Raw genomic sequence first — 288,358 nt, forward strand, 5'->3', positions numbered from 1 at the left:
CCAACTCAAACTGAGGGTGGTGTAAAAAATACCTGACCAATGTTCTCAAACTTTTCAGGTCACCAAAAATAAGGAAATTCTGAGAAAATGTCATGGCCTAGAGGAGCCTGAGGAAACATGAGAATGAAATGTAATGCGATGTCCTTGGGGGGATTCTGGAACAGAAAAGGGACATTGGGTAGAAACTAAGGAAATGTGAATAAAGTATGGGCTTTAGTCAACAACTGTATATCAATATTGTTTCATCAATTTTGATGAATGTGCCTTGTCAACATATGGTGCCAGCAAAAGGGGAACTAGTGTGGTGAAATTAAGAACCCTCTGGACCATCTTCACATGCATTTTTTTTTCTGTGACTCTAAAATTTTTCTAAAATTAAAAGTTCATTTGAAAAAAGTTATTGAATAGTCATTCTGTGTTGAAGCACTGAAATGGACACAGTAGAAAAATATGAAAATAGAGGAATATTTGAGATTCTTTTGCTTACCTAGTTCCTTTTTAATTAAAAAGTAACTGGAAAGCAATTTTTGTAATGAAACTTCATACCTTCATTTTTTTTTTACTTCAGTAAATACCATTTTTAATATAGTTTAGATAAAGGGCAATAAATATACCTTGAACTTGGTGATTTCTCATTAGCCTACTATTTAAGTTTTAGGAATTCCTAAGAAGATACAGAAGACATAAATTTACCTCAAAATAAAATAATATACAAACCTGGGAACAAATGATGTATTTGAATTTGCCTTTAATATTTATTCAATAAAGATGAATACTAGGATTTATTACAGGTAAATTTTATAACTTCTCCAGCAGAATTTTTGATGTCAGGTTTTGAGGATAGCGTAGTCTCTGGAGTTGACTTTTCCTGATGAGAAGCTGTCTCTGACAGAAGGTAGGAGCTCCAGTCCAATTAGCAATGTTTTGAGTTTACAGTGTAGTGATAGGTCGAGAAAATACAATTTGAAAGCAGGTTGTAGTTTTTCTCCAGAAATGTCATCTGTATGTATTCTTTTGAATAAACAAAATTCGTCTTATACAAGCTATCCCACCTTGTCTATGAAACGTAATTAAAATCTATAATTGCTTTAGTATAAACTGTTCCTTTCCAAATTGATACTATTTAAATGGGGCTATGTTTTGTGTCATTCCCATTACAGTGAAAAACATATTTCAGATAAGTTACTGCTAATAAGAAGGCAGTTGGACATAATAGAGACCACTTCCATTTTACGTTTTTAAAAAAAGGCAAATGGACAGTTTCACAGAAGGAATCAAAGGCTTTCTAATTCATCATATTGAACCTTCACATCTCACTCTTCTACAGAATGGAAATGGTGCACTTGAGCTCCTGAGTTAATTGGGTTTCCAGTCACTCAATGACTGCTCCAGAAGGCCTGCCAGATACGAAATTACCAGGAGCAGACAGCTGAGAAACCAAACAGGTAGGGGATACAGGTAAGCTCCCATTCACTCTGACACCACAGATTTCGCTTCCTGTGACTTCCATCTTAAAACACCAGAAGGACACTGGGAGAAATTCTCTGCTTACTCCTGCCAGATGCTTTTTAGTTTACGTCTGTGATGATTTCAAAAGGGTGTATCCTCACATCACTGAACAGGAGCTTCGCAGCCTCTCAGAGAGCCGGAACTAAACATCCCTTTGCTTCAAGGAGAGAATGGCACCAATTCAAATGGCTTTGCATGTTTTCACTGCTAACTTGCTTCATGACACCCATAGATGAGAATTTGGCAGGATCATCCTCGGCAGAGCTACATCACCACCTTCAGTACGGTTAGCACTTCATCCAGTAAAAGGGAACTCGGTCTCTAAGCCTAAAGTCCAAATTCATGACACAGAGGAACCCAGAAATGCACCAGCTAATGGGCTGATTATACTTCTTTCTCCTCCCTTCTTATTTGCTTTTTTTCTTTTCTCCTTTCATGGATTACCGTAGGGTGGAACCCTAGACTGGAACAGATCAGAATGGCTTCACAGAAGTTGGGAGGCTTTGGGTGGGGCTGTACAAGATCAGCTTGTCCCTTGAGCAACAGCATGGGCACCTGGCCGATAGTCGAGCCTTACGTGGGTTCAGGCAGCTGCTCTGTGGTTGGCCCCAAGTCCAGCTGGATGAGAGCCTGCCCCACAGACAGCAGTGCCATTATCCAAACAGCCGCAGTGGGTCGCGATGTCTACCACGAGCACACACCGATATCCAAAACGCATTTCCTCCTTCCTTCTGGGGAATGCAGCACCCTGCTCCAGCTGATGGAGGAGATGACTAACTGGTGCCATAAGTGGCCAAGGGAAAGGGTTCTTACCCACTGGCTGGGCATCGCCAGTCAGGGAGGACATGTTGAGTAAAACCGTATCTTTGATCAGAGTAAAGGTCAAGTACAGAGGACACAAGATCCGCACAAATGTCTTGATCTTTCCCCTGCTCTATTTCCTTCTGTTTTTCAGACTGTTGGATCTTCCTTGTTGCTTATGCGCCCTGGCATTTGTTGCCAACAGTCCTGGAAAAGAAGGACCTATCTCCCAATGACTCACCATTGCTTGTGGCAAATTTAGGTTGGCTTCCCCATGTCACTGCTGGTGCCTGTGTGAAAATGGAGAGGTCAGCAACACATGCTGTGTAGAGAATGTTTGTATCAGCCCGGGCTCTCCAGAGAAACAGAACCAGGATGGAAAAGTAGGTAGGTACATAGATAGACAGATGATGATAGATAGATAGATAGATAGATAGATAGATAATCGATAAATCAATAGAAATATAGAGATAAATATAAAGAGATCTATTTTAAGGAACTGGCTCACATGGCTGTGGGGGCTGCCAACAGACTGGAAACTAGAGCTGGACTCGATGGTGTCATCTTGAGACAGAATTTCTTCTCTAGGAAACCCATCTTTGCTCCAAGGCCGTCAGCTGATAGGATGAAACCTGTCCACATTGTCAAGGTTGATTGATCTCCTTTGCTCAGAGTCAGCCCACGATAGGTGTTAACCACATTATAGGCATTAACCACATCAACAACCAGGTGCTGCCTTTTAAGCAACACCCAGATCAGCATTTGAGTAACTGGGCGTAGCAGCCTGGCCGAGTGGACACATAGAGTCCAACACCACAGTGTCACAGAGAGAAGGTGCCAGGTGTTCCGAGGGAGGAGGACAGGTCGCATGGAGGTATGGAGCTGGGGGGCTTTTCCCTCACTGAGGCCCATGTTGGAAAGGCAGCTTGTTCTCCTTTTTTTTTATATATACAAATTTATTTTTTATTGGTGTTCAATTTGCCAACATATAGAATAACACCCAGTGCTCATCCCATCAAGTGCCCCCCTCAGTGCCCGTCACCCAGTCACCCCCACCCCCTGCCCAACTCCCCTTCCAACACCCTAGTTTGCTTCCCAGAGTTAGGAGTTTCTCATGTTCTGTCTCCCTTTCTGATATTTCCCACTCATTTTTTCTCCTTTCCCTTTTATTCCCTTTCACTTTTTTTTATATTCCCCAAATGAATGAGACCATATAATGTTTGTCCTTCTCCGATTGACTTATTTCACTCAGCATAATACCCTCCAGTTCCATCCCTTCACATATAACTGGCACATGGGGTGAGGAGTGGAGCCCAGCTTCCGGGCCCCACTGGACATCAGCAGCCAGGTCAATCGGCCGCAGAACGCCATGATCCTGGTGAATGAAGGCACAGATGCCACCACGTAAAGGGAGTCGTGGGACTCTGGCCGCGCTCTGTACGGAGAGGACGCTACTCCATGGTGTTTCCAGTCCCATCTGTGAAGAGACAGGTGTTGCCTTGGAAGAAGTCCAGAGAAAAGTAGTCATTTCACTAGGGAAAAATAAATGTTGAGCATCAGCTCCCATGAGAATGTGTGTCAGAGACTTTAACCCAACGTGGCTGGTGTGGCCCGTGCAAACCGACGGCCGGTAGATAAGCCACTCCCTCTTGCTGCTGTACACGAATGGCCCAGGCACCAGCACTGATAACAGAATTGCTGACATGGGAGGGCTGGCCTCGTCATGGGTCAGCACGGGAGCCACACAGGCACTCGAGGCACCCATCATCTAGAGAGGCTCCTTCTCTACAGTCCTGGGCCTGGAGAAGAGGAAACAAGGGACCTGAGAGAGAGGACACACCAGAGTTTCTGCACCAGCTTACGCGAGAGCCATCTGCCCCTGGAAACATCCCTTGAGGCATGCTTTCCTCCACGATGGGGGACAACCGGGCTTCCCCATCGCTCCCTACTGGGACCACACAGAGTCACAGCCAGTGGCATGTCTGAATGCAAATTTCAACCAGGTCATGGAGATCCCTGAATCCAGTTAGGAACAACACCATGGAGTCCCCTGTGCCAACAGGCCCCTTGGCCTGCTTCTCTGTGTGGTTTAGGGGCACATTTTCTCCTGTGTGTTACTCTTGCTAACTGAACGCTAACTTGACAGCCGCCTAAATTCAATCTTTGTTTTAACGCAGGCATAAAGGAATCGGTACTCAGAGGTAAACCTTGGGTCCTGGGTGGGGGGCTCCCTGAGCAGCGTCCAGCAACAGGACCTGGGCCTGTGGAGGGTGGGCCAGCTTCAGGTACCACACGACTCACAATGGCATCTGTAAGGTGAGAAAGCACAAAGCTTGTGATCTGGGACGGAGTAAGAAGTGTGTATCTTTGGTCTTGTCCGCGGCCCCCGGCACAAGTGCGGTGTGTGTGTGTGTGTGTGTGCGTATAGCACTGTGCATAAGAGAAAACTATTATTATTATATACTCATGATCTTTGAATCGGCATGTCCCTGCGCTTCCTCGGCCACACCATTCACCAGGCAGGAAAATCGCCATTTCAGTGACTAACCCTTTCTCAGACGACCCTGTTTTTTTTTTGTTTTTTTTTTTTTTTTTATCACCGCCTCCCCTGCAAGGGCATCCCCAAGGAACTCAGGGACAAGTTCTCTTGGTTACCAAAGGATCATCCGTCTCTCCCCTCTGCGCGCTCCCTGCTCCCCTTCCCCTGCATGCTAGTCCTGGCATTTGAGGACCACACAATGGCTCTCCTGTCTGCTCTCACCTCCCTCCAGGACTCTGCCCTCCTGGGACCTGGGTCCCGCCTCCCCAGCGGTGCCCCGGCCTGTGTCCCCTGTGCCTGCATGCAGACTCCCCTGAATGGAGGTGAGCATGGGTGACCCGGGGCCCCATCCTATGGTTGGAACCACAGGACCCAAGGATCATCCATGTCAGTGACTTGCAAACATTATACCAGCACCAGTGGAAGCTTTAAATATAAAATCACTCAGAGCAGCACCAGAAAAAGTAATAACAATTTTTAAAAAGCAGAGATGGTCCAGTTTGGGTGAGGGGCTCTGGGCCTCTGTGCCCTGGACGTGGCGTCCTGGCTCTGCTGGGGCACTCCCCACACTTTTGAGTGGCCAGTCCCCACTTGCATGTCAGAAGGCACTGGAAGTTTGCCCGTTCTGTGAACCCCACCAGCCTCTTTTCCTGACATATTCTTTACACAGGCGGCAGTTAATTAGACACGCACTTGGGCTGGTCTTTTACATAGTCAGAGCTCTGTGAGATCAGACACGTCTCAGGGCTCCCCATCGCTGCTGCCTAGCACACAGCTCAGGAAAGTAGAAGTCAGTGCCTGTCCTCACCAAGGATGGATCTCAAGGGACTACCGTCTACACTAGACACTGCAAGATTTACCACTTCATCGTGCCATTTAGTAATCCAGACTGTAGGTGTTTTCTTTCCTTTTTTAAAAGATTTTATTTATTCTTTGTAGAGACAGAGAGAGTGTGAGCTGGAGAGAATCCCAAGCAGACTCCCTTCTGAGTGTGGAACACTACTCCAGGCTCCATCCCATGACCAAAGCCAAAACCAAGAGTCACTCAACCCACAGGGCCACCCAGCACCCCGGTAGGCTTTTACTAATAGGAAAATCATCTGACTTTCTTTTTTTTCCTTTTTTTTCCCTTTTTAAGATTTTATATATTCATGAGAGACACACGGAGAAAAGCAGAGACACAGGCAGAGGGAGAAGCTGAACAGGGAGCCCGATACAGGACTCCATCCCAGGACCCCGGGATCACGTCCCGAGCTGAAAGAAGATGCTTAACCACTGAGCCCCTAGACACCCCCTCATTTGACTTTCTAAGTCATATTCAGTAACTGCAGAGAAGCAGTTGTTAGTAATATATTCTCTCAAAGTCAATGTTGTGGCCCCAGGAAACACTAATGCACATATTGCTGTGAAGCTCCTGAGTGTGGGGAGTGAGCACACATGGTCCCGGCTCCCAGCAGTTTGGAGCTGGCCCATCGAGGTCCCCCCTTGGTCACGAGCAAGGAGCTTTCCCCTCCTGACATCACTGGGTGACCATATAACCCATTCCTCCAATCATGGCATCTTTTAGGCTCAATGGGACTTTATTCATAATTTCCCCAGAGGAGCAGGAATAAAGTGGGATTGCTCGGGCAAGTAGAACAGGAGGTCACCCTACGGCCATTCTCCCAACCCTGGGGGGCTCACTTGGGCCTAGGCTCCTGAACCAGGGTGTCCCATGCAGGGTTGACTGGCCTCCCCCAGCAGCATACCGGACTGTCCACTGGCATGTAACTGGTGCTCTTGGGTCCCTAGAAACTGAGGGTGCTTGGTCTAAACCTGTTGGGGGTGTGCATCTGATCCCCTCATTAAAGCGCAGCATCATTTATCTGGTCTGGTGTGTAGGAGGGAAAAGACCCTGACACCGTCCACACGTGTTCATGTCACACTGTGACCATGGCTGCCACCCTGAGGAGCCCAGGGGCCAGGCCCCTTCCCCAGCTCTGCAGCTAGGACCCATGTCTCATGTCCAGGTGGCACCGTACAGACGCTCAGGGGGAGTGAAAAAGCTCACAAGCCTGCTGTTTAATACTTTAATACATCACTCTTCGGTGTAGCTACAGGTACACGTTTACACAATCATGTAATAATGACAAATTTCATATATTTGAATGATTCTGTTTAGAATTGGGCAAACACTATCCTAAGGTTGAAAGTCAATGTGCAAATCACATAAGCCACAAAATGAGTGACACATGAGAACTGCCTGGTGTTAGGAGTGATTTCCGGCAAGGAGGAGCATACGAGTCACCAACACACTGTGGTCCTCAACATTGTGGGAACGTCCAAGCATGAATGTCTGGTGCCCTGTGTGACCTGCCGCAGGAGGCCTGCGTGTGGTGCTTCCCACCCCTGGGCGGCTCAGCCACAGACCAGGAGCCCATGTCCCCGCAGCCCCCAACTCACGTGCATCCCTACTGTGGCTGGCCCCTTGTGTCCACACCTCTGCCCCCATCTCCCTCTGACTGTGCTCCCAAACCCACTGTAACCGTTCCTTCCATGTACATCTGCACACGTCACTCCACAGCTTCGGGCCATGCCGGGGTTTCCCCTTCCCGTGAGCAGCCTGCGCCCCGAAAACTGTGGGCCACCCGGCCCTCCTCACCCAAGCCTTCCCACCCGAGGCCCCGTGGCCCCGCGCACCTGTTCCCCAAGCCAGACCACCACCCCTGCGCACCCGTCTAGCTCACGTCTGTGAGGACCCTCATCTGAAGGTGATGGAGTCGCGGCCTTCCCTGTAAGATCTCCTTTCTGCAGCTCGTGTCGCCCGGGTCACACGGTTTGTGACAGCCGCCTGCCCCATGCTCCTGCGGGCTGGGGTGTGTGCGTCCTGCCTTCCCAGCGGAGCCAAGGTCCTGCATGGCACCCGGAGCTCCTCGGGGAGGCCGTCATGTGTTCACAGGCGGTGGTAAGGAACCGCACAGAGAGGGGCTGGGCACCTTTGCCCAGCGTCCCCCTGTAACCCCACCCGACTCCGTGCACGGCGTCACAGCCAGGAGCCTGGCACAGCCAGACGCAGGGCGGCCGCCCCCAGCAGGGGCCTCCGGAGCCGCCTCCGCCTCCCAGCCCCGCCGCACCGACACCGACCGGGCAGCCGGGCCCCTGCTCTGTGGCCCTGTTTCTGCAGGCTCCGAATGGCACGTCAGACGGCTCCCCCTCCGGGCAGCACAGGCCCCGAGAGACCCACCAGGCCGCCGCACCTCGGAGCCAGCTTCTTTCTTGCCGAGTGAGTAGGGCTCCAAGGCGTGGACGCACTGCGCTTGTTCAAGGGCCGGCTGCCGTCCAGTACCACCGCCTCCAGGGCTGTCCGTGCGGCCTGACAGCTTCTAGGCCTGGCCTCGCGGACCCACTTCCTCTGAACCTAGACAGACCAGCAGCGACGCGAGCCCGGGCCTCCCAGCTGCGGCTCCTGCCAGCTTCCCCCCACCCCCACCCGCACCCATGGTTGGGGGGCGGCCTCACCACCCGCAGAGGGGTCTTCGTGGCTGCTGGCGGAGCTGACCTGCCCCTGCCCGCCTGCCTACCGCAGACACCATGGGGAGACGCCACCCCAGAACCACGGTGGGGGGAGCCTGGCCCCACTGGGCTTCAGGGCGGGGCCTCCTCCCTGCTCCGGCCCGGCCCCCACTGTCCTGGGGGCTGAGGAGCTCTGCCGGAGCTGGTGCGGCTGGGAGGCCTTGCTAAACCTTCCAGGTGAACCCCAGGGTCCCCTCCTGCGGCGGGGGGCAGGGCAAGTGTTCTCAGTGGTTTGGCTGGAGCAGAGCCGCTGCTATTCAGGTTTTCGGTCCTGCCAGGCTGCCCACTCCGGCTCCGTGCCCAGATGGCAGCTAATGCCCGCTTGTGGGACTTGGTCTGTACCCACTGGTGTGTCTGGGTAGCCGGCTCCTCATCTCCGAATCTGGGTGCAGGAAGGAAAAGGACAACCCACCATGCTGTCCCTCTGGTCTCCGGGGCCCCATACAGCCAGCCTCTGTTGCTCTGCTTCCAGAGCTTTCTCAGAGCCACCTGATGGCTAATGTCTGGGTGTCCCATGCTACTTAAGCAAACAGAAAGGTGCTCTGCTCTGTCCTCAGGAGCACCAGGCTCTGAGACTTCCAAGGACGATGGAATTGCAGGGAGGCAGGAGTTCCCACTCGAGCCGTTTACAGCTGCAGCGGGGTTCCCAGAGCTGCGCAGGTGCTGGACACACAGTTATCTCAGGAACAGACAATGCACTTCCTGCTCAGTCTTTTCCCTTTTCTATTGCTTGTCCATTATTAAAATAAGAACATTAAAATTTGACATTAAATATGATATCCTTCACAAAACGGAGGGCGATTCTTGTCTACTAATCAGGAAATTCAGAAACTAACTCTTATGAGCTAAACATTAATTTCTTTACCTCATCCTCTCATCTCTGGAGGTAAATATATTCATACAAATTAATCAAAGTGTCCTTGTTATATGCCTCTCTGCACAGGGCTCCCTCCCTATGATAGTAATCAAGGCGGGAGATGCATCCTGGCCCAGGGTGACACAGCCCGCTGTCGCTTCTCAGACAAACCTGACTTAGCTTCTCCTCTCAGATCCCAGGCTCGTCTCTCAAGTCAGGAGGTGCGTCAGCGGCCTCACCCCATGTTTGTGTTTACCCAGCTCCCAACGTGCTGCAGCAGGTTAGTGCCCCACAGAAGTGAGCCACCTTCCCCCACGGAGCGCGGCGCTGGGGCCACCCGGGCATCCTGCATGGACAGCAAGGAGGAGCCCTCGAGGGTCATCACAGGAAGGAATTTCAGAGCTGGAGGGAACCACAGGGTCTCCTCAAACACCTGGTCTCAGAGAAGTGAGAATGGAGGTGAGAGATGTTGGTTTGATGGCCAGAGACCCGGGGTGCATCCCACGCCAACAAGGCAAGCCGTGGCCCTCAGGGCCATTCCATCCATAAGAGTGGCCCTTATTTCCAGTGGAATTACTTTGAGCCGTTTGCTGATATGTGCAGTTGCCTGTGTCTGTGGGAGAGATGGAGCAGGCTCAGCGGGAGTCAGCTCTCCCATAAATATGCTTCCGTAACAAAACAGCACATACAAGGGTAATCTGTGTCATTATAACATGTGAATCATTAGGTCCTGCTCAAATCCATTATGGGATAGATCACATCAGCTTCAGATTTTAGGATGTTATTATCACTGTTGTGAAAATTCAAACCATATGGAGCAAAACACTTCTGCCTGTTTTCAAACTGGCTCAGACGCTCAAAATGGCTTTTCCTGTCAAACCCCAACTCCAACAGGATGTGAATCTTCTCTGCTGTGACTCTTCACAGAAGCCACTGCCCAAGACGATGCTTCCACTGTTTTCCTTCCCTGATGGAACAGTCCCTCTGGGGCGGGAGTCCCACCAGGTGGACTTGGTCTCCATCTTTGAAGACCCACTGAGTCCCCATTGTCCACTTGTTCCCTTCTTTGTTGTGCTGAGAGGCAGAGGAAGGGGAAATAAGAGAAGTAGAGACCAGAGACCTCTAAGGGGTGTCCTAAGAACCGTCCTCGTTAGTGTCAGTGATCTGTACATAGTTGGAGACAGAGAGACAGAGACATAGAGAGAGACACAGAGAGAGACACAGAGAGAGAGAGAGACTCAGAGACTCAAAGACTCAGAGAGACAGACACAGAGCCAAACTCTAAGACCCCCTCCCCCCACCGGGCACCCTGGCCTCCCCGCCTCCCTGCCTCCCCGCCTCCACACAAGCACAGAACTAGGGGCTTGGGCCCTGTGCCTGCACGCATGCGTGACAGGGCTGTCAAGTTTTGGCTGCCCTTCCGCAGCCTCTGTTGTTTTCTCGGGGGCTCAGTGGGGTGGACAGTCTGTGCCGGGGCAGGACATGCCAACAAATTGCATCACTTCTGCCTGGGTGACCGAGGACAATGACATGCCATATGCCAGCGGCAGGAAATGAATGGGGCTCATTACGCCAACACCGAGCCCTGCAGTGTCGGTCCTTGGAGGCTGCAGGTGGAGGGCAGCCCCCAGGATCCAGATGTGGGGTGCGGCAGGGCTGCGGGAGGAGGGCTGTGGTCAGGGGAGGGGCACTGGTCAGGGCTGCAGGAGGAGGACTGAGGATAGGGCTGAGGGAGGAGGGCTGTGAGCAGGGCTGCAGGAGGAGGGCTATGAGCAGGGCTGTGGGAGGAGGGCTGTGGGAGGGAAGGGGCTCTGGGCAGGGCTGCAGGTGAGGACTGAGGATAAGGCTGCAGGAGGAGGGCTGTTGGTGGGGCTGTGGGTAGAGGGTTGAGGAAGAGGGTGCTGAGGAAGGAGGGCTGCAGGCAGGGTGCCCCTCCAGTCCAGGAACATCAGCCCTGCAGCTCCAGGAAAGCCGTGGGGTGTCCCCACCCCCACCCCCCCACACCAATGGAAGCAGAGAACAGAAACACTGCAGGGGTGGTGCTCTCACACTCTCAGCACCACCCCGGGCCTGCCGAGAGCTACCCCATTGCCACAGCCTGGCCACCACACGGCTGGATTTGGCCCCACCTCTTCACCAGCGTAGGGTGGGTGTCCACATGTAGAAGCCTGGCCAGTGGTCATGGGGGAAGAGCCCCAACCTGCCTGCTGGAAGGCCTGCCCCTCCCCCCTCCATACCCACGTATGTCCTCAGGCCAGCTTGGGGATGGAGAGATGGCAATCACAATTCATTATAATCCTTGTAAGTAGTGTCACAGTTGGAGCTGGGTGAGCATGGGGCACCTCCCTGGCGGAGAAACCCCGTTTTTAAATAATGTTAATAATAATGGTTGGCTCATGTTGGACCCTCTCATCAGATATGTTAGGGAGATCCACAGGGTCAGCGTTGCCACAGCTTGGGAGGGGCACCCTGAGAAGCTTCCTGCCCCAAGGCCACCCAGAGTCCAGCACAGGTGCTCCCAGGTACCGGGTACATGCAGCACAGACACCCCATGGGTTGGACTCAAGTGTATCAACTGTGCATCATCAACTAAGACCCAAAATAGGGTACAAATGGTTTTGAAGAGGATCCCTGGGTGGCTGGAGCAATGCTAGAGTCCCGGGATCGAGTCCCACCTCAGGCTCCCTGCTTCTCCCTCTGCCTGTGTCTCTGCCTCTCTCTCTCTCTCTCTCTCTATGTCTATCATGAATAAATAAATAAAACCTTTTAAAAAATGGTTTTGAAAAACTAAGCAAGGACCCGAGATGTGTTTCTCACTCACCAGCGTTTTGACAGTTGGTTGGTGACATTGCCAACTCACCTCCTCTTGGTCCCAACATACATTCAATCAACACACCTTCTAATTCCTGGTCAAGGTCTCCCATTGGGAAAGAAATAGGAGCTCAAAGAAATTGCATCCACTGCCCTGGACCCTAGCACCACCTTCTCATTTCTAGTTGGTTTTGTAATAATGATAAATATGGATTTTCCTGGCAACAAATGCATTTTAAATAAAATCACATCATCTTCATTTCTTTTCATTGTAAGCTAGCATCTACACTTGTTGGGAGGTGGGAGGAACCCCAAGGAAGATAATACCCTTACCTCTCGCAACTGGATTGAACAAAATGAGTCGTGTCCTTTGCTTCTCAGGCTCCTGGGGGATTTTTCTCTCAGTCTCTGGCTGGCCAAGAAGCCAGCTTCCTGCTCTGGTTCCTCCTTTGTTGGCACCACCAGGAGCTGTGAGCAGTTGTGTGTGCTGTTCCCACACTGTGGGGTTTGCCCTTTGTCACAGAGTCTTTGTCCTTGTCCAAATCTCACAAGAAGTGTGTTGCCCAGGGCAGCAGAGGCCAGGTGGGGGTGGTGGCTCACAGCAGAGTGCCCCATGGCTGTGACCACCCAGAGGCCCAGGCATGTGCACATGCTGTGTGGATGATCCTCCGAGCCCATCATTAAGCACTTCAGCACAGATGACACTCGCTCACTCGTGGTCACAGAGCAGTCCCGACAGGTGGACCCGCATGTGTACACAGGACACAGGTGAGCCCACACAAGTGCATTCACAGCTCTCAGATTTGTAGCAGGACGAGTTTGAGGATATAAACTCTGGATAACTTGAACCTCTTCCTTTATGGGTTTTCCTCCCAAAGGTGCTTTGTGGAAATATTTCTAAAATGAGGTAAATGCTTCCTTGCCTTCTGAAAAAGGATGCTCCCAACCGTAATTTCATTGTGCCGTTATCAATTGATGATATCAGTGAGTCTAGACTTTACAGTTTAGAATTTTGTCTGCCAGCTTTAATTTTTCTTTCTTTTTTTGTGGGGCATGCAGAGTGGGGTTAGGGAGGCTATGAGTATTCTCTGCATGTGGTCCAGGTGCTGACACTGTCCTGGCTACATTGGTTCCCTCCTTCTTAGGCTCCTCCAGACAAGTAAACTTGGTGGCAAAGCCTGTTAGAAATAAATGCAGGAAGAGTAAATGGGCCCTGAGACACCCAGTTGGCTCAGTTGCGAGAGCATGAGGCTCTTGATCTTGGGGTTGTGAGTTCAGGCCACATATTAGGCGTAGGGATTACTTGAAAAGATTAAGTCTTTAAAAAATAATAACAATAAATAAACAGGCCCCAAGTGACAAGTGCAGAGCTCCCCGCAAGGTTAGTCGTGGGCTTTATCACCAGATCTTTCTGCTGCCAGAGTGCTTTGTTTTTAATTTCTTTCTTATTTTCCTCAACATGGAAGTTTGCAAACGGAGGCAGTGCACCAGTGTAACCTCCTCTTCCCTCACCATCGTCTCCTCATCCCACCCTTTGTAACTCCCTGGTCCTCTCCCAAATGGCCACTGCCAGCGCATACCCAAGGTCCCCTCCACTGGTCTTGGGACACCCCATGATGGTATTAAGCAGCTCCCTGAGTCACGGCTTAGCCCCGTCTCCCATGATCCGCTGACCACATGTTAGTTTATATAGCTAACTAAACATACTAGTTTAGTGTGTTTATTTATAATTTAACCAGGAAAAATAGTTGCATCTCCTTGTTACAAATCTGCTATGTGGAAAAATAAAAAGTAACTTTCATTATTTTCTCTATGATCTATCACATCTTGACTTTGAGTCCCTATTCTCAATGAAAGTGGAGAGCTCTTGACCTTGGCCACAGAAGGAGTGTCTTCCTATAGCAGCCTCCCGGAGTCCGTCTCCCTTTTGAGGACTCTCCTTTCTTCCCTCCCCCTTTCCCAGACACCTTCTCATCCTACTGCCTCCGGGCCTGGTGCCTCATCCCCAGCACTAGAGACCCTGGCCAGCTGGCAATGCATCCCCTCCAGTGTAGCTTATCCCTCCAGGTTCCTGCCTGGATGCCCTGCCTGGGCTCTCTACTAGGTAAGCTGGTCCCACCTGTTCTTTTGCTGACACTGGTTGCTGATGACCATGGACCTTGCATTGCCTCCACAGTGAGTCGTGTGGCCTCCTTAAGTCAACCACAAGTCATTTGACCCCACAGCCTTGTTAATATTTCCACCATATCATTAGAGGTGGAAACCCTGAGATATTTATTCAACATCATTCTGGAATGTGCAGGACTTGTGAGCCCACCATTGGGCACCACCAGCTGGAATGAGATCCTTCCCTTGGTGGCTCAGTCTCCCAGGATATGCCCTGGTAAGCAAAGCACTGGCCCTGGTATTCTGAAGTTTCTGCAAACCCATCTGCTCACCTTGGAATGTGCCAAGTTGAAGCACAACACGAGGACAGCCAGCACATTTTCCTCTCACCTCTCATTCAGCTTTTATATACCATCCTTAATTCTTCCTGCCTACTCCTAAGTGTGCCCTCAAGGCTTACAAACATTCTGAGAGTCTTGTTAAACTCATTTTTACCTCTTAAAAGCCCTACTTCCAACCTTTGACTTTGCAATGGAATTTCAAAGTCTACTTTGAAATCCAAAGCTAAGCTGTGATCTTGTGGCCTACACCATCTTTCCCCCAGAATAACAAATGTTCACATTTATGCTCAGTCTCAGTGCTGTGGAGCCACATGGAAGGAAGAAAAGGCATTTCTCCAAAAGATGCATGGCTTAATTCTTCAAAGGATCATGCTAGTAACATGAAAAAAATTCACTTATAGAATCAGACTGACATGGATTGGAATCCAGTTGTGTAACTTACAAACTTACTTCACCATTAGCAAGATATCTTAGTTTTCCAAGCCTCAATTTATGCAGCTGGACATAATGATAATGCCCACCCATTGGGACTTGGGACTGTTGTATGGACTTGGTAAGATGATGCACACAAACATGCTCCTGGTGTTACTGTCATTGCAGTGAGCACCGCTGTCAGTCTGAGGACTGGGGTTGTGTCTGAGCTTCCTGGGGTACACATTCTTACTTCAGGATTCCAGAGTCAGGTGCCTTCTAGGCTGCCCTGAGGCATGCAATTGACCCATTTTAGATATTTTACAAATGAGATAAATGTGTGTCCCCATTATAAATACAAACATTTGTGGAATAAATTGCATGCTGTCATTTAGGTTTTATAATCTAATTTTTTAAGAACTTGGCTTCACAGTTGTTCAAGTCCAATCCTTTTGGACTTTTCCTTTTGATATTATCATCTTTTTCCTTCCAGCCATTCATAAGCTGAACACATTTATTGAGAAATAATTTAGTTCTTCAATAGTGAAACCACGCTCTTCTCACTGTGGAGGAGCTAACAGCTTTGCAGTGGAGACAATAATATAAGTCAATGAATTATGTCATGTGATAGATCCCTAATGGAATGGAGTGACATCATGCAGGCTAAAAGGAAGGGGTGGTTGATTCAACTTGAGACATTGAAGTTTGGGTGACATGACAGCCATTCATGGAAGTAAGAACATGTTAAAAACAAGGACAAAAGAATGAAGGCATAAGAAAAGGGTAGTTTGGAGAATTTTCAAAAGTTCTATGGAATAAAATATCCTATAAAGATGAAATTGGTGAAATAACTAGAATTGAAATGTAGAAAATCTGTGGTACAACATATGTATAATTATCAGTACTATAGTTGATTTTAAGGTATGGAGAAAAAAATTGTAAGATTAGCTTTTTCAAAAGATGAGCCTGATAGCCATACATAAGAGAATTAAAGCCAAAAAAACTAGTTGTAAATAATCTTATGGCTTAGTAACTAAGTAAAAAATAACAGTGCTGAGGAAAAGGAAATGAGGCAGAAAGGACAAGACTGGAAGAGATTTAGTAGTGGAATGTACACATCAGTTCCAAGTGGGGAGTAACAGATGGAGGTGACCCAAGGACCATGGGCTTCTGGCTTTGACCCCACAGTGAATGGAGGGGCCATTCATCCCTATAGAAAAACCAGAGGAGAAGCAGATTTGGTAAGTATGTCCATGTATGTCTGTGCATGTGCACATATGTGTATGTGTATGCAGTAAATATGACTGTGTGCACGTGTGTGCATGTGTGAGTGCATGGCTGTTTGAGAAGCAGAGGATAAGCTCAATTTAAAGATGTCCAGTTAAGCAGTTTTTTTAAAGTTCAGCATTTGAGAATAAAGATGTAAATTTGATTAAAACTCCAGAGCTGGATAAGATTACTGCCTAAAGTAAGAAGAGAGGCTGGGAAAACATTTTAGAGTGTCCTGAAAAGAAGTTCAATGTTCCAAGACCCTAGCTGGAAAATTTCACAGAAACACCAGGATATGAGAGATACGAGACCACTAGACAGAAATTTTCAAAGGAAACTTCTGAGACTTGGTTATATGGCTCATGTGTCTCTTACCCAAGTGGAGGTTATAAAAGGATCTGGCAACTGACTGTTTGGAAAGGATTTTGTTAGAACTTTCTAACAACCATACTTCCAGGTAAAGGGAGTGGGGACTACTTGTTCCTTCATCTCAGAGTCGATGGGGAGGGTCTTTATCAAGACCACTAAAAAAAATACTGTTTCATTTTATCTTTTAAGAAGAAATTGGTCTAAGGAATGGATGGTGAGGTTTTTCTATGGCTGAGAATCTACAAAAAACACAGGGAAACTAAGTTCATAAAAGAAACTCGGTCTTCCCTGAAGAAATCTAGCTTCCACTTTCCTTTTAAGAGCTGAGAATGTTAGTTACAAAAGAAAGCATATGGGGAGGTAGGCCCTAGAACATACAATGTCAAAATATGACTTGTAGTCATTAAAGACAAATTAAAAGTTAGCCACATACAAGATAAGGAGCTATTGTCCCTGAAGTAATTATACACAACAGCAAAAAATCTTAATTTGAGAAGAAATATCCATATCAATATTTACTATAATGCTAATGGTCTAGATATACCAATTAAAAGACAAGGATTAACAGAACAGATTAAAAGAAAAAAACATAGTCCAACCATAGTCTGTTTAAAAGAAACTCATTTCAAATACTGCATAGGTAATTTTAAAGTAAAATAATGAAAAAAAGATATGCCATGCAAATATCATTTTTTAAAAATAGGACTGGCTATATTAATATTATATACAGTAGACTTCTGAGCAAATAATTTGCTAGTAACAAAGTGGGATATTACATTGTGATATAAGGATGAATCCACTGTGAAGAAACAACTTCCTAAACATGGACTTTCCAAACAACCAAATGAAAATAAGAGCATATGTCAAAATATGTAGTTTGCAGCCAAAGTGGTGCTGAGAGGTAAATTTATGGCACCAAAATCTCATATCAGAAAAAAGGAGAGATCTCAAATCAATAATCTGAGCTCCAAACTCAAGAACTAGAAAGAGAAAAGCAAAATAAAACAAGAAGAAAGCAAAGAATAAATAAAAGTGCAGAAATAAACAAAATTGAAAATAAGAAAGCCATACAGGAAATCAATGAAATAAAAGAACTCATTCTTCAAATAAATAAAAAATGAATGTCCTCTTTAAAAATTAGCAATGTTAGAAAGGGAGGGGACAAATCACCAAAGTCCAGAGTTAAACAATGATATCACTACAAGTCCCACAACCAATAAAATGATAAGAAAATATTATCAGCAAATTTATGTTAAAAAATTCAACAACTTAGAATAAATGGACTAATTTCTTAAAGCCCAAAATGCACCAAAAAGCAACCAAGATGGAAGATATAATCTGAAAAGTTTTATAATCATGACAGATATTGAATTTGTAATTTAAATTTTTTTATTTATTTATGATAGTCACAGAGAGAGAGAGAGAGGCAGAGACACAGGCAGAGGGAGAAGCAGGCTCCATGCACCGGGAGCCTGATGTGGGATTCGATCCCGGGTCTCCAGGATCGCGCCCTGGGCCAAAGGCAGGCGCCAAACCGCTGCGCCACCCAGGGATCCCTTGAATTTGTAATTTAAAAGCTCTCCTGAAAATTTCAAAACTCAGATAATTTCACTGGAGAATTCTACCAAATGTTTTAAAAAGTATTAACACTGATTGTAACCACCTCTTGAGGAAAATAGGAGGGAATATTTCCAAACACATTTTATGAGCCAAAGTTCATCAGACAAAATTATACTAAAAAGGAACAATATAGGCTAATATACCTCATGAAGTTAGACTTAAAATCCTCTTCATAATATTAACAAATGGATTCCAAAATTAAAATAACCAGACACCATGATCAAGTGGAATTTATTCCAGATATTCTAGGCTTGTTTGGTATTTGAAAATTCACCAAAGGAATTTACCATATCAACATCTAAAGAAAAAAAAAGGATATCTCACATCATTTGACAAAGAATTTCACAAAACTTAACATGCATTTATGTTAAAAATATTCATCATGGGGAATAGAGGGTACTTTCTCAAGTTGATAAAGAGCATCTAGAAAAATACCTGCAGCTCACATCATACCTAACAGTGAAAGACTGAATGCTTTCCCTCACAGACTGAGAACAAGGCAAGCATGTCAGCTGCTGCGCCTCCTTACCCAACATTACATTGGAAGTCCTTGCTATTGCAATAAGGCAAGAAAAAAGAACAAAGACATACAAATGGGGGAAAAAATAATTAAACCTGTCTTTATTTGTGAGACACGATTGGTTACATAAGAAAATTTCAGACTCTGTGAGAAAATTCCAACAAATAACAAGTGAGTTCAGCAAGCTCACAAGGTACAGAAACAAGATGAGCACTCAAAATCAACTGTATCTCAGTATACAAGAAATTAACACATGGACACTGAAATTAAAAATATAATCCCATTGCTCTAAAGGAAATAAAATTCATGGTCTTAAATCTAACAAAATATGCAAAGTATCTGCATCCTAATATACATAGCATGTTGATATATAAATAGACCTAATAAATAGACTGATGCATGGGTTGAAAAAGCCAACATAGTAAAGATGTCAATTGCCCTGATATTGATCTTAGATTTAAGGTAATTCTTTTTTTTTTAATTTAAGGTAATTCATATTAAAATCCCTGCAAGGTCTTCTTAGATGCAGATAAGACCTATGTCTTAAGTATATTCTAAAATGCATACGGAGGGCAGCCCGGGTGGCTCAGTAGTTTAGTGCTGCCCAGGTTGTGATCCTGAAGACCCAGGATCAAGTCCCACATTAGGCTCCCGGCATGGAGCCTGCTTCTGCCTCTGCTTCTGTCTCTGCCTCTCTCTCTTTCGCTCTGTATCTCTCATGAATAAATAAATAAAATATTTTTAAAATAAAATAAAATGCATATGGAAAGGGATAGAACTTAGAATAGATAAAACAATTTTGAGAAAGAAGAGGAAGAAGAGAGCAGTAGAGACACTCTCCCCAAGGTCGACCTCACCCTGCACTGTGGCAGAAGAACATAGATTCCTGGAAGGGAACACAGAACCCAGGTGAGCTTCTATACAAACATATCAAATGATTGTTCACAGAGGCACAAACTAGGTGAAAACAATTGAACACCATGAACAAAAGCAAGTGACCCTCAATCTATACCTCACACTTTATGCAAAAATTAACTCAAAACTGATGACAGACATATATAAGATGTAAAATTATAAGACACTTTTAAAAATGGGAGAAAATCTTCTGGATCTCTGGCTAGGCAAAGGGTCCTTTGACCTAACATCAAAACCCTTTCCAGCAAAGGAGAAATTGATAACCTGTGCATTATCAACTTTAAACTCTTGCTTGTGAAAGACTTGATGAAGAGGGCGACCAGACAAGCCATAGACCCAGAGGAAAGATTTGCAGACCATGTATCTGATAAATGTCAGTGCTCAGAATATTTAAAGAACTCTCAAAACATAATAGTGAAGAAACCAATGACCAATTAGAAAATGAGCAAAACACAGAAGAAGGCATTTCGCTGAAGAGGACATACAGGTAGCAAACAAGTGCATGAGAAGATGCTCAGCATTGCCAGCCAGCAAGGAGACCTCACTGAGGACCCGGTAGGGAGGCTAACACAAATAACAAAACCAGTGACAACGTCAATACTGGTGAGGATACAAAGAAATTGGATCACTCAAATATTGCTAGTGGGAATGTGATTCTGGCAATTTCTCAAAACTCTAAAACTGGACTTCCCCTGTGACTCTGCAGTGGCCCTTCTGGGCATTTACCCCCAGAGAAATGATCAACTTCCATGCACACAAAGATCTGTACACAAGTGAGTGTTCAGGGATCCCTGGGTGGCGCAGTGGTTTAGCGCCTGCCTTTGCCCCAGGGCATGATCCTGGAGACCCAGGATCGAATCCCACATCGGGCTCCCTGCATGGGGCCTGCTTCTCTCTCTGCCTATGTCTCTGCCTCTCTCTCTCTCTCTCTCTCTCTCTCTCTCTCTCTGTGACTATCATAAATAAATAAAAAATTACAAACAAAAAACAAAAAAAAACAAGTGAGTGTTCATAGCAGCTTCATTTCTAAGCCAAAAACTGGAAGTAACTCAAATGACCCTCAAAAGATCGACGGTTAAATTGATGGTGGCCCATCCAGACCATGGAATCCTGCCTCACAGAAACCAGAACTGCTCTGGATGCACACATTATAGGTGGTTCTTAAGGGAATCATCCTGCAAGGAAGAAGCTGATCTCAAAGCAGTCATACGGTATGATTCCCCATATCTACCATTTTGAAATGAAAAGATTGTAAAGATGCAGAAAAGATTAGAGGCAGGTATTGTGCAAGGAGCCCTGGTGGGGGGGGCTCACCTTCAGTGGAAAGGGTCCTCTGGATGGGAACATCCTGCTCTCGATCGTGGTGCTGGCGACTCACACCTGGTAAAATTACATGGGACTGAACACACATGCACACACACAAGTGCAGAACGGGTGGGAGCTGGCTAGAACCAGTGGATTGCATCAGTGACCATTCCAGGTTGTGATGCTGCTCTGAAATTGCACGAGATGCTTCCTTGGGGGTAACTGAGTGCAGGGCACATGGAATTTCTCTGTAGTATTTTTTACAACTGCACAATTATCTTAAAATTAAAAGTTTGCAAAATAGAGCAATTTTTTTTTGTAGTTTGCAAATTAAAACCGTGATCATTAAGCTATAATTGATTAAATAACTGTGTTATAGACTTTTATTATAAAATTCCATTTGGTGGATGAGTCGTAAAGATTTTAACATAATGAAACCTAACAACTGTGTACTTCTATAAAACACAAAGCAGAGTTTTGACTAGGTTTAAAATTTGCAGTGAGTTAAAGAAAGAAATGTCAAATTAAAGTTGATAAAGGTTGAAATACATGATTAAGTCTTTTTTGTAAGATAGAACTAAATTTAACATAGATACTTACTTTTTAATATTTGACTATTAAGAATTGTCTACCTTCTGCTTAATGTTTGATACAGTTTTGGTTTGCATACAGTTTTTTTTTTATTGAAAATAAAAGCTAGATAAGTTCATACTTTTACCAGCTCCAAGTGCAGCAGTGCCTAGCTCAAAGACAATGCCCCTTGGCCTCTGGAGTCAACGCCCTAATGCAGGGAAGCACTAGAGTCTGAAGGAAAGCAAGTAATTCTAAAAAATTCAAAGATAAGAGATTAAGTTCTGAAATACAATTATAAAGTGATTATAAAGAGCATAAATTATAATAAAATGATTTAAAAAACACTATTCTAAAGTGATTTCAGATTCCAAAAGTAGTATTTTGCTGTAGTCTGAGTATTATTTCATGTTGGAAAAATCAAGAACTAGAACATAACCAGAAACACTCCGCCAAACATCACTGGCATTTGTCATTCACCTCCTGGGTCGTTGTGGTGAATCAAGTGCACCAACAGGAGCATGTCCTCTGAGGTCACAAGTTACAGGGCTCACCGTGAAGTATTTGTGCCAACGTGGCCTGCTTTCATCATGTGGCACAATTTCAAAGTCTCCAGTAGCTTCAGTTTCTTGAAGAGCTTCAGCTCTGAGCATCACTAGTGTTTACTCCAGACCAGAAATACTCCAGGAACTCAGTGAAAGCTTGGTGTTTGGTAAAGCTTGGGTTTTCCCAACCACATCTGCTGGAATGGGTAGGACTTTTGAAAAACAGCAACGTAGCCCCACGGCCTGGAGGATCGGACGCCACCAGTGTGGTGATAATTGGGAAGACACAACAGGTAAAAGGAGTCACTGCAGGATGGCCCTATCCTACACGATGGTTTTTGGGAACTCTGGGCTTCCCAACTTTGGTGAAGCATCTGGAGGGCAGCAGTCTGATGAAGCTGCAGTAAGTCACCCACTAAAGAAATGACAGGTGGACAATAGGCTCTCCCAAAACAGGGTTTTGCTCCATTTTGCTTTGCATCCCTCATGGTCACAGGAGCTGTGCTTTCATTAACAACCATGTGTATGCCTCATGCAAATCCTTTAGGGATCGCTTTTCTCCATGTAGGGCTTCTCATGGTGGTAACGGTCCCTTGCCACCCCCACTGCTGAGCCCAGGACCTCTGTGCTGATGTCTCCTGCCCATCTACCTCGCCCTTAGACGTGCGTGCACCAGCTTCTCCTACCATCACACCGAGCGTGCTGGTGTCGAGCATGCGTGCCTCTGCACATTGTGGATGGCTGTTAACAGGCAGGGAGTATGCTGCAAGTCTAAAGACACCTGTTACGTGCAGCGCGGCACAGAAAAAAATTATAGCCTCACTAGAATTAGCAGGAGTGGCTAAGAAGGCTCAGAAGTGGCTCAGAAGGAAGAATGAGAAGCAATTAATTGTCTTCTTCTTTGTGCCATGAATCAACCCAATCCTCAAAAACCATGCTCTGCAAACTGTTTCATGCACACCTTCCCATCTGATGAGCAGCAAGGCCAGTAGTTGTGAAAGGCCGACAACCACATGCAAGGTTAAAGAGAGCTTGTATTTTGTTCAACTCAAAACAAGAACCCATAGTGCTGAGAACAAACAGATCTCCCTGAAATGCTCCTGCCCCTAAGTAGGGACTTTTTCCCAATAAAAGACTAGTTTGAGTACAAAGTCAGCTTCTGTGTTCCAGGGGCATGATGACGGGGATAGAGCTTACCATGGGCCAGGTGGCCTTCTATGCCCTGTGACGTTGTCTTGACCAGGGGCCAGTGTGCTGGCCCAGCATGAAGTCACTGGCCTGTCTCACTCATGGGTGTCTCACAGAACAGAGCTTGTGGTGGATATTTTATGCAAAACAAATTCAACAAATCAATAGTTTTTGTAATTCACTCAAATTGTGCATTTGGAGTTAATGCTTCCACTCTTTTTTTCTCTAGTCTGCACATGGAAAATCAAGACTGATGACTCATTATATGCTTAAAAAAAAAAAAAACTGTGACATCATTATAAACTATTACTAGTAGATCTATTTACTTTCGGAAAGACCAATATTAACTTAGAAGGTTATTTTTGCTTCAAAATGGCTGTGCATTTGGTGGAAGAGTAATAGATGTCCACGACAATAACTTGGGAGTATAAATATATCTAACCAAATTCCAGTTATTTGGAGCCACACATATGATGCATTAACCACCTAACCCCTCACCTCTCTTTGTCCACCTTCACTCCTACCATCCTCCTACCATCCTCATTCTGCAGCCCACTTGGACCGTGATTGTCAGCAGTGTTCTGCATGAAGGACGGACAGAGGCACAGAATGGAGAAACCGTCACCTTGCTAGCCATGCCCAGGAAGACTGTGTGAAAGAAAATATTTTAGTTGTTGCAGGAAGGGCATTTGGGGGACTCATGAGATTTTCATTTTCATGGTTCCAAAGCTGTGGGTAGTCTAGGTTATCAACCATCACTGTTTTCATGAGGTATCCTTACAAAAGGAGTGGCTACTGGAAATATTTTTTTTAGGACAAATGATGTTTGCTCATGTTGGGAAGAGATTGTGTACATGTTCCTGGCAATCCTCCCAGCGAAGGTTAGCACCTATTCAGGGGGTAAGCAAAACCCCTCAACAAGGGAACAGCAGAGGCGTCATCGATGGCGTCAGAGCCTGGCTCTGGGGCCATCGATTCTGCTCTGTCACCAATGAGTGTGAGCAAGTCACTCACCCCCTTTAGCCAGTTTTCTCATCTGCAAAGAGGGTCTGATGCCTTTGCTTGTATATGTGCAGGAGGCGATGAATGAGCTCTTCTCTTGCCTGTGGAGGCCCAAGCAAGCCCCTGGAATTCAGAAGTGTCAGCCAGTATCCTCCTTCACTTAAAATAGTTTACTAGAGTTTAAAACTCAGCTTCCAGGACATTGGAAAGGACTGCTCAGTGAGGGCTGAATGGTGGGCACATTCCCTTCAACACAACATGAAGCAGCAGCCAGCTGGGAAAGCAGAGGAGCACCGGTGCCTCTGGGAGGTCACCACAGGCACACTACCCTCACACTCATCCTGGGCACCAGCTTTAACCCTGCTCAAGTGCAAGTCTTCCTAAATGACTACTGTGCAGACCACAGGTTTTGGCATCAGAAGCAACTCTAGTAGAACCAGATCCTTACCACCGCCAGTTAGGGGAACTCAAACTCCTCAATCTCAGGGACCCCATTGTTACTGTAGTAAAATTTATAATATGTCCCTGTGGAGTGTGACTTTCATTTTAAAAATGTGTGTAAGGTGTCAAGATTTTAACGGCAATTTGGTGATGTACCATTGCTCCATTCCTCCACCCCTGCCAGCCACGCCCTGAGGGGCAGCCAGGGAAGAGTGAGCTCTGTCTGGCACAACACAAAAAGCCTGACTGTTCTGAGCAAACGTGCAGAACGTTGGTCCCCAGTGATGCTCACACCATCATCCCTGAACCTGCGAGTAGCCAGGAGACTGGGGCTGTGGACAGAATTAAGCATGTCCACCAGAAGACCTGGTACTGAGGGGGTTCTCCTGGATTCCAGGGTGGGTGGGGGCCTACCCGGCAGTGAGGGTCCTTCAGACTGAAGAAGAAGGAAGGAGGGACTGTCAGAGATGCCGTATGTGAAGCAACCCGCCATTGCCGGCTGTGAGGATGGAGGAGATGCGAGGTGAGCACGGGAGGTGCCCACAGGAGCCAGGAGCAGCCCTGCCCTGTAGCAGCCAGGAGGTACCAGCCCAGCGGACACCCTCCCTGGGGCCTGGGCTTCCCACATCAAACACGTCAGCTACAGATGTGAAGCAGCACATTGGTACTAATGCGGTGGAAGCTGCTACAGGAGACACGGGAGTCACACGGCAAAAGGGCAACATGTAGATGGACTTGGCAGGAGGCACATAGTTGCTTTGGGTAAAGCTCGGGCCCTCCCTTCATGCAGTTTCAGAGACACCCCAAGGCACCTGCAGAGTCCCTGGGCTTCTACGAGGATGCTCAGGAAGTGGCTTGGCTTCCAGAGGAGACAAGAGGACTCAAGGGCCCAGAGGGATGATAGAGAGCAGTGCTGGGAGCAGAATGAAGAGCTGGGAAGAGAGGCCAGTGACTTGGCAGCCACCCTCGGTGCACCCTGCGGCAGGAGGCCAGAGCCCGGGAACCAGTGACAGGCCTGCTCTGGTCGCCTTCACAGAGCAGCTGGGATGGCCTGTTGGTCTGACCCAGGCGAGACCCCTGCCCTGAGCCCTGGAGCTCCTCCCGGCCACGCTGCGGACAGTCCTTGCTGAGCAAGAGGCTTCACGGGCCCACCCTCCACCAGTGCACCAGTGGGCCATGCAACCATGTGCCATGATGGACACACGCATGTGGCCCCACTAGGAAGTGGCAGGATGATTGAGGCCCGTGGTGTGGGCGCCTGGGATACGGCTGCAGTAGCTGCGTGGGATCATGATCACCTGGTGGTTCAGAGTCTAACCTGGAGCCTGCTGCTTCCCCATCAGTAACAGGGTGATTAGTAGGAGACACAGCCCGGTGAGGCTGCTCCCCAGCTTCCCCTCGTGGCCCCAGCAGCCGGGGGACACCAGGTGGCAGGCGTTGGAGGCCAGGAGCAGGCGGGACGGGACATGGACCCGGAGGAGGGGCGGGGCCGAGGACAGAAGAGAAGGCCGCAGGGACACCCAGAGGGATCAAGACAAGGCAGGGAGGGGGCCTGGGGAGGAGGGGGACCGTGAAACTTGTCAGCTGCCACAGAAGTCTCTATTTGCATAATATCTTAGACAGAAATTACATGTTTCAAAGCACAAAATTGTATGAAATTCTACCATATTTGTGGAAAATTGAAGAGTAGAAACGCAGAGACGCCCACGCTTTCCCTTCCCACTTTTCGCCTGACGAGCCGCTTGTCTCTGCTCAGCCCCGACGTGGGCCTGCTCACCGCTGTGGCCACGGCCCTTGTGCAAACTCTCCTCTTTCCTGCCTCAGGTCGCTCGCTGACAGTGGAGTGGCTGGAGAGGACGGAGGCTGTGAGCGCAGGAGGAGGCCTGAGTCCACGATGCCGAGGGGACAGCAGGCTCCAGGGCTGGTGGTGGGCACCAGGCAGGCCGCACAGGCTGTGTGTCCGGGGCTCCGAGCCGGCGGCCAGGCCTCAGGGCTTTGCGACCTGACATGTGGCTCACCTCACAGCTGGGCACCTGAGGGAAAGAGCCTGGTCGGCACCGACGCAGCGCCCACCGCCTGAGACAGCTCGGGGGACCTAAACCAGTGTTCCAGCCCCACACAAACGACACCGGCGAGACTCTGGGGGATAGTGGGTTCTTCTGGCAATGACATAGGTACCTCCGCGCGAGAGGTCGATTCACTGGAACAACCAGTTGTTTCCCTGCCACGGCCTGAGCCCAGAAGGGTGCGCGCAGAGCCGCAAGCTGCACACTCCAAGGGAAAGAAGGAGGGAAGGCCACGCAGCCATCATGTCCCCCACCCATGAAGAGAAAGTGGGAGGCAGGGTTTGCTGCTGTCTGCTTCCTGGATAATTACTGTGTCTGTTGGATGGTGTCAGAGGTGTCGGCTCCACCACCAAAGTGTAAAAGAGCTCAGCACAAACACAGATGTGTGTCTGACCGTCCAAAGTAGCCTGTCACCCATGAACACAGCAAGTGGCTGGTTCGTGGCATCCCCAAGGATGGGGGGTCAAGGGATAGGCAGCAGCAGGCCCACCCCTTTGGGAGGGCAGGTGCATCCAAGCTGCAGCTTCCCCGATGCCCAGAGTTTCTGCACCTCGCGCTGAAGGGCCAGCTGGGGAACAGCGGCCTCTGTTGCTGAAAGGTTCTCTAGCTGCAGGGCCGGCTGGTGAGCCAAGTGATGCTGAGGTCCCAAGCGTCAGCAGCAGCATGGCCTTGTCAGCGCCACCCCAGCCGGTGGCCCCAGGACTCAGCACCACTCCCCAGGTCAGCCCCGCAGGTGACACTTGGGGGCCCCGGGGCCTGCGTGGGGGGGCGCGCCTCCACAATGACAGGATACAGACCCCCGGGACACACCGTTAACGATTGGAACAATGTACCAAGGTTATTTTAGAGCCTTCAGAATCGGTTCCTACCAGTCGCAGGTAAGGTCAGAGGGAAGGCCCGTGAATAGGGTCAAGTCGGGCTTCCAGACAGGTTGGGTTTGATGGGTCTGCAGTAAAGTTTTCCCCAAGGGCGGTGAGCATTTACTGAACTTTCTCGTCCTTTCCAGGAGCTCACGGCCAAGGGCGTGCTCCCTGTGTCCCTGCCTCACTGGCTGCCTGGCTGCCTGTGGGCTTACAAAACCCTCATGAATGTCCCACATAGGAAAAAGCCACAGCGCGCATTTTCTGCTTATCTGTCAAGCTCTGGAGAGAATGCATGGCTGCTGGCACTCGGAACCCAAAGAACTGAGCTCGCTCTCGTATCAAGTTGTCTTTGGGACAAGGATTCAGCACAAAGGCCGTGTGCGTTCTCCCAGTGGAGCTTGTGTGGCGAGGCTGACAGCCCTGGAGAGCCCACTCCATGGGTGCCTTTCACCGTTGGCAAGGTCTAGCAATCCCTTCCAAGGCCAAAGTTCACGTTCCCTACATTGAAACTGTAGTTTCCCACCCAACACAGAGTCTGGCCCAAGTAATATTCACTAACAGTACAGCACCAGGCATGCAGCTGGTGCCTAATCTGGGTTAAATAAACACGTGCCCTCTGCGCCTTTGTCAAACCAGACTTTCACTTAGTTTGCTTGCTGGGATATTCCCCAAAGTCAGGAGTATTGTCTCTCTACATGCGTCTGCCAGATTTCTAGTGACCATTTGCTGTAAGAAGAGCTCTGTTTTGGCATTTAGTGTATTGACTGAGATTCAAAATTAGTATTGATTGGTTCTGTAATACCAATAATAATGAAAAAATTATAAAGCCTATTACCTTCAACCTGAGGGGTAGACACAGGTGTGCAGTGCACTCCCAGCTCATTCCACAATATACCCCATGTCCACGTAACACTTTCAGGAGTCGACTGTCCATGAGACACAGGCTTGCCCTGCTTGGTGTGTAGGCACCTGCCCTCAGCCTCGCTCAGCCAAGAGAAGCAGCCTCAGGACAGGGACCTGCTCCAGCCATTGGACATGATGAATTTCAAGTAACGGAAGAACATCCAAACAAGAGGGCTTTGTGAGACTTTTTCTTCCTGTACAAACATGGATAATCATCCCCAAACTGGGATGCCTGAGTGGCTCAGTGGTTGAGTGTCTGTCTTCGGCTCTGGGCGTGATCCTGGGGTCCTGGGATCGAGTCCCACATCGAGCTCCCCGCAGGGAACCTGCATCTCCCTCTGCCTGTGTCTCTGCCTCTCTGTGTATCTCTCATAAATAAATAAATAAAATCTTTAAAAAACATCCCCAAACTGAAGGACTCCATGAAAACATGCCTTATCCATCTAAGGAACACCCTCAGAAGCCAATGTGCCCTGCAGGTGTTTGATGTCCTATAAACATATTGGAATTGCTACTCCGGACCCAGGCTTTATTTCGCTTCAATATGTAACTCTTACTTTATACCTACTTGGGATTTTTTCTGTTTGTCATTCCAGTCTGGACATGTAAGTCAGAGAGGGCCTGAGGAGGAGATGCTCATCATCTGACATCAGTCGCTGTTTCTTTTCATCTGAAAGGGCCCTTTGTTGCCTGGGGATTGCCCAATAACTGGAAGGCATAACGAGAGATGAGCGTCAATACTTCCAGTGTGAAGCTTTGGCTCGGTTTTCATGATCATGAAAGAAGCCCACCACATCCAGGAAGAACTGACTCCATGCAGGAAGCTTCCTTATTTGTCGACCAAGTGCATTTCCATGTCTGTTCATATTCAAACCACTCTTCAGAGTGTCCTCCACCTCCTCCCTCTTCTGCTCAGCTCTGCAACTGTGTCTCTGCACAGGTTAGTCATCTATCTTTCCTCTCCATTTGCCAAGGTTATCGCTTTCTTTAAGACCCAGTTCCTATCTCACTCACCCTTCCCACTGGGACCCCCGTCTGGTGAGCAGGCCCTGAGCCTCCATGGCTCCATGGGCCCCAAGGCATCAGGTGGGGCTGGGGCTCACTCCACAGACTTTCGTGAACTTCCCTGGTGCAGGCTGACCCCAGTGCACCCAGCAGTGCCAGGAGCTTTGTGCCATGTCTGTTTTAAGGCCAGCCACAGCCAGAGGAGGCCAGAGCTGGCTCGAAGGAAGGCATCGTTACTTCTACTTGATGGAAGCAGGAGCATTTCGGTGGAAGTAGGAGGATGACTCCCTGCTATCCACCACAGATGAAAATCCAGACTTAAGTTCCATTACTGAGTGCCAAGGGGAAGAGCCACTGAAACGGGACCCAGACCCCACAAGAGAATGGAGCCAAATGTGAAGCCAGAACAAAATGGGGAGTTCAGGCCATTTTAGTAATAGATGACATGTCCTAGGTGGTCGATCAGATGGATGAGTCATCTGATAAAGTCCCATAATGACAATGGGGAAGCTGCAAGGTGCATGGAGAGACAGCTATAGAGCACAAGCACACTTGGCAGGAGCCATCACCCTGGGGTCGCCCCACGGGCAGTGTGGCTCAGAGGTGCCAAGGACCCCCAGGCGGCGAGTATGCTGTGAAGGGAGACAGAACGCCTGTCCACAGCAGCGCCACTACTTCCTTCCTCATTTTCTAAGCTGACCAACCCCCCTTAAATAGACAGTCTTTCCTAAACGAAGCGAATGCCTTCAATCTGCTTACAGCTCAGTTTTGTCACTTGGGAGCCATCCTGTTTCTTTAAGCTGTCTTTATAAATCTTAGATCTGATGATCAATTATGAATCAATGTACACATTTAAATTCAAAAGCCAATGTTGTTCTCTTGATTTTCAAGATCTTAAGAGATGCCTCATTGTCACGACAGGGGTCTGAGAATAAAACACAAACACTAAAGCTGAGGCGGGCTGTGGGGAACCTTGTCACCAGCTCGGAAGCCAAGGAAGACGGTGCACAGAGGTAGGTCCAGGGTGTCGGGCCGCCCAGGGCAGGTGGTGCCTCTACCGAGTTCTGAAAGTCAAATCCATATTCTCTGAAAGAGAGACATTCTATTCAAGGTGCGCAGCACAAAGATGAAGAGTGGACCCAGCTCACAGAAGCAGGTGAGTCATGGGGAAGGTTTCTGGGGGCTCCTGCTTCAGTCTCCAGGCCCCTGATGGGTGTGGGAGGTTTCCAAACTGAGGAGATGCATGGCCAAGAGGACAAGAGAAGCCCAGGGAGAAGGCAGCCAGGAGCCCCTCAGGGGTCACACAGGGCTGCCAGGACCACACATGACAGGCTGGAGTGGGGAGTTCTTATAAAACAGCAGAACTCCCGGTACTCGGGTACTGAGGGTGAAGACACAAGAAGGGTTGAAATAACCTCTTAATGGCCCCATTCCTTCTGAGGCAGTCACTCAGCCACTCAACGATGTCTAAGGACCCAGCCCTAGCTTGGCAGGTAGTGCACCAAAGGATGCAGGCATGGGAACAAATCCTACAGCAAAACGTGCAAACTCAGCCGATGACCTGAGCGAGAAGCAGCTGGAGAGAGCCTTGCCAGCATCTCTGTGTGCACACCAGCCACAGGGACCAGAGGACCTCCTGGCATTGTCAGGCCAGCCCCAGCCGGAAGAGCCATGTTACCTGGGTTATTTTATCAAGGTGTGTGCCTGGGCCTTGTCTAGACTTGCGGGTTCAGAGACCCTGGAAGCTGCACTTTGATGTTTAACAAGCACTTCAGGAGACTTTAATTGTCAGGGGCTGGGAGGAAACACTGGTGGCTCCTGCTAGTCTGGGGAAGGGGGAAGGTGAATGTAGTGTGGGTGTGTCAGTGTGTGAGAGTTGTCAGTGTGTGACTGTATGAGTCCACATGTGTCTACCAAACTCCATCAAACCCCACTAAACCTCACCAAACCCCACCAAACTCCAAGCCCTGCTGAACCTCACTAAACCCACCAAACCCCATCAAGTCCCACCAAACCTCACCAAATCCCACCTGATCCCCATCAAGCCCACCAAATTCCACTGAACACTCCCAAATCTCACTAAACCTCACTAAGCCCCACCAAATGCCACCAAATTCCACCAAACCCCATCAAACCCCCCAAATTCCACCAGACCTCACCAAATTCTACCAGAACCCAACAAAAGCCTACCAAACCCTATCAAACTCCACCAGACCCCGCCAAACCCCATCAAACCCGCCAAATTACACCAAACCCCACCAAGCCTCACCACACATCACCAAATCCCAGCAGCAAGACCAAGAGTTCCTTTCTCAGCTTTTCTTTTAGAAATAAAATCCCTTTCAAATATATGAATTAAAAGATATTTGTGTTAGTCCAGTGCACTAAAGGCCTTTCCGTCTTGACAAGGTGTAGGGTTCCAGATTGTCTGTGACACGGTAGCTCTATTGAGACAGCAGGAGCAAGAGGAAGAAGGTGGAGATGAACCCTGGCCAGGGACCCGCTGCGGCCACCGCTCAGGCAAACGCTCTAACGCTGACATACACTTAGGTCTCCTGAAATAAAACCATGACACTGAAATGCATGTGGGAAAACACGTGTGCAAATGAGGATAAAAAAGTAATTTCAAACATTAAGATTTCCTAAAAGTGAGTGGATTTTAAAAATACATCAAAATGAAACCAGATTATTTGCAACGGAGCGCATGTGTGGCTGTTTGTCTCCAGGAAATACCTGCAGGGGGAAGGCGGGGAGCACGCAGCACCTGCCGCTTAGCGGCTCTGTGCGCCAATCTACCCCCGCCGGCCCTGGCCACTCACACTGAGGGAAATTTCATGTTACAAAGACTGATGGAAATGAAGAGCTGGGTAATTATTAGCTTTGTTACGAGCAGATCAATCATGTGCGAGCGAGGTTCCCCCGTCAGGTGTCGCCTTCCCTGCTCCGGGTGGGTGGGCCGCCGCTCGCTTGGGCGCCAGGCCCCAGTGGGGCTGTTGGCAGTGTTCAGAGGCCGGCCCTCCCATGTCATCAGGATGTGTATCATCGTGACAAATGACTAAATGCCGTATCTTACCCAAAGCAACGGCTGTCTGGTGGCGGGAGGCCATGCCTGACCCCCAGGCACCCAAGGCCTCATGTGGGGAGCGCCTTCTGCCCCCAAGGTCAGGGTGGTAGTGGGGCTGTGCTGGGCAGCTGCGGAACAGGTCTTCCTTCCTGGGGTAGGAGTCCAGACTCCATCCCCACTCACAGCTTTGGGGCAGGGGGCCCCTTCCCAGGTCTACACTCTCTGCAGCCAAACTCTGCTCTGAGACACAGCACAGTTTGGGCCCGGGACTCTGGGTCCTGCCTGCTGACCCCAAGGGACAGTGTGGGCTTTCAGAGGCGATTGCATGACCACGGAATGCCCCGCTGTCTCCAGGGACTTCAGGGAACTGGAAGCCCCGTCCCCCTAGCACCGAGGAGATCTCACACCCACCTTCACTCCCCAGGCCTTCCTCACACCCAGTGACCAGCCAGGGGGACCCAGGCCTCCACATGAGGCCACGTGAGGCCAGCATCCTCCAGCAGCGTCCCCGGCATTAGGCCAGTGTCGCAAGTTCCCTCCCAACACAGCCCCTCCTGCCAGCCCAGGGCTCCCACAGCCCAGAACCTGGGAGCAGCTCCCTAGGACGGAGAAGGTGGTCTGCAAGATGAGCCGTAGCCACAGGGCCGGCCTCCGGGAGGTCTGTCCTTGAGTCATTCGCCCTCATCTGACCTGCCGCAGTCAGCCGTTAGTTTCTTGGGGGCAGGAATCATCTCCATTCAGGCGCGTTCTAGGGAGAGCAGGGCCCCTGGACGTCGTGCCCCTGGACCGTCATGCCCCTGATCCAGGCCTGACCCACAATGGGGCTGCAGAGGAGGGTCATGGCCATGGGCCCCCAGTGCACTCGGCTCTTGGAAAGCATCACACCACCTGCAGGCACGCCTCCTACTTTGTGACAGGCACCCAAGTGATAACCCCTCAGAGAAAATAACCTGGAGCTTCCTCAGGGGGAAACCCCCAAGTTTGCACTGGCCCAGCAATGACAGAGGCTGGTCATAGGGACCCAGCAGCAGGGAGGTTCTTTCATGCCCAGCGGAGCCCTCTCATGACCCATGTGGTCAAGGCAAAGTGCACCCGAGTGTGACCTTGAAGGCTGGTGCCAACCGTGAACACGTGCCTCTCATTGCCTCCCTAAAGCTGCTTCTAAACACGAGCCAGTGAGTGACGTTTAGCGTTCCTCACAATTGTCTAAATCAGTACCCAAAAGGCTATTTTGACTGAATGCAGAGAGTTTTCAAATAACTGCTTAAAATGTATCATGTTGTATAAAGCCCCGCATCTAATCACATAATTCCTAGTGAAAAATAATGTAAAATTTTTGCTAAACCTATAATTTAAAAACTCACAATGAACTAAACTTCCACCCAAATGCCATGTATCAGACAACAAAAGCTTATGGAAACATCCGAATATTCATGATCCAAATATTCATGCAAGCCTCAGAATTGTTTTGACAAATTGCATACACAGTCAGAATGTTTTTGGCAATAGTGCCAACCAGCCACATACGTGTATTTATGTGAGCAGACCCAGTTTGCTGTGGTTACACGCTCGGATACAGCACACGTGATTACCAACATCAAACTCTCACCTGTGCCCTTTATGCCCATCATGATAATTTTATTTAAAAAAAAAATTTGGCTTTGAGGATAAAAAAAAAAAAACCAAGTATGTCTAAACCCAAAAATGGAAAGATTCCAACAAGTTGAGATTAATATTTTTCCCCGTTAAAAAGAGGGCAATTTTTAAATACTTCAAGAACTATCTAAAAATCCACAAATTCTGTTCATGTTTCTCTGACAGGAGACAAAAGTAAGCCGAGACCATTTTAAAAAAAATATGGTGAATTCAGTCACTGACAGAGTTTTGAGGTGTTTGTCACTTCTTCTGCCAGAGTTTACAGCTGTAGCGAACAGTCTGATGCAGCTCTAATTTCTAATTATGACCTAGCAGGAATGGAGGAGGTTGTCAATTTTACTCATCCCGCGGTGAGAAACAAAACGATTCTACTTTCTGCTGCCAACCAAATCATCCTATTCTTCAGCAAGACTAAGAATAATCATCTAAATAACAAAAAATCAACAGGAGTGATGTACATGTGAGGAATGGCGACAGTCTTCTCTAGAAGACGCATTCATGGAACCAGAAGGAAGCACCGAGGTTTTCCAGAAAAGGATTCTGAACTTCTCATGGCACGGCTCTTCCTCCCTACTCGGAAGCATGTGGGGCCCGGAGATGAAGCGTGCCACCCTACAGTACACGTCCAACCCGATGGCATGCACGTGCTCAAAGGCTTCTCGTTCCCTCTCACAGTGCACATCTGTGCCAGTGGACACACTGGGCCCTCCCTCAGTTTCCAGTACGGCAGGCCAAGGAGTCCATGGGGGCTGTGGGGGCTTTGGGGGCCATGGGGACCGTGGTGGGGCAGGGGCGATGTGCCCCAGCTGGTTTGTAAAGAGCAGAACCAGGACAGGCTGCTAGGGCTGGCGATGGACTCACATTTCCTTTAAAACAGAAGAAAACGGGCGTCTGGGGGGCTGTCGGTGGAGCATCCACCTTCAGCTCAGGTCGTAATCCTGGGGTCCTGGAATCAAGTCTTCCGCTGGGCTCCCTGCTCAGCAGGGAGTCTGCTTCTCCCTCTGCCCCTTGCCCTGCCCTTGCTCACTCTCTCTCTCTCTCTTTCTCTCTCTTACTCAGATAAATAAAATCTTAACAGAAGAAAACCAGCCAGTGACTTAGAAAGGCAGCTCCTGAAGTGGACTGGCCGTCCACCCAGAGCTGTCCACTGTGGCTTCCACCCTCATTTGTCCCATGCCCAGTGCTTGACAGATGAGCTGGGTGCCCAGAGACCACCCATGATGCCTCAGCCTCTGACGGGCCAGGCAGTGAGCATCAGCCCCTGAGGCCAGGGATCAAGTGTCAGAGAGACATTCCAATAACTCAGTGTTGCTCCCTGAATGGAAATGAATATTCATGGCAGGGTGGATGAAGCAGATTAAATATTTATGCTGAGAACATCTCAGAGGGGCTCTCAGTTGTGGAAACACCCGACTTGCAGTGCCTCTTCTTACCCTAAACCCCTTACCTTCTTGCCTTAGCAGGAGCAGGTGCATGTATGCTCCCTGGGAAGAAGACAGCGGGCAGGGTAGCAGCCGTGGAGGGACTTCCACTGAGAGGTCTCTCAAGGGAGCACACAGTTCTTCCAAGAATGGGCTTTGCTTGTGGGAACCTGGCCTCACTGCCCCCAGGACACCCACTCCCCAGACCCAGGACACAGAGGTGCCCCAGGGAGCAATCCATGAAATTCTTTTGCTCTAATCAGACTCACAGGCCAGCACCCTCATTTTACTTTAAAATAAAAAAACGAAAAAATCCAACTGTCCTGAATTTTCTCAAATTAACAATTTATATATGAAAGATTTGAAAGGAATCTATGAGAATGTCATGAGAGTCACCCAGAGAGTTATTCTGGCATATGTAGCCTCGATTTTCCAAGTGAAGACGGCATCTGGCAGTCTCTCATAGCATCCACTGAATATGAATTGCAGACTCACTGTACCTGTAAAACACCAGGAATGTACCTTGTTTGCACAGTCAGAAGCCTCCATGAAGATGGTGGTAAATTTGCAGTGAGGCCTAAAACACACACTTCCTACTCACGAGTGATTTGTGTGCACCCTCTTCATGCCCAACAAGCCATCTGAAAATTGTTCCTGGTGTAGCTTTCAGGAATTGGTTAATTTGGGCACTTTAACACAAGGGTATCCGGTTACACTAAAGCATGACCTTACTCCGCATGAGGTATCATAAATGTTACACAAAAGAGCTCCATTCACAAGGATGGTGGTGGTGTAGTCAGTCCGGATAATCAGAGTTTACTTAAAAGTAAGTGAACACAGAATCCATTCTCTTAGCCATTTATTCTAAAATTAGAGTCTTTCAGCTGCTTTATACGAGAGGCCACACAGCATGGTTACGTTGTAAAGGTAACAACCCAACAAGAAGATGTATAAACAAAGGAAGCATTAGGGAGGAAAGATTAATAGGATAATCTAAAGCGATATGTGCTGCACCACATTATGAGGAATTATTTAAGTCATAATTTCCACCCGGGCTACGTCTCGCCACAGTGAAAATTCTCCGTACACTTAAAGCACAAGGCTGCAGGTCTATTATTCTCACTATAAGGTTTACTTAGAACGTGGTTCTGGCATTTGAGCTGGGCCTCATGTGCGTGGACATCTGAAGTTAAGAAAAGCATTTGTCTTTCCGGTAATCGGTGCCCAAAGTCCCAGACCATAGGAAGATTAGTAAATGGAAATGCTAATGTTTTTGTCATTTGCAATGGAAGTGATAAATAACAGTTGCAGACGTTGATACATAATCATTCTCACTGAATCTGCTTTAGCATGAACCTGGGAGCATGGGAGGTTAGCATGAGAAATGCACCCACTCAGGCTGAACTCACCAGATTGAATCTGACCCAGACCAGTTTCAGGGCCTGCAAGATGGCCTGACCATTTCTCTTTGGTGGGCTGAGTCCCAGCAAAGCACACAGCTCAGAAGTTAAGTCACAGACAGGCAGTACTGCACACTGCCACTCACCAAGGAAGGACAAGACCTCCAGGTGACCAGAAACCCAGGCACTGCTAGGTCAAGGGCTCAGGGTCCTCAGGACATGGTCCCTCTGCACGTAGGGTTCTGGCTTCCCCTGTGTGGTCTCCTCCGTGGGCAGTGCCCTCCCATTCCGGGGGGCTCACAATCATCATCTTAGCAACTTAAGGAGAAAGTGTGTCTGTTTCCCAAAAGTTCTGAAGAAGCCGGGGTGGGCTGGCTTTGCCTGGGCCATGCCATGTGGCCTGTGGCCCACCTCTGAACCAACCTCTCAACATCCACAGCCCAGGCTGGGTCCAGTGCTCCCTCCTGGAGCCAGGGCAGTGGGGTCAGCCACCCCAAACCCACATAGACCTCTAACGTCAGTGAAAATGGCAGCATAATCACCTCCAAACTCATTTCATCTGTAAGAGCAATGAGAAAGCTACCAAAAGGTGTCAGAATGTTTTTTGAGAACTGGGAATGAAGCAAAAGTTTGCAGGAACAGGAGGCATGGATTCGGGGAAAACCACTGTAATGGACCCTATCCCCAGCCTCCTGCCAGCTCTACAGCCTGCAGTCGGGGTGGGAAACAGCACAGAGGGGAGCCCTCTTAAAACCTCATTCCCAGAGAACTACTGTTATCTGACCTGTCTGGTCGCTGCCCCACGTGTGAGCCTGGCTGTGTATGACCTGACTTGTCACCCCCAGTGTGTACATCTCCTCCACCGCTGGGGTCTGTGTGGCTTCTCTTGTAGCACTGTTCCTTCCTTATTGGATTTAAAAGACAACTGCATAAAGCAGTAATCAGAACTGTGATGGTGGGCACACTGCATGAAGGCATAATTTGTATGAAAAAGGGAGGGTGAAGGAAAGGGTAAGGCTTTTGTATACAACTGAAACTAAGTCAGTCTTATAAAGGTTTTATTTTTGTTCCTATATTCCTATTTTGCTGGCTTTTGGGGGGGCCAAACAAATATTTTCTTGTGTATCATTTTAATTTCTTTCCATTTAAGAAAAAATTTTAGTCATTTTCTTATTGGCTGCCCTAGGGATTCTAATTTATGTCTTAACTGATAAAAAAAATTAGTTCAAATTAATAACCAACTTAGTTTCAATCACAAATAAATTAAGTTGGTATTAAGGTAGACAAGACACACAGAAAACGACTAGTAAAATGGTATGCATAAATCCAACCTTATCAGTAACTGAATTAAATGTCAATGGATAAAGCAGTCCAATTAGGAGACAGAGATTGGCAGGAAGGACTGAAAAAGAAAAAAAAAAAAAAAACAAGATCCAGCTGTATACTGTCTACAAGAGACGCACTTTAGATCAAAGATACAAATAAATTGAAAGTAAACAGGATGGGAAGAAAGATATACCATGCAGATGTTAAACAAAAATGAAAGCTAGAGTAATTCTACAAACATCAGACAAAATAGACTCCAGGACAATTATTGTTACTAAAGACAAAGAAAGATATCCTACAATGATAAAAATGTCAATCCATAAAGAAGACATAAATATTATAAACATACATGCACCTAACAACAGAACCCCCAAATATGTGAAGCAGAGACTGACAGAATTGAACGGAGAAATAAACAATTAAACCCCCATAGTTGGAGGTTTCAATCCCCAGCCTTCAGTGGTGTGTGTGAAAACCAAGAAATGGGAGGAAATGACAAGGAAATGGGAGACCTGAACAACACCGAGAACTGACTGGACCCCACACATGCACAGAACACACCACCCAAAAGCAGCAGAGTGTACATCCTCCCACCTGCACTTGGAACGTCTTCCCAGACAGACCAAATGTCAGGCCATGGAACAGGTCTCAATTCATCTAAAAGTATTGAAACCATACAAAGCATGTTCCCTGAGCACCGTGGAATAAAGTTAAAAATCAAAAACAGGAGATTGGGGAAATTTCCAATACAAGGAAGTGAAACAACACATTCCTAAACAACCAATGAATCAAAGAAGAATTCACAATAGAAACCAGAAAACACTTTAAGAAGAATGAAAATGAAAACCACAACTGACAGAATTTACATGATGCCATAAAAGCTGTGGCCAGAAATGCACAGCTGCGAATGCAACGTAAAACATCTCAAATCAACAACTTAGTCTCAATTTAGTTGGGAAACTATAAAAAGAAGAATAAAGGGGATCCCTGGGTGTCTCAGCAGTTTAGCGCCTGCCTTTGGCCCAGGGCATGATCCTAGAGTCCTGGGATTGAGTCCCACATCAGGCTCCCTGTATGGAGCCTGCTTCTCCCTCTGCCTCTCTCTCTCTCTCTCTCTCTCTCTCTCTCTCTGTGTGTGTGTGTGTGTGTGTGTCTCATGAATAATTAATAAAATCTTAAAAGAAAAAGAAGAGGAAGAAAGTAAACCCAAAGAAATGGAGAGAAGAAAGTAATAGAGATAAGAAGGGAAATAAGAAAATACAGACTAGAATGACAATAAAAAGAAAAAACTAAAGCTTATTTTTTTAAAAGCTAATTCTTTGAAAAGGTCAATAAAATTGACAAATCTTTAGAGGGGCTGAAAAAAATAGAGAAGATTTAAATTACTAAAATCAGGAATGAAAGAGGAAACAGCACTGCCTGCCTTATAGAAACACACAGGATTCAAGGAATCCTATGAACAACTGTATGCCAAAAACTTAGATTACCTACATGAAATGGATCAATTCCTGGAGAGACACAAATGATGCCAGGAGTTGAAAATCTCAACAGAGCTCTCTACTAAATATAGAGATTGAACTAATAATAATAAACTCTCCACAGAGAAAAACCCTGACTCAGATGGCTACATTGATGGTGTCTACTGAACATCTAAAGAACTAACACCAGTCATTTAGAAACAATACAGAAGAGGAGGTAATGCTCAATTCACTCTAGAAGGCCAGCATTACCCTGGTCCCAGAACCAGACAAAGACATCAAAGAAAGAAAACCACAGACCAGTCAACACTCGTTATGAATACAGTTGGAACACCCAAAGAGTATTACTGCCAAACCAAATCCTGCAATATGGAAACAGCATCAAACCACAAAGAGGATTTATCCCAGGAATTCAAGGTTGGTTCACATATGAAAACCAATCAATGTAATACCCCCTATTATACACTAAAGGACAAAACCACATGATCCTCTTAATAGATGCAAAAATAGTGTTTGACAAATTCAAGACATTTTTATGATAAAAACATTGAAAAACTAGGAATAAAAGGTATCCTCCTCAACTTGATAAAGGTCACCTATGAAAAACTTGCAGCTGACATCCTATTTGATGGTTAAAAACTGAAGCTTTCGCCCTATGATCAGAAACAAGGCAAGGACAGGCACCCATATCACTTACATTTGACACTGTACTAGGGGTTCTAACCAGAGAAATGAGGCAGGAGAAAGAAATAAAAGGCATTCAGATTAGAAAAAAAGGAGTCAACCGATCTCTATTTGCAGATAATCTGATATTGTGTATTGAGAACCCTAGGGAGTACACCTTCCAACACACACGCATGTGCTCTTAGAGCTAAGGAGCAGCTTCGGTGAGGTCGCAGGAAGGGGAAAGGACATGTAAAGGAACAGAGGTGCTTCAGCATAAATACACAAAGCTTCGTGGAGGACAGGACTCAAAAAGCAAAGAACTGAAGTGGAGATGTGAGCTCCACCAGGTGCTCATGCCCCTCGACCATGGTTCGTGGAGGACAGGACTCAAAAAGCAAAGAACTGAAGTGGAGATGTGAGCTCCACCAGGTGCTCATGCCCCTAGACCATGGTTCATCATCTTCTCACCCATAGAAGAGAACTCACATTGCATAATGTGATTAAATCCAATGACACATGGCATCAGGCTTCTGGTAAATTCTCAGTCAGTGTTAGTTCTGCCATAACTTCTTAAATAGAATAAAAACATACTCAATCATGAAGTTCAGCTAAATGGCAGATGTGTGGCTGCTCACAGGGTGGCCCTTCTTAAGTACCATGCACATTCTTGCATCAGATGGAAGCCTGTAGGTGGATGTGATGGCAGAACCGTTACTGAAAACCCTTGCAAACACTGCGTGTCTGTCATGTACGGTCCTGTGTGGGCTCTGTACCTTGATCTTTTTTTGTTCACAACAACCCCAGAGAGTAGATTCTATTAATATTTTCAATTTGCACATGAGCAAAGGAATGCTCCAAAAAGTGAGCTTCATTCATTAGGTGCAAACCCAGTCTTTGTAATCAGGGGACTGTCAACCCACGTGTTAATGGGCTCCAACTGATCCCAGAGCAAGCAAGGTGCCCTGCTCAGGCTCTGTCAGCAGAGGCAGTGGGGCTGTCTGAACAACGTATATACATACTGCATCCTTGAGAATCTGGCAGGACATACGCTGACATTCCTGCCCTCAATCTGGAAGGGCTTTGGAAAACATCTGCTGAGCCCTGCTCTCTAATAAACACTCACTTGTAAACTGTTGTCTGTGCCAAGGCACGATTTGCCAAGGTATGATTTTCTTCTATTAATCTACACCTCATGGGCTTCCTTTCCTAATTGATTTCTAAGTGTGACTACACAGGTCCCTTCGGGTACCTGGAAGCTCCACCACCTATGTGGCATGAGAATTTAAAACATGACCTCTACTGGAATCCCCATAATGCTCTTCAAAACGCTTGCTGACCTAGGGTGGAGCCTAGAACAGCGTGGGTGTCCAGTGCTTACCACCATGGCCACAGCCTGGAGGGGTCCTACAGGTCATCTCCATTGGAAACACACTATCATGGGACTGGGGCAACAGATGGCAAAGCTGCAGAGCTGAGCTGGATGGGCCATTGCTACACACCAGTGGTGTGAGCATGGCTCTGTCTGCTTTTCCAAGATTTCTGACCGGAGAGGGTTGTCCCTGATTTCACCACAACAACAGCTGGTTTCCACCAGAGCTGATGAGAAGAAGAGAAGAAGAGCAGCGCAGAGTACCACTGCAGATGCTCACTGCCATGCTTTCTTCAGACAAGGACAGAAGGTCTTTGCATCCTTTGCAATGCAGGCAACATCCTCTCCCATCAGGCAGTCTGGAAGTCAGAGCAGTAAGCGGGGAGGAGCACAAGCTTCTCATTTGTACTAGATGCCAGCTGTCAGTTAAGTGACTTAACTGCTGAGAACCTACTTCCTCATCTGCAAAATGGGCTTTGAATGCCTAGCACTCATCATGGTCATGGAAGCTAAACCTCTGGGATAAATATATATGTTATATTTTATATTTTTATATATATTATATTTACATATATTTATTTATATAAATGTATATATATATATATATATATATATATATATCTTTAACAGAAGCTCACTCCATGATAATATATGGCATAATTAAATCACTTGGTCTTAGTTTCCCAATTTAGAAAAATGGAGATAAAGTCTTCTATGTTGGTTGCATTGCAGAAGTTGAGACTTTGCACAGGGGTGCTTCAAATAGAAGCACCATAAAAATGCACGGGGTAACATTAATTCATCATTGTAGTACTATATATTTTCCCATAAAAATGTTTTAACTTTTTTATATTTATTCTTAGCCTTTATCAAGTATAAATATGAGGAATCATGCCAAAACCCATGTGTAAGGAACTGCCATAAAACAAAATTAGTAGGTGTGACACAAAAGGAGAGAAAGAGAGAAGGAGAAGGAGGAATAGAACTTTCATGTGTGCATTGTGAGAGAAGCTTCAAACTTTGACAAAGCCACTAAGGAGAAGTGCATCCTGGTATTTCTGCAAGATGCTTTTGTGAACAAGAGCTTTCAAATAATTTATAAGGTAAGCCCAGCAACTAGAGAGAATCTTCTGTTCTAGAAAGAGAAAGGAAATAAACATACAAATACTTTGAAAGGGTTCCATGTACTCTGAAGTGATGGCAACGCAAATGATCTAGTGATATTCTTTTTACATCAAATGAGCCAGAAGATCACAGACTAAGACACACTTAAACATGATTTTTGATTATAATATAATTATAATTTTAAATTTAATTTTAATATGATAATTAATTGTACTTTGCCTTTAATGGCACTTAAACTGCACTTAAATTGCTTACTTAAGCATCGGACTAGTCAGATAGAAAACATACTCTGGCCCTCGCCCCTGGCTGCAGAATTGCAGACATGCAGTTCAATGCCCACCGGCAGAGTTCTGTGGTTGGTTTAGATTTTCTGAATAATCATGCTAAAAGTAATTTCATCATTTTCATATCACATTTGCACCTTGCTGAATAAAAACAAAGAAACAAAGAAAAATATTGTAAACTTTAAGATGTCAAGAAATGTGATAAAGTGACTTCAAACGGAATCAGAAAATAGATCTCAATCCTTAACTTCACAATGACTAGTCAATATGTGGAAAAAAACCTCTCACGGCTTATTTAAGTTCAGACCTGAGAATTTTTTCTGTATATGATAAAAAAAAAATTTAAGAAAAAACACCGAAAAGGAAATCAAGTATTAGGTTCAGAGGCAAACGTCAGGTTAACCAACAACAGTCCATACATACAGACCCTTATGAGCGGTTTATGAGTCAAGATGGAGAAAACCTTTCTGTGTGCCACTAACCCCCCCCCCCCAGGAGGACCCACAGACACAGGCAAACTTGCTTGGAGAGAGGGGTTCTCACACCAAGGACACAGGTGATGGCTCACAACCTCTCCCACACTGTCCGGGTGGAAGTGCAGTAGCTGGTGTTGATGTCAACGTTGTGTCCCGAAGGACCCCCAGTCTGAAGCAATCGTGTAATGGGCTTCTCTCCAGTGTAACTGCTGAGAGGTCAGGAGAGGCATCGTTAAGCGGATGATATCAGTAAGCCCACCCCTCTGCTGAGCGGTCAGTCCACCGTGGCACAGATGCTCCTGCTGAAGCAAAATTCTACTTTGGATTTTCGAGCCACCCTGTGGGTCGTCAGAAAAGTCTCTACATTCCATGCAGGTGAAGGTCCCCAAATCCCCACTGGTGCAGATATGTGTTTCCAAAAGCTATCTTCCTATCTGCACCAGAAATAGCCCCTGTTGTTAATGCACTTCACAACACATATGCCACTGTGTATATTTTTCCTGAAGATGGAGAACTCTTTGAGGATAAGGGCCATATTTTTCTTTATTTGAGTTCACAAAACCTAGAACACAGCCTTATCAGCAGCGGTGCGATTCAAATACTGGCTAGACAAACAAATGCACATTACTCAGCCATATCCATAGCCCATACTCACCAGAGCAGCGTACAAAACAAAAGCAACGATTTCTGTCGCCAGGGCTGCCAACTGCAGATTTAGGGTGAGGAGCAGTGATCTCTCTGCTCTATCACCAGCTGGTGACAGAGAAGGACGCACGGCTGTGATGCCAGGATGGGCACACCCCTGAAAGATGCTGCCTCTGTCATGTGTGCACCCTCGGGACTGAGAGGATGTTTCCCACTGTCAAACCTATGAAGAAGGGAAAAGGTAGGTGAGTTGGAGGGAGTCTTCTCAAAATGTGGCAGGGCCACGTCTTCACAGAAACATTGCAAAGGAGGCTCCATTGAAGGAAGAGGCAGATCAGGGCTCATTTCCTGGCCCAGAAGAGGTGATGCTCTGTCCTCCTCATTTCCCTGGGCCTGTCCTCAGCCCACTCCTCGACCAAGGCTGATACTTAAACTCCTCACAGGGAAGACAGGCCCTTTCATGTAGCCTGACTTGCTTGCTGCAGGGGCTTTGTGAGGGTTTTGGTCACAACGGTCAGTGCAAAATAGCCACGTCCACAATGGGAATGAGACCCAGAAGCCACTAGGCTTACATGCATTTTTAAAGGTCAAAATCACTTTTTTTTTCTTGGCCTTTTTTTCCTCAACAACGTATTGGGCTTTGCTGCCTCAGGCTACAATCTGGAATATTACAGAGAAGAAACTGATAAAACAAAGAAATCTATTCTTTCAAAGCTTTTGACTGGATAGACCTACACATGGGTCAACAGGAGGCAAGAGGAGAATGGAGAATGCCAAGAGAGTGGAAATATTAGGAGAAAAACTGTGTTGTATATTTTTCCAGGTATTGTGATGCTGGAGTACTAGAGTGATGACCCTAATAGGATCTTGGACTCTACCTTCCTCAGAATCCCAACCTTACAACGACTGTGGGTTAATTTGCTTTTGCTACTAAGTCAGGTGTTAACAGGCTCACATACTCCCACCATGTACACTCTTGTCTCCAAACCATCATGGAGATCCATGGAAACGTTGCCTGAACACCGTCCCATGTGAGGCACATGGAGACAGCCCTCTCTCCTCATTTCTCTGGGGCTTCCCTAGCAAAAGGTGGCGTGGTCATTCCCCAACCCACAGCCCTCTTACAAAGACTGAGCAAGCCGCATCTCCATGGTGCAATCCCCAAATCCCAAATGGGCACCCCCTCAACTCCATGCTAAACAGGAATATACATTTTTACTCTGCTAAGTAAGAGCTTAAACTATCATTTTATACACAGGCAATCAAAGTTGGCTTCAGTGGATTATCTAAGTTTTACAATTTTGCCAAAACAGGAAAAAGTCAGATTTTTTTTCTTTAGCTATGATTATAAAATACTCTTCTTGGTTTATTTTTTTTTTATTCATTCATGTTTATCAGTGGTAGGAAATTGAGTAGGGGGTGAGGGACATTCCTATTTCTACCTTGACCAAAAAACTGCTTGACCTCCTGCAGCTTTTCCTCACTTCTCAGTGGCCTCTCCTGCGGTGGGAAGAAGCATGTAGGAGAGTGTGAATGGCTCAGGCAGCCAATCCCGATGGTCGGTCCTGGTGGCAGCCTCACTGCAACATGCTCTCTGGGAAGTGGGCCTCTGGGACCTGATAGAAATCACCCAGAATGACCCAACGGCATTTATGGACATATTTCATACATGAATTCTTAGGCCTATAGAGGCTCAAAGCAATTTCATTACATGGAAATCAGTCTACATGTGATTGTCACCAGGATGGTCACCAACTGTGGGTCACAGTATGACGATCTCCTGGAAAACCACACTCCACCAGCCTACTTAACCTTTCAGTATCCTTCACACAACCATGGCACACTTTACGGGTCTACAGTGAAGACATGGAGATGTCTTTACCAACTACTTAGGCCCAGACGTGGGAGTTATGTAACTGGGACATATTCATGCATTCGTCTCACACACACACATACACACACACACACACACACACACACACACACGGAGGTGTCCCCAGATCAACCCAGGATAGTGATCGTATGTGCACGTACATTTACCCAGATCCTGGCTCCCGCTGCAAACCATTCTGCACCCAGGCCGTACATGGCCTCAGTGAGAATCATTAAATGTCACGCGGAACCCAATGGTATCGCCATGTGCACATCAGGAGACTCCACGGAGAAAGGCAGAGAGATAAGAAGTGGGAATTCATCCTATACCAGCAACGGCAGATGTGAAGGCAAAGCTTTCAGTGCCTGCCCCGTGTCTTTTCAGTGCCTGCCCCATGTCTTTTCCACTATCATCCTCCATGGAAGCATAACAGAGCATGTTGGCAGCACTTTGCAAAATGTGCAAGTTTTGATTCACGTGAGTTTCACTGAATAACTCAGCAGTCTAGGCTCATGCGGCCCCACAACTATTGGCTTTCTTTGTGCATTCTGGTTTGTCCTACATCGGTGGCCAAACTGACGTTCGGAATTCACTTGGGAAGCTTTGCTCAGCCATACTGAGTTGGCCTTGGATTCAGGAGGTTTTCCTGAGCTCAAATAAACTGAAGCAGAAACCAATGGGAGCTCCTGAATTGTTCTTTTGTAACTTACAGAGTGGAAACATAAAAAGAGATTTTGAGGCAAATTCTCCTCTAAATCTCCAGGAAACGTCTCATCTAACACATTATTCTGTGCTCAGGATGCTAACCAGGCAAAGGCTCAGCTGCAGCACTAGAGGACTTCACTGGGCTTGTTCTAGCACGCTCATGCACAAGCCTGGGTAAAAGCAGAGTCACAGGCCCAGGTGGGCCTACTTTCAGATGCTGTGGCACCTCCCAGATCCATGGGACCTTGCCAACTTGGTTTTCCCAGAGAACATGTCCTGATGGTGGGTTCGCCCCATGGAATCAGCCAACATATGGAGTGGGGCTCAGTGCCCCCAGCCACAGTCCACCATTATTGAGCCCAAGGCAGTGTGGTGAGACTCATTGTTATTTAGGATGCTAGGAATAGCAGAGAAAATCCAGGTGATCAGAGTGCATTAAAATGACGGTTGAGTCCTTTTAGAAGATCGCACTAGGTGGTCATCTCCTGGTCCATGATCTGTTTCCAAAGGAATGTGAGGCAGTAATATTGCTCATGATGATGATGATGAAGATGATGATGATCCCAAGGATAAAGAAGGTGCTCCACATGTCTCCTCCAACAGAGAGACCAGTTTGGGTGTAAGAGACACAGAGAGAGGGGTAACCCTGCCTTCAGCCATGAGTTCTAGGGGGTACTGGTTTCAAATACTGACCCACCACTCATGAATGCCAGGGCTGGAGGTCAGAGGGGCTCATTCGCTGCCACCCTGATTCACTCAGTGTTTGCTCAGAACACCCTAGTGCCTGATGTGCTAGGAAGAGCTGTGGTGGGTGCTAGCAGCTCCACTCCCCCACACGCCCAGACATGAGTTCTCCAGCCTCCCCAGGGGTTGTCACCTGGACCGCCAGGCCCCAAGGCCCCAGTAAATATCACAACACCCACAAACTCAAGCCACAGACCAGTCTCTACTCCCTGATTTTCCCTGCTGGGTGCAGGGGGGAAGCTTCTGAGAGCTGCCAGGGCCCCTCCTGTACATGTCTGTTGACAAAGACCAACAGGGGCACACTGACCTGCAGGGCTGCAGGAAGTTCCTGGCTGTCCCTTCCCTCAGTGCCAGTGCCTGGACGCTGCACAGCCCTGCTGGGTCCGCTGCTTCCTGTGGCCTCTTCCCACTCCCTGAACATGTGAAGCCTCCCCTTCTGGGTGGACAGAGGAAAACCCACTGCGAATCTTCATTAAGGTGAATTCTCCCCAGGATGCTCTAGCTAAGACTCACGTGTGCCCAGCTGATGAGCCTCCAAACCAGAGTCCTGCCTCACCGGACATTGAAGAGTGGCCAAGCCAGTGACCAAGGCCTCAGGCGAGGACAACAGGGATGCATACAGTCATGCTCACACATACACAGGCATGCACGTGGACTGCCATGCATGCACCTACATGTGCATGAGCATGCGTGTGTACATACACACACAGCCACGCATACACACAGGCAGGGAGTGCACCCTCATACCACCACCCATTCACTGTCCCTCTTAAGGAGTCATCATAAGTAGTATGTTTCCACTTGGCCAGTGGGCTGGACTGGAGGACAGAGAAGCAGCAAACATGACCATCACCTTGCCACAGGGCTTCTTTTTTCTGCTTGACATATTCTCCTGACACCTGCAAACTCCTCTTGTCTTGCACAACCCAACACCTGAGATGAAGTTTTAGGGCACAAGCCTAGCATGTCAAGGAATAGTTGGCCCATGGAACTGGCAGTGTCTGTCCTTTGTCTATGTGGGATTAGGGACATTTCCCATGACAGCCAGGATTTTTCCAATGGAGACAAATGGTCACTGGGGACCCTGCTCTGTCCCTCTGACTCTTGTTAATACATTTCTTAATGGAAATGAAGCCTATTTGCTTCCTAATGGAAAAAGAGGGAAGGAGAGACAACACAAGAAAGTTGAGGTCAAGAGTCGGTTATAATTTCCTCTTTTCAAGCTTCCTGTGTTCACCAAGCTGCCCCCTCCCATCCATGGCATTCTCTGGGGCAGCCATGCCCACTCACCAATGATGTTCTTTACTGCCTCCACTACTCTGAGAACCTCTGAAAAGTCAATTCTTTTTTTTAAATATTTAATTTATTTGAAAGCAGGAGTACACGTGAGCACATGCGCACGAGAGAGAGAGACAGAGACAGAGACAGAAAGAGAGAGAGCACAAGCAGGAGGAGGGGCAGAGGGAGAAGGAGAAACAGGCTCCCCGCTGAGCAGAGAGCCCCACAGGGGGCTCCATCCTAGGACCCTGGGGTTATGACCTGAGTCAAAGGCAAACACTTCACAGACTGAGCCATGCAGGCTCCCCTAAAAAGCCAATGATTAAACTTGCTTTTCCCCTTATTGCAGATTGCACACAGCTACATACATGAAAATGAACATACTGCCTCACCCGTTCAATGTCAGCTCTGAATGCTTCATCTGTCCCTAGACCCAGAGTGCTCTGGCACACACAAGAGGCAAGGTTTACACACGCACACAGAGAGACACAACAGCGCCAGCTTCTCGGCATGGTTGTGTCCCGCCTTCATGAAGTTTTTACATCAATATTGGACTCCTGGAAGCAATCAAGTTACTAGCCAATCAACCAGCCTCTGAATACGGTCACTATGCCCTTGGTGTTCCCCCGAGCATTGGAGAAACACAAAGGGAGTGTATTCAGTGTTCTCTGGGCTCCAGAATGATGGGTCTGGTGGAGAACACCAACCTAACAGCTGCAAACACATAAATGGCAGCAAACTGATAGGCTGATAATCTCAACCCTGAAATCCTAGGGAAGGTTGTTCTGAGCCCACCTGTGTGGGAGAGCATGTTCCAGGAGGAGTCAGACCAGGAAGATTGGGCGATTTGGATTCATCTGGAGACAAGGACCAGGCGTCAAGGGTCTAAGGCAGAACAGAGGAAGAACAGAGGAAATGGTGTTAGTTTGTTTGTATCAGAGGAAGAAAAGAAGAAAGGAAAGTAGCTGGAATCTAGTGATGAGGCCATGGTAGCATGTGGACCTGCTGGTGTCAGACTTCATTTTGCCCAGCTGTTTTCTCCGATGATCACGTAAAGCAAGTTTCGGTGCACACAGATCTGGCTGCACCTACAGGATCCCAAAAATACTTCTCTGCAACCATCCTTCTGCCAAAGCCATGCTGGAGCTGGCCTCCCAGAAATGTTAGTGTTGGCTGTAATGAGATCAAAATCTGATTGCCCCACCAAGGGACTGAAGCCACACACTTACTGGCTTCTCTATCCGAGCACTGCCCTGTGGTCCTTCCACTGACCTTTCCCTCCCGCGCCTTTACAGGCAGGAAGCAAGTCCCATGCTAATTGTGATTGATTTACTGGGTTCCTAGATGCCTGTCTCTGTGGCCTCCACACCAGTGAGCTCTGGATGACCTTGCTGAGACCACCACACAGAGGACGACCATCCACACAGCTCCAGAAGGCAGGGCGAGGAAGGAGCAATTCCTAACAGCCATCACAGAAGTGCAAAGATTGCAATGAAACCAATGAGAAGTGTAAAACCAACCCCTAATTAACTCACTTCCTAGAAGACCAGGATTTACTCGCTGCAAACCCTCACTAATGAGAATTTCAGAGCTGAGAGAAACCAGATGTGCACGATTTTCCGGACAGTGGAGGAAATCATGTAGTGTGTTGGGTTTTGTGTATCTTCAACCTATCGATGGCACTGAGAGCACTCAGAGCAATAATCAATAAGTCATATTACCAAAATCCATAGCTTACCATTCTAAAGGAAAATCAATCACTCTGTTATAAGCACACTGGTTGGCAGATTTTATTGAGATTTTTTTGTTCTCTGATGTTAGCATGATGATTCTGTTTGGTGCTCTCTTAATTAAAAACAGACGGGATCTACAGAGAACAGTCAAGCTCTGCTGCACCTGGTCACACAAGAAGATGCACAAATATTTGTGTTTGTTTTAGCATATTGCTAATTTATGTTTTGTGTTGCACTGATTACCTGAATCCTACCCCTTAAACAAAACAGACCATGACATCCTAAAGGATATTAAATTATGAGGTTGGCTACTATCCGTCCATGTCATAACATAGATAAGGGATATAATTCATTACACAATTTTTTATTTATAGCACACAACACGTCATGCTCTATGTTAAGATTCGCACGAAAAGCAAATTAAGAATACATTTTGACCACTATGAATTTATTATAGATATCCTTGATATCCCATAACTCTCTCCCTACAGCCCCTGGGGTAGTCAACGAGATCCTTTGTTTACCGTGTTGCTGATATGAACCGAGCCAGATACCAGTAACAAATACCACAAGTACAGGTAGGTTAATAGCCATCATTTTATATGTATTTCAAAGGAAAGTTCCTTAGATAGGCCTAAATAAAAAATTCAGGACATACTGTTTTTAATGGTTTTTGATTTTAAAAAAATGGCCTCGCGTGCTCCATCCCGTGTCTACCCCACAGAGAAGCTACAAAGTACACCCCATCCTAATTCCTTTGGCGTCAGTAGGGTCCCTTTCCTATGGAGCTTGCCTTATGCCAATTAGCTACTTAATGAGGCTGCTTCTTTGTGGCCCAGCCTGTGCACGGGTCACAAATCAGGTTTGCTCTGAAGCCGCTCCTGGACTATTAGACCTCCAGGGCATTCAGTAGATACCGTAATTTACGGTGGGGTTTCCAAAGGAGCTTCTCTCCCAAATAAGCAATGATTTGGCCTTGAGGGTCTGGTCCCACCACCACAGAAGCTGAACAATCAAAACGCGTTGAGCTCTGACAAGACCACATGACTGCCCCCACTCCCCGTCTGCACCCCCCACACCCCCGTCCCAGGTTTCCGAGAGAGCACATGGAAACGAGGAGCCAGGGAGGGCACCTGGCCCAACCCGAGGAGTGCCCGCGGTGCCCCAGGCCCTGGAGAGCCCCAGAATTTCTTCCCTGCCTGTGCCACCAGGACACCCTCTGGACCCCATCCTCCAGCCAACCTCAACTCAGGACATCATTGCACGTCTCACCTGAATAAAATCAGGAGATGTACCAATTAAAAAAACATTTAATTGTGTAATGAGATTTTCTAAGATAGGCCGAAAGATGAGCAAATGCAAGAACCACCCAGATCAAGTGAATGTGGAGTTTAGACGGGGTTTGCTGCAGATGTTCAGGGGATGGCTCTGCGCAGGAACATCAGATCAGGAGCTAGCAATGTCATTCACATCAGCTAAGTGTGCATTTCCCCCGACGGGCTGAGGGCAGCCTGGCTATTTTTCCTACACCCTTTGTTTGGTCTTCACAGGTAGGCATCTCCCACATTCATAAGGAGATTGGATCCAGTTGGGATCTCAAGGGAGAGCCAGGGTTGTCTTCCCACAACAGTGAGGGTCTCCACCTGCCTCCTGAGCATCCTAACAGCACAGCCCCGCCCCGTCTGCCCCCCTGCACCACGAGGACACATGGACAATCCCACCCGGGCCTGGACACCTGTTGAAAGCCACCTAGAAACGTGACATGGTTACTTAAATGCCTGAGTCTTTTCTCCTTGCGGTTCAAGGGGTCCAACCCCGCCCCCAGGCCCCCGTCAGAATTTTATCTCCAAGTGTCCCCAGGTCACTTGATCCCTGCTTTTCCTACCTACGGCAGAGGGTGCCTCCATCCCCTGAGCTGACGGTGAAGATATATTTGAAGGATGCCCCATTTTCAGATAACCAAGCAGCACCTGGAGACATCAACACACGGGAGTGGCTTTGGAACTCGAGCATCCCCGTGGGAATAAGGCTTATGGTGGAACTGGGTGAAGGTGGGAGGTGCCGTGGGCAGCTCCTGGGACTCAGCGACCCCTCCGAGGACGCACAGCGCTCCCGCCCCCTGGGAAGCCCTGTCCTGGAGGGCCACCCAGGGCCCCATGCACTTGTGCTCGACCCTCACGCTCCACCTTTCCATCCTGGGGGGCTGGAGACTTCAACGTACTGAATTAAGTCCACGTAACAAGAAGATGGAGAATTAAAGTGCCTTTGACAGAACAAGCTTAAAGCATTTTCTACCTTTGTGTCTGTTTATTACATTTTCGATGATTGGAGGCTACAGAGTGATTTTTTTTTCTTTTTAATGAGCTCCATGAGGGCGAGTCAGAGGCTTCCCCTCAGGAAGAAGACCGAGGACAATGCCAGAAAGAGACACATCTCCACAGGTCTTTTTGACTGAACTGCTAGTCTAATTTGGGCTAGAGACCCCCTGTCTGACCCAGGACAATCTCTCACTGCATAACTGAAGATTTGCAGGCCTTCCTCCCAGCTGGCGGCCCGCTCAGGGCTCGACGAGGATGTCCCTGCAAGCGCAGACAGCCCCCAGGGCTAGAGGGCTCCTCCCTGAGACAAAGAAGGGTAAGTGGGATCCCTGGGTGACTCAGTGGTTTAGCGCCTGCCTTTGGCCCAGGGTGTGATCCTGGAGACCCAGGATCGAGTCCCACATCAGGCTCCCTGCATGGAGCCTGCTTCTCCCTCTGTCCGTGTCTCTGCCTCTCTCTCTCTCCCTCTGTGTGTGTGTGTGTGTGTGTGTGTGTGTGTCTCATGAATAAATAAATAAAAATATTTAAAAATCAGAGAAGGGTAAGCTAGCCCCCGCCCCATCTGAATAAAGTTATTAAAGCAGTTCGAACTAATTAGCAGTAGCTGAGCCGCACTGCTGCCTGTGCCCCTCTGAGTGACAGGGCCGGTGTCTGACGGGATGTGTCTCCCTCACTCACTGCGGGTAACATCAAGTGCTCCCGACCCTGGTGACAAACGGGCACCGCAGCAATGCCTCTCTCTCCTATTCTGTCCAGTATTCTGTATTCTTGCTTCGTAATCTAATTGGGAAAACACCAAAACTCAAATCCAGTGGCAAGGACACTGAGCCATTCCCACCCAAATCTCCCCTGGACCTGAAATCATTTGCATTATGTTGTCCCTACACTGGGTTCATCCTCTTATTGGGAGTGATGTCTGCTTAAGTGAGATTGTCCCCCTATACATCTGCAGAGTGAGCTGGTGAGACCAAAGGCCCCATTTGGTGCCGTGACCTTCTGTTTCAGACCCAGTAAAGCAGCATGCATCCCGCCACCTGCAGCCAGCGTCCATCTGGTATCTCAGAAACAACCAGGGTGCGCACAGCAAAGGGATTACTACACACCTTTTCTGTGACGGCAATACTCGCTGCTTCATTCAACCATTGATTTAGGATTAACCTTTAAGAGCCCTATTCAATCCAGTCTCTACTTTTAAGCTGATATTTGAAAAATAGTACCTTCCGTATTTTAGTAAGTTCTCTATACCAGGCATGGGCTGAGCGCTTGACACGGCATTTCCAGTCCTCAGACTAGCCCTCCGTGGTGCGTGGAATGACCCTGCTGTGTGGATGAGGATGTGAGGGCTGCAGGGGGGTGGGCACCCCACAGCCTGGCAGCCAGGGTGGGGAGGGCAGACCCGAACGGGGACTCCGTCGGCTGAGCCATGCTGACCTCACGGGCACGCGTACTGCTAAGCACACACATGTGGCTCCCGTCGTCGAAGTGCAGGTATACGTGTGATGCATGTTTGTGTATGACTCATGGGCATGTATTACATCAAATCACAGCTCATATAAACAGGCAAACAGAGCTTTCGGAAGGAGTTAATTCATGATTTCTTTACATAGATGGTGTCCTCTGAGAAGTTCAGTCAAATATGATGAAGACACAAACTGTCATGACTCTTTCACGGAGGGTGGATCCCATTGGCCAGGGCAGTTTCCTTCCAGTGAAAATCAACACCTTGTAGTGGAAGCGGCCATAGGCCCTGGACCAGACCTTCTGCACAGAGACATTCTCACCTGCTGGTGTGAAGTGTGTAGTGTGAGCGAGACCTGACAATGTTTTCTCGTCGAGTTTCACCTTCTAATGGTCGCCAGCAGGCGTGCCACGGACCTGCCCAAGAGGCTGTAAGAGCAGGCACTCAGGCTCCGCTGTTCCACCCAGGAAGATGGCATCACCTACGCCCCCCTCTGCCCCCGTTCATCCCCCCAGTGTGGCAGATAGCCGCACCACGAGCTTCGTTTTATACACCGTTTGAACAACAAACTGGAAAATCTATCAAGACTACATAGGTGCCATATTAAAATGAGACTTCACAGGCACCTGGTGGCTTCATGGCTGAAGCATGTCTTTGGCTCAGCTTGAGATCTCAGGGTCCTGGGGTTGAACCCCGTGTCGGGCTCTCTGCTCCTTGAGGAGTCTGCTTCTCCCTCTGCCTCTGTTCCTGCCCTGCTCATCCGCTTGTGCTCTCTTTCTCTCTCTCTCTCTCTCTCTCTCTCTCTGTCTCTCTCTCCATCTAATAAATAAAATCTTTTAAAAATATGAGTGTCCCATGAAAACTCGTTTCAGCCACCATCAGGGCCCGTGGCCACGTCACCATCAGTCATGAGGACCCGGCCTGGCTCCCACAACAAGAATGAGCCTGAGGGAGGTTAGGACAGGCTCCTCGGTGACAGAGCGGAGGCCCATCAGTGGCCATGGTTCCATCTGAGAAGCCAGCCAGCCACGTGCACGCAGCCTGTGCCCGGCAGGCTGGCCACGTGGGCCCTCCTACCTCAGTGAGAGCACCTGTGGGGGAGCCCAGCGCCTCCCACACCCCGACTCAGGGAAGGCTGGAGGGGGCAGGCCGGCCATCAGAGAGGAAGTGGCAAGGGCAGGGAGTCTCTGCTCTCACCTCCATCCCCATCGGCAGCTAGTTCTCATTTCCATCCTGGCGTCTCAGCCCAGCCCCCACTAATCCCCACTGGACTCTGCACAACTGACCTTTAGTGCCCAGAGCACCCCCAGGTGAGTCATCATTCTCACTGTACAGATGAGGAAGCCCAGGCCCGGGGTGTTTAGCTAACGAGCCCCAGTTTGCAGCCCAGGAAAACAAGGGCCGGCTCTACAGCCCGACATGCCTGCTCCAGGGCTCCCCACCGCACTCTTACCCACACCTTCTCATGCCCCACCTTTCTGCCCTTGTAGGGACAGGCCATGCAGAAGAAGGGAGGATGGGAACCGGGGGGCCGGGGGCAGCCCTTGCCCAAAGGAGAGCACGCACCATGCTCTGCTGCCCCCTAAGTCCTCAATGGACAAAGGATGAGGAGCCCCAGGAGCCATGGAGATGGGGCCTTCTGGAAGCCATCCCGAGCCTGGGCTGGTCTGCTCCCAGAGTCAAGGCTCGTATCTCCGGCCACCACCTCTCATACCAATGTCTAGACAGGTCAGAAGCATGTAGGTAATGTGTACATTTAGGGGACAGCCTCCTTGAAATCACATCTCCATCACAAATCTCCAGGCTCTGTGAATGTCAAACAGGATCAGCTCCTACCACTCAGGAACACCCACATCACAATATCTCCCACACCCACCTCCCCAGGGGTGACCAGGCCTCCGTACCTCCTGCTCCTGCAGGAAAGCACTGTCCCCCCAGGGCTCAGGGAGGGAGGGAGGGCCAGCCCCTGCACCCACTGTCTGTGGCACACACACACAGTCCAGTGCTACATCCACTTCCTATCCCGGGGCTTTCAGAGCAGTGGCACGGGACCCATGTCTGTAGGCGAAGGCCCTGCAGGAGAGGCTCAAGCATCGAGGGGGCCTCCCTGTGGACACTGGACACAAAGCTCAGGGCAGAGGTGGATGCCAGGATGCCATGTGATGCGGTGCCATTGTTCAGCCCCTCCTACTGTGTGGGCACCAACAAAGGGGATCCCCGGGAGCTCGTCCTGCCCCCATGGAATATTCCAGAACTCAGATGCTGTGGCGCCAACACAGCCTCGCATGCTTCCTGTCGAATATTTTAAGTGGATAAAAAGAGCACAGCAGACACCTTTTTTTGGATTCATAAATAGGCTCCCACCTCATATTACAGGCCTGAATTTAATTTGTTTGATATTTCCAACACTAACGATGCCTATTTAAGACATCCTGTTAAAAGTTTGTAACATTAATTTAATGGAAAAATGCCAATATCACTCTGAGAACTCTATTAGGTTTTCTCCCTGTTAAATTAATGTTACTAACTTTTAATGGATGCTGTAATTAGATGTTATTATTAACGGGAATATTACCCAAATTAAAATCAGACCCAGTGAGAGACACAAGGCACATTTACAAGTGCATAAAGTCTCCATGTCTGGACGTCCCATGCATGCCTGTGGGGCCAGATGCCCAGCCCGCTCCCCTGGGACCTGCCCCAGACCAGGCACCCAGCACTGAGGGCGTGAAGCGGCTGCGAATCCATGCCAGTGGCCGGCCCCCTCTTAAGAGACCAAGCACTGGCCCCCCACACGCTGCAGGGGGCGGGGGTCATCTCCCAATTTCACACTCAATTTAAGGGTCACTCTCCATCCGGCCTGATTGGGTTCGGCAGTTTGAAATTGATTGTTTGGGTTGTAAAGCTTGCCTGCCTTCCAGCCAATTTAAGAAAGAGGCTGCTAAGCCATCAGCTTATTATGAGCTGGGGAGCAGAGACAGAAGGAACATCATGAATTCGGAGCTGTCGGCCTGACCCTGGCCCAAGCTGGGGCCATGGAAAGGCCTATCCCTCGGCTTCTGGGGATGTGCCACCACGTCCTCTGACTCAACACCTCCTGCTGGCAAAGGCCACCACGGCCATAGGAGCGAGGACATGGACGGAGAACCTGCCACCCGCCACCTGCCCCTCACCATCTCTCCTGCTATCTCACCGTGAGGTCTGAGGACCATACTGAGAACCCAACTGTGTCTGACCAAGAACTCTTCCTGTTTGAGAAGAGATTTGTCTCAGAGACAAAGCCAATACAGGGATGGGGACCCTGGCTCTCTGTCAAGATGGAGTATGAGGTCCCAGCGAAGCTGTGTCCATACACGCCTAGGGTCCCTGGGTAGAGGCCACAGACAAAGTCCACTGATGCCCTGCGTGGCTGTGGTCATCACACAGACCTGGCTTCACAACATCCCATCCAAACACCAACCATCCATGCTCCTTGGCCCTGAGCAGGGGAAGCAGGCTGGTCAGAGGATGTCCAAGTCCCCCAAGGAGGTAACACGTGGTTCATCCGAAGGTCTCTCCCTCCACTGGGCCCACCCCTGGGCCCCCCAGAAGCGACGCGTGCACCGCACCATCTGATGCTTGTGTGGCTCCTTCTCAGTCTGCATGTGGTATTGCTGGGGTGCACCTGCCCATCAGCCTGAGAGAGAACTGCCTGTACCTTATGCATCTCCTCCCACTGAGCCACACCCAGGCAGCCAGGAGGCGTGTGGTCATTCTCACCCACAGACAGACAAACATGTGGGGTGTGAAAAAGAGAAGCTTGGACAAAGGAGAGCAGAGAACGCTCCCTGGACTCTGGTCAGTTTGCAGTGTTGTCATGAGAGGCAGTGCTGAATTGTGGTGCCTTAGGAAGAGATGACGAGTCTCCCAACCGGAACTCACCTAACCTCCCAGGAGCCAGAGCTTCCCGGGGTGCTGCTGCCCCTTCCCGTCGGGGTTCTGGCCTGGAGGTTCCTGATGAGGCCATGTGGGCATGCACAGGTGTGACCCAGTCCTGTTCCCTGAGCTCCCCATAGTTGGGTCGTCTGGCCCCTGTGCCTCAGCAGTGGGTCAGGGTGGGCCTGGCTCAGGAGGCCAGCCTGGGGCAGAAGCCAACGCATGGGAAGGCAGAGGATTAGCAAGGCCCCATGGCTGGACAGCTGGACGAGGCATGCCTCTGCCGCCCCAGCCCCAGAGCAGCTCCCTCCATTGTCCCAGCCGGCAGCATGGGCATCTGCAGCCTGCCTTCAGAAACGCTCAAACCAATGCACTCGTGCAAACTGTAGGACGTAAAAGTCATCAATGTCTTTACAACTGCTCTTAGGGAAAAGTCAAATCGATGTTAAAATCATGAACTCAAAAGTGACTTCTTTCCTTAGTGAGTCAAAAAAAAAATTCCATAGATCTTTGAACATCATTTTTAAAAATCACATTTTCCTTCCCCGATTTGGTTTTGTGAAACTAGGGAGAATGTGCTTCTCTAACTCACAGAGAGAACCTCTGGGTGACCTGGTAACTTGAAGTTCCCATGAGTGGGTAAACTTCCTAATAAGCACACAGGGTGGCCCACTGGTGATCTTCCAGTATCTACTGTCCAGTCAGAGCAGATCCACGTGGCAAAGGAGCCTGGGCTTGGGGCCAGTGTTGCATAGTTTTCCATCTTATTCAAGGGTCCTTCCAGACTCAGTCTCCTGGTCGGTGCAATGGGACCGTGAAATAACAACTAACATGCGGGCTGTTCTGAGAACAATGACGCTGACATGACGCTCCACAAATGCTGGCTATGATTCTTGTCATTATTTTTATTAGTGTCTATCAGTTATTTTGTGTGTGTTTATGAGCAGAGTTAGCTACAGACACAAAAACAGAGCCCAAGTGTCAAGGAGAAGCCCAAATACTTCTCAACGACCGATGATAAACTGTTTCCTAAATTAATGTGAATGCATCAATGGGCTGTTTTCTCTGTTCTTTGGACTGCATTTGAACAGTATGTTAATGGAGAGACAGAGGAGGAGGCTATGAGAAAGAAAATGTCATAATCTATTACTGAAAAAGCATCCATCCTGAATAATGCTGATAATGCAAGGACGGTTCAACTTATGGAAGTCAACCAAAGTCGCACAACATAACAGAGAGGAGGTCCAGCAATGCATGAGCATCTCAGACACAAAAGAGCATTTGAAAGAGCCCAACATTTACTCTCATGAATAAATAAAAAACTCAATAAACTAGATGTAGAAGGAAGTTTTCTCACCTAGTAAAGAGCCCACAGAAGACCCACAGCTAAAATCATCCCTGCGGCAAAACATGGGGGCTGAATCAAGGGTGCCCACCCTCAACACCATGTCCCGCATGGCTCTGGGGGTTCCCACAGAGCACTCGGGTGAGAAGAGAAGCAAGAGACATCCCAGGATGGAAAGCAAAATAGCTACTACTGAAGGGTTCTCAGGGAAGGGAAAGGTGAGCTCTAAGGTCTGGAAGCAAGGACGGGTCAGAGCCCCAGGCCTGCTCGGGGTCATGCATGTGGACTGGCTTCCACAGTGGTGCTGGGGCAACTCAGCACATTTGCTCTCACCACCCTCTTCTATTCCTGAAAACTGCACATGTTGTGTGTACGGATATACTTCAATCCACAAAGAAGATGCTGACATTATTCAAAATCTGTTGCAGTTGGTCCATTTCCAGGAGCCAAGCAGCCAGACAGAAAAATAAAATAGAAAAAGGGGAAGACTCACTGGTGTGTGTCCACTCTCAGAAACCAGCATCTCACCGTTGCCCACAAACAAAATCTCCTGCCAGGCTAATACAAAAAAAAAACCTTTTCAATGACGTGTGTTATGCAACTGTTATCAATTATTCCTTCAAACAGTGAACTGAATAAGACAGTGTCCTCTTCTCCACCTTCTGTGACACATGGTTCCATAGAATAATGCTCACATCTTTCACTTCAAACATGCTGGTCAGTCCGTGCAGGGATTTCCACTCGGGAAAAATCCGATTTCATTCTTGACAATCATTTCTGGTTATTGTTTTAAGTGCAGCAGCTACGTCTAGCCCTGGGAAGACACCAGGCAACAGGGCGCTGGCGCCAGCCTCAGGAGGCAGAGGGACCTTGGCATTCCCTCATCCCATCAAGTGCTAGTCTCCCAACGGTGCGACGTGGCTCTATTTATAAGTGCCCAAGTTTGAGACGCCAACCGAGATGCTTGCCACATTTGCTCCCCTTTCCTGTCTGCTGCTGTGGAATTCTATCTCTTTCCCAAAATGAAGCTTTAGTCTTCAAAAAAAAAAAAAGTGATTCAGAAAAAATAGCATACAAGTGGGTGTGGTCTGTGGCTGGCTTCCCTGTCTGAGTTTGTATCACGGTGTCTGATCCTGTAAAATGTGCTGGTTCACTCACACGTTCAACCATACTTGCTGGATGTATATATTGCGTCTGAGGCTGACTAGTCCCCGAGGGCCGGCCATACTGTCCAGTCAGTTGCTTACGCTCCTGTTGGGCAAAGCTTTTGAGTGCACGCTGGCACATGCCGCACTCGTGTGCTATCAGGTGACCCGTCTATGAACCAAGCCATCGTACGCAAGGGTTAAGGGCAGGGGGTGACATTAGGGTGTGGGTCCCTGACCACAGAGCTCACAGAGAACCTCTGATCCTGCTCAGTTCCATCCTCATCTTGCAGTGGCCTGCAGCTGGCCTGTCCAGACTTTCTGCATTCATAGTGGGCAGGGGGCGGGAGGTCACTCGGAGCTTCAGGGCTCACCAACACTCCAGGGTTGATGCTCAGAAAGCAGATAATTGCTACGGGTGGCCTAGCCTTGCTCCAGGACCAAGGACCAGCACGTTCTCACCAGGCTCCAACACCGCAGGGTCTGATCCAAGCAGAAAGGATCCTCCTCACTTCCTTCAGCAGGTTCCGGGATCTGACAACTGGCTCAGTCCTAGGATCTTGGTTTTGTTAGGGGGCCACGCTCAGCCCCTTACCTGCCCTGCTCTCTTTTCATTGTGGATGCTGACAGGACCCTCCAGGATGCCTGTCCCTTTCCTGAAGGGGCATCCTGTCCCACCATTACCTCACTATAGGTCAGGCCCCTTGGCTGCTCTCTGACTTTGCTGAAGGTCATGGAAACCTGGCCCCCTGAGCACCATGGCCCAACCTCTCCCGCTTCCAATGGCCAACACCCCTACAGCTAATAAGCAGCCCATCGCTGGACCGTGAGGACAGCCTCCACCAAACATTTCAGCAATTTAGGTCCGCCTCTCACAGGGTGTTCTTGTGGTGGATGGCTATCTTCCGGGCCTTCCCATAGAACATGCTCCTGGGGGCTCTTCTGGAACCCACACAACCTATGAGTTGGAGCCTGCCTACCTGCCTGAGCATTTACTCCCTTCTTCTACCATCTTTGGCCACGTAGGGCTCTCCATCTTGCTTAGCACAGGGGTTACTTTCTCCAGGCCCTCAGAGTAGGTCTGCTCTGTCCCCAAGACACCTGGGAGTCTGAAGCATGTCCTCAACTACAAATTCTTGCCCACCAGCCTGACACTCTGGCTCCTGAGACTCCCAGTGGCACAGCAAGTTCATTCTTGTGGCTTCCGTAGGGGAGGATGTCTTCCTTCCTTTTCAGGTCAACAGGTCCCTGGATGAGCTATATTGGGACAAACCCTAGCCACTGGCCAGCAGCCAAAGTTAGAGTGGCTCTTGGGGGGCACCCCCTGCCTTGTGGGGGTGACACTGCTGCAGTGTCTTCACTCACAGGAAAGGTCCTACACAGAAGACACTGAAAGCCAGCCCACAGTTTCTGCTAGGAGCAGTGCCTGTCTGTATCCTCCAGGGCTGAGGCCAGCTAGAGATACACTCACTTCATCATTAAACTCAGCACTTAACATGCAGTTTTTCTCCTCCGCACCCTGATGGATACACAGCTCACAGTCTTCTTGAAAAGGGTGCCTCCCCCCCAAAAAAAAGAAAAGAAAAAGTTGCCTCACTTTCCTAAGATGGCCGTAATACGTCCCCACAAGCTGGATGGCTCAAACTGGCAGAAATTGATTGTCTCATGGTCTGAAGGCCAGAGGCTCGACCCAAGGTGTCTACGGGATTTCTTCTGGAGCCCACTGGAGAACACGTTCTCCACCTCTTCCAGCCCCTGGTGGCTCCAACCTCCTGCTTCCATGGTCAGGTGTCCTCCCCTCTTCTGTCTGTGTCATCCCTTCTCTGAGTTTATCTTATAAGGATACATGTGATTGCATTTAGGGCCACCAGATAATCCAGGATAAGCACCTCCTCACAAGAGCCTTAACTTAATCACATCTTTTGCCATATACGGTTTGATTCATAGGCTCTGGGGATTCAGATGCTGATGTATCCTTCTCAGGGGCCACAACACAACCTGTTTGCTCCACATCTGTGTAACAAACAAGCCCACATTGCTGTGACTTTCCTAATAGTCTTCACACCACCAACCAAAGCCTCCATGACACTGACATGATGGTCCCTTTGCAAGAAGACAAAGGGAGCTCTTTCTTCTTCATCAATAAACCCTCCATGCAAAACCACGCCTGTGCAGAAAACACTAGAAATCCAAGGAGAAGAATGGCTACCATCCACCAGGTGGCACAGGGACATATGTACTGGTGACCTTTGGAGCAACCTTGACTTTTCGCATACAGGTTGGTGAGCAGGTGTCTAGGCTGGAATGGACGAGCTTTTCCACTGGCAGAGCTGCCCATGGGGTATTTGTCATCAGTCTCCGGTGCCAACTCACGTCCCAGGGCGCCAGGTCAAGTGAAGCAGAAGGAGGCTATGTGACAGCACATCTTGAACCTCCCAAGCTCTGGCTCCCCATCCAGCTCCAGGCTGCAAAACGAGGGAAGGCTTGGCTGCAGGAGGCTTTTCCCTCCTGAGGACAGTCCTAGTCAGGCTGCCCCACCCTTTCCTGGTCATATGTGCCCCTGCATCCGGCAAGGTTTCAGGTCTCACAACCTTGCTGTCTGCAGTATTTCTAATGCTCCCTTCCTGGGGGTGTGGGCTCAGCCCCGAGCCTCGCTCCTGTGTTCCTCCTGCCTTTCCTGGTAGCTCTGCGGCTCCTAAGGACCAGAATCCTCCTGTTTCTCTCAGCACACACTTCACTGCCCGCCCTGCGGTCTGCCCAGAGCCTGGCCAGTGTTCTCTCCTCCAGCCTTCACAGCTCCTGACCAGCTTTCCCCAAAGGAGCATCCCTGGCACCTGTGGGTGGGAGATAATGCTTTGCTGCTGTAAGAGATGCTCTGTGTGCTCTCAGTCACCTCCTGACCTGTGAATGCTCCCCCTGGGAGCCGCCTGAATGTTCCTGCTTGCTGCTTGGAACAGAATGATAGAACCTAGAACCACAGAATCCAGAGCGGAAATTCTGAACTTCATGGTGCTCCCTCCACTGGCTGGGACCCTGCTCCTTGCCTCCTTCTGGATCCAGGCTGGATCCCTATAGGATCTGGAACAGAAGCCCCAGTCCATATGTTTGAGAATCTGAGTGAAATGGAGCCTGGGTTTCCCTTTCTGCTCAAGTCCCAGGGACTCAGGCAGCCCCGATTTGTCCTGTACCCTAGTTTGTCCTGTACCCCGGTGAAGGGAAATGACCAGGGCAGACTTCCAAGCAGAAGGACCGGAAATGACCCCTTGGAGCTGTGAGCCCTGTTTGGGAAGAGCCACTGCACGATGTCCATGTACTCAAAAATATTGTCAGAGGCCCACTAAGACTCGGCTGGCCCTGGAAAATAGTAAAAGTGAGCTGAGAAAGAACCTGCAGGCCAGAAGAGCCTTGAGGTTGAGTCTATATGGAGGAGAAGTGAATGGACTGAGCTCCAGAGGGGGGAGAGGGACACCCTACTCAGTCCCTGGACACCAGTGTCCACACAGGTGCTGTGGCCCCGGGGGACATAGAAGCCAGTTCTTGATGGGGGTAATGTTTCCTGTTTTCTTAAATCATCCTGGATGTGCCGCCATCTCAGGAGCTAGAGTCTTACCTGGAGTTTGAAATAACCCTGGGTTGTCCCTTTCAGCTGCCAGCCTTTCCGTGGAAGAGTGGGATCCAGCAGGTGGCCAGAGTCACCTGACTGGTCACAGGGCCAGCTGAGATGAGCAGGGGGGTCTCACCATCAGCCCCTGGGAGACATGTAGCAGATAGGGGTGTGGGATGCCCTCCACAGCCGGCCCAGCAGTGCGTGGAGCCGGGAGGCCCTGCAGGTCCCCACAGTCTACTGCTCCCTGGAGAACAGGCTACAGCCCAGTGCTGTATTCCCTACAAACTTCATGATAAACCAAGCTGTGTCCATGCCCCAGACCCCAGGCTGCTCTTCTGCTGACACAGGAGGCCCTGGTTTGCTCACCCAGAAGTGAAAGCTTGAGAGATGCTAGTCTCCTCGGCCTGGACCGTGTCTGAGTGAGCAAACATTTGGGCCTGGGCATAAGCTCAGTGTTTTGGGGCTTCCATCAACCCCATGCTGGTACTGGCAATTTAGTACAGAACCACTGGATGAAAGAGTCAGAAATGAGTGCAGCATGTCCCTATATCCCTCCCCTCATGCCTGAAATGGCAGGACCAGGTGGAGACGCAGGGTGCTTGCCCAGGGACATCCCACTGCCTGCAGCCAGGATGTGCACTCAGGCCACCACCATAGGGCAGGAAAGCAAGGATGTGTCCAGGTGGGGGTGTCCAGGGCCTGGGAGAGGCGGTGCCTTCCAAGGTCGGCTGGGCTCCAAGCCCTGGGCTGCCCACAGGAATCCTCCTGATTCCGGGGGGGAAGAGCCCGATTGGTGTCTAACCACTCACAGGGATGGAGACGATCAGCTAAGAAGACGGACCCTCCCGTGAGGACACCCCCTGGCTGACTCAGGGGTCGGGGGGAGAGGGGAATGAAAACAAAGCCTTTAAACATAACACAGGGAGGCCATTCTCGCAATCAACCCCCAGCCACCCTACCTGGGGTGGCCTCCATGGAAATGAGTCTGAGCATTGGAGGAGTAGATCGGAAAACCAAGTGTTTGACCAAATCGGTGCTTCTGATTATGTAACTGTGCAGGGCCGGCTTCCAGGGGAACATGCCGTGCCGCAGACAGAGGTTTCTACTCCGCCGAAGCATGAATGCAAACCGGCATCTGCAGGAAGAACATTTAAGGGGACCCTGATGGCTTCGTCCATGTGTGTGGAACATATGTTTGGAAGCCTATTAAACAAAAAGCGCAGAGCAGCCTTGTCAGAAAGTTTTAGATCAAGCACTCACTCTTCCTGAATATTTTTTAATTGGTCAATTAGTTCTGTAAGTGTTTGGGGGAAGCATTTCCTCAAAGGAGCAGTGTGTACGGGTCTGTTTGAAATTATCTTAGATTCGGAATGCTTATCCTTCCAGTGGAAGTTTGGGCTGTGTCTATACACGCTACAACTGGCTCAACTGTTTGGACTAATTGGCTGGTCACCCACCAGGTGTTGGACGGGGAATGCCCATTGATTCACAAGAGTGATAAGTGGGGCATCAGCCCTTCACTCAGATGACTACCTAGTGACTGGTTTTCCAGTTGAGGAGTTTAAACCACACTTGCGAAGACTGTGAGCCAAAGTGCAAATGCAGAATAATAGTTTTATTTAAATCTTTCCGCGGACATATTTTAAACCTTTATTTGAAGCTACGATCACACAGAGGCCCGCAGCACAGGTAGGAGTGGCTGTGGGATCCCATTAAGACATTGGTGCTACAGATGCATCTTGAAATCTTTACTGAACATTTATATTCTTTATGCTAATTATTCATGAGCAGATATTCTATCTGAACCATTACAAACTGCTTCCCTTTTCTTTAATTGGATTTTATTAACTTGCATCTATTGTTAAATTGAAACAATGACACAAAAAGTAGAGAAAGAATAGACTGAATGGCAACCCCATTGTGGTGGGTAATTTGAACAGGTGGGCAAATTGAAATATTTAGTGAGTTGCTTTGTTTTCACTTGCATTTAAAAGTTTATAATGATCCAATACTTTTCCAAGTACAGATCCACATATTGAGTTTGAGTTTATCTGCAGATTTTGCACAGTGAAGCCCTGTGCACGTAACTGAACACTTCAGTCAGGAGGAGACACGCAAATGGCAGTAGGTCCAGGAACACGGGTACAGGGGGAGAGACTAAGTGTTGAGAAAACGAGGGTCTATTTTTTTCTGAAATCGGCTAATCTATGACCCAAAAGTGAGGAAGTTTGCTTTGATTACCAGTAGGTTGGTCGAGGTTATTGTGTTGGTGTTTGAGGACACAAGTAAGAATGAAGACGATATGAGCTTGGTCCTATCACAGATTTCACGGCATTACGGGGAAAACGTGTCAACGACCCTCTACCAACCTGCACAGAGTAGCTTCGGTAAAATTATGTGGCGCCACATTCCCGGGACAAGGCTGGGTCACCACTCTGCACAGACCCTGCAGCTGGGAGGCCCAGCGGGAGCTCTGCCAACAGGGCCCGGACACCCGGACATCAGGACTCCCGACACATGGCCAGAGAGGGTCACAGTCGATATGCAGGAAGGTGCAAGGGCTCTCAGAGCACACTGCCCACAGGGGCATCCAGGAAATGGGGTGTTGGGGAGGTCAGCCCCAAGGGAAAACCTTCACCAGGCACAACCGTCCTGTACCTTGGTCTACACGGCACAGGTAGACACAGCAAAGGAACACGGTGCTTGGGTTGCTTCTTTGTTTATAAAGTGAAATTGGGTCCAACTGGTGCCCACTCATCAGCAGAGGTGTCCCAAACCCCAGGCCCCGTTTGGAAACTGTTAGGACCAACCATGTGCTGTAAACACCCAGGGACTCACACGACCACCCACAAATTCTCGATGAAACTGCCACTCACTCAAAGACGTTTCCTCCCTTTCCTGTAACAAACAAACAATAACAAAAATGATGGCTCTGCCTAAAAAACCTACATCTTCTTAGAGAAATGTTTGACACTTTCATGGCTGTTTTCCACACTTGCATTTGATTCCTGGTTTACCCGTCCTTTCTCTGCCGTGAATGATGGGGAACACTGTGCTCACCATCCACCTGACTCCGCTAGCCTGTGCGTGGCTCCCGCCGAGGCCCCGAGAGAGGGCAGGCCTCCAAGATGGTGGTGGCCACACCGCCACAAGTTCTTAAAAGGGATCCATATGTGACATATATATTAGAAAAATATGACAAGTTAGATGATCGAAGATGGTACTGTCCTGAATTTTCCCTGGAACGTGCTCCAAGTGCGCACTTTTAAAAAAATTTCCAAATTTCTTCCTGCATAAACAAATAATATATAATATAATTATAATTATATAATATATAATAAAATAATATATATGTATATACAATATATAAAATAATAAATATATGATACATGCCATATAATTATATAGTTGTATAATTATATACTATATAATAAAATAATGTAAACATCTTCCCAATGATAACAATCATGTTTAATCTTTGAACTTCAATATCAACGATGCTAATTTTTATAATCAATTTTCCCCTCTGAAGATAAATCTATGTAACCACAAGACAAACACTGCATTTTCAAGGAATAGTCTGGAATGGAAGGTTCCCTGGAGCTTCTAGCCAAAGCCTGGCGTCTGGGTACATGACCACACGTAGTAAAGCTTCATTCCCACCACAAATCACTTTAATAGTCTTCAGCGTAAAGGTAATACATGATTTCCCCACTTTTTAATAGGAGCCATTTAAAATGCAATATTTCCCTGTATTCCAAGTAGTTTGAGTGACTTAATTTCAAAGTTATAGAAACTGCTATGTTCTCACTCTGTAATTTAAAAAAAAAATGTTTTTGACAATAAATAGCAGTTGAAACGAGTCAATTTAGCAGTGACAAAGAGTGTTTTCAAATATAAATGCAGTGTTCAAACAGTTATTTTAACAGTAGACTTGTCATGTTGATGTAGCTGGGCATCATAAAAACTGTTTAAAACTGTAAATTTAACTGTTAAAATTAGCAGTTACACTGTTGGCTGCTAAATACCAGTTAAAACAAAGCAATAATGAACCCAAACAACGTCAGAAAGTGTGCATTTCTTTTTCAGACATCACCTTTTTTGTCATTTATGATTGTTTTTCTAAAGCACAATATAGAATAATATTTTGAAAAAAGAAGGGAATATCCTGGGAAGTCTGTTAGCAAACCAAATGTTCAGTGAGCATGGAAATGAGGGACCCAGCCTCGCCAGCCGGGACGCCCACGGAGGGTGTGAGTGAGAGCTGACCGGTCGCTAGGCCTCCCCACACCCAAAGCAGTATCTCCTCTCAGGCATGACCTAACCACATGCAGCGTAAACTCCATGGTTGGAAGAGCGAGATGGCGTAGCCCTCCCAACTCACCCAGCTTTGCAGTTATTTATGGGGGAAACGCCCTTTGTAAGTAATGATATTCCCAGAGAAGGAGCAACCCTCGGCGTTGAGGGTGTGTGGCTCTGGCCACTCGAGGACTCCTCACAAGAAGCTCAGCAGTTGTGATTTCTGACTGATGCCTTGTTAGTGGCTCGGGCATTCCAGGTCAGGATCCTGTGGACCACATCTGTCAAAGAGTCCCAAACCCAAGCATGCTGGCAGGAGGTTAAAACAAGCCTCCCAGGGAAACAGGATGGAGGCCCCTGAAGAAGTTGAAAATAGAGCTAACCTATGACCCAGTAATTGCACTACTGGGTGTTTACCCCAAAGATACAGATGTAGTGATCTGAAGGGGCACCTGCATCCCAGTTCACAGCAGCCATGTCCACAAGAGCCAAAATAAGAGCCCAGATGTCCATCAGCAGATGACTGGATAAAAGAGATGTGGTCTATATATATGATGGAATATGACTCAGCCATCAGAAAGGATGAAATCTTGCCATTTGCAATGATGTGGCTAGAACTGGAGGGTACTATGCTAAGTGAAATAAGTCAGTTAGAGAAAGACAATTAAATGATTTCACTCATATGTATAATTTAAGAAACAAAACAGAGGATCTCAGGGGAAGAAAGGAGAAAATAAAACAAGACAAAATCGGGAAAACAGACCATAAGAGACTCTTAATCACGGGAAACAAACTGAGACTCTTAATCACGGGAAACCCTTGGAGGGGAGGGGGTGGGGGGACAGGGTCACGGGGTGCCAGGCATGAAGGAGGGCATGTGATGTGATGAGCACTGGGTGTGATATAAGACTGAGGAATCACTGATCCCTACCTCTGAGACCAATGATACATTATGTGTGAACTAAATTGAATTTATTTATTTTTTTTACTGACTAAATTGAATTTAAATAAAACATTTGGATAAGGCAAGCCCCCCAGAAACACACACATGCACACCCACTTGTAGTGTTTGCTGTCTATGTGCTATAAACACTCCCAGGGAGGCCAATCTGGGTACGAGCTTGATGGCTGGCAAGCAGGTGCACACAGTTGAATCATGAAAACCTGCTGCCATCGCATCCCACACACTGTGGACAAAGTGATATTACCACTAAAACCACCCAAAGTCCAGGTGTCCCTCAGTCATTGCTCGCTCAGGGGTTGGTGGCCGTCAAGAAACCGGGTTCTGTGTCCTTCCCCTGGCAGTCTCCAACGGCAGGTGCGTCCTCGGGGAGGTACAAGTGTGGACACCAGTCCCACTGTGACCTCTGTGAACCCCTGCGCACTCCCCTAAGCCCCCTGACAAGAGCCTAAGGCTGCCCGTCCCCAGCTGGAAGGGATTGCTAGACTGCACAAAGACATCACTTCCTCCAGGAAGCCCACGCCCGTGTCTCTGACTCCGGGATGCAGTCCCTGTGCTCTCAGTAAGATAGTCTGGGCAGCTTGGGGAACAGGCACACAGCCTCAGCAGTACAACCTGGGAACCTGGACCCACTCCCACTGTCATCATGGGAACGCTGAAGTGTCTCAAGTCAGACTGTGACAATTCAAAGGGCGTTTCGGAAAAGCCAGTGTCACCACAGCCTGGAGTGGAAAATGTTCCGACTTAAAGAAAGAGGCCAAGCCGGGGGTGCAAAGAACGAGGGGGTGTCCGCAGGGACAACAGTAAGGCTCTGGCAAGCCCACCTGGTTCTCAGCCACGCTCAGGGAGGCTCCAGGGCAGAGCGGCCTGTAGGGGGCTGGGTTCCCAATGACACCGCGGTGCCTCCTCCATCGGGTGACACGATCCAGGGTGGGCTGCTGTAGGACCAGCGACATCTGCCAGTCAGAGCTGCTGGGCCCAACAGCAGAGGAGGGAAGGCAGACACGGGACCCTTCACCCAAGGCCTGGGCGGGGGGTGGTGTGCATGGAGCCTCAGGGTGAGGGGGCAAGAAAGGCAGGGCCCTCATGGACAGGACATGGCAGGTGGCCGCTGAGGATGTGAATCCAAATCAGGGACACAGCCAGAAGTGCGCTGGGAAGGCGGCCTGCAGGCAGGAGCTGGTGGGTCAGACGTCCCTGAGTAGGTGAGCGACCCCAGGGCCCAGGGCTGAGGGGTAAGTGCGGGGGACCAGAGGAACACAGCCAGAAACCCGAGGCAGTCTGGGTGCCCCGCCACCACTGGGAGGGCTGCTGCCCACCGGGCCTCAGCTGCCCAGTGGCCTCTGAGGTCCTGGGGGAGCATCTGTCATATCTGTGTCCCCGGCAGTGGGGGCCCAGCCCTCACCCTCGTACTGACCCTAGGGTCCCCTGAAACCATCAAATAAAAACTGAAACTGTACACCCCTGGGCCAGGGAGGAAGACGCTCGAGGACATGAAGACTAACAATGATGCTGTCTCTGCAGTTGAAGTGACATTTCTGCCCATCAGGTGTCTTCAGCACGGGACCTGCCCCATCCGTGTTCACAGGAGAAGGACCTACAATGGCCCCCACATATTACGGGCAGACCCCATGGGGCGGTCAGTCATCCACACTCAACAGAGGGGGCCTCCCTGCTGGACGGGTCAGCACAGAGCCCACCTGAGCCCCTGACAGCTAACCAACCAACACTCAGAATGCTGCCGCCACCCTCTTGCCCAGTAGACACTGCACTGCTTTCCAGGAACGCAGAGCTCAGTGATGGGTGCTGCTCCCAGGAGACCCGGAAGTCTCTGCCAAAGCCTCCGGGAGAGGGCATGGGTGCTCTTCACACCCACGACACCCCGAGTGCCATAACAACCAGCAGGAACATGAAGAAGCGGAGCCCAGGAAACCAAGAGCCCTGGAGAACGCCATGGCATTTGGTGGGACTGGATTCAGTCTGATGACCCCGGCACAGCAATCGCGGGCCCAGAACACACAGGGTTTGCATTTTGCACCTTCTAGTAAATCAGAAACACTTGGAAGTGGGGCCGTTTGCGGCCAGACAGGGAGCTGCCACCACGTGAGGAAGCTGGAGGGCCTGAGTCCCTGGGCTGGGTCTGTCCCCGCAGAGTAAGTGCCCGCCATGAGTTTGTCTCCTTCCTGTGGGACAGATACACCTGGTCCCCCGCTATCCCCAAGGACGGCAAGGGTCAACCCGTGTGATGAATATTAACGGTGCAGAGCCCTCCAAATCAGAGTGCATGTCATTAATCATCATCGTATTGCAAACCGTCGTAAATATGGGGCTGTGCTGAGATCAATGCAGGAGAAATGACCCCGCTCTGAAATGTCACTTGCCCCCTAAATATCAATAGGGCCACACACACAAATGCAGGAGTGAGCTCACTGAGTGTCACTTACCAGTTACTAACTAGTAACTATCTGAACACAGTTCAGTGATTTCTTCTAAGGCTGATGGGAGTTGGATGGGCAGCTGCAAGGGAAGCTTTTCAATAATTTTTGGCATAATACTAAAGCATTAAATCTGTTGTTTTATGTATGCTACGGAAATGTCAGTGAGTCAGCCCTTCACGTGGTAAGAGTAATTCTGTTTAGCACTTGGCCATGAATAGAAGAGAAGAGAACAGGGTCAAACTTACTGGTTTAAAAAAAAACGGACTTTATAGCTCAGGCAACTAAGGTCCCTGGAGCCAAAAAAGATTTTTCACAAATCAGCTCAATATTTTATTCAAATTCACTTGACAAAAAAATTCAGTTGCTCTGTTGACATGAGACAGTCTGTGCAGCGCAAATTTCACATTCTCAACCACAATCAAAGGGAATCACGTCATTCATTTAGTGGCAAGTGTGTGTGAGCATCCAGCCCCTCCCCCGTTCCCCAGAGGGCAGAGGTGACTCCAGGGGCAGTCAGACTGTGACATGGTAGTGAAACGGGAGAAGTCAAGGATTTGCCCGGGACGCTGCAGAAGGTGCTACAGGGTCAGCATCTCAGCTGCTCCTCTGTGGCAAGTTTCTCTGGAAGATGGAAGTCACTCCACCTCCTGGCTGTCTGGGACCCCTCCCCAGAGCCGACCTACCAGCCCGTAATGCCCAGAACAAGTTAAGTGGGCACACCCCTAGGTAAACCTCGTAAATGTGTCATAGTGGCCGACAGGCCTAGGGGGGAGTGTCCCCGAGGCACGACTGGTCATCACAAATGCATCCCAGGATGTTTGCCATGTCCCTTCCGCAGCCCTGAGAGACCCAGATCTTATCAGATTGTGAGACAGAGAACGAGTATTTTGTACTTTTTATTATCATATAAAACAAGCATTAGTCCTTTCACAAAGAGCTGCTACATGTGAGCGCTTGTAAATAAATGTAAGGTAAAAAATATTTTTTGTTAATGTCTCTGCCTCATCAGGCTCTGTGATTCCATCAAAGTCATCCCCTTAAGCATCCCATTAAATGGATGGCGCACACTGCCCATCAGATAGCAAGACAGCCGAGGGGTCCCCAAGAATGATGCGGCATCTCCCTGGACACATGCAGGCAGCTGGTGGCTGTGGATGCCGGTGCACTCACGGGAGGTGGGCAACCGTCATTCCACACCCGCCAGACACCCCCCGGACGCCTGCACACTGACATCCCAGGGCTCCTTCCCAGCAAGAGTGGCGAGATGTCAGCAGGATCATCGGGAGTCTCCATGCAACCTGGCCGAGGCTCAGGCCACCCCGAGTGCGCACCGTGGCCACCTTTGCTGGCCGGCTGGTCATGCTCCAGGGCACAGACAGGCCTTGGGGCCCGAATCCTCACTCGCTTCTTCTTCTCCATGCAGGTCACTTGGTGGCCTATGCCTCGCTTTCCCCTTCTCTTCCCGCGGGTAGTCGGTTGGTGGCGGTCGTGGCTGGTGTTGAGTCCTCCAGGTGACGCCCCCTCCAAGAACGGGGGCAGGCACGGCCAGCACCCTCCAGGTGGCGGTGGGGGACCCAGCACTAGCTCCTCTAGCAGACTAGCGGACACCCCCCATGGGCTCAGCCCACCTACGCCCTATTCTGCTGGCAGAGAGACCCGGTGGTGTCACCAAATGGGAAACGTCTTCTCATTTTTAACAGAACATGAAAGATCCCAAATTTCATAAAATGTCCTGTTTGCACGCGTGAAGCAGTGTAACCCGGTTTGAACTCTATTCCTCCCTCGTCTTCATTCGTGGCTGAGACCTCCGGCCAGCGCTCCCACCGCTCCCGACCGCCACCACGGGGCAGCTCGGCGCTCACTCGGGCCATCCCGCAGAGCCAGAGCCAGGACTCGGGGGCGGGGCAGGGCCCGCGGGGGGGGGGGGGGGGGGTGGCGGGGTAGGGCCGCGGGGAGAACTGAAGGCACAGAAGCCCCGCTCCCCACCCGGCAGAGGCGGAACCAGACACCCAGGAGGGCGTCTGCCCCTCTGCACACCCCTCCACCCCCACCCTGCCCGCAGCCCCCTCGCTCAGCCCACCATCCCCGCACCTGCCCCAGACCGCGTGGCTGCGGCGCTGGCTTCCTCGGGAAGGCCCGGTCCCTCCGGGAGGGCCGCAGGCACCTCCTGGCCTCCCGGGCTGACCGCAGGCTGCCTTCCTCTACCCCGGACGCCCCACTCCTTCCCGGCTCCTCCCCGGAGGCTGGACGCGGGTTGTGTCCGGTCGGCCTCCCCTGTGGCTCGGCCAGGCTCCCTTGGTTCCCTGCCGGGCACGGGGCTGTGTCTACACCACAGCCTTGTGGCAACAGGTCCCAGCCATCCTGCTCGGGACCCTGTGTCCCCCGACAGACGCTCCACGTCCAGCAGCTCCACGTGTAGCCCGGGCCGGAACCTGATGGGACGAAGCAGTGAGCGTCACCTGGTGGTGGGATGCCCTCCCCACAGGCCCCAGGCGCCCCTGACGCCCCCGCTACATCCGGTGGATGTGGTTGGTATATGGTTTCGATCAAGTGGACACACTTCTTCCCTAAACCATCCAAGCTGACACTGGGCAGTGTTGCTCTGGTGGCTCCCACCGCCCTTTCCCCACATCCTGTCACTCAGACTGTTCGACCCGAAACTTCAATTTAACCAAGTCCTGAGATGGCCTTCATTTTAGATAAGGAACCAGTCGGTTACACGGGGTGAGCGGCCCGCGTCCCCCTCCGAGTCTGGGAGGTAGACACCGCTCCCTCCGCCTGCATGGACGTGGCCATGGCTGCCCCAGGGCTCGTGCAACCCTGTCCAGCGCATCCTTGCACGTCATACACACCAGTAAAGGAAGTAGTAACGTTCTCGTCACTTTTGTAAACCCCTTGTGTTCCCGGGGCCTCAGGACCTCACTGCAGAGCCAGGCCATGCCCACTCGGTGGCCCCTCTGCAAAGGCTCATCCTCCATGGGCACCCAGTGCTGCCCGTCACCGCTCTCATCAGAAACTAGCCCGCGAGGGGCACGGATTCAGGTGCCAATGGTTGTGGGAGAATAAAGAAGGTGACACACAGGCTTGTGGGTCCTCGGTCCACAAAGCACAGAGTGACCTCAGCATCCAGGCAGTACCAACACGAGGTTTAAACTGCAGACTCGAGCATGTCACTTCCATGAGGCACCTCTCATGGCTGGGTAAGCAGGTGCGAGCTCAGAGCCGGGGGTCCCCTGAGGGATGGTGGCCCTGACCCACCTGGCCCCCTGCGCTGCCCGCTGCAGTAGCACTGGGCGTTCCTGGCGGCGGTGCCCTCCGGGCGCCGGGGCACCCGCTGCTGGGGACCTGGCGGCCTCCTCTGCAGGCCCAACACGCTGGCTGCCCGGCCAACACGAGGGACCACTGGGAGTACCTGAAGGGCAGGGCGAGCCGGCGAGGGGTAAGATGGGTGGCTCGAATTCCCCACCGATCACGGGGTGGTGCGTGGGCCCAGCAGTGGTTGATGGAGTATTGAAGCCTCCATCTCCCATCTCCCGCCTCCTTACAAATGTCCGCGGAGGGGCCCCACGCGGCACTGCCCAGGAGCCGGGCTGGCCCGAAGCAGAAGTGCGCCTTCTGGCCTGCCCCTTGCTCCCGCAGCAGCGCAGTGACCACAGCCCACGGCCGCTTTCCCCACGAGCGTTTCCCTTCTGCTGTCGGTGTTCCTTCCTCCCCGGCGCTGCCAGGGCTGCACCCGCAGGTCGGTGCCGGGCTCCTTCCCTCCAGGCTCGGCCCCCGCGGCCCTCAGGCAGGCACCCCTGTCTCAGGAGCTCAAACCAGCCACTCCAGGCTCCCTTCACAGAACAGGCTCCCGCGCCCCTGACGTCAGACACTCACCCGAGTTACCCAGCAGACGAGGAGGAGGAGAAGGAGGAGGAGGAGGAGGAGGCCTCCCCGGGCACACGGCGCGGGGCCTGCACCGGGAAGGCCGAAGGACGGCGCCAGGCCTGCACAGGGCGTGCCCCCTGCCAGTGAGCCCTCGCCCCCGAGAGCACCAAGGGACGGTGCAGGGGCTGGGCTCCACGGCCCCACGTGGGGTGCGGGCTGCAGCGCGCCCTCCGGGGCCCCTGCCAGGCCGCGTGACCCCCACCCCCTGCTGTCCTCTCCCGGGGAGCCCGCAGTGACCCCCAGCGGCCCTCCCTGCTGACCCTTGGGCCGCTCGCGGGGCAGGGCCCAAAGCCCCCGCCTCTGCCCTCACGGACACCGGACCCCACAGCCAGCACCGCCCCCGCCCCGCTCGCTGGCTCTTTGATTTCACGTTTCCTTTCTGAATCCATTAATATTTTATGAGACCACACAGAGGGCGCTTGCTTCCCTCCCTCTTTAATCATGTAATGTGCTGTAAAGTATCATCTAGTGGGGGGGGGGGGCGGTAGGAAGAAGGGGGGAAGCCAGGGTCAGGTGAGGGCAGTGGTCTTGGCCACTCTCCCCGGTGCCAGGTGGGCTCGTGGGTCACAACAGCGTCCCCGCAGGACCACAGCTTCCGGCAGTGCCAGGGCTCATGGCCGTACCCCGGGCCTCCCCTCCTGTCAGCTGAAGCCAAGGGACCCAGGCTGCGGCAAGTCACCCCCCACCCCGTGAGCCTTGCTGTACCCTCCCTGCTCGTCTCATACACCCACCCCCACCCCTGCACCCCCATGGGCCTGGCACTTGTCTCTCACATGGCTCCCGTTCCTGCTGTGTGTGCACACTTCCTGCCCCCACGGGCACCCTGGCATTGCTCACCCCTTTGTGCAGGAAATTGGAGGGATTACCCAGATGGCCCAGCAGGAACCCCGGGAGCTAGTGTATAATTGAGTCACTGCCCCAGCACCCCTGTCTGTGTGTCACGGCACCATGGCTGCCGGGCAGAGGACAGCTCTGCAATGTAGACAGCTAAGGTGAGCAGTGAGGACAGCTCTGCAGTATAGACAGCTGAGGTGGGTGATAGGATGTGCTTGCAGACTGTAGACAGATGACAACATTCAGATTCCATTTAAAAGAACAAATCCCAATCATGCATTTTTAGTTTAAAATGAAACATGTGCTAGACTTATGGAATTCATGGACAAAAGCGTATTGTTTCCACTAATCATCCCAGGTTTCTGGGTCATGTAATTGTGGGTCATCCTGCGGATCAGATCCTGGTGAGGAGGACATCACCCACTGGACAGGAGGGCCGGCTGTCCCCCACAACTGGGGCAAGGCTGTCCTTGTGCACTCCACCCACCAGGCACCTCACCAGCAACCTTATGACGAGCAGGGTGGTCACACCAACGGGGGTCTACACCAACAGGGGTCTACACGGACGGGGGTCTACAGCGACAGGGGGTTTCAGGGCGCTGAGAACCCAGAAGCAAGGTCATAGGGAGGCAATGGTGTGACACCAGCCCAGGCTTCACGTGGGACAGAGTAAGTCCAAGCCCCTCTCAGTGTGCAGTGGCCAGTCCTCACCGTGTCGGGTGTGTCCTCAGCTGGGTGTGAGTGTGGTGAGATGCAGGCCCCCCTGGCGACATTTGCACATCCCCAGGGGGAGCAACTCGCTCAGGCAGGAACCTTGGCACTGGTCCACGAGTGTTCGGCTCCATTAGCACTGCTGCATGTCTGCTCCGCGTCTGCTCTCCAGCAGAGGCTCCGTGTCTGCTCTGCATCCACTCCACGTCTGCTCTCCAGCGGAGGCTCTGTGTCCACTCCGTGTCCACTCCACGTCCTCTCCATGTCTGCTCTCCAGCAGAGGCTCCGAGTCCACTCTGCATCTGCTCTGGGTCTGCTCTGGGTCCGCTCCTCGTCTGCTATCCAGCAGAGGCTCCATGTCCACTCTCCAGCGGAGCCTCCCCGGTCAGAGGAAGCGTTTGCAGACGCGTCTGGTAATGTGCACTTGCCTCTTGTGGCAGGAAACATGCATGGCTTGGCCGAAGCCCATTTCCTTTTTTTCCTAACTGTACCTATCAGGGCAGAATGCCCAACAATATTTCATTTCTGGCCTCTCTTGCATGTAGATAGGCATTTCCCATGAGAGGTCATTTTTGTCACTGGTAGAATTTTTGGAAAAGGATTTTACCCAACTGGGGTTCATTCCTCTTTTGCTTTTCACTGGATCTTTCTCTTCTGAACTGGGATGTAAAAGTGATGGCCAGAAATCAGCAGCCATCTTGTGGACAGGAGGCAGCTTTGAAGATGGAACCTGAGCATGCGGTAAGGAGGGCAGAACAGAAAGATAAAAGGAGCCTGTGACACCATGGACCCACGCACCCCACCAGCCTTGAACTGCTCATCCCTGCAAAGGCAAATGCTTAATTTACTTCACCCACGGTGATGTGGGGTCTCTCCTGTTCTACTATGGCCAGTTCCACAGTTTCTAAATGATGGATTGTACTTTTTAATCTCAGGAAGACAATGGACAAGTACCATTATATTCTATCACAGTCATCATGAAGCTGTGGCTAAGCCATCCTGCAACCTCTCATTATTTCAGGGCTGTTTCAAGCCAATAGAATCATAGATCCCCAGAGGGTTAGTGTATCACTCATCAGTAGTTATGTCTTTAAATAGGGTCTTCTGGAGTAAGGAGTTTACCTATAGCAGCGAAATTTGAAAGCTTGGCCAGCTAACAACAGGGGTACTTGTGTTTGAGAGTCATTAAGGGTCTCAGTAAGTCATGGTTGTGGGCACCACCCTCGCTGTCTGGGTGAGTCCAACCACTAGAGGGGCATCGTGTCCCCAAAACAGGGGACCCCAGGGCAACTGGAGACCAACAGGGGCCCTGAGGCAGCAAGGCAGCCACACGACCACCCATCGAGAACAAAAGTGTGGGCGAGGAGGTTACCTATCACTGGAGTCTGAGGAACTATGAAACGTCCTTTATTTCTCAAATTATCACTATTTACCCAAGAGCTTCGACCACAGATTAATAAATTCTAATAGATTGGGTTTTGGTCTTGTTTTTTTTTTTCTTTCAATCATGACTAATAAACATCAGACAGGCTTGAAAATCAGCCGGCCGGTCTATGGACAGCGTGTGCCTGCCACCAGGAAGGTGGTACAGATGTGCAGGGGCCAGGCCATGGCACGTGACTCATTAAGGAAGATCAGCGAGAGAGCAAAAGAGTAATTTTCTGCCATCCATGAGAAATGCGTGCTGGCAGAGGATCACGGGGACATGCCAAGCCCACTTTGGGAGTGTTGTCCAACTGTAATTGTCACACGGATTTGACATTCGCATTAACCGCAGCAAGGGCTCCCCGTCCAGAATCCCCAGGAACCTTTCAAATATCTGGCATCCATGTGTTGAAGAAAACCTTTCCCGTGGCTGCATTTGTTTATAAGTTATGAGTGAGACGCTAACAAAGCTTTCTGTTGACCAGCGCTGTGCTCATTAACTGGCAACCACGGCTGAGAGCGAGGTTCATGATCGCAGGAGCCGTTTCCAAAGGCAGAGGGGAGAATAAAGCACATCCGAACCGTCATTTGTCTTGCTCTCTGCAGAAACAGGTACTGTGTCTGGTCCTAATTTGAGGAGGGGCTAGCTGCCTCACTACAGAAATGCGATACCAGTATAAACAAACGCATGTCACTGTCAACAGAGCGAGGAATGCCCTCTGGGGGGTCATGTCAGAGGGGCCAGGGCTGGCGAATGCAGAACCGCGGAATGTGGACTATGGCAGTGGACAGGGAAGGGCCACCCGCCCGGGCGAAGCAGCCGGTGAGGGTCCTGCGTCAAGGCCCTTTGTGCAAAATGACGCCAAGACCCTTCACACACCTCACTGGCCAAAAGGGAGGCTCCCTCGAAAAAATAAAATAAAAATAAAGTCTCCCTTTCTCTAGGACTCTACTAGACGTTCCAACGAAATTCAGAGAAGCCTGTGAAGCTGCAGAATAAAGGATAGAAATTCTGTTATTAAGTTTCCCTCTGTCTGCACGCAAGGATGGTAACCACGGTGACAAGCGTATCTGACCTCTTAGGGCTGAGAGAAGGAGCAGAACACGGGCCCACAGCGACAGCGGCCACGGAGCTCCTGCCCTCCAGGCTCCCCGAGTCCCACGGAGCGTGGACCTCAGGGACGGGAGGCGGAGAACACAGGTGAGCCTAATTTCTTGCAGCAATCTCCACACAGCTGGGTGTTTCTCGAATATTTTAAAGTGTTTTGATCGTTTAAAAAGATTTAAAGCATTATTTTCCTAGAAATTCTGACAAAATGATCCCACCAAATTAACTAGTTGCTCCAAATTACATATCATGTCATTAATTGCTAATATAGATTATATTTTAATGGCAATCACCTTAACAATCCTTTTATGCAAGAATCTCTTCCGTTTCCAAAATTCCCTGGTAATATATCTTGCTAACAAATCAATGTTATCTCCGTTTCTCAACTTCTGTCTATGGGGATCTTCACCCAAGGAAGTGTGAATTAATTAGAACAATAATTCCACATTAACCTCACAGTTAAAACAAAAATGGCATCACCTTTTGCTGATCCTAATTCACGCCTCACATGTGAAAGTTTATCATTCCCGTAAATGGGGCAGGAAAGCAAGAGCCACGAGCAAGGACCAGGCCATGCAATTTTCATCTTGGATGGGACACGTGCCAGGCACGCAACCCAGTAGGGGACGGTGATGGTTAGGGAAAGGCAAGCAGGGGAGCCGCGTGACCTAAGAAGAAGCAGGCTCTGCGGCGGGGCTGCTGGAGCAGCATCGAGGATTTCACCCAGGTCTCTGAGCAGGTCCTGGGAAGTGGACCCAGGAATAGGAATCAAGATTCTGGGTGTCTGGGTTAGGGAGGCAGGGCTCCGAGCAGTGGAGAGGCAAAGTGAAAGGGGCAGGAAGGTACATTAGTGGTCAGTCTGCCTTCCCACAGGACTGGCCATGGTGCACCTGTTACCTGGGGATCAGGGCGGAGGCCCAGGACAGGACCCTCCATGGCCAGTGGGGGGATTTGAGCATCATCATCAGTGTCCTACACCAAGACCAGAGGGTGACTGCCTCACCATGGGCCCTCAATAAACACCTGCCAAATGGTCTGTGGGGCATCCAAAGAGTACAAAGGGGTCAGAGGAAGAAATGTGACTTGGTGCCTGGGTACTCAGGTCCAGGTCAGGAAACATGCATCCCAGGAGCTGGGTACCCCCACATGTCTCCAGACATTGCTGGCTCAGGTCTGAGCCCCGCTGGAGGGGGGACCCAGGGTCATCACAGGTACGAAGTCTTTCAGTAGATCTGGGGCTGTCAGAGGGGCTCAGGTCTGGGTCCTGCAGGAGGGGGGACCCACGGTCAGCACAGGGACTGAGCCTCTGTAGATCTGGGGCTGTCAGAGGGGCTCTGGGCTGTCACGTGGGGTCAGCTGGCAGAGGTTGGCAATGGAGTCACCGGCAGAGGTCCATCTCGGAGGCTGCACATGAGCTGCAGGTACTTGTGGCCTTGCAGACTCTCTATCCTCTCTGAAACCAGGTCCTTGTCCCAACTGTCTCCAAGGACAGCATCAGGTAAGCAGGAGGTTCTTTCCCATAACAACTAGCCAATTAGACACAAAACCTAGAATAAACACATTTTCTGGCCCAAACCCTGGAATCCTCCTTTCGGTTTAAAAGAACACTTCCACAGTAGCAGGTCTCAGGCTTGGAAGGGTCCAGTGAGGCTGGGTTTCCTCCTCCTCCCATGGAACCAGACCCTAGCCTTGCCTGAGCCCCTGGGCCGCACACACCCGGGTGGCACTGCCCAGCTCCCCGCTGCACCTGCCCTGGGTCATGTGGCCTGGGCCTGCTGGCTGTAGACCACCCTCCTGTCTGCTCAGGGCCCCCCACCCCGGTTCCGCCTGTGCCCCCCTCCCTGTAAAACAGAAACAGAAAGCTTGATCTGCAGGAGGAATACTTTTCAAAGACGTACGTTACATGATCAGGGAAAAGCTCAGTGGAGAAGGAACTATTTAAGTGCCGAAGTTGCATCAACCTGGGCAAAGAGTGTCCAGCTGGGGACCTGGAGGCCATCTGGTCACGGGGCTCCTGCACCCAGGTCACTGAATGTAAAGAGATGAAAGCATTCTGCTCCACAAATTATGTAGGTTTGTGCCTCAGCCTTGAGTCCATCATGTGTACAATAACAGTCACATGTTACATAGAGTCTTAAATATCGTATTTTCAACTGTGGACAATAGAGTTTGCATCCGGTATAACCTGGCCTCCATAAGGGAAGTTCGCTGATTCTTCCGGTTGACCACCCAGCATTTAGGAACACTCAGGATGGGTCGACTTAGGTCTATGCTTAAACTAAAATAGCTAAGCTCACCCACTTTGAGGAACAGTGTCACGGTACAAGCCATGTCCTTCTCCATCACTGGTTTGGGACCAAGACCAGAAAATGGAAAGTACCCAATAAAGGGTACATGCAGCACTTTCGGAGAAAGACGTCCTGAGTCCAGGTTCAGGTCAGCTGTGGAAAGTGACTTAGCTCAGGAAACTTGCTGCACATTTTCAACCCAGCACTGTCCCCACAGCTACCTCAGGGATGGACATGGTGCAAGAAGCCACCTGGCTAAGAAGACGAGGGAAGAAGAAACAGTATGGGTATGGACCACTGTCTGTAGCTCATGAGCGCTGGCCTGACGTGGCCCCCACCCCAACGTGGCCCCCACCCCAACGGCCGTGACCCTGCTGGCCAACACCCGCAGAATACACCTGCATTCCTCTGCCCATGGCCCCCATCACTGGTGCCTCCTGCAAACATCCTCAAGGCTCCTGCCAAGTCCCTGTGTCCACAGTTGGGGACGGCAGTCTGAGCCCCACCTCCAGGGATGGGTGGCAAGACCACGGCCTCCGGCCACACCAGATCCATGGGCCATGCCGCTGCCTTGGCTGCTTCTCCCAAGGGACTGGGATTCTCCCAGTGGGAATGCCCGGGGAACACTGGGAACAAGTGCCTTCATGCTCGCGTCCCAGACTGGCTTCCCTGAGCCTCCACATGGAGCCCGCCCAGAGGCGCCAGGAACTCCAGGGAAGAAGCTTCTGCAGGGGTGAGGAGGGCGGACACTCCTGAAACCCATGGGTGTGGATGGTGGGTCTGCTTACGAGGTCCCCCTGGTGGGCCCATGGGCTCTGGTCAGGCCCCAGGGGCATCTCATGGGAGGACTGGTTATATCGGCTCAAGGGCCAGGGCCCAGGGGCTGCTGAGAGCCCACTCCCTCCACTGCCTGCCACCTATATCCCCAGGCCGTGCTGCGATCGCTGCATCCAGGCCATTGGCTCTCAAAAGGAGCAAAATGAGGGGGGGTCCTCAGAAGCGCCACATGTGTGAGTGTGCAGGTCAGTGAGTGACCACGACTACCGTGATGTGGGAGATGCATAGAGCCAGATGCAACGTGGCCCATCCCCAGCCCCGTCACAGGGCAGACACCCCTGATGTGGCCCCGACTCTGCTACGTCCCGGACCCCCCCCAGGCAGGTGGGCAGGGCACACGAGAGGCCTGGCTCACCACACAGGCATGACCTGGAGATGCTGGTGCCCGGGATGGCTTTGCAGTTCACATTTTTTTATTGCTTGATTGTTTTGTTTGCTTTTTTGCAGTTGTTTCTTTCAAAAACCCTGAAACGAGGAGTGAACTAGATGATGCAGGAGTGGCAAGGCAGCCACTGGCCAGTGTGGACCTGTGTCGGGGGCCCAGGTGCAGGAGGGGCTGCCCCCCGATACACTCTCACCATCCTCCATGGCACCAGTAAGCAATGACAGCTGCCATCCCAGGAGGTGGGTATCCACCTGTGCAGAGCACTTCACAGCACTCCCGCTTCAGCCCCACACCCCAGAGGCTCTGACTGTTTTTAACCCCATTAGAAATAGAAGACAGAATGGGATGGTTGACCTGCAGAGGTCAGACAGCTCAGGTCAGCAGGGCTGTGACATCAGGCCGTCAGCTTCAGATCAGGAGTTGTTAGCCACCACACAGAGCCCGAACTGAGTCTAAGAAGTGTGGATCCTCAGATGTCTGATTCAGGACCAGATTGTCACTGCCACAGGGCTTGGGTGACAGTGCGGCACAGAGATAAAGAGGGGCCACACCTATTGCAGATATACAGCACCCTGTGGACAGGACACTGGGGGTTCCCGAACACAGCACCCCTGGCACAGGCGAGACCACCAGTGGGGGCAGATACAGCAGTGACGACGAGAGAGTGTGGCTTAATGGGACCACAGGCCTGAGACCACAGCCCCGAGACCACATCCTTGAGACCACATCCCTGAGATCACGGCCCCAAGACCACGTTCCCGAGAACATGGCCCTGACACCACGGCCCCAAAGACGTGGCCGTGAAGACTCCTCTGGAAGGACCAGCAGTAACTGGGAGACAAGTCTTGGGAAGGGAGCTGAGGCCCTAGACTCAGCAGAGGCTCTCCACGCTGCCCCACACATTCATGTTTCTGTGACCACATTTGCTGGCAGACAGCAGGAGACACCAATTCATTCTTATTCTCACGTCACCTGGACAGTGAAGAATCTTCCAGAAGTTCTACCTATAGATTAAAACCACATGCTAAGCGGTTCCCTCTTAGGATTAATTTGTTGTGCAGGGTCTATGAGCACAGTCCCCAGGAGCCCAGGTATGAGGCACAGCCTTTGCTGCCTAATGCACCCGTGGAAACAGCGCTGACCTACCAGGGCTCTCACCTTCGGTCCTCTTCCATTCACCCCGTTGTTGGGCCTGAAGTCACAGAAGGAGAGGCTCACCAGAAAAGAGCAAATTGTTGGAAACCTGCAAGAATTTGCTACAGGAAGTCAGTCGGCACAAAAGAATCCCTGAGGCCCTGCTGGCCTTCGAATAAGCATGTAGAGAGACACGTTGGTGGCCACAGAGGTGCAAGGACTCAGATTCCCCTGGAGACTCATGTGAACCTAGACACAGGACAGGGAGGGGGTGGACAGAGTGCAGCGGGAGCCTGGGTCTGTCAGCAGACACCGAGTGTGCGGAGCAAGGGCCACCTCCCACGGGCTCAGTACGAGCATGGGCAACCCCCAGTGCATGGCCTCTGTCCAGTGCACGAGTGGCACTGCCGAGTCAGCTGGGGTACACATACGCACGCACACGCACGCGGGAGGGTGGGGTGGCATCCAAGTATAGGTTGGTTTCCTGTGGGTGCCTTGCAGTCGCTTGCTGGTCTTCACCCTGATGTCTCCTTCGTCAACTCCAGCCACTGCTTGGCTTTGTGGGAGCCGGAGATGTGCCTCGTGGGCACCACACACTTTTGCCAGAGCAGAGACGCCTCCTGGAGGCCTCCAGGGAGACCAATGCCCCCCGACGGAGCAGCACGGGGTCAGCAGGGGTGCCGGCGCCCAACCTGAGGGCTGTGTCACCTGTGCAGACGACGACGAGGCGCCCACACAGCATCCTCCAGCCCGGCTCAGCGCGCCGAGTGCAGCGGCCTGCTTTTCACCACCCTCCCCCCACCCACCTCCCCTTCCACTACCCCTTGTTCGTTTCCCAGAGTTTCATTCTTTGGGCGAATGCCCAAAAGAGGGATGCCGGGTGGCTCAGCAGTTGAGCATCTGCCTTCGGCTCAGGGCATGATCCCGGAGTTCCCATGACGCCAGCGACGCATCTATGCCACCTCCATGCTCCACGGGACCCTCTCCTGACCCCATGCTCTATCGCAGACTGCCTCCACCCGCAGCCTCTCCCTGCGATGCACTCCAGACCCGCAGCTAGTCTGGTGGCCACCCGGGTCCCGAAAGGCACAACGTGTCAGGTACATGCTCATTTATTTTGAGCAGAAACACCTAGACTCCGGGTCCTCTCCAGATCCCAGCATCTAAGTTGCAACTATGGCAAGAAGACCCCAGGGACCCGTCTTCTCACTTCTGGGCAAGGGGGTCCTCCTGGGCACCATCGGAAGCTAAGGGCACATTACCAAGCTCTGCTGAACCCCGTCCAGGGGCCAGGGAGAGTCCCCAGGAAGTCCCTAACCCTCTGCTTCAAAGTCTTCATTCAAAAATGACATCTCTGCTCAGTTAATCCCAGTTTCTTAGAGCAACAGACTTCGAAAGCTGTACCTACTGGGACACCAGTGCCCTAGAGCCTCTGAGGGACGCACCCAGGGCCTACCAGGTGATGCCCTGCTCCTTTGGGTGCTGACCTGAGCACACTGGATATGGTGTTGTACACACTAGATGCCCCTTGTGCACACTGGATACTCCCCTGCACACACAGGATACTCCCCTGCACACAGAATACTCCCCTGCACACACAGGATACTCCCCTGTACACACTGGATTCTTCCTTGTGCACACAGGATACTCTTCTGTACACACAGGATACTCCCCTGCACACACAGGATACTCCCCTGTGCACACTGGATTCTTCCTTGTGCACACAGGATACTCTTCTGTACACGCAGGATACTCCCCTGCACACACAGGATACTCCCCTGTGCACACTGGATTCTTCCTTGTGCACACAGGATACTCTTCTATACACGCAGGATACTCCCCTGCGCACACAGGATACTCCCCTGTGCACACTGGATTCTTCCTTGTGCACACAGGATACTCTTCTGTACACGCAGGATACTCCCCTGCGCACACAGGATACTCCCCTGTGCACACTGGATTCTTCCTTGTGCACACAGGATACTCTTCTGTACACACAGGATACTCCCCTGTGCACACTGGATGCTCCCCTGTGCACACACTGAATCCTCCTCTGTGCTCATAATGGATGCTCCCCTCTGCACACACTGGATGCTACCCTGTGCACACTGGGTCCTTACTGCCTTGCACACACTGAATACATGGTGCACAGTGGATGCTACATGTGCAAAGTGGGTTCTGCATGTGCACACTGGATATTACGTGTGCATGCAGGTTACCACTATGTCCATGTTAGGTACTGTGCAACACCTACTGAATATTCACAAAGATCTAAAACTAAGAACTCTGACTCTATTGTTTTTATAAAAACTGAGAGAAAATATTTGCAAATTATGTATCTGATCCAGAACTTTTATCCTGAATAAATACAGAACTCCCAAAACAACAGTAAGAAAAGAAGCAACCCAATTCTTTCAATGGGCAATATATATCTGCAGGCACTTCACCGACGGTCATCTACAGATCACAAATGCTCAGCATCACTGGTCACCGGGCGGATGCAAGTGGCTGCCACGCAGAGGCACATTGACACAGCTTCAGAGCAGCTAAAATTAAAAGGCAGTCATGCCAAGTGTGGCTGAGGATATGGAGACACTAGAATTCTCCTTCTTCGTTGAGGGGAACGTAAAACGTTCAGCCTTTTTGGAAAGCAATTTGGCGACATCCTAAGAAGGTAAAAGTACAGCTACCCTCTGATGCGGCTTCTCCACTGTTGGTGTTCGCCCGCAAGACGTGAGAGCATCTGTCCATGGCCTGTCCATGCAGTGGATTGTCACGCAGCCCGAGAGTGAGCTGTTGATGCATATGCTGCCACACAGATGAACCACAAGTCATCTTGCTGAATAAAAGAAGACAGGCCAAAAAATAAAAGTGCACACTTTTTTATTCCATTTATATAAAATTAAAGGAAATGATGAAGCTTGCATATACATAGGTCAGCACTGACCTGGGACCCAGAGTCGAAGATGTAAGGGTCGGAGGGAGGAGCTGCAAAGAGTCACAAGGAAACTTGCCGATGAACAGACACGTTCACTATCTGGATTGTGGCAATGGCTTAATAGACATATGCTCATGTCAACATTTGCCAAATTACACATTTTTAATAAATAAATATAAAAATTAAATAAATAAAGCTGTTTTCAAAAGTAGCTTATCTGGGGACACCCGGTTGGCTCAGCAGGTGAATGTCTGCCTTCGGTCCTGGGATCGAATCCTGTGTCGGGCTCCCTGCATGGAGCCTGCTTCTCCCTCTGCCTGTGTCTCTGCCTCTCTCTCTCTGTGTCTCTCATGAATAAATATTTTTTTTAAAGTAGCTTCTCACATACAATGAGAAAATAATTCTGTACTCCACACAAGCTTGCAGAGTCCCGGTGCGTGCACAGCAATGGGGTCTGTGCCCTACGCTCCAGGTGCCGGGTCTCAGTGTGATGCCCAGGGACCATTTCGTCGCCTTACAGAAAACATCCTCATAGACTCTGGCCTCTTATGACCGGTATGTGATTGTCATCCACGCCTCTGTGTGGTCTGCCTCTCCTGCGGTAACAGCACCTCCTGAACCCCCCGATAATTGATAGAGAAGCCATGTTGTTCCCTTCGGTTCCCTTCTGCCTCTAAGAAGAACAAGGTTCAAATGCCCAGAACACAAAAGAATGGTAACAATGGTAATTAACAGTTTATGTTAACAGAACTTGTTGTCTAAGTGGCTGAACACACAGAAGATGTTTGCCGAGAGTGGGGGCGAGGGACAAGGAGAAGCCAGAGAAAGAGAGAAGGACTGTGACCTTCTCCACAGAAGGCGTGGACCCCGCACATACAGGGCTACCAGGGAAGCGCGGCCACGACTCACCGGGGCCACTGTGCTCGGAGCAAACCACCTGTGACATCGCAGGAACAAGGCGACCAGCAGCGGGAAAAGCGCAGTGGCCCCCATGCAGACGTAGCCCAACCCCACAGGGTGGGCCCCAGGGTACGAGTGGCCTCGTTCGGTACCAGGATGGTGGGCCCATGTCCCACGTGGCCCACGGAGCCCGAACCCAGGCACTCGGGCGCAGGTGGCTCTACACAGCCCCTGACAGAATTGCGTCCCCAGCCCGCGCAGGTGAGGACATGGCGGGGCCAGCAGAGCCAAGGCCAGGGCCCCTGCGCCCCGCCGGCTGCTCTGTGGGGGCCTGACACCAGGGGCCGCGGGCAGGAGTCCCTCCTGTGAAACGGCAAGCTGCAAGCCTTCCCAGGGGGACGCGAAGACAAAGGCGCCCCCAGCCGGGGGCCAGGCGGAGGCAGAGCGCACCGTCTCTGTGCACCCGCGGGTCCTCAGCCAGGCTGTGTGCGCCAGCACCTCTGTGAGCCCCGCAGCTAGTGTGGGGGACATCCCGGGACCCCTCATCCCAGCCGCCCGGAGGACGTCCTCCTCCTCCTGCAGCTGACCGCCAGCTGACCGCCCTGGGACGCCCCTCTAGATGCCACCCGCCGGCCATTGCTGACACCATCCCTGTGGCCACTCCCCGCCCTCCGCCATGGCCATGTCCCTGGAGAGAGACCCACGCCGGGTCCCAGACAGTCCCCAGCCTGGGCGGCTCACTGGTCATTGGCTGGCCGTGGACTTGCAGTGGGCACGTGTGCTGGGCTCGCCCTGGGCCAGGTGGTGGCGCTGCTGCCTTTAGGCATCTGTGGCCACCTGCTAGGGGCCTCTGGGGCTCAGCCAGGGAGCTGGCCCTCGGAGCTCACCTGGCCGCAGCTTGCTGCCGCCCGGAGCCCACACGCAGTGTGGACGGAGCACCCGCCAGGGCCGTCCAAGCGTGGAACTCAGGCTCGGGCCCAGGTCCCGGGGACTCCCCGTCTATACGATGGAAGTAGCTCACTGGGGGCCGATCCAGCCGCACTTCCGCCCCGAGCCCCCACTCACCGCAGGAGGGAACCACCCTCCAACCTCAAGCAGGGCATGGGGAAGCTTCGTGGTGATTTAAAACGACGCCTGTGCATTATATTTTTCTGTTTCAGGACAAACGCTTTCAAAAACATAATAATGCCAGAGCTCACCTGAGGTCAACGGAACCTCGGCTGTCCCCATTCTGACGGTCTGTGTCTGTAAGCGTGCACACAACGACAGCCTGCTTCCTTATTTCCCTGTAAACGCCTTCCCACCCAGCTCACAGAAGCGCCTCTTGGCCCCGTCTCTGGTGGACACGTGCCTTCATACTCTCCCAGCTGTCCCCTCCACCCAGGCTGTCCTCAGCGTCCCTCCTTCCACATCCCCTCTACACTCTTCTTGCCACCACGACCAATGAGGCTTCTTCCTTCCCACAGGCCACATCCGCTCCAACCATTCCTTCGACTTCTCTTGGGGTGGCATCCAATATCGAATTCAGTGAGGTCACCTCCATCAGAGAAGACCATAAGGCCGCCGCCCTCTGTACAGAGGCATTAGTACCCTTGAACCGAGGGCACAGACAACCCTCCGGACACTTGATTTTATCTTAGAAGATACGGAGCACCGTGGGGGAAGGTGAGCACGTCGGTAAATGTGCATTGGTCTAACCTGAACGGGGCATTGGCGTGGTCTCTGCAGTGATGATTTGCATTGATTGCACCCAGAAAGCTCGGCCCAGTCACAACTCACTCTGACCTCACCAGCAGGACAGACTCCCCATGCCGGTACAGAAGGTCCTGTCCCAACAAACAGAATCCCCGATACCAAGCCCTTGCACGCACACCAGGAAACTGGAGTCTGCAGACAGTGAGGGACCTGGCCCCACTGCTCTGGTTGTAAGATGAAGGCACGGCCCCACGGCCCCGCTCCAAGCCCTAGCCCGCCCAACGGGGGACCCATGTCCTGACCACAGGGCTCAACCGTGGGCCACTGAGACCCTTTGCGGAACCACCGTGCAGGTGATGAAGGCAGACACAAGACCCAGAGGGAGACAGGCCCTCCCTGCAGACATCTCCACTCTGCCCCCCTCTGTTCCCTGAGGGAGACTGAGGCAGGGGTCCCATCCCTGGGGGCCTACTGTCTGTCCCCCTCCATCTATCTATGATGTGGCCCCGGGGCAGTCAGTCCTTCTGGGCCTTTGTTTCTGCAGATGCACAGGGTTTAACCGGTCGGTTCTCATGTCCGAGGAAGATCACGAGGAAAACACATGACTCACTTTACTGAAACGCGTGTTTTCAAACTTCAGGTGACAGGATTCCCTGACTTATTTTGCTCTCGGCAATTGCTCTCCCTGGGGCCAAGGGCCCAAGGTGTCAACCCCCAAAGTGAAGGGTAGGAAATAGATTTGCCCTGTGCCTTTCAGATCTGAGAGTTTCAAAACCTATTTTTGATAGATTTTCACGTGTGGTCCATGATGTACAATACCCGCATTTGTGCCTTGGAGAGCTACTCTCTATAGCCGCCTTCACTCCTGCTTTCTTGAGTCACACAGAATTGTAGAAACATTTAGAAAAATTTAAACAACTAGGGGCCCCTGGCAAGCTCAGTCGGTGAAGTGTCTGCCTTGGGCTTAGGTCAGGATCCTGGGTCCTGGGATGGAGCCTGCATCAGGCTCCCTGCTCAGTGGAGTCTGCTTCTCCCTCTCCCTCTACCCTCACCCCACCACTCTGCACTCGCTCTCTCTCTCTCTCTCTCTTTCTCAAATAAATAAATAAAAATCTTTAAAAATCATGCCAAGGACTACCATCATAGTGACTCCATCAAGGAAACAGCAGGATGTTGGAGAGCAGGGCTCCCTGTGCTTGGACCAGAGGAGACACCCTGGATGCTGACACCCATGTCCCAAACGGCTGCAGAAACAGATCAGACCACACACACTCCAGGTTCAGGCGACAGGTGGTTCCATGTTGCTGACACGTTTGTTCTTGGAAGTACCCCGTGGACCGTTCCTGGATGGTGCCTGCTGAAGCCTAAGGAAGAGCAGCATCTGAAGATGCCCGACCACAGTTCCCCAGGCCGGGGGATCGAGGAGGTCACCCTGTCTTCCAGGGCTGCAGTGTGGAGCACCTGAGTGGGCCGCATGAGGAGGGCTCTTGGTCAGCAACTTGGGGGCCAGGCATCTACACTGGCACAGCAGATGCTCGGTGGGGCAAGGGGGCAGTGCTGCTGTGTTTCAACAGGAAAGAAGTGCAGGAGCTGGAGACAGAGCCATGTCCATGGTGCAGGCTTCCTTCTGAGGCCACGGGAGCCACAGCGGGTCTCCGAGCCAAGTGTGCTGCAGTCAGAGACGTCCTGAAGGACCATCTGGCCAAAGTGGGGACAGAGTGCAGAGGACAGACAGAGGCATAGGCCAGGGACTGCAGCAGGCAGACAGAAAGAGAGGGGAGGAAGGACTGTGGGCCCATCCCACATGTCCTCCTTCTTTTTTGACTTAAGGTCAGAATCTGCTCTGTGGTGAGACTGGCTTCTCTGCCACGAAACGCTTGCAATCCAGCAGTTGATTCCAGTGGGAAGATGCCCAGAGCTGGCCATCCACTCAGGTGCGTTTGAGCTCACTAGCTATTGAAATAATCTGGGAGAAAAATAACTTTGAAACATATTTGGAAAAAAAAAGAAAGAAAGAAACATATTTTAACTTAAACAACTTTCATTTTTACTATTTATTTTATGTTTTTGGTAAAAACTATATTAAAATTTGATACACTTCACATATTCTAGTCTCCTAAGTCAGGGGTTGTTAAACACCTGGTGTAGAAGGACAAGTGATAAGTAGTTTAGGCTTTGCAGGCCATTGGTCTCTACCACAGCCACTTTTCAGCACTGACATGGCCTAAAAGAAGTCACAGATAAAATGTCATCAAATAGGCAAGGCTGTGTTCCAATAAAACTTTATTTACAAAACAAGTCTTTATTTATAAAACAAGCCCAAGGGGCATTGGCCCCCACTTTAATCATTAGCCAATACAAGAGAAATTAAGTAATGATCATGATTGCAATATGTGGTATTATTAAAATAAAATCCTGAAATATGAATTTTACACATTACACGTGAAATCATTATGGATCACATTGCCTTTGTAGCATTCACCCAAAATTGCTGCCCCTATCATTTCAACTACACTTGATACTGTTTTGTTTGGGGCAAGTATCTCCACATTTGCTTTCCTGTTTTGTCATTTTGAGGGAATGTCGGCCAAGGTAGGAAACGGGAGGAGACACAGTAACACTATTTGAGCTTGGTTCACATAGTATTTAGACACGTCCTCCTGCTCTAAGATCCTGCCCCAGGATTGCAGGGTCGGCCGCACAGAGATGTAGACCAACTCCACGTCCCACAGTCGCAGCGCTGGAGTTACAGGGTGTGCGTGTGTGAAACGTGGCACTACGCCTGTCAGGGCAGCTTCCACAGCTGTGCTCTCGCCCTGAGATTCTCCCCAGACTAGCCCAGAGCAAGGAAGCCCGTTCAGTGGGATCATTTCTGGGTGTGTCCACCTCACGCTGCTCAAACCAGTAAACAGAAACCATCACCAGAGGGGAGAACGGAGAGTGAGAAGTCAAGTATACTTTGCTTTTGAAGAGATTAAGACGAAGTCACAGAATTAATTTTTCAATGTATAGCTCCTCCTTCAGCTAGTCTGTGCAGATGAAATTATAAAACCACCACCAGATTGCTCCGTTAAAAAAAAAAAAAAAAAGTAGTGAGTTGTAGAGCCAACTAACTGGATGCTTGCATTGCATCTGGGCGAATAAAGCAAAAACACGTTTTCATTTGGATAATTCAAATTTAATTCCCCTCTTATCCCCAAATATTTATTCTCAATTTTGTAAGTAAATATAGCATGGCAAGCACACTTTTGAGTAGCATAAAATATTTTTAAAACCCTGAAATGGAGAAGTAGTAAATATTTAAATACTTTATTAATGTAGAAAAATCAGATAAAATAACTCAGATTCCAGAACGTTTCCCCTGAATTGTTTGATCTAATTTTTTTACGGTGAATGGAGGACACTAAATAATTATCATATCTGCCTTTTTGGATGTAGGTCCTGGTGCCACACTTTTCCATAAAACCTAGGTGTGAATTTGTCTATTATTTATCTAAATGCATGTCTGATTTTTTTAAATTACCAAAAAAATTATTCTTACCTCAGTAAAACCTTAAAACTAGTTTCCTAAGAGAATTTTGAGAATAATAATAATAGTAAAGAAATTCCTTATTTTGGGTCATTTCGTATATGCAGGGCATGAGACAAGGATTCGGGGACTGAGGGAAGCGTTTGGAGGCAGGCAGCAGCAGGAGGCCAGCGAGAGCCTGGTCTTGGGACAAGATCATCTCTGCAAAGACCATTTTCCAAACAAGGTCCCAGTGTTGGGATGTGAACATGTCCTGTGGAGTCACCAATGAATCCATCACAGGATCTCAGGGTTCAACACGAGCAGCCGGGGGGCCGGGGTGGGACAGACAGGGGGGATTCGGGCATGAGCAGAGTAGGGTGTGGGGAGAGCAGCGGTGGGAGGGACCGCCATCCTCCCGTGGTGGCTGTGCTAACTGCAAGGTGCTCCAGACAGTTTGCAGGGAGACCTAGAACAGGTAAATGCAATTTTGAGCTCATGACTCAGAATTAAGCGGGAGCCAGAGAAATAGACACGTACACACGTGTGCACACAAACACGTGCGTGCACACGCACACGCAGTATCTTCAGCCAACGGGTCAATGAATGGTAAGCGGGTGGAGACACAGGAGATGACCGTGAACCATCATTTTGAGTCCGTTACCACTGGAGGCGCCAGCCAAGTGCATCCAGGAAGAACAAGAAGATGACCACTCAGGATACCCTCTGTCAACAGAAGCCCAGGAACGACACCGCTCCCGGGAGAAACAATCAGTTCTCTCAAATGGAAAATCAAGCAGCCTGAGGATGGCAAGCTGATGCCTGGCGGGGCGAGAGGAGAACCGCAGACCACGAACAATTAGAACACAAAGAGCACGTACCGCTGCCAGGTGTGGAGAAGGGACCCACGGACGGATGGAGCAGCCAGCTCCCGAGCGGGTCCCCGCGGAGAAGGCCAGGACCCGCCAGCCCTGCCAAGGGCACTGTGCGCTCCCCCATGTGGGCAACTACTCCAGGGCCTTCCAAGCCGGGTTCCCTCTGGCCTCTCGGATCCCAGAGGACACAGGTCAGGAAAAGTGTCTTGTGGACAGTCAAACACACCACAAAGCTCGGAGGACACAATCTGCCCTTCAGACAGCGCCCGACGTCCTTCTGTCACAAAAGCCCCTTCCCCCGACGCTGCCTCCCTGCCTAGCCCAGATTTCTCTGGTCAATCTATTGACCTGTCTGTCCTCATGAATCTCTACTTCTCTGGAATACTCAGATCAGGAGAAAATGCTACCTAAACGTGCTTTTCCCAGGGCATGATCTTCCCTTGGGCATTCACAGAGCGCCATGCAGCAAACCACCGCTGCCACCCCCCAACCCCCATCCCCCACCTGCCTTTAGGAGCCTCGGGATCCAGGGCAATGAAAGCATTTTGTTAGTTTTCAAGGTTCACTCGGCATGTCTTGCCTCTTGTTGATGGAAGCTATATTTCTGGTGTCATTTTAATAGTTTCTGTGTGCATTCTCAATATCTTATTAAACTTGTAGTTTGATTATAGGTGTAACGAATAATTGTTCTGTCATTTACATTCTAAGAGAAGAGCATCCGCGAGCTGGAGCACAACCTGACTTCTCATAAATTTTCTTCTTTCACATTCATTTGGTCAGATTCACAAAAGCTTAATGTCAGATGATTATTTCTGGCATTCACTCATCAGCACCTCCCAAAAATCCACCTTAGGATGTGAATCTCAGACGCCGCAACTGGAAGTAAGTGATCATCTTGACATTTCCTGGCTAATGGAGGTTTTCATTTTGTTCTTTTAGTAACACATTTAGTCAGATATGGGCACGATTGTGCATCACATAAGCCGTGAGTGTTTCCACTGAGCTGGAAGTCTGTTCTCACTCAATGGTGGTAAAGGATTTAGCGGTTCAGGAGATAAAACTCACCTGACTCCTTCAAACCACGAGTCTATGTTCTATGGATGTGTTTCCAGTGTCCCCCAAAATCCCTACTCCTGCTGAAGGCTCCAGGTGGCCTCTGGCCTAGGACGAATCGCATATCACAAACTGTGGCATTGAGCATCTGGTCTCCCTGGGTTGTACCTTGATCTGCAGGTCATGCTCTGCGGAAATGACTCCAAGAACTCACCATCTTCTGATAGTGAGGAACATGGCTTTCTCAGGTTCTGATGTTTCTGCCTCATATTTGAACCTGAGCGTGGTGATCTGTGACCATTTGAATGCAAAGCATGAAGTGCATGTGTTAGAGCAAAGCAGAACCTTCCACTCTACATTCGTTCCCTCTCCTAACCCGGCCTCCGCCCCACGCCACACACCCACCCTTGGTGCAAAACGGCCAGAAAAGAGTCCAGAAAAACATTAACTTTCCTTGCACTTCCCTTTAAAACACAGGTTTTTTTTCATGTGTGTTGAGATGTCCCGTGGAGCCTGAAGCCGAGTGTGAAGGTGAGACTCCTCTTCCCGCAGACCCAGCCCTCCCCGCAGCTCAGAGCAGCGGCGAGCACCAGGCTGGCCGGGAGCCGGGCAGAACTTAGAGGAGCAATCAAAGTGCCATTTCCCAGAGGGATCAAGGGCTCCTGAAAAGGCAGGGAGTTCACAGATCCTCCCTGAAGAGAATGAACCTGGAACATAAACTCTGCAGGTCGTGGTCGGCAACCGCGGCAAGGCCCCATCCTTCAGAAGCCTTTGTGCAAGCAGGAGGGAGCCCCGTCGGGCCGTCAATTCACAAGGTCCCTGCAGCCCCCAGAAAGCTGGGTGGGTTCTGCCGACGACTGTGGTCCATTTCTCCGCGCTGGAATTGGACATTAATTAGTACTTTATTTGCTGTTTTCTCCTTTTTCCACAGATATTTCCTCTGGGGCTGGGACGGCCATTTCCTGTCCTTTCATCTCTCGCCAGTAATTGAACCCCTGGCCTCCCATACCTGAAGGAGCCAACAAGGGCCGGCTCGTGGGGCACCCGGGCTTTCAGTGACGTCGTCATCCCGGTCTCCAAACACGGAGAGAAGAGTTTAAACTGGGCTGACATCTCCGTGAATAAAAGGAAGAAGATTTTGCAAGATATTAAAAAAAATTAATCTTGCACACCTGTATGTTTTTAAGGAAGGGAAGCTTGAGGGTTTTCAGTTTTAAATTTGAAAGAGTCGAATACTTGTAGTTTGAGTAGTAACCGTGAATTAAAACCATAAATAACACTAATTAAGTGTTTACTGTGTACCGGGCACCATTCTCCACTCCCGTGTGATGCTTGCAGAAACCACACACGGGCTGCCTGCTGGAGAGGCAAGCCGAGCATCCTAGCTATGCTACCCACAAAGTGACGGCTCGGCACATAACACATATGTCAAAAAGCCCACAGAACCACTTTAACCGCATAATTGTCACACATGATGAAATGGAACCCAGTCTCTGTGGGCAGCTCCAGGCAGGCGTGTGGGGAGCACAGGCCGGGCAGTGAAGCCCAGCGCTCTCTGTTCACCATGGAAGGCGAGAGTCCCCGCATATACTCTGGAAAAGTAAAGGAGAAAAAGGAAAAAAGTGCTTCTGGCACTTCAGTTTTCCTTTAGTTTACTTCCCCGTTGCTTCTGAGAGCGTTCATGCAGGTGACGCCTGGCCCTGCGCGGGCAGCCCCAACTCGGATGCATAGTTGCAAGGGAATCCCATGCACCTCACCCATCACCCTCGCACCCTTGTTGTTGCCCTGACCCAGAGAGTGCAGGCAGCCACGGGTGCTCACACTGTATGAACGCGGGAAGTTTCAGGGTCTGTCGCCAAAGAAAACATAAACGGTTCTCCTGGCTGATGTTGACCGTCATGGTGTCGACAAGGAAACCCTCAGGATGAGTCACCCACAATGTGCTCCCACTTGAGGAGCGTGTGGTTTCTCGTCTCTGCAGGAGCAACGAAGACGTGAGAGACTCGGTGCACAGTGCTCCTTCTGTCCACCTGTCCTTCCATCCATATCAGGAGGCTCGCCCACGAACATGATTCTGCCTGAGAAGCAAAGCGTGTTTTTATGTCAATGTGAAAGAGGGAGACGCTTTTTTAGTGAAAAAGGATGCAGGAAATGAGCTACTTCTGTTCCTCTACATCCTCTTTGCAGCAGCTGCTTCAGCACAGAACTGACCTGCTGGGTGGTTCTTCACAGTCCAGGAAAGGGGTGGGGAGCTGTAGACACCACGGTCTGGCTGTGGCACCTGGCAGCTGCCCCCGGGCCTGGCACGCTCTGTGAACACTGTGGGAAGAACCCAGGACGCCTGCTCGGTGAGGCCTAGAGGGGGTTCCGCTGAGCCGCGGCCACACACACACCGGCTGGCGGTCCTGGGCTGCGGCCTCCACTGCTCGCCCACCAGCCCTGCCCACGGCCTCTTCATCTGCAGGAGGAGAAAGAAGGAAAAAGTCCATGGAATCAGCCCGGAAATCCAGGTGCGGGCAGAGCCAGCCTCCACCCGGGGCCTCCCAGGAGCACCTCCCTGCCTCTGCCAGGGTGGCCGCTGCCACCTCTCCTTAGGGACCACGAACGATCCTCTTCGTGGGGACGCGGCCATCAGAGCACTCCGAGGGTCTCAAGACCCTTCACTGAATCTGCAAAGACCTTCTTTCCAAACGAGGTCACATTCCGAGTCCCAGATGGATGTGCATCTCAGGGGACGGTGGTTGATGCCCTGCGGGACACAAGGCACAATCTGTTCCTGAAGGAGCCCCCCCAACCCCACCCAGGGTAACACGTTCATTCTCTCCCCACCTCCAGCGCCAGGAATCTGGACAACGGAAGGCCTTCTGCCGTTACTGACTCCCCTCATTTCCGGGAACAAGGCTAAATGCTGTCGATTTTTATTTCATCTAATCCTCATGATAACCCTGAAAGGAGACACAATCACTGTCATTTTGCAGAACCAAAAACTGAGATTTAGAGACACGGAGTCGCCAGGCACTGGGCACCCCTGCTTGCACAGCTGCCTGGAGGAGAGAGGGAGGAAGGTGAGCACCCAGGCCTGGCCCGGCCCCTGCGGATCCACAGTCGGGCGCCGGTGGATGCTGACCAGGGCCTGCGGGGACCCGGCACCCGGTCTGTGAGGCCACCCTCCCAGCAGCGTGTCGGGAGTGATCGCTGCCCGATATGACTAATGAATTTTACAAGCGAGCACTGAAGTCACTTAGCTCGAGCAGATGTTTTTACTCTGGGAACTACCAGACCTTTCTGGCCGTTCACTTACCCTTCAAGGGGATAAAACTCACCCTTCCATTATGTGTTGTCACTGGAGCATTGCACAACTTTATCAAACTTTTTATTCTGGAAACTGAATTAATTTTCTGCAAGGGGGTTTTGTGCGGGTCTTTAATCACATTTACTGGGGAACATGTGTACCGCAGGGCTGGAGAGCCGATTACCGTTTCCAGAAAGGCCACTTTCAAAAGGAGATTGCCCTCTCTCCTGAGGCCTCCATCTGAAGGTCCCTGGGTTTTGTGAAGAGGAAAAAATTAATTACTATTTTAATAACGAAGCCAAGCCTGCTGAAAATCCTCTTAGAGAGTAGCCGGATGACGTAATGGCTCGCAGGGGGGATATTGAAACCGGGCCACACAGCCTGCCCCCACCCTCTATTCATCCTCTGTAAGACGATACTGGCTGCTGGGTCGCACATCAGGGAATTAAAAATATAATAATAACACTGTTTTTTCTTGGGAAGGGGAAAAGTTGTGATCTAGAGCAGCAGGTTGGTGGGAACTCAGGCCTGCCTGGGGCTCGTCTATGCCGTCCACAGGGCTCAGGCTCAGGGCGGGAGCCTTGCCCTCAGGTTCCCACCCGAGTCTCCACTGCTGGGTGCTGGGGTGCAGGGGACCCCGGATCTGCCACAACTGGTGGTGGGTCCGTCTTCTTCCAGAGCCGAGCAGAATACTGGGTTCGTCTGGCCTCCCAGCGCACTTGCTCTGGCTTCTGAAAGAAAGCTTGAGCTTCTTTCTTGTCTCTTTGCACATTTGTCTTGTTTCATTTCTCCTGGAGAGCACAAGCTTTGCTCCAGAAGGCTAATTCGGGGTGTCTATCCGCAGACCCCATGCTCTGGCATCTGCTGCACCGGCAGAGGGACAGGGTGCCTGTCAAGGAGAAGGGGGTCCTCAGACCTACAGGGCTGCCTGTAGGAAACCTGGCCAGGTCGAACATAGCTGTTAGCTCTGCATGCTCCCTGCTCCGAGGCTCCACCATGCTCATGGCGTCTCTGCCTTTTGTCTCTGCATAGACCTTCCCGTCACTCACTGGCCACTCCACTGCTTCCCACAGTGACCACACGCAGCACCACCTGAACCCACGACCAGCCCATGCCAACTTGCAGGGCCAGGCAGGCCACAGGCCCTGAAAAACACACGGCAACTCGTGTGCAGGGCCCATGGAAGGTAGGGTCCAGCCAAGTCCTGTGTTCACTGCAGCTGTTGTGTTTACAAGAGAAATGCTAAAAACGACCAGAAAGAAAGTGACAGTGTGCGTTTGTCTGGGGCGGGGGGAGGGGAGTTGCGTGTGTCTGCCTGTGCACTGTGTTCATGTGCGTCTGTGCGTGTCTATGGGGGTGCGTGTGGTGCCTGCATGTGCATCATGTTCATGTGCATGTGCACGTGTGTGGGGAGTGTGTGTGTGCCTGCGTGTGCATCATGTTCATGTGTGTGTGTACGTGTGCCTGGGGCGGTGAGAGTGCCTGCATGTGCACATGTATCTGGGGGATACGTGTGCCTGCATGTGCATCATGTTCATGTGCATGTGCACGTGTGTGGGGAGTGTGTGTGTGCCTGCGTGTGCATCATGTTCATGTGTGTGTGTACGTGTGCCTGGGGCGGTGAGAGTGCCTGCATGTGCACATGTATCTGGGGGATACGTGTGCCTGCATGTGCATCGTGTTCGTGTGCATGTGCACATGTGGCTGGGGGGGCACCATGTTCATGTGGGTGTGCACGCGTCTGTGTGATTGCATCACATCAACATGCTCTTGAACATAAAGCATCCCCCAGACGAGGCTCCTCGGCAGCAGGCCCTGCACACACAGCAGGCCGGGGGGGCAGCTATGGAAGAGAAGAGAACAGAGCGGTCCCTGCCTGTCTCCTCCACTAGCTTGTCTTGGGCACCTGGAGCCAAGTTATTTAAATCTGGGGAGCTCATGAGCGTCTCAGTTCACGGCAGCATGCGTGGGGAGAGCATGCATTTCACCTGTGGACATTGCTGCTCCACATCTCAGAGTCGCCCGCAGAAGGAGACTGCGGGACACCAGAACCGATATCAAGGGTGCTACATAGGCCAAACAGCACACGGCCCTGCAGCTGGCAAACAGCACAGGCAGACGAGGACCCCACAGGCCGGGTCTGGAGCCCGTGCACTGCTCAGGGTCATCCCTCTGTGGCAGCCGGGTCTGGAGCCCATGCCCTGCTCAGGGCCAGTCCACTGCGGCCCTCACACCAAAGCCTGCCTACCTCCTGCTCTGTGCAGCCTGTGAACTGAGAATGATATGTAAATAGTTGGAAAAGATGCAGAGAATCACACTTAATGACATGTGAAAACATTCCAAAGTTCAAAACTCCTTTCATTCCACAAAACTTTATCAGCCGCGGCCACGGAGCTGAGCGATTGCCATGGGAGCCAGCCAAACCACAAAGTCTAAGCCATGGCCAGCACCATCTGATCTTCCCCAGACCACTACCCTGTGCTACCCAAGTGCATTCACCACCCGAGTCACACTCCCCTGGTGTTCTCTACACGTTGGCCCAAAGCCTCTCATCCTGCAACTGGAGAGCCAAGCCATCAAGCAAAACCCACTGGAAGTCAACAGAGCAGAGGCTGTGCGGGTAGCTCTCTGACAGGCCTGGTGAGCCCTTCCTCTCCTGCAAGGACAAATTTCTCCGGAGCCCACAGGAGCTCTGTGGGTGGATGGAAAGAAAATGTATCAGATGAACAAATGGGGAAGTTTTATTAGCTGTTTATAACCTGTATTTTTTTCTAAATTGCTAGAGTTAGCATAAAAGAGACGTGTCATATTGATGTGAAGTCTCCCAGTTAGGATTATGAATTCTGTGACAGCACAATTGCCTTGATATCAATATGTTTTTTCATGAATTGCAAAGAAAAGCAGGTGTATAAAAATAAAACTCACATAAAATATAAATTATCATCATGCGAGTTAATTCCATACCCTGAGGACACAATAGCTCACGCACTTTATATTTGCAAAAATGTTTGTGAGTTACTTTTTCAGATTTATTTATTTATTTCTATTTATTTAACACTTTTTTCCCCTCGCCGAGAGAACCCTGTGAGATAGACATCTTATTTCCATAACCGTCCCTGGAGAACAACAGTCGTAAAATGCTATCGGTATTAACCTGGATATTCCTGATAATACGATGCAGAGCCTGTTATCCAAGATATAAACGACACCAAAGTCAGGTCTCCCCTTGAAGGGGGCCGTGGAGGGACCCCTAGTCTCTCCCGGTCGGGGTTGGTGTCTTAGCAGGAGCAGTCGGGAGCGGGGCGGCTGCTGGCTCTGGGGACGGGTCCTGGAGGGTGCCCCCCCCCCCGGCGAGGGCACTGTTTGCATGGTCCTTTCTCTGTGGGCGACCATTTCCATGTTGTCTCCACTGAAAAGAGCAGTTTGCAAACCCTTGATGAGCAAATCTCCATCTGTCTCATCCCACAAGGAAGTGAAGGCTCCAGAAACCGGCCCCCAGAATTGCCCAGCCACGGGCCCGGACACTGTCACTTGGGCCAGAGTCCTACCTACTCCCACCCCATCGCCGTCACCGAGGCGCTTGTTGGGGGGCAGCTCTGAGTCACTGGCCAGGAGGTCCAGGGACCACGGTGGGAGCAGCAAGGCCTGGACAGGGGGGCCTCCAACAGACGCCCTCCCCAGGCTAGGCCCCGTGATGCAGGCGGCCTCCAGGTGACGTGTGCTCGCTGCTGCCACCAGCTTCATCTCCCACTGTCCCCACAAGACACAGGAATCCGCTCATGCTCATGAGAATGCCCCCCGTGGGCCATGTCTCACTTGCCAAGATTATGCTCTACGGGGCCCCGTCACCCCGTCATTAGGCCTGCAGGACCCTTGTTATTCTTCTGGATCCAGGGAACTGCTGGATTTGCCTGCGGAGCTGAGGAAACATTCCTGATGGAACAGCCTGTGCTCCCTCTCTCCTTACAGCTGATCCTTAGACTCTTAAATCCGTCTTTTTGAGTCTCCTCACATCAGCAGCAGGTGGCCTCTCTAACTAACACTGTCTTGAAGCCATGCTAACCTCACTGATCCGTTTTCCTCTTCCTGGGACACACACAAGCCACCTCCTCTGCCTCTCGCTGGAACCACGTGTATGGGTTTCTGCTCATGGAGTATGGACGAAAGGTCATGGCCTGTGTGAGCCTCGTGCTCTCAGTTCACCACGTGACTCAAGGGAAGGACGCGGCGGAGCCCTGGTGGCCCTGAGCAGGAGACAGCAGCTCCCAGACAGAAGGAGCCCAGCACCTGCATGTGTGCAGGCCGGACAGGATGGCAAGCATCTGGCCGCTGCGGAGGAAGGCACTGGCCCAATGGCCCAATGGCATCCCTGACACGTGGGAGGGCCCCTCATGGCAGCTGGCATCACCTGTCCTGACTGGCTCAGGACAGACACTGTGCATCACACTTCCTGTCACTAAAACCATTTTGTGTGTCTCCCAAAACTCTGACTGACTTTCTCCCTCCATTTCCATTTTGAGACCAAGGCAGGGATGTGTGCTGCATCGCCCCAGCCAGCTTTGCTCTCCAAGAGCACGGGATCCATAGTTTTGGACAGAGATGCCAGGTTGCAGTACAGTATGACTGATATGTTAATCACATGCACCTGCTCTGACTACTTCAGCCTAGGGACTCAGGGCAGGCATGACAACATGCTGCAGACCCTCAGCTGACCGTCCAGAGCCGGCTCTCCCACCCACTTGGTGACCCTGGCCACATCCTGCCTCTATTATGCATGACCCTGCTGTGCTGGCGCTCCTTGGTAACGGAAATACATCACGTGCACCCCGTAGCATCCAGCACTGCACTCCACTGATGCTCGATAAATATTTAATTAGCCCATACAATATCAATTCTTCCAGAATTCAGCGTCCGTCCATCTTTTTATCAAGAATTCATTTCTTAATTATAATGATCACTCATATCATGTGAACCATAACTGGCTCCTTTTTTCTGACAATATATTTTTAATGAGGTGCTTTTGACCTCTTTGTACCTACAAAGTGCATCTTCTCGAGAGAGTATATCGCTTACTCGGGAATGCTAGCTGCCCTTCTTCACTGTAATATTGTAGAACCAAGTTCAAAGTTGGAGGGACTATGCGGTTGTTTCTGGACCGGGAAACCCGTCCTGACCTCCGTGGGACCCTACTCTCAGCTGGTGGTGGAGTGAATGACAAGGAGACGTCATGGTTTTTAGAGAAGGGAGCTGGACCGCCAGGTGGTGGAGCAGCCCAGGGCCGCTCTGCCCCTACACACACTGCCCAGGTCCCCGCCAGACCCAAGGGTGTGAACTGCAGGTTAAAGCCTCCAATGGTACGATGTTACGACATTCATCTCCCATATCTTCCTGTAACTGTCTTCACAGACATAGGGATGATTTAAATAAATGTTCTTTTGCGATTCCTCTGGGCCTTCTCACTATGGTGCCCTGATCCCCTCGAGACAAGCACAATGACCTCGATTCCCCCCACACCTTGTCCTCAATTCCCCCCACACCTTGTCCTCACCTGCGAGTGAGGCCCGCTTGCTCCGCTGACCACGACTAACCATGAGGCACCCTCTCCACCCTTCCTGTGTTATGGCTGACCATCCCCCAAGGGATGGGACACCATCTCCCAAGGCCAGCCCCTCACCCCCACCTGAGCAGGATCAGCCAATGACTCGCTGCCTTGGTGCAGGGCAGCCCCAGCCTCGGGGTGGGCTGGCCCACAGTATAATGTGTGCCTGGGCTGCCCTCCCCTCTGGAGGAAATGGGTTATTCCCACGCTGGTGCCATCCCTGCTCCTGCCACTCACTCCACGAGCATCCCTCCTTCCCTCCACCTGAGAACACGCCCTCCAGAAGTCACCAAAGTTGGTTATCTCCTTCCAGGAGAGCTGGAAGCAAGCACCAGGATGTGGCCTCAACAACTGGACAGCAATGAGGTCTTCCACTTGTGGGGCTGGGCCTGGGGCTGGGGCTGGGCCTGGGCCTGGGGCTGGGATGGGGCCTGGGGCTGGAGCTGGGGCTGGGACTGGGGCTGAGGCTGGACTTCGGCCTGAGGCTGAGGCTGGGCCTGTAGGTGGGGCTGGGCCTGGGCTGGAGCTGGGACTGGGACTGGGGCTGGGGCTGGAGCTGGGGCTGATTCTGGGGTGGGCCTGGGCCTGAGCTTGGGGCTGGGCCTGGGGCTGGGGCTGGGGCTGGGACTGGGACTGGAGCTGGGACTAGGACTGGGGCTGGGGCTGGGGCTGGGGTTGAGGCTGGGGCTGAGTCTGGGGCTGGGACTGGGGCTGGGCCTGGGGTTGGGGCTGGGCCTGAGGCTGGGACTGAGACTGGGGCTAGGGCTGGGGCTGGGGCTGAGGCTGAGGCTGAGGCTGGGGCTGAGACTGGGACTGGAGCTAGGACTGGAGCTGGATCTGGAGCTGGACCTGGACCTGGGCCTGGGGCTGGGGCTGGGCCTGGGGCTGGACCCAGGCGTCCCCCAGGCGTGGAGGGGACAGCATACAAAAAGCCTGCATCTTCTCAGAAACACAGGCAAGGAAAGAGCATGTGGTCTGCACTCTGCCCTCCCCAAAGCCGCTGGCAGTCCTCAGCAGCAAGCACCCTGGGCGGGGCAAAGTGGGTGCTGTCCACTGGGACACAAGACTACAGACTACACGGGAGTCTGTTGCAGCAAAGTGGTCGTGCAGGGTGATTTTGTGTGCTCTTCAGAAGGGTTATATGATTAGCTATTTCATCTGAAATAGCTCAGATGACAGTGACCTCAGGAGCGTCACCGCCGACCGGCACCATCTTATCACTGAGGAGCACATTTAGGGAGGAAGGTATAAAGCTCGGCTGCAAACAGAGAACCTGCTCCTCAGGTGCAGGCGGGGTAGGGGACGTTCACTGGCACTCTCCACCGTCCAGTTCCCAAGGGCGGCACGCAGTGGGCCCTAGGCAGTGAGTGAGAGGCGTCAGCGCTGTCAGCCAAGGGTACAGTGAATGTCCCTGTCCTGCCTGAGACTTCCTCAGCTGCGGGACGTGGGGGCGAGGACAGCACTTAACTTCTCCAGTAAACATGACCTGTGTGCCTTCTGCAAGGCCTGGGCTCGGCATTCGGGCAGGGTGGACAGAAAATCCAGGCCAGCGCCTCCTCGCTGCATCCGTGCTGTGCCAAGAACCTTGGTAGTGGGCTTTCATTTCTGTCTGGACAAACTATAAAAAATGCTAAATGTGCAGGAAGACCCAAGAAGGATCTTGAGAGAGGCCTTTGTTCACTTTTTATCTAAATTTCAGTTTCCTGAGCAAGTGTTCTTCAAAAAATCTTTACAGCTCCCACATACAAGTGATATTTCAAGGATCTGGACACCTTGCCCAGGGTCTCACATGCCATGAACAGAGAAATAAAACAAAAATATTAACTAGAAGTGCTAGTCAATGTTTCCGTAATGATTTAATGGTAGAGGAAGGAAGGTATGCTTGAATGTAATATTCTCACTAAGGTAAAATGTTCACCACTACAAGTATAATGAACGCTGTGAGAGAAAGAAAAAGGTTAACCATTCAGCCTATTTTTACAAGAAAAGTGGATGATGATGATGGGATTGTGAAAAAGTGTTTGTCTAATGAGCCCAAGCCAATGAAACACCTGGTTGACATTGTTCCTTGGGCGCCTCATACTGTCCAAGCTATGAACACGTCCACCCACAAAGGCTGTAATGGGATTTCCTCGTTTGTATAAGTCGTTCTGGACAATGTCATTTCTTTTCATTTTAACTTATCATTTAGCTTCTTGAATAACAAGTGAGGTCTTTCTCTGCCTCCCCAGGGAAAACCCATGGGGACAGTGTCCTGTGCCCCCTTCCACAGACACCCCAGGGATAGGCCAGGGAATGTGTGTGAGTCCCTGGAGGGTGTCCGTATCCTTGACTCTGACACCAGCTACCCCGGGGCAGGAAGACAGGACTTTCAAAAAGACTTGGCAGGAGTGACATACCCTGCATCTCTGATCCCTGCGACGATTACCGTCTATAAAGTCACAAAACACTGACGGTGCACAACTCACCACTGCTCCTAAACAACACGGGGGTTGGTCCTCAGGTCCCAACATTTTAATCCGTCAGACAATACACAACCTCGCCGTGTGTGCGTTTCATTTTGAAGACACCGCATCTCAAATATCCTGCTGACCCACTCCCTGTAACCCCCACCGGGATGAAGTCCCTCAATACTACGCTTGGCGACCGTCTTAAATGATGCGTTACCAACAAAACCCACAAAAATATGAAAAACATGCACTAAATAGACCCTGCAAAGGGCATGTGTCCGCAGTCAGAGAGCCAAACAAGAAGGCCCAGCATCATCTTGTACCACTTCAGCTGGGAACAAACACATCACACAATCACGTTTGCCACTCTGTTCAGTGTCTGCAAATGACAATAGGCGCCCCGTGAGCATTGACTTGGGTCATAGTACATTTTAGTGAGTAAATGAATTCTCAGAGAATCCACAAACAATGAAGTTGAGGTGTACATATTGTTTGTGTGAATAAAACTATATTTGCATATATGTATAGATACACATAAGAGTGCATGTGCTTGTGTATATAACACATATACATATGAGCAAATGTGTATACGTATATGTGTATAGAGGTGTGTATACATAAGTATATGTGTGTATATGTGTACACATAGGAGCACATGTGCACATAACACACATGAGGATATGTGTATATACACGTATGGGCACATTGTGTACATATATACGTGAGTGTATGTGTGTGTACATGTGAGTGTGTGTTCATATACATGCAAGTGCATGTGTGTACATATACACACAAGTGTGTATGTGTGTACAGGTGAGGGCATGTGTGTATATGTGTGTATACATATGAGCATGAGTGTGTGTATATGTATATGTGTGTATGACATATACATACGAGTACATTGTGTGCATATATACACACAAGTGTGTGTATGTACACATGAGTGTACATGTGTGTACATGGATCTATAACCCATGGCACAGGGTCACTATAGGAGCTAAGCGACACCATCCATCTAAAGCACTTGGCACAACCCTAAAGTGCACAAGCTGGTATATTTTGGACTTATATCATCTCATCAGCATTGTCATCCTCACTATTGTCAGCCTCCTTTAGAGCCACGAGGAGTTAAAAGGTGACTCTGAGAGCAAAGATGTCAGCAATGCGAAGCCCGCAGTGCACTTCCCTACCATCACGAATGGCAGCGTGTGACCCATGGGCTCCATGCCAGGTGCTCTTCACCATTGGCCTTAAGAGGACTGTCTGGCCTCCCTTGTTTGCCCAGGTGATATGCAACCCTGCGTGCTTGGACATGGAAAGGAAGGGAGTCTTAGAAGGAAAATAAGAGCAAATGCTCCGAGAGGGCATGTGGGAATCTAACGTGTCGGCAAAGGGAGTCAGGACATCACCACACTCCCTCAGACCCAGGCCGAGAGCCCACAGCCCCGTGCCACCCTGGCTGACACATCACACTGTCCTCCCCGACACCTGGTCGCGGAGGCCAGCACTGTCTGCACAGGCACGATGAGGACCAGAGCCATCTGGGTCTGTGTTCAGAAGTAAGGTTGCTGAGCCCCACCCAGGGTTTCCTGAGCCCAAATCCCTGCTGGGTGGGAAGGGACTCCTCATGTTTAACATGTTTCTCCTGGGCATCCCCAGTGGCTCAGTGGTTTAGTGCCACCTTCAGCCCAGGGCATGATCCTGGAGACCCAGGATCGAGTCCCACATCAGGCTCCCTGCATGGAGCTTGCTTCTCCCTCTGCCTGTGGCTGTGCCTCTCTCTCTGTCTGTCTCTCTTGAATAAATAAATAAAAATCTTTAAAAAAAATGTTTCTCCCATTATTCTTACGATCCTAAGATGGGAGAACCTCTGACCTAGAGGAGACAAACACGTTTGACCTATCCCCTTAGTACAAGAGCTTTCTGGAGAATGGGAGACTGGTTTTCTTTGAGGGATATCTCACACTTCCTTGGACTAGAAATTTCAAACCTAGTTTCCTCCTCCAGGAAAATAAATGATTATTGAGTAAATTTATCCCCAAAGTCTATCCTACCTCCCACATTATTGAAAACCACTGGGATGAAGCTAGGTTGCAACTTCCATTTGGAGACGTTGACTCAATTACTCTAAAAGTTGGTCAGCCCTGAGTGCCACCCCTCTGGTGGCCACATGCAGAGCTTTTTTCACTGGCAAGTGATTCCAAACCAGAACCTAAAAACGGTAATTACTAGAGCATCCTTTTAGTTAAGCACTGTTACAAATTATCTAAAATTTAACATAGCATCTTTATCCAAGTTTAGAACCTCTGTGTCCAAAATTATACACCGATGAAAAGCACACAGAATAACAGTCACCTCCCCACATTCTCGGGTATTTTCTAGTGTTCAAAGAATTCCATGGATCGTCAGCCACTGGATACGATGAACACCGCAGCTCCGTAACAATATAAGAAAACAGGAAACCGTGCTAACTTAACCTAGCATCTGTTGACAGCAGATCCTTGGTTCCAGGATCTAGGGGCACCATGCGCACCCGTGGAATAGCTTTCTGAGCTGCGACATGTCCTGAGTCACATTCTGCTCAAATTACACATCATGCAGACTCCCCAGAGGAATGTCAGCCCTCTGGGTTCACCCTACAAAAAGCCTAAAGCAGGGCTTTGCACACAGTGGGCATTCAGGACATGTTCCCTGAATTTAAATCACAGGATTCAGGGATGCACAGGTGGCTCAATGGTTGAGCGTCTGCCTTTGGCTCAGAGTGTGACCCCAGGGTCCTGGAATCGAGTCCCGCATCAGGCTCCCTGTAAGGAGCCTGATTCTCCCTCTACCTGTGTCTCTGCCTCTCTCCGTGTCTCTCATGAATAAATAAATAAATAATCTTTTAAAAAAATAAAAAATAAATCGCAGGATTCATATGTTAAATCATTTGATAATTACCTACTGAGGACCTACTATGCACCGGTCTGCTCATCTCTGGGGATCATTATTGAGGAACAGATTTCCTGAAGGCAAATGCAGTCATAAATATGACAAGCAACAGTGCACGAGGACAATCTGGAAGCAGGAACTGGGAAGGGCCAAGCCCAGGCCCAGGTGGGGGAGAGGTGTCAGAGTCACAGTTCTCAAAAGTAAGACCTCATTAAAAATCACAACCATTGTTAACCGTTTGGATGCTGATGGTGAAAAAATTTGAGTAAGACATTTTCAAATATATCTAAATAATTTCCTTATCTCTACACTCACTGAACGATGCAGCCTCTGGATGATTTTCTTCCATGGCTTTGTTCTCATACACATCTGAACAGATTATAGGAAACAACTGAAAAAGATAACCAAAATCTTACCACATCCCATATAATAATAAAATGATGTGAGCAAAGTCAAAACATGGCCAATAAACTACATTAATAAATTATCCTGCATTTTTAGTATTCTGTTATCGTTAAAGAAAACCAGAGTTAAGCATGGGACAAGCCTATAGACTAATTATTTGGGGACTTTCTTGGAAGAACAACCCCTTTAGACACATATTGAACAACCATCGACAAATGATTTGACATAACAAAACTTCAAAATCTAGTGGTCTAAGTTTTAGCTAAATTTGATTTTTTAAAAAAATGGTTATGAGAGGATAAGAAAATGGATAATCATTTGTTTAAATTATAGAGAAAAAAATTTATAAATTAATGTCCTTAAATATCTATCTCTGAAGAAAGCCAGTTCAAAGTACTTAATCAACTGGCAAGTGCGAGCATCATCAATTAACAAATCGATCTAGTCACAGGTGATTTTTTATGTAAATGCCAGCATTTCGGTAGCTGTAATTCTATATTTTATTGGGACACCAAAACCTATTCTTGCAGCACCCATCTCCTGCCATCGTACAGGAAGGTGACCCGGGAGCTGGATGGCGATGGCAGTCACAGCTCTGCAGGCTGCAGCCTGGGCTCCTCTGCACGCCCCCCGCGTCTCCTCTGTGCAAGCTCTTCGTGGCCACCTTCTCCAGCTGCCCTCCGGCTTCCACCTTGGTGAAGAGCACAGGGCTAGGGTCAGGCAAGTGGGGTGAAACCCTGCGAGCTGTGTGAATGGAAGCGAAATGTTTCGTGCCTTCAAGTTTACATTTTCTCCTCTGAAATCTATCCTAACAGCTGTCGATATCGGTTCCCAAGCGGGAGGTGGCAACTCCCGGTACAGAGCGAGCTGTCCACTAAGGATGCTCTCACTGTGCCAGGTGTATGCTCCCCGCAGCGCCCGTAGAACCGGGCCACCACAGGTGAGGTCTGTCTCTCTCTCTGCTTGGATGGACCATCCCTGGGTCTGTCTCAGGTATGCCCTCTGCCTGTCCCCACGCCAGCCCACTGGGCGTTGGTCACCCCTGCTGTTGACAGTCTGATCACTTTCTCCCTCCGTTAAAACATCTGATTCCAACAAACTCAGTTAGTCCTAGATACTTGCTCCTTCAGGAAGCCCCTCCATTCTGCTCCCCAAGATCACTCGGAGCATAAACACCAGCGCAAAACTGATCATGCTCTGTTTATTCACTCCCAGTTTGCCTCACTCACTAGGGCTGTGCGCTCTGGAAGGACGATGGCTCCCGAGATGCATTTGTGAGTGACCAGCACGTCCTGCTGCATCCAGCACATCTGCATACACCACAGCAGCCATTCTCATGGCTGTAAACCTTGCCACCAGGAAATCCTTCAACATACCTCTTCTTACTGAAATCTAAGCAAAATTTCCTGTTCTAATAGAGGGAGATGGCTATAAAACTGTTCTCCATAATTTTTTGAAAGATTTTATTTATTTATTCATGAGAGACACAGAAAGGGAGAGAGAGCAAGGCAGAGACACAGGCAGAGGGAGAAGCAAGAATCCAATGTGGGACTCGATCCCAGATCCCGGGATCATGCCCTGAGCCAAAGGCAGATGCTCAACCGCTGAGCCTCCCAGGCATCCCATGTTCTCCATAATTTATGAATGGTTATCACTGAATCACTATTTAGCTTCCTCTACTCCAGGGTGAACAATCCCAATTACTTATTTCTTTTTTTTAAAATTTTTTTAAAATTTACTTATGATAGTCACACACACACAGAGAGAGAGAGAGAGAGAGAGAGGCAGGACACAGGCAAAGGGAGAAGCAGGCTCCATGCACCAGGAGCCCAACATGGGACTCGATCCCGGGTCTCCAGGATCGCGCCCTGGGCCAAAAGCAGGCGCCAAACCACTGCGCCACCCAGGGATCCCCCAATTACTTATTTCTATTGATCAGACATATGCATGGCTCAGGTCATTACCTTCTAAGTGTTGTCTTCATTCCAACTATCTGATGGGTCACAGAAATAGCCAAAAACCTGGCAACCATTGAGCAGATAAGAACTACCTCAGACTCCAATGCTAGCTGTCCTCAGCTCAGGCTACCTTGGCTTTCTTGGAGGCGTGTCAACGTGAGCTGTGCCAAAATGAGTTTCTCTGGATACTCTGTTAAACTCCGTGTGGAAAGGACCAGTCCTACCTGTACTGGGTCTCCCATGACCACTGGGTATGAGCAGGTGCCCAAGAACAAATGGTGGCACCACACAAAGTCCGCCCCAACTAACATGGCAGTGCTGGTGGGCCCTAGCCTGGAGGCACTCATTGCTCCTTCAGGCACGAAGGTGGGCATGGTCTGATTCACCATAGTCTTGCTACGTGCCCCTATTGCCCTACCAACATCAGCTACATCCATCCAGAGAATAGCAAGTAATGTTTCAGGCTCCAGGTCCCTCGGCTGACCTGCATTTCTGAGGCTCCAGCTTGTGAGGCTGTAACCATAACAGTAAGAAGTCAAAAGGTGGGCCTGAGACACTTCAGAGACATTTGCAATGGGAAGTGGACAAACATTGATCTTCACTTTAATTTGGTCCTGGAAAAAAAAAAAAAAAACTGTGGCTTTAAATTCATGGAGTCTTTCCCTAAAATACTTCTCCAGATGGGTATGTGCTCAGTCACGTTTTTCTGTCTTGACTGTTCCTTGTATCAATGGGAGACCTCTTCCTCTCCTTGGCATTCCCTCCCTACATTTGCATAAAATGTTTCCTTAGTTAAATAAGGCTCTTTGAGCTCAACACCGGCTCATTCCGCCAGCTTCTAGAAGGCGTATTTACGTGCACAGTGGTAACTGGAATGCAGGGTTGGCCAACACCTCATGAGATTTTTGGTTTGACTAAAGTCACATTTTTGTGTTGTTGTTTCTTTTAATTCAGTCACCAGGATGCTGATTCTGATTAAGAAAGTTTCGTTTTCAGGAAACAAGCCTTCCCCACTCTGAGGAGACAGGGGATGGACGAAATTGAGAACTTAAGATGGATGGAAAATGTTAAGTAAGAAAGGAAAAGAAATAGATAACAATTAAAAAGGATACAGTTGTTTGTCTTGTATTTCCAGAGCCAGTGAAATGTGTGTGGAGATGGATCTGAGGAAGCAACACTGGCTACGGAGAGTATTTACTTTGTCCTTAGAACTGGAACAGGAGAATCATGCAGAAGTCACTTGCACATCCCCAGACTTGATTGTCCATTGGGCAAATAGTGCGGACACACCCCCTGTGTTTCCATCCTCGGGCTCCACCCAAAGCCTGTTCTCGTCTCCGTATTCTGGTTTCTCCTCAGCATTCATGAAACTCCTTGAACAGGCCTGGGTGGGTCGTCCTCTTAATCAGAGGTGGGAGCTGGAGTCCCTGGTGCCATCTTGTTCCGAAGGTGCATTTACCCTGTGCACCTGCTCCTGCGCGATGATCCAGGTGTCCATACGTGTTGCCTCCAGCATGAACATTTCAGTTAATGACACAGAAGCAATTTGAACACAGATCGGAGTCTCTGTGGGTGACTGGTGGTGAAGTGGGGTCCCCCTACAGCCCCTCGCACCTTGCAGATCATGCTTCTCAGGCGTTAGTGCACGTGAGAACCACCCGAGCAGTGGGTGAACTCAAGAGTCCTGTGCCCCACTCCAAATATCCCATTCGGTGGGGTTGGTGAAGTGCTCAAGGAACCTCGTATAAACACAAGGTGCTGGAGGCCAGAGAGCCGCCTCCACTCGGAGGAGACGGGGAAACGCTGCTGTCTGAGCACCACAATGCCGCACCCACGCGCCTCATTCTGCCCCGGATCCAGCCTGGCGCCTTTGGTGTGAGAGACCCACCAGGTATGTTTCCAGAGACTGAATGGGGAGAGCACAAGACAGAGACGAGTGGGTAAGTGATCAGGAGGGGAGCTGGGGTTGGACTTTTCAGAAGGGCCCCCGAGGTACCAGGTTTCGAACCAGTCTTCCTCACATCACGGGGAATCAGCTGTTCAAGGGACCTCTGTTTGCGCACGAAGGGGAGAGGCCCAAGGATGTTAAAGCGTGGCCCACAAGCCGGAGCTGGAGGGAAAAGATGGGGACTTGGAGCCACGCTGCACCAGCACCAAGGTGCCCGCTCCCTGCAGACAGAAGGGCCCCAAGCATCAGCGAGCTGCAGGCCAACAGCCATTATCCTGAAGCCCAATATCTGACATATGCCCAGAGTGAGTTTACCAAGGAGCCTAGAATTGGACCATATTTGGGGGAAGGGGGACGCTCTAAGGCTTTCTTTAGATCCCTTTCTTAAGAAGACATTTGATTCGGAAGCAAAACAAGAGATAATCTGTGAATAATGCTCTTGGTGTCGTGGAGACAGAAGGAGTGGTGAAGAAACGAGATTAGGCAGGAAAGCGGCGGCACTCCGCAGCCCCCAGCGTCCGGGGCCACCTCGGCGCTGTGCACTTGAGTCTCTGCACTAAATTGCATCCACTTAGAAGAATAGTGGGAGCCGCGGTGAAGGCCCTGGATTAATGGAGCTTGAACAACTTCAAATACCACTGAACAAGTTCTGACAATATCTTGTAAAGTTTCTCTGCTCAGGCCGGGTAAACAGCACACTGTCTCTTTAACTGATTTTTTTTTTTTTTCCTTTTCTTTTCTTTCTTTCTTTCTTTTTTTTTTTTTTTTTTTTTAGTTTAAAGATTACATTTAATATCTATTTCCCAGCAGTGTACAAACTGACATCATCTACTCATAAAAGCGGAATGCTTTGCTTTTTTAAGCTTCAAGCTGAATAACAAATTGCCACAGATGACAGCGTAAAAGAATAACAGAATGGAATCAAAAGAAAATTCATTGTCAACAGAAACCCCCTGCTGAGGAATTTCAATTTCATATATCTAATTATCCCTGTCAGTTGGAAGAACTGACAAAAAGCATTCTTTGTTCTCTTGTTCTGCCTCCTGCATCTCACTCCCAATTAATTCCGGCATACAAATATGACTAATTGTCTTTGCAGTACTCAAGAGCTCTGTATATAAATGTTCACGAACTGAAAATGATTTGGAGGGTATTCATGCACCGATTTATGATATTCGAGCACAATAGACATGCATAATTCAGGTGACCATGTTAGCGCCCTCACACACCCGCATTACAGAGATGAGGCAAGATTCTCTTTTCACGTCCTTTTTTCATATCTGCTTGGTGACAATAACTCACTTTGCACCTATTAAAAGAGGAAGCATTATATGTCTGCTGTGGCTCATTGAAATTACCATGAACAAGATTATCAGCATTTAAATAGCATATGGGCAGTGAAGTGACTTGGGGGGAGAGGCAGAAAAATATTAGGGACTTCTTAAAAGCACTACAAGATCTCGCTGTGAAGGTTAAAGTCTGGAGTTTTGATTTCAGTTTGTTGGTGGTGCTGTTTGGGAGATTTGATTTGGTTTTTTTCCGTTTCTTTCTTTTCCCTTTTTTTTTTTTTTTTTTTTTTTTTTGCCCCTCGGTCTTGATCAGTGTTGTCAAAATGCTTTTCAATTAATGTAGCTAATGCTCTCATTGTCTTCTTTAGTAAATACAAGTACAGGTTTCCCCGGCTTATTTTAACTTAGCAACTTAGTTTACACTATTTGTGGCAACATCTAAACAGAACACAAATGCGATTCAACGCGTAATAAAGAGGAAATAACATTCAAGAGGAAAAATGCTTTTGTCACTACGAAATGAATGTTTCTAAAAGCTACACTTCTCGGCATTTTAGCAAAATCATTTTTGCAATTATAATTTAAAGTTAACTCTAATTCAGAAAATGAAACTTAGAGTCCCTTCCAAATTATGGCGTCTAAATAGTCTGCTAAAATAAATCCACGATTCTGCAACACTATTTAACTGTTAGCACATATGTTTCATTGAATGCCCCATCTCAACATATATTTTATTATCATCTGCGGGTTTGTTGTTTTTTTTTTTTGCAAAAAAATTAAAAAATGAAAGCCCGTTCTGATGATAGCCGAGCAGGCTCTTTAAAGTTCAGCGAGTGAATGCTATTCACTAACAAGTAGACATTTTTTGGAGTCTAATCATATTGTCAAGGTTACTAATAAAGGACCAATATGACATTCTAAAGGGCTTAGTATAAATTACCAAAAAAAAGTGCTTTTGAGCGGTGAAAGAGATTTTTTTTTTTTTTTTTTTTTTGTAAATTGCTTCTCCTGAATTTTTTTAGTGTGGGAACTTTTAAAAGTGTGCTTCTGGGGTAATTTTTGTTGGGAAAGCAGCAATTCAAGATATATGATCTTTACAAAGACCCATACTGTCAGCCGCTGCTTACCTGGTAGAAACAGCTAAAGGGCCGCTAAGCTGACATGCCCTTCTGTTGTTCAAAAATCCGTTAACTAGAATCCTTCCAAGCTGCAGAAAAGCCCCCCTGGACTGTCCCTCCTCCACATACCCACCCTGTCCACATTCTGGCTCTTAGAGTCTTGCACACATTCTTCCATTTACGCCTATTGCATGATTCACAGAAGAAGAGCTTAGGCACTAACCTTTATATCCAGGGATTGAGGACTAACATGATTTTTCTTTCTTTTTTTTTTTTTTTTTTTTTTTTAAGTATGGGGCATCAGATTCTCAATACAATTTGATTTAGGACATTGAAGTTGTTTGCACTGGCTCAATGCTGACACAGTAGAGGTGAGGCCGGGTCATGCCCATTCAGAATCTCTGTCTCTACATTTCTTTATTTCCATAAGGACATAAATACGGGTCTGTGTGCACGTGTGTGTATGGCTGAGCTACAAAAGATGTTGAGATGAAATGGGCACTACATACTTTAATTCATATCTGCTTGGCTATCAGATTCGAGAAGGCAATCCCCATGAAATAGAAATGATATCATGAATCCAAGTGGATCTTAATTACAGACCAAAGTCTGGGACTCACACTCTCTACAGGTACGAGCAGAAATCCCAGCTGCCTGAAAAAGTCTTCTCAAAATGGACTTTCAGTGAAGATGGGGTGATTCTCTAACCTTCCAAAATAGCAAATACCATCACAAGTGGCTTCGTTGAGCCGTCCATCTCTTTGATACAATGACAAATATTCATGAACTTGGAGGCAACTTTCTGATACCTCAAGTTATAAATTACCAGAACAAAACATTTAAACAATACAGTAAATTAAAGCTCAATCAAGAGAAAATAGGTTTGTTTTGTTCTCAAAAGGTATTTAAAGTTACTAGACTCTGAGTGGTGAGTTTGAGAGAGAAAATAAAAGTCTAACAACAATAACAAAAGCATGAAAAGAAAAAGCACTTTGTGGAAAGAACTGAAGCTCCAAGGAAGAACTCACAGAAGCAGCTGAAGGAGCGCAGCCCTGCAACCGCAGCTCCTGACAGGGGCCCCCTCCGTGTGGCACCACATCCAGCAGCCGCTGCCTGAGCTTGGGGGCGGCACAGCCTTCGCACGTCTTGCCAACCAGCCAGCAGTATAGGCTGCAGCAGGTAGCCTTGGGGGCCACCCCGGGCCTTGGATGTACAGCAGGCCAGGAACCAAAGCTCCCGCAGAGCTAGACTGCAACAGGGGAGCAGCCGTGAGCATGGTGCCTGGTGGAGCGCGGTGGAGGCACGCGGGCAGCAACCACCACCAGGCCCAGGGTGCACAGCCAGGAAAAGGAAGACTTCATAGCCCAAAGATCAAAGGAGGCCGGAAGGGGAGGCAGGGCTGATGGTGGAGACCTTCTGTCATGCCTGCAGGACCTGGCTTGGATCCATCTAGAGCACAATGACTTCCTGGAGAGGCCATCACCAATCTGTTTTACCTGCACTCAGAAGGTGCTAGTGCTGAGGTCAGATCTTGCAGCAATGACTGAACCTGTTCGAGCAATATTACCTGTGCAGAGAGAGGGGTGATTGCACATTCTGTTGTCTCCTTAGGCCAAGGCTACTGCTTTGTGAAGATGCATTCTGAGAGCCATGCTGTGCTGGGGAAACACCTCAAGGATTTGCACAACCATAGACTGTTTTGCTAGAGGGAATGAAAGAGCTAGACTCTGTGTTATAGACGAGGAGACTAAGACCCAGAACAGTGGAGGCTTTGCCCAAGGACACCCAATAAGAGGCCAACAAAATCCAGACCCCAAGCTCTTGCTCTTCAATGCAGTGCACATCCCACCTCGTACTGAACTGATGGAGACTTCAAAGTCAAACTGTTCTCTTTGTGAGGCCAGTGGTGCTCCTCACAGGTTTTGTGTTGCAAAGCTGTTTCATCTCCTCCTCTTGCCAAGACTTTAAAAATTTAAGGTTGCAATAGAACAATTGATTGCTGGCCACTCCAGACCATATTGTATTATGGCTGTGAGCGATCTGAGAGCCGATTGTCCAGACCTCGTGGACACAGACTGAAGCTGCAGTGTTAGCTGCGGCTGGAGCTTTCAGTAAAGTGCCAACAATGTTAATGGGACTGAGGCATTTTGGGGATGCATGTAGAAACCAGATGTGGTCCTCAAACACAGGGATGGCTGAGGATCTCATAAGTCCAGAGACAGAGAGGAGATGCCCTATGTCTATCTCTGTATGAGGTGGCTTATTTAGTGACGGCACTAGCAGCACAGCTCTGGTCAGTGAGGCCGTGGCAGTAGGTAGTGTGAGAGCCCTGGGGTCCTCCTGGAGCCAGCCACCTGCCCTCCTCGGGACACCTGTTAGGTGAAGGGAAGATAGTGATAGTGATGGGGATGGGGATGGCCAAAGCTCAGCTCATTCATTGGAACCTCCCAGATATATTTTTAAAGATTTTATTTATTTATTTTAAAGACAGAGAGAGCACAAGTGGGGAGGGCAAGGCAGAGGGAGAGGGAGACAGAGACTCCCCACTGAGCACAGAGCCCAGCACAGAACCCATTCCAGGGCCCCAAGATCATGACCTGAGCTGAAACCAAGAGAAACCTATTGAGCTACCCAAGTGTCCCAGAAGCTCCCAGATATTTTAACTGTAAAATTAGAAGTTTGCTTTTCTTATAATTTCTTAAGTGTTTACATGAAGATCATTGCCAGTGCCATTCATATGCCACTGTAACAAAATGATAGAGAGATTCTGAATACCCTTGACCCAAGTTTCACCCAACGATGACACTTTGCCAAGCCGTAGAACACTATTACGATGAGGAGATGGACGTTGCTATAATCCATAGATTCCTTAGATTTCACCAGTTTTACGTGACTTACGTGAGCATGCGGTTTTATCCTATGAGCACAGCCCTGCCACAACCAGCGCAGCGGGGACCCAGAACCTCTCCATTGCCAGCATCTTGGGGCTACCAGGTCATCCCACAGCCTCCTCCTTCCCCAACCCCTACCCCCGGCAACAGCAGACCTGGTCTCCATCTCAGTAGATTGGCCATTTCAAAAATGCTATAGGAATGGAATCCTAAAGTTTATAACATTTTGAGACTGACTTTTTCATTCAGGAAAATAACCTTGAGATCCATCCACCTTGTTGCATGGATACATGGGTCCCGGCCCCGTATTGCTGATGCCCATCCCACAATGTGAGCAACCAGTTATGTCCTGGAGCACACCGGGTTGTTTCTAGTCTTCACTGTTAAAGATTAGGCTGCTGTGAACACGCGTGTATGGGTTTTGAAGTGAACGTAGACTTTCTCGAGGACAGGCGCCCAAGAGTGTGACAGCTGGGACACACATAAGCACAATCCACACATTTAGTTTTGCGAGAAATCTCCATCTTTATTCCCACCAACCTACATCCTTGTGTTTGAGGTGAGTTGCTCATAGGCAGACCCTTGTTGGATCATGTTGTTTTGGTTTTTTTAAATCTTTTTTCCCAAGCTCAGACTTTAATTGTTGTATTTAGACCATTTACCCTTAAGACAATTTACCCTTATGACATATTTGGGCTTGGGTCAGGTTGTGTTCTGTGTTTCTCCTACTTCTCATCCAGTCTGTCTCTTGCCCACCTCTGGGTTACTTGAGGGTGTTTTAGGAATTCATCTTGATTTATTGATAGTGTCTTTCAAATAATACTTTTTTAGTTTTTGCTTAGTATGACAGTAAATACATAATTTATCACAGTCTACTAGGGTCAACATTTTACTACTTAGAGTTAAGTATTGAAAACTTAATTCCCCTGAGGTCCCCTTGAGTGACTGTGCCATTTCCTCTGCATGCACCACTTGGTGTTACCGTTGATGCTTTCACAGTCGAGGATGACTTAGGAGACCTGTGGGGTCCTGCACCCCCATTTCTCCTCCCTCTCTGAAGCCCTGTGCCTTCCCATTCCATTTGGAGACCCTCCCTTAGCCATTCTTCCAGGGCGGGTTTCCTAGCAACAAATTCCTTTAGATTTCCTTTATGGGAAAATATCTTGATGTCCCCGTTTTTTTTTATTATTATTTAAATTCAGTTAATATATAGTGTATTACTAGTTTCAGGGTTGAATTTAGTGATTCTTCAGTCTTATATCACACCTAGTGCTCATCACATCACGTTTCCTTCATGCCCATCACCCAATGACCCTGTCCCCTCATCCCCTCACCTCCAGCAACCCTCAGTTTCCTAAAGTTCAGAGTCTCTATGGTTTGTCCCTCTCTCTGATTTTGTCTTATTTTTCCTTCCCTTGTCCATGTTCATCAGTTTTGTTTCTTAAATTCCACATATGAGTGAGATCATATGATAACTGTCTTTCTCTGACTTATTTCACTCAGCATCATACCCTGTAGCTCCATTCACGTCATTGCAAATGGCAAGATATCATCCTTTTGATGCCTGAATAATATTCCATTGTCTATATAGACCACATCTCTTTTATCCACTCATCTGCTGATGAGCATCTGGGCTCTTTCCACAGTGTGGCTCTTATGGACATGGTTGCTGTAAACACTGGAACACAGGTGCCATTTCAAATCCTCTTCAGTGTTGAAGGACATTTTCATGGAACCCAGATTTCTGGGCCAACACCTGTCTTCCCTCAGCTCCTGAGAAGTGCCAAGCCCCTGGACCAGGGAAACCAGCTCCGCTTGGGCTTGTGTGCACCTCAAGAGATGTCGTTCCCCTGGCTGATTTCAACATCTTTCTTTCTCTTTAGTTTCAAGAGATTAATTAAAATGTAGGTGTAGTTTTCTTGAATTTATCTAATCTAGGATTTGTTTAGCTTCTTAGATCTGTATATTTGTCTTTTGCCCAATTTGTGAGGTTTTCAGCAATTATTTCTTTAAATACTTGGTCAGTCCTGTTCCCTCCCTTCTCTCCTTCTGGGAATCAATGGTAAGTTAGCTCTTTTGTTATCGATCCACAGGTGCTTGAAATTTTTAAGTTTTTTCAATTTGGACAAATTCTGTTGATCTATCCTCAGGTCCACTGATTCTGTCATCTCCATCTGCTGAGCCCATCCAGCGAGATTTATTATTATTATTACTATTATTATTATTATTATGTGATTGTATTTTTCAGTTCTATTTTTCCATTCAGTTCTTCTTTATAACTACTACCTCTTTGCTGAGATTTTCTACTTTTTATTTTTATCCAAAAAAATATAATTCTGCTCCCACTGGAGGGTAAGTGATCATCAGCAAGGAGCTCAGCCCACAGACTCCACCATGCAGACTTCATGCAGAGGGTGGGGAGAGGCTTGTGTGGGGGACAAGATCCGTCCCCCATACAAGCCTGTTGAAATCCCAGGAAGGAGCAAAGCCATGCAGTTTTGTTGGTGTTCAGCTGGAGTGAGCTCTTCTGTTGGTGGAGCTTCCTTTTTCTAGTCCTTCTGGCTGAGGGAACCTGGCTTCCCTGGAGATTTATTTTCTGCGCTGTTGGCAGTTCTGGTTTGGGGGCTGCTGCTGTGCCCTCTCCATCCCTGAAGACATCGGGCAGACAATAAGGAAACCCAAGGAACTCACTGTGATGTCACTCATCAAGTGTCAAGGTCCCTGCCTGCCCGCCTTCCTCCTGCAGTCTCCTTATGCGAATGTGCTGTGTCATGGCCGAGACTTCCCACTTGGAAAAATAAGCAGTTGGCAGGGACAGAACTACTCCATCTCTGCCAAAACCAGGACACATCCTTGTAGTTTTTAATCCATTAAAATAAAACAGGAAACAGAGAGATGTTACCAATGAGGAAATTCACTAGAAAGAAGAGTTTCTGAACCTCAGAATGCTAACGTCTGAGGATAAGTTTCCTTCCATGGATGCCATCGTGCATTGCAAGCAAGAAGCAGCAGCCCTGGCCCCCACCCATCCGTTGCCAACAGCATCTCTCTCCAGTCCTGACAGCCAGCCACATCTCCAGGTATCGCCAAGTGTCACCCAGGAGCAAGATCACTTCCTGTTGAGAATCCCAGGTCTTGATCAATTGAAAATGTTTTACATACTTCCAGATTTAAATATATCCAGGACATTTTATTCTTCTGGAAAAAATAATGAATTATGGCAAATTTCTTAATGTTACCAAAAATATGGGGCTCCTCAGTCAGTGAAGCATCTGCCTTTGACTCAGGTCATGATCCCGGGGTCCTGGGATCAAATCCCACATCTATCTCTCTGCTCAGCGGGGTGTCTGCTTCTCCCTATTCTTCTGACCCTCCCCCTGCTCGTGCCTCTCTCTCTCTCTCAAATAATAAATAAAAATTTAAAAAATACTACTAAAAATTTGTGATAAATAGACACCTTGCCAACACATTGCAGGTCAATATTGCATGGCACAGATGTTGTACAACTCAAGCGCTCTCCGCTGGCTGCCTCTATGGTAGTGAATGCCCATCAGGGATCTGAAAACCTATGCAACATTGGGTGATACACTCACCTGAAACGTTATAAGCTTCTTGTTTATTTAAGCAGTGAGATCAGCTCTCCCCTTGGCGTAAACAGCACCCAAAGTTAGAGCTGTCTTACCATTAGTCTCCAACCCCCTGCCCACCTTGTCCTCATCTCCAGTGTCCCCAGGCTCATCCCCACTTGCACCATCTGTGTGAATGGGACCGTCCCTACTAAACAAACGTGAGAGATGCATCTGCCCCCAACCTGCTACCACAGAAGAGATTTCTACACTGTCATTTATTTAAACTAGTGCACTTCCAGAAGAACTCTGGTCCCCATTCACGAGACGTAACATGTCACATTCATGCAGGGAAAATACACTGACACCCCCTCTCAAGTTAGCTATCAGATCCCCTTCTGTCATACTAGGAGCCAGAACCTAAGGAAATGTATCTATGGGCAAGTGGGAGCCATGTTGAGGAGGTAGAGAGAGCCCTACATTTGGGATCAGAAGGCTGAAGCTCACGTCTTTACTCCTAACTCTGTGATATTTTCTTCCATGAGCCCTGTTTTCTCCAGATGCGAGTGAGTATAATAATGTTACTTCCAGGGCTACAGCTATGTTTAAATTAAATAGCATAGGAAAAAACATGTTCTAAACCACACAGAATCATTCAAAGTACATTATCCCTTACCCATCTCAAAATTCCTATACATTTATAGTGGCAGCATATTGAATTATTAAGATGCATTATTATATGTTATTAATCGATGCATACATTAATAAATGAGTTAATAATGTCACCAAAACTACATTTTTTTTCACTTTTTTCAAATGAAAGACTTTGTGTCAAGATAAATGCTACGTTTGGCAATAGAAAGTTAAATAAGTCAGGGTCACTGGTCTCAAAAGCTCATGATCGTTCACTCATTTATTCAAACCGATATTCATTGAGCATTATTGTTGACACCTATTAAGCCATGTCAGGTGCTGGCAAGAGATGTAACAGTGATCAAGACAGCCCTCCCCTCAAAGAGCTTACAGCGGCGCTGCTGAGAAATGCAGCCTGTGAGCATCATGGCACAGGACGGGATGCATGGTAAGAACCGTAGGAGCACCAGGCACAGGGACATACCCCAACCCTGGGCAATTAGGGAGGGCTTCCTGTAAGAAGCAAGACTCCAAATACAAATAGGACCTAAACAGGTGAGTATAGAGGGAAAGGTCATGTGGGTAGATGAGAACCAAATAAAATAAGTAAGCATAGAAGACACTCAATAAACATGTAAGTCTTGGCTAATTTGACTCTGTTGATTGATTGGCTGACTGATAAACAGATAGCCTTTCTTTGCAGGAACCAGAGAAGAGAAGGGAAAAGAGGGGATGAGAATGGGCTGGGATCTCGGCAGCTACAGAAAACAGAAAAGCCCGGATTAAAAACCAGCAGGTATCATGAAGGATCACAGGAAATGAGTACCCAAAAAGAAAAAACAGGACAAACTAGAGTCCTAGCCTCCCCCACCCTCTCTGTCCTAAAAGTACGGGACCAGAACTAGTCTGGAAACTATGCTGTCCAAGTTGTTGGGTGTGAGAGATTCTCACCAGGGAAACACATGGTGGCAAAACTGGAGGCAGCAAAGTCAGCACTCACAGAAGCCTGAAACCAAGGTCCTGGGGAGATCAGATCCAGGGTAAATGCAGGAGTCAGGGCAGGAGACCATGTACAAGAGGCAGGCCTAGGAGTTTGGCACCAGAATCTGAGCAGGTGCAGAATCATCCAGAGGGAGAAAGGGTCAAAGCAATTGCCTGAAACACTATGAAGGGGGCCAGCTGCTTCGATGGGTGGGCAAGCGCATCCCGCTCGTGCTGGCGAATCAAGAGCATTACAACACTGTGCAGGTGACAGGGAGCTGGGGTGATGGGGAGCTACTCAACCCAGAACCCCAAACACTTGAGAGAAGTGTCCACAGCAGCTTACCTTAGTGAGCACTTCCTGTATATCAGGTACATGTCAAGGTGCCTTCGTGAATGACGTCATCAAATGCTCACGACACACCCACAGGATTCTATTATTCTCATTTTACAAACAAGGAAACTAAGAGAATTGCTAAGTAATTTGTCCAAGGTCACACCAAGTCAGTTAGTTGGCACGGCAGGGACTTTTGTCAAAGAGATGGACAGTTCCACCCATATTTGGACACACAGCAATACACGCAAACTAGGCAAATTTTAAAGAAGAGAAAATCAGAAAATCGCAGCCACAGCATCAAGGGTGTGTAGAATTAAAAACAGATACCGTGCTGTTGGTGGAGATGGAACTTGAGGACTGAGCCCCCCAGCCCCTGTTGCTTTGCTGTCCATGGTCCTGGAGAATTATTGTCCAACAGGCAACTCTGTGCCTCCTGGTCCAGGATGACTGGGGTCCTGCCCATCTCCCCCACAGGAATGCAGACCCAGATGGGGAAGAGGAGGAGCCACTGGTGAGGGAAGAGTGGGAGCAGAGGGAACATTCTGGAGTATCATGGCCACTGGCACATAACAAAAGGGAAGGAGAGAGCTTGCTTTCAAATAACCACACACACTATTTGTTTCTGAAAAAAAATGGAAAGAGTGCATCTTTTTCAATTTTACTCTCAAAAAAAGTAATTCACATAGTACTTTGGGAGCTGTATTTGTGCAAGTTTCCTAGGCTTTCACGCAGGGTCAAATATTCTGAGCGCTGTGGTCTCTCGAGCTCATATTGCCTTTGACATGGATTGTCCTAGTAAATAAAAAGCCATAATAACACCGCATCAGATTCATTTAAATGGCTGATTGCAGCTACTTTGCCTGCATTACTGCTTTTCACTCCATCTTCAGTTACTCAAAAGGTAAACTTTCCTTGTCTGTGTCCTTGAAACTTCAGTGCACAGTGTTACCTTCCAGACAGCTCACTGAGCAAACGAGGGAGGTGAGGAAGGCAGAAAAGACAGCAAGAGCCCCCCAGACGCCCGCTGCTGTGCACTGGACATTGGGCAGATGTACGGATAAAACTGTCAGCAGTGAAAACACAAAGAGAAATATTGCTATTTCCTATTATCCACATTCTTCCCATGAGCTGTTTGCCCAGTTGCCATGGCACAGGCAGTGAGATTTCATAACTTTGCTCCTGCCTGCCATGTGCTCATGCAACAATGTGAATTTAATCAGCCCAGACAGTTGGTTGGGTTTTGTCCATGTGAGTGGAATAAAACTTTTCTCACCAGCTAAACCCACAAAGTATCTAAAAGCCATAAATAATCGGGTACTCCTTTAACATGCACCTGCCTGTTTTATTTGATCAGGGCTGTGAGCACCCAGGGAAACTCCACAGTTCCCAAGGGCTAGCTGCTGCTTGTGGTCAGTGGTACCCGAATGTATTTTCAGTGGAAAACATACATTTTGGTTAGAGAGGTATTATTTCGGAGAGGAAGAAATAATTCTACTCCAAGCAATCATTTTAAATGGAAAAGTCCTAAAAATATCACTTCCACAGAGAGCAATCAAAGAACAGGGAAAGGAGGGAAATTCATTGGAAAGATTATCTGCAAAGTTTGAGAAAAGAGTGAAGAGTTGCAGGTCATCAGACCCAGACAGAGAAGGCTGCAGCCCACACCTTCCCCTGGGGGTGATGGAGCAAATGCACGCTAGTCGGGGCTGCTCACCGAAGAGCACTCAGGCTGATTCTAGCTGTCACACTTTGAGAGTTCATTTGAGCTATCTGAAATTATTTGGATCTTTTCAGAAAATAACCTGCTGTATTTAGAAATGTTGTCATCAACGTGATCAAGAGGAACTTGAAACCTGGTGATCTGGTACTTTTACATTTTAAAAGTATGGTATTAGATATAAAGTTACAGTAGTGAATATTTACAATGTGGGGTTGGTTTTTTTGTTGTTTTTTGTTTTTTGTATCTCTATGTTCTGCTGCAAGATTATTAGACTTAAAATACCAGAAAATTTTTCACCGTGATTTTAGAGTATTAAAGAGCATAGGACAATAATAACAACATGCAAAACACTTCCTAGCAGTAGGAGACAGGCTATAATAAATGTATTTGCCGATCCATTTTTCAGATTAATAAATATATTTGCTATTAAGAATTGCCAAAAACTGTATTACTTTTCAGTGAAAGCACAGAAGTTCAGACAATGATTTAAGGCATGTTTCAGTCCAGCTAAAATTAAAGAATAAGAGTGGGCTCCAGAACAAACTGCAGGCCCTCCTGGAACTGACATGACATCATGTGTCAGCTGTACTTCAATTAGAAAAATCATGAAGAAACAAAGATTAAACTATGGGAAATCTGCAAATCTGTCCTATGTTGACGAGAGGGGCGAGCAGAAAATGGGCCCAAACAAGTTCAGATGCCTGAAGGAGGGAGAGAGGGCAGGTGGACACGGGACAAGCCAGCCCTTCCCACTGCCTTGTGTTTAGTGCTCCCCTCCTCCTCTGCGCCAGCTTCTCCTGGCTCTTCCATCACTGCAGGGGACACTAATAAAAAAAAAAAATTCTGGTTTTGAGTTGAGATCCTGCCCCTTGAATGTTGCCTCTCACTTTGAACGGGAGGCAGCCAGGGGCAGCAGGAATGCCTCCTGCCAACCCCCAGGGCTGGGTCTTCAGCATGCACCAATGGGGGCGAGCTTCCTCCCAGATAAAATCAGGCAAGGATAGCCTTCCCATAATGCTGCAGGCATTCAATAAAATTGATCCACTCATTAAAGCGAAGTAAAATCAGAGAAGATATCTTGAGTGCTCCCTTTCTAAAGACCGCCAAAAAATGAGTTACTTTGAATGAACAATGGTCTAAGAGAAAAGAAAATCGAGATTAAATATGTAATATCTGGCACATAGTAGGTGCTATTATTGATTCTGCATTCTTCAGAGTTTACACGGATGGAAAGAAATAGTTTGCCAGTAAACTAGCACTGTTCTTTCATTTTGGTTGTATTTAATAAGAGAGGAGGCTGAGGAATTGCATTGCTGTGCTGTGCTGTGTTGTCATGTGTGGGAGCGACAAATGCATGTGACATTATTTCCATTGAAATGTACTCACTTTAACTTGTGGAATTTTGAGCAGCAAGAATAAAAGAAAAATTGATCTTTTATCTTTTCATTGTCACCTTAGCCAACTTCTCCATTGAGCAAGAAGAAGGGAGGGGCAAGAAAAAATGAGAAGAGAGGCAGACATTCGTGAGGACATGCCTGAGAGCTGGGCCACGCTTCTTGTTAGGTATTTTCATCACTTTTGAGATGTGTTATTATTCCCATCTGCAAATGAAGGAACTGAGTCTCCAAATGGCTAAATGATGCTCTGGGCAACAAGTCAAAATGAAAATGGCTTCAATTCGAATGTGTAAGACCATCTAGCCCTAGTTCTGGCTTGCTCCATCCCCACTCCGCCAGCCTCCCTGCTCACACCCCTCAGCTTCTGTCCCCTGTGGGAGACTCTGCCCTTAGAGTCTGCCCAGATGTGCTTGCTCACAGTTCTTTTATCAGCCTCTTGGAGGTTCACGAAACACTGACACAATCAGGAGTGAAAAGGAGAATCAGCTGCTGCCCAGATTCAGGTGAAAATGTAACCACAGCTTTCCAAAAGCAGCTTCTGTGTCCTCTGCTCTCATCTACTGTGGTGCAGAGTGAAGCTCTGCTAACAAAGCTGTCCAAGGCAAGAACAGCAGGGACCTGGCCAGGGACCTCATGTGGCACTTGTGAATTTGCAGGTCCAGGTGGAAAGTACCCAACAGTGAGCCCTCCAGGCCCACCAGCCAGCCAGCCTTCCCTGTTCATTGTCATGAAGGCCAAGAAAGTGTCACAACACAGCTGTAGTGCTAAGGTTGCTTGTTTCTGGGGAACATGTAAGAGGGAGAAGAGATACGTTATAGATGGGGCTAGTGAATACCAAAGAGAATGCCAGTGAGAGCAAAGGGACCCCTCCAGGCTCCCCTACACTGCATGCGCCTCTGAAATTACTAACAGAGAGACAGACTGAACAGGGGAAGAGGTGGGAAGACAGTGTCAGCTCCCTGAAGGGGCACAGAGTTCTCACGCAGGCACTGCTCCCACAGCCAGCTCGGGCAGGTGAACACTTAGGTGGGTCCTATCTCCTGAAGCTCAGTAGGGCAGCCACACTGCTCACTATTTGAGCACCAGTTCCCACCAGGAACACCTGGGTGGCTTTGTCCCTCCTTTGTGAGGCCCTCTAGTGCCTGGCTTCAGCCCTGCTAGACAACATTCCTCACATGCATCATGCACTGGCCAAGCTAAGTAGCAGGGGCTCTAACTCAAGAGCATTGCTTCTCTTACACACAGCCAGTAACTACACATAAGTGAGAATCCCGGGAGACCACAGGCCCACTGCTCCGGTCTCATCCCATCATGTTCTCGGGCCTGACCATCTCCAGTACTCTCAGTGGTTCTGACGTCAGGCCCTGCATGGTTGTGGTCTCCCTGAAATTTAAATGGTCAAAATAAGAATTTTGGCTAAGCACTGATGGGATCATGATCGGCCTCCATGGGATACTTCCCTGTAATGTAAGGATGCTCCATGTAGAGCAAGAATGTTCCATGTAGAACAAGCATGTTTCATGTAGAACAAGGATGCTTCATGTAGAGCAAGGATTTTCCACAGAGGACAAGGATGCTCCGTGTAGAGCAAGGTTGGTCCATGTAGAACAAGCTTCATATAGTGCAAGGATGTTGTGTGTAGAGCAAGGATGGTCCGTGTAGAGCCAGGATGGTCCATGTAGAGCAAGGATGCTTCATGTAGCTCAAGGATGGTCCATATAGAAACCAGCTTCATGTAGAGCAAGGATGCTCCGTGTAGAGCAAGGATGTTCCCTGTAGAACAAGCAGGCTCCATGTACAGCAAGGACCTTCTGGCTGAAATGAGGATGCTCTGTGTAGGGCAAAGATGCTCCCAAGAGGAGAGCTGTTTTGCCAATGCCTGGATATGAGCTGCCATGGAGTCTTCTGCATAAATTCCTTGGCTGGGACTTCTGACAGTGCATGTCTATGCTGCATTGCTACGGCCACCGGAACAACCACAGGCTGGGGGTTAAGCAAGTGAAGTCTACTTCCCTGTAGCTCCAGAGGCCAGAAGTCTGAGACCAAGGTATCGGCAGTGCTGGCCCTTCTGGGGGCTGAGACTGTGTTCCAGCTCCCTCTTCCCTGGGGGTCCTGCCAATCTTCAACATCACCTGGCAGGTAGATGCACCATCGCCGTCTCTGCCTTCATGGCCACACGGTTTTGCCCCTGTGTGGGTGTCTGACTCTATGTCCAAACTTCTTTGATTTGTAAGGACATAGTCCTGTGGGGTTAGGGCCCACTCTGATAACCTCACCTTAACTTCATCATCTAAATAAGGTCACACTCACAGAGACCGTGAAGCTGGGACTTCCAAAATATGCATTTGAGGGCACTCAATGAAACCGGTAGGGGAAAGAAGGCCAACACACTAGAAGTAAGGGAAGAGCAGAGACGGGGGCAAGGGAATCCCCTTCACAGGTCCCTGGAAGGGTCTGCGCCAAAAGCGTCCTGCAGGATGCTGTGCACCAGCTCATCCCAGCACGGCCAAGCGGCAGGAGCACCTGGCTGGGGCAGGAAACCCACGACAGGCACAGCAAAGCCTAAACCTAGCATCAGATGCTGGCAGCAGGGCGGCCACGTGGTCCTAGACGCGACACTGCTCGCTATTTATTATATTCGGGCATGAAAGTGGAAAGAGCCTGCGGGGAGGGAGGGAACCCCTCCTTGCAAGGCCACACCCTGCTCACTGTGTTTACCCCACCTGCCCCTCTGGCTCTCATGCAGCTCTGTGGGCACTCAGCGGCAACTGGCCAGGCTGGGCCGCGACTTGGCCGGGAGCTGGCTCACTGCAGGTGGCACACTGGGGGGGGGGGGGGCAGGTGCTCCCCAACAATGGCAAAAGCAAACACGAGGGGCAGAGACACACCACTGTCCATACTCGGGATGTGCCATCACCTGGGAAGCGCTGATGATGTTCAGAAATGTCCAGGCAGGACCCCACGCGCCAACGTGGGAGCTCGGTCCAGCCCATGCACACAGCCTCTGGCCCAGCCAGGGGGACTCACCCATCCACAGCCAGGAGACGATTCACGTATTAGCAATTCACTGTCAAACGGTAAAGAGTTTGCCAAAGAATAATAGATGCTTTACATTTTATGCATAACTAGTTCTGAGACCAGGGCTATAAAAGTTTCCTATTAACATGTAAGCACCAAGACAAGTTTTTTTTTCTAAACTTGATAAATATACATAACTCCTTCACAATGGGGCTCTTGTGTTGCTAATGGGGACCCTTAATGGAGAGTTATATTTCCAGGATTATATCTTTATTCAGTTGCAAATGATTTTTGGGGGGAGTTTTAATACTCTGTTCCCGTCTATGAATAATAGTATCATTTGAATGCGGCGGACACCTGGCGCAGCGAGGGACAGTGGGGGCTCTGCGCTGACCTGGCAGCGCTCACTGCCAACTTTGCATTTTCCCAGCGTTTCCTATCCGCCCCATTCAGCATCTAATTTCATTCTCCCTCAGCAAAATGCTAGACACTTGTAACTTTATTCTCCCTCTGCAAAAACTTGCTCTCTTGTAAGGGAAAAATCCTGGAAAAAAAAATTCTCTTATCAATCTCTTCTTATATGGAGTCCAGTAATTTGAAGGCTGGCTAAAGTTTCAGGAAAAACCTTCCAATTAAATACTGTAAAAAGATAAAATAACAGTGGTCTTGCCGCCGCCCACCAGCTTTATTGAAACCCTCTTTTGTTGATTTATTGTACATTAGCCACTGAGCCGTGCAAAGAACATTACGTTTCAGAAAGAGCTATTCGTATGCGGCCTGCATCCACTCCAAAAACAATCAGGCCTGTATTGCGTTTTGCAAATTTATACCAGGATGTTGGTTTAGAGTGTTTCCCTGAAAAGTTTTTCAAGTAAGTGTCTGCTTTCATGGGTAGGAGTGAGGGAAGCACACAAACAAGCCTTTGTTTCAAAACTCACAGATGTGTGGCCGGGGCCGGGCTTTGTTTTCTCTTTAAGAAGTATGCTCAGATTTTTGTTTTGAGCACAACACAGGATTGTACCAAAAAAAAAAAAAGAAAGAAAGAAAGAAAGAAAGAAAGAAAGAAAGAAAGAAAAAAAGAAAAAAATCAGCTTGAGGATGAATGTCTTGTATAATCTTGGGCTTTTCCAGAGTTTCCCAGGGCTAATTTTTCTACTCCAAACTTTGCATGTTGTGTAGATTTTGGGGGTTCTGTTTGTTTGTTTGTTTGTTTGTTTTGTCTCATGTTTTAAGCAGGCACACAACGAAAAGGAGTTGTGGCTACTTCAGCCTCTAATGGCTTCATGGAACTTCATTTCAAAGCTATTTGGGGGATTGCAAGCCCAGTACATGTGCCCCTGTCTGCCTCGTGCTCTGCCTCTCACGTCCCTGTGCATCCGTGCTGGGCTACAACATCCTCGAGCGCCAGGCGTGGTGTCATGAAGCTGAGGGCACAGCCCCGGATGGGACAGGAAGCAAGCTGAGTGACAAAATATTTATACTCAAGCCAAGAAAAACAATTCTTCCTCCCAAAGAGCAGATGAGATGTTTGCACCTTCCACACGGTCCCATGTTCAAATAAAACACACTTGAGTGTGAGTGAGGTCAGGAACGGCAATTGAACAAGACTCATGTGGAAGTAAAGCCGTGAGGTCACACAGGCTGCCTGGCATCCTGGGTTCTCCAAAGACCCCCAAGGTTCCTGCTGCTGGGCTTTCACTGCCCATAGGGCCGGGAGTTAGCGCCAAGGATGGCCACACCAGACATGCATGTCTCGGGCCCTGAGCCCCGTGCACACCCTGGATGCCCCACGAACCAGGTCAGAGCCGCAGCATACCATGCAAGTAGGCATGTATTTGCCGTCAGGTGCACAGGCCCTGAGAGCCAAGACCGGCCTCTTGGCTCCACTTATGGTTGTTTCTTACTTCGAAAATAGTGGCATCCCACAAAACTTGGGCATGACGTCATGTGTCGGCATGTGGTGTTGATGAAGATGAGGGAGTGGTGAGGAAGTGCAAGGCGGGAATGGGCAGGGTGGTGAGCGGTTCAGTTTAGGTATGATTTACAGGGCACCTAGCATGTCGTCCACATGCTGTTTTACTTAATTTCCTGTTTTATTTAGGGTGATGTATACCTCTCACACCAGCCCTGCCAGGCTAACAGGAATCCTGGACACAAATCCCGGGGTCACCAGCTGCACACAGCAGAGCTAAAGTGAGTTCAAACTCAGACCCATCTGAGAGCAAACCCAGTCCACCCACAACCAGGGTCCCCCCGGTCCCCAGAGCCCGAGGTCACTAGGTGTGTTCATCCTCCGGACTAAGTATGTGACAGAGGTAACTGTCACTAATGGATTCTCTTCCTTTTCTCTTTTTTTCTGCCAGAAAATGATTGAATCAGCTTCTAGCTCTCACTGGGACTGGCTAATTTTGGCATCCAGTCAATCTGTGCCTCTGATTTCTTTGTTTAAAGACCATGACTAAGTCGGGCTGTGCCAAATTGTACTATAGTGTGAAAATTTACTGCTGCTTTGTTATTCCAAAACTTCATCTTCATCAACTAACATAAATGTTCCATTCACTTGGGATGTTCAAAGACATTATTAATCGTCTTTGAGATGCTAAGTGGGACGTAACTTTAAATCTAGAAAGCGGGATATGGGGTTAGTCTCTTGGGAGCAGACGCAGAGGCAGGGCAGGACAAGGCAGCCATGGCCCGGCAGGTGGCAGGTGGTGCAGGTAAGTGTATGACACCTCGCGAACGCACGCTGTGCACCTTCCCAGCCCAATGCAGCACGAAGCTCTGGGGTTGATGGAGCCGTCAAACATAGATTATCTCAGAGGAACGTATTTCTGAGTGTCTGAGATGTGGTCCTATTAAGCTTCCACCGGAAACAGTATAGTGGCATCACAACAAAATCCACGAGTCTGGGGAAAATATCTGAAATTATTAACAGAATTTCGGAAGAGTCAGGGGCCTCTCAGAGAGCATTTGCAGAGTTACAGGAAATCCCCCAAAATACAGAGCTTGTTCAGGATCTCTTCTTCTCAAATGCCCTAAGTGGGGTTATATCCTGTGCATCACTACCACTGGGACCTGCATGCCGGTGGGGCAGGCTCTCTCCAGAGGGGACCGGCCCCCCACCAGGGGTCGCCAACCCTTCAAATCCTATTACTTATGTTGGCAACATCTGCCCTCTTCATCTTTAACTTCTGACCATTTGGGACCTGACACACAAAGGACTCATAATCGTCCACAGGACTCAACGCCTCAAATCTGAGACTCCTGACTCACTGTCTCTTAAAACCCTTTGTGTGAGAGGTTTTAAAAAAATAGTTATTTTTGATTCTACTTTCTGTGATACACTACTTACTAAACCCAAAATCTCACATCTCAAAACCCTGACCACATGTCTAACATCCTCTAAGGATCAAAAGAACACAAGTCAACCCAAGATGATGGAAATTTTACAGAACGCAAATCTCACCCTGCCATCCAGTTCATTCACGGAATTCTAGGATTGTACTTGAGAAATGTATATAAGACATCATTTCTGAGTTAATTTATACAATTTCTGACACAAAAGCAAGGGTTTCTTATCACTGAAAGTCAATTTTCCAACCATGAGCCATGTAATGAAAACTTTTTCTGAGTGCGGGGCCAGAATAGGGACCTAAACCTGAACGTGCAGAGATCCATAATTACTTTTTTATTTGTCCTTTTCAAGGAAGAAACCAGGGTCTGCTCTGAAAATCATCACTCATCATCTTCAAGGACAGACTCACTCAAAGTCAAGTGATCACACAGAGCACACTCTGGCCTGAAGGCCCCAGTCGTACTTAGCCCACCGACTGCGCCAGGGCTGAGTAGACAGGACAGTCAGGCTCTTGGCGTTCCTGCATCCACGCCCTGGCCCTTGGCTCTCAGCCTGCAGGGGTCAGACTGGGACTGAGGCCACCGCCAGGCCAGGGACCCCCAGGCGCTCCAGCCTGCTCACCCAGCCACCCAGTGTTTGCTGGACACTCTCAGACCCACCCCCATGGGGCCAGTTCAGTCCCATGTCACATCCCACCACACTGGTCCCAGGTGACAATGAGCCAACCCAGCAAATGCACCCTTGAGACGGAAGAGGCAGAGGAAAGCCACACCGAGCCCCTGGTGCCAGGTGTCAGGCAACACTGTCCCGCAGGCTTGGGTTTTGGCCTCAGGCCATGTAACTGCGTCCCCCCATCACTGCTGGCTCATCACCCTCGTCTTGTGCTCCTCCGACCTGTCATCACATCAGCGAGCAGGTGGAGTGTCAAGCAGGCCCTATCCCCACAGGGCAGCCTGAGAAAGCCTGGGGATGAGGACCAGTCCAGGGGAGACACAGGCCATGTGGCGCCAGGACCTCTGGTGTCCAGTCTGATGGTCCTACCATGAGTCAGAGGCCTGAGGTGACAGGCAGGCAGGAGCCTGTGGGAAGCTGGTCACTTGTCTGGGTCAGATGGCAACACTGGCATCAAGGGCCAGGCCGGGAGCACATATTTACCTGCATTATCCTTACAAAGAAGATCAAAGTGGGTTTCTTGGTGTAGGACTGGACAAACGCCTGTCCCTCACCAGGTTCCAGCACACACTGACGACAGGGAAATGCAAACACGCAAGCTCACACGCAGCAAGAACATCGATGGACCTTACCTAAGCTAATGGGCGGCCTCGCTGCCAAGGGGGCCCCAGGTACGCGCACCAGGGTCTCGTCCATGGCACTGACGCCAACTTCTGGCCTGGTTCAGTGGGGGTTCCTGTGCAGCCAAGGGCAGCCCCTCCGGGAGGCAGCAAGGGGCACGCAGCCATGCAGCCGGGTGCAGAGGCAGCACATCGCAGAATCTGTGGCATTGCAGGGTCCCCTAATGTGCTGGGGTGATAGATGGCCGTCAGGAGACTCACGCAACGATACCACTTCTCAAACGGAAAGCCTCATGTGTGGCTATCAATATCTTACATTGAATGATTGTCCTATGCCCTGACGCCTGTATTTTAGCCAACTGGAGTCCTAGAAAATTATTTTTATTCAGGTGACATCTATGATAAAGAGCCCATCAATAAATATTTTCTGCCTGAGAAATGTGCTCAATCCACTCGATGGAACAAGAAAATCATGCTTTGTGCAGCCTGCCTGGGAGTTTCACCAGAGAGAGAGCAAATCCATCAGTGAGGCCGCCCAGGCCCACGGCCACCAGTGGCACCTCCTCTAGCCTGGCCTCCAGATCCCCACCAAGCTCAGAGATTCAGGTTCAGGAGGGAGATGGGCCATTCTGGTCCACTGTCAGGGAGACCACAGAAAGACCAGTCCACATCCTCAGAGGTGTTAGCCACTGATGCCCATGGAGGGTAACCAAATGGCACAGTCCCAGCACCCATCTCACCAAAATCAAAATAAAATATAACAGAAGCCCCCTAGGGCTTTGTCAGAGGCCTGGAGCTTCAGGTGGGGTAGTGGCCTCCCTGGGCTCATACTTTATAAATCTGTCTATAAGCCCAGTGGCCCTATCTCACCATCCTCCTGTAGTTTCCTGGGTGGGTCTCCCCAACCTCTCTGCAATCTTCACAACACAGGCTTCCCACATGGCCCCTGGAGGGCTGCAGCTTGACCAGTCAGAACCTACACGGGGATGCCTGGTGGGCACTGGGTCCCCCAACCAAGTCTCATTGCTCCTATCTCAGAGACACCATCTCTATAAACAGCAACTCTAACCTCTGGGTTGTTCAGACCCAAATCTCAACCAACCTCTTTCTCTCCCCTGCATATCCCACCCGGCGGCATCTTCTTCAAATGTTTCTATTCGATGACCACCCCTCACCAACCCCTCCAGGACCACCTCGTCGTCACCAACATCCTCTCCCCTGATGCCAACACTGATGAACCTTGCCCCACAGGATGGATGGATGGATGGATGGATGGATGGATGGATGGATGACAAGAAGGGAGGAAGGGAAAGAAGATGAGGGAGGGAGGGAGGGAGGGAGGGAGGAAAGAAGGAGGAAGGAGGGAGAGGAAGAGGAGGGAGGGGAAGATAGTGAATGTTTCCACACTGTCATCTCAGAGCTGACAAGTAGGTGGCACCAGGACAGTGAGCCCACAGAAAGTTCCAGAAGCCTTGTGGCAGATCATCCTGGTAACACCCTATGTGAGGCAAAGTGGAAGCACACACAGAGGTGGAGGTGGGGTGGGCATTGGCACGGTTGGCCACTGGGGAAGAAGTCCAGGGTGGGGCCCCAGTCAGACTCAGAACCCAGGTGACCTCCCTCTCCTCGCTGACCTGTGTGTACCCTGGCTTCAGTGGGATAGCTCAAAGGCTGAGCTTGGGGCACCAGTATCAGGACTCCAGGCCAGAGAAGGTGAGAGAAAGAAGAGCCATGCGCCTCCAGCCGCCAGGTTAAAGGTGCCCTCACTGCTGGCTCTGCCCACCTATACACATACCCTGGTACTTGGGGCAAAGGCTTGCACCCATGTCATATTCATGCTTGGAAAGACGGGAACTGCAGGGCAGCCTTACTGTTCACCTCGGAGCTTCAGTGAGCGATCCAGACCTCTTCCTGATGAGCTCACCATCCAGAAAATCCCACATTAACCAGGGAGCTGGGCAAACCAGAGTCAGCCCAGCTTTGGCTCCAGTAACCTCTCTGGCCCCCAGGGCCCCACAGGCAGATCTGAACAGGAAACAGTGCAACCATTTCTGAAACTGTGTTGGTCTTCTGAACACATATCTTTGTTCCGACAGCCCAACAAATGTCCCGGAGAATGGTTTGGTTTATTTTCTAGGATGATTTCCAGGAAATGCCCGCTCCTGCAGTGCCTATTTTGTTGTTGATTATTTCATAGTGGAGCAGCTGTAGATTTATAGGAATGGACACTATGATTTGCTTATAATTCTTTGGGGTCTGCTTTGGAATACAAAAAGAAGAGGATCCTCACAAGAGGGAGAAAGTTCAGACACCGCCCTGGCACCCCAACCTGTTCTGGGAATGAAGAACCTGCTCACAGACGTTCTCCAAGACACAGTGTTTCCATATTTCTCAAGCCATTTTATGGGAGAAACAGCTAGTTAGGTTAAAGTTGAGTATACATGCTGACCCTGTAGCTCTACTTTCATCACTGACTGTAGAGAAAGCCTTGCATGTGTGTGAGGGAGCCGTGTAAAGGGCGCAGAACCATCACAGAGAAAGAAAAATCAAGAATGACCCAAGTGTCCATTGGTAGAGGAATGGGTCAATGACATGGCTATTTGAAGATGGAATACCTCGCAACCATGAAAATGCATGAAGTGGGGGGAGGGTGGGGTGAGTGTGGGAAGGGCAGCAGAGGGAGTGATGTCCTGGCAGCAACAGCTCCTCTGATCGAGTGCATGAATGAAGCACCCCCCCTCCCGCAGGGCCAGCGCCAGTAGGTGCACTGAGCTCCTAGAGCCGCCATAGCCCGGGGGGCAGTGTGTGGGGCGTTCTCTTCTCAGCCATTTCTCAGGCGTTCCCATCTCTACACTCCCTGTAGTTGTTCACTCAAAGCAACAGGATATGTTGATCTATTTTTAAATGTATCAGAAGTGATTTTTACCATTTTTGACAACCATGGGCTATCTGGCTTGTGCGATTCATGCTGCTAATACGTGAGGTTTGCTCAAGTTTTCCAACAAATGCTACTCTTGTGCTTACCTGGACACCTGAGATGCTGCAGATGACCAACAGGGAAGCATCTCCACCTTCCATGGTTCTACTGGTGATTTTTAATCAGTTTTGCACAACAATAATGCCCCCAAATACCCTGTAAAATGATCCCAACTCTTGAGTATTATTGCATGCCAGTGCGGTCAGGGTGACAGAAAGTCAAGTGCCTTCACTTGCAGGTGAGGCGGTCACTTGGCCAGGAGAGAGGGCGTGCCAGGCCGCGGTCCCACACTGAGACCAGCCGGAGTCTTCCTGGTCCCCATACTTTGAGCTACACTGGCCAACAGAATTCTAGTTTTAACCCAAGGCCAAATTTTCTATGACTCCCAGCCACTTGGTGGGGACAGCTCCCAGGAATCAGGCGCTTTGGGGCGGGGGGAGCTAAGCTCCCTACAGCCTCTCCTGCTGCATCAGCGTGCTTGACCTGTGGTCATCGAGGTTATCAAACCACAGCACAATAAGTCCGCCATGGGAAATGCATCTGCTTTTCATTGATGAGACCTCTGCAAGGGAAGATGGCTACATTAGCATAATGTAACGCAACCCCACAGTCACCCTAAGAATCACCAGAAAAACAAGTTTGTTTGTTTTTGTTTTTACTTAAAATCCCTAAGGTTCCCTAAGGAAAAACACAAAGTACCCACAAGACTCCAGCGGCCACAGGGGCTGGTGTGGCCCGTGTCTGGCCCACTGGCTCCATTTTGCAGCCCCGGGGCTGGAGGGCTGCAGTGGGCACAGCAGATGTGGGCATCGAGGTCCCTCTCCATTGGGCGCTGAAATAGGCCCCATGCGAGGACAAGGTAAACCGTTCACTGACTCCGCTGTCTCCACCAACACCTTCCCCGGTCCCACAAGTCAGGTGGAATACTTGGGCCTCTTTATACATTGTCACCCTGGAGCCTCTTGCCCTTGTGCACCTTTGGCAGACGGACAGAGGTATGAGGCCCAGTGAGTGCCGGGCCTGGAGGCTCTGGTCCCATCAGCTGGCACGTCCCAGCCCCAAACCACAGAAGGTGGTGTGTGCATAGCCGTGTGGACCCTGCCAAGGCACTTCCTCCCACAAGGCCATTAAGTGCTATTTAGGCTCCCACAGTCCCCAGAATGGTAGCCCAGAGCACAGTTTCTGTTTCCTTTTTATAAACCATGGTGAACGTTACACAAGTGGAAGTTCAGTCTTCCCCGGGAGCGTGCAGTTCCGTGGCCACCGTGCACAGTCGCACCGTTGCCTGTTGTCCCCACCGACTGACTCCAGAACTCTCCACCTCCCTCGATGGAGCTCCGTCCCCACTGAACACGGGCCCCTGGAACTGACCACCCACTCTGCGGACATGACACCTGCAGGTCACATCCATGGCATGCTCACCTCCCACGGCTCAGTTTCCTGCAGGCTCGTCTGCAGGGTCACGGCTGCAGCCACTGTCTTCCTCCTCAATGCTGCTGAATCACGCTCTGTGTACAGATGAGCCAAGTTTTGTTTGTCCTTCATCCACAACATGTTCGTGTCTCTACTAAGTAGACATGGACACTTCTTCACAATACTCTCAGTGCAGTTCTGAGATGTCCTGCTCTCCTTTCCCAGGCTCTTGCAACAGGTGCACCGGGACGGGATGGGGCCATGGGGCCGGGCCAAGGCTGAGGAAGAACTGCTCTGACACCATCTCCAAGCAGGGCCCTTGACAGGATTTGTGCAGAGGGGGTCAAATACAACATGGCCTGTGGTGGGAGTCTGCCCAAGCGTACACCCCGGAACACAGACCCTGGACAGCCTGCGTGGTGGTCCATGACATGCACTGCTGTCATCTCACTTCTTCTCATCTTTAAAGTGGGGGGAGCAATTCCTATCTCTCCAGGGCCTTTGTGAACAGTACATAGAGCGAGGGCTCGACATGTGAATTCTCTCTTCATACAGCTCCAGGTGCATGAGGTCAGTCAGCATTCCGCAGATGGCTCACCCACCCACGATGCAGACGTTCCCACTTTGCCTCCACAGTTCACACAGAGACGTGTCCACCCAAATTGGTGCTTTCGTCTGAGACCCACTCAAGGTCACACCAACCTGGATTCCACACCTGACTTCCCAGTGTCCAGTAGTCGTGAGACAGGAGCCCCACGCCCACCCACTGTCTGCATGCACCCACCCTGGCCACGGGCAGGGATGGCACTGGCTGGTCAGCCCCTTCCACAAGGCATTCCTCACACCCTTGTGTATTTACTGCAGACTGATGGGGATTGCCCAGAGTCGCTGCCTCCACTGGGGGTATCACGGCTAGACAGAGAGAAGAGGAGACTGCCCCTCCCTCTGCGGGCTCTGACTGCCCCAAGTACACTACGTCCACCTACTGTCTAAGGGCAGGGTCCCGGTGGGCTCCACGTCGAGGGGTGACAGAAGCTTAGTGCCCCATGATGGTCTCAGAGCACAGGGTCCTGGTGCCCCAGGTGGGTGAGCGAGCAGACACACCTTGGGCTTGCACAGCTCCCTGCAGGCACCGAAGCGCTGTCCCCACGGCCCACAGAGGAGTTCCTGCACGGTGCACACGTGCCGGCAGTCATACACTGCGGAACGTTGTGCAATGTGCATTGTTTGCTATGAGTTTACATAATTTGCCTCGTTTATAAAACAAAGACCTAGACACAACTCTAAGTTTGTAGGACTTGATTTTCAGTGATGGCTCACGAAATGGAAAATTTCACAGCAGGCTCTGAGGCACGGCAGGGAGCCCAGCACTGGGACACGGCCCATCAGAGGTCCGCGAGCGGTGACTGCAGGTGCAGGCTATGGGCTCCAATGCCTGGCTGCTCTCTGTTCCATCTGTGACCCTTACACCCTTCATGACCATGGAAACCACAGAACATGAGATCCGGTAAGAACTCCAAGAGTGGTGGAGGCAGGGCTCATGTCGCAGGAATCCCAGGATTGAGATGACTTCCCTAAGGTCATAGTGTCAGCTCCAAACAGAGCTGGATCAGCTGGACAGGGGCATCCCATCGCCATCTAAGACACCCCTAGAAGCTCTGCTGGAGAAGAAAGACCAGAGGAATGCACTACTGGAGCCTAGGCAAGATCCCAGGTCACAAGGGTCACTATTGCAAGGGACACACACAAAATAATCATGGCGAAATCAACAGTAAGAGGGACACTTGGTGACCCCACAGAGAGCAGTGGAGAGTGGGAGCCCCCTCTCCTTCCCTCCTCCAAACCCTAAAGGTCTGCGACCACAGCTTACACCAGTAGTACCCAAAGTGGTAGGTTCGGGGTTTGACTCAAGGTCTCCAAATTCATCACAGGCACTGGGGGTGGCGGGTCCCCCAAGCAGGAAAGGCACAGGGGCCCCGGGCACCAGAAAAGGCCAATCTCCACACACCCCACCCACTGACCGGCCCACACTGAGGACACGAGCCAATCAGATAAGCAGGAGATGGGCTCTTTCGTGGGCTTGTGTTCAGAGACACTGGAGCCTCCCAGAACCCGACCTGCTCTGGAAGAGGGCGGAATCCTGCCTTGGAAACCGTCCCAATGTCTCCCATTACCAGCACCAGAGAGACAACACAATCCTGTGTGACCCCTAACCTGGTGCAGGTGGATGGCCTGGAAGGCAGCGGCGAGATGCAGAGGTTCCAGCAGACACACAACAGGAGGAAGATGGCCCTCCTGCCAGGGACGGGTGCAAGGATGAGGCATCAGTCGGTCAGCATGGGATCCTCTGCTCTAAAGGAAACAGAGCTGGCCAAGGTCAACATAAGTGACCTGGCGGGGGGGGGTGGCACTTAATGCTCATGGGGAAGACTCACCTCCACAAGCAAAGCCACACTGTCCTCCAAGGGTGTGAGAAGCAAACAGGGTGAAGAAATGGCCTGTATCAGCAACCTCCTCCCAGGGATCAGGTGGGGGGCTGTGGCCTGTGGCACAGGGCTGGGGCAGGGGATCTGTAGGCAAGTCCTCTTCTCGTAGAGAAGTTTGTCTAAGCCTCATCTAGAGAAGTTTCTTTTCAGTTGGACGGAGGAGTGGGTTGGGGGTCTCACAGTCCACGCGCAAGCATCCTGCACCACATGGCCTCCTCGTCAGCAATGTCCTGGAGGGAGGGTAGGTGATGCAGACATAGCCAGCGGCAGAACGTGGGCGGGGCGGGTGGGGTGCAGCCCAGGCCAGTGCCCCCATGCTGGAGCCACTCTGACACAGACTGTGCCGGGGCAAGGCCCCACTCTGACGGTTCCAGAAGTCTGACTGTGAGCAGGTCACTCCTCATGTCCTCTGTAACCCTGCCCAACCAGGTTGTCACAAGAATAAAATGAATTATCTCGTCTTCCCCACAAGCTGATGGGGATAGGGAAAAGCTACGCCTTTGGGACAGGTCACAAGGGGAGGCGCACTCCGGGCAACCGCTGAATGGGCACAGTTGTCAAGGACTCGGGGAAACAGGACAGCGGGCATCACACACGTGAGAAACACATGACAATCCGGTCATCGACAGGCATTGACACTCGTGATTCCAGATGAAATTCAGATCTTAAGAAAGAGAAATGAGCAGACTGTCCCCTCTGTGAGACAAAACAAGGGGAGCAGAGGTCCTGCAAATGGTGTCCAGGTGCCAAGTGCACGTGGGGGCTCCCTGGGCGCCCGCCTAAGTCTGTACCTCAGGGGCAACTGCTGACCCAAGACCAAAGCACAGAGACGGCCCATGACACCGCATGTTCCTGATGGCCTCTGTGCTATGAGGCCCCCATAGGCCCTGTATCCAGCATCCAAAGTACAAAACCCAGTGGCTCCCGTGGGCCCTTCCAGAAGTTGCCCCAGGGCATCTGCAAGCAGCATGGAGAGAAGGGTCAGGAGGGCCTGAATGACAGTTGGACAGCAGCTTCCCTGCCACCAGGCCTCCACTGCGGCCTTCAGCACCTGTTGGTCCCATCGGGTCCAGAAATCCTGCATGAGAACCTGGGGTGCCTGTGCTCTGCCCATTGGGGCCACACTCGGGTGGGTCAGTGCCTGCAGGCCCTTTGGGTGTTGGCTGGAGGCCAGGGCGGCAGCCATGAGGCCACATGACAAAACTTGGACAAAACTTGAGGAAGGTGTCTCCTGTCCTGGTTCCCGAATCTCTCAGGGAAGCCGACACCCAGCAGCACCTGGACTGCACCCAGCCTGATCTCCATCCAAATCCTCAGACCAGCCCCTCTGAGGTCCACACGGCTTCCAGCCAACCTTGGGTACACTCACAGGAGGCGAGGGGGGGGAGGGGGGGGCATGGTGGGGCCAAAAGGCCAGAAAGGAAAGGGAGCGTCAGCGTCAGCATTGTGCTTCTACCTGTGTCCTCATGATCCCTGACATAGGTGTTACAACAACTGGAGACAGTGAGCATCCAAAGTGGTGTCGCCAATGCCAGGGAGGTGGAGGATGTCAGTAATGGCATGAATGAGGTCCACCGGGTGGAGGCCATGGAGTGCTTAGCCTCTGCGGAGTTTGGATCCACCCTCCCAGCCACCTGCCCTCCTCCCAGGGTCTGGTGACACCCTGTGCCCAGAGCTGCCTCTGCTCGCTCCAGAGACCTTGGAGGCCCCTGCACTGCCGGCATGTCCACCCCTCTCCCGAGAGCCAGACGCCCCCCATGGCCCCGGCGCTGCATTCATGCTTCCCCTCGGGCCCCAGGTCCTCCGGGCAGTGCACGTGCTCATGTGTCTGCTCCTGTAGACGCGGGGCCAGACCCGTGCAGAAGCCCCCGACGTCCCGGTCAAAGTCCCCCCTCTGCAAGCCACACAGCCCGGAACTGCAGGTCCTCCGGGCACAGTCGGCGCCCCCCGCCCCCCGGGCCGCCGGGAAGCCCACCCGCCCCTCGCCCCTCGGCTCAGCAAAGGGCAGCGAAATCCAAGGACCGGATCATGTTCCCAGGACTCAGCCCGATGGCTCCGGACGCAGCCGCCTTCTGTCGAGTTGGCGCGAGCGCTCCCGGGGCGGTGCTGCGGCCGTGGCCGCACGTCAATAATCCGCAGACGCAACGTTTCCAGCTCTTTCTGCCGGAGTTGCTGAGGCCGCACGCGCGGCGGGACCGGTGGGCCTGCAGCCCGGCCCGGCCCCGGCCCCGGCCCCGGCCCCACCCTGCGGGCAGCCCCTCGTTGCAGCGGGGAGCCCGGGGAGCCCGGGGAGCTCGGGGAGCTCGGGGAGCCCGGGGAGCTCGGGGAGCTCGGGGAGCCCGGGGAGCCCGGGTTGCTCGGGGAGCTCGGGGAGCCCCGCACTGCAGCAGGGAGCCCGGGAGCCCGGGTTGCTCGGGGAGCTCGGGGAGCTCGGGGAGCCCGGGGAGCCCGGGGAGCTCGGGGAGCTCGGGGAGCCCGGGGAGCCCGGGGAGCTCGGGGAGCCCGGGTTGCTCGGGGAGCTCGGGGAGCCCGGGGAGCCCGGGTTGCTCGGGGAGCTCGGGGAGCCCCGCGCTGCAGCGGGGAGCCCGGGAGCCCGGGTTGCTCGGGGAGCTCGGGGAGCTCGGGGAGCCCGGGAGCCCGGGAGCCCGGGTGGCTCGGGGAGCTCGGGCGCGGGCTGCAGGCGCGGCTCAGGCCCTGCGGTGCAGCGCTCCGCCCCCGCGCTGCCCCTTGTTCTAGAAACCGCCCCGGAGCCCGGGTCCGCGCCCCGCCCGCCCTCCGCGCCCGCGTCCCTCCGTGTACCCGGGAGCCCGCGGGCAGCTAGGGGAGGCCCCGCGCGTCGGCCCGGAGGGAGGGCGCGGGGCTGGCAGGCGTCAGCAACTGTCGCTGCGTTTGCTCCCGTTTCTGCTCAGCGAGGACGCGACATCGGCGACGTGCAGCGCCCGGGGCTGGGACGGCCGCGGGTGTGGGGACATGGGGCACCTTCCGAGGCAGACCGCGTGGATGGTCAGTCTCGGGACCCTCAGACCAAGTGTGGGTCAAGCAAGCGGCTGGCAAGCCTCCAGCGCGCTGCGTCTTGGAGATGCCCCCGCGGGGCCTCCCTCCACCGCAGGAAAGGCCCCGACCATTAACCAGGGACAGGGCCTCTACCGCGGGAGGCGGGTGCTGCGGTCGCCGGAGCGCGGGCCGGGAGTGCTCCCAGGGACAGGCAGCCCTGCAAAGCTAACCAAACTTGCCACCTTATTTTTAAAAAAAGATTTTACGTATTTATCCATGAGAGACCCAGAGGAAGAGGCAGAGACACAGGCAGAGGGAGAAGCAGGGAGCCTGATGTGGTGCTCCATCCCAGGACCCCAGGATCCCACCCTGAGCCCAAGGCAGACGCAGAGTTCCCCAGGCGTCCCCAATTACAACATTTTTTTAAGGAAAGGAAGTAACTAAAGCAGCACTAAAAGTCCTCCGTTTACAAGACGACTGCAGGAAATTGTCTGTTGGTGGTGTTGGGTCCTCAAGGGGCTACCGCGGGGACTCAAACCCTGCAGAAGTGCAGAAGTGCAGAAGTGGTGAGGGTGGCGGGCCACTGACAGTGTGGAGGGGCAGCAGCTACACGCCTGACAGTCCCCAGCCCCATTCTTCTCAGCCAGGCTCAGGATCCTGCAAGGACGACTCTTGTTTGAGCTGAGGACACCAACCCCATCACTGCAGAGTGCCCCCGCCCAAGCCGGAAACCTGCCAGAGCTCACCGGCTCCGCCACCATCATAGATGCCGCAGGAGGCAGGGCAACTTTTGTCCCTGGCTTCCTCTCCGCAGCAACCGGATGTCATCTGATCTTATTGACTAGGTTGCAGCGCCCCTACCAACCGGCACCTCCAGGTCTGGGCAAAGACCTGGCAGGCTCCCACCCCCCAGCCCTGCCTGAGGGTAACAGCCCAGGGGCTGATGGGGAACATGTCCAACAATAGGCCTTAGAGGGTCTTACTACCAGAATCCTCAGCCTGCCTGCCATGTGTCTGGGGGTGTTTTGTTTGTTTTCTTGGAGATCTTCCCATAGGAATGTATGGAGAACCACCTCGTATTTTTTTTAAAAGATTCTATTTGTTTATTCATTAGAGAATCAGAGAGAGGCAGAGACACAGGCAGAGGGAGAAGCAGGCTCCCTGCAGGGAGCCCAATGTGGGACTGATCCCAGGACCACCCCCTGCCCCGTGTCATGCCACAGGCTGATGCTCCACTGCTGAACCACCCAGGCGCCCCATTGCTTGGTATTTTTAACATCTAGTCTTCCAAAAAATAAATGAACCATGAATTACTTACCTAATCCCCTCTTTGTGGGTATTTTAGATGGTTTGAATCTTGACTCTTGCTATTAAAAACAAGGCAACGAATATCCAAGTACACTCTTCCACACACTTAAATGTGCGTGTGTGATAAATCCCCCCATGCTGACTGGCTGGGTCAAAGGATATGCAGCTTTGTGTTTTTCTTAGACATTATCAAATTGCCACCTGTGGACACTCGGCCTGTTTATACGGTAACTAGCAACTAGCAATAAATGAGGCCTCCTGTCTGCCTATTGTCTCATCAAAACTTTGTATTACCAAAGTTTTGGTCTTTGCATAGGTGACAGGTGAAAAAAATCTCAGTATGATTTTAATGCATTTCTCTAGTTATGACTGAGGTGGAACATCTTTTAAAATGTCTGAGATCCATTTGTGTTTTCTTCTCTATAAACTGTTTGTATACATTTTTCTTTGGGGTTACTGGTATCTTTTAACTGATTTGTAGGTGACCTTCACATATTAAGAAAATTATAATGCCTTGTGTCTGTGAGATAAATTATATATATTTCCCCCAAATTTGTCATTTGTCTTTCAGCTTCATCGTGTTAAAAGTTGTTCGATTTTGATGTTGTTGAGTTACTTAATCTACTCTTTATACGTTGTGGGTTTGGTTTTATAGTTCGAAAGACCTTCCCCATCCCAAGATTCAGGGGGTAAAACACTAATTTTGTGTTGGACACTATCTTAGTGTTAATCTTTGGTCCAGTTGATACTTGTCTTGAATGAAGGTATGAGGTAGGGGTATCTATTTTATTAGTTTATTTTTAGGAGAGTGTTACCCAGTGTCCCAATGGCATGTATTGGGCAATTGAACTTTATCGTGTAATATCGTGTAATAAGCTGCAGTGTAGACTGAGACCACTTCTGGACTCTGTCTTCATGCCCTAACATCTCTTACCATCCCTCAACCCAATATCACACAACCATTACACAACATTAGAATCTAAAGTCTAGCGGTGCTAAATTGCTCTGATTTTTCCTAGCTATTCTTGCTAATTTTTCAATATAACCTTGGAATCCCCTAATACATTCTGTTGGGATTGCTACTAAATTTATAGATTAGTTTAGGGAAAAGTGATTCCTTATGATGAGTCTTCCCAAGCGGGTAGGCTTTTCTATAGTTGTTTTCCTTCTGGATCCCACTCTACGTTTTAAATTTCCAGATAGATAGGATTTGAGCATTTTTCATGACGTGCATCTCTTGGTATTTTTTTTTGACTGTTGCAATTGCAAATTTCTCCAGTGATTCTAACTGAATATTTTTGGTACATGTGAGTGGGATTAATCTGTATATACTTCATGCCCCGCCACCTCACAAAATTCTTTTATTTGTCACAGCTCTTCAATTTACTCCCTTGTATTTATTAAGTAAATAATTGTATTTCTGTATATAATGATGATTTTAACTCTTTCTAATTTTTAGGACACGTGAGATGCTCTCATCCGACTATATGACTCAGCACATCCAGCAGCATACCAGACAACAGTGATGTCGATGGTTATCCCCGGTGGGTTTTTTTTTTTTTCCTGCCTCAAAGGCAGTGCTCCCATGTTTTCCCATCACACACAATGCCATGTAGTTGAACGTATAGGTTCCAGCCCCATGGAAATTTGTATCTGATCTTGTAACAAAAAAGAAGCAGAATCATAAAGGTGTCTCTTAATCACACAGAGGTGCTGAATGCTATCAAGTGCTTTTCACATCTATTTTAAATTTTTATCAATATACTGAACACTGTTAACAATATATTAATACTGAATTTTGGCTTCCTGAAACAAACCCCACTGCATAAGTTAACATGATTCTTTCTCTACATCATCAGATTGTGTTCTCCAGGGTTCTGCTCAGAAAAGGTGCTGCTCTTTTACACGAGCTCATGGCTGAAGCTCTCTTTTCTCCTGCTCTTTTCTGTCTGATTTTGCTATCAGGCTTTACTCCACCAAGAGAATTTGGAAGTCTATTTCCACATGGACGTAGCTTCAATGTCCTTGCCAACAGCTATTTCTTAAAGGTTCTCTGGTTTCCTGTGAGATCAGGCCTGGCATACTTGCCCTATTTCTGTATGTTTCCTCTGTTGCTTGGCCCAGTTATATTCTCTCTATCTTCTGGACTCAGTGTTGGTAAGTCACAGTCCCAGAAAACTCAGCCATTTTCCACAGGCCATCAGACACATCTGCATGGAGCTCCAGAGGCAGAGTGTTTTCTCAGAGACTTTAAGTCTGCCCAACATCTGTGTCAAGCAGGAGCTGGCAAGGATGGGGGGAAGAGATTTTAATAGGTCGTGTTTCCTCTTCTTTATTTTTCCTCCAAAAGAACTACCTTCCACTGTATTTATTTGTCTACTTTCTGTTTTAAAATTCACCAATTTCCTCTATTGTCTTAATTCCTTCATTTTGCTTCCCTAAGACTCATTCAATTAATAAGTCTCTAACTTGTCCTGTTGGGTACTTAATTTATTTTATTCTTTCTCATTTATGAGGACAATATAATTATTTAATGTTGTGAATTTTCCTCTGAACCCTACTGTGACCCACCGCTTCCAACATCTAATTTTTTATAGTCATTATTTCTGAGAGATTCTGAGATTTCAGTTTTCACTCCCTTTTTTACCCTCATTTTATTTTTAATCTTCCATGTAGCGAGACTTTTCTTTGGTCTTGCGATTTTTGTGGTTAATTTTTAGCTTTAATGCATTGTGACCAGAGAACATAATCTGAACTATTTCTTTTGTTTTCACAAGATTTTTTCTCCCCCTGTGGTCAATTGTTATGTATGACAATTTAGTCCTTACCTACATGAAGAAGTTGTAAGATGAAATCGGAGAGGGAAACAAACCATAGAGATGCTGAACTCTAGCAAACAAACTGAGGGTCCCAGAGGGGAGGAGGTGGGGGCGGGGTCATGGGGTGACGGGCATGAAGGAGACACATGATGTGATGAGCCCTGGGTGTTATATGCAACTGATGAATCACTGATCCCTGCCTCTGAGACTAATGATACACTATATGTTAACTAACATGAATTTTTTTTTAATTTAAAAACAAAAGAAGTTGTAAGCCTTGTTTGCAGATCACAATGTCAGGTGAATATCACTCACTCTATGCCATGTGTTTGCATATGTCCCTATGTCCTCAGGATCAGCTCTTGGTTGGGCCAGGGCTGAGAGCCTGGAGATTACATCTACTACCAGTGAGTTTCTGCAAATTCCTCCTTGGGTTTCTTCCATTCCTGTTTACTAAGTGTTGGTGAACGTATAAAATACCTAGATACTCATAAATTATGAGATCTTTTGATTATAATTCCTATTATTATAACGTGTCTTTGTCCCCTTTAACCCTCTCTGCCTGAAGTTCACTCGTTGAATGCTAAGATATTCTCCTTGTGTTTTCTCTTTGTATATACTTGCCTGGCGGCCCTTTACCTGTCTTCTTAATTTCATCTTTTCTGACTTACTTTGTTTCAGCATATGCATCATATAACTGGGTTTTGTTCTGTGATGGTTAAAAAAATCCTTTTTCTTTTAATATTTTCATTTAGTCCATTTAGAAATATAGATACAGGATATGTGCATAGTCTTGGCTGTATTATCACATTTCATGGTATGCTTTATGATCTCGTTGCCTTTTCCTCTTACCGTATATCCTGTATTTGCTTTGTTTTCTGTGTGTTTCCATAGGCAGAAAGATTTGCACTTTTAGCTACTACATTTTAACAAAATGTACTTATTGCTTTTAGGTAGTTTTTATTGGCCCTTACCATGAGCAAGAATGAAACTAAGGCATTTCTATTCTCCATGCCTTCCCAGCACATCACCACCCACTTATAGCCGATTGTATCTTTTTTTATTTTTCATTTTTTTTAGTATTTAGCCCATTGTCTTGAAATAGAATCTACATGTATGTGCATTCATGTTGGATACTGCTCCACTTCAGGGAATGTCAATCCTTGACTACAATAGTTTAAATATCCCTCTGCTTCAATTACTTCTATATTTTTATACTCCAAGTTATCAAAGACCATGGAACCAAAGCTCTGATACTACTTCTCATCTTCCCTTCCTCCTTCTACTCCTGAATTTTCCTATATGATGTCCACATTTTTAGGTTTTGAAACATTTATCTTCTGTCCCAATAGTGCCCAGTGCCATATCTCTTTTAATCTTCCAGTCAAATGAATTCTGTGCCCAATGTCTGTCTTTTGCAATAGTTTCATTTGTCTCTCTATTGGCTAGAATTCATCACAACTAACTTTAAAATGGATCATGAAAATGTATTAATTTAGTTATTGCAAATTCAAATATTTGACTCTTCTCATTTGAATAATATTTTGCCTGGGTAAAAATTATTCATTCACATTTTTCCTCTTCTGAGAGAATTGTAGTCATTGCCCAGCTATGCTCTAGTGTAGACTTTCACCTCAGAGTTGTCTGAAACTAGTCAGAGGATTTTTCCTGGTAGGTGTTTTGTGGGTGTTTTTGACCTGGGGGCCCAGACATTATTTCTTTGTCTCCAAAGTCCAATAACATTATTGAAATAGGTTCCTATCTTGATTGTTCTATGTTGTTTTATCCTGGAAACATCCAAAACTTTGAGGTTTCATTTTATTCTTGGGGGGAAAAATAATTCTGCTTTATAATATGATTTATTATATTATCTTTTCATTGAAAGTCATTTATGCATATTTTATACCTTATTTCCCATCTGCCATAGCGGTAATTTCTGTCTATTCCTTAAACATTATCTTCATTTCCATTTCATCTTGCTTACTTCCTGCTCCTGCTCTGGGCATCCTTTCTAGGACAGGGCAGTGTCCAGTCTAATTTATGCTCCTTCCAATGTGTCCTTTGTTTCTGTGATTTTTTTTAAGATTTTATTTATTTATTCATGAGAGACACAGAGAGAGTGAGAGGCAGAGACACAGGCAGAGGGAGAAGCAGGCTCCATGTAGGGAGCCCAACATGGGACTTGATCCCAAGTCTCCAGGATCAGGCCCTGGGCCGAAGGCAATGCTAAATCACTGAGCCACCCGGGCTGCCCTGTTTCTGTGATGTTTTTATTTTCCCACTTTTTTCCTGAGCTCCATCAGTTTTTGCTTTATCTCTTTCTTTACCTTATTGTAATTGCTCCTAGATCCACTATCTCTTCTTTGACCTCTTGTTTTGAGGAAGTGATTGCTTCAGGAAATATGTATCTGTTTTTTTAAGCCATAAAGATATTTTTGTCACAATTTCCATCTGCTCTATGACATCATTTTCATTACTTTATTGGGGTATGTTCAGCATGTAAAAATCTGTAAGTATTTAATGTGTCAAACCAAATGAGTTTAAGAATAAGTGTCCAGTCATGAAACCATCACCACTATCAAGGCCATAGACCTATCCATCAACTCCTCAAGTTTCTTCTCACTGCTTCTTTACTATTTATGTGTGTGGTAAGAACATTTTACATAAGATTGATCCTTTTAGCAAATGTTGTCTATCATACAATATTATTAGCTACCAGCCCTATGCACAATCTCTAGAACATATTCATCTTTCATAACTGGAACTTTGTATTCTTTGGCCACTACCTTCCCATATCCTCTCCCTCTAGCCCCTGGCAAACACAGTTCCACTCTCTGCTCTTATGAATCTGACTATTTTAGATTTCCCATATAAGTATGATCATACAGTATTTGTCTTTCTGTGTCTGACTTATTTCACTTAGCACAGTGTCTTCCAGGTGCATCCATTCATCCATGTTGCAGAAAATGGAAGGATGTCCTTTTTTAAGAGTGAAAAATATTCATATATATATGTATATATATGTGTGTATATATATATGTGTGTGTGTATATATATATATATATATATATATATATATATATATATGATATTTTCTTCCCATTCATCAATGGACATAGTTCCATGTTTTGGCTAGTGTGAATCATGTTGCAATGAAAATAGGAGTACAAGTATCTCCTCAAAATCTTTATTTCAATTGCTTTGGATAAATTCCCAAAAGTGAAATTTCTGGAATGTAGGATAGTTTTACTTTGAATTTTTTGAGGAAACTCCACACTGTTTTCCACATTGGCTGTACCACTTTACATTTCCACCAACAGTGCACAAGGGTTCCCCTTTCTCCACGTCTTTGCCAACACCCATTATCTCTAGTCTGTTTTATACCAGCCATTCTGACAGGTGCGAGGTGGTATCCCATTGTAGTTTTGATTTGCATTTCCTTGATGATGAGTGTTGTTGAGCATCTTTTCATGTGCCTGCTGGCCATTTGATGCCTTTTTTGGAAAAAATCTATTCAAGTCCTTTGTCTATTTTTTAATCAGGTTATTTGGTTTTGTTTTCAGTTGTGTTTTCTGGGTTTTGTTTCTGTTTATTGAGCTATAGGAGTTCCTTATATATTATATATTTCCTTATCAGAAACATGGTTTGCAAATATTTTCTATTCTGTGGGTTATCTTTTATTTTGTTTAGTATTTATTTTGCTATGCAGAGCTTTTTAGTTTAATCTAATTCCACTTATTTATTTTTGCTTTCATTGCCTGTGCTTTTGGTGCCCTACCCCAAAAAAATCATTGCCAAGACCAATTATGACAGCATTTTCTGGTAAATATTCTTTATTTGCTGTGTTTTCCTATCATTTTTTCTTTCTTCTTATCGTCTTTTTTTTTTATATATAGAACTATTGCTACCTCCTTGTTTCTAAACCAAATATTTGCAGAAATTATATGTGGATGAATGACTGGGGTTGTGTTCTTGTGGCACAGGGCTGTGTGTGGATGTGTGTCATTTTAACTCTTGCTCCTCAAATATCAACATCTAATGGCCTGCTCAGGATTTAAGGCCTCTCCTACCCTGACTTACCAATATACTGCCTACTGCCAGTGGGGTCTGTCTGGATAAGGAACCCACCTTCTGTGCCTCTTCAAACCCATCTTAATCAAGACCGGCTCCAGCCCTCCACTCATTTCTGATTTTTCCAAACTCATTGCCTTGCAGTGTGAACCAAGCTCTGCAGGCTGTGGGGGACCTGCTGTACAAGTCTCCTCAGGGCAGCTTGCACCATTCCAAGTTTATCCTCCTAGCGTTTGGCAGCCCTTACTGCTCGGGATTACAGATGTCTCCTGACCTCATGGAAGATGACATTTGTATTTCTGTTTCTCAATATCTTGGTTGTTTTGTGTATTTGCTCAGAGGAAAGAAACATGCTACCCTCATGCCATCTTGCAAGATCCTGGAGTCTTCCACATGTCTCTGTATGTTCGGTTGTTGTGGGCAACCCTTGTGCATCACTCATGGGGGCCAGCTAATCCCCATACAGATTAGCCAGAGCTCTTCCAGATTCTATTGTGCCTATTTCCAATCTTCACTCATTTTCCTATCAAGGATAATAAAGAGGAGGGAAAAAAGAGAAAACTAAGAGATATAGAGGTAAGGAGAAGCTTTAGCAAAACACCTTAGAACAGATAAAGATAGCATATCTTTGTTTGTAAAGGAGGAGATGATGGAAACTTGGGCGAGGGTCAGACCCAGCCCTTGGCAAAACTAAGGCTGAATAACCTTGCTATGGGTTCCACGGAAAGAGTTCAAGGACAGTCCAGGGCACATGAGACTTGTTCATTATCTACACTGGCCTAAGACATGAATAAAATTTACCCAGTATTTTTCCTATTAAATACCTGAAGTCACACTCTATAAGACCGTGGAAATGAGCCTTGGAAGTCCCTTTCATGAACATGGCACTGAAGGTGAAGAAGGAAGCCCCTGCCCCTCCCAAAGCCGAAGCCAAAGCAAAGGCTTTGAAAGCTAAGAAAGAAAGCAGTGCTGAAAGGTGTGCGCAGTCACAAAAAAAAGATCTGCACATCAACTACATTCCTACATTCCGACAACCCAAGACCCTGCGTCTCTAAAGTAAAGACAGTCCAAATATCCTCGAAAGAGCACCCCCAGGAGAAACAAGCTTGATCACTATGCCATCATCAAGTTCCCCCTGACTACTGAGTCAGCCATGAAGAAAACGGAAGACAACAACACACTTGTGTTCACTGTGGATGTCAAGGCCAATAAGCACCAGATCAAACAGGCTGCGAAGAAGCTCTATGACATTGATGTGGCCAAGGTCAACACCTTGATCAGGCCTGATGGAGAGAAGAAAGCGTACGTTCGACTGGATCCTGACTATGATGCTTTGGATGTTGCCAACAAAACTGGGATCATCTAAACCGAGTCCAGCCGGCTATAAATCTAAATATAAATTTTTTCACCATAAAAATAAATAAATAAATAAATAAATAAATAAATAAATACTTGAAGTCCTGCGCATTTCCAACCACAGGGGTATCAAGGGGAGACAACATTTACCATACAAATTAACCTTTAAACTACTGAACTCAAAAGGATAGAATTCCCTGGTGACCGTCGAAGCTCCAGCCCCTGGCCCATTTACACCCAGAGGTAAGTGCACAGAGCACGGATCCAGAGGGACCACCTGGTGCCCCAGGCTCTCCATGGGTAGGAGCCAGGCTGCGGGCTAAGGCAGGAGATCCTGCCCCGGTGAGGTCCTGCCTACTGCATGGGGTACTGAGAGGGACGTGGCTGTTGCTTTCACTGCTCCTTGACACCATAGTTCACAAGCAGAGGACACCTAATTGGTTTGTTTAAAGCCATGGTCAGAGGAGTCCGCTAGTCCATTCGGTTTCCATGCGGGAGATGCCAACTATGCTAACTATTTCAGACAAGAGATTAAGATCTGGGCTCGGGAGGGCTGAGACTTCATCAGGTCACATATAGTCTGGCTTGAGATCAAATTGAAAAATCAATTTAAACTGAACAGAAAAGCATGTCCATAATGCTGGAAAAAAACAGAAACAAATTACAATTTCTCTTTGGAAGCTATCTCTGCCTGGCGGGGCCTCCTCTCGCAGAGCTCTCCCACCATCTTGGCAACTGGGCTGGGAAGTTTGGCAGTCACAGATTCGCCTTTCTTTTTTGCTATTATTAATCTTTCATTGTGTAGCATTAGTGCACAATATGACTGACACCCTAACTGTGTTCTACAATTAGTTTCCGAGTGACCATGTTAATAACACTGACATTAGCCATGTTCGTCTGAGTATTATGCTCCAGTAACTGCCTGACTCGATATAGTGTTTATAATTAAAGGGTCTGGATCTCAATAATGCAGGAACATGGTACCCTAAGGTAAGAATGCAAAGAAGTATTTCTTATCCCCAATGCCCGCTCTGCCTTTGAAACTCAGTTAAACAATATTTTACTATTTTGAATAAAATATTATATTTTTCCCCTCTGCACAAAGTTTACAAAGCCCAGTTGAGTGGTTGATATACAGGCTATGAACCTTATAAATATTACCTGAAATTGATTATACTGAGTCCCTTGGGAGGAATAAGAGAATAATTGTTAATGCTTTATTAGCTACTGGCAAAATACTATATTTTACATTTTACTGCACAGATTCTATATCCTAGTTCACATGGTTATATTGCATTGTTTTTCTGCCAGCTTCATAGTTATTGTCAAGGGCTTTCCATTGGCATTACCCTGAATCACAAAGCAAAATTCATAATTTTTTACAGGGAAGATTTTGTAAGACGTTCTCTAATTGGGAAAGATAGTCACTGTGTGATAGATCTCCACCAAGTGTCCACTGATTCCTGCTTCAAAGTATATTTTGTCTTTAAATAATTCTCTTCTAAGGAAATGGTAGTTTTAAATACGATTTCTGACATTTGCTAATCTTTCACAAGTATTTATGTGCAGGGAATTAGATTTTCTAAATACAACTCACAAAGAATAGGAGGTAAGAGCACAACTGAAGACTTTCCCTAATAAATGGGGGCACAACACAGCCTCTACTCAGGTTTATGGACAAGAACACATGCTGATTAAAGGGAATGCAGTTTATCACACGTGGTGTCAGGGCCGGCCTGGGTTCCCAGCCCCTGCCCAGCCCGTCGGCCCCCGACTGAGGCCCCTCACCTCCCAGGTGATGACTAGCCTGCTGCCCACAGGCAGGAGGGTCTAAGCAGCTGTCCACATGCTGGCCTAGGGAGGGCGGTGGGGGCAGAGCCTGGGTTCCTGGATGTGCGTGTGCTCTGCCTCCTTGGCTCTGATCATGTTTCATTCTGCTCCATGTTAAGTTGCCTCCTGCACCCTCACTGAGCCTTACTCTTTTTAGATCATTACTCAGGAACTGAAGCCGTAGTATGAAAAACATACTAGGGGATGCCTCCCCCACCACCACCAGCAGCAACAGCAGCAGCCACTTCCCTGCAGGTACCTGGAAGCTTCTGTGGTATTTGCCTCCCACTGAGCTGGGCTGTTTTACAGTTTCTGTTCAGAAACCAAGCTGGTCTGACAGTTGCTCTGTGCCATCTCCTTCTCAGGGCCATGGAAATGCATGCTCTCAGGCCCCTCCCCAGCTCTAGCTCTGAATCCACAACTAGACTCATCATGGGCAGCCTAGCTCTGGAGACAGCTCTGGACCACACTGAGAAGGGCTCCTGACACTCACAGAGATGTCTGTGCATAGCACTGTGCCAACCACTGCCCACCATCCAGTTCATAAAACAGTCATCACCACGGCACTGACTAGGCGTCTAGATGCTTTGCGGCCATTTTCCTGACTCCCTACAAACCTCAGGAGGTAACTGCACTATCAAGACTTGGTTTCCAGACATAAAACTGGGCCTTGACCAGCCAGGACCACCATGGCTGAGTGACAGAGCCAGTGGTAGACACTTGGTGAGCCTAACACCAAAGCCCAGCTGGGACCACAAGCAAGAGGTGCTATGGCTGCCATGGCCTCTTTTTCAGGACCATCATCACCTGGTACCAGCCAGCAGTCATCATCTGGTATCTCTCGGTCACTATTCGGTACCCACCATCATCACCTGGTACCTGCAATCATCAGCTGGTATCCATGGTAACCACCTAGTACCTATCAGTCACAATCTGGTGCCCATGGTCATCACTTGGTGCCCACGGCCATCACCTAGTGCCTAGTGGTCATCACCTGGGGTCCACGGTCATCACCTGGTGCCCACGGTCATAACCTGGTACCTAATGGTCATCACCTAGGGCCCACAGTCACCGGTCCTCCGGGAACTGAAGGCTCCCAGCCTTGGAAGATTTCCCCCAGGAGTATTTTTCAGGATGGAGTTTTGTTAGCATATACTGAAATTTTTAAAACAAAAAGCTCAGCTTGCTGTGAACACCTTTTGTGAACATTGTTTGAGCAGAGTCCAAATATGTTTTATTTAAAACCCCAAATTCCATGCATTTTACAAATTACTTTTTGTTGTTGTTGATGTGTGTGCTTTTTTTTTTATTTTGGTAATTCTTAAGCATGTGGTTCCCTCTATAGGGTTTTTCTAAATTTTGGTCCCTTCAGCTGCCAGAAATTAAAACAAAAAGACTGTATGACTCTCTTGTTCTGACTCCTGAGGTTTCAAAAAGGCAACTATTGTTAACTGCAAATTACATTGAATCACTCACTTGGTGTGGGTTTTTCACTCAATTCTAATTATTAATAATTACCCTAAAGTTTTGGAGCTGGGTGTAGAAAGAAATTTTCTTGTTCTGCACACCAAAAGGCCATGCCCCCTTCCTTCTTACCCCCAGCAAACCTTTCTGAGGGAGAGGAAAGGGAGGGAACAGCTATATCCCTTGTTTTATGAAATAAATATGTTCATGCACTAATGTGCCAACTATATCTTGTTTTTAATGAACCAGAAGAATTAACAGGACCCCAGCAGCAAACCCTTTGATACAGCAAGCACCCTTTATAAGTCATCATCCTTTCATTTCTCCAGAGATTTTCAATCATATTTTTGTGTTCTGGGTTTTAGTAAAGTAGGACGACTCCATAATTAAACAAGAATATAATTCATCAGGTGTACAGTTCTATTTTGAAAACACAGGCCTGCTGCAGAGATTGGAGATATCGACCAATGCGCCCACAGACTCCCCAGGTGGGCAACTCCAGGAGCGCGGCAGCAGGAGCAGCATCTGTATTTAGGAGGAGGGTCCAAGAAACCACCCTCCTGAGGCTGGGGACCCCCCATGCCCCGCCTGCACCACCACCCCCACCCCTACCCCGCCCAGGATGTGCAGACCCGCACTCTCCAGTGCCTTGCACCAGTGCCACACCTGTCCCAGCAGCCTGATTGCTACAAGGTGGACTCCTCTAGTGTCAGAGCTTGCGTCTAGAGAAACATAAACAAGACAGAAATAAAGCTAGATGCAGAATATTCGGTTTTCAAAATTGCTTTTCCAAGAGAAAAAAAACAGGTTTGTATTGATCGAATATTGACGAAGTTTACAGGTTTTGGTTTTTTGCTTCACTACGGTTTCTTTCTCCTCCTCCTCCTCCTCCTGTTCTTGCTCCTCCACTTCTTCTTGTTTAGTTGATTGATCTGAAACAGATAATTAGGACGGGAGACCCATGTCGCCCCTCCCGGCTCCCCCAGCCACAGCACCTGGGAAGGGACCCCGAGAGTGGCCACTGTGTTGCCATGACAATGACAATAACATCCACGAGCATCCTGTTCTGAGACCCTGGTGGGGACACCTGGGAGGGGAGTCACCTCCAAAGGCTGGGGCCTTGGGAGGGGAGCTATAACCGGGCCCTGCTGCCTCCTGGAAGCTACTGCAGGGACACGCGGTAAAAATTGATCCCCTCCTGTGACCAGTAGAATCCGAGTGTATGAACTGGGTGGCTGGCGGCGGTGGCACGATCGCACGGGGCCCGGCTCAGGGAGGGCCGTGGCTTGCTCTTCCCCCCCCCACCAGCCCGCACTGTATGTAATTGACTTACAATTTTTCCCTAATATAATTCTTTATGAAACCTGCCTTGAGCGATGGATCCGTGATTGTTCACCGAGGGTTGTGCCTCATTTGTTCTCGTAGATTGTGCCTAATTAACGTTAACTTGTCTGTACATAAAAAGTACAATAGGCTGTCCTTTCCAATTTAATTCCGACAGTTTAATCGAATCTGTATTCTTTCAAAAATAATTAGATCATTTACACTTCATTAACATGTAATGTAATGTTGAGACATTCATCATAATGATTTCTTATTTTTCTTGTGCAATATTATCTCCTCTAATGAAACTGTTAACACCATGCATGCCTTAATTAGCTGTATCATATCACTGACAATTTCTGAATAAAGCCACATTTTTACAGATGAAATTGAATCATCTCAGTAGATATATTTTTCTGCAGAATCTGTTCTTTGCTTCTTAAAAAACACCTTCCCACCACCCGCCCTCTCTGAGCGCTGTGGGTATTGGCACAGCATCTCCATCATGTGGGCCTGGTTCCAAGGAGGAGCCGTGTCTCCCACTGCCACTGCGCAGCTCGACATGTGACCTCAGAGCACAACGTGTGACCTCGCAGGGCTCCACGTACACAGGGACCAGAAGGACGTATTCGTGGGGCAGCAGGCCTGACTCTCTTGCTTAGAGAGAGCCGAGAAGTAAGCCCACTAAACAGAGATGTGTGTCATCCAAACAAACAGGTGCAGCTGCGGCCCCACTCACCTCAGGTGGGCAGGAATGTGGGCGCCTGTCCCTCACTGTGGATAGCAGCATCTTCACCACCCCACCCAGGAACAAGCCTTCGAGGGAAGAGTCCCCCCAGCCTCATGGAGCTCTCACCTGAGGCTCGTCCAACAGGACAGGTGAGGGGCTGGGAGGGGCCCCCAGGTGTCCCAGTAGGCATGATCTGCCAGAGAGGAAGCAGCCAGCTCAGAAATGGAGGAAGGGGAGGAGTGAGAGAGTCTCTGTCCTAGAAGAAGTCGCTGTGGTAAAATGGGTTGGCTGTCCTTCTCAAATCCCCAAGAGTATCCAGAGCCCCAGGCTTCCCTTGTCTCGAGCAGCTCTACAGGAAGACAGCCCTCCAGACACCTGCTCTGCGTCCTGCCTCATGCCCTTTCCCGTGAGGCCTCGTCCAAATCCAGGGCTTCCACCACTTCCATGCCACTGACCCCTGCAGACCTGTAAGCACCTACCTGTTGGATTTCCCGGTGCCCATCCCACAGTGCGTCCTCCCGGTGCACAGCAAGGCCATCCCAGGGTCCAGCCAGGAGCCCAGCACCCCTGGCGACTTCCCTGCTGCCCATGTGCTCCCCTGGGAGGCCTGGTCTCATCATGACCCCATCCCTCTCGTGCCTCCAACTTCTGTACCGCACTCCTCGCCTGGCCCTGCTTCAATCAGCATTCATCCAAAATGCAAGTCACTTAAATTCTTCCACATTCCCACGCCCTTCAGGAAAAAGTTTAATCCCTGATGTTACCTCAGAAAGCCCCCTGATGTTAGCTCAGAAAGCCACCTGCCCACCTCTAGCTCATCCACATGTAGACACTTTACTTTGCTCTCGCCTCCATGCCTTCCCAATGCTGTTCCCTCTACCTGAAGGGCTTGTCCCCAACGTATACAACCACCTGATACTCGTCCCTCAAAACATAGCTGAAATTGTGCCTCCTCCAGAGAGCTTTTCCCAGCTTCAAGTCTAATTCAGACAGTGCCCTATTTCTCCAAAATAAGGAATCAGTACACTCTCAACATGAAATGCACCGTCTGAACTCATAGGGTTTTTTCTCATGAATTGGTAAGGAGGTGGCACAAGTCCCCAGAGGACAGGATATAAGTCCTACCACCTTCATGGGGCCTCGTTTAGCCTGGCTGTTGGGGTTCTCCCACGTGAATGTGTCACAGGGCCTGCCCCCGGGCTCGGGAGGCTCAGATGGGAGCTCCTCCAAGGGCACTTTGCATACTGCACCAACGCTCCTTGCAAGTGACAGTGGATATGTCAGCAGCATCAGCATTGTCATCTTCCAACAGCAGCGGGCCTGGGAGGCACTCGAGGGCTGTCACCACCAACTAACTCCTCCATGCAGGAGTAGGAAGGACTTAGGAAGACTTACACACCCGCCCATCTCACTTACAGGGTGTCCAATCTTCCCCACATCATTGTAAAATCCCCAGAAATACAGGCTCCTCCGCACATGCATTTCTTCTGGCTCATTCTTCTAGCTGCACAAGGCTACTCAGGCCAGGGGAGAGACGCACTCTCTCTGAATGTGTGCTGGAGCTGCAGTGTGGTCCCATGACCCGAGTGCAGGGGCAGAGCCACAGGACCTGGTGATGCTCCCTTTGCAGCTGCCGGCGCAGCTCACCTGGAGCCCAGAGAAGGGGCCAGTGGGAACCGCTAAGTATCAGCCAGGACAGACCATCTGCGGACTCACCGCCTTCACTGTGCTAGAAGCCTCCCGAAAGGGGAAACAGGAACGCGTCCTGGCAAACCTTGGGTCTGCGGGCGGCAGCGGGCTGCTCAAGGCGCTGCCCTTGTCCCGAGACAAAAACTCTGTGGGCCTCAAGCAGATGATCGAGAAGCACAAGAATCAGGACACCCCGCGAGACAAGGTGGTCATTGTGAACACATCTCCGGGGTCCCTGGAGGGTGGGTGCACAAATGCACCATTACCCCGCCGGCCATTCATGTGCAAGGAGCTCTCGTTGGCCGGGCTGCTGGCCCAGAAGCTTGCAGGTGGGGCCGGCCCAGGGCACCACCATTCTGAGGGGGCGGCTCCAGCTGCGCCTCTGAGTCCAAGCGCCTCCTGACCCTGACGGGCTCTACCCCCTGCCCGCCTCGCAACACACAAAGGCCATCAGTACACCTCGATTTGGGCAGAGGAAGCAGGGCGGTGTGCAGCGGGATGCCTCCCGAGCGGTGCCCAAGTATGCGAGGAGGGAGCTCGGGACAGGAAGCAGAGGTAGGCAAATACCACCCTCAAACGCGGAGCCTTTTGGAAGCAGTGCAGAATAATTGTCCTGCAAAACATTTGGAGGAGCCAGGCTACTAATTAGCCGCTAGTGCATCAATTAGTTATAATAGCTGTAATAATACACAAACAATGGTGTGAAGTTATGTGCCGCTTGCTGCGCCTCTCTTTCCATTCGGTGAGCTTTCCCTTCTTTGAGCTTTTGCTTTGAAGATTTAAGTTAATAATTTATCCCTAATGAATTTGCTCTTTCTGTTTCTCCAGTATGTAGGGCATTTGAATGGCTGGGAGAAACAATTGCTATTAGCACAATCTTGCTTTGAAGCAAACTTTCAACATTAAGAACAATATTTTCAGATGAATATCTCTGCTCTCAATTTCCATAGACGTCTTGATAAATTTAGCCAGTTTGGCAAAGACTTTGGTAAAAGGCCGGGGTGGGCCCAAATCACACAATTTTTTTGTTTCGAGCTGGCTATTTGACATTTCGTGAAGATTTTATTCCTCTTCTGCAAGATATATAAGCATATGCAACACATTCACAAGCTATGAATAAAAGCACAATAAAGGAAAGGTATTTATAAGCCTAACTTCTTCCTCCTTTTTTTTTTTTTTTTTTTTTTTGGTAGGAGAAAATGATACAGAGAAGTAAATCTATTTGCTGAAACAAATTCCAAGTAGTAAAAACCCTTCCAAGACGCATCTCCAGCTGTCCCGCCCCAGACAGATGTTCTCATAAACAAAGAGCTGTGAACCACCCGCGCTGCCTCCCTCCTCGCCTGGCTGGATCCCACACGCTCCTCCTGGCTCCGGCCCGGCCCGCTCCCCTCAGCATCTGCAGACCGTCCGGGCTGCACCTTCTGTCTTCATGAGATCCCACGCCCCCTCCGCACCCTCCGCAAGCAGACCCCAGATCCACTCTCATGGCCCATGCGGAGGCAGGCTAGCCGCCAGGAGCCAGCCTGGCTGCCCTATAGGCAGACGGGGTGCCCACATTCAGGAACAATTTACTTGGCGGTTTACAAATACTTATATCACCTAATTATTTCATTTCCAAAGCAGTCCCTAAAACAAGGAAGTGTGCCAACGAAGTGCTCACTGGGTGCAAGCACTGCAGTATATCTGAGGCTTGGTGGAAGCAAACCCCGCATGACCTCCATCTGATCAAGGCTCCCCAGACTTGGACTTCATGGGCCAATCCAGCTCCTGGCTCTAACTCCACACGTGCACCTATGTACAGAATAAATGCATCCCAGGTATCAAGTGGGGTTTTTTGATTTGAAAATAACTACAGCTCCACAGGAAGTGGTGGTGAACATAGAGAGCCCATGCTCTTCAGCCAGCTCCCCCAGTAGCAGCATCACTGTCCCTAGCTTTGTCGAACAAATAATGACATTTGGCTGGCGTAAAATATTAACAGTATTCACAAATCTCCTAGTTTCCTTTTTTTTTTTTTTAACTTATTCCTTTTACTGATGACTCGTCAGATGGTTTCTTGAGTACCCTCCTTGGTCAATTCTCAGCTTTAAGCATTGGCTTCTGAGAAGCAAGTACAGTGATGGATAAGACCCGGTCCCGCCATTGGGTGGCTGGGAATCCCGGGGACACAGCCGTCTGAGGGTCACTCGGATACCAGGCAGGGCCGCCGTAGGGGGCACAGAGCTGTGCCAGATGAGACGCCAGGGATGGTGATGCTGGCAGTTTCCTGAGGGAAACTCCTGTGAACAGAACGGGTGCTTAGAATCAATGATCATGGGAAGGATGTTTAGGATGTAACTGGACATCTGAGGCACAGATGTACAAGAAAGAAAAAGGAGCACGTTTAGGAAATCATGCTTACATGACCGCACAGGGCACAGGGCACACGCTGGGGACAGCAGGAAAGAATATGCCAGACCAGGCCTGCCTCACGCTCCAGGCCCTGGAAAGGGGGGCTCTTCACCAACAGTCCGGGCTGGTCAGGGAGCACCGAACATTCTGACCTGGAGCCACTGCAGTGAAGGGTCCACGGGGAAGCAGAGCGCAGGGAGACATCCACGGGGCAGGTGTCGGGGCAGTGAGGACCCTGACTCCAGATGGCCCTGGTGACCCAGCACGCAGGTTCTCAGGGCGGAGCCCCCAGCACGGGCAACCCAACAGGCTGATGGCCCTCCCACCAGCATGGTGTCCTCTTGGTCACATGTTCCTGCATGTTCTAAATGTCTGGGCAATGTGGGCCTTTAACAGCCAAGTGCTTAGCTGCAGATGGGCTTTTTTCAGGTGTGAATCTCCACATATGTCATCCTCTTCCTGCTGGAGGGAGCAGCTGCTGGGGGTGCAACCAAGGCACGCAGGGTCCTGGGCTCACATGGAACGTGCCTGACTTCTCATGCTAGGGAAGTGATGTGACCTCCGTGAAGGGAGGGAGAGTCCACCTGAATCAAAACCCAAGGAAACCCCATTAGCATTTGTTTACTGGGGTCCCACAGGTTTGAGAACGGCTGTCCTTGCCTGGTCTTCAGGACACAGGCTCTTCTCAGAGGTGTGTGCAGGCAGGTACCGGTGGGATGGGGCTCAGGCCTCAAGGACAGGTGCGTGGGGGGTGGGTGACCCTCACAGCTAAGGCAGCAGTTCCGGGACTCTGAAGTAGGCACCCGGCTGCACCTCCCCACCACTGACCCCCTCCAGCAGCAAGTGCAGAGAGAGTGCAGGCTGCCATGTCACGAAAGAGGGATGAAGCTGGCATCTGAGGCCATGGGGCCCCCATGTGGAGGCTGGTTAGCCAGTGGAGGCAGCTGGGCAGCCAGCGCTGCCAGCGGATGGACTGCCCCCTGCCCATTCACCGGGACTTTCCAAGAAGTATCCCTCAGGGGCCCAAAGACTCGGGGAGTAGAGAAGATTATAGGAGAATCACAGGGGCGCCCGGGGGACTGTCAGTTGAGCCATCTGCCTTCGAGTCAGGTTGTGATCCTGGGGTCCTGGGATCGGGTCCCACATCGGGCTCCCTGCTCAGTGGGGAGCTTGCTTCTTCCTCTCCCTCTGCCTTGCTCTCTCTCTCTGTCTCTCAAATAAATAAAATATTTCAAAAGAGAGAGAAAAACAAGTTTTTCAAGTTGTACCATTTAAACCTGATGATAAAGAAATATCTCGGAATGTGATGGGCTTTATGAAATAAAACACCTGTGACCTCTGAACCTAGGATCCAGTGACCTGTGTCCTGGGGACCTGTGACCTGTGACCCTGGCTGCCTGCACACGGGTTTGCAGGTGACCCTAGTGCATCCAGCCTGGCCTTTCTGTGACAGGAGCCTTCCTGGCAGCAGGCTGGCTCAGTGTGGCGCTCAGTGTGGCGCAGGCAGTGCTGGCGGCTCACAGGACCCAGGATGGGGCTCCCCCCATAGAGCGTGCCCCCTGTGCCCTCTGCCTGCATACCTGGGTGATGGTCCCGCCTCCCTGCCAGGTCATGCTGGCCAGCTCGTGCACTGGTGTGCAGGTGTGCCCTGCCTCATCTGCATCAGGAGATGTGCCCAGGGGGGCACAGGGCACCGTCTCCTCCCCTGAGCCCTCAGGGCCCACCTGAACCTGGGACCCAGGTGCCACCAGGTGCAGGTGCACGGCCTCCTGCTCTCTCCCTGGGCCCCTCCCCTGAGTCCTGCAGTACCCCTCCGGTGACCCGAGGTCATCCAAACACTTAGTCCAGTCATCCCTCTCCCATCCAGGGGGTCACGGGGTGTGAATGTTGGATAAAACAGTTTTGGTTTGTCCAAAATGGGGAGAGATCAAAGCTGGGTGCCGCTGAGCTGGGTGTGGGGAACCCAGGCCTGCCCTCAGCCCTGAGCGCCCAGAAGATCCTGCCCACGCACATCCAGGTCTGAGCAGGGCCCAGGCCCGCTGAGCTGGCCACCCGAGGACATGGCTGCACAGCCGCTTCCACACTTTGTTGAGTATGGAGCATGTTTGATGTGAAAAGAAATTAAAGCTCTGGTCTCATTAGATAAAGCAGTTATGGTGAAAGATCACAGGAAGACGCTCACCCCTTTTGTGTGACACTGAATGACTGCAGCAGGCAGCTCTTTGCACACAATTGATTTCAAGCAGAGTTTTGTCTGAAAGATGCTTCTCGATTATGGCCAGAGAGCATTCTGTAATCCTGGCCAATGTCGCTGTGTTTAACAGACACACGCCCCTTTATCGCTGATTGATTATGCTGGGCTCCAAGTGGACTCCAGCCCCAGGTCCGGCGGGCGCGCCTCTGTGAGCTACCGTGCTCTGCTGCCAGCCCGGCAGGCACCGTGGTGACAGGGACATGGGGACACGGGGATGTAGAGATGCAGGGACACTGGCCGTAACCAGAGCTATGGACTTGCTTTCTTCGCAGCCAGGCTTTGCTGCTGATCGTGTGATTAAATCCATAATAATTTCTGCTCGGATCCTGCTCCTCCCGACATCTCTGGCCCACGGTGTGGAGCAGGGTGGCACCAGAAGCCTGACATGCTCTGTGGCAGAGACAGTGCCGACGGTGTGGCAGGTGGCTTCCAAGCATCTTTAGAAGCAAAAGACAACAGCTCTCCAGGTAAACAGGCAAGCAGGCCTGTGCCGTGAGAGCGGAAGGCGGCAGGCGGGGGCCAGGGGCTCCGGTTACTCCGCGAGGCTCTACCTGAGGCCTACAGGCCCTCGCTCGGTGCCCAGATTTGCATCAAACAGGTGTGCAGCACACCTGAGCCTCCAATGGGCGCGCCTGCCGGGCGTTACAGCACCCGGTGGGGGTGCGTCCTGAGCGGCCGGGGCGGGGGCACGCCGGCTCCTTCCCGAGCCCTCCCGGCTCCAGACTCCTCAGCTGCGTTCTTCCGTTTTGCCGCAAATGGCTTCAGAAACGCTGTGTGTGGTTCCACGGGTCGGTCTGCAGCCCGTTGGCAGACGCTGGGCCCCAGGGCGGCCGGGGAGGGGGGACGCGCTATCCCAACCCCCTCCCCAGAACCCCAAGCGCCGTGGTGGCTGGAGGAGCTTCCCTTTGCTGCAAACCCTGAGCTGCTCTGGCTCCCAGCAGGAAAGTCTGGGACAAGTCAACCTCCCAGTGGAAACCGCAAGGACAGTGACGGATCTTTTAAAACTCAGATCATCCGGTCGGTCACCTTCTCCATACAGGTAAACGGAGCTCTGTTACTAATGCCACATTAGCGACCAGCGGAGGCAGGGTGGGCCTCACAGTCACAGCGGCAGTGCGACCCGGACCTTGACCCCAGGAGAGGCGCGTGCACGGCCACACCTGCGCTCAAACCAACGGTTAAATATTATTTTTTTAAAAACGGAAGACAGCCCCAGGGATGTGTTCATCAGTTTGTTTGTAAAAGGCAAGTTTCCTGAGGTTCCTGCATTGAGAGCCAATTCAGTATTCCTTACGCGTATGCAGTTGTAATTGTAATTACTATTTATCTATTGGGAATTGGACTTTAAAAAGTATTATTTTGTTGAAAGAGGGGGTCAGAGGAGGGAGAGGGCGCTCAGAGCTGAACCTCTGCAGGGTGACCCCAAGTGGCTCCTGGGCCACGGTGGGGCCTTGCTGGACGGAGCTACCTGCTGGCGGTGGTCTGACAGCTGGGTTCCCACCCTCCCCTCGGGGCAACTTTGCAGTCCCTGGGCCAGGTCCTGGGCAGTGACTCCTGGACACATCCCCTCAGGGCCCCAAGACCTCCCTTGCACGAGGGGCAGAGAGCAGAGGAGAGCCGCTCTGAAACATCAAACAGAGGATGTCCGCTGCAGACGGAACCAAAACCCAAAATGCCAAGTACCCCCAGGCCATCCTACCTCCTCCTGCACTCCCTGGGTCCCTGCCCACGGCGCCCCCAGCCCTGCACAGCCTCAGCCAGCTCCCCAAGCACACCGGCTGCTTCCCCCGTCTGTAAGATTCACATGGAGACACACCTCCTCGCCCTGGGGTTGTGGGCAGTACCAGCCTCAACGCACAGCACAGCAAACAGCCAAACAACACAAAGCTCCAGGCACCCCCACCCAGGCACTAGCCGGGAGTGAAAGAGCCCAGGTTCCCCTGGGGCTTTAGGGCGAATGTAGGGAACCCAGGGTGAGCCCCCGCCCCCAGCCATCCCCTTACCTCCTAGTGTGGACCCCCACACACACCCTGCCCCCTGCAGCCTTCCCCCTGCCCCATGCACACACCCCATGCACACCCCCCCATGCACACACCCCATGCTCCCCCTGCACACCCCCCATGCACACCTCCCATGCACATGCCCCAAGCACACCCCCCATGTACATACCTCCCTCCCTGCATATCCCTCACCCTGTTCATGCCCCTCCCCCTGCACGACCGCCCACCCCATGCACATAACCCTGGCGCCGGCCCCCCCTGCACACACACATACTGCCAGGCACCCACCCTCACGTCGCCCACCGCGCACACACATCCCCAGCACAGGGCACCTCCCACTCTGGGTGACATCATCACAGAGGAAGCCCGCCACCCAACCAGGCCTCCCCTTGCACACCAGGCCGCAAGGTGCCACCCATGTCCTTGGGACGCGTGGGTGCTGGGAAGTCGCAGCCCATTACCTTTACAAACATGACTGGTTTGTGTCCTTTATTTTTAAGTCTCACCCATCCTCAGGGCACAGCAGGGCAGCCAGTGGGAGGCCTTGGCTTTTTCCTATGTACAGTGTCCACCCTCCCTGTGTTTCCCAACGGGGCCGGTAGTGATCTGGGGAAATGGACCTCCTTTGTGTGGGCAAATGGGGGCTGTCCCTGCAACACCGGGCACGTTGGGCACCCCCAGAGCACATTTCGGTCAGAGCTCAGCTCTGTTGCTTCAGGCACTCTGCTTTCCTACTTTAAAATGCACTCACGTTGGACTTGGGACCCTTGACCACCTTCGGGTTTGAATCCTCCTAGCTGGGAACGCTTTCCCCGAGATGGTAGCAGGTCCATGGCCAGAAGGGAAGGTGGCTCACAGTGTTAGGGGCAAGTCCTATGGTGACACTTGGCTCCCCTGGGACCCACTGCCAAGCCCTGCCACTGATGTGCCGTGGCCCACCTGCCAGGACCCATGCCCCTCAGCCAGGAAGGGAACCATGGGCCAGCCTCCTGCAGCTCTGGAGAATGTTACCTGGGGGAATGGGAACACAGTGAGGGGGTAAGGGGGCGAGGGGGTCAGGAGGTCAGGGGAGAGGGGGCCAGGGAGCAAGGGGGCTAGGGGACTAGGGGGCCAGGGGGAGAGGGGGCCAAGGGGTGAGGGGATGAGGGGGCCAGGGGGCCAGGGGGCCAGGGGTGAGGGGGCGGGCTCAGTTTGTTAGGTCACCACCCACCTAAAACCCTGCGTTATCGGAACGAGCTCCAATATAAAAACTTCAATCTGAATCTTAAAACATCTTCAAAGGTGTTTGTCATTGTTAATTATTAGGAAGACAAAGCATCCGGCTGGAATCAGCACATAGCACATGCATATAGAGCGCTTCATTCTCTCTCTAGTCCGCCCATAATTTTGTCCAGATTTTTTATTGTTAAGCAAACACTTGTGCTTCAACAGCACACTGATAAATTCCTAATCCTCAATGACTTGACATGGATTCTGAACTAAAATCCAGTGGACTAAGAGTTTTTTCATTCTCGCACACATCAGATCTTTAAAAAAAATGATTTCAACCTTGTGGCCCAACACACCCCAGAATCCTGAGTCCTCCACAGAGCCCCTGTGAAAGCCTCGCCCCAGCACACGCCACCCACCGCGATGAAGGTGGAGAACTCTCCCGTGACGCTGGGTGTTCAGACACAGCCTGCTTCTCTGGAGAGGCCCAGGCGTGGGGACCGTGCTCCCACACCCCAGCCCCCAGGGCAAGTCCCCGGAGACTCCAGGGAAGCGTGAGGACCTGCGCCCTGGACAGCCTTCCCCAGGCGGGCGCAATGGCTCCCCTCTGGCCGTAGGCCCCCTCTCTGCTCCCCGCACCCCTGGTGCAACCTGAGGCCACATACTACTTCAAGGTCCCATGACACACCAGACACCTGAGCAATTAAGGAAACAGCCTTTTTTTTTTTTTTTTTTTTTTTTTTTAATAAAATCAGCTGGATTCATCCCAGGTGACCAAGGCTGCAACCAATGCCCAGGCTGCATTTGTCATGTCAACGAGGGGAGAACATCTGCTTCTACAGGAGGAATCTCTTCAGAGACATGAGTGTCACCTTCCAGAATGTTCACAGTGACTGGAGATCTTTCCAGATGCTGCACAGCATTTGCAAACTTCCAGCATCCCGGTGAAAATTAAGGCCCAGGGCTTATGAACAAAACCTTGCAGGTGCAGGCACCGTGCACTCGGGCACCAGAGCCACCTGCTCCTTGTGCGTATAGGACCTAAGCCCGACAGGGCCAGGCATGTTGAACTACTGCCATGGTGGTCTTACAGAAGCCAGGCCACACCACGGTGTCCTACATCCTGTCGGGAGAGCAGAAAAAAGATAAGGCAGAAACGCGCCCATCCAGAGGGCCCCTCCCAGCCTGGAAGCCGCCCTGATTCGTGCCCAGGCAGTGTTCATAGCAAGATGGCAAAAAAACTCTCCATGGGAACGTTGATGTCCACCGAGTCTCACAGTGGTTATCCTCCCGCCCCCAGCGGTGACCTGTCTAACTGAGTCACTCCCCTGGGCCGTGCTGGGGAAGCCGCCCCACCACCGACCCCTGTGTTTCACAACCCCCATCTCCCCAGGCTGCCGTCCCCCCAGAGCACCTATAAAGTGAATTTGGGCCACAGGTTCCTTCAGCCACAGCCATGCGCTTGTGCGTGGACTCCTGGGTCTTATGCCCAGACCTTCCTGCAAGATGCAGTGCCTCGGCTCCCTCAGCCATGGGCGGCCTGATAGCCTGGGGGCAGAGAAGTCTGGCTCAAAAAGAGTGAGTGTCCCACGGGAGCTGCGGGACACGGGGAAGTTCCTCATGCACAGTGCACCTGTGTCACCCTGTGCCCCAATGGGGGGCCCTAAGGTTAGGTGAGCAGTGAGACGGGGCTTGCTCTCTTATCTCTGTAGGATCCCGGGACTAGGGGCTAGAAGCCCCTCTGAGCTGCTCATGGTAGCCCCACCTGCACCTCCCACCCCATGGGGACCCCCAGGCTCTGGTCGGCATGGACCAGCGTCCGACATCAGGCCTCATGTCCTATGTCGCCGGTGCCACCTCGTGTGACAGTTGCTAGACAGAGGGTGCTAGACTGTCCAGGGGCAGTGCTGCCCAGGCAGCCTCACCCCCAGTCCCCCATCCACCCTGGAGACCAGGCAGGGGCACACCGACTGCGGGGAAGGTCAGAAGACAAGAGCCCTTCAGGCCCAAGTGTGAACCGCAGGGTCGGGGTGGCCAGTCTCTGCAAAGGGGACAGATGGACAGCGCAGCTGGAGGACCTGTGGTGGCCACCAGCCCGAAGCCTGGAGCCAGGTGAGCTCATGAACAGTCTGCCTGCCCCCTGGGGGGACCTGGATTCCCAGCCAGGCCTTAGGTGCCGCCACAGGGTGCCCTAGGGACCTGCCACCCTACAGGCAGGGACACCGGGAACCCAATGCCCACCCGCCCCCGAGACAGCAGCTGCTAGAGGACGGGCAGGCCAGGCGCTGGCCTTCCCTGAGGAGGGGGAGTCCCCGGGGGGAACATTCTGGAGAGAAGGGGGAGGGCCCTGTCCTGGCTGCTGTCCCGGTGGGCCTGGGCTCCCGCAGTCACGAAGGTTGCCCACTCCATCTTCAGGGCCCCATCTCCAGGGCCCTCTCAGGGCTTCTGGCCAGAATCCCTGGGCCACTGTCCTGTGGATGGAGACCCACGCACTGTGTGCAGTGGCTTCACGCCCCCAGAGGCCGGGCCTCATCTCCCCACCATCACCTCATAGCACTGTGCAGGCATCAGCGAGGGATGCGGGCAACAGGAAATGACAATACAGGAGGGGAAATCTTCCCTATCCCAGCCCGGAACTACCCTGTCCCCACCTTCCTGTGGGCACACGCCCATCCACCTGCCCAGGCAGGCCCTGCACCTCTGCTGCCAGACTCCCCTCAGCTCTGGGCAGTGCTCATCCCTACCCTGGGACGGCCCTCCCGCCCTCTGCGCTCCACCCCTTCCCTGGTCCTCCTGCCCCTTTTCCTCCACCCCTGCTCCTGCCCTCCATCTCTGCCCTCTGCACTCCAACCCTGCCCCCATCCTCCACCCCTGCCCCTATCGTCCCACTGGCTGTGCTCCCTGCAAAAGAGTAAACTTACTCTCAATGTGTCAATGTGATCATTCACCATATCTCTGTAAGGAGCATCAGGAGCAAAAATGAGAATAGTCTCTAGATAGTGAGTATCTGCATCCAGCAACAATTATCTAAAAATTACCTAAAAGAAAAAAGAATTCTCTCGTGAAAAATTCAGCTGATAATTTGGAACTTTTTTTACCATAGAGGTAACGTCAGTCCAGAGCATGTTGCAGGTGGGCCGGGGCGCTGCTGAGGTGGGGCATGGAGGCGCCCAGCACAGCCTGCCGCCTGCCTGAGCGGCCCATGCTCACCTCAGGACGGCCAGGCGAGAAGGATTACTGGGCACTGCCTGTGTGTGCAGCAAGCCAGGCATGAGAGGTTCAGATTAAATAAATAACACAAACCAAACAAGCGCTTCACACCCTCAGAGCATGGTTTGGGCTGTGTCACAACATCACGGTGTCACCTTCTCCCTGGCACAGAGGTTCTGCTGTGGTTTATTTCTAAAGCCAAAAAGTACATCGTTTGGCAATTTGTCACTCCAGGTACAATAACAGCAAGAAAAAATTCCATTATTGCATGCCCTTTGGTTAAGTCTCCATCAAAGTCCCCAAATTCAAAGCAGCCAGCTCCCCAATCAGTAACTACAGCCGAGAATTAGTGATCACATTTTTTTTTCTCAGAGTTAATTGAAACTGATGTGTTTTGAAATCATAGTGGGGGTTTCTCAAGAAAAGTGCTATGTGTTATTCAACCGGCAGGCGTGAAACAGGCCGAAGTCAGCAAGACTCACGCCCCAGGATCCCTCCTCATCGGCACCGGCGGGCACAGGCTCCACAGCCTCTCCCAGCGGATAAATATTTAAATTATATGTATGTCAATGTTCAGAGCAACCTGAAAGAAACCTGTTCTTTTTCCTTCTGTCATCCGGCTGTGAATTTTGAATAACACCGTAGGTCAGTGCAGACGCCCTTTCGTAAATCACAGAGCTAACTGACCTGTTAGGTTATAGCTTCCCTTCTTCTGCTCCCTAAGACTAATTTTTCCAGGCATAGTAGGGGTATTTCCAATTAACAGCAATGTAGTCTTGGATCACAGCTTTGCAAAGGTTCAATGCTAAGAAGTAAATATTGGAATACGCAGCGGCAATAATTCATAAGCCGCAGGAAGGAAAGTGCATGCCTGTCTTGTTGGGCTGATTGGAGCCAGTTACATTTTTATAGAATTACACACCAGCTACACTCTATCAATCCCTTACAATTATCATAAAATTCCTTTTTATGATATTCTTGTGACCCCACCCCTTTCGCTGCTCCCAGAGTTTATCTGTGACATGTGAGGCGTATCTGCACTGCGGGCTCTGCACAGATGGGCCTCCAGACCCTCCAGGGCCCTGTGATTGGACCAAAACCGCCCTCCAGCCTGCTAATGTGAGGATCTCCCTGGAGCCTGTTCCTCAGGAGTGTGGCCAGGTCATGGAGCCAGCCCCGCACAGGTAGATGGTTACCTGGGGAACTGCTGCCGTCAAGGGAGGAGCTAGCCGAGTACCGTGGCAGATTTATGTGTTTCCGGGGCAACCAAACATGCCCAGAGAGCGGGGCAGGGTGATATATTTGGGGCACCTCCAGAGAGGTGCACTTGGCCCCATGAACAGACCCAAGTACCCCGAGGACAAGGACCTACGGTTGGAACCAGCAGCAGCTGGGATGTGGCCGGCCATGACTTGCTGCATGCTCACGGGATGCTTCCGGGGCCTGGTGAGATTCAGACTAAATCGGACCCAGGACCCACAAACTAAATTGAATTATTAAAGCCCTGTCTCCAGCTTTTAAAAATTCTTCAGCTTTTTGGGTTGCCGGGGGGCACAGCCAGTTGATTTCGGCTCAGGTCATGATCCCGGGGTTGTGAGATCGAGCCCCACATCGAGATCCCTGCTTGCTGGTGAGTCTGCCTCTCCCTCTCCCCCTACACCCCACCCCCCGCTCGTTCTCTCTCTCTCTCAAATAAGTAAGTAAAATCTTAAAAAACTATTCTTCAGTCTTTCTATACAGTGGCTTGTCTCCCTCACTTCACATGTGAGGCTGAGGTCAGAGAGCGTAACCAGGCCAGTTGGCGGCAGCCAGGGCGGAGCGGGGAGGCCCCCTGTCCACACGTGCACTGCTCAGACGAGACACTCACCAGGTCCTCTCCGTTCTCATCCTCGGGCCCCACACTCCGTACAGGTGCCAAGAGGAAAGCACAGCTTGCCTTGCTTTGCAAAAGGACCAGAGCTCGTTGGGCCGTTTATAAAGCAGAAGAGTGGGAAGCTGCGGTAGGTCTGTCCCCACTGCCTGGCCTCCCCGCACACATGCCAAGGCCAGGGGCCCTCGAACTCTGCCTTGTGGGGTGGCTCGCTGGTGGCAGTGACCTTTGCCGCTACAACGCTGGCCACTGAGCTCAACTCCGAATGGACCCTTTCTCGCACAGTGTATCTCTGGGCAAAGCTATACAACCGGATGTATTTTTTTAAATAAATAAACTTTATACTGAATTTTTAAATGTAACCATCGATCCTTACTTTACAACCCAATGTCAACTAAAAGTTTAACAAGAAGACAAGAAGAGAAGGTGCCTCTGTCTCTGCTACCACATATGTGTTTAATACGGAGGCCGTCCTGGGACACCCCCCCCACCCCCCCACCCAACTCAGAACACCGTTCTCCCCAACAGCTGAGCTGGCTGAGAGACCCACAAAACCCAACTGCTCCATGGGAGAGACCACACTTCCAGAAAATTCCAGACAATCATGTCCCTGTGGAAATGCCTCTGTGGTAGAGATGCTGACACGCACGCCCCACCAGGACTGTATGCGGGAACCAGCCAGGTGGAAACTGAGGTGCAGGGACATCTGAAGAGGCGAGCGGTCTGAAGCCCACCTCTGCTTCTGCCCAGGGACACCCGCCGGCTCCCCTTGCTCCTGCCCCGGGGCTTCCAGAAAGTTCTGAGAGAAGAAAGGAGCCTAGTTACAGGAAGGGGCCAGATGTGCCCGTGTCTGTGCTGCCGACAGAGAGAGCAGCCCTGGCCCCACATCAGGTGCTTCCATGCAAGCGAGCAGTATGGGCCGTAAAAGGAAAGTCTCTAATTTTTTAAAATCATTATTTGCCCAATGATCTGAAATAGGTAAATAACATTTGTCTTATAAAGCCCATAATTACAGCGTGTGCTTGTGCACCGAGCCATAGCAGAGACTCCAGTGTCTCGATGGCAAAGCCGCGTCCCTGCAGACAACGAATTCACAAAACAACCGTACATGCGAGAGTGTTTTCTAGGGGGCTGGGCACTGCACGTACTTGTGTTCAGCAATTGGAATGTCCTAACGAGTTCCAAAGACAGACCAGCACCCACTTCAGGAAGATTCAGGTAAGAGCTTCTAGGCATTTATGTTGATGACAAAGCTGTTGCACGGAATACCTACCCTGGTTGAAGTCCAAGCGTTTTTTTCATTTTTTCTCCATATAAATGATTAGCACATTAGGGACATACTTTGTGGTTCACATAAACTTTCCACAAATTATTCACACGGTATCTCAGCCCCTGAGTTAACGTTTGGTTTGCTTTGGGTTTGGATTTTTAATGATCACACTGCACCAGCTTGTGTGGAAGAACCTGACCCACCTCACTGTTTGGATAAGACTGATGCTGACGGGAACATACGTTATTGAACCTGTTCCTATTTTTGCTGTCTCCAAATTGACCAGAGCCCCTCCCTGAGCATTTCAAGAGTCAAACATCTTCACCAAACTTCTGGAAGTTCCACGACCCACAGTAAATCCTTCCAGAGAAGTCATGCACACGCCCTAGGCTGTGCAGAAGCTTCTAGAAGGCACTCCCCCCACCCCCGACCAAAGGCTTCACCCTCATAAAGTGCACAGACTTGCGCCTTTTGTTTTTGGAAGTCACCCATTTTGAAACCAGAAGGGAAGTGCCAACCCCATAGAGACCGCAGTGAGGGTGAAGCCAGCCCCGCAGGCACTGCAGCTTCCAAGCTGTCCACCCAAGGTACCCGCCTCTCAGCCAGGCTTCTCTCCGGTGTTTCTCCCACAGATGGACAAGGACATACTCACCACCTTCCCTAGGACATGCCACATCTCTCCCATGTGCCCAAGCCAAGCCCAATCCACAAGACAGCTGATGGCACAGTGGGCAGCTGGTAGTGAGCAATGGTCCTAGCATGGGGAGAGCCAGCCAGGCCGAAGAACACGCACGTGCTCATCACAGGGAGGAGCCGCCGCAGGGCCTGGGCAGCTCAGACGCTACATGGGGTGCGCCGGCCGGGCCGGGCTCTACAACGTTCCACCCTCGGAGCAGAAGATCCCAGACCTGGTCTGCTCACCACCCCTCATGGCAGCCCCAGGCCAGACAAATACCAACCCGTCCAGGTACAGAGACACGGATCCAGACAAGGTGACCAGTGTCCAGGTCCCGGCAACTGGGAGCCACTGGGGAAAGCCATCTTCATCATTATAGAGAAAAACAACCATTCTTCCCTTCTTAACCACATCACCTCTGTGGACGTGTGCGTGTGGGGCACCTAGCGGCCTCTTGGATCTCGGGGATCCCGGGCTCCCCCTCACCCCAGGGCTGCAGCAGCCCTAGAGACCCACCTGCAGGACGTGGCGTCCTGCGATCTGCACGTGGACCATGTCCGTGGCACCCTGCGAACACATGAGGGTTCAGGGCCAGGACCCCAGAGAAGGAGGCACACTCAGGTCCTCGTTCTGTGGTCTCCCCCAAAAGTCGCCATGAAGGGGTGTGTCTATATGACACCACACACAGTGCTCCTTGCCCCTGAGATAACCAGGACCCTGCACGCATGTCACAGCCGTGACACAGGCCTGGTGAGGACCCAGGGTCCTGGGGAAGCGCGGGCTGGCTGGCCACAGACCTCGCAGCCCACAGACTTCAGCACGTGTCTCGGCTCCAGTGTAGTCACAGCACAGAAAGCCCGTGAGCAGGGGTCAGCCCCCCTCTCATAAGCCGTAACCCCATGAACTTTGTAAAGGGTCGTCAAGTGGTTTCTTGCACATTTTCTTTCTGAATCCCTTGGGCACAGGCTGTGAAGAACTCACAGAAGAAGAAATACACATGGCCAGTGTACATTTTTTTTAAGTTCACCTTTGCTAATAGCTTAAAAACAGAAACACGGATCAAAACAACAATGAAACGTCATTTTGTCCTCCCGAATTAGCAAAGATTGGTTTAAAATGGTGGTAATTGATGCAAACTCCGACTTGGCAATCAGATGCTCTTACTCCGCCCCTGGGATACAGACACGTCCCCCTTTCTGGGAAGCCGTGTGAAAATGCGTATCAAGGCCCCTCACAAGTCTCTTACCCTCTGGACCTAGGATTGCACACGCAGTGTTCTCTCTCAAGAAAACAACCAGAAGGGATCCCTGGGTGGCTCAGTGGTTTAGCGCCTGCCTTCAGCCCAGGTTGTGATCCTGGAGTCCCGGGATCGAGTCCCACATCAGGCTCCCTGCAGGTAGCCTGCTTCTCCCTCTGCCTGTGTCTCTGCTCTTTCTCTGTCTCTCATGAATAAATAAATAAAATCTTTAAAAGAAAACAACCAGAAACATAGACAACGATGTTTGTACGAGACCTTCACGGCTTAACAATAGCAACTTGTTGGAAATATCCTATGTTTAGGAAGAGCAGAACCTTAGTCAATCCTGCTGCACACGCATGATGGAATCAGGGGTGTGGCACAGGCTGATCCACCGTCCCTCCAGAGGAAAAAGAGAAGTGCCCATGTGTAGTGACTGACATTTCTGTGGCACAAACTCTCCCACTGCACCCAGTATCTGGCTCCAGACAAGGCATCAAGTCAGCCATGGTGGAGGGGACACACATGCACGCATGCTCTTTCTCATGCCGCCACAGGCCAGCAACCCACGCTTCCAGGGGATACCACGTACCCCAGAAGACTTACTCATGAAGAACGTTCAGCCACACACAAAAATGCTCACGATGGGGGTTGGGGTGTAGAGACATGCATGGAGGTTCAGATACAGTCGCCCGTGGGCAGAGCACACAACACGGTAGCCTAGTTGTCTCAGGATTGTTTAATAATGGGAGATTCCTGATCTTCTTTAGATGTGTCCCCAGTTTCCAACTTATCTAAAAATGTGCTTGCAATTTTTAAGTAAGAAAACAAAATGACATTCTTGTTAAATGATTGAGGTGCTAGATATTTCATCAATGTTCCCAGAAGCTCCTCAGGTAAAGTTCAAAGAGTGGTAAGACCCTGTCCATCCTGATTTTACCCTTGACAGCTCAGTCCCTTTCAAGGTGCGCGTCTTGCATCAAACATGTGTTTTCCCCTAAATGCTCCGACAACGGCAGCTTCCAGTGAAATCGCTGATGTCACAAAAGACAATTCCCGATTCAGGAAGAGAGAAGAAGTGAAGGATTCAGGAAGAGGGGAGTTGCCCTCTGTGTGACTTGGGGAGCCCCTCCCTGCCCACCGCCCCTGTCCAGCACCAAGAGTGCACGGAATTCCGGGTGTGGGGTAGGTGCGTCTCATCTTCTGTGTTTGGTTTCCACTGTATTTTTTCAAAAAGCTGTCATGAGAAATATTTTTCATCTCTGCTAGAGCAGCTAAAAATGAACCAGAAAAACCATAGGCTTGCATTTTTTCAAGACAGTTCCAATTAGAAAATATTCTTTCCCATGGACACACAGACTATGAGGCCATGTGTGATTTTTTTTAAATGTTCGCACCACTGTGCATGAGGCCCACATTTTGTTCAAGGACAAATATGTGTATTTTATCATTAAAGAAAAAACTTCCAAAGAAGACATTGTTCCAAAGAGCAGCATTGTTTAGGAAATTCAGAAGCCAGTGACACTGTTGCCTTCAGGTTGGAAACAGGGGTTTGAGCCTTGCTGTGGGGTGGCTCCCGCCCTGACTGGTATTTAATGTTATTTGACCACCAACAGATAAACTTGTTTAACTGCTACTTCCTGGCTCCTTGAGTCCATTAAATATTTATTACTTCCTACACCTGTGTAACTAAAAGATGAAAACAGCCCAGGATTTTATTAACAAAAGAACTCCAAGTCATAATTCCTGTTCATGTCATCCTTTGGTTCCTTCCTTCACCTCATGGACACTCACACTAAGCCCTCAGACCTAAGCTCAGCCTGGGCTCTGTGCTTGTGTGTGTGTGTGTGAATCATACATGTGTGAGTATAGGTGCACATAGGTGTAGGTGTGTACATGTGTGTATAGAGAGAAGTGCATGTATGTGTACAGGTGTGTGTGCATTGCGTGTGTATGGATATAAGTACGTATTCATAGAGATACGTGTGTGCATGTGTAACTATGTGTGCAGATATGGGTATATGTGTATTGTGCACATGTGTACATGTGTGTATACTTGTATGTGCATGTGTATCAAGATATATGTTTATGTGTACATGTATATGCAAGTGCATGTATGTGTGTATATGTGTGCAGATACAGATATGTATATGTGCACATGCGCCATGTGTGTATACACATGCAGGTATAGGCATGTGTGTGGGTGGGGAGAGACAAAGACAGCGGAAGAGTGCAGGGAAGAGCGACCACAGTCACTGTCCAAGTCTTTCATCCTGGGTCCATCCAGGGCCCTTCAACTCCTCGTCCTGGATGTCCCTTCATCCAGCATCAGTCTGCCATCTCCCCAGTGCCCCCACCTCAGGAATGGGACCACCACCATCAAACAGAGCTCACTGCTGCCCCGACCACCCCCACATCCATGCTAGGCCCCACTAAGCCCCCATGTCCACACCCAGGCTTGTGCCCCCAGGTGCCTGCACCCCAACAGCCCCTAACTGGCCTCCTGGAGCCCACTCTGGCCTCCTGCACACATGACTGCCACGATCTTTTCAAACCACAGACCCCATTATGCCACCTTTGCCATGACCTTGCAGTGGCTTCTAAGTGCCCTCCCAGGAACACTCCCAGTCCTGCGGTGAGATGAGGTCTGCACGGCCCAGCCTGTTCCTCATTCCTGAGCCTCTCCTGCTCATCAACCCCACCTTCCCATCATGTAAGCCCTTTGGGGCTTGAGGTACACATACCCCAATTGACACCAATGTGGGCTGGGCCTTCATCATGCCCAGACACCCTTCCGACCACCTCTTTGGCTAAGCCCTCTGTTCCACCTGTCCGTGCTCCCAGGGTGCACTGGGCCTCCAGCATATGGGAGAGGCAGCTGTGAGAGGAGCAGCTGTGGGTGAGCACAGGGAGCCCCGTGGCCGTCCACTCACCCCAGCACCAGGCATCTGGCTCTCCATCCCAACAGCCGGCTTCACAAAACATCCACAGAAAAGCACAGGCAGGCAGAGCATGAAGTGGGAAAGATGGAGAAGATGGGGTCACCAGGAGGGTGTGAGGTCTTCGTCATCCAGAGCATAACCTGCGAACGCACGTAGGTCTCCATCGTGTTTCCGTTGGTGGGCTCTTCTGCACTGCAGGTGGCATCTGGCCTAGGTGGCTTCTAGGGAGACAGAAACAGAAGATACTGCAAACAGAGATCCTCACCTGATGAGGATGTGGAGACCGTCCGCGCAGCCCACCCTAAACTGCACATCCCAGTCCTCCAGATGGTTTCCCACTCTTTGCTTTTAAAAATAACTGGTCATGTGTTATTTTGTAAAAGAAAAGAGCTGAAAGTTAGTCTACTTATCGTCCCCTGGTGCACTTCCCTTTGAAAAATGAGAAACAGCAATGGAAAATAAATCTGACTTTTTTGGGTTTTTAATGAGAGAAATAGAGGCTATATGAGAAGGAGTGTAGGTCATGCAACAGGGGCTGCATGGGAACCATTTTCCAACAAAGACAATATTTAATTTGGAATTTGGTGATAAAATGCTAATTATAATGTGCAATGAATGTCGAGAATGGATTCGTAACATCATTTAGTTTGCCCAAAGTAAAATTAATAGCAAAATGAAATACATAAGGTCTTTAGAAAGAAGCCATCCTGAAAAATGCGTTTTGTTTCTGATGTTCTATTTCCCTCTTAGGAAATCAAATAGTTCATAAAAACTCTCTCCACGAGAGAGGAAACTTTTCTGGTCTCCAGAAGACACTCTAGGTGTCTTCTTCTCTAATGCAATATATTGACATAGAATAATTTGCCAGCGACGCCTGCAGAGTTCACCCCACTGTTCACGGTTCACGGCACCACGACACCATCTGTCTCCACACCACGTGCTCTCAGGCAGCGGGAGTTGGGGCCATCTCAACCATGACGTGTGGACTCATAACCCCCATGGGTTTATCACAACCTGATGCTTCCTTTTGTTCTTCAAAAGTGTTTGTGATACATTGAAAGTAAGCGAGAAGACCGAGAACTCTGGTACACTAGATCCATACTGAGCATCGGTCATTGATGCCTCGGTAAAAGACGTCGACGTGTCACACCACCTGCACACGCAGCTCCTCCCATCACCACACTCACTGTAAAACAGCTGTGTTCACAGAAGCTTCTCATGAAAACAACATTTTAAAAGATTTTAAATGATTCAGAGGTTTATGGCACAGTCCATATTTAATGTACTCCTTAATACTTCTTCATTTATTTTTCTGGTAAGATACAAGGAGGTCATTTTCGTCACCAAACCGAGCTTCACCACTGCTGGTGCTTGAAATCAATGCTGAGGGGGTCCAGCCGGGGACATATGCGGACATGGAGGGGCCATCAGGCTGTCCCAGGGCACCGGGGAGCTGGGAGTGCCGTGAGGGGCGTGCGGGCTGGATGTGCAGATGTGGGGTCACCCACGGGGGTAGGCCAGGCTTACACATAAGTGACATAAGTGACAAAGTGCAGAGAGGAATGCCGAGAGCCAGGCAGGGAGCCTTGCAAAACTGTGCATATTCAAGCAGAGGAAAGAGAAGACGATCTCCCCAGAGCATAGGAAGTCACTGGGATGCAGGAGAGCCAAGATACTCGATGAGGCAACAAAGTGGGGGGTGTCGAAAGACAAGCAGGGGCGGCCGACCCAGCGCCATAGGAGGCTGGCAGCCCATCGAGCGATGCCTTCCGCCCCTCGCACAGCTCCTCTGAGCCGTCAGGGCTCACTGCTCAGCTGAGGTCCTGTGTGGCCTCTCCTGGTCACCAGGCCCCTTCTGCCCTCCACTTGTTCATTCGGGGTGCAAGCTCTCACCATCTGGGGGCGCATACCCCCAGGACCGCGGACTCCACTCAGCCAACAAATGAGAAAGATGGTGAAGGTCCCTGTGCGGTTCCTGCCTCAGCCAGAGCCATGGGCTCCCTGATACTCACATGTGCTCCGTGGCGGCTGGAGGCAGGAGCACGTGTGGGTGGGCGCAGGAGAACAGCTCCGGCTGCAGCCACTTTCCAGGGCCGCGCGGCCACGTGGAGAGAGGACAGCCCGGAGGACTCGGCGACGACTGCAACTGCCCTGGCTCCCACTGTCTGCAGGTGGGTAGCTTTGTTTGCCTCACCCCGAATCCCACCAACATCAACTTCAGCCCAAACTGGTGCCACAGGCCTACCACGGCCCAGGGGAGCCATGAGATGTGCCCCCGTGTAGACAATCTGCCCAACAATGGCTCTGCACTATGGCTAGAAAAACCCAACCTGCAAACCTATCCCTTTCAAGATCCTCTCATTCTCATCAAAAGAAGTATAAGAAAATTCAGTGGGGCTGCTGCCTTTTGTACCCATGTCTTGTGCATAAGACTTAACACCAGAAGCAAAATTAAAATGCAGACTTCTGGGACCTGGGGCTAGAGGTGTGGGTTCAGCAAGTCTGGGAATGGGGCCTCCCAGAGGATGCTGCTGAGGGTAGCTTGAAAATAGCAATAGGGAGTCTAGAGCGATTAATAAAAGCATTTATAAACAACATTGATTGGTAAAGAGGAGGATGAGCTTCGGCTTGGAGTGCATTTGTGTCCAGTGGGTGAAGCACAATGTCAGGTCTCCACCATTCTGCACTGTGTGACCTTGGGAGAGAAAGTCACCCACAGCCGCAGAGCTGGCAAGCCTGGAGCATCACATACTCGCTGGTGAGATCACAATGGTGCACATGATACACTGAGTGATCAGATATCCTGCTCACACATTGCTCAATGTTTTTCTAAGGGATAAATACATCTTCACAAAAACCGCTCCCGCTCAGGAACCCTAGAACATTTGCCTACACATTCCAAAGTGCAGCCCATCCTCCTAACAGACAAAAACCTAACAAATGTACAGCCTTGTGCTGAGCATGGGTCTGGAAAGGGGAAGACCAAAGCCACCAGCCATGACAGCATGCAGAGAAATGGCAAGTGCCACAAGGAAGTGTGGATAAGGGTTAGGGGTGAGACTGACAGGGGAGCATTTGGAAGGCGTCCCAGGTGCTCATCCAGAGTCACCGTACACATGCAAAGGAGTACAGTCTGCGCTTAGGAGTGAATGTAGGCCTCAGCCCACAGGAACTGAACCCTGTAGAGTCACCTCGTAACTAGAACTGGCCTTTGAGAGAAATGGAGACTTATTCAGTCATTATGTCTATACCGCGGGGTAGAACCATGGCACCTGAAACTAAACAGGGGTTGGTGCCAGTGCTCTGCCTGCAGCTTGCCGTATCTGGATGAGTTAAGACTCTGGACGGTTTGCGGCGTGTACAGGTGCCTCTGTGGGCTCCCCTGTGAGTCCCAGATGCCCTGTGAGTCCCAGATGCCCACTTCCCCTAGTGAGGACGGTGCAGCGGGCACTGTGGTGGCTCCAGGTAAAGCTTGACTCACAGACTCTTCCCCTCCATTCCCCTCCCCAGCTTCCTCCCTCTTCCAAGCCTCCAAACCCAGGTTTCCAGGCGTTCTCTGGGTGCAGCCTCCAAAGTACCGACTTAACATTTCAGCTAAACTTTTCTTTGTGTAAAATTCCCTGTCCCCCCACTACAGGAGCGCTGAGGCATCAGAAGGGACTTCCAGGACGGTGGCATCACGGTGGAGACAACAGGTGTGTGCCCGAAGGACTAGTCCTCCAGAGAATTTATTTGCTATCCATCATCCAAGTGGCAGAAAAGTAGAATAGGAGGTTTTCAATCTAGACAGCTGGGTTTTCAAAGGCATGGAGACATTTGAGGCTGTCTGACGAGAGCATCAGGTGAGCTGAAGCCACCAGGAGAACAGGTGTGTGCGCACAAGGCAGGATATTCTCACCTTTTAAAAAGATGGACCTTGATTTTCTTTTTGTCCCCCTCATGGTTTCAGGTAAAACACATCATTTCCACCTGTTTACAATATACTCAGAATATAAGGGAGCAGAGACTGGGTTCTTTATAAGGCATTTTGGGGATATTAAAAAAATTGAGTGCTTCCTCCACCTGTCATCAGCCAGGCTCCCCAGGAAGCAGACCGAGGTGTGAGGAGGCTGATCAGGTGCCTGCTCCCGGGAACTTCCCCTGGGAACATAGGGAAGCAGGGCCAGCGGGATGCACCTGCAGCACGGGCCCCAGAGGGACAGGACGGGCTCCAGCGGGACCTGCCTCGGGCTTGAAGGCGGCTCTTGAAGATGGTCAAGGCCAGCGAGCCAGGCACTGGCAGCCTGTCTGAGCCAACCTCACAATCTAGCCCGGTACCTCCAGCCCCTGGCAGCCGCCATCCTGGCTGCAGGGTCAGGGGACATGTGGCCTGTCCAGGACAACCTCTAACCTCTGACGAAGCCACGCTGGCTACACCCCTTCTGCCACCAGCTGTGTTCTCATGGTCAACATGACCTTCCCACTGCAGCCTCTGAGCCCCCACAGTGGTTCTGGGGTCAGGTCACCGAGGCCTCCCTCGCTGCCTCCCATTTCTGGGTTTCACATCCCACAGGCTTCACAACGGAGGGCTCTGATTGGTTAGATTTCTTTGCGATTGTTTTCAGTCAAATTAATGGAGAATGAAAGTACAAAATTTTATCTTCTTCTTTTAATGTGATATTTTATGTACAGAATTATGTTATAATAAAAATTCTCTGTGCTCTATAAAACAACTGATTTAAAGCTTAGGAAGAACTATCTTGGTTTCTTGGCTAACACAGCTGCTACGGGGCAGTAAAACATTTATATGCATAAGAACACACACCCGAATTACTTGCTCTTGCAAAAATATTCTTTAATATCCATGTGTCATTTCTTTAGGAAGAGTGGGGACATGTCGTGCCTGTAAAGATGGTTTTTACCAAAAGTTCTTGTTTGTCTCTGCCGGTTCTCAATTAGCCGCTCCCGCTCATCATTTCGGCTCTGTCGGCCTTATTTTCCACCATCTGACTTAAATCCATGAACTCAGAGTGACACTTCCTGTGATTATTTCAGAGAATGTAGGCGGATGCCTGGTTCCAAATCACAAGATATGCTGTGAGTGGACAACAGTCTTAAGTCCACTTAAATGGACGCTAGCTTGTCCTCTGCATTATTGAGTGGGAAGGGTACAAAGTAGTGCATGAGAAAAATGCCATGAACTCAAAAGAACGTAAAATGACAAAATAACACCAGATACATGAATATTTGCTGGATAAATCCTGGTTAAAAAAAAAAAAAAAGATTACTTTTAGTAGACATTTCCAGCCGTCAAAGCATGTCGATCCATGTGGGGCCGCCTGCAGGTTCTCTGCCCCCATGGTGGGATTGTGTGTGCAACATAAAGGGAGATGAGGGGAAGGCAGGTGGCACAGGGACCCTGCCATCCTGATGCTCCACCAGGCTGGTGCAGATGAGATGCCGAAGGTGACGCATGCAGGTTTGAGGAGGAAATGGACATTGGTAGTTTCAGGTACCACTCCGTCCCCATGGCATTTATGAATCAAAAAGGAAAATGCCCTCACCAGTCACCCCCCCTCACCAAGTGATGTCGTTTGCAGGACTGGCTGACACTATATCCCTTTGGATAGGATGCCCTGGAAACAACGATAGCACCGCACTCATCTGGTACTCCGGCCAGAAACACGTGACTTCCATTGAGCCGGGAGGAAACGTCACACAGACTCAGACCGAAGCACAAAATCCGACAAAGTAAGCAGCCAGTCAGTCCTCTTCAGACCTGTCAAGGCCATGAAAGCCACAGGCCAAGGGAGCTCACAGGCCACAGACTGGCCCGGATCCTGTTGCAGACAGAGGACGTCCTGGGAATGCAGGTAGGGTCTTGGCGCAGCCTGCAGGTGGACGGCCGTGCCTGGCCACGCACAGTGTGAGCACCAGGAGGAGCCAGGAGGGCACATGGAGACTCTGCAGTCTTTGCAACTTTTCTGTGAGTCTAAAAGTATTCCAGAATTTTTTTTAAAGCAGCTGAAAGCTTCATGCCGCTGCAGGATGACCTGCTAAGAGTCTCTTCAGGGCGACTGCAGGAAAGCCTGCCACGGGCTTCATCCCAGAGGAAATGTGGGGTAACACAGAGCTGAAGGGAAGGAGCCTGCCAAGAAGAGCCCCGAGCCTCCGCCTCCTCAAGTGGTGACGAGATTGTCCCTGCAGCAGACTCTCTCTGGTGCCGCCACCAAACACCGCAGGCCGTCCCGCCTCAGGATGGCAGTCAGACACACCTGAGTCTCCACGAATGCGTCCCAGCTCGGGTCCCTCCACGCGGGAGGCCAGGGCTCCATACGATGGTGGCAGCAAAGGTGAAACCAGAAGCCCCAATGCCCAGGGGGAGGTTACCTGCAGCCACAGAAGCCCATCCTTCCACCGTGAAGAAGGTCGGAGCTATGCCCCTCAAGCTGCAGGAGGGGAGAGTCTGGAGCTGACGATGTGAGGGACCCCGATGCAACAAGGGCTGGGGTAGGAGGCGGCTGAGAAACATGTCACCTCCCAGGACTTTCACTAGCATGTTTCAAACAGGCCCTTAGCACCTGAGGCTCCCAGACTCTGGCCATGAGAGGCGGCAATGTCCAGGGCTCCTGGGGCCTCCCCACTGGGCACTTGCAGGCATCTGGTCCAGGCGCCTCCTACCGCTGGAGCCCATGGGCCTTGCTTCTTGGGCGGTGCTGCCAGGTCCGCTCCACAGCCACCCCGCAGCAATCGTGTTCCCAACACTAGGCAGATGACCCCCAGGTCGACACTCAGAAGAGCCTCCGTCTACACAGAAGGTGGGTGCCAGCACTCACCCCCCCAGCAAAGCTGCTGCCCGCAGGCCCGCTGAGGACCACGGGCCCCCATCACAACGTCCAAGGTGCGTCTGTCGGGCACAGAGGAAGGAGACCAAAGCCTCCGCATGGATTAAAACAAGGGGAAATGGTATTTCCAAATGTCTCAGTGTCCATGAGCTGAAAGGAAAGCCAAGGCCACAGGCCTCTTCCGCACAGTTTATTGACAATTTTAAACAGACTCTGTTACTCCTCATGCAGCTGACATCACATTCTGGCAAAAGGGAGAATCCTGAAATATTTATATGAGTATAATTGATGGTGGCGGTCCACTCACAACGCATTTTCATGTTGCTGTTAAACGGAAAGCCTCTCTCACTATTTTACAGGCAATAATTCCCATCCAGGCACGTGAGTCCCTGGCTTCTTCTGTGAATTCTGCTGGCCAGTTAGTACGTGATGCACGTTCCACTGGAAACTATATGAAGACATTAAAAAAAAATTTTATGTTTTACACTGAGATTTTCTCTGCAGTGCATTAGTTATGTGAAGATAATACTAGATTTGTTGCTTAAATTCAAAAAAATATTTTTCTTCCTCCCAAAAGATTTCCATAATCATGAATTAGCAAAGCATGGATATCACAGCTCCTCTGTGATATCCAATTCCATCGTGAGTCCTTATGGATCATTTTTGCCGTGATCTTTGATTTGGTCTTGATGCCCAGAAGCTCCTTCAGCCCCTTTCAAACCCAGAGCTGGCACCTCCTTACGGGAGGCAGAGCCTGCTGACCCCCCCGCTGGGAGGTTGGTCTTCATGACATGGAGAGATGCACAGGGATATCCTGCTTCTGACGCCTGCACGCGGTCCCTAATTAGCGTTAATGAGAGTTACACATGCGTATCCAAAAACAGGCCCCGTAATGTTTAAGTTAATGTGGGGTAAATTATAGTACAGGAAATATCAATGCTTCTTAAAATGAGCTAAACTGGCTGTGAGATTCTGTTAGCTACAGAAGCATCACAAAGGCACAGACGCTCGCAGGCCTTTGGAGACCCAACCAAACCCTTCTGGCCGCAGCAAGGTGAATTTATTGAACATCTACTGTGTCCAGCTGAGGGCAGGAGGGGTCCACACTGGCGTCACTGCCCCCTGCCGGCAGAGGGAGAAGTGAGCTCACAGGATCCCACGGGGGCCCCATTCCTGGCCCCTCACCCTGCAGAGCCCCCTGGGAGCCTGACCCCCCTCCACACCAGGGATCGGTCAGGAGCCTGGATGTCAGGGTCGCTGCTAATGGTTAGAAATGCATCCCGCCTCAGCATGAAGGATCAAGAAGCTGCACCGCAGCCAACTCCAGCAAACCCAGTGCTCCACCAAGCCAGGATGCACCCCAAGCCCTGGACCCTCTTTCTCGGCCCCCGGCCCCATGCACAGCCCTCCACTCGCTGCTCTGGACTCGTATATTCTCACTTCTAGTTGAGCCCACACCCTCCACCACTGCTCGCCCCTCACTCTGGCTGCCACCCGCAGACTCAGCAGGGCCACCTCTGGAACCGCCTCCTTCACCCACCCAACCCCTCCATCCAGGCCTCAGCCTCTAGGACCTGCAGAGTCATCACGATGGACCTTACACCTCCCACACACTCACTCTCCTTCTGCAGAGCCACGCCCTGTCTCCCACATGTGCTGCGTCCTCGGGGCCTGGGGCAGCCCGGTCAGTGGCTCAGCCCCCCAAGGACAGGGAAGAGGAGAGGAGAGTACAGCTTGGCGCTACGGGTTTGCGTGTTTCTACAGCGTGACCTCGCCTGTCCCCACTGCACAAGGCCCTGGTCTCCATTGAGACTCAGGACCAGGCCCAGGTCTCCGTGCCGCGGTGATGACTCTTCCCCGAGGGAGCTTCCTGAGTGCCCAGCCCTATGCCACGTCCTCAGCCGGCGGCTGCATCTTATCTACTGCAGACTCAAGCCCCCACCTGCTCGGTGATGCTCTCATGTCTCACCTCGGCTCAGGGTCTATATGTTGCACTTGCCTGGGAATATATTTATTGTGTTTCCAATCGGTGCCAAATACCAGTATTCTTGCCAAATAAACTGTTCAGGGGATCAACAGCCAAATCTCTGAGGTGGTCCCCGAAATGCCTCGTGGGGACATCAGTACATGAACACAAGGCATCATCTTCTCATCATGATGACTTTTTGATTTGTTTTCTTTTTGGGGGGGTCAATCTCTCTAAAGCAGTTTGAGTTATAAAATCCAAGCTGAACAATGTACACTGAATGTGAAGTTATTTTCTCAGTACCACTTCTACAGGGTATCATCAGGAAGTGGCATAAACACTAGTAATGAAATCTCATGGCCTCCTGCTGGCATGTGACCACCCCCCGTCACAGCACAGGCCTTACAGGTTGTCCTTCTGAACGTGGCTCGAGCACCGGGCTGGTGGGCTCCCGCATCAAATGCAGTCCATGGTTCCCATTGGGGGACATCAGACGGGGACGCTGGTGGCCACGGAGAGCAAGTCCAAGTGTGGAGTCCCACCCCCTTTAGGATCACAGGTGAGGGCAGCCCCACCGGCCCCCACACTGCTGAGGGGCCAGCACCTTCCCCTTCACCCAGGAGCCATGCCACCCTGACAACATGTCCCTGCTCAGGCCCTCATCTCCCACATCACAGCTGTGATGCTGGACAGCCCAGGGGATGCACTGCTGTCCCTGCGAGGTGCAGCCTGTGGACACCTGGCCCGTGGACGGAGGAGGCAAGACACTCAGGGGCCTCCTCCTGCCGTGACTGCCATGGACTCTAGCTCCTGCGCTGAGTCCTGGTGCCTCTCACCCAGGACCTGTCCCCACCCTGCCCGTCACCTGGAAGGGAGCAAGGCAGGGCCCCAGGCTGCTTACACACCTCCTCGCTGTGCAAGCCAGAAGCCACCCCTAGCCACCTTGCCCTTTCCGGTGAGCATGAGTCCAGTGATGCCACCACCCGGGGTGCCTCGAGAACCAAAGATGACAACCCGCTTATACTGGCCAGTGTCCCAAGGACAGTTCACCGCCCCACCATCAGAATCCGTCAGCCAAGTGTTGCTGGCCAGCAGGGTTTGAAGTGTTACTCCTAGGGCTGAGGGTCACCCCGCGAGGTCCAGACACCATAGCCGGTCCATCTCCTCCAGTGGTGGAGTTGTGCATGGGTGCTCCCCCTGCAACCACAGCGACATCTGCAAACCCCAGATTCCAGCTCCTGTTAAAACACAAGAGGCTTGAGAGAGAATGACCCACCCCACCTACTCCCAAGACCAGGTAGGGTGGAAATTGCCTTCAGGTGAGGCCCAGGATGCCTACCCTGAGATCCAGACCTCAGACTCCAGAGCCACACACACCAGCTGACAAGAGCCATCTACATCTCTCAGCTCCCTGAGGGAAACTGAGGCAGGACACAGACACTCACCCTGACCTCAAACCAGAGCCCGAGGAGGAGTCAAACTTCTGGTTTGTGAGGTAATCCTCACCTGTATCACAACCGGCTCTCACACACACATGCACACTCACATGTGCATACCCATATGTACACGCTTTCACAAGGCTTGCACCCCATACACCCACTTTCATGTGTGTGCATGCTTGTGTGCACACATGAACACATACACACATGAACACACATGCGTTCATGTGCACACACATTCATCCGTGCCCTGCTTGTATGCATACACATAAATGCATGTGCAGACACTTTCATCTATGCTCTGCTTGTATGAACACATGTGCATGCATGTGCACACACTTTCATCTGTGCCCTGCTTGTGTGTACACATGAACACTCACATGCATGCATGTGCACACACATCCACAGGCAGCCCACAGTAATCAAGTTCCCTTTCCACAGAACCTCCGTCCGAGCAGTGCAACTGCATTTCTGCAGGCTCGGGGGCGAGCCCTCAGGACACCCCTGCAGGGTCAAGTCAGGACCAGGCAGAGGGGGGTTGAAGGCACGTTGGAGGCTCACCCTTCAGCATTTTCCCTGAACAAGGTTGGGGGGAGGGGGGCCCCTCCATCAGCGGCTCCTGCGGTCTAGCCCACTGTCTGCGGTCACTGGAGGTGCCACCCCAGGGAGACACTGTGACCTTTGGGGTGATTCCTGGGGGTGTGTCTGGGATGCATCTAACATCCCCATGCTGGGGAAGGTGTGCTTTGTCCTGGGGTCGGGGACCCCACAGGAACCAGTGTGCCCAGCTTCATCTGTGTTCACAAATTCCCCTTTTTAATTTGGCTGAGAGTGAGCATTGCCTTTTACAAGGGGTTGTGTGCAGACGGGCCATGCGGGAGGCCCACGGGGGGACAGTCAATGGGGGTGACCCGATCTGGGTGATGCAGAAAGCTGGTCACAGCAGGAATCTATCCACTCGCCATGGGGACACGGACAAAGGGCCAGCTAGTCACCGGATCCTCATGGACTCTATCAGACAAGAGTGACCTGAGTTGAAACAACCTGCAAATTTAAGTCAGAGTGGCTCTCAAGGATAAAATGGGAATCTGCGTCTCCGTGGAACGTAGGCGAGGACCAATCAAGGCAAAACGTGAAATACGTGGATTGGTCAAGGTGGGCGCTGCTGTGCGGTGGGAGCAAACCTACTCCAATCTCAGCGGGTCTCCCCGGGAGCTCAGGAAGCTTCTCCAACTGCTGCTCCTCCTTCAGGGAACCTGGTGCCCCAGTGTGTCACCTGCTGACCCCAGAGGGACCCTGACAGCCGCTCATCGTCTGTGGGCCAGAGGCAATCATGAGGTTCCAGCTTTACCTCATGGGATGACCAGAGCTGAGAGGCAAGGGATGAAGGGGCCCCATCCCTGAAGCAGGTCCTGGCCACCGGGCCTCTCTGGCACTGCCAGGATGGCATAGGAAATGGATGGCCTAACCGCCCAGCTCTGACCTTGCTCACACGCTCCAGGTGCAGACTTCGTGTGTTGGAATAACCTCATGCACACCCAGACGTGGCTGCCCTCGGGTCCCTCTGACTGTGCCCTGGATGCCAAAGCGGGAGTAGTGTCTGTGTCAAGCACCTGCTCTGTTTGTGGCGTCTCAGAAAGCCCAGGTGCCCTCAGGTTAACCCAGGGCAGCAGGGGTCCTTCTTCCATGAGAAGGACCAACATGGCAGTGCCCTTCACTGCGTGCAGCTCCGGGACATGAAGGAAAGAGTGAGGAGGAGGGAAGTGCCCTCAGTCACAGAGCATAAGCAACATGCCAAGAGACATTGTCTCTTTGATGCAGGAAACTCATGTTTTCTTCCGCTGACTTAGGGACCATGCCACCGAGGAGCGGCCAAAGGTACAGATAAACCCCCTTCCACACTGTGCCAAGAAACCTAAAATCCTTGTCAAATGGTCAGTAGCCAGAAGACATGTGTGATGGCCTCATGGTTCAGCATGAAGCCGCCATCCATGCCTGCACCAGGACACCCGGGCGAGCCCCATCCAAGGCGGAGCAGACGGCTGGGTGTCTGTCAGGGCTCCGCAGAAAAACAGAGCTGAACTGGGAGGCCGAGGTGGAGACACGCGGACAGCTGCTGGGGGGACTGTGATTGCGGAGGCCGAGAAGTCCCAGGATTGGTGCCTCGCGCCAGGACCCAGGACAGCTGCAGGTGACATTCCAGCCTGGGAACCAGGAGCTCCGGTGTCCGAGGACAGGAGACGGACATCCCGACCAAATGTGAGAGGGCAGATTCTCCCTTCCTGCGGGTTTTGATCCATCCGGGCCCTAACGGTTTGGATGAGCCCCTTGCCGCCACTCCCCGCACCTCCCGCACACACGCGCATACACACACGCACACACACACACACACACACACACGGGAACGTGACCCCTTATGCCAGTCTGTCCCCAAGTGCCCAGGCAATGGCCGGGGGTCACACTGGGGAGCCAGTTCGCTGAGACGGAGACCCTGCAGGACCACTCAGGGGCCCACATGCCACTGACAGTCACACTGGCCCGAACACTGAGCCAACAGTTGCTCTGACTCCTGAGCTGAGAATGGGCGCCCAGAAAGGGGCAGCATTCATCGGCGGTGGGGAGGAGAGTGGACACAGGGTTCAGAGGACGTCGCACTGATGCCCCCACAGCTCCAGAGGCTGCCTGCCCTGGAAAGTGTGTGATGGGAGCTCACAGATTCACACGGCAGGTTCTCACTCCATGCCTCCGCTCTGCCCGACCCCGTTCCAGATGTTGGGAAGCCCCAGAAATCTGTGCAAGGATGCCCCAGTCCCCAGGGGATCCATGGAGATCAAGGTCATGCCGATGGCGGTGAGGACAGGGAAGGACACGAAGCAGGAACTCAGATCTGGTGTCTGGGGGGCTACTGTTCAGCCACTGAGGCAGGTGCCCACCTCCTCCTGCCCTGGAGGCAGCACACCTGGGGTGTGTGACTTCCCACTGCCCGTCCAGGAGGGACGAACCCAGCCCTGTGGGGCCTGCAGCGCAGCACTTCCACACCTGCTGCGTCATCTGACCGCCACACACCGGAGGGCATGACACAGACACACCTGCTGTGGCTCCCAGCAAACACACGCCACACGCGGAGATAAGGTCAGGGGAACAATCAACGTAGCCCATTCTTCTAGGCTCCCAAGGATGACCTTGGGGTGGGGAGATTGCCCAGTTTTCTCTCCGGTTCCCGTCTGGTGAGAATCTGAGGAAACATGGGGCTGTGACCGCAGCATGCTGATGGTGTCCGAGGCTCCGTCCAGCCAGCACCCCAGAGGCAGGGGGCACGCCTGCTGGCCTGTCCCCACCACCCCCCGCCCCAGGTTAAAGAGCAGACAGGGAGCAAACACAGGCATGTGGGCGTCTCCCCAGTTGATGGAGAGAGGCAGGAGCGAGGTCGGCCCAATCAGGGTTATTGCAGATGAGCAGACACAACACAAACATTACCAAGACAAGCAGCTCACTCCGCCAGGAAGAGCCGTCCAGCTGACTGGCTGATGCCATTTTTTTAATGCTATCGATTATATCCCTAAAAGGTCATGAATCACAGGAGGAATTATTCTTAAGATATTTGCTGAGCCTGACCTCACGTAATGATTTTCCTCCCACCGACCAGTTGGTTCAGTGGATTTTGTTTCCTTGGCTGTCGTTAAAGGACCCCTTCTCCCTGGTGGCCAGCCGCACTTCCTGAGAATGGTCAGGGGGAGCCCAAGGATGGAAGTACACAGCTCAGGGGAATGGGGGCTGCTCTCTCCCCAGGGGGGCCTCTGCACACAGCTCACTGACTGTCATTCCAGAGCAAACACCGGTACCAAGGGCCTCAGTCGTCCCCCTAAAGGCCCGTGTTTAAAGCAAGCCCATTCTAAAAGCACACTGCAGTGAGGACGGGTGGGTTCAGGCAGGTCACCCAGAGAAGGCGGGCAGTGCGGGGACGGTGTTGGTCACTCCCCGGTGTCTGAGAGGTTCTGCTCCCTTGCTTTGTTCAAGATGACAAATAGAGCAGAGGAGCAAGTGCGTAAGAGGAGCTGAGCTTCACACGCGTGCAGCCACACACACCTCCTGCCCACAGACCCTGTCCTGACCTGCCCCCAGGGCACCTGGGTGAATCTGCTACTTTGGTTGTAAGAGGCTTATTATGTTTCTTCCTGTGATCACTGGAAGTTTGGTAAATGATACAGTATGATTTATTATTTATACAGTGTCCTTCATACAGAGGATCACAAAATGTTTTGCAGCAAGAGTGAGACAGAGAAGCAGAGAACTCTGCCAAGTTGGCAAGCCCACTCCAGCAACCGGGAAACCGAGTCCACGGGGTGCTCTGTGCCCACACCCCACTTCCACCCGGGCCCATCTGCCCTGAAGGTATGTCCCACAGGACATACCTATCAGAGCCCCTGAGGACCCAGCGTTCCGCACGAGCCCCCGGCCCCTGGGGATGTGGCCAAAGATCCCTCCTCTCCAATTTATCCCATTAAAACAAATACAGAAACAGAATTTCAAAGCTGCAAAAGCACCACTCGACTCTGTGGGGTCTTTGATTTTGTTGTTGTTGTTTGTTCTCAGAGGCAGATCAGATTAATTTTACTGCAGTTGAAAATCATGCAAATATAGTTGAGAAAGACGCATTTAATTCTTTATTGCTCTGGAACACAGCACAACAGCACCTCCAGTACTACCACCGCGTAGTGGTTTAGTGTTATTTCACTATACAGTACATCACAATGTTAATTTTCCACATTACTTTATTCCTTCTCCAGACCATATTTTACAACAGAGAAAACAAACTGCTTGTAATTACACTGCATGCCAGGACAAATTAAGTAAACACGCATTTTTAATGCTTCGGGCTGTTAGGGTACAAAACAAAGGACTTCAGTTAAGGTCAATATCAGAGTTATGGAATTGCCCAGGGAGACAGAAGACAACCCGTGATTGAATGTGAATGGAATGGAAGTGGCTCCGCTCAATGCTGCGGAACCGGGTTCTCGAAAATAATGTACTGCCGATGGGGCCAGGACATTTTTCCTATTTTATATTCATTTTCTTGGAGATTAATGCTAATGCCAATAATAAAAAAAAATCATAACAAACTAACGGGAAAATCCATTGTGTCATTAGCAGGAATATAAGTCAACTAAAAGTAAGCCCGCTGTCTTCCACACCTGCCCCTTAGACGTACATCTAAACAATAATGTGAGATCGATTGAACCTACAGATGTTAATAGTTCTATGTTTTTCTTATTCTTTCAGTGCAAAATATTTGTTTACAATCACACCGAGTGTTCGTTCAGAATGGAGAAGACGCAGAATCAAGAAAGAATCAGGGGGGAGCTAAAATTTTTTTTAATGCACCAGTGTGATGAGAAAGAACACGGGTAAACTCCCAGCAAGGTTCATGAAGATCAAAGCCAAGTGTTTCTGGTTCTCCAGGCCGCACCTGCTCGCAGCGTCACAAAGACCGTGTAGACGGCAGTGAGGTCCCTGAGATAGCCAAACTGCTGCTGAAGCACATCTGGAACGCTGGGCGCCCCTGAGCTCCTGACCTCGCTCTGCCTTCACCAAGAACCTAACCCCGTATTTGCCCAAGAGCAACCATTCAGCATTGGCAGATCAGTGTTCGTGGTGACCTACAGAACATCCCCCAAAGAATGACAATTAACTGCCATATATAGTATAGTTTACACACATGTGCAGGAACACACTCAATTGGGTGTGAGCACACCTGTAACCCTCATCATAGAGAAAGATGTGGATGAATTCACCTGCAGAGGAGAGTCCGTGCCCAGGGGAGGACCTCAACAACATGCAGTCCCAAGCTTGCCCGCCAGGCCCTCCTCCCTGACAGGCACGAGGAGCGGGAAAGCACACCAGCAACTGTCCTCGCAGCCCTCATAATTATCATCACACGTCTGTGGGTGCACATGCACAGCATCCTCAGGTCACACCACAAGGAATGAGACTTCAAGGACAGGATTTCAGAGAACTCCCCCTTCACCCTTGTGCTCACGGGCACACCCAGGGCAGTGGTGCTCAGCTAACTGCCTACGACCAGGCACCTTAGGCGGCCAGGATCCCGTAACTGGCACGAGAACTTTGCTGCTGCTAGCCAATGTCCCGCTCTGCGAATGGCCCCCGCGGTCACACAGAGGGATGGATGGCATCTCCTAAATTTGCCAGTGCCCTTGATTCTCTGGTTTCCCACAGCAAACAGTAAGGTGTCGGTTCTTCAGTAATGAGGACAAACCTGGGCTTAACAACGACGGGACAGCACTGATGCTGCATTTATTTCTAACTATTAAAAAAAGATCCTTTCTCTGCTTGACGAGGACCTTAGCTCCATCTTTCCTTGGAGGCTCGTCTGACAGTTTTGGGAGCAGTGGAGACTTGAACTTAATACAGAAGAAACCACTCCTCTGGCCACATCTCAAATCTGCAAACCCCAGCGGAAAGGTGATGTGAAGAGCAGAGCGTTTGGAATGATCCACCCCAAAGGCTCAACACCGAGGCAGGATTTGAAGTGGTTTGTCTTAGTTAGTTCCAGATTTCCTCAGCCATCCCCAGAACTTTCCAACATTGGAACATGGGCATGAGGAAATGATGATTATGGAGGGACAGACTCCTCCAAATGGCTCCAGCGGCGACCGTCATGCCACAGAACGCCTCCAAGAGCCTGGAGGTGCTCTGCAGGTGGAAGATGAACAGGTGCGTGGTGCCTCTCAGAGAGGATCACATCCTGCTTCTGAGCATCCTGAATCCAACCCAAACTGCCGAAGTTAGAACATCACGAGCATTCCCGAGGACTCGCTCCCCTCCTGCAGGAGCTATGTCATCATTCCTGACAGCCCGTCAATAAAACTGCGTTATTTAAATTCATATTTGTGAGGTGATTTTGTTCACGAGTAACTACATGAAGCCAGAATATGCAGCTAAATCCACCCAACCCAACAGCATGCATACGCATGCACAGTCACATACATACACCGCTCACGTTCACAAATCTACATGCGTATGCACATACACACCGTCACACACATGCACACATACACTCACATGGTGCACAAGCACACATTTGCATACACGCTTACAAACATACATGCACTCACACATGCAAGCACACATACGGACAGTCATGGACAGGCACATGCATACTCACACTCACACACATAGGCACATACACAAAACACATGTGTGAATATACACATACATTTATCTCCCAGAGGTGTGCCAGATATTTTCAAAAATTGCCCTGAGAGCACTTGCATAAGAAATGTTTTGTGCACAATCTTAATTTTTTTTTACTTATTTTTAGGGAAGGAGGGGCAGAGGGAGAGAGGGAATCTCAAGCAGACTGTCCCCTGCACGTCAAGTCCAACACAGGGCTCAGTCTCACAACCCTGAGAGGTGACCTGAGCCAACATCCAGAGTCAGATGCTTAACTGGCTGAGCCCCCCAGGTGCCCCCACAATCTTAATTTTAAAAGCCAAGGAGAAATTTCAGAAGGCCCTACTTCAGAATTACAGGTAACTAGGTCTTTGCTCATTATCATTGCTGCGCAGAGCCACTTCTAGGGGACACAGGTCATGAGGGAGTCCTCGTGTGTCCCCCATGCACCACACTGCAGGAACCCCAAGCAGCTTCATGATAAAAGTACTGAGACCCAGCAAGGCAGAGTGAGCTGTGAGCCCATCCCCAGCCAATGGGGTCCACGTGGGTGATGCCACACCAGCAGGCAACCATGGGGTGGCCGTCCCTCAGATGAAACCAAGTGACCTGACAGCCTCCACGGAGAGCTGAGGGTCAGTCTTGCTTCGCTTGCTTACTGAGCTTTTATCCTCACACGTACAAAAACTCTTGAACGTGGGAATCCCATTTTAAAAAGTGAGAATTTCATTAACAAAAGAATTTAACAAAGATCTGCTGTCGAGGAAATGCACCAAGCACACACACTTGATCCAACCACAGGGCTACAGCTGAAAGTGACCCCGGGGAGTGGCCTGCCTGGTTGCCTCACCTTACAGATGAAGAAAACAAGGCCCAGGATCGTATGATCAAATACACCTCAGCCTTGTATCTTCTTCCTTTCTGGAGTCTCTTCTGGGGAATGTAAATGCAGCAATGAGGTAAAACCAGGGTTTCCTGGGCTTGGAATCACCTCGGAAGACAGTTTCCAAAGCCGGGACAAAATTCTCCACTGAAGCGGAGAATTCTTTGATTCTCCAATCAAAGTCCTATATCCAAAAATAAAAGGGTTCTAAGGAGACCTTGTGTCCCTATCAGCCACCCCAACCCCAATTAAATAAACGAAACTGCTGCCCCCAAACCCAGAGTGCATTGTGTTTCGGTGACCCAGTGAGAAAACCAGGCTAATTTCAGGACAGGAAAGGGTTTCTTCCCGGCCACTGATACTCACAAATCCCCAAAATCAACCTTCCTCCCCGTAGAAGATACTGGAACACAGACTCTTGCTCAGTCCAGATCTGGCGTTGCATATTTGCACAACACTTGCCCACCCCCACTATGTCCTTGTGCAAAACTGCCCCTGTGGACAAGACCTGGGACGCCGGCATCTCGGCCCCGGCCAAGGGGCTCTCACCCCACCGGCCAGACGGTGCTGCAGATACACTGGGCTTCCTGACAGCCTCAAGCTCTCCCTCCCTCCTTCAGGTGATCAACACAGGAGAACAGGGACTGTTATCCTGTTTCATCCTCTGCTTCAAGGCCGAGAGCCCCGACACAGGCTGGGCCCTCAGCAAATGGCTACAGGAGGCACCAGGGCCCGGACGAACCAGCCACCACTTGCTGCCTGGGGGCATAGGGCGAGACGCCCAACACAGGCCAGGGTATCGGTCCGGGAGGCCGCGAGAGCACCAGTGCTCTCTATGTCTCCGCGTGGGATGCTGGGAAACTAGACATTCGAAGGATTAAAATCAGGACTAGATTGAAAGGGAAGAGAGTGGAAAAGAAGGGAAGAGAAGGAAGAAAAGAGAATAAGGAACAGGAAGGCCAGTCTGTGCCACTCACAGCCTTAAAATCCCACAGTGAGAAACATTTATAACATACTCGTGTGGATAGGACTTTAAATACTTAACGCACCTGATATTAAAAAGGAGAAAGAAAGGGCACCTCGGTGGCTCAGCGGTTGAGCATCTACCTGTGGCATGATCCCGGGGTCCTGGGATCGAGTCCCACATTGGGCTCCCTGCAGGGAGCCTGCTTCTCCCTCTGCCTGTGTCTCTGCCTCTCTCTGTGTGTCTCTCATGAATAAATAAATAAATCTTTAAAAAATAAATAAATAAAAATAAAAAAGAGAAAAAAAACACCTTACATAGAAAGCCTAAGAGAGAAAACATACAAATAGAGCACTAACAATTCACATTGCAGAAAGATTTGATTTTTTAAAAGTGCTATTTACAGTTTCTTTAAAGGAAAAAAAAAAGTGGGTTTCCTGAGTCAATGTGACACACAAAGCATGAACTGGTTAAACATGCTTTGCCTCTGAAGAAGGCCTCTTGCAGAGACAAGGGGCTCTCCTACACACCAACACTGGGCATCCAGGGTCCTGACGCAGCGGAGGGCCGGGCACTTGGGCCCTGGATGGGCCTCTGCTGGCTCTGCACCTGCCTGAGCTGCTTGTGTACAGGACGCCCCAGGGCAGAAATCTGGGGGCAGCTGTGAGTGGGTCTAGGAAACATCAGCCCCCCACTTTTTAGCTCTGCCCCCAAACCAGCCCAAGGCCCAGGAGGTTTGGACACCTCCCAGTCCCCGCGTCTCCTGGGAAGGGCCGACATGCACGCCCCAGGCTGCAGAGAAGAGCTGCAGACACGGGCAGCCCCGGTGGCTCAGCGGTTTAGCGCCGCCTGCAGCCCAGGGCATGATCTGGAGATCCTGGATCAAGTCCCACATCAGGCTCTCTGCATGGAGCCTGCTTCTCCCTCTACCTGTGTCTCTGCCTCTCTCTCTGTCTCTCTCTCTCTCTCTACATCTCTATGAATAAATAAATAAAATCTTAAAAAAAGAGAGAGCTGCAGACACGGAAGATGCTGTGTGCCCTCCGGGCGGTCCCGTCCAGCTGGCCCACTGCAAACACACACCCGTGAGCAAGAGGAACCCGAGTGCCCGCCACAGAGAAAGGAAGTAATTAGGCAATGGCATGAGTGCAATGACGAGCTGTGGGGCAGGCAGGATGAGATCTCTGCCCCCAGCCCCTCCGGGGGTGACGGCCACCCACAGACACACAGTCTGTGGCACAATCTGGCCTTGGGTAACACGCACTATGCCCAACAGAGAGAAGGTCCGCGAAGAATGCTGTCCTTGTCCACGGGTCGCCACTCGGTGGCTTCTGTTTTATTCTGGCTTATGGGCTTCCACTTCGCTCACATTTGCATGCTGCCTGCGCTCCTCTGATGGGCCATGAACCCAAGCAATCACCTGCTGACAGGGCCTGGGACAACGCCCCTGGGGAGTCGGCACCCAGGCTTGGACACGTGAGTTGTGTGGCCAATGTCTGGGTGAGGGCAGGGCCCCAGGGTGGGGGTGCGTGAGGAGGGCCCTGGGGAGCCCTGCACACCCACAGAGGCTCCAGACGCCCTTCCTAGCATTGATGCCCCTAAAAGGTGCAGTTCACACTTGCCCGTGGGGCTGTAGTCCTCATTCTGTTGCACAGGGTGACCTGCTGTGCAACAGAATGACACATCCTGAGCACCTGGAGGATACGGGGTTTCTTGGGGTACGAGACCCAAAAAGGCACGTGAGGAGTCTGGAATCTGCCCTGAAGGAGCAACCACGTCGGAGGCTTTGTGTCCAAAGAGTTCCAAAGATGAAGAATTCCATTTTTAAAAATCTAGTTAACATATCAAAGACCCATAAATGTGCAAATTGCAGACCTAAGGATTTCTTTATTGCTTTTCTTTTTCAGAGGTCCTCCCGGCCCCCACCCAGACCACTAACTAGGGTGCTCATCGGAGGGAAGCATGAGCTATTTAACCTTCTTCAGATGTTTGCCCTCAGAAAAGACACTTCAAAGAGGGCTTTGGGGTTCACCCTGGTCCAGCAAACACTTCAAACCACTGCTGTGATGGATGGAGCCTCCCCCCAGGTTTAATACACGTAAGCAACGGCCTTACTCACCTTTCAGAGAAGCCGGTCCCCTCATGGGCCTGCAGCTCGCAGGTGGCCCTGCTGGCACTGCCAGGGAATTTGGTAAGGCCGCGGTGGCCTCCCGGGGCCTCCTTCGCTCCCAGCCTCCCACCCAAGCATTCCACAATCTTGACTTCATCTTTCTATAGGTGACAATTCCTGTAAAGATTACTCCTTCTTTTAATATTAAGTTGCCCAAATGGGTTTGATGAGTTTCCTTAATTAAGCATAGAATATAAATACTTCACAATGTTACCTCGCCAAGCACACTGAGTGGCTCTGAAGACTGGGTCACATCAGAGTTCCCCAGGGGACGTCCCCAGAGGCAGAGCTGCCTGCACAGCAGTTTGGGCTGCAAAGGACATTGCTTCCCGAGGCTCCTAACGAAAACAATAACAACACCTGTGGTTCACATTTTACCCAGAACATCAGACACTAACACTAATCTTTGTATTATTTTCCTCCTTCACAAGTAAGGAGCTGATGCTCAGAGAGGTTGAGAATCTTGTCCAAGATCACCCAGCAGACTGATATTTCCACCAATTTCTGAGCTTCAAAACATGTTCCCTCTTGATGTGACACCTGCAGCTTCCTAAGGGAAGGACGGCTGGGAAGAGACCCTCCCTCCCACCAGCACACATGTGGAGAGGCCATCTCTCAGATGTAACTGAGTCTAATGAGCCCAGTAGGCAAGTTGTAGCTCATACTTGTCTTTTCCCTAAAAGAACAGGTGCCTCTAAAAACGCCAGGAGTGGCCAGGGCCGCACAAAGCCAGAGCAGAGCCCACGGCAGGGGACACAGGAGAAGTCACAGAAGAGGCCAGAGCAGAGGTCTTAGGAGAAATCGCAGCAAGGGTCACAGGAGAGGTTACAGCAGAGCCCACGGCAGGGGCCACAGTTGGGGCCACAGCAGGGGCCACAGAAGAGGCCACAGCAGGGGTCACAGCAGAGCCCACGGCAGAGCCCACAGCAGAGCCCACAGCGGGGGACACGTGATACCCTGAGGAAAACAGAGAAGGCCTGGCCCGTTTCCCTCAAACACGGGGGAAGCAGCCGCACATTTCTCCCACAATCCTCTCCGTGCCTCAGTAGCGTGATCGGGACCACTGGCCCCAGGGCTCCAGCATGCACTCAGGCAGACCGACACTGCTTCTCAGGGACTGATTCCCACCCCAGAGGGGACCCTGAGTCACACACAGAGGTGGCCGCATCCTGAAGGGTTCCTGGTCTGCTTGCTGACCCACCCTGTCCTGGCCTGCCCTCATCTGTGACATCCACATGCTGCACTGGGCACCCACGGTGTGAGGGGCCATTCTGAGCAATGAGTGCAAAGCCCTCCGGGGACAGCACGTGTTCAGCACCCCTGCCCCACACACAAGCCGCAGGTATGTGCCCTCCTGGTCCTGTCCCCTGTTGAGGGGCATCCCACTGGCCCGTGGGACCTTAGACCAGGAGTCTCCCTGTGCCTGACTGTGCTGCCCAAGAGCCACTGTGACAGGTCACCACACGGTCGGCCCCATCAGCAGTCAACAAATAGAAGTCATTTTTCTTTATGAGGAAAGCCTTTTGGGCAAAACACGATGATAATCCCATCCTTGGACAATGATCCTGAAACAGATCAGGATCCTAGAAGAAGCCAAAGCCCAGAGATGGAGCAGAGGCCAGCATCACCCAAGACCCACCTGTGTGCACAGGGAGGTCTGTGTCTACACATCAAAGCTGATCCACTTTGAGATCCTAAAACACAAGCACAATGCTCACAAACCAGTGATAACTGGCCAGGACTTGGGTTCCCGGAGGAGAGGACGTGCCTGAGGCATACAGGCCAGCAGAGGCAGAACGCGCCCGCGCTCCTCTTCATCTGGCACACGTCTCTTTCTCGATGTGCCTGATGAAGCACAGGTTGTAGTAAAAGAGCCAAGTGACAAAGTATTTGTCCAAAAGACCAGCTTGTAACTGAAATCTGAATTTCATTAAAAAAAGGAAAGTACCTATCACGTACTTCGTGCAATGAGGGTGTTCTGTGCACCCCCTGCCCCCGAGAAGCACACCATAGCTGGAACCCCAGGGCAATGTGCCATTCATTGCCAGGCCTGCCTTACAGCACGGGGGACGGGGGGAGGCGTCTTGGAACCACAGCAGCGGGAACCTTCCACAGTCAATGTCAAAGGTCAGATGAGATGGATGGAAGCGATTTACCATCCAATGCACAGCTGGCTCCAGAGAGCAGGCAGGGACAGGCGCAGAATGGTGTCCACGCAGCACAGGACATGTGAGGGCGGATCCCCACCGCCAGGCAGACCCCACGGCTTGCTCACCCCACAAAGGGCCATCCCACAGCTGGACAGGCTCACCCCAAATAACCTCCACCCACAGGAGTTCCACTTACATTTTGCACTTTTTCCAGGCATTTGCTAGGCTTTACTGTTGCCTGAGAGTGGGGGACAGTGCGGGGACAAAGTGGCCAAAAGGAACGTGGGAAGCTAATGTCACCCGTAGAGGCAGCCAAGCCTACAACTACCACACAGCCCCCCAAGGCCACCATCTGGAAGCATGAGGGTGCAGCAGCACAGGCCCCCCGAAGACCTGGAGCAGTAGCCTCCCAAGCATGAGACCCCCGGCCAAGGACACCAGCCACCCTCAAGGTTCCCTGTAGAGATCCAAGGAGAGCAGGGAGGGCCCAGCCAGTGGGTGGGGGGTCCTGAGAGCCTGATGCCCTGCAGCAGGCCTGCCTCAGACCCCGGCCCCAGGGGAAGAGACAGAAAGGGTGGGGGTCCTCAGCTGTGCTGGCCAGTGGTGACCTGCCATCTCTGACCCTGGTCCTAGAGGCCATGGGGGAAGCAGAAGCAAACAAGCCAGAGCCTGGCCCTATGCTACAGCCCCAGGCAGCCCTGGGGCCTCCCTCGGCCGGCAAAGTCACCCCCCAGGTCTGGTGATTAGGCCAGGAGTGCATGCAGGTAAGATGGACGAGCAGACCCCCGCTCCCCGCCCGGATGCTCTGCCTCCAGAAATGTCAGGAGTATTCACAGACGTGCTCTCCTCAGTGGGCAGGTGTGCAGATACGCAGGTGGGGGCACCAAGAGCTGGGGATGCACTCGGTCTGTTTCGGATGCTAGACGCAGTTGCCAAAATCCCAGATGTGCATCATTTCAACCTAAAACACAGCAGTGTCTCCTCGTCTGCATCCAGCGTGCCAGGACCCCGACTCCCTGGCTCGGGAGGCTTCAAGCCCCAGCTCCAGATGTGAGCGGGGACCCCAGTGGGGCACCCTTGCCCCGACTTCTGTAGGCAGTATCTAAGCCGATTTCGATTTGGATGCCGAAGCCTGCGTTCACGTGCCCAGCCCACCCTGCCACCCCGCCCACTTTGCCACCGCAGCACCCATACTCCTGCGGTCCTCTCCTGCAGGCTCACTTCCACCTCACCCCTGCCCTGCTCTGCTCCTCCCATTGACACGCCATCCCATGCTCTTGGGTAAGGGGCCTGTAATCTTCTTCCTCCAGGTTGGCCACCTTTCCACAGGAACTGCATCACCACACAGGATTTGAGAGCCCAGGCCGATCAGACCACACAGTCTCATGGGGTTTCTGTGGGATTTCTCAACCGCCAGGAGCAGGGATGCGTGCTGCTTCCCCATGAGGCTCCCTGGGGGCTACACCCAAAGTCCTAGACACCTGCAGGAGCCCAGCCATGTGCAAGCAGCCAACACGGGGGTCCTCGCAGGAGACTGGACAGTGAGATGAGACGCAGAGGCCTCAACCACCACGTCCACATTGGAGGGCTTCCTGCAGCAGCCGGAGGACCACAGGGAGGACCGCGGGGAAGGCTGCGTCAGGGGCAGCCTGTGGCGAGGTGGCGAGGCCAGAGCAAGGCCACAAACCTGCACAGCATCGCTCAGAGGCCCTTCGCCAGCGGGCAGGTGCATCTGGGGCACCTACTGTGTGAGAAGAGTCGGGTCTCGGGCCTGGTGATGCCTGCAGAGCCCCAGAGGCCAACAGGAGCCCATCCTGTGCAGCGCAGTCCCCCACGTGAGCCCACCTGCCAGCTGTGTGTGCCAAGGGCAGGGTGGCAGTGGCTCCACAGCCACAGGCATCAAACCCACTCTTTCAAGTCCCAAACAAGGTCTTCAGAAACCACTGAGAGCACAAGGCCTTCCGGGAAGGTGATGCCTGAAATCCCTGTGCAATGTCCTCACTGCTCTTTCTGCTGCCCAGAGGCCTTCCGACGTCCAACGGGCCAGGTGACAGATCCGCCTTAAGTTTAGGGAAGTAGCTTTTAATTCGTAACACGCACGAAGAGCAGGAGAAAGGAAAGCCAAGCTCTGTGGGCTCCTCAGAAATCACACAGCCTGGCGATCAGGTCCTGTCCTGTCCCCCGTGTGTGCGGGCTCTGCTGCCCTCCTGCACACGGAGGAGCAGCCACCTGCCCCTGGGATGCCACCGCTCCATCCAGTTAGTCCCAGAGGTCGGCCCTGGAGTTGGGTGTCCCCACACGTGCACAGAATGGGCATCCTCTTCAGGCAAAATGAATCTCCTTCTATTTCCAGAATGCCACTTCTCATGAATGAAACCATTATAATTAAGAATTTTAAGATGCAAAAAAATGTAAAATTCAGAATTCCAATTGCGGCTGCAAAGTAATTATTAGCTCTCTGGTTGTAGCTGTGTCTTACCTATAATCCTGTTTCCTCGCTCATTAGTGTTATTGCCATCACTGCTGGAGTCTGATCCCAAACAACAGTGAATTTCCATCCACTGGAAGAGCAATCAGCTGAGCTGCATCCTCTCCGTGTCCGCCTGACCCACACGAGCCCAGGAAGGAGCCCTACACATGGCTCAATATTAGTTGCAAAACAAGAATCATAAGAATGAGGTTGCATGGGGCCGGTATAGGGAGCTGGGCCCCTCGGCCATGAGCCTGGGATGAGGGTGGAGACAGGCGGCCCACGGCTTACACGTTAAGGGACGGTGGACGGTGGACTTCTTCCGGACAGTTCAATGGCTAATTTTAAAAACAGCAGGTTCCCACGTGATTTCGATGTCCTGTCCATGTGGGTGCTGGATGGATGGGGGCCCAGGAGGCACGTTGGAGACACTGCCCTCTGCACAAATGCTGCCAGGATCAGGGTTCGGGATGCTGTCCTGCCGGAGACCCAGTGGTAAGCGCATCCAAGGGTACTGGCGCCAGGTGCCCTGCGCCCTGTCCCTGGCAGATGATGCAGCTCTGTGGCAGAAAAATGTCGCCTCATGTCACGCCACTGAGGCTGACTCCCAGCTCCAAATACTCCATCCAATCTGCCCCCAGGCACCATGGCATTTATTTACGTGGTCAGGCACATCTCGGGGACAGTGATCACCCAGGCGCCAGGCAGGGGGAATGGTAGACGGTGGAAAGCCACTGCCAGAGCTTTCCCAGCAGCCTGCTGGCAGGCGTGATCCACCCAGGAGAGCCGGCCGACATCTGCTGCAGCCTCGTGATGCTATCTGCACATGTCAACTGAGAGCCAGGCACCATCACCAAGAAACGGAGCCACTTGTTCATCACCCTCCTCTGCTTATCCCTCTCAAACTGTTCCTCACAGGCCCCTTTGATAGGAGGACAACACAGCCATGACATGCTGCATGTCCCCCACCTCCACGTGACCCGCAGGGGGCCCCCCATGTGGTGAAGGTTGAGGGACACCATTGCTTATGAAGAAGTCACTGGCATCACAGCACCAGGCAGCACCGAGACCTCCTGAAAGTCATGGGCACCAGGCGGCCCCCGTACATACTGCTCTTCACAAATCCACCCAAGCCAAGAAACACTCCTGGCATAGAAACGAGGCTCCGTGCCAGACACCTGCAAGGTGGGTCACTTGATCGTGTGACTGGAAAGCTTGCATGTTGCATGCTATATCTCATTTAAAATGATTTCTGGGGCAGCCCCAGTGGCGCAGCAGTTTAGCACCGCCTGCAGCCCAGGGTGTGATCCTGGAGTCCCTGGATCGAGTCCCACATCGGGCTCCCTGCATGGAGCCTGCTTCTCCCTCTGCCTGTGTCTCTGCCTCTCTCTCTCTCTCTCTCTCTCTCTCTGCATCTCTATGAATAAATAAATAAAATCTTTAAAAAATAAAATAAAATGATTTCTGGAAGCTTCGATAATCATATATTATCATCATGGAATGTGCAAGCGGCTGTGACCCTTGCTGCCATTCCACGTGCACATCCAGATCATGAGGAAGGGAACATGACATTTTCGGGAAATCCTATTTCAACTCAGGAGGTTCTGTGGGCTGGTCGGTCCATCCAGGAGAGGGGCGTGAGGACACAGCCCCTGTGGGGGGACCGCCGGGCTTTCAGAGGAGCCACCGTGTGGTCATTTCTGAAGCCTCCAGCGGGCTTGCACTGCTCCGCCCTGGCACCCGCTGCAAGGGGCCCAAGGAAAGCCGCACACAGATGCACTAGTAGGAAACGCATCGTCCTGCACTCAGGAGCCTGTAATCGCATGGAATATTGAAGGGTGGGGAAGGCTCCCAGCTGCTCACTGGTTGGGAGAGGTTCCTGGCTCCTGACATTACAAAGCGCTCAGAGAACAAACACAGGCATGAGGACGCTTACAGGGACACATGGAACCCTGAGGGGCCGTATCCCTGCATGTCACTTCCTTCGTGCTTTCCCATGTTTGAGACCTGCTCACAGGGACATTCATGGGTGCAACCATGAGGCAGCAGACAAGGCTGTCAGCATGCCATCTGAAGTGCACTGCCCGTCATCCCTCGCACTCAGGACTTCGACTCCTCAGGGGCTCTGTCATCCTTCATTCTGCCCCGAGAGTGTGCAGAGGTCCACTTTCCGGCAGGGACAGTGATCTGTGGCACTCTCCCATCACTGGCTGGGACAGGTCCCTACGTGGGAAGAAAGAGACCCCACATGTGAGAAAGGGGCACCTGGGGGTGTTTCCAAGTGGGTTTAGGAGAGAAAGGTCAAGGGAAACCACCCCAGCTCTGGGACAGAGCCTGGTGCACCTGTCTGTGCCTGGGCCCACGGACGAGAGGGCCGGATGGCTTGGAGTCATCAGGGTGGAACCACTGGCCGAGCATGCCCTGCCTTTGCTTCCAGCTCGAGCACAAAAGGATTGGCAGCTGGACGGAAAGGGCAAGATGTGAGAAGTGCTGCTCCTCCTTCCAGCACACGAGCTCTCCAAATCCCTGCAGCTAGGTCAGCAGCCCCAGGACAGAGGGGACGTCTGTATAGGGGACCCAGGGGCAGCTGGAATCGGGGTACAGTGGCCAAGCACACCCGTGCAGATCCTACGACGGCGAGCTGTGCAATCCCCATTGGATTTAGAAAACTGATCCATGATGAACCAGACCCCGGTCGGCTGCTTGAGCGCAGGGAGGACTTCCTGATGACACTGTCGCTCTTGGGGACATGATCGTTAATCACTGTCTAGACATGTTATTACGACAGCCGGGTATCGGGCTCTGGCCGTCTCCCATCTCACATGGGAAGCTTTCCGTCAGCCCAAGCTGCTCGCTTCCCAGGAAGAGCACAGCACGGGCTCTGCGTGAGGGTCACTGGGATCTCAGTGCCCCCTCCCCGGACTCAGGCGGAGACTCACGGAGGGCAGCCACACAGGCTGGGCACAGCTTTAGGCCAACCTGTTTGTAAAATGCAGACTAATCCCCTGGGATTGTGAGCAGAACCCACCGCCCATGGGACTTGGGCTTTGATGCTTTTCTTCTCATTATTATTGTAATCGTTTTGTCGAAAGACCACTTTCAACCACGTTCCAAGCAGGCTGTACCTTCTTTGCGGTGTGTGTGCTCCAGTGACCATGGAAGGGCCCCCGCTCCTGCGCAGGCTAGGCCTGGCAGGGCTGTTGGTGCTCATGCACCCCGGGAGGGCCTGGTGTGTGAGTGGGCCTACTGTCTCTCTGTTCCCGCCTCCGGACAAACCACCCCCCGCCCCCGTGCTAGCTCTTGCCTCTCCGCGGGCTCCCCCTCCTCCCATCTCACCCAGAATTATAGAAAGTGGAAGGGACTGGGGAGGGGACACAGAGGCCTGCAGGTGACGCCTCCCCAGAACTCACAGGGGAGACTTTCCAGAGCTGCCGACTCAGTGCCACCCTGTGTCTTCCGTTTCTGCAGCTGCTGCTTACAGCAAATATGGAACAATACGATGTGGGAACGGCCATGGGACAAAGTCCAGGGGACCTGGAAGTGTTTCTCCTGTGTGCACGTGACAGCTCTGTGGTCCCTCTCCTAGGCGGTGATCCCTAACAGAGCCACGCGGCCAGGGCCTAGAGCCCAAGTGTGCACCTTGGATACAGGTCGGCGCTGGGTTCCCCAGAGCACATCCCTCAAGGCTGACCTCAGCCAGCCCGCCCTGCAACCTTGCCTCCTGCCCCTGAGCCCCTGCCCAGAGAAGCCGCAAGCCCTGGCACCTGGCCTGTCCAGAAGGCAGAGTAGTCCCCTCCCGTCCTACAGACACCTGCCAGCACAGACGTCACAAGCCCCCTGCCTATCTTGTGTCTGTTCCTCCAGGATCCATGTGGCAGCCATTGGCCAGTGCCAGCTAACAAATGCCAGGGGCTTCAATGCCTCCGGGGCCACACTGGATTCCAGGCCGCCTTGGAGAACGACGGCCGCAGAGTCCTAGCTAGGCCTGTGCGTGAGGCCGCTGCGACCTCGTGCATGCTGTTCATGGACACCTGCACTCGTTTATCGTGGGTGTACCTGGGAATGGGGTCTCTGGGCCACGTGGTGACTCGGGATTCAGTGCTCCGGGAAACATTGCTGCGCCCCAGGCCTTCCCAGAACTCCCCATGGTCTCTTCCACTGTGTGGGAGAGCAGGGCGGCCACTGCACTTTTATCCTGGTGTACACAGTGCAAAGCCCCGGCAACACTCTTCAACGCTACCCCGCACCAGGTTCCCTAGCACACAGGAGCACAAGCCCCAATTAACCCGAGTTAGCACAAGTGTGGCTCCAAGGCACCGGGACAATGGGTGTTGTTTGATTTCCTGATCCACAACGGTCCCCAGAAGGGGCCTCTGTCTGAAACGACCTAAGAAGCACTTGTCCCAGAGGCTAACTTGAAGCATCTCAGTGACGTGAGGGCTTTTGATCCCGAAGCTTTGTACATTCCTTTTATGCGTAATCTGTTCCTAACAAGCTACCTGCTTTGGCTAATTCATTTCTTCTGAGAGAAGCACAGGGGAGCATTGAAGTTTACCACCCTCGTTTGCAGGCCACGGAGAATATACTGCTCACGAGCTACAGACCAGGAGAGGTGTAGTGACCCCGCCCCAGCACTGTAATTCCGAAAAGCGGGAGCTCAAGGCTGACAACGCCGTGATTCTGTCTTTTCACTCGCAGCTTTACAAAAACACCTCCACCCTCGGAGATGGTCCCCCCTGAGCCCCACAAATGCCACGCCCCTCCCCCCATCAAGGAGGCCTCAGCACAGCTCCCCGGCAGTGAGTACCTGGCACAGCTACCAGGCCTTGGATCTTGGTAACCAAGTCAAGCAGGTAAGTGAATAAAATCATTGTGCAAATCAGAGCCTCTGGTCTCATGATGTTTTCTGTCCCAGCGTCAAGAAAAAGCCAACCACTCACTGAACCCACCCACGCAATGTGCCGAGGGGCCAGGAGATCGGCACAGGCCACCTCACAAGGCTTCCAAGCACCGACGTGTCCCCACAGGGGCCGCGGGAGTTGGTGCCAGGCCCTGCAGGTGAGCCTGGTTCACGCCAGCCACCTCCTGCCTGTGCCCGTCTCCAGGGTTCCAAGGCTCGGGGGACAGCACTGGCCCCCCGCTGGCCGCTCTCCACAGGAGGGACCAGTGTTTGATCCACACAGGTCACCAAGACCCCAGCCTCGCTCTGAGCACGGAGACCCCCGTAGTTGCCTTTTATCCATTTGTATCTTCTAACTCCCAATACGTTTCCCACAGAACTTGTTTCTATTTTTCCTCCTTCCTTTCATCCTCTGCCCTCAGTCCCCACGCTCAGTATCCTATCTGCAGCCAGTCACTCCCGCTTGTGGGCACGACTGCTGACCTCCCGCATGGCTCCACCGTGGCTCCTGGGGCATGCTCACAGGCTGACACACACTTGCACACATTCCCACGTGTTCACACATTTGCACATGCTCACATACTTACATACTCGCACACGCTAACATGCACTCACACATGTTCATACATGCTTACACACGCTCATATGCTCACATGTTGTCTGTCCTCTGCGTCATCATAAAGTCACTTTTTCTTTCACTGCCTAAGGTTTGACTATTCACACAGTTCTACCAAGCTCCACGCTCTTCCTGTTGTGAATGTCCAGCCTCAAGTGCCGAGAAATACCAGCCTGCTTGCCGTCGTAGGCTGCCTCAAGCCAGCGGCTTCAGAGTTAATGACTGTGCATGGATGTACACTGGAGTGGGAGGAGGGGGTGTACGCAAGGCATTGTAGGTGCATAGTTCAGCTAGAGCGTCGTGGGCTATTGGATCTCAGGAGTTAAAAAAAAAAGCACGTGCTCACATACTTGCACACTCGTATGAACTCACATGTTCACACGCTCCCACGCCTGTACTCACACACTTCCATGTACACATGTAGTCATATGCTCACACATGTTCACATATACACACTGACATGCTCACAGTGCTCACAAACATACGCCCTCACACGTGCTCACACACATATGTTCACACACTCATGTACATATGCTCAAGCACGTTGACATGCTCACAAACATGCTCACACTCACACATGCTCACACACATATTTTCCCTTGTATTCATTTTTGGGTCATCCACTGAAAGAAAATCTTTAAAAGAGAAATAGGTAAAAAATAAGCCTTCTCTGAGCTCAGGCATCATCCGTTACTGTTATTCTGTCCTAAGAATCTCCATTATTAATCAGGTAATGACCTGCTTAGCTCAGCCCAGAGAGATGACAGGTGCTGTCACCCTGTGTCCATCTCCAGGGAGTTTAAAGTCCATTTTTTTAAAACCACAACAGTCCACACCCTCACAGGTGGTGAAATCTTTGATGTTTATATAACTGTACCGCGGGACAAGGGCAGATGCTGTGGGGGACAGGCTCTCTGGTATTATCATAACAACTTCACAGACAAGGGAAGAGGGACCCCAAAGAGGGAAGACGTCCCCAAGGTCACACAGCAGGTGGCCAGACGCTGTCCTGGGCTCCAGCCTGCCCCACTGGCCCCAAATGAGCTCATCCAGAGAGGCCAACACCATCCCTCACCATAATTGCACACCGGCCTGCCGCCATTCGATTAATAATATTTTACAACATTGAAAAAAGTTCTTCCTCTCTCTTTTGTCAACAATTAATGGTTAAAAACCCAAAATATTTATAGTCACGGGCAAAAGAGGGAGGAAACAATGAGACCACCATTGTCATTTAGAAAACATGGACTACGACTTCTCTTTGCTGAAGGTACTGTGATGGTGGGCTGTGTGCGGTGGCTTGGCAGGGCTGCTACCTCTCCTGCTCAGGCTGCGGTCACAGAGCAGGGCACGCAGGGCGTCCACGCTTCTGGAGGCAGACCCGGCGTCTGGAGCAGGTCCAGTTCCTGGTTCACAGACAGCATCGTCCTGCTGTGTCCTCAGTGGCAGAAGGGCCGAGTGAGCCCTCTGGGGTCTCATGTGAGGGCACGGGTTGCATCACGGGAACTCCCTGCATTAGGGTGACCTAATCACTGCCCAGAGGCCCTGCCTACTAACACCATCATCTTAGGGAATAGGTGATAACATGAATTTGGAAGCAACACAAACATTTAGACTATTACAGCCACCGTACCTAGGTATTTGGTCAAACATTATTCTAGGTGTTTCTGTGAAGGTGTTTATTAGATTAGATTAACACATAAATCAGTAGATTTTGAGTAAAACATATTGTCCTCCATCATGTAGGTGGGCCTCCTCTAATCTGTGGAAGGTCTTAAGGAAAAGACTGACCTTTTCTTAAGAACAGGGGATTTAGGTCTATGTGGTACAAACCCCCACATTCCTGTGCTGCCTCTGATGGCCTAAATGTCCTGATGTGCCCTCCATCCCGTGGCCAGCAGCCTTCAGGGAGCCACACTTGGTATCATGAGACTATGTGGATCAGGAACCGACTCCTGACCAAACAGCAGAAAATCAAAGGTGGACCAACAAGCTCTGACAAAGGGGAGCCCCTGCACACACCTTGGTTAAATCGTGGGAGTGCAGACTGCTGAGCAAAAAAGGGGTTGACAGTAGGACCTGGAAAAGGGAGGGGAGGTGGGAACAGAGGTGGGGTCAGACACCACACGTGAGCAATCCGCATGCAGGGGTAACACAGGGGAACACGGTGGGTGTGGAGTGGGCTGTGCTGGACATGTCTGAGTGGGGCTGGGGTGGGGGTGTGCCGGGGATTGGTGGTGTGGGGAAGGGGGTAGGACAGCCGCAAGGGGGCAGGGTGTGCGGGGGGCGGGGCTGTGGGACAGGGCTCCTGCAAGGGGGCGATTGGAGAGGGTTGTGGGAGCCAGCCAGGCAGCCGCAAGGTGGGGTGGGGCTGAGGGCACTCCTGCAGGTGCAGTCACAGGTCTGGAGTGGCTGTCGGGAAGGCCCCTGGTGCAGCAGAGCTCCCCTTCCCCCTCCCCCCCACCCCCCCACCCCACCCCACCCCCACCCCCCCCGCAGCTCAGACTTGGGGCGGGGAGGGGCTGGAGTCCATGCGGCCCAGGAGACCCCGGCGGCCAGGGGACTCCCCACAGGGTGTGCGCCCTCCCACAAGTAAGATCTTTCTTCTCCCAAATTGTAAATACATTTTCCTTTTTATGACAGTAAAAGTAACACGTGTTTGCTGGTCCCGACGGCAATACTGCCAACCATTCGGTTCCGGACTTTTAAATGTCTAGCAGCTAAATGTGTTTTTACACACACAATTTTTTAGACTCAGAAGGTCGCAGGCCATTTTCCATGCCGCGGAGCATGGATCCGAGGGCTCCCAGGGAAGCTGGCACGGCAGGAGCAAGAGCCCTGGGGGCCCTGGGGCGGGAAGAGGCACCCCTGCTGTGCGGGCACCCCAGGAGGTGCCTGGAGGAGCAGTTTCTCTGAGGCCCTCAGACGGTTGCTCAGGCAGCTGAGAGGCCCTGGGGGACAGGGCCCGACAGCCTGACCACACCAGCGTGGCATCACAGCCACCTTGGGCCCCTCGCAGGCTGATGAAGAGGAGCCGGCGGTGGGGGGGCAGCCCGGCTGGGAGCCCTGCGCTCACTCGAGCTCCTGCTTCAGTGCCACGGCCAGCGGCAGGGCTGTTGGCGCCCTCAGAGCATGTGAGCACCCAGGCCTGCAGCCACCCCTGCAGAGGGCAGGGCCAAGGGTGCAAGCCATGGGGGAGTTCTGCAGGGCCACACCTTGCTTCTCCACCTCCCGCCTCACAGCCACCACCCCCTTGGTGGCCATGCAGGGTTCTGGCCCAGGAACCTGCCGAGCAGCAGTTTTCTACCCCCAGACATGTTTGTCATTAGATCAGACCCCCAGGGAAGCTGTCCTTGGAGATGCTCCTCTCTGACCGAGCAGTGTGCCTGCTGATATTGGATGAGATCAGGAATCACATGATGATACCAGAAATAATATCAGAAATCAGTTTCTCAGCTTCCTATGGCGCATCCTCTTTCTATCACTGAAACCAAAAAAATTTCCCCTTCAGATGATCCACGTTTGCCTTACTAGGCTTTAGGAAAATAAAATTATTTGAGAGAGGCAGCATGAGAGAATTGATAAGAACATGTGCTTTGGAATCAGGAATCCCAGCCTTGACCTTCAACTGCCTGGGTGACCTTGAACAAAGTCCAGAGTTTCTGCAAGCCTCAGCTGCAAAATGGGCTTGTTCCTCAACTGGAAAGGGCACTGGGAGGTTGAGAAACTATATGTATTACTCACATAATCAGGGACTTCTATCATTGTTTCATGTTCCTCAAAACATAAAAACCAAGCTGCATGATGAGTCTGAGATGCTCTTTTCATATTAATTGGGGATGATTTCATAATTGACCATGTTGACATATTTACATACCATTGCTGCATCTCTCATTAGTAATCAGAGTGGTTAGAAACCTCATGCATCCACAAATACTTCGCAAATCATATTCATGTACATGCAGAAGACATTTGGAAGTTCTCTGCCAAAGGAAATTTCCTCCAATTGTGCTAAGGACGTTCCAATAGGTGATTGAAATGGTTTTATCCTGGACATTATCTAGGTGATACCTTATAGCCTGTGGACATATTTAGAAGTGTCACAGAATGAAATGCAAGGTCATCCTAATTTATGATGGATTACAGATAAGCAATAGGATGTAGGTCCACTCAGAACCTGCTCCATAAAGGGCCAGACTAAGCAGTCCTGGCTCTGCAAGCCACACATCTCCGTCACAGCTTCCAGCTCCCCTATTATGCTGCCATAGCCAAGAGCAGCCACAGGTGATGCACAAATGGATGTGTGCTGTATGCCAATAAAACTTTATTTATAGACACTGAAATTTGAACTTCATATAAGTTTCACTTGTCCAGAAATTCAATTATTCTTCTGATTATTTTTATCCATCAAAAAAAATGTTAAAACCATTTTGAGTTTGCAGTCCATGCAAACACAAGCAGCCACCTGGATTTGCCAATCGCCAACCTAGAAGATTACTGAGTATTTTTTTTTATTACTGAGTATTTAATCAGATTCTCCATAATATTGTCAGGCCAAATTAGCATGAGCAGGAAATGTCAGTTTAGATATTAATTGAAATGTCTTGCTCAGGTATCCATTCAACAACCCAAAATAAGCAAACCTCCCGTCTGGACAGAATGAGTTCTGATCCGGATCTGTGGGATCCAGCAGTCTCAGGTTTTTCCTACGCTCAGAAGGGAGGGGCTTGGGGATTGCAGTGCAGGGATGAGGGGCAGCCTGGGAGGGGCTGGACAAGGCACACTGGCCTTCAGAGGCTGGAAGACCAAGAAGGAAAGGCCCCACCCTGGGAGTCTCCCAGGCTCTCAGCTGCCCCCCGGCCTCCAGCTCCATGACCTTATGTCTTGCACCCTTGGCCTGTTCCCCCAGATCCCACCCTTAACATCCCAGGTGGTGTGGCCCCACCTGCTCCCCTGCAAGCCCTCCTCCCATCACATGGGCCCATGGCACCAAGCAGCTCACCCCTTGTCACTCAGCATCCCACCAGCTGGTTGGGGTGACGCATGTTCCAACACCTCCCAGAGATGCCTGCATGTCCTGTAGCGGCGGCTGCCTTTGTGTGGGTTTCCCCATGGCCAACCCTGAAAGCCTTTATGATGGCTTCAGTTAAAATCAGAAAATGTGGAGAAAGTTTCACTAAAAACTATTGCTTTTCTAGACATTTAATAACTGGGGTATGAAAGAGAAGAGACAACATTTAGACTTTAATCAGAAAACAATGGCAAGGATTCAGCTGAAATTATGTTGTGAGGAACAAGATTCACCCTTTATTGAAGAAATAAAAAGAGCAACGAACAAACGCATCTCCTCAGGGCATATGTGTGTGTGTGTGTCTGTGTGTGTGTGAGTTCATGTCTGTGTGAGTTCATGTCTATGTGTATGAGTTCATGTTTGTGTGTGTTTGTGTATGTGAGTTCATGCGTGTATTAGTATACACACATGTCTGTGTATAAGTTCACGTCTGTGTGTGAATTTATGTGTATGTGAGTTCATGTCTGTGTAGGAGTTCATGCGTGTATTCAGGTCTGTGTGTAAGTTCACATCTGTGTGTGAGTTCATGTGTATGGGTGAGTTCATTTCTGTGTGTGAGTTCATGTCTGTGTGAGTTCATGCATGGGTGTGAGTTCATGCATGTGTGTGTGAGCTCATGTCTGCGTGAGCTCCTGCCTGAATGTGAGCCCCTGAGTGTGAGCCCACATCTGTGCATGAGTGACTCCCCTCATCTGCTACATCTCAGTGCCTTGCTGTGCCCGTGAGGGTTGGACATGAAAGCAGAGTGACCGTCCCAGCAGATTCTCCAGCTAAGTGACATGCATGCAAGCAGAGGGCCAGTGGCAGGAACAGCAGGTGCCGGGCTATCACCTTCTTTGGGAAAGAGACACAGAACCAGGTGGACCACAGCATACCAGTGGTGTCCTGCTCCCACACACCCATCAGGATTGCTTGGGGACAAAGTGATATGTCATATCTCAGGGCTCTTGGGACCCTTTTCTCTGAAAAATAATAAAAACTATTCTCAGACTGTACTCATAAGTGTGTTTCTGACTTACTGCATGTACTGGAATTTCCCAGACAATTTCAACAGCAGTCCTCACCCTGAGAAAATGCTTTATGCTCTTCAAAAGTAGCCTGGGCCTCAGCAAGCTTTTCTTTATGCCAGTTGATACCCTATCAATAGATATCACATCAAAATTTAAAACTAAGAAGTCTTTAAAACACCATTCCTTCATTTGAGAATAACAACAACGAAGCCATTACATATTAAGGAAAAATAAAACTTTTATTTACAGATTATATCTTCCAGAACCAATGGGGACATGACACAGGCAAGCCCACCCCAGGGGCTGCCCTTGGCCTGCATATGCAATGACTTCCCCGCCTGGCTTCATCCCTGATGCCAGCTACTGGTGTCCTACCCACATCTCCTCCACCTCCCCCTTCGGCTGGAGAAATCCTCCAATTCAAGACTTGCAAGGAAGATACACAAACTCCCAGCCTGCGAATTTCCCCTCTTTGTTTCAGGGGTAGCGATGTGCGACTCCACGGACGCCCCAGAATATCTGGTCTGAGACCTGCTTGCCTAGATGCGTCGTCCTCCACAGACCACACCCTCCATTCTGTCCCTGGGCATGCTCACCAGCTGTGTCCTGTCCCCCTATCTCTGAGCATTAGTCATCACCATCTAGGCCCCACCAGAGCAGAGTGGCCCCCGCTTGTCGGGAGGGCCTGCACCATGCCACCACATCAAGAGCCCTAACCAACATTGGGAAGGCAGGCAGGCGGGAAGGAGCATGGCTCTCTCCCCGTCACCGAGCAGGGGGGACACACAGACCCGCGAATGCCGGGCCCAGCACCTGGCCTCGGTGGCATCAACATTGAGTCCCGCTTTCCCCACGGCGCTTTCCCTTCTCAGGCCACCCTTCAAACCCAGTGCAGCGGTTAGTCTGAATTAGGAATTAATGGCCTGAAAATGTCTACTTTCAAAAAGAAAGCCATTTCGTGCTCAGGAAGTGGGGAAATAGCCACGGTAACTTACCCAAAATGTCTGTAAGTGCAGCCGCGGTCGTCGTCAGCGCCCGTGGGTACGGAGCGCCAGCGCTAATGGCCCCCTCGTGGAAGCATCAGGTGCAGATCCTGAGAGGGGGAGGAACTCCTGAACTCGGTTTTTAGTCAAGGCCTAAGCATTCTATCTCTCAGTCCAGAGAATACGCCTGTTGCCTTGACATTGTCCACCCTTGGGAGCCGAGGGATTGCAGCTAAAACCGACTTTCCAAACGCCCAACACACGGGTTCTGTCGTTGCCTTTCAGGGCAGACCACAGCAGACCGCCTGGACGTCCTCCCCGACTCGCCCCTGCAGCAAGGCCCTTCTTTCACACGGCGTACACGTGGTCGGTTCCTTCTCACGCGCTTGTTGAGGGTGAACACCAGCTACCTGTCCGGCTGTAGAGAGCATCAGGGAACATCTGAGTCTTGCTCTGAGTCTGCAGCTGATAGGGGAGTTGCATAAATACGGGTGCTGGGAGGTGGCAGGGGCTCTGACAATGTAAAGAAGTGGCCATGAGTTCTGAGCAAACTCCTTCCAGCCAGAGGGGCATGAAAGCTTCCCCGGGGAGGAGAAGAGGGTTCTCTGTGGATGGCACGGTGAGGCCGGGTCTCCTGCACGGAGGCCTTAGTGAGCACAAAGGGGAGGTGGGAGGTTGGGGGCACAGCTGGCTGACAGTGGGAGGAGGGACCCCAGAGGAGGAGGCTGTGGGGAGAGGCCACACCTCCAACCACCCCGGCACCTACAAAGCACAGGCGTGAGCAGCACCATACTGTAAGGGAAGCAAGTGCTGACTCCGTGCAACCAGGCATGTAAATTATCAAATCAAAGCAGGTGCTGGTGTTGAGAGACCTGCCACTCATGGCTGTGGTCTGTCACTGCATCCCTGCAACGCTGGCTCCTCCAGGCCCCGCACCCGGCAACCATCTGAATATGGGAGCAAGCCGAGGCCACACTGGTGAGGTGGCCACTCAATGTGGCAGAAAGAAATTCCCGATCTCCAAGCACCAGCCAAGGAGCACCTCTCCAGCCCCGTTCCTCATCCTTCTACCTGAGATCTTATTTCACGTAACATGCATATTTCATCAACCAAACTGCAGAGAGATGGGGTGTCAGGGCAGCAGGATTGGAATCAGAGCAGATACAGGTCATGGGAGCCAGCTCCCTGGCCTCCCATTGCACACGCAGGCATGCACAGGTGGGCACACGCAGACAGGCACACGCACGCGGGCTCATGCACATGGACATGCACGGCAATGAGGCGCTCCCGCGACTTTGTTTTGCAGTCTGGGGTTCTGCACTTTTCAAGAGAGCAGAGCAAATCTTCTGCTGCACTGATGAGTGGGTAGCACTTCTGTCCCGCCCTTTCTTCCTCTGCACGGTGCATTCAGGATCACCGTCCGTGATCCTTGCCTGATCCTTGACCTGAAGCCACTCTGGCTTTCCAGAAGCAGCAGTAGCTTGAGAAGCAGCACAGAAAAGCAAAGAGGCTTAGCATACCTCCACCTGCTGATGAAGAGCCTCTTCAGAGATGCCAGCCCAGATGTGGCCACCACATCCTCACCCACCCCCAGCAACAGCTGGGAGTCACATCCGTGCCCCTGCCTTATGTTCCCAACATCGAGTGGGAATAAAAGCTGCCTTCTTAATGGCTCGGGTTTGTGTCGGAGGCATAATTTTCTGTTTACAGTACAAGAGGGCAAGCTCTGTGCATGTTCATTACTGATGGTGAGAGATAAAAATGGGTCGCTCTCTGGTCAGTGGTGCCTGTGTTCACAGTGCCCACTGATGTCTGGGGGCTGGAGACAGGCCGTTCCTTTGAGCACCCAACAGGGTTGGAACAGTCCTTAGCATTAAACTTTACACTTCTGATCGGTGTGTAATAACTCCTGAAGCCCAAAAAATTTCAGAAAAAAAGAAATATTCTCAGCTATTACTCACTGGTGGACTCCTGTAGATAGAAATTAAAGCATCCGAAAATACGCTGTATGACTTCCAGGTGGATGCGCCAGATTCTAAAAAGTTTCAAAACTATTCACTCTGGTGTAGCAGATTAGTGCCACCAAAACGTTCAGCATCTAACAGCCCCTCCGGCGGGGGGAACTTCCTTGAAGAACCCTGAAAAACCAAAGCCACCCCAGAGTGGCACCCGTTTATAAGCTACACTTGTTCCAATGTAAGTTGGAAAATCTGCAATCGCTTGGTTTTTGGCTTAAGGCAGAGTTAACATTTTTCCCTGTATCCTGGGTGTGATCTTCGGAAACTAAGCTATTGGCTACACTCTGGAGGGAAAACCCAGAAACTACCTATTTGGTAAGCAGGAAGCTTTTCTGCAGACTGTTTTCAAATTTGCTGCATTTCTTCAAACGGCGTCTTTGGACTTTCGCATGACTTTCCCTGCAGGTTGTCGGCCAACAGCCACCATAAGAATTCGCACTTGCACGGAAGACGGTGATGCTGGACACATTTCACTCAAAACACTGGGCCATTTTTAACTCTTTGAGGAACCTCCACACAGTTTTCCAGAGTGGTTGCACCAGTTCACATTCCCACCAACAGTGCAGGAGGGTTCCCCTTTCTCCGCATCCTCTCCAACATTTGTGGTTTCCTGCCTTGTTAATTTTCCCCATTCTCACTGGTGTGAGGTGGTATCTCATTGTGGTTTTGATTTGTATTTCCCTGATGGCAAGTGATGCGGAGCATTTCCTCATGTGCATGTTGGTCATGTCCATGTCTTCCTCTGTGAGATTTCTCTTCATGTCTTTTGCCCATTTCATGATTGGATTGTTTGTTTCTTTGCTGTTGAGTTTAATAAGTTCTTTATAGATCTTGGAAACTAGCCCTTTATCTGATACGTCATTTGCAAATATCTTCTCCCATTCTGTAGGTTGTCTTTGAGTTTTGTTGACTGTATCCTTTGCTGTGCAGAAGCTTTTTATCTTGAGGAAGTCCCAATGATTCATTTTTACTTTTGTTTCCCTTGCCTTCGTGGATGTATCCTGCAAGAAGTTGCTGTGGCCAAGTTCAAAAAGGGTGTGGCCTGTGTTCTCCTCTAGGATTTTGATGGAATCTTGTCTCCCATTTAGATCTTTCATCCATTTTGAGGTTATCTTTGTGTATGGTGCAAGAGAGTGGTCTAGTTTCATTCTTCTGCACGTGACTGTCCAATTTTCCCAGCACCATTTATTGAAGAGACTGTCCCTTTTCCAGCGGAGAGTCTTTCCTGCTTTGTCGAAGATTAGTTGACCATAGAGTTGAAGGCCCGTTTCTGGGCTCTCTATTCTGTTCCATTGATCTATGTGTCTGTTATTGTGCCAGAAACACAAAGATCATCACACTGTCTTGATGATCACTGAGGGGGGCACTTGACGGGATGAACACTGGGTGTTATACTATATGTTGGCAAATCAAACTCCAATAAAAAATATATACAAAAAAAAAAACCACAGGGCCATGAGAGGAACTTACAACAGGGTGTGAGTGAAATGGTTGGTTGTAACAGAGACTCACTTTTCAGGTAGCCATTCCAAGGGCAACACGGCCCCAAGTACCTGCCGTGGCCAGGTGGCATGTGGGGGTCACTCACGGGGACCACTGCTGGACAAACCCTGACTCACAGAAGCCGCACAGGGGACACTCAGACCTGATGAGAAATCAAAATGTGATGACGAGGCATCAAATAATTCTTTCTTTAAATTGAGTCATGATTGGCAAGCAGCATTGGTACGGGACCTGGTGGCTCTGCAGGCGACTGTCCCAGGGAGCGGTCACCACGGAAAGTCCACACACCTCCCGTCTCCACACACAGCAACTACATTCTTTCTCTCATGACGTTTAATATGTGTTCTCAGCAACTTTTAAATACACAGTAATGCTACCTATAATAATGACATAATTTAACTAATTATTAAGATACATGTTTGCACTGTTACTTTTTGAGCTTTAGAAGGATCTTTAAAAGCCCGGTCTTCCCCAGAAGATGAAAGGCTGTTTCCTGGACTATTGCCCGAACCACAAGACGTCGCCTGACCCTGCAGAGCTACCTGCCAGGTAAACAGTGACAGGCACCCCTTCCCCCAGACGCATGAAGCAAGCAGTGAGGCACAGACCAGCCACCTGCGCACCCGGGAAGGCCCGTGCTGGGAGTTGGGAAGCAGCTGTGGGCAGGAACTATGGCTCTGTCTTCTTGAATTACTTGGATTTTGCCACTGCCACTGTCCCATAGGATGAGGCACATCCCTGGAAGCCTGAGCATGCCCCACGCAGTGCGCTGACTATGCGGGTGGCTCTGCAGCTCAGCCCGTTGGGACCACGCTGTGTGTGGAGGGGAAGGGACGCAGGGCGCTGGGGGGGGGGGGGGCACATGCCCCTGGGAAGGAGCCACACTGTGCAGCCCACGAAACGTCTCCCGGGGCCGCGAGAAACTGTGGTGTTGGCACTCACTCCGAGCTCCACAAGCCAACTCGCTAATGACAACCTGTTGGGAGCTCCCATTGGGGAATTTTCATAAGCACTTTTTGAAAAGAAGACTTCTTGGCCATGAGACACCCCGAGTGTGTTTGTTTCCTCCTCTCCACTTCAGGAACCTCTTGGGGGCACCCCACGCCCCTCCTGCTTCTCCTCTGGGGAAAGAACGGCAAGAAGGTGGCCGCAGAGCCACGCCCCGTCCTTTGTGACAGGCACATGGGGCCGCCGTGACGCACCCTCTACCTATGCCCGGGAGGAAGGGTAGCAAGTAGGACCCTCTCAGTCCCTCCTGCTGGACTCTGTCCCTGCCACCAGGCTGCCCTGCATCACCTGCCGCCAGGCTGCCCTACATCATTGGCCTCTGGACTGGAGCTGTTCTCTACTCAGGGACTGTTCAGGAGCCAAAGGCTGTGGGCGAGGTGGCTTCTCTCCCCAAAGCCAGGTCCCTGGTCCAGGTAGCCACCCGTCTGGTAGTGCCCCTGGTCCTCCTTTCCCTTGAGAGGTGAAGTGGCATTTCACAGAACACCAAACAACGCAATTCCCACCAAGTCACGGTCCTGTTTCAAGTTAAAGGTAATCACGAGCAACAAAGTCCACCGGAGAATTGTGACTGGAGCCTTCGTGGGACATCCATTCGAGGAAAGTCATCTTGACAAAAATGCCGCCAGAGAAAGAATGATGTTTCCTCCGACGTGCAGATCAATTCATGGGAATCAATACAGTTTCGAGTTCAGATCAGAGAGAGAGAGGTTCAAGCAGCTCCTGGCATGACCCATTGAAACCACTGGGGGAAGCATGACATTGTCACACGCTCACACTCACAGGTTTGCATCAATCTTCAGAGGTGCGAGGAGGTGCAAGTCGTGGACGGTGGGAGCGTGTGCACAGCAATGCGCTGCACACAGAAGGCTCGCCAGCAAGCCACCGGCTGCACTCTGCTTCCCCCGACCCCCCAGCCCCCACTTCCCTGCCACCCACAAATATTCCTTAAAAAAAAAAAAAAAAGGTGTTTCACAGTGTTAGAAAATTATGCACCAAGGCAGGAAGCGTGGGGCGGGTGGTGTGAGCAGATGGGAAGGGAGCCCATGGGGCACAGAGCCTCCCAACCTTCCCAGCAGAGGAATAACTCCTGCGCTAGGTTTTTTTATTCTTCATGAGCCAAGTAATCAGCTGAGTGTGTCACACTGCTTTCACCGGCCTGCGGACACAACGCTACCATGGAGACCCTCTGTGTGGTCGCAAGGCAGGTGCAATGTTCCAAGTGTGGACCTGGCGGCTGAGGGCAGGACACAGGGCAGGCAGAGGTAGCAGGCGGACGGGGGCCAAGGACCCCAAGTAGGGCCCCCTCCCGAGGTCCTGATGGGTAAATCTGTCCTTGCCCTGGGCTCTGAGTCCGTCTCTTCCTGTCCCATGTCTCTAAACCACAATAGCCCACTTAGGGAGAGGCCACTCCACAGACACAAGAGGTGAAGGACACTGAACACAGAAGCTCAATGAAGCAACGTTACAGAACCCACATGTGACACCAGTGCAGCTTGTGCGTGGACAGAGGAAACGCCCATCTTTCCCACATGACTCGGATCCCCTCCCGGCGGCCGTGAGCCGTGACCCCAGAACACCAAGTGCACGGGGACAGGTGGGCCATGCTGAGGGACGTGGCCCCCTCCGCGCCCTGGACCCCATCAGACACAGTCCACACGAGAACCCCCAGGAAGGAAGACCCTGCACGGAGTGGACGTGCTGAGTGCCCCTGGCGTCTGAGGGAGATCCTGGTCTGACTTCTGACTCAATGCCCGTAATAGGGAGGGATATTTAGGCACAATACCACCAACTTGGTTTCCAAACAAACACAAGTTTGATGGAGTTCAGCGTTCCTGCATGGATGTAAGTTAACATTTTTAACCAACTTCTCACCAATGAGCCATTGCTATCAATCCTATTGGGATTTCTGCGGACAAACGCTTCCTAAAGTGCGCCCTGGGTGCCCACGGGATATTTGGAGGTGGCTTAAAACAATTTCCTCCGGACAAGTGCGGTTGGGGAACATTTAGTCCTACGAAGCTAAACAATTGCTTTCTCACTCAGACGCTTGTCCCTGAGATGTGTTCAGGTGATCACTTTCCAGATTGAATCGTTTCTTTGCAACAGCCGAGGAGCCAAAGTAGAATTTGACTACGTTTTAACAACTCAGATGCGGGAGCACCAGACGTTTCTGAAGACACCTGCAGGTCCCACCCACTGCAGAGGGGAGCGCACAGGACCACAGGGCACCAGCATGCACACCCACGATGCCCGCGACGGCGGGAGGGTCAGCAGGGGGCGGGTCTCCAGGTTTGGGAGGGACTCGTCCTGGTCCACGTGCCACTGCTAGCTGACTCTGTTAAGCCACGATGACAACTGTTTTTCCCTGAAATTCTTCCAAAATGCACAGTATGCCCCCTGACTGGCGCCATGTGCTCTCTGGTTTGAACCTCAGCCGTCGAGTTTCTGCCACGACACCCATGCCCACCCATGGGCACCCCGGCCTTCAGAGCCCCCTTGTCCTCTGCCAGGGGCAGCCTGCCCTCCCCCTGCTCCCCCACATCTGCCTCCCGAAGTCACGGACTGTCAGCCCCCTGGGAGGAGGGAGCTGGGCATCGTGTTCCCCACCCCCAGCTACTGGCCACTCATGACCACCCTGGAAATAAGCCCAACCATTGAGGCAAGCCCAAGCGCGTTCCCCGGGAGCGTGAACGCCCGTGTTTTCTCGGCTCTGCGTCCACAGAGGACGTGCCCCCCTACCTTCCCCAGAACCCAGTGCCGCCTCCCACGGGGCAGCGATCACACTTTCGTCCTTCACTCGGAGCTGATGGAGGCCCCAGCCGGCGGCGCGCGGCGGGCAGCGCAGGGAGGCTCGGCCAGGCCACAGGCAGACGGGAGGAGGCCCTCTCTGGATACAGGAAATGGTGTGGCTCGTCTGCAGCCGTATCCTGTCCCAAACGCGTCTGCCCCCGCCCCCCCGCCAATGCCACCCCCTCTGTGGAGGAATCGTGAACGTGATCCTGGCAACACAGCTGCGCTCAGGGATGTGTCCTGACCCACTGCCCTACCAGGCAGGTCCTAACCACCCCTCATGCTTAACCCTCCTCTACCACCAGCAGCGAGACCTGCAGCACCCCAGTGGGGCCCCTGAAGGAGGGCAAGGGTGGGGTGATTGGGTCAAGATTCAGAGGTCCCCAGAGCAGAGCACGATCGACATGCGAGGAGGACGCAGAGAAGATTGCCAGGCCCGAGGTGCTCCCTTCTGCTCAGCACGGGAAGCAGACACACCTGCTTGAACCCTCAGTTGTGATCTGAGCCATGTCTGCACAAACACAGCACATGCCAGGAGGAATGTCCCCGAGCTGGGCCTCCCCCACCTCTGCCTCTGTCACCAGGACACCAAAGAGCAAGGTGTCTGGACAACTAGCAGCCCCGGGAACGGACCCAGGCATGGAAACCATCCTTCGGGGCAGCTGCTATGGGAAAGGCTGGCAGGAGGGGAAAGTGCAGCTTGTATGTGTTGCCCTGGGGACCGGCCTGGCCATCCAGCACAGGGGTGGGGAGGGGAGTGGAGGGTTTTGAGGGGCATCAAAGCTGGTGGAGCCAGGAACATAGGAGGCCCATGGGACCAGCAGGGGAGCAGGCCTGGCGCCCCTGCCCTGACCCTCTTTCTCTGCCCCCACTCCTCACCTGTGACCATGACTCACTGACTGATTCACCCATCAGTGCATCCGGCTCACGGCAGTGCCCTCGTCCCACGTGGATTGTCCTCAACCTCAGAAAGGATAAGCCATCTTCAAAGTTCTGCTTTCACACTTTTATCAATATATCAATTTTAAAATTAAGAGTTAAGGGGCACCTGGGTGGCTCAGAGGTTGTGCATGTGCCTTTGGCTCAGGTCGTGACCCCGGGGTCCTAGGATCGAGTCCCACATCAGGCTCCCCACAGGGAGCCTGCTTCTCCCTCTGCCTGTGTCTCTGCCTCTCTCTCTGTGTCTCATGAATAAATACATTAAAAAATCTTAAAAATAATAATTAAATTAAGAAATAAAAATCAAGAGTTAAGATATTGGAAATCGGTATTTTTATGAGACCCAGCAGAGCGTGGTCTCCTTCTAAGGCATCCGTACTGCGGATCCCAGAACATTCTTGGGGCTGGCACCAGCCTGTGTTGTCTGAGGAAGCAGGTGGACTCACTGGAAGCAGGTGCATGTATTTATTCCAGAAACATTTTTACCAAATAATCTGCCCTTGGTGAATCCTGAACCCACTAACGTAAATTCAAACACCACTTCTAGTTCAAAAAGGAGCCTGTGGAGAATTTGAAAAATGGACTATTAATTTCTGGTTTAATGTAACTGTTTTTAGTAAGACTGTAAAGTGCAGAGCAATGGGATCAGAAAACTCTGGATTAAAATGAGGAAACACAGATTATCCTTTCCTTGAGCCGGTGAGTTTCTGTGTGGTCTTAATATTATTATCTCTCCATCTTGACATCTCCATGCCTCTATCGCCAGATAGAAGAAAAAACCCTCACGTCTTCCTGTCACTAGCAGGACAAATGAAGGGTCCATGGGGAAAGAAGCCTGAGCTTGTGGGAGTCCCTTGGTGTCCCAAGCACTTCCTCCTTAAAGTGGGAGTAACCACGGGAACCGCATAAGCACCCAGAGAACCAGGTGAGACACGGGAAAGCTTCGCAACCAGCACAACGTTGTTCAAAATTTATGTTACCGTTAAAGATGAATATCGTCCACAAAGACCAGGGCTCGCTTGGCTTCCCCGCCAGGAGGTGCATGTATGTGTGCATGTCGACGTCGGTGCACACGGGTGTACATCAGTGTCTGTGTGCATGTGTGTCTGTATGGTGTGTGTGTGTGTGCACGTGCAGGAGTTTACCCACTGATCTCCTGTGTGTACATGTGTCTGTACGTCCATGTGGCTGTGTGTCTGCACGATCATCTGTGTCGTCCACATGCGCATCCAGCAGGCAGAGGAGGCTCCGAGGGGTCAAACCCGTTCTGATGAATCCTTCCAGCCGAACGGCCTGGGCCGAGGTCATGTCCTCAGGATCTGCGTGCTGACCTCTGTCCCGCATACCCACCACGTGGGGGTCCCTTCTGCCCACAGCCCGAGCCCAGGAGCGCCCTGTGAGGAAAAAACGGTACTTTCAGTAAGGATACGTGGCATGTTACATCACAGCGAGGTCCAGGTTCCAGTCCAAATACTCACTAGCACGTCTGGTAAAGCAGCACCACACGAGAGTCCCATCTGCACCGCACCATCATGCACAGAAAAGCAGGTCAAAGAACACAGGACAGAATGGCTCTATTGGCGAGATCACCGATTTCCTCTGTTTTCTCCTACCTCTGAGGGCTCCCTGATTCTTCCGCAGAGATCACCCAGAAGCACGATCTTGATGGGCAGGGAAAAGCCACTGCTGGCCCACGGGGCGGAAGGGGCATCAGAGCCGGGCTTGTGGGTGTGGGGCGCCCGTGGGGTGGTGCAAGGACGGCCCTCCTCAAGAGCCGCACAGCCAGGCAGGTGACAGGTCTGTGTCCCTGCTCCTCTCCAAGAGCCTTCTCATGGTTAGCAGGCCTTCTGCTCTTGGTTCCTACAGCCTCAGTTATGCTGTGCACTCTGGCTTTGTGCAGAGACATGAGGCGGGGGTCCTCGCTTGCCCACGCCACCGTGGCCCCCGCCCCCAGGTCTGAGGGACACAACCCACCAGCCTGGGCCACCCCTGGGGGCCACTACTCTCAGACCAGGGTGGCTGCCAGCGAGGGATGGCATGCTCGGGGTCAGGTAGCAGGTCTGTGGCCCCATGGGGTCCCCAATTAATGGGGGGGTGCCTAGACTAGCAGACTTTCAGATGCAAGGGGGACCCACGCATGTCTAGGGGGCCACCCCTCGGCACCCCACTGCACATCCCCACAGTGCTGGGGAGGGAGGTGCCAGCAGCCAGCACAGGACCTGGAATCCTGCGCCATCGGGGCAGCAGTCCCCACACCCCTGCCCTAGGCCTCGGGGCCTGCCCTGGACATGGGAGCACACTCACCGCCTGGGCCCCATCCCTCCTGGAAGCCAGGCCTCAGCTGAAGGAAGACGAGAGACCCCTGGTGTCCTTCCTGGGACCTAGAGCCTCTGCAGAGAGCTGGCAAGTCCCTGGCAGGGCCCCGCACCCTCAAACAAGCTGAAGCCACCCACCTGCCCCCATGGCGGCACTGAGTATATCCCCCCTGCCGCTCAGAAGAGTCCCTTACCTCAGGTACCAGTAGACTCGTGTAAGGCAACACCCAGCAGTGACCAGATGTGCTAAACACATGAGCTGCCCGGAGAGCACAGCGACCGTCCTGGGAGTGGCACAGGAGGAAGCGCTCAGCTGGATTTGCCTTCGGTTCAACCGTGCATTTAGTGAGCACCTGCTGTGTGGCCTTTCTGTGCTGCAGATGCCAAACCAGAAGCCATGCCCACGCCCTCCAGAGGGTACAACTGGGAATACCTGCGCCTGCGACCCAGGGGCCCCAACACCGGAGGCATCTGCCCAGCATCCCACCACGTTCCCAACCTCTTTTGGGGCCGGACATCAGTACAGGAAATGTAAGACTGTTTTGAGGAAGATAATTGCCTTTTAGGTCACACGGTGTCGGGGGCCAGCCTTTCACACCTCACGGGAATGCCGGGTGGGAGCCCAGGCAGGTGTGCTGGGCGTCCTAGAGAAGGGGGCTGCGGGGCGGGGGTGGGGGGTGCCCGAGGGCATCTAGCTTTACCAGGCTCCCGCCCGGGGCCGCCCCACCCGGAGGGCTGTGGGAGGGTAATGATAGCGCTGTTCGGTCCGGTCCCTGTGATTGTATAATATCATGACCCATGCTGGTGGGGAGGCACATTTAACACCTCGCTCTCTCTTGGTCCTGCATCTGAAGGATTTCAGGAGACAATTAGAGAAAATAAAAACAGAATGGACGGTTAAGAAAAGCAAATTGGAGGGTATAGAAGAATTTAATTATTCTAATGAGATACCTCTTTGAGAGTTCTTTTCTTCATCAGGCCAAAACCTGACTATTAATTAAGTTATTGCACTAGAAAGGAGAAAAGAAATCACCTTTAACTTTTTTCTTAAGCACCACTTGGTAATCTTTGGTCGCTCACTGCTGCTCCAGGTACAAGGGTACAAACCTGCAATTAGCAGACACTTTATTGCCTCCGTGGTAGTAATTGCCGTGTACAGCCCGAAGGGAATGGGAATAAAAACCCCTTCCTCTCCCGCCTTCTCCCCGCTGGCTGCTGCTGGGGTCTGGCCAGGGCTCCTGCTCTCGGAGGCCGGTGCTCAGAGCCCAACCCCGCGGCCACCGGCAGCCCAGCCCCAAAGCCGGGGAAGAAAGAACCTTCCAGGCCAGGCAGAGATTACATTATCAATGATCATGAAAGCGTCTGCGACTTCAAAGGCCTCGGGACCGAAGAGGTCCATGTGTGGCCCGGGGGGAGTCCGAGATTATCTGGGTGTCACCAGCTGCAGAGTACTTCCCAGGCAAGGGGACCCACGCAGCCCCCGGCCCCACGCAGATATCTACTGACCTGGGTGGTGCGGGCGGCCAGCACCTCCACCCAGGACACCCAGGACTCTGCAGAAGCGCCCCTTCCCTCCCAAAGCCCCAGTCCTCACCAGGCCTACAGCCAGCTGAGCGCATGGACTGGTGATGCCCGCTTCCCACAGAGCCACCCACGCCATGGCGCAGCCACTCCCGAGAAACAAAACCACAGGCACGGAAAACACACAAGTTTGGAAGCAAAGCTTCAGTGACTGACATCACTTCCTGATTAGACTTCAGGGTTTTGTGTGTGGGATTTTGGGGGAGTTTTTTGTTGTTTTTTCGGGGGGGAGGGGTTACTTATTTGGGGATTTTTCCAGTGGGATTAAGGAGACTTTATTTGACCCACAGTATCTCAGAACTAAGCAGCACAACGGAAAATTAATGTAATGTTTATCGATACAGAGAAAAGTCCTCTGGCTAAAAAGACACAAAACAAAGAACAATTAAATGCTCATGCGGTCACAGGACTGGTTAATGTACAACCGTGAGGTTGTGTGCCGTCCACCAGAATAGAATTCCCGCTGCCGGTGCCCATGAGCCTGCCACGGCCTCATCCCACATGCCTTCTCTCTGCAGACCCACCTGCTCCCGCTTGCCCACCGTCCTGGCCTCTGCACACACAGCCTGGAGACCCCACGGAAAGCCAGTCTGGCTCCTGCGCATCCCGAGCACCGGCGTCTCTAGGAAGCCTTCCCCAGAAGAGAATAGCCAGCTCTCACTTGTCCTGACCCTCATTTTAATTTTCACTGACTTGAATTTCCAAATTATTGGTTTTTAATAGCATGGCCTCCAGGACACAGTGATCCAATTTTATTTCATCGTGTATGTATATCCAACTTTCAAGTCCACACTGTGTTTTGATGTTGCTTCAATAAATGAAATATATAGAATTTTTCTTTCTCATTTTGTGTTTGAGGTTTGTGGAGGATCCTTTCTCTTGCTGTAAAAACAGCACACGATCATTTCAAACCATCAAGAAAGCATAAGTCAGTACAACCCCAACATCCAGAGGCAATCACACATCCATCCTCCTTTTATATATTTTTACATTTCAACATCATATGGTTCTTACCAATTTAATCTACTTTTTTTGAGAAGCTTACCTAATTGCACGGCTGTCCGTGTCCTTGGAAACTCTGTAGGAAGTATAAAGAACATGGTCAGCACACAGAAAGGGGTGGTGGTGACCACAGTGAGCCTTGCTCTGGGTCTCTGCACGGACCCAATGGGTCAGGCACATGGTCCCCATGTTACACATTAAAAAAAAAAGTGAAGCAAAGAGGTCAAGTACCTTGTGCATGGTCTCAGGCAAGTGGCAGCAGAGCCGGGGCTCCCTGGAGGCATTGAGGGACCCAAGCCAGCCTGCACTGCACCTGCCCCTCAGCACGGACCGACCCTTGTACCCTCGCCACACCATGTCCCGTTTCTTACTAGACAGACTGCTCTCTGCACGTTCATCCCAAGGCACCACCCAACCTGACCCCAGCGCCACGGACCCACAGACAAATTTGTTTATTTAACTTCCTTTCTTGTGTCGTGTTGCAGCAGTTAGTGGCGGTGCAGGTGGGGGGAACAGGGAGGAGTGAAGAACACAGGTGTTCTGAGCGACGAGGAAAGAACCACCCAAAACAGAGGCTGATGCGCCTCGAGCACCCCCAGGGGAGAGTGCTCTGCTAGCCAATGTGCCGCCAGCACAGCCCCGCAACGGTGAGGTCACCTGTGACTCCATCAGGGGGCTGGCCTCCGTCAGGAAGAGAGGGGGCCTGCTCAGCCCTCGCGCGCTGTCTGCATGGAGCCACAGGCTCTGTGCTGTGCAAATCGTGCTGGCAGACATTGCCTCCGAGCACGTCGTGCTCTCTCTCCTTAAAATATTTCTCACTCCAGTTTTCAGAAAGGCCGACGGGGTCAGAGAAAAATAATTCACATGAACTCAGGGAAAGAACCCCGTGGCCCGTGTTCAGACACAGAAAGTGCCCCCCAGGTGGGTGTCAGCATTACAAATGCCAAATGTCATGGCTGCCAACTGGCATGTTAGTTGGCACTTTTAAAAAAGATATTCAAATAAATGGATTTCCCTTCCCACTTTAAAAATAGCAAGGCCGTGCCTTAAAAACGACATCTTCTGAACGGACACGACGAACATCCTGCCCTCGCGGGCAGCCATCTGACCCCTCATGATCGAAAGTGCCTAAAAAACTCTTCAAGAATGGACACGGGGGGGTGGGGGGATCCCTGGGTGGCTCAGTGGTTTAGTGCTTGCCTTTGGCCCAGGGCGTGATCCTGGAGTCCCAGGATCAACTCCCACATCAGGCTCCCTGCATGGAGTCTGCCTCTCCTTCTGCCTGTGTCTCTGCCTCCCTCTCTCTCTCTCATTAATAAACAAATAAAATCTTAAAAAAAAAAAAAGAATGAACATGGGCCCTCTCTTCTGCCCTGGTGCTCTCCATGACCTACCCATGAGTCCAATTGCTAGTCCAGACGTGGAAGACACAGACTGAGTGCCAAGTTGGGAGATGTGCCGCTTTTATGTGTGTGCTTCTTGGAGATAAAATGAAATGATATGTAATCTTGAGTTATGTCATGATGTGTAGTGCTGTGATTTCCTGGAAAATGTGGTGCTCATTGGCCATTCATTCAGGAATTAACTAGAGCATCAATTGTCAGATTAAAAGTCCTTTAAAATGCTCGGGTCCTTCCCTCGGTGTTGACACTCTGAGTACACTGAGTCCTTTGTGTGTGTTGAAGCCGGCAGGGCAAGAAGGCTTCTCATGGGCCAAACAGAAAAAGAAAACAGAAGTATCCTTAGCGGCCGCTGTTAGGCAGACACTTGGTGGCTTGCCACGGGGGTTCCGACAGTCAGAGCACAGCGGCAAACCCAGACACATGTGTGTCCGGCAGGCAGAGACGCTGCCAGCACCCCCAGCTTCCAACCAGAGGTTGGTGTCCCCCTGGGGCCCACGCCCTGATCCCTCCAACACCCCAGCCGAGAGCTGTGTCTGCCTCAGCTCCCTCAGACCCTCCAGTCTTAGCCCCAAACTTCCCAACACACATAGTCTAGGCAATAGATCACACTACCTGGCTCTGGCAAGGCTATACCCCACACTGCTGGGCACATGGGCACGTTATAAGGCCCAGGGTGCACCCTGAGGCCCCAAAGCTTTCTCCTTTCCTGGCTATTTGGTTTGGCCGAGGGCATTGCGGCTGGCCACATGCCAGGCCCAAACCCCATGCCGCACAACCACACGGCCCCTGCATGGAGGACGGGGCATCCACTTCCATCCACAGTTCTGTATCACCTGGAAAAGTATAGCCAGAGATTGCGACATACAAAAAGGCTCAACTTGGTGGAATGAGCACTGGGTGTTACAGGCAACTGGCAAATCACTAAATTCTACCCTTGAAACTAATAATGCACACTGTACATTAACTAAATTGAATTTAAGTAAAAAAATGTTTAAGGCAGCTGCAGACACTTCAGAGATTTCTGCACATTGACATCTTTCCACACGTATTTACTTCACTACATTTAAAACTCTCTAATATTTATCAAGTTTCACAGGGTTGTTTTCATGTCTCCTTCCAAGATTCTGTCGGAAGACGTTTTCTTCCAAGGCCTATAAGTCTTTTGAGGGGAAACTGCCTGTTTCTGCCATTTCTGTAGTCCTGTGGTCCTGTAGGCCACAAAGGTTCCTTTTTTATTCAAATCTCCGCAGGATAACTCTAACTTCTGGAGCTACCAGCACACGTGCAGGAGCAGATGTGAGGTACCCTGAGGAGGCAGCGCTAGAACCAGGAGCTCTCTCTAAGATTTTTTGACATAAATAATAACTTGCACTCGCTGAGAGCCATGGGGTTGGGACCTATAAGGACGATGGCAGGAAGTAAAGCCTCGTCTGCACATCACTCTAGACAAATTCTAACGTGGAGACCAGGGCACGTTCGAAGTTTACCCATCTGGGCACACCGTGAGCCTCTGACGTCCTTCCCAGCACATCATCAATGACCAAACATCGGTGCTTCTTTTTTCAACCAGTGGTGGCCATCATCACGGGGGATATTTAGCACATCGAGAGAAGGTCTGGTCCTGACAAAATGATAAATGTTCTGTTTGTGTATATTATTTTCCTGCCTGAAGCTAATAATTAACATTGTTTTGATGTGCTAAGCATTCCTAATAATGAAAGTTAAATAAGAAACCACTGAGTTGAGAACCAGAATGTCAATAGACAGAAACCAATTTTCTTAATGTTAGAAGACATTAATTGCTTAATGTGTGTTATCTGAACATATTTCACATCCACAAAAGTGACCACACTGTGTGTTACATGAAAGGTGGAATCGTGAAGCTGTGAGGCCGACCGCCTGGAGCGGGCGACGCTGACTCACCCAAGCACATGGGCACCAGCCAGTCAAGCAGCCCTTCCCACCCCCGGAAGCTGTGCAGGCATCTCCACGGGTCTTTCGGCCACAGAAGCGCTTCTGGCTTCGTCATCCCGAGCCATCTTCAGAGCCAGCTCCCCAAGCACAGGAGGAACCCGGCAGCTCCTCTGGGCCAGGTAGACCAGCCGGCCACATGCCCACGGGTACAAGGAGTGGCCACTGCTATGCAGTCAGCTTGGCCTAGGCCGGGGAACCACCAGCTCCAGAGGATGAACATGCTGCCCGGGGAACTGCTCAGATCACAAGTTCCCCAGGCCCACGAGGGACTCTCCAAGGCAGGGCTCCTTCGGATGCGTGACCTCTATACCTGTTCCCAAGTCAATGTCCGATGCCTCAGACCTCACGTGCCTTCAGAAGGCCTGCGCGCCAGGGACAAATCATTCCTCCCTTCTCCCTTCAGGATGTAGATTACCATTTGTATACACACACCATTCCCGCTGGCTTTATTCTTAATGACGAAAATAATGGTTAATATGATAACACGAGCGGGACGTTTCCCACACGTCACGTCGTTGGTCCTCACTGCAATCCCACGAGACTAGAAGCATCAGGATTCCCATTTCTCAGGGGAGAGAGCTGGAGACAGAGGTTAACATTCCTGCCCAAGGTCAAGCTGCAGAGCTGGATGCCAGTCCTAGACTCAGGGGCGGCCACACGTCTGCACACTGTGCACACCCTGGGCCCCTGCCCCAGGCCCGCGGAGGGAGGGAACGCAGCCATGCTCAAGACGACGGCCGCCCAGCTGTGGGCTGACCCCACAGGAGGAAGAGCAGGAAAAAACGGGTCCAAGGTGAACATGGCACAGCGGTTAGTCGTGGCGGCCGTGGTGCAGGGCAAAGCAGGGTCAGGGCGGGGCACGGGGAGGGGCAGTTGGCACACACCTGCCACCACAGGCCTTACTCCAACCCTTGTCCTGCGGGGTCAGCCGCGGCCGGGTAGGACCTCAGATCCTTCTGCCCCGAGAGCCCTCAAGCCCCGAGGCCTATTGTCTGTGGCCCCTTCACCCTGAACCATGACCAAGAAGGATGGATGGGGAGAAAGGCGCTGTGTGCCTGGAGGCCAGCCCAGAGCAGAGGGGGTGAGGCACCACGGTGGAGGCCTGTGTTGTCCCTGTCGCCCCCATGCCCTGCAGCACTACACCCGCATCCGGGCCACAGCCCCACAGTGAGCGGCATCTGGGCTTAATCTCTTGAACATCTGCCACCTTGGGGGCTGCCACTGGTCCCCACAGAGTGAGGGACTCTTGAGGCCAGCTGGGCCCGAAGCCACATCTGCAGCCAAGCTCAGCTCAACCCAGTTGAGATGGACCAACTCCAGGGGCCTACGGATGGACCTGGAGAACTTGGTGCCACAGGGACTTTGTGCTGGGTTGTGACATGGTGTGACTTGTCGAATAACTAGCGCTGTGCTCCGTACAGCCTCAGCGCACTTCTTGCCCTTCTCTCTCCTGCCCATGCAGCGGGTGGGCAACAGGAAGCAGCACAGCACGCCCCCCAGTGCCTGGCGCTTAGAGAAAAGGCCTTTTCTAACCAAATCCCTTTAGCAGTTTCCAGCTTACCCTCTGCCGAGCTCCAGACTGTGTTAGTATTACAGGTAGGAGAGTGAGACTCTTACTCATTCAACAAACAATTAGAAAATGATAGTGTGCTTGAAGTCAGAATATCCCATCAACTGGCACTCTCTTCCGAGAAGGCCAGACGCCAGCCTCGGGAGAAGCCCCCATGACTTCCTACAATCAACCACTTCCATTCAGTCTTCCTGAAATTCAGCCCCATCCCTTTATAACAAACCCTACCCAGAACACTCTGTATAACGAAAGGACACTCTGCCCCCAGCAGAGGGCGCATCGATTTCAAACAGCTTCTGGTGCCGCAAACCTCAGAGGTGCAAGGAGCCCCGAGCCCTGGGAGTTGGGGGCACTCGGGTGGTTGGTTTGGATTTTGGAAGATCTCAACCATATAAGGGTTGGAAAATCAAGATGCAGGAGAGAAAGTAGGGGCTGCAGTGGCAGAGGCATCGCCTCCACAGTTTCCAACAGGCTTGTTATTTGATGAACCTGCTGAGAAATCAGCTGAAGCAGTGGCGCAGCCCAAGAGGCTCCACCATCCCAGAGCCCGGTGCTTGGGCAAAGCTGGGCGCACCCTCCCGCTTAGCACCCAGCCCAGGGCTCTGAGCGGCCCTGCGGGGAAGGAACGAACTGGCTCCAGCTGGGCTTAGCCTCACACGAGCACAGGAGGTCCCCCTTCTCACTCCCGCAGGAAAGAGCTCCACGACCTGTGGTGCCTGGGTTCCAGGCTCTTCTTCCCAACGTCCATGCTGCACCACTGGCTACACAGGCTGACAGTCGTCCCCTTTGCAAAGTGCAAACATCTCCATGCAGCATGAAGCTGCAGGCAGACCGAGTCACTGCACCATCTCTGGGAGGACTCAGGACCCGCAGGACCTGGTGGCCGTGGGGATACCCCTCCCGCCGCCCTACCCAGGACCCCCTGCCACAGCCTGGCTTTCTGTTGGTGGCAGTGAGTCAAGGGCACAGCGTCCTTCCTGCGGTAGGAGCTTGGTCTGCAGTTTTCACTATGCCTAAAAAGGTTCAAGTAAAGTAATGATACCTGAAGAGAGAGCTCCAGGGCCGCGTCCCACCTGACGTAGCATCTCCATTCACGGACTGCAGAATGGTCTGAATGGGTCAGCAGGTGCCGAGACAGGGAGGATGGCAAGGCCTCCCCTTCCCAGGCCATGGTCCACAGGTAGGCAGTGCGAGAGAAGACGCGCTCACACCAAGACACTGAGGCAAGAGACAGGCCATAACAAGAGGAGGAACAAGATGCTCAGAGACCCAGGTGGAGGAGTCGCAGCCAGGGAGCTGAGCCTTCGAAGGTCCTCGAGGTACCCCCATCCCTCCAACGGCAGAGCCAAGTGCACCACTGGCACTGGCGCGAGGATGCTTGGGAGGTAGAACCGTGAGGTAGGAAAGCACAGCTGATGGGGGAGCAAGAAACCTCAGAAATTAAAGATGAATGAAAAGTGCAGAAAGCAAGATTCCATAATACACTCTCCTCATCAAAGGCCCCCCAAAGCGTTCATTTAGAAACAGATGTGCTTCCATATGACCAGTTTCCTCAAAGAATTTCAAAGGAAGCCCCTGACTTTGCTCAGATTTCTCAGTTATTTAATGCAGAAGGATAAATGCTCCAGAGTGTCATCACAGGACTCGTTATCTACAGTGGAATTCTCAGCTCTGTGTCTCACGTACACTGAACGTATCTTCCACCGGTGGCACTACATAAAAAGTTATGCACTTTGCACCTATTAACACTAAGTCATACACAATTTGCAAATTTCGGGGAATTGTGCAAATATTTGGCATCATTGCGAGCAATCTTTAAAGGTGCTCCATTCATCTCCAGCTTCTAATTATGATGATCCCAGGAGCAATGTCATTGTTTGCAGCGGGAACGGTTGGAGCTCTGTCATAAGAGCTGTCTGGTTTAGGATTCAGGGTAAACTCACAAAACATGCATCTACATTTAGTAACAAAGGCAAGTGAAAAACTAATGCCAAGCATACAGAATTATAAAGGGAGCTTGTACTTGCAGAGTGGAAATGTTCTAAAGTATTTCTGCTGCAATTTGCATTGTAGTTTGTAAGATTTATCAGTTCTTATTCAAGTCACCAAAAATACAATAGAGAATGTTATATTAATTGGAACATTAATAATGCATTTCTAAGCTAAACGATGTCCTTGGGATTTCCAAGGAAATTTCAGAAATGCATGGCCAAAGTAGTCTATGTAACCAGACATCCTGAGCCCTTCATCAGGTATTCATTTGAATGGATTTTTCCTTCAGAATGTCCATGGGCACTCAGTAAATTGGTGGATAAAGCAAATGTATTCATGTAAACTGGTTTGATTATCACCTCTTGCCCTTCCAAATGAGGGAATAACATTCTGTGATTCTCTAACAGAAGCTATTTTAATAGTTTCTGTTCACCAGGCACAGGTCCCTTAAAGATTACAGTTCTATTAAAAGCCAAACAAAAAAAAATAATAAAAATAAAATAAAATAAAATAAAAGCCAAACAATCATATAGCCCAGAACATCCCACAGACAAGGAGTAATTTTTAGAGTTTCCTCCTTTCTCAAATGCGATGTCTCCCTGAAAACTCATCCGAAGAACACAATAATTCGAAGAACACAAAGTCAAAGGAAGTTTCACCAGCATCCAGGACAGGTCAGTGCCTCGTCCCGAGTGCGTGTGCAAGTCCTCAGGGCACTGAGCTCCATCTCCCTCTTCTTTACCTTCTGCCCCGTCACTTACCACCTCATGCTTTCATGAGCTCCCTGAGAAAACTGACCACATTTGCAGCTTCCCTGGAGTGCCCCAACACTGACCAAAGTGCTAACACCTGGGTGTGCAAGTGTAAGTGGCTATTGTGGTTTTCTTTGTACTTTTCTATACTTGAAATACAAAAATAAAATTGTTTAAGTTCTTGTGTGTTTCTGTTTCTGGTAATGCAGGTCCAGATAATTCTAATTCTCATGCTAACAGATACAAAAACTGTTTTTTAAAAAACTAACTTTGCATGAAGGTCACAAAGAAAGAACACAGCAGTGAAGGATCCTGCCATCCTGCTGCAGTGGGTAAAAAACTGGAGACTGGCAAAGACCCCACACTTTGGGTCCAGACTCTGAAGGAGTGACCCTATCACCAAAGGCAAGTTTCACAGACTCTGGGCCCACAAAACTGGTTGGAGGGGCTCCCACAAGGTCCCCAACTGCCTCCCAGAAGCAAATATATCTAAAAATGATATCATAACCCTCACACTATTTCAGAGCTTTCCACATGCAATGTCCATCATCATATCAATAACAAACAGACTCAACAGAAAAGTAGAAAACAAGACCAAAAGTAAGAGGACAGATGTGCAGCACAAACACACATAGGGAACCTGGATCTAGAATATGAATAGATTAAAATTACACTATCTATACGGTCAAAGAAATTTTTTTAATGGTTGAGAATTTTAACAGAGAAATATGCGACAAACCACCTCAAACATCAAGGCTTAACACAGGAACTAGTTTACCTAGCCCAGCAGGCAGGGCGACCTTGGAGGACAGCCCGTCTGGTCCATGTCAGGCTCAGCCATCCTCAGCTGGGCCTTCATTCATGTCCAGAACCTTCTCCAGGAGGACCAGGCCAGTGGAAGTGTTGGCGTGCCCAGGCCTTTCTCCATGCAGCCTCTCTTCCCTCGTCAGGCTGGTCAGATCCTTCATTTGCTGGCAAGACGGTTTCCAGCATGAGGATGGAACAAGCCAAACTGCAGGCTCAGAGTTTACACAGCATCACTTCCACCAAGTTCTACTGGTCAGAGCATTGAGGGTGGCCCTGACTCCCAGACAGAGGAGGAGAGAGTTGCAGACAACTTCTGGGCATGTCCACAGTCCACTATTGCCAGAGGCTAAGAGACAGGAGGAGGGTGACAAGGGCCTGCTTAAAGTTGTAGAAAAATAGAGAAAACAAATTCTAAAACTCAAATACAGATACAGGGAAGAAAAATTGAAGATACCAGATTGGGTATTATCAGATATTGATACTATCATGTATGAGATCTGATATTATCACATGAGATATAGTTGAAGAGAGAGTTAGTAAACTGGTAGATTTGGCCAGAAGGAAACCTCCAGGGTTTGGAGAGACATGGAAAGACATGGAGACATGGAGAGACAATGGAAAATAAAGAGGAAAGACAGAAAACAGAGGGATTAGAGAGGGATATCTTATGTGTGTTTGGAATCTAAGAGATAAGAGTAAAAATGTTCCAGAGGCTATATTTGAGGAGATAATATCAGAAAAGGGTATTCAAAATATTGAAAGATATTAAGCCACAGATTCAAGAAGTCCTTTGAACACCAGTTAGAAGATAAAACTGCACATGAGCACATTATTTTTTTAAAGAGATCTTATTTATTTATTCATGATAGACAGAGAGAGAGAGAGAGAGGCAGAGACACAGGCAGAGGGAGAAGCAGGCTCCATACCGGGAGCCCGACGTGGGACTCGATCCCAGGACTCCAGGATCACTCCCTGGGCCAAAGGCAGGCGCTAAACCACTGAGCCACCCAGGGATCCCCCACATGAGCACATTATAATAAAATTCCCCCCCCTTTTTTTTGAGAGAGAGAAAGAGCAGGAGGAGGGGCAGAAAAGGAAGGAAAAACTCTTCAGCAGACTCCCTCTGAGCTCCGAGCCTGAAATAGGGCTCAATCCCTCAACCCTGAGATTGTGACCTGAAATCAATAGTCAGATGCTTAACCAACTGAGCCACCTAGGATGCCCCTAAAATTGCTTTTTAAGAAGAGATAAAAATTTTAAAAGCAGTAAGAAAAGCAAAGCCATATTATATTCAAAGGAAAAAGCATTAGACTGAGGGCTGAGTCCTCAAAATAAACAATTAAAATCAGAAGATAATGAAATGATATTTTCAAATTGCCAGAAGACAGAATGGATCCCCTAGACATCTGTATCTGGCACAAATAATGGTCAGGAAGGATGGCATGATAAAGATGTTTCCAGGTAAACAAACACCAGAACTTATTACCAGCAAACATACACATGGACAAACCCACAATTATAATCAACACGAGGCCCTCCTGCTCCATAACTGAGAGGATAAATGGTTAAAACATGGGAAGAGGCAGATTCTTTTTAAACATTTAGTACAAGACAATGAACAACTTTCACGTGTACAACAAATCTGAACTATACTTACTTTTCCAGTAGACAGGGAATATGGATGAGATTCAGCATAGTAAAAAGGCACATTTATATCCATATCAACTGTGCCAGATGCTCGGCTGCCACCTAGGATTAGAAATATATCTAGTAAATGCACGAAGTCTACCTCTGCACACGCGCCCATACTTAACATTCACTGGAAAAGACACCAACAAGCCATTACTGGATGCAATTATTGAACTAAATAGAGGAGGAGATACACCCACTTAATAGGCGGGAAGTCTCACCCTATGAAGATGTCAATTCTCAAATTCCTCAAGTCATTCCATAAGTTCAATGCAACCCCAGCTGAAGTCAAAGTAGAGTTTCTGAAGAAATTTCAAAAACTCAATTCTAAAGCAGAAATGGACACTCAAAGCTAAGAACAAGATGGGAAGACCTGGCCTGGAGAAGATGATCTTATCCAAAGACAATAATGAAGACAGTGACGTTAACTAACACAGGAGAGATAAAGAGACCAGGATCAGAAAAAAAGACTCAGGGACAGGCCCATCGATAAACAGGTATTGAGTGTTGACATGTGTAATGCTGAGGAGTGGTAGACAAGGCCAATAGAGGGTCTGGCCAGTCATATCTCCACGTGGAACAAAGAAATGGAGCCCTGCCTCACGCCACATGATCTCAGAGGGTGGTGCCTAAACAAAAGCCTAAACAAGGAAAACCTCAAAGATTGCACTAAAACAATGCTCTGTGAGCTTGGGAGAGGGAACGCATCCTAAACAGTACATCAGAACTCTGATTTCACAGAGGAAGCCTGAGGAGTTGGACTACATGCAAACCAAGAAACGTTCACCAGATAGAACCGTCAGGGTTGAGAACAGGTAAGCCACACGGTGAGATGTCTGCAACACCCTTGTGAACAGAAGAATAGTGCCCGCGATGTGCACAGAGCTCCTGAGTCTACCAGCAAAAGCCAGATGGGTCTCCAGGGCTGGTCACTCTGAGACTTAGGTCAGGCAACAGAGCTGGCTGTTGTGCTCTGCTGGGTCACCTAGTCGCCACGGCAGCAGCTGAACAGTGGCACCTCCAGCTCGACAGACCTCGTCTCTCATCCTCTGAGCAATGGACAAAGGGTTCCACTTCCCCCATGGGACCTTCCTGGCAAAGTTGAAGACTGGAAACCAGTTGGGTCTGAGTCTCTACTCCTGCATCCCACACTGTACCTGCAAGTCCCCATCATCCTTGCTGTCCCTATGTCACACCGTCCAGCTGATGTCAGGCTTGGTATCAGGCACAGGAACTTAGGTTCCACAACTGCCTAAGGCCAAGGCTCTGTCACATGACCCCTACCGTCTGTCCGTCACCCCTGGCAGTTCCTTCTGTGCTTGGATCCTACCATACATATTGGCCAGAGGCAGACACTGGCAATGACCCAAATGCCTATGGACAGGATGGAAGAGGACGTCACACTCTCTCCATGTCAGGAATGCTTCATGGCACTGAAAGGGAATGACAGGTAGTGAGTCAATGACAGAGGTGAATCTGGTCACTGTAGGGTTGAACAGAGAAGACACAAGACAGAATGAACGTCCTCTATGTCTTGCTGCGTGCATCCACTTTATAAGGGTCAAACCCCCTCAGAGCTAAAACAGATGGAGAGGTGGGATGGGCTTGCCCGTGAGGAAGTCAGAGAGGATGGCGCTCAGGCCACGAAGAGGGTCTCTGGGGTCCTGTTCCCTGTCGAAGTGGTTAAACAGACCTCAGCTCTAGGACATTTACTGAAGCTGTGCTTTGATGTTTTGCTCACTCTTCTACGTGCATGTTATTCTTCAACTAGAAGAAAATCCAAATGGAAAAGCAAGCAAACAAACAACTCTGTGTGGGGGCAACTCCATCTGGACCGGGAGCCTGTCCACCGGCTGGTATCTGTCCCGCTGGCACGGGGCAGAGGGAAGGAGAGCTGCCCTCTGGAGACAGCGCCCTTCCCAGGCCCGAGTTCGGTGTCACCCCCCGCCCCCAGCACTAGACCACATTCTACAATCTGCCTTCCCCGTTTTCTTCTCTGTCTGATGCATCTGCGAATTTGTCAAAACAAGCACCTGTCTGACCACTATCTATGCAATCCCACGGCCCAGTCACCTTCAGTACACGAGAAACCAGCTAATTAATACAAATATTTCTCATACTTAGAACGATGGGCCCATTGAAGATTCACTGTGCCTGAATCACCAAGGCTTGGAGTGTTGGGACACCAAAGACACACCCAAGATCAAAAGCCTCGGGAAGTGTGTCCAAATGGGCTGGTGTGGACAGGGCGAGCTGCCCGCTCCACACCTTCAGAGCTCCATTCCTTTTCCTCAGTATTGGAGACTTTTTCCATTACTGAGCCATATTAACACATCTAAGATCAGAAGTCGCATAAGCATCTCCAAAAATGTTGCAAAGGCATCTGAGAAAATCCAAGCGTTGTCATGGGAACAGTCCATGAACCTGCGCAGCTGGGCGCTTCCATACCTGATGCGTCTACCCCAGCCCAAGGCCAGCACCATCCATGGTACATACATGATGTGCTGAGACACATACACCCGTGAGACAAGCACTGCAGCCCAGCTCCCAACACAGCCACCCCACGTGGTTACCATTCCGTGCGTGTAGTGGAAACACCTAAGAGCTACTCCTTAGCGGTTTTCAAGTATACAGCAGGGATCATCAACTACGGTCACTCTAGAATTCAATCATCTCACAACAGGTGGTCGACCAGCCCTCACAACCCCAGCCCCAGCCCTGTGGCCACCCCTCTCTCTGCCGCTGGAAGTCAGACATTTTCGATTCTGTGAATCATGTGAGGGAGCGCAGGCAACACGTCGTCTCCGCGCCCACTGACTTCACTTGGCCTGTGCGAAAGAGCCCCGATGGCCACAGCCAAACAGCCAAAGTGTCACTGGTGGAGGAGCAGATGAAGAACTGGGGGGGGGGGGGGGGGTGACAGGGGGAGAGAGAGAGAGAGAAGGGAGAGAAAGGGGGATGGAGAGAGAGAGAGGACAGAGAGAGAGAGGGACGGAGAGAGAGAGGGACGGAGAAGGAGGGACAAAGAGAGGGAGATGGAGAGAATTCTACTCCACCTTTAAGAAGAGGGACAGAGCAGCTGCCCCAGAGGAAGTCGGTGTGTTCAGAGCTGAGCCTCCCTTCCTACCCTGGGGTCAGTCGTGGGGGCAGCTGCACAACCCAGTGGACCCTGCTGGACGAAGCGGGAAGGGGGAGGCAGGACGGTGGCTCTGGCAAAGGCGCGTGGAGGGCAAGGTGATCTCACTCACGAGACGTTGCCACTGCCCCCTCACTGCCTCTCTGAACAGCACCACATACGTATCAAAATTAGCAAAGGAGAGTGAAACGTCCCAGGGCCCAGGACAGACAGGAACATTGAGGTGCGGTGGTGATGCTGCTCCCACTTGCCTGACTGCCTGACCCCAGAAGAGCTAAGCCCCACGCAGGCGGAGACCGTCTGCTGCCCACCCAAGGACTGAGCCCACCTGCCCCATGGGCAGGACAGGGAGGGACCTTTGCTCATCTCTGATCCACAGCGGCTTCTGGCCGGGCCCGGCTCTTCCTGTGCGGCCTGTAGCTGCGACCCTGGCCCTTCTCAGAAGTTGTCACTAGTCCAGGGAGATCAACACAGAGGAGAGACCCTCCAGCTGCCAGCACGGAGAGCTGGCAATCAGGTCCTATCACTATGGCCCTAATAACACAAAATAGTTTACCTAGCTTGAAGATTTTATGACGTCGTCTTAATTCATAGTCACTTTTTTTAGTACAAAAAAACTGGATGAGAATCCAAGAGCAGCATTTTTCACAAGTGCCAAAATGTGGAAACAACCCGAATGTCCACCGGCTCGTAAGTGGATAAAAGCAGAGGTGCATCCATCCAAGGGAACAGTGTCAGCAAAAGATAGGAGAGAATGAAGTGTGCACGCCACAGCGTGGGGGACCTGGAAACATGAGACGCCACGCAGAGCTGCCAGTCACAAAAGGGCCGCATGTTCCTTGACTCATCTTCCTGGAACTGTACTCAGGCAGAGAGTAAATGGGGGCTATCAGGGCTGGGAGGTTGGGGAGCACCGGGGGCCATGCCGATGACATGGGGTCTCTTTTTGGGGCCAGGGAATGTCGTCACATGAGTGCAGGCACAGCCGCACACACCTGTGGAGGTGCCGAAACCCCCGAATCGCCACTCTCTGTGGGTGAACATACAGCATGTGAGTCACATCCCAATGAAGCTGTTAGGAGGATAAATAAAGACAAACCTTGGCTCTTTCTCACTCCAGCCTCATTGGGGTGACCGTTACCAACCGACCCAGGACGTGCATGGCCTGTCTGGAATGTTTGACAAACAGGTTCTTCTCATGCATTATACATGTAGCTTAGAACAACACTAATGGACACCTGGAAGGAGGGCAAGTATTTCCATCACCCAGGGGTGAGGCTGCGCAAATTAACAACAGGACGGTTCATTGAAGCAGGAAATGGATTCGTCTGAGAACACAGGAAATCTTTGTGGAGTGTGTGTGATTATCCATACACTTGTTTGCTAATTACAGCCACTACCAATGGTGTGGTCACTGCTTTTAAGGACCTGGAATCAGGGCTTGGCCAAGGGCCCAGCCCATCGCCTGTGGACACGGGCACAGCATGGCCCGGCCACCCCCGGATGCAGGTCCCCAGCGCGAGTCCTGCTGCAGTGGGCCTGTGTCCTGACGGCTCAGCCACTCCGGGTGTGCCCAGCTGTGTGCACACATGTGTGCACTGTGTCTCCAGTGGGTACATTGGGGCGCCCAGATTTGGCCCGCTTCCCATGTTGTTTCCACCGGGGTCACGCGACCATGTTCCCACAGCCTGCGAGGACCTGGAGGGATATGTGGTCTGAGTAACCCCTGCACGTGGGCCACAGCGTGACCCCGCACTCTGCCACGGACACATGCAGATACAGAGCAGGGCCTGACAGTTTGTGGGCTTGTTTTCTATGAACCCATCCTGGCGCTGAGCCCCAGAACATTGGAATAAAGTCCACCTCCAAAAAGCAAAAGGGACACGTAGCAAATGCACCCCAGACCCCACACCCGTTGCTCCTCTTTAGTAAAAGTGGAGGCCGTCCTCTGGCGCCCCGTATGCATGAAGGCTTTCAGTGGCTGTGGGCAGCTTCCCATCGTAGCCGGCTGTGAATGTTCTGTAGAATCAGGCGGTAAAGACTTCTGGAAGTTCCAGAAAGTGCATCTCAAAGCGTCTCTGTGGAACCGCGCTGCCACGGGCAAGCTACTCAGGCCTGCCACTGCCCACCATGTCTCCCCGGCCTCCAGCCCACAGAAAGGATACACTGAGGACGTGGGTTCACCAGACTTGCAGGAAAGTCTGCACAGTTTCACCTCAGTTTCTGGAAGATGTTTTTCTGGCCTCGCTGGAAGGCCTCCACCCCAAGACAAGCCCAGAGACGCCAAGCGGATGTTCTCCAGGCTGTGTGCCCACTGGGATGCGATGTCCATGGTCACACACCCTCTGGACCCTCCATGGAACCTGCAGGCCCCACATGTGAGCTCAAGGATGTGGCCTGGGCTCCTCGCCACACGAGGGAGGGACAGAGAACAGGCAGCTTGTGCAGCCTTGGATGTGGGTCCGGAGTCTAGCTTGGCCACTCCTCGTGGGCATGACCTTGGCTGCGGGTGAAACCCGCGAACTTGTTCAGGCACAGTAGGGATGAGGTGGGCCATGCCTCTGCAGACGTGCAGAGCGGGATACAAAGAAGTTTTTGTGAAGGGTCTGCAGAAAGAATGGACATCCCAGGCACTGTTAGTTTTCCCTCGACAAGGACGGTTCCAGGTCAGCCCTGGTCCAGCCCGAGTGACCACCAGGGAGGGTGGAAGGCCCACCCCACCCCTGTCTTCCTAGGTCACCGTCGACTGTGCTTTCTTACCCAGCTGGTGACTGGCTCTGGCCCTGAGCTCTGGCCCGGTGCCCCCTGGATGCTTCTCCCCTGGCACCTTGGCTCCAGGCTCTGAGCAGCGGGCTGGCTGCATGTAGTGGAGTTGATTCTGGGGACAGGAAAATCCAGGGGAATGTCTGCTTCCAGCAGTGTCATCAGCTCCCGTGGTCTGACAGTCGGTGAGAGGAGATGGGGGTACCAAAGGGCAGCACTTTGAGAAGCAGGCCTCCCCAGTAAAACGTTAGTTCAAGGACACAAGAAACACCCTGGTGTTAAGGGACAAATCCAACAGGCATCTGGGATTTTAGAACTTAGCAGCAGAGTAAGACCTGCTGAAACTCACCCTCCATCCCACACATCTGGCGAGCTCACCAGCTCCTCCAAAGTCTCCAACCAGCCCAGCCAGATAGACACTCTGCACAGGGCAACTTCACCATAACACTTGCTGCCTGACAGCTGGGGCTTGCTGACCACCAGGGCTCCCTGACCACTGGGGCTGGCTGGCCATCAGGGCTCATGACCACCAGAACTCCCTGACCACTGGGGCTGGCTGGCCATGTGGACTGGCTGACCATCACGGCTCAATGAGTTCATGGTTCATTGACCACTGAGGCAGGTGCCTGCATGTGGGAAGCCTAAAGTGCTCAAACTTCTTAGGCACTTCTTCAAATCAGGCACCTTGTTCTGATGCCCCATTACCCTGAGTTTACAGGGACGCATGAGCATGTGAAGAGCCCAGCACCCCAGAACTTGATGACCATCTACCCAGTTGCTCATATGGATTATCAAAAATGGTCATACCTAGGGCTTTAAAAAACCACATTGGAAAAAAAGTTAGTTTATTTCAAGATTTTAAACATTTCACTACAATCTTTTCTCCTGACTCTTCTGTACTCTAATATATCAGCAAGCATAGAAATAAAGTTACTACAAACAGCTGGCCCAAATTATTCTTCCAGTTTATCTCTGTAAACACCCTCTGTGGGTTGCAGAATATGCATATTTTCTATGCTCCACATTTGGCTCATAGATATTGTTGTGAGCACTGGATAGTATGGTTAAAAATGTTTCTCTTTCATTTCTGAGTCTTTAATTTTATGTTTGAGCTCTGCATAAAAATAGCTTGTAATTGCTTTTTGACAGTAATAAGCCTAAGATTGTGACTCAAAAATTTGAGATATTATGTTCTTTTGTAATTGTATTCAATGAAAACATAGTTCAATGTGGAGCTTAAAAAAATCCCAGCTTCTGCAGCCTCTGTTCCACTGACAGCATTAAAGTTACAGCTGAAGTTACGTGGAAGTTGGTAACTTCCAGGCTCATTTTCTAATGAGCTCTTTCTACCAAGAGAAAAAGCTTTCTGTGCAGAAGTTACAACAGAAAAAAGGAGAAAATTTAGAACCCTGCATCATTCTGGCCTCACCCCCAGCTTGTGGCACATCTTGTGGCAAGTCTGGCTTCATCGAAGCTACAAACCGACCGGAGATTTTGTGCATCACACAAAAGTGCCTATACAAACGAAATAAGGTCAGAAATTAAAAAGCCAGAAGTATGCAGAGCTTTCCAAGTGTGAATTGAGATTGATACGTCTCTAAGCCACAAAGACATTACCCAGGGATGGTGTGAGGTATTGGAAATTGGCTAACATGTTTTCCAGTGTAGCAGAAATCAAATAAAATATTCCAGAAACATGAAAGATAAATCTATTAATGAAGTCCCATAAATGTCAAGTCTGCATAGACTTCTCATTTATTCCTTGGTTGTCAAACTTAAATTTCTTCCACGAAGCAGAGGTACACAGATATCCCGTCCTTCGCATTAAATTAGCAGCTCTTAACGGGCCACTGTGAGGGGCACAGGACGCAGGAGGCCCCCAGGGTCTACTCTGACGCTCTCTTTTCCACTTAATTCATATCACTGCCATTTTTCTCAGCAGCAAGAAATAGCACAGAATCATTTCCAGCAGCGACCGGCATCATCTGAAAGCCAGGAGAGGCGGGGTGGGCATGGCCACAGCCCCAGGGAACGAAGTACAGCAGAGCCATGGTTTCCTCCCAGGCCAGCGTCTCTGGTGTGACAGGTCAGAGCCCCGGCAGGTGGACGTCACCACATGTGGGGCATGTGCTCCACACGCAAGACCAGGCCAACAAGCGGGACGGCTCAATGGCCAGTCACTTCCACCAGAAATTGAGCAGAGCAAACAAAACCCTTCCTTCTAAGCTTCAAGACCAATGGAGTAAAAGTGTCCACATTCAAAGTAGAATCGGGTTTGTGAGAGACAAACTCTCGTCTAACCGTGAGCATACGCAGCTGCAGCCTGGCCGGGGAAGAGCGTGCACGTGGCCCCACCCCGGGCAGCCACCAGGGCAACAGGGCGGCAGCAACCACGCCTGAGGTGCCTGCTCGCTGCGAAGCCCCACGTCCCCATAGGTGGCCTCCTTTAGAAGACAGACGCCTGGAGTTGAGACGGCTCACCATGTCTTAGGCAGCCTGTCAGCCTCAACGGAATTACTCTCCTGGCTCCTTGGGAAGTCCTTTGCCTTTTACCCACGACATCAGGTAATACTACTTGCTGTAAAAAAAAAAAAAAAAAAAAAAAAAAGCCAATCCAACATTTTAATGATTCAACATCTTAGATTCTTCTCACTTGTACAACTGCCCAAAGCAGTGTTTCCTGTGCCAACCTCCACCTCTCCCACACGTCCCCATCCTAGAGCCAGGGACACTCCTCGTTGGCCAGAGGAAGGGGAGCTAAAGCCACAAGGAACCTCTGTTTCTCTGCAAAAGCATCAGTGACCCCACCTGAACACAGTGGGTAGGCACGCAGGGGCAAGTAGCTGCCAGCTGGGAGAGGACTGTGAGCTTTGGTGGGTCACCAGCCATTTGCCCCCATGCTGCCCATTTCTATTTTATTTTTGGTATTATTATTTTTTAAATCCTAATAAGATATGTCTCAAGATTTCTAACATTGACTGTTCGTGCTGTTCTAAGTATTTGAATCCAAAGCTCCCAATGAATAATTTCCTCAGGGCCAACACCATCTTTGGGACCTGCATGCGGTTCCCTCCACCAAAGGTTCTGCTCAGGATGAGAACCACGTCTTGGGATTAGCATGTGCTTGGCTTGCAAGTGCTGCTGGACTTCGGTCGTTCTGAGGCACCGTGGAGACCCCAGATCCCATCTGGAGCGGCAGCATCCATGCTCAAGGGTTCCCAGTTCTGAAGCTGCAGCCATGTCACTGACCTCGCTAATTGACCCCATCCTTTCTCTGGGGATTGCCATCTGCAGAGCCAGAAACCCTCATCACTAGAATCAGAGGGAGACTCAACTCTTCAACGAGGCTCCTCCCGGGAGGGTCCCCCGGGCCTTAATAAACATCTTCTGTGTCCCCGGGATGCACAGCACAACCCAGCGCCCAGTATAGAACCACCTGCTCACATGACAGAGAGGTGTCCCCTTGTGTGTGGCTTCCCAGCCCTGCAGACTGGCCATTTGCATAAGTATCATCTTCTCTAACTGCCTAATACCAACACCTCTTTCAGTCTTCAGAGTTTGCACAGGCTTTTTTTGTATTAACAAAAAACACCTTTTCTACTAAAATAAACAATTTGGAATTATGAGGACTATATACCCCTAATGCCTTTGCCTATCTTGGTGGCGTGGGCCCTGGGGTCACATCACCCCTTGCTCTGCCTGGGGTGCAGCTGGACTGGACCTGCTCTGGGTGGCAAGGCTCAGCAGACACACACACCACGGAGTACTTAGGCTTGTTATGTAATAAGGGAGTCACTCTTAAAGTTTTATAAATGTTAATATAGACATTTAACTTAAATTTCTTTGGAAATTAACCAGGAGATGACAGTTCTGCAAGTACCACTGCCAAATGCTCACTTTCTACAGAGGCTTTAAAATGTAAGGGATTGCAAACTCTAATGCCATATTCATGCTGCAAATTATTCTCCTTGGCATTGAAATATCCCTGCAATTAATTATCCCTGCAGTGAAGTATTATAAAGAAGCCCTCGACTGTTTGAGACAGAATTGTGAGGCTTTTCAGGATGCCAGAAGTCGAAGGGCCAGCAATCAATTCCATAACTCATTTTTATTATCTGCTCAACATTCCTCCAGGAGAGTTTGCTCTGTGCACCCTGCACTGTGGGGTTCTGCTTCTCCAGTGCTGGTGGCCATGACCCACAAAGGAGAGGCCCCTTTTCCAGTGGCAGAGCACCTGGCCAGGTGCACGTCCTCATGGCCCGCTGCTCACTAACTGACTTCAGGACTCGGACACATTTCTCAGACCCACTCACCATGACATCAGTAAGCCAGTCAGGAAGCAGCACTGATGGAGTGCTGTGTCCTGAGGATGAAGAGACAGTCACAGACTCTGCCCTCGGGAGGCGGAGGCTGGAGTCGGCCAGTGACGTCAAACAGAACAGTGAGTAGCAGAGTAAGGACTCCGGGAGCTTGGGAAGAGCAGCAAACCCGCACCGAGGAAAAGTGCTGACTTCCCGAAGATGTGAGGTCACATGAGGCCTGCTCCCTCCAGCATCCCCTTCTGTGAATGAGGCCCTTTCAGCAGAGTGCTGGGCTCTGCCTGGCTCCCGCATAAGGGGCTCCTCCCAGTGCACCCAGGCACCTGGCTCCTGCATAAGGGGTGCCCCCAGATGCACCCGGGCTCCTGGCTCCCACGTAATGGGCACCCCCAGATGCGCCCACGCAAAACCTGTCAAGCCCTAGACTCTGCCTTCCTCCAGTTTCTCCATCAAACCAGCTCTGAGGCCAACGCAATCTCTCTCCGCAGCAGCTCTCCAGCCTACCACCACCCATCATCCTCCGACCACCTTCCCACTCCTGACTCACCTGTGCAGGTGTACCCCTCATCCCCACACAAAGGACCCTTCCTGGGGAGCCATGGTTGCCACTGCCCTCATCACACTGCTAGTAAAGTGCAAGAGCGTTTGAGGCGCGTCAGTCCAAAGGCAGGCTGCAAATGCAGGCCGCCTGTGCTCCAAATCCACCCGCCACCTGGCTGGTGAGTGACCTCACACCAGCTCTGCAGCCATCTGCGTGCCAGAGTGTCTCCACTGCAGTCAGGTTCGGCATCAGTCAACATGTGTGACCATCACTGACATGATTTCAGTGTGTGGCCATCAAATCCAACTGTGCAGTCCAGCTCCCCCTCCACAGGAGGGAATACCCGAAGCTGCTATTTCCTGAGTCACCCTGCCACGGGAGGGACAACTGTGCTGCCTCACAGGCTTCCAGACCCCCGGAGCCAAGCATATGCAAGAGACAGTGCCGCCTCAAATGCCACGTCCCCATTACCCCGGGGTCAGTCACCTGAACACAGCACCCTGGCCTCCCACTAGCGCCTGCCCGGCTTGGCCACCAGTGTCTTGGGGAAGGGGCCTGGGAGTGGGGCGTCGCCAGGCTGCCTGGAGCACTGGAGGGAGGGTGTGTGGAGAGTGGTTTGGGGCAGTGCCTTGCATGGGTTTACCCATGTGCATGTAGCTTTTCTTCTTTTTCTTCCTTTACTTCTGCAGGTTTGTTTCTGAGAGACGGGGTGAGGCTGCAAAGAAGAGAAATACCCATAACACTGCAGAATTTTGCGGCCCTCCCATCTGCTGTCCCCAGTAAACGTGGGCCCCAGATTCCCACAGTAGCTCAGGAAATGTAGATCCTGGGTCCACAGGACAAGGAACCTCCAAGGCCTCAGCAGGTGTGCAGGCACCAGAGCAGAAGGATGGAGGGGAACTGGCCTGGCTGAAGTTCTCAACCTCCCTGATTCAATCTTTGCATCCTGGGCATGTAGGTTTTGCTTTTGTTTCAGTTCTGTGAACGTGCAGAGGTGTGTGTGTGTGTTGAGGGGTTGGGGAAGGGAGACAAGAATCCCCTCTTATAACATTAAAACACCATTTCTGGGGGGCACCCGGGTGGCTCAGATGGTAGAGCGTCTGCCTTTGGCTCAGGTTGTGATCCCGGGGTCCTGGGATCGAGTCCCACATCGGGCTCCCTGCTCTGTGGGGAGTCTGCTCCTCCCTCTGCCCTCCCCCTGCTCATGCTCTCTCTCTCTCTCTCTCTCTCTCTCTCTCTCAAATAAATAAAATCTTTAAAAATAAATAAATCACCATTTCCCTCTGCCACCCTCCAAGCCACCCATAGCAGCCACAAGGTCCAGACGGAGTGTCCCTTCAGACCCTAAGACTGAAGCTCAAGGCCAGACACGCAGAGCCCATCCCTGCCTGAGTGACTGGGCCTGCGCGGGGTCATGTGGCACAGTGGGGAGCACAAGAAACAGAAGTACCGGCTGAGATCTTCAGCAGCAAATTCAAACTCAAACCCGAAGCAGTGAGCTGGGCCACAGGCTGCATCCGAGAGGAAACCTACAGCGCTGCCACCAGGTTGTCCCCTGTGAGGCCAGCTGGGTGTCTGTCCGACCAAGGGCATCAGGGTCCTGAGGAACCTGCCCACAGTGACCACATGCAGGGCCACCAGGGCCCCAGGGGCTGAAATGCCCCATCACACAAGGCCCAGGAAACTCAGCACCAAGCCTGCTGGCCCACCCGCACCAAGCCAGGGGCACCGTGAGGTGGGCACCTGGGTGAGGGGAGCGTCTGCATGGGGGGGGCGGGGGGCAGTGCGTCACTGGAACTCTGAGGATCACATGAATTAGGGAGACACAGAACTAACAGTGAAAGTCTAGCCAGAAATCAGAAAGGTATGTGTGAATTCAAACAGCTGAACAGAGTCTACACAAATATAAAAACTCTGGAGAAAACAGGATGAGAAAGGGCAAAGGGGCGTGTCAGGGTGTGCCAAGTCAGGGGCACCAGCCCTGTCGGCCACGGCCATGCCAGTCCCACCTGCTTCAGCGACATCCCGACACCGTCGTTTCCTTTAAGAGCAGATCAGGAAGGAAAACTAAAATTCAGCTGATTCATACTGATTCTCAGTCAGAATAAGTAATAACTAGGAAAGCTCTGCTCTCATAATAATCACAAGGGATCTTTAAAGGAAAATCCTGACCACACGGAAAGGCCCGGGTGCAGCACCAGAGCGTCCCTACACGATGGGATGGCCCTGGACGCCACGGTGGGCAGCAAACGTTGGGAACCCTTCCTCGGGAAAGGCGGGTTGTCTGTGTAATCCTCTTCTGAGGACAAAAGAAAGCAGCCCCACCATCTCTTAGAGTTTTCCAAGTCAACTGAATAAAACACTAAAAATAGAGCCTGGCAATATCGGGCACGCAAAGCCCGAGGGATGGACACAATTACCTACTCATTCTTTTCCACTGTTAATGACTCTGTTCCTCGCCATTATTTTATGATGCTAACCTCTGCGCCCCCCCTCCGCCCCCCGCAGCTCAGCACACCCCACACTTACATACCAAGTATTGCAAATTGTGCTTAATGACACAAAATAGTAGATCTCCTTATTTAAGAAAGACATTTCTTTTCCATCCACTCTTTTCTCTCTTTTTTTTTTTTTTTTTTTTTTTTCAGTATCTGATGTGTCCTTTCAAGGTGTTTCTATCTGGGATGGTAATAAAATATTTGATGACTGTATCTGTGGTTGGTCTACAGTTAGACATTCATGTCATACAGAATTCAAAAAAAAAAAATGAATTCTAATGTTCTTTGAATGGGACATTTCCCTTCATTCCTGCCACACTATTGAATCTTGTTTACAGAACACTGGGCTTTCATGATATTCAACTGAGTTTAAAAGATCCTTTCCAGGGGCGCCGGGTGGCTTGGTTGGTTGAACGTCTATCTGACTCTTGATTTCTGCTCAGGTCATGATCTCAGGGTCGGGAGACGAGCCCCGAGTCAGGCTCTGCACGGAGCATGGAGCCTGCTCGTGATTCTCCCTCCCTCCCCGTCTGCTCCTCGTCCCCCTAAAACACCCAAAAAGTAGAGGAAATACTTTCTGGTAATATCCATGAGTGAATCCAGCCTTAACATTGCTCGCCTACAGATTATAAAATTGAAACTTTGTGGATGGTTTCTGATACATCCACATGTATCCAATGTAGCTCACATGAAAACAGACCTGGAATGCAGGTGACAAATCCAGATTTAAAGTGTTGAAATCAGGTGGAACTCTTCCTCCTCGGACTCGTCCAGCCGCCAGCCACTGCTCAGCCCGACATGCGGGGGAGCCCCAAGCAGCACCCGTGGAAGGTGTATCTGGGGCCTGCAACAGGTGTGCATGTGTTCCGGCAGGGGGACAGACAAAACAGCCCCCTGCTGTTGGGAGACGGCGCAAGGGAGGCCACCCTGCATTTGGGGAGCTCAGGCCACCACTCAAGAGCCCCACACTGGACCCTTTGCAACCTCGGCCACACGCCACCATCTGAGGACACTGCTGGAGTCCAAGAGCAGAACAGGGTCAGGCCCACCCAGGCAAGCTCACTGTCTCACCCCCTGGTGGCCACTGACCCTGTGCCCGCCCTGCCCCACACCCCTCGGCCTCTGGCTCCACTTAGCTCCCGACACCACTCGGGCCCAAACCTGGATGATTTCACCCAGAGCACCCAGCAAGGCTCACTCTCCTGAGGGCACGCTCTTCATTTCACCTGCTCATGTGGAGCTATCAGTGCCTCTTCGTTTTGGTTGTTGTTGTTTTTTAAAGATTTTATTTATTTATGATAGACAGAGAGAGAGAGAGAGAGGCAGAGACACAGGAGGAGGGAGAAGCAGGCTCCATGCAGGGAGCTCAATGCGGGACTCGATCCCAGGACTACAGGATCGTGCCCTGGGCCAAAGGCAGGCACTAAACCGCTGAGCCACCCAGGGATCCCAATCAGTGCCTCTTCGTAATCTTGGGCTGGAGAAGTACTTTCTAGGCAAGACAAGTAGTGCCCCTCACAGCTGCAATCATCTGCCTTAAGAACAAAATGAAGGGTGCCTGGGGGGAATCCGTGGTTGAGCATCTGCCTTCAGCTCGGGTTGTGATCCTGGGGTCCAGGGATAGATAGAGTCTCACATCAGGCTCCCTGCATGGGGCCTGCTTCTCCCTCTGCCTATGTCTCTGCCTCTCTCTGGGTCTCTCATGAATAAATAAATGAAATCTTAAAAAAAAAAAAAAAAAAGAACAAAATGAAGCAAAACCAAAAAAGCACAATGAAAAGATAAACAATACTTGAGATAATTTTTACAGCATATATTTAAAAAGGGACTACCGTCTTTGTATATTTTATATAGTAATATCCTTACATTCTACATCAAGAAGAAAAATATGAACAGATAACCATGCTCTGGAATTTAGTTTGGGGCCATATTGAAATTTTGCATATACTTTATTAAAAGGAGGTCTTCGATTTAAAAAAAAATGCTTTTAAAGGAAACAAATAAAAGAGGATTATGTGATACGACCCTATGTACTTTCAGGCAGGAGTGCTGTGTGCACACAAGTCCAAAGAGAAGCACATACAGTGTTAGCACCGGCTGTCTCCAGACGCTGAAGTGGTTTCTTTTTTATTCTCCTCATTTTTCCTCTCTACTTACCTGTATCTTTATAGTTTTGCAATCAAAGCTCTGCCTTCCCATACTTTTCTCCCATGTAAATCTGATGCAAATGCCACCCTCTAGCCGGCCTCTCGCTTACCTTCCTGGGACACCAGGTATCCCTGCCCCTCCAAAATATCCAAAACCTCTATGCAAGTATGTGCCCCCTGTCCAGGAGACTGTGAGTCCCACAGAGGACAGCTAGCCCTCACATAGGGAATTGGGAGGCTGCACAGCTCAGCCACGCACCGGTCACCCTCTGCTCTCACCTGTTTACACCTGTGCATCCTCACCTTCCCCCATATTGCCCCCCACAGGGCATTGCACACATATTGGGGTCGGATGAGTTTATGGAGTGACCAGCTACTGACCTCACCAGTTACTCTCACAAATGAACAGAGTACGGTCTGGTCTTGAAGTATTTTGAGGACTTGGGAGTATTCTGGAAGAGAGAGCCCCCAGTAACCTCCACAGGCTGCAGCTGGCCCTCAGCCACCCCACAATGCGGCACGGGAGGGTAGCAGTTGGCAGGACTCGGTGTCGACCTCAAGAGTAGCAGCATCAGTGACAACACCTGGGGCCCATGTGAGTGGGGTCTCGGGGAGGAGAGGGCAGAAGCCCAGGTCTCTGGCGGGTAATAGAGCACTTTGGACTGGGCCTTTCTCCTCTGGACTCAGCCTGAGCAGTTGGGCAGGAGTGCGGGCAGGGGTGCAGGCAGAGCGAGGAGGGCAGGCGCCCTGAGCACCCCTCCTGACCATGCGCTAGGGTCGCAGCTGACAGTGCAGCAGACGTTCTAGGAAGATGCCCCCAGCCCAGCTCCCGGCCCCCCTGTCGCCTGCAGGAGGCTTGCTTACACTCCCCTCCACCGTCCACAGCAGCTTCTACTCCCTAGACAATGAAAGCGGAATCCCCGGGGGAAATCACAAGGTCTGAGGGGCTCCAGGGCTGGGAGGGAAGACGGGAAGATGGGGAAGATGCGGAAGCGGGAAGCCTCCCTGAGATCCAGTAGTAGGAACATGAAACGAGCACACAGTTACCCTCAGAGCACACAGGGGAGGAGGCACTGGGAGGACAGAGGTGAGCTGTGCTGCTGGAGCAGAGAACTCAGGTGGGTGAGTGCACACTCCAGGCCCCGTGCTTGTGGGGACACTCGGGGAGGAGCTCTCTGCCAAAGCCACCAGCGTGGGGATGAGATCGAGGCTGTGAGGAAAGACCCCGCACAGCACCAAGGAAGAATGGCCATTGACAGGTCATGGAAGGCCAAGAGGAAAGTCCACACACAGCACAAGGCAGGGGCCCACGGACCCCTCTGCTCCTGCCCCCTGCAGGCCGGCAGGTGTGGCCTGGGGACCACAGAGCCCGGAAAGCACTGTGACTTTGAGAAATGCAGGTGAGAAGTAGATGCAAACTGTGTCTGCTAAGTTGGAGCCGCTTCAGAAAGATGCTCACCGCTGCCGACCCATGTGTCTCCATCCGTCTGTGGTGTACGTTTCCAACACAAACACATTCCACTTTAACATTACCTTTGAAATTAAAGTTTCCAGAGCCTTACGATGAAATTTATGTCAAATTAATTTCTGGGGCTCAATGAAGCTTAAAATGAATTCATAATGAGGTGCACTTAAGAGGTGTATATAGGGGTTTGGGGGGGCAATCAAAGAGGTCCCCTTCCTGCCGTTAACTCTAATTCCATGATTATGACACATTCTTTCCCAGCACAGCACATAATGTAAGGAATGATGTGCTCCTACAATTACTGTATATGCAGAATGCGCGGCCAGATTAAAGCCGGATATTGCCGCACTATTATTACCATTATTATTATTAGTTAATTGGGTATCGACAATGTGCACACTTATATGAGACATAATGAAGAGAGAGTTCCTATGCTGCAGATTTATAATTTAATTTAGACATTCTTATAATTCCAATATAACACATGAAACCTGAGAAAATGATTGTCTCAACAGGGCCAGATACCGAAAAATGTGTGCTCACGACTCATGACCTCTGCGTGATTCCCATTGGGTACAGATGAAGAGTACACCATTTAAGAGGCTATGACTTCATAGAAAACAAGGTATTTTCCATTATTCATATGCAAATATTAAAACTTTAAGGGCATGTATTAAATAAATTTAGTTTCTGCAGCTAGTACAATGTGGAGTGCTGTGAAGATGCTGGAAAGTGTGCGTTGATTCCTTAATCCACTTATCATGTACTGCGACTCTCAATTTTGTGATTATTACATTTGGGCTGAGAACCAACACATTGTTTAATATAGCTTAAATCAGATTCCCGGGCAGCCTGGGTGGCTCAGTGATTTAGTGCCACCTTCAGCCCAGGGCCTGATCCTGGAGACCCGGGATCAAGTCCCACATCAGCCTCCCTGCATGGAGCCTGCTTCTCCCTCTGCCTGTGTCTCTGCCTCTCTCTCTCTCTCTCTGTCTCTCTCTCTCTCTCTCTCTCTCGTGTGTGTGTGTGTGTGTGTCTCATGAATAAATAAATAAAATCTTTTTTAAAAAAATCAGATTCCTAACGATACATGTGTGTGTATTTGTGCATGCTCTATGTTCCTGATGACACACATTCAATCACAGCATTTGCGTCTGGGGCGAAGTCATGACGATTGTGAATTCCATGGTGATTTTGAGAAAAGGCCCAATGAGGACAACTACTCCAGGGCAAGGATAGCAGGAATCATTTGGACCCAAGCCACAAGCCACCCCGTGACGTGAGGCATCCCTGCCCTGAACTGTCTGGGCAACACTGTGAGGCTGTCAACGTTGCAAGCCCCAGAGGTAAAGCTGTAGGAGACAAGTCACTTGTCTAGGCTATTTCACGGTGCCGCCTGTAAAAGACAAACATTCAACAAAAAACACACAGTACCCTCTCTTTTTTTAAAGTAGGCTCCACGTCCAGTGCAGAGCCCAGCATGGGTTTGAACTCACAACCCTGAGATCAAAACCTGAGCTGAGATCAAGAGTCAGGGGCCCCACAGCCCCCTCTTGTCAAGGAATGAGATACCTCCCCCTGCAACACCCACACTTCCACTAAGCATTGGAACCAGCCAACCACATGGTTAGTGAGATGTCATCATAGTTGCATAATTAGGTGTAAAGACCCAATGCCACACAGGTCAGCAATACAGAGATTGAGGGAGTGGCCTGAGCATACAGTAATTCACAAGCTAGATGTGAATCTTGAGAGTGATCACGAAGGACTTGTGCAGACTGCCAGGGGACTCAGGGCCAGCGTCCCAGAGGTGTCAGGGCCAACATCCCAGAGGACTCAGGGCCAGCATCTCAGGAGTCTCAAGCATCTGTGGGACTTGATGGCAGCTCTGTGGACAATCTGGCCTCCTTGTCATACCTTCCAATTTTGCCTCTATTTCCTTTTAGACTGATCTTTTCATTCTGTTTTTTAATGTTTGGTTCTTATAGATGAAACTTCAAATCTTTTTTTGGAACAACTCATGACATAAATGCATATTCAATTAGCTAAATAAAATTCTGAGTGCTCATTATTTCATCCGTGCCATGTACATAAAGCCTACTGAGCTGCTACACTTGTTATTTAACTAGATGAGCTAGATCTTCATTTCAATACGTCAAAATACCAATAATCTAAATTAATAAATATTTAATTAGATAGCTATAAAACGTAATATCAACTCACTTCATTAATTGTTCCAGTGGATGGATATTCACAAAACTCCCACTGTTTCTGAGCGCAACTTATACTTTGGTGAGATGTCCTCACACCCAAGTTCCTGAGCGCAGGCCAGCTTTGCCAAGACACCTGGTCAGCTGTAATTTAAGCCAGCTCCTACATTTTGAAAAATGGACCCTTATATATTTGCAAATTAAAACATTGTTATTTCTAGGAACCAGAACACAATACTGGAAAGAAAAAAAAAAAGCCATGGCTTGGTGAGATAGCACCCACAAAATCGGCAAATCAGAGCATAAAATATTCACATACCTACCAGTTACGATGAAAGATTATCTGGAAAGCTCCTCAGGATCCTCTCCTGTCCTGCCTCACTGCCCCCTGTTCCGCCCCAGCCCCCCGTCCTGCCCCAGGTTCCCCTATCCTGCCCCAGCCCCCACATCCTGCACTAGCCCCCCCAGTCCTGCCCCAGGTCCCCATCCTGCCCCAGGTCCCCTGTCCTGCCTCACTCCCTCCTGTCTTGCCCCAGCCACCCCCTGTCCTGCCCCAGGCCCCCGTCTTGCCCCAGCCACACCCCCGTCCTGCCCCAGGTCCCCCATCCTGTCTCATCCCCTTATCCTGCCCCAGGCCCCCCATCCTGCCTTACCGCCCCCTGTGCTGCCTCACCATCCCCCCATTCTGTCCTCCCCAGGCCCTGTCGACACAGCTCCAAAGCCCTCTTGAAACAACTCCAGGCTACATGATGCAGAACTAGAGCTGGGAATTTGTGGCAAAGGAAAGCCTCATTTTTAATAATTATTTGCTGTAGCAAGAAGGATACTTGCCCAAAACATTCTTAAGACAGAAGCCAATAAAAATATGTTTCCAAACAACCCTGCAATCATAACAGATAACAGCAAACACCGGCCAGAAAAATGTTTTCTGCCACTTCCAAATCTTCAGCATTTGGGGTTTTTTCAAGCAGCTGCCTTCCATGTAGAGAAAGTGCCGGACAAAAGGAGACAGCTCGAGGTGGTGTGCTCCCTCCCTGCAGCCCCAGGTCCCTGCCTCCCAGGATGGGCCAGGACAGTCGGCTCACCCCATCTCCCCCAGTCAGCTCACCCCTTTCCCCCAGTTGGCTCACGCCATCCCCCCAGTCACAGGCTCCGTGTCTGCTTCCCAAATAACCCAAATGGCCCTGGGTGGGGATGGGTATGGCTGTGAGTGGTGGGAGGAGGAAATCATGGGCCTGTCCAAGGCTGGATTTACAGCAGCGCCTCTACGCAGGTAACCGGGATGCTGTGGGTGCTCACTGCCACGCTAGGGCTGCTGGGTCTCCTTACAAAACCTTGATTACGATGCCTGATCTGTCAGTGAGCATCGGAGTCTTGATGTCAGGGTTGTAAGTTCAAGTCCCACTTTGCGTGTGGGGCCTACCACACACACACACACACACACACACACACACACTATGCTTTTATTCCATATGTTACACATATCCACTTTTTTCCAGGATTTTGATGACTGTGCTTCAGTATAACTCCTTTCCTTGGATGCCTATGTATTTTATTTTGTGCATTTTAAAGCCAGAGCTCCAGCAGACCCCCGACGTCCCAGCACGTGGTGGGTTAGAGCCCCGCCCTAAACCACCAGGCTCCTAGTGCAGCCCCCCCACCCACCCAAACCACATGGCGAAGGGCGTACTGGCCTAAGGGTAAAGCTGCGTAAACCTGACTGCAGAGAATCTCCGCGGGAGCCAGTCAAGGGGTTCTTGTCCTTCCCCTAGAGCTGCCCGAGGGTGAGGCTGACCCGAGTCCAGACCAAGGCTGGTTCTCTGGGCTGCAGCAGGGGGTGCGAGCTCTCCCAGCTGCTCCTGCTGACATCCTGCTGGCACCCCGCTTCCCCACCAGGTGCACTTCACCGTTTCCAGAGCCCACTCGAGCCAGCCGTTCCCTCTCCGAGCAAATGGTACGGAGGGCAGGCTGCTCTTCGCCAGACTGCCGCGGCGGGTCGGGCCATGGTTTCTGCTTCCCACCTTGTGCTTTCCCCCTCCAGGGGCAGGAGGACCACCGATCGCCCATGAGAGGTCCCACGGTTTCTCCTTGGCTTCCCCTTCCCCTGGCTGCGTGCAGTCTCCATCGGGCCAGGCGCCCTCAGGCATCATGCACCCCTGCCAGCGCCCCCCACGCTGGCACGTGCCCCTGATGGAGGTGGCACGCTCCAAAGTCATTCCAAGCAGAGCCCCCGCATTTTCCACGTTCCTGCAGATGCTCTAGGCACACAACTGAGCTGCCTCCTCCTCCATCGCACCATTGTCTTCCTTCGCCTGAGGTCACTGCGGGCTGTGCTCTTCCCCATGTCCGTGCCAGAGCCCCCGCTGTGCCTCTGGAACGCGTCTGCACTTCGGGCAGCAGCTCCAGGTAAGCACCTGCATCCACTCCGTGGCTCAGCTGACTCCCAACACCCGATCCTGGGACCATTCCTGGATTCTTCCCCCCACATGGCCACCAACCGCCCGTCACAAACCCAGAAGGTCTCAAGTTCGAAAATGAGCACATGTCCTCATTCGTGGAAATTTCCAAACTAATATCTGCAAACACGGGTTGTGTCTGTGGAGTCGCTGCAGAAGGCCAACCCTTGGGGTGCACAAGCCTGGGCAAAGCCAGCGCGGGTAAAATCAGCTTGTGCCAGGACTCTGTCCTCACCCGAAGTGTGTTGTCAGCAATCACACGCCGGCCTGTCGCAGGTATGAACCCAAGAGGGGAGACATGCGGGTGCAGGCTGCCTGCCATGCGTCTGACCTGCACACGTCTACTTGTTAGAACTAAGAGCTGTCGGCTGAGGATAACCCGCTCCAGCCGGGAAAGAAAGGGCGCATGAGAGGTGCTCACATCTGCGAGTCCCTGCTGAGGGGCCCCCGCATGTCCCCTCCCATCAGCTCTGTGGCAAGCTCTGGGCTACCTGTCCCAGACTCCCCGACTCCAGCACCACGCCTGCCTAGCCAGCCCCTACTGCACACACACCACTACCAGCTGAGATGCCCCCAGAGCACCAGAGGGCACCACCCCGGGTGGTGGCCATAGGCTCAGAGGCTGGCACCACAGGCCATGCTACCACCATGCAGCACCCACCAAGCACAGTGGTCATCCTGAAAATACCCAAGTATCCCACAGTCTCCATTTCAAGGGGTAGAGAAACATGAAACCCATCCGCGGTCACACTCCGTCAATAATGTATGATATATTTACTTTACAATTTTTGAAAAGTCCTTTAAAGATTTGCCCTCTAGGAACCTCAGCTTTGAGTCCGCAGAAACGTCAGCCTCTGTGGAGTCGCGTTCCCCCGTGGCTGACCGTGTGAGCAAGCTCTGCACTGTTCCTGAATGTGCTCTAGAAATAGGGGGAAGCCGGGACTATCATTCCAAGTGGGGAGACGTCCAACTGTTTGTCCAAGGATGAGTCTAAGAATGCCTGAGAATGTCTGGGTTCATCTGCTTGGACGCGACTTCTTCATCTGCTACAACTCAAGATGAACAATGATGAAACCTGACGTTCTTCGTGTCTTCCTGCCGCTGATCCCCCACCCCACGCCGAGCGCACACACACATCACCGCAGGTATAGTGGGTGCGATTTTAAAATAAAACAATGTCCAAATCCCAAAGAAATCACAATGTGTTGGTCAGATTGGGATCGATGTCATGCGATAAACACAATCATGCGAGACAGAGGCTCCATGTGATTCCTGCCTGGGCGTTTCCGTCCTCAAGTGACGTGAAAGACTCGCAGCTGAGACGACCAAGCCTCAATTCTTCACCCTCCTCTTACCTCCCCATGTCTGAGCAGTTTCTCCTCAACTCCCAGACCAGCCTCCGGACCTCGGCGGGGCCTGGGGGGAGAGGGGGGGAGGTCCCACACCCGCCACCCCAGGGGGCGGAGAAAGCAGAGGGGAGGAAAGCGGAAGCCTACTCTGTCCGTGCCCGCGCCACCCTCAGTGTCACAGTGGTCGCCCACGCAGACGGCGGGAAACTCCACCACCAGGCCAGGAATTTCTGAAGTGAGGTGTGTCTCCTTCTGGTCAGTTGAGCCTCCACCCAGAGAGGAGAGCTCCGGCCTGGGCTTCCAGAAACCGCCATCCCTTGGCGCCTGGCCTCCGCGGTGCCCGCTCAGCGCCAACCCGCGCCTTCTCTGCGCTCCTGATGCCGCCGTGAAAGCCAGTTCTCCGTGTAAAATGTTGTGGAGTGAACCGTCCTCCAGCCTCGCGTGGACAGGAGGTCCCAGGAGCCAAACCACATTTAGGCAGAGGATTTCAGGTCAATCTGGTTTAATTATGAGCACTGATGTCTACGGCAGGTTCTGCCATTAGTTCGCTGTCCTAGTCAATGAGCAATTCTGGCTCAATCTGGCTCCTCCACCAAACACCTGCTTTACTGCACACTGCTCAAAAACTCTGGCTCAGCAGACTTGATGGAGAACACACGCATGAACCTGGGTCGTGAGAGGGCCACGCGCACCTGCCAACGGGGATGCCCACGGCAAGGCACCTGTGAGTGCAGATGGACTGGTTTTAGGATGTTTTCTTTCACAGTGGAATGTAAATGAATCCACCTACTCAGCTGCTCTCACCACATCACACACCATGCGTGTCTACGCCCCAGGCACTCACTTGGCCTTCACATCCCTCCCTTGCTTCACCTCGCCTGGGACGCAGCTCTGGGTGCCACGCACACCCCCGAGTCACAACGTCCCCGACCCCCCCTCTGCATCCCGTCCTGGGGCTCTGATCCAGCTCTGCTCCCATGCCGTCCCCTCCGCCCCAGGCACCCCCACCTCACCTGCTCCCCATCCCATCCCCCTGCCCCGGGCACCCCCACCTCCCCGCTCCCTGTCCCATCCCCTCCACTCCGGGCACCCCCACCGTGTGGGTCCGGCTGGCTCCCCACCCAAGTCCTGACTGGCCCCCTGGCCCTCCTGCTCTCCCCAGACCCTCTGACTTGTCTCCATCCATCTCATCAGCAGACTCTGCATCTGAGCCTCTGCTCAGTCACTTTGCTTCATACCATCCCCTCCGTGACCCCACGCACACACTCTGGGGCTTCCTCCCACCATCCCCCGGGGAATTCCTGCCATCTTGGTTTACCTGCAGGCATCAGCACCCGCAACTCTCCCCTTGGAAATAGTTAAAACTGTGGTATCATTCTCGATGGTTCCCTGTCCCTCACCCCCTCACCCCACCCTAACTCCTGTCCCCCTTCCCGTCCATCGCCCCTTGGTTCCATCAGTGGCGGCCTCCTCGTATGCCCCACGCATGAACCTTGTCTAGATCTAACCCCTTTGAGGCCAAAGGCAGTAAAACACCCTTCCCATCACTCTGCCCGTTCTTAGGTCCCTCACCTCAAGAAAGCTCCAAGGCCATCCACGCCCAGATCTGCTGCCGCCACCCCCTTCCCTGACCCCCAATCTCCGCAAGGACCCTCCAGCCCTGACCCTGGCATCCGGTCCACAGGAACTGCACTGATTGCCTTTGGGCCACTGCTCCTACATCACCTGACTGGCTCCCCCTCCCCACTCCATGTGCACACCTGTTGCTGTCCTGCAAACCTGCAAATCTGAGCAGGAATTGTACCTTCAGGAAGCATGAGGCCTCCTCCCACTTGTCCCAGTGGAACTAATTCCATGACTCTCGGTGTCACTGCCCTGTGTGCATTGAAAGGTCGTTGTAGACCTCTGTACCTGCTCCTTCACTAGGACTTGGACATTTGAGCCATGTTCACTATGTTTCTGGCTGTGGCCTTGCGCATGACACCCAGCGGTTGTTGGACGAATGTTCTCTAAACTCGTGAGGGGCTGGCCCAGGCACAGGGTGTGTGGGGTGGTGACTGCAGGCCCCACTCTCATTGGCAGGTCTTCACAGATTCCCTGTTCTCTGGATTTCCCAGAATCCACCTCCTGGGAGAAGCATCGTGAACAAGGGGCACCTTCACCACCGAGATGACTGGCAGAACCTGAGGTGCTTAGCTGATGGCTCCGCTTCGAGGAGAGGCAAGTGCTCAGGGACCCGAGGGGCTCAGTAAGCAGGGCACAGGGTGTGCCGCAGAGGAGGCTGTCAGCCTCCCAGCCCCAGCGCCCCTCCTTTCCACAGGGGATGTGCTGGGACAGTGCCTGTGACCCCTTGGCCACAAGGGTTCCCAGCTCACCTGTCAACTGCGAGGACACCTGGGAGTGAAAAAGCAAACATCTCAGCCAATAGAGGCACCATTACAATATTGTCAGTGTCAGACTCTGAGCAGTGCCGCTGTCTAGATGGCAAACCTTCTGCAAGTCTGGGGGTTTCCTTCAATGAAAGGAAGAGGACGGAGGATGCCTGGGGGGCCCGGTGGTTGAGTGTCTGCCTCGGCTCAGGGCATGACACCAGGGTCCTGGGATCAAGTCCCACATCGGGCTCCCGGCAGGGAGCCTGCTTCTCCCTCTGCCTGTGTCTCTGCCTCTCTCTGTGTGTCTTTCACGAATAAATAAATAAAATCTTAAAAAAAAAAAAAAAGCAAAGCCAAGCTGCTCCCCAGCGCCCACTCTTGGCGCTGGGCAGCTCCCCCCTGCTATCCCCGAGCAATCCACCCGCCCGGACAGCACAAGCCTCCGGAAACAGGCTTCTGTCACTCGGCTTGTTGAGAAGACTTATCCGTGTGGTGAATAAGCATGCCAGTCCTTGTGCTTCCGGGTGACATGGGTCCATGGCACCTGCGACTCCATTCATCAGCATGGACGCAGGCTTGTTTCTGTTTCCGGCCACTGCGAATGCACGGCTGCAAATGTCCACGTCAGGGATTTCGCGTGGGCATGTGTTCACTTCCCTTGGCCTCACCGAGGATGGGAGCTGCTGCCGGGTCAGATGTGAGCCCTGTGTTCCATGCTTGGAGGACCTGCCAGCTGTTCCTTCCACGGTAGCTGTGACATTCCATGTCCCCGCCAACATGACAGACGGCTCCAGTCTCTCCGGGTCCTCGCCCAGACCCAAGTCTTCCCCGTGGGTTTGAGCACAGCCATCCTGGGGGTGAGGGGTCCAGGTTTGGATCCATGCCTCTTCAGGAGCTGGCAGGCCCCATCCGGCTTCCCTGAGCCGTGTCCGTACCAGGTCCTTCACGACTGAGCTGTTAGGGCTCTCTATACACTTGGGATACGAGTCCTCGCCGGAGGTACGACATGCAAGTATTTTCCTCCACTCTGTGGACCGTCCTTTCATGTTCTTGGTGGTGTGTGTGTAGCACAAAGTTGTTAACGTGGATGAAATAAATCCTGCTTATCTGTTTCTTCTTTTGCTGACTGAGCCCTCAATGCCCGACCCAAGAAGTCATTGGCTAACCCCAGATGATGACCATCTGCTCCTCTCTTTTCTGCTAAGAGTCTTCTGGTTTTAGCGCTGACATCCGGATCTCTGACATGCTTTGAGGCAACGTCTGTGTGCACGCTGGAGGCCCACCCTCATTCTTCCGCCCGTGGACATGCCGTTGTCCTGGCAGCATTTGTGGAAACGGTCGATTGAGTGTTCTTGGCGCCTGTGTCTCAAACCCGTCGACCATGCACGCGAGGGTCTGTTTCTCTCGATTTCACCCCCTTGGTCTGTATATCCTGCTGCCAGGACCACAATCTCTTGATGACTGTACATTGTAGTAAGTCTTGAAATCAGAAAGTATGAATCCTCTGGTTTTGTTATTTTCTGGTATTTTTTGGTTCCCCCAGGCCTCTTGCATTTCTATACGAATCTGAGGATCCACTTGCTGATTCCTGCAAAGGCAGGGCTGGGACTTGGCCTCCTTGGTGTTCTCAGTCTTCTGTAATCAGGCAGCAGTAAAGCAGATGGTGCTCAGAGCACACTGAGTAACACGATGCTGATGATTCATGATGCAGAAGAAGGAAGGAAGGAGAAATCAGACGTACTGAGGTGAGTTAAATACGGGTGACCATCACGTCAGTAACTATGGGGCAATGTGGGGCTTCAACTGGTTTTATTCTCCCCATCCCTTTGTTTATCCTGCGATCCTCTGTTCTTCAAACTATCACTGAGCCCTCAGCACCCCACCCCTGGAAAAAAGGAGCCAAAGGAGAAATGGGAAGAGGATCAAAATTACTTGGCTCTAAAGGGAATAGGCACTGATGTACAAAACCACAAGGACGAGTCTCAGAAACAGGCTGGGTGTCGATGCCAGAGGTGAGAGGACACGTATGAGTACATGCAGCCCAGGGCAGGCCCAGCCAGGTCTCCTCGCAGACGTCAGGAGCTGTTTGGGGCAGGAAAGCTGCTGATGGGAATCTTTTCAGGGGGTCCGAGTGAGTGTTTGGTTCTCATTCTGAGTGTTCTTGTGAAATCGTGAAAATTCTTCAGACCAACACTCAAGATCTGTGCACTTCTCTGTGTATAGATCTTACCCTTGAACCTATGTAGACACCAAGCAAACAAGCTAAGTCTTGACCTTGGGGTCTCCATGGTCCTGAACTCTAGGTCTGGGGGAACGACCTGTGGCACAGGTGACAGCTGTGTCGGGGCTTGGGGGTCTGCACAGCAAGGGAGCCATGGCGTTCCCCCCAGTGGGTCTCCGAACATGGCAGGGCTGGGTGGGGCCCATCTAGATAGACACCCCCTACCTGTGATGCCAGAGGTGCATTCTGAGGGTGCAGAGCTGAGGCCGCGCTCCACACCCCCTGCTGGCCCCAGGTCCTGCGTGCGAGGGGTGGCTGGCAGCTGGCTGCCGGCAGGTGGAGGACACATGCGTGGTCATGGACATGGTAGGCATGGGACAGCCCAGCAAGGTTCACCGGGAGCAGCAGTGTCCAGGCACCGCGGCTGCAGAAAGGAGACACAGGGGAGGAGACCCAGACCAACCAAACTGGGTCTAAGCGGCTGGCTCTGCCAGAACTGACTGGGGCCATCATGCTCCCGGTGAGACTGAAGAGGCACACGCCCAGCTGTGCATGGCACCCAGCTTTCAAGGACTGGACAGCTGACCCACTGTCCGTCTGAGCAGTGTGAGTAGGCAGGCCCCAGACGACCCCGGCACCAAGTGCGGTGGGTGTGGCTGCCTGTGTTCTCCTGGGTGGGTGAGACAGGTGACAACAGTCCCAGGCTACCCCACGGCATCTCTCCCAGGTGGGCAGCAGGAAGGGGGCTCCTGACCCAGGCACAGGCCCGCCCACCCTCTGCCTGGTGTTCACACGAGGGAGGTGGGGAACCAGGAGGAAGAGGAGGTGGTGAGCCTCGCCCTCTCATGGTCTCCTCTCTGGGAGGACAGAGCATCTGCCCCAGGTCATCCCATGAGCACCCGCAGCTCCAACTAGCATGCGTTTACCCAGTGACACCCAGACAGGCTCCTGGGGCGACCACCGAAATCAGCGTTGAGGTCGCCCTGGGATTGTGGCCACCAGAGGGGCAGTACCTGAGGGTGCCTCCTCCTGCGGTGGCATCGACACCGGGTGGGCACTGAGCAGCTACTGAATGCTGGAGTTTAGCATTGCCCAAGGTTGGCCACGCTGCCCTTCCCCACAGTGCATGAGAAAGGGCGAGCAAACTGCTCTGAACGTTCAACAGAGAGGATCCTGGCAAAATAGACTTCTGACCCCCGCAGAGTCACCGGACAAAGGGAAGCAGGGACCCGGAGTTGTCATAAGCGGCAGGTGCGGTGTCACTGACACACATGATCCAAAGACTGCAAAAAGAGTGACCTTTTAAGACATGATAACTTTGTCTCACTTTTCAGTAAAAAAAACTACTTTCAATGAAGGAACACGATTAATACCCAGATTCCTAGTTTATGTTTTATGGCCACGAGCTGAAGTCTTAATGTGATGACCCGGCTCGTTGTTGTTAATCCCATGTCTGTGTTTCAGGAGACACAGTCCCTGTTCACATCCTCTGCTCCCAGGAGCGCAGCCCTGCCACTCCACGACCCAGAAGGCCGGCCCTGCGCTTTCTGGTAGGAACGCAGCCACTGGCAGTGAAGCCCTGGAGCCCGAGAGACAGCGGGATGGAGCAACGGCCGCAGCACTCAGACCCCTGCAGAGGGAACAAGGCCTCAAACACGACACCCTTGCCATGATTTGTTCACATCACAGAGGTGAGGACAGAGATGGGGGTTTGGTGCAGCCCCAGGTGTGCGTGCCCTCGGCTGTCTGGTTGGCTGTGCGCCCACTGACTGTTTCCCCGTGAGGACATCTCCTCCCAACTCCTTCCGGCGGCGCATGCCACCAACACGCAGCCCCTTGCTCACCCAAGTCCTCCAGAATGATGTGGCGCGGCGGAAAGAACAGGGAAGAGCCGTTAGTGTCACACCTGCCATCCCCGTGAGTTATCGGCCCCCCAAATATCGTCGAGCCTCCCCATCAGTGATATCTCTTATTTACCCTTAAGGCACTCGGCAGCTGCTAAACGGCTGTCTGTGGCAGTTTGGTGGAGGCAATAATAATACATTATAAATCAATGAAAATGAAGTTTTCCTGTGATAATCCGATATAGATTTGCTAACATTTGTATGAAATTCAATTCTGTTTGATTGCATCAGCATATGCTTCATCTTTTGCAGCACTATTGATTTTGAAGGCTCTTATCCATATGTCTAAATTATTTCCATCACGTTTTTGTGTGGCTGCCTAGAAATAACCCGGGTGAACTGCAGCCGCTATCCCTGATCACTCTCCATTGTGTCTCCTCCCTGCGCTTCCCAGGGACACGCTCATGTCTGCATTCTGAGGGAGAAGAGATGCCTTTTTAGGAAAGTCTGTCTTTCTGCCCCATCCCACGTCCCCCACTTACTTTTGCGATGTCACTCCTGCCATTGTTACTGCTTCCCAGAGCATCCGTCCATCTGTCAGGAAGGGTCTGTGCATCCCACGGCACTTCCAGCGGTCCTGGAACCCACAGCCACACATGCACCTCCTTCTCGGGGGGACCTGCGTGCTGCGGGGGCAACCAAGGGCCCTGATGTGCCCTATCTGTGAGCAGCACAGCATCACCAAAGCTGCTCTGCAAACAACAGCTTACCTGCCGTGAGACCCTTTCCGACAGGCGGGGAGGCCTCAGGTACTGGTTACCCCCCGCATTGAAAGCATTGGAGAGCAAGGAAGCATCCAGGCCCACTAAGTGCCCATGAAAGCCTCCCTTACAGCGTTAGGTAGAATCGGGGTGAGGCAGACTCGGCCTGGTTTCATGGGAAGAGGCATCAATCTCTTTGCAAAATAGACACATTTAGCAAACCCCATGTTTAAAGTCACATATTAATTTTATTTCACTGAAACCTTATTCTAATCATTTCGGGCCTCTCTGGACATAGGCGCCTCCTGCAAGTTACCACCAGGTCGTCCTCCGCCAATAATGGGTTCCCTTTGTTGATTTTAATGGAAGAAGAAGAGCCTTGAGGTTAAAGGTGTTTTTCTTTAAAGCATCAAGTTACATTATTAGATTTAAAGTTGCAGATGCTAAGGGGATATGATGCCTGGCATGAATGGCCATGTTTGGCCTCGAGGATATTAACATCAGGCCTAATTCTAAGTCTCATTCATGCCTCTTCTGATTCAACTTCATACATTAGCAAAATCCTTTTTTTTAGGGAATTTTACATTCCAATCTTACATATCATTTACACACACACACACACACACACACACACACGATATTCAGCAGTAGATATTCCCCAGGCACCTGCTCTGGAACAGTCACAGGGGACGCCTCATCTGCAAACAGCTGCCCCACCTACGAGTGCAGGTGAGGGTCAGAACGGAAAGAGGGGCCATCAGAAGTCGGAAGCTGCGGGGCCAGGAAATGAACGATCTCTACGGATTCAGCTCCCAGATTACTGTGCACGCACCTGTGCTATCCAAGCACCACCCCGCTGTTGACCACACAATTCACGTTGTAAAAGTAAACCCAGTGCTTGGTTGGGTTGCATGTGTAGGTGAGCGACATCGTCCCTGAGCTGAGCGCACGAGGACCCGGCATCACGCACAAGCTCTGGATTTGTGTGAGGGGGGATTTGAATCACCGTCATGTAAATGAAAGATATTGACATGGAGAGAAGACATGGGTGCGCCCATGTTCACAAACGCCCTCTTCGTCTGGTTTTTGGAGGCTCTCAAGCTACTCCATGACCCAGCAGACTGAAGTGTCTCCCTCCTGTGACGACCAAACCACAGGGGAACCCACTCACAACGAGGTCACGGCTCCTCAGGTCAGACCCCCCCAAACCAGACCACCCTTGCCTACGCATGCTGTTGTCCTACCTGGTCATGCTGAACGGGGGTCTTTGAAGTGTCTGGAGGAGGCCGAGCACTGCCCCAGGGGCACCAGGCTCCCACCTGCTCTGGATGGTGTGCCCGGCCCTCCGCCCGCCCGTAGTCCCTGGGCCCCTCTTTCCACACGGCTCTGCGGTGACTCCGAGGCTACTTTCACAGGACCCGCTGCCCCATCTTCCATATGTGTGCCTCGTTGTCTGTGCTAAGCCACATCATCACTCCTCGACGGTACGGGAGCCAAGAGAGTGCACCTGCTGCCTCAGGGACGAGTATGGTCCTGGGGTTCACCATGCCTCTGAAAGCGGGAGCAGGACGCCGTCAGGCCACACACAGCAGGTCAGAGCCGTGCTGCTATCTGTCCCCACGGCACCCGCGTCTTCAGCACATCCCCAGCTCCAAAGAAGGAAGGCTCGAGCAAGCAACCGTCTCCATCGGGCGTATCAAGGGGGGGCCACTGTGAACGAAGAGCAGCAGACACCCAGCAGCTAGACTCCTGGAATCCTGTTCTTACGCCATGTCCCCGTCCCCTCCAACACGCAGGGAGGTCACATGGTGAGCCTCTGCTTTGCATCACCTTTCATTATGCGCACCAGACTCTGGCGTGCTGAAACAAGGACTGGGGGCCCTGCGCTCGCTACAGGGTCTGGGGACAGAAGGACTCACTTCGTGCTGCCACCAGGGCCCTTGTGGGCCACCTCTGCCTCCCAGAGCTCAGCTGACAGGGATGCTGCCCACACCTGGGGTTGGTGCCCACACCCGGGTCAGGGTCCACACCTGGGGTTGGGGTTTACACCTGGACATGTCCCCGGGATCCTGTCACAAGAACAAACAGGAAGATTACCTAGGGACACAGGGGTTGTGTGCAGCCTGCGTGTTTTGTTGTCATTTTGTGTCTGTTCATTTCTTAATTTCAGGAAATAAATCTCCAGGCAGAGGTGGTGACTGTCCTGCTGCATAGTCACTATGTGCAGACCTGGGGCGAGCAGATTGTGAGGACGGTGCTGCTGGACCTGGGGCTCCAAGGCTCCCAACCTCTTCAGTCCCTCTGCCCGCCTCCTCATCTGTCCCCCCACCTACTTATCTGTTCCCCCCTCCAGCCTCCTCGTCTGTCACATCCCCCCAGCCTCCTCGTGTGTCTGTCCCCTACCCCCGGGGCCTCCTCACTCTGCCCCGTCTGTCTCAGGCCTTCCCGCTGCTGCTGTGCTGCAGCCTGTCTGTCCCCTCAGCAGCCCTGATGCCCAACTTCATCTGAAGCATAGACGACAGGATGGAATAAGGTGCAAAGCCACGACCATCCAAGGAAAGTTCTTCATTCACTCCTGCCCTAACTCTCTGTCTTCTTATCCTACATAGAAAATAAAAAAATCAATACCACCTCACAGGGCTTGATAAAAGTGCCGCCGCGTGCAGCAGGCAGGCTGGATACGGTAAATTAAAGTGACCAAAATTTCCCAGCCGGCCCTGCTGCACCCCATAAATGAACAGCCCTGTCCACCGGGCGTCCGTCAGCCAGAGGCTCTATTCTATCTGTACCTCTGATTACCTGGGGAAGGAACACCAACCTGCCCAGGCTTGGGAGCCTCTAGCTCTCCATGGACAGTGCAGGGGGAGGGGGCTGCACACGGGCCATGTGTCCCCAAGGGCCGGGCTGAGTGCTGGGAGACGGCGCAGACGGGGCGGTGGGTGCTTCAGCCGCGGGTGTGCGAGAAGTAGCGGCACCAGCCCAGGCCACGGACATGGAGAGCAGGGCACAGGGGCTCGGGCTTGCCCCCCTCAGCCCTCAGCAAGCCTACGCTCCTTGTCTGCACACCAGCCACGGAGAGGACGCGCTGCACCTGGGCAGTGAGCATCCCAACTGGACAAGTGCTCATGTGTTGTTGGTTTTCTGTCCCTTGTGTGCAAACACACGCACTCACGCGCCATGCACACAGAGAGCTACGATATGCCCTTCATGTCACCGAAGGACAGCTTTCCATGGGGTCGATGGGTAAACATGCAGTGTATGTGCTCTTCATATGCCAAATTATGAGAAGAGGGGGATCCCTGGGTGGCTCAGTGGTTTAGTGCCTGCCTTTGGCCCAGGGCGTGATCCTGGAGTCCCAGGATCAAGTCCCACGTCAGGCTCCCGGCATGGAGCCTGCTTCTCCCTCCTCCTGTGTCTCTGCCTCTCTCTCTCTCTCTCTCTCTCTACCTATCATAAATAAATAAATAAAATATTTTTTAAAAAAATTATGAGAAGAGGTGGCTTCCTTAGCAGCTGCCACACGTGATCCAGCAGCATGGAAATGAGCGTTTCCTGTGACTCGAGTCAGAGTCACACGGACCGGACACAGGTCCGGGGCCAGTGGGGTGACAGATGGAGTGTGCACCACCTGCAAGGACAGCCCAGCCCCCGCGGCCTCTCCTGCCAAAACCCATGACCCCCCTTAAGTGACACGCAGCCAACGTCGGACACGCACTGACCGCTCCCGCGGGCCTTCAGAATCGCGAAGGAGGAATCAGAAGCACATTGGCCCCGTTGTGGGGAAACTGAGGGACATGGGTACAGGTCAGCGGGACGCGATCCCCCAAACCACATGCCCGCTCCCGCATCCACAAGGCAGTCCCCAAACTCCCTGGGGGAGACGAGCCTGGAACTCGGGTGTCCTTGCAGCTGCCCCCTCACAGGACACTCGCTGCTTCAGGAGTGTGGGGCTGGGTGCGCGGGCCCTGGCACTGGCGGCTGCTCCCAGGAAGGCCAGGGCCCGAGGAGGCCGGGCCAGGGAGTGCCTGGCTCTGCCCCTCTGAATCCCGCATCTCTGAACCCCCTGCCTGGCTGATGTGAGCCCTCCAGGCAGAGGGGAGCACAGTCAGGAATGCAGAGAACGAGGCCAGAGCAGGCACCTGCCCCAGCCCCGGGGTGTCTCCAGAGAGGTGGAGGCCAGTGATGAGCAAGCCTCCACACCCTCTGTCCCTGACTCACTTCAGGTGGGGTCCCTAGGTGCCCCCCCAAAGCCTCCGTCTGTGGGACAGGTGTTTCCAGGCCGTCGAGCCTCAAGTCCCCCGGCTCCAGCCCTGGGTCACTATCTGAGCAGCACATGGCCTGCACAGCACCAGCAGCATCTCCCTGACATCTGCCGAGGGCGGACAAGGTGAGAGACACTCCTCCTGGGGTGCCGCTCCTCACACGCATGCCACCGGCCTCGCTGGCCAGGCACCATCCCTCTTCTCACCTTCTGTGAAAAAGAAAAACATCCTGTCTCGGCAGGTTGGAGACCCAAGTCTCCAACTCGCCTCATTGCTTCCGTGCTGCCTTTCAGGCCACCCCACCCCCAGGCCCTCCCGTCGGGTTCAAGTGCGGGTCACACGCTTGTCTGTGGAAATGTGCGTCAGCTGCATACACGCACGTGAGGACCCAGTGGGGAGAGCCTCCCAGTCTGGAGCCTGGTGTCCGGGTGTCCACTAGACTTCCCACCGTTGCCACTGCACAGGCTGGGCTATTCCCCAGATGGAATCCCAGGCCCGGGCTCACGGCCACCGCCCCCCACCCCGAAGCCCCTGGACCACGGCTATGCTGGGTATCCCCAGCCTTGCAATCTGGCTGGGGAACCTTTCCTCAGGAAGATCCTTATGGCCAATTTACTCAAGTCCATTAATGATACTCCCAATGATTACAACCTCGTTGTCTAGTATCTAAATCCAGGAAGCATTTCATATTTTTTTTAAAGTATTATTTTAAATGTACTTGTGGGAGATGCCTGGGCAGCTGAGTTGGTGAAGCTCTGCCGTCAAGTCGGGCCATGATCCCAGGGTCCTGGGATCAAGTCCCGGGTCTGCTTCTCCCTCTCCTCCTGCACCCCCCGCCCCCGCTGTGCTCTCTCTTGCACATGCACACATGCGTTCTCTCAAATAAATAAATAAAATCTTAAAATAAGACAAAACGAAGCGTGGTATGCAGAGGTGAGCATGAGTGACGTAAGGATGCTGCTGCTGACGCATATTACCACTGTCACATCTCTGCTCTCGCAGACTTCGAGGCTCGTTGACCACGGGGGCCTCACAAGAGCGGACATTTCCACCCCCCTGCATGGCTCTTCTCCTGTGTCCCGGCATAAAAGGAATGAGAAGGGCAGCCTGGGTGGCTCAGCAGTTTAGTGCCGCCTTCAGCCCAGGGCCTGATCCTGGAGACCCAGGATCGAATCCCACATCGGGCTCCCTGCATGGAGCCTGATTCTCCCTCTGCCTGTGTCTCTGCCTCTCTCTCTTTCTGTGTCTCTCATGAATAAATAAATAAAATCTTAAAAAAATAAAATAAAATAAAAGGAATGAGAAGAGGCAAACTCACCAGTTCTCTCAAATTCACGTTTCCCCCAAAGCTCTCTGGCAGAACTGCTGGCCCCTCAGCCTCTATGTGCGTCTGGAGGCAGCAGGGGCAGGGGGATGGGCAGGGGGATGAGGCAGGGGGACAGGGCAGGGGCACAGGGCAGGGGCATGGGACAGGGGAATGGGGCAGGGGGACAGGGCAGGGGGACAGGGCAGGGGCACGGCATAGGGGGATGGGGCAGGGGCACAGGGCAGGGGAACGGGGCAGAGGGATGGGCCAGGGGCATAGGGCAGGGACACGGGGTAGGGGCACAGGGCAGGGGCAGGGGGCAGGGGCACAGGGCAGGGGCACAGGGCAGGGAGATGAGGCAGGGCACGGGGCAAGGGCATGGTTCTCCCCGCCGATAGCCCCCCATGGGAGAACTGGACATGGATGTTTGTGAAATGACACAAACGTTCTCTGTGTCCCCGGAGCAAGCGAGATGGAAAGCCCGGAGTCACCTGTGTGTCCTCCATCCCCAGCCGCTGTCGGGAATGGGGTGTGGCCACAGCCAAGACCAAACTTGAAGTCATTGGATCCATGGAGTGTTGGCTGCATCTCGTGGAAACCTTGCTGGGCAGCAGGAGTCAGGCCCTGGTACCCGGGAGCCAGAATCCCAGTGCACACGTGTCCAAAATAGTGATTTCAAAAAAAACGTGATTTCTGGGTCCCGGGAGAGGAGACAGTTCCTGGTCAGAGTGGCCTGCCCCCCGTTGCCCCCTCCAGGAGGCAGACCCAGCCCTGCATGGCTTCGGCCCAGTGTCTACAGCCTGCAGAACTCCCACCTCCGCAAATATCAGTGAATTCTTTTAATCATGACGTCATAAACCCCTCACAAATCAGATGTGCAAACGTGCACTACAGTGGCTGTTTTTATAAATCTCAGGGGTGGGATTGCTGGTTTTATTTCACAAATAAATATGCTTCCTTCCAGGGCTTTTCATCTGTAAAGATGTGCTCGTTCTACCACATGAATTTGTTTTGATCTGATCATTGCGAAAGAAAGAAAGAAAGAAAGAAAGAAAGAAAGAAAGAAAGAAAGAAGAAAGAAAGAGAACAAAAGATGCCATTTCTTTTTTTTTTTTCTTTTTTTTTTTTTTTTTTTTTTTTTTTTTGCTTCATGAAGATATTTTTATTTCTCCTGGGTGGAATTCAGCAAAGAAATCAGTAAGAGGTAATTCACTCAATATTAAAGTCATGCATATTGAGGTGTGCTTGATAGAAACACCACAGGAGGAATAAATTTTAAGGATAGTGAGCTGCACAAAAAACTTTGTACGAAGTTCTTTCTTTGGCTTAATGAATGCCAAGACCTAGTCCTCTGTGAAATGGGTGCCATAGCTTTCCATGATGTGTTGTCTACAAAGATGCCATTTCTAATGCAAGTACATAGGCACTCTGTCCCCCTGTGACATCCTGGGCACCTACAGAGGCCTTTTCTGCAAACCACTCCCTCCTTCCTGTGTGTGAGTCACTCAGGGAAGTAGAACCCCCATGAGCCGTAACAGAGTTTGGGTGATAACCCTTTAGGGACATTACTACAGCATTTTCTTCAGTTTACCCCCTAACAGAGCCTATGTGCTCACACCAACCTCCCTCCTGCAGGACGTGCCTAAGTCAGTCACATCTTCACATATTCGGTATAATGAAGGTGGCAGGAAACGGGTCACTGGTGACCGTATGACACCAGTAGGAGACGTGGTTCAGGCTGGATCAACGCAGAGATCATGGCACTCTAGGCGTGAGGAGGGACAAGGTACGGAAAACACCATCGAGGGCTGGAGCCCCCAGACCATCCACTCTGAACCTGAACCACAGCACTCCAGGTCATCTTGCCCTTCCTGCTTCTGGGAAAATATCATGATGCATCCAAAATGTCTAGATGAGAAATTATACATGCTTCAGGGTGTTCTCATTCTCTCATTTTTCACAGAATTAAGATCACCGTTTACAACGTCTAAATATTCTGAATGCAGGTGTCTGTGGGCCTGAGCTTCGTGTGGTGGCGGGGAAAACACCTTCATGCACTCACGGGTTCTACAGCAAATATCTTGACACACAAATATCTACATTTATCTGATCATTTTCTTAGGATAAAGTCCTAGAGATGGAATTATTAGGTCAAAATGTGGGAATAGGTCAGCCTTTGATACATATGGTTCTAATAAGTGAAAACTCAATCATCCCCTAATTGCTCAGTGACCCAGCTTTTTCCTAGTGAGCCTAAAGCCTGGTCTCCAAGCCCCTGCCCCAGATACCCTGGTTTGGTTGTGTCTCCACTTCAGAAGATTCCACCAGGACTGGGATCCCAGGGTGGCTCGGTGGTTTAGTGTCTGCCTTCAGCCTGGGGCGTGATCCTAGAGTCCTGGGATCTAGTCCCATATCAGGCTCCCTGCGTGGAGCCTGCTTCCCCCTCTGCCTGTGTCTCTGCCTCTCTCTCTGTCTGTGTGTGTGTGTGTGTGTCTGTGTGTATCTCATGAATGAATAAATAAAATCTTTAAAAAAGAAGAAGAAGAAGAAGAAGAAGAAGAAGAAGAAGAAGAAGAAGAAGAAAAAAGAAAAAAGAAGAAGAAGAAGAAGAAAGAAGAAGAAGAAGAAGAAGAAGAAGAAAGAAGAAGAAGAAGAAGAAGAAGAAGAAGAAGAAGAAGAAGAAGAAGAAGAAGAAGAAGAAAGAAGAAGAAAGAAGAAGAAGAAAGAAGAAGAAGGAGGAGGAGGAGGAGATTCCACCAGGACTTCGGTGGAAACCCAGCAATTAGAGCCACTGGCTGTCTCTGAACCCAGTTTCCCCCATGACTCCTTCCCAGATGACAATCCCATTAACTTTTAGTCTCAGAAAATTAAGTTTGTTGTCACTCCTTATGGTCATTGACCTCAACATAGAATAGGGCCTCTTAATTCCCAAAGCAAAGGCCACGTACCAGAAAAGACCTGGAAACTCAGAATTGTCCCATGTCCCCAGGAGTCTTTGGGCACTCTGTCTTGTATCTGTTTAATCTGAGCCTCACCATGAACCTGTGGCTTCGAGAAACTGCTCTCAGCTGATGAGACTAGACACATTCTCACTCATGAGCCTCCATGTTGGTAAAACCCTCAACATACAGCTGCGTGCATGGAATCTGCTTGGGTGTCAGAGACTACGCCATTGTAACTGCCTCCACCCATATCCCCCTGCCCCCACCCATGTCCTACCCAATGACCTGGTGCCTCCTCTGTCATCACGGCCCCCACATAAGGCAGACACTGTAGACAACCTCCACACATCAACCACCTTGTCTGGTGCCAGCCTCCATGGGGAGCCACGTGTAGCTAGAAGAGAAGGGAGTCCAAGCCCAGGTGAGGATTGGGCCATCTTTAACATATCTTCTCTCAAGACCCATCAACGTCACCCACATGGGCAAGATTTCCAAACTATGCGTTTGCTGCATAGTCAGGGCTGCCCTGACTCAACCAGTTACACATCACTCTCTATGGCAGGGGAAAAGTCATATCAAATGGGATAATAGGCAGAAGAAAACAGCTCCTATGAGGGAGCTGATCGAAAAGAAAAATGTGGGGGCGCCTAGGTGGCCCCGTTGGTTGAGCGTGTGACTCCTGGTTTCAGTTCAGGTCATGATCTCAGGGTCTTCAGATGGAGCCCCACGTCGGGCTCTATGCTGGATATGGAGTCTGCTTGGGATTCTCTCTCCCTCTTCTTCCCCCTCTGCCCATTCCCACCTTCTCTTCTCTCAAAATATTAAATAAATAAATAATAAATAAATAGATAAATAAATAAATAAATAAATAAATAAGAAAAATGTAAAAAGCCCCAAAGCTCAAGCCACCATCTTCTTAGGTTCTCTTCCTAAGAAACCCCAGGAACTCATGCTCCATCTCCCCTGCTTGTCTGTGTGTTTTGCGTGAACTGCTAGACCTAGAAGCATTTTCCACCTTCTGGGAAGCCTGGCCATCCGGACTTTGCGAGCTGGCGGTACAGAGTTTGCTGCAGGACCCGGGAAGGGAGGTGGTAGGCAGGTGGCCCGTGGTGGAAGGGGGAAGCACAGGTTGTAAACAGAATTTGGGAAATGGGCTGTTCCCTTCAGAGCTCTGGAAAGGAGCATCTCTACGTGTCTAAGCAGGCTCTGTTCGGCAGCCCATGTCATTCACGACACGTCAGGAGAAATGGAAGAAATGAAAAGAAAGTACTGCTGAAACGAACATGATCCCCTCACATCAGGTTATTTCAAACTCCTTATCATCAAAAGAACTTTCATCCAAAACTACAATTAGCAAGATGAGGAGAATGATGGCGCGCGACATTGGATCGCGTGATCCTGACGCGGCAGCGAGACCCCCAGGGCTGTGTGCACCTGTTCCAGGGGTCGCTGCCCTGCCGGCAGCTCAGATCTGTGCACTGCTTTTCTTGTGCCCTGCACGGCAGCCACCTGGACCCAGCTCCCACCATGCTCTCCCCTCGGTTCAATCTGTTTCACCCTCTTATGTGATATTTTGCAGGCTTTTTAATCACGAAGCCAGCAGATTGATCAATGACAGATATGAGCAACAGCTTCTGCATGCTAACAGGGCCGGATTTTTTATCTGAGATAATATTTCTCTCTTAAAAAGCCTCTGCACGGCTATGTATTAATTAAAATCTAAATACTAAATATTGATTGATGCGTTATCAGGCCATAGCAGTTGGGCCCTGCCACATTGATTTTTTGCTGTGATTTATTATCATATTTAAGAAAAATCATTTTGTGTGATTATACGAGGAAATAGACTTTAGTGAGGGTGTAATTCTTTTGTATCACTTTTGTTGTGTGGAGGTCGGGCCAATTCCTCAATTGTGGCCAAGATTGCTGAGATTCTTCATCGCCTCTTCTCTGTGGCCTCCGCCAGCTAATGCTTTAAGCCTGCTTGGTCTTGTCATTAGAAATAATGGGCATTAGGATTTCCTCCTTAATCACAACCAAGATTAACAGATGGATGAACCCAAGTTCTTTAAATTATCTAGTTATTAACAAGTATTTCTTTTTATCACATTAATAACATTGTTGTAAAGGATTTTTTCTTTAACTCAGAGAATTGAAGCAAAGCCCCGGAACAATGTTCAGGATGGTCCAACGGTTAACCATTAGTCAATTAATCTTTTAGTGCAAAAGCCAGGGGTGTGGAAACCCACGCTAGCCATGAAGATAAACAGAGCAATGCCCATCTATCTGTCTATAGAAGAGGACTGTCTATTAGAGAATACACCTGCACATGTTTAAGCAATTTATACAGGAACAATGCGTGTTATTACAGGACCGGGGAGGGGAGTACTTTCTGATTGCTTCAGATGCCAGCGTTTACATTATTCTTCCAAACAGAAAGGCACAAAATTGACCATATGAAAATATTTGCACTTCAAATTACAGATTAACATATTGATAGGAATATAATCACTCTGAGTTGTTTGAATTATCGGGTCTAAATATTGTGTTTTATTTCCTTCGCATTTATTTGTATATTTATCTCGGGAGAATAAAATTACTTTTGTATTAATTGAAACTCAAAATCACTCATTATTTTCCCACTCACCATGTCTTTCCTAGGAATAAAAATTAAAGAAAGCAAATATATACTACCTTTAACTTCATATTTGTGATTTTTTTTTTATTATACTCAATGATCCCTAAATTGTATGGAATTTCAGCAATAAGGAGGGCAGTAAGGGGGAGTAAGAAGAAGGGAAGGGAAGGGAAGGGAAGGGAAGGGAAGGGAAGGGAAGGGAAGGGAAGGGAAGGGAAGGGAAGGGAGGGGAGGGGAAGCAGGTGCTCACCATAAAGTTTCTTTTCAGGGATGCGCACAGGAAAGCTGGCTCTCATGACCCCTCCCCAGCCCAAGGTTGGACCCAGAAATGAACCAAACACCCACCTTTGAGCTGCCCACAGTGCAGCAGAGGGTCATCCTGTGGACACCCTGAGGGTTGTCCTCGCATGCTATGGGGACATGGACAGGCAGCATCCAACAGCCACAGCTTCTGGGTCTCCGAGATGAAAGGGCGCTTGAACGGTGTGTGGAAGAGCAGGTGCGGAAGGGAGGATGCCAGGAAGGGCCAACAGGCGTGGACAGTGAGCAGGGATCTTGCCAGGAGATTTCTGTGGTCAAAAGGACTGTGCATTTTATGGATGTCCAAAAAAAATGTATTCTGGGCCCAGTCTCCTATATCAGAGAAGAAAGCCTGAAGCTAAATTCCTGGACATTATTTTATAGGAAAAGCAGTAAACTCAGTCCCACCTAAAAAGCCCTGTTTTCATCCCTTGGCACATGTGGTTGAATTATGAAACAGAAAATAATGCTCAGTGGCCCCTCCATCGTTCTTGTCAGCCACACGTCACCCAAGGATGAAAGGTACGTAAGGGGTGGACGTAGAGGACAATTCCATTTTCAAGTGGGCTTGCAGTCCTTGTATTATGCTTGTGCATTTGACTGGACAGTAACCTGAAAAAGCAGATTAATCTCACTACCGCAGAACCCTGAACCAGACACAGCCCCTTCCAAAATGAAATGCATTTGCCAAGGCCTCTCAGTGAGAATGCAGCATCATTGGCCTCGATCCTTGTATTTGGGAGGATACCATTATCCATGTGCTGTGGTGGGAAATGCACCCAGGTTTTGCCCTAAATTTCCTCACTTGGAGTAGAGCAAGTACCTTTGAGTCCCAGACAAATGTACTGAGCAGCCTCACCGGCCGGAGGTCAATAACATCCCTCACAGACACAGGAGTCACCCTGGAGGAGCCGCGGCACGTCTGCGGCCTGGAACTCAGAGGTGAAGCAGGGTGCAGATCCAGGGGACGGGGTAGGTTTCAACCCACGCTGGGTACTTGCTACCAGCCTGTCCACCACCCGGACTTGCCTCTGCTCCCACCCAGGGCTAGGCACTGGGGAGGGGAGCGCTTTCTGGGAAATCATGCTCATGTCATTCCCAGTGGAGGACCACCCCAGAGAAGCCACACGGGTGTGGGGGGTGGACAGAAACCCCATCTGATTGCCTGAGTAATCGCCGCTGCTGTAGACCGCACAAAAGACCCAGAGTGGAGGTGGATTTTCGCACATGGTGGTTCCATCATCCCATGCATAATGTTGGGGCAGCCCGGGTGGCTCAGTGGTTTGGCGCACATGCATAATGTTATTGGCTCATATTACCAGCCCCTCGTAAAACAGCTTGGGAAAAAGTCAGCTCCTGAATGTGGTGTCTGCCCCGCCACACCTCCCATTGCTCTGCTGACACCACAGAAAGCAGCATGGGCAGGACTTTGTGGATCGTGAACAAGCAGGAACTGAACCACTCTCTGAGGCCAGCCCAGAAACAGCAGCGTCCCTGTCCGACTCACAGATACCCTGCCGGAGCCCACTAACTTCTCCCCTGCTTGGGCACACCCGCATGGGCTCTGCACAGATGCTATTTCCTATGACTGGGAAGGACTGTTTCTGCTCCCCATCCTCAATGTTGGCCCCGTTATTGTTTATTATTTTTTCCATCTTTGCGAGTAACTGTCACCACCCCTCAGTGATCTGGTTCTGCTTTCCAGGCACACGGAGGGACTGTCCGCTGCCCTGGCACTTTCTGCTCCCCAGCCACGTTGGCCGCTAGGTGACCACCAGGTGACCCATGTCACCCCAGCTAAATGGGACCGAGGACAGTCCTGGCAGGAACCACATCCCATAGCTGTGAGCTGCTCTGGGCACAGGACATGGCCACTTGTGACCACTGGTAGCTGCACACACAGTGCCCGCCATCCTATCATTGAGAAATTCTGCCCCCAGGTGAGAAATCCCTGAGTTCCTAAACAGCAGCCTGGTTTCACACACAGAACCCTGCATCTGCAGGAGTCATCTGCTCACAAATGTCACTGTGTGTGTGATATTCCTAATTTTGGGAATGGCAGCATTATCACAGTGTGTTGACCGTGTCTCCCAGAAAGATGGACTGAAGTACTAATTCCTGCTACCTGTGAACATGAAAGTGACTTCCTAACAAGATGTTAGGAAATCTTATCTGCGGGGGAGCAGGTCAGGAGAGGGTGATTGGGGCAGCCCATCCAGTATGGCCAGGACCCTCCGAAGCAGACTTTCAAGGACAGTTGTCACCACCGTCCACAGCAGCAAACACACGATGCTAATTGCTGGGTGACTGTGAGTAAACACTTGCCCTCCGACCTCCTGGTCTATAAAGGCAGGAGGCTGTCACGTTCTTCAGTCAGGATTCGTGGCCCAGAGAGATCTGCTACATAAACGGTCCATTCAGAATTTGGTATGAGAGTCCACGTTATGTCCCACCTCCCACTAAGTCACAGCTTCAGTGACGACCGCCTGGCATTGAGCTAACCCGCTGACGCACGGGATGGAAGCGGTAAGTAGGTGTACTTGACCTCACGCGGCCGCAACATCTGCAACTGGATTGCCTGTGCCGTCCGCCCTTGTGTGTCTCAGGCAGACAGAAAAATCTGGTTCCGAGCTGTCAGAGGCAGATTAGAATTGCAGTCTGAGAAGTTTCCCATGTTTGCTGTATTTAAAACATCAGCTGCAAAGGAAAGATAAAACTTCATGATTACCTTGACTTTCCGAGGAAACTGGATGAGGTCCTAAGTCAGACCAGCTCCCATCACCGTGTTGGCCCCTTGCGCTCACCTGGTTACGCAGGTGTTCCCAATGCCAAAGCACTGCTGGGCTTGGCTATCAGGCCGCCCAAGGTCAGTGGACATGGATTCTAAGAACAGGCCCGTGGGCACGGTTCCTGTCCCATCCCTTTGCTCCCCTGAGGTAGGGAAGTGGTGTGATTTATCTGAGCCATCCTCTCCATTTATGGCAATATCTGTAATATATCGATCTGTGGCCTACAGCCCCTGGAAAGGCCTAGGCCCACACCTCCCACACTGTCCTCCTAAGCAATCTCTTCAGCTGTGCTGTGAATCATCCCCAGCAAAATGCAGAATTCATATACTACCTGAAATAAAAATAAAGATCATAAATCCTTATAGATGGTCTCAGTGTGCCTAAACCCCATTATGGATTTTCCATTACATCTGACTGATGTGACATCACTCCTACCCCGTGGATGTGCCTGCTAAGAGCAAACCACCCCAATACAACACCACAAAACCATCGTACACCTATG

Source organism: Vulpes vulpes, chromosome 5, assembly GCF_048418805.1.
Source record: "Vulpes vulpes isolate BD-2025 chromosome 5, VulVul3, whole genome shotgun sequence".
Classification (NCBI taxonomy): Eukaryota; Metazoa; Chordata; class Mammalia; order Carnivora; family Canidae; genus Vulpes; species Vulpes vulpes.